This window comes from Oreochromis aureus, linkage group 1 (genome assembly GCF_013358895.1).
Source record: "Oreochromis aureus strain Israel breed Guangdong linkage group 1, ZZ_aureus, whole genome shotgun sequence".
Lineage (NCBI taxonomy): Eukaryota > Metazoa > Chordata > Actinopteri > Cichliformes > Cichlidae > Oreochromis > Oreochromis aureus.
In genome coordinates this window covers 34,632,285-34,920,642 of record NC_052942.1, presented here as the reverse complement: position 1 = coordinate 34,920,642, position 288,358 = coordinate 34,632,285, and the positions used below count along the sequence as shown (strand labels likewise).

The window sequence follows — 288,358 nt, the reverse complement described above, 5'->3', positions numbered from 1 at the left end:
ATGGCATTGTTATTGGTGCCAGTCAGGCTGGTCTGAGTATTTCAGAAACTGCTGATTTCATACATTTTCCCATAAAACTATTTCTAGGGTTTAGAGAGAATGGTCTGGGAAAGAGAACATATCCAGTAAGCAGCAGTTTTCTGGTTGAAAAAAGAGATCATATTAGAATGGGTTGATTGCTTGGAGTTGATAGGAGGACAACAGTAACTGAAATTTACTTGGGTCTTGATTTCTGCTGTGACATTGAGATGGTAGAGTCAGAATTTCGCTTATACTGCATGAACATATGGATCAGTGGTTCAGGCGGATGGTGGTGTAATAGTTTCGTGGACATTTTTGGCACACTTTAGGCCCCTTAATACTAATTGAGCATCATTTAAATGCCTACTTGACTGTTTGCGCTGACCGTGTCCATCCCTTTATCACCTCAGTGTACCCATTTTCTGAAGGCTGCTTTCATCAGGATGACATGCCATGTCATGCTCAAAGTGTCTCAAACTGGTCTCAAACTACTGAATGTGACAGTGAGTTCACTGTACACAGATGGCTACCAGACTGAACAGATCTCAATCAAATAAAAGACCATTGGGATGTGTTAAAATGGGAGATCATGGATGTGCAGCCAAGACATGTGAAGCAACTGCGTGATGCTGTCATATCAATATGGACCAAAATCACAAAGCAATATTTCCAGCACCTTGTTGAATCTGTGCCACAAAGGATTAAGGCAGTTCTGAAGGCAAAGGGGTGTCCATACAGGTACAAGCAAGGTGTACCTAACATAGTGGCTGATGAATGTAGATTGATAATTTAGAGAATCCACTAAAAAAATTTACCACATTAAGCTAATTATTAAAAGAATTCAAATAGTCTTTTTGTGAGCCAGCCAAAGTTATACAGGGGGTTTGTAAAGCCCTGGTCTGCTGTTCCAGTAGGAAAGAAATGTTCTGGTTGAACACTGTGTATGTTAAACTATACAGCAAGTGTTTGGAAGGACACTGAGGAGTAATAATATTTTACCTTTTACTCTTTAACCAATTAAGAACAAATGAAAGCATTTTAATTTTTTTTATTTATCAGAAGTCCCTAACTGACTTTTAATGTCCCTCCCACTCTGGCAGTGCAATTGTTTGTCATTTGGATTCACTTTTGTGCTGTTGGAGAAAGCAATAACACGTTTTCCATCTATTAAAAGAAGAGCAAATTCACCTTACCAGCACCTCTAAAGCTCATTAAATTATGTTTTATCTTGTTTGTTTAATCTGCAGAAAAAAAACCCAAAATGTAAAACTGGAAATTAAATCCACATTGATAACCTCGTCTAGTTGTATAAGCCAATAAAAATATTGAGTTATTGACTACTCCTTTAATTAGTAAACAGAGTTATAATGAAACCAAGCAGTTTGAATAAATCCGCAAAATGAAAAAGTACGAATAAGATGCTTTATCAGTCGAGAAAAAGATAAGGGGAAGTGGCATCCATTGACCACCAGCACGCTTTCCTATTCAGATTGGCATCATCAGGATTGTAGGTTTGCCTCAGGAAATAATTGTACTTTTCCAACCTGGACACCACTCTGAAGGTAAAACTATATCGCTTCTTGTTCTCTTTCCACATTCTTTGCGCAACTTTTCAATCAGCAGGTCACATCTGAGCACAATACCATGAATATCTGAAAGGGAAAATTACCAAAAGCATGCGCCATTATCCATATTTGTATGATTTACGGCCGTGTTCCCATCTCTGACAGCAGCCTTTCCACTCCACCTTCTAGTCAGACCATTAACAGACTTGTCGCCAAGGGCTCTAAGCACGCCTCTACCTGCCAAAATTAATTTTAAAGCACAAAAAATGGAGACTGATTAACAATTAGTGTGTCCACAGAGGATGCTGCAGCAAGCTGGTTTGCTTGAAGCATATTGAACCGTTTATTGAGCCAAATGGACAGAAACTCAATGGTGAATGCAGTGCATTTACAAAAAAGGGAGAACACAATGAGCTGCACTGATTAATTTTCATTAATATGTGATTAATGGCACTCCTGACATTGTGTGTCAGGTAGAGACATTTAAACACACTATGCACCATGTCTGAACAGTCGATGCAGTGATGAACTAAAGCAATAACAATAATACCACAAGTTGTTTCAAAAATTACATTAGTTGCTTCTGAGATATTGAAAGGGCCTGACAAATGAATAAAACATGCATTGTGAGAGAACCTCCTATTAAAGTCCACTTTGTCTTCTCCTATCAATGTTACTAGAGGAGAAAACGGATCGCAGCTGTATTTTGACAGACAACAAACTAATGTTTCAGTCATGCAGCAAAAAAGATTAACGTGAGCCTCCCATCGAGTTTCATATCATGCAAAACATGATACTAATGTTCCTTTTTCTGCAGATGATGCCGTGTTTCTGCCTCACGGAGTTCATCTTGCTGGTTTCATACGTGTCTTTACCACATCATTAACGAGTCAACGAGGCGAAAAACTGCACTGGCCTCAGACAGACTGAGACTTGCAGCCCAGGGCTGAAAATAAAAGTAAGAGAAATATACTACTTTTCCCCCCATGGCCCTTATTTCTCCTAGAATAGGGGTCTGGCTTTCTCCTTGGATTCTATTTTCAAGGCTTTGTTACTGTGACCCATTGAACACCTTTGTTAACGCTTTGTAAGCATCAAGGGGTTGTGTTTGTGTTCACTCAATTTTTTTTCTATCACCTTTTGCTGCTGTCACAATTGGTCTGTGTACTGCTGAAGATTTCCTTCTAGTGTCTGTGCCTAACAGTTTCACTTGGACAAATAGTCAATAGACTTAAGTTGTTCTTATTATGGGATTACTTTGTTCTGTTCCAAATTCCCTTTAGCACATTAAGAAAATAAAAGTTCAGAATTCGTCTCCTTTGCATTTTAAACATCTTCATTTAAATCTCCATCCACGTTCAACTTACATGATGATGAATTGGCTAATTGCATTGGGAAATTAGCTAGCATCCCAACTAGACATTCTGTTTAATTGCTTGTGTGTAATGTCAAATTAGGTGGCAATTGTTCTGTATGTATAATGTCCAGGTCAAAATTTTCGTTCTAACCAGAAAATTAAAGAAAAGTAGGTGCAGCAAACAACTTTGTAACTGCGTTGTTTAGAGTTCCTTATCAAAAATAATGAAATCAGAAATGTATCATGTGTAAAAATATGGAAAGGTCTTTTCCGCAGCTGATCATTTTATCAAATACACCTTGCTAGTACTGTGTTGGATCTACTTTTGCCTTCAGAGCACCCTTCTTGGTGACATAGATTCCAAAAGGTCCTTTAATGAGATTTTAATCCATATTAACAGAATGGGCCACAATAACACTTAGGTAGGATGTGGTGTTTAAACAATGTCTATTTTGTACTAAGGGACCAAAGTGTGCCAAGAAAATACCACCCACACTATTACATCACAACCATCCGCCTGAACCATTGATGCAATGTAGGATGGAACCATGCTTTCATGCTGGTCAAGCCAAATTCTGTTCCTACCATCTGAATGTTTTTGTAGAAATTGAGACTTACCAGACCAGTCTTCCTTTTTCCAGTCTTCTGTTTTCCACTTTTGGTGAGTGGATGCAAATTGTAGCCTCCGTTTTCTGCTCTTGGCTGATCGGAGTGGCAGCCAGTGTGATCTTGGGCTGCTGTAACCCATCTGCTTCAAGGAGTTGTGCATTCAGAGATGCTCTTCTGCATAGCTTTGTTGGAACAGATGGTTATTTGAGATACTATTGCCATCCTATAAGCTTGAAGTAGTCGCTCTCCTCTGAACTCTGGTATCAAAAAGACATTTTGGCAAGAGAACCGCCACTCAGTGGATATGTTGTCTTTGTTTTAGACGACTGTCTGTGAAACCAAATCGATTCCACCAATGACCAACGACCATGCTATGTTCAAAGTCACTTAAATCACCTTTCTTTCCCATTTTGATTCCTGCTTTGAACGTCCGGCAGTCATGTTCACATGACTATATGCCTCAATGTACTGGCTTATTAGATACGTGCAAATAAAAGTTTGCAGTGTGTAATTACTAAATTCTTAGTTTTAAATATATACCGTCATTAGGATATTTTTATGTGAAAATGAAATAAAAAATAATTCTTGTTTTATCATCATAAAAATGTTTTAAGATATTTATATTACTACGAATTTCTAGTAAGCATTTCTTGTTTTTTTTTTCCTGTAAAATATAACTGATTTAGCAATCCTAAAGCAACATCTGCATTATGCCCGCTCTACAAAGATAATTTTGCTGTCATCAATAAATTAATGTGATACAGTTTGGTCAATGCACACAATGTTACTTTATTTAAGTGAAGTGTTGTTAACCTGACCCTAACCCTACATAATTTCCTTAGGGATTATTAAAGTATTCTGATTCCAATTAAAGATACCTTCATTTCTTTTTGAATGACTATGTACATATAGTTAGAATTGAAACAAGTAGAATTATACATGGATCTATAATCGCACATATAGTTACAATTATACATACCAGTTTGTGGTATTTGTGATTTGTTTTGTAGCCTGTAAAAAGGATTGATTAATTAAATGTGCCTGGTACTTGTAGCACTGTCTTAAATGCAATTTAAACATTTTGTTTGTTTGTTTGCTTGTTTTTAACTGGTCATCTTGGTGTAAAACCCTTGTTTTTTTGTCACACTGTGTACGTGTGCAGCCACAACTGTACACATAAGTGTCAACTCTGTCATAGTTATTATGAAACACCAATGTGAGGTGAACCAAATGCCCCCCAGCAACTTCTGTCCTTGCTGGTTAACATCAACGTACCTATATTAAGGAAGAGAGAAAACCTTTAGCATCGGTATATAAATGCCTTGAAGGTGAAAGAGAAGAGAGGAGGTGCTCAGTGTGTCATGTGAGGTCCACCAGAAGCTTGAGCCTATAGTAGAATAAAAAGCCCTAAAATAGACTTTATTAAAAAGGAATGTTTTAATCCTGTTCTTAAAAGTAGAGTGGATGTCTCCCACCTAAACCCAAACTGGGAGCTGGTTCCACAAGTGAGGAGCCTGATAGCTGAAGGCTCTGCCTCCCACTTGACTTTTGTAGACTCTAGGAACCACAGGTAAGCCTGCCTACATTCTGAAAGTGAAGTGCTCTATTGATACAATGCAATACCGTGACCTCTGCAAGATATGATGCAGCTTCGCTGTTGAGGGCTGGAAAGATAAGGGTTTAAATTCCCTTGCAGACTTTTGTAGAGTAAGTCACAAGACAACTTACGTGGGAATAATATGAACCCTCTTTGTCCTGTCATTGCAACGTTTTTGATCAGCTAGAGGCTTTTCGAGAAGCTTTTAGGACAACTTGAAAATAAGAAAGTAGAAATGCATGGGTTCGTTTTTCAGCATCATTCTGCAAAAGAATATTTTTACTTTCAACATTGTTACTCAGGTGGAAGAAGACAATCCCAGAGATGTGTTGTGTGTTTGAGCTGAAGGACATATTCTAGTTAAAAATAACTTCTCACAGTAGTACTGGAGGCCAAGGAACGATTAGATAGTATTGTAGTTTGGGAATTGACTTGATAAGAGGTTTTTTTAGTTTAGGTGAAAATTATTGACTACATTTCCAAAACATGCCAATGCTGCCGTTTTGGAAGCATGCAGTATTCAGCCTTTTTAGGCCTAATTGTGTCTAAAGCAGCTTCAAGCAGCACAGAGATAATTTTTGGATGTTTTCCATTTCCTCTGTGCAGCCGCAGTATAAACGGCTGCTTCCTTTGGCTTTTCAAGGACATCGGGGTGCACTGTGTGGTTAACCTCTGTTGTTGAATATAATAAAGTATGCAGCATTGTGCGGTATTTCGCCGGTGAGAGTATGATCCATGAAGGAGAGAGCATTATAAAACCATCATAAATGAAAAGAGGCTGCAGATAACAGTCCCTAAACACTGCCGCTGCTCTCCCGCTATCCATAATCACCAAAGAAACGGTGCATTACAGAGCTCCCAAACAAAATACAGCACAAACACTTGGTCATTTAACCTTGACTTAACATCTAATTCTCTCCAACAGAGGATAGATATTAGCTGTGTCATCCAGCGGAGAGGAAAGTACAATGAGGAATCTGTTCTTTTGTTTGAAATGAGTAATTTTGTCTTTTTTTTTCCTGAGCATCACACTGCACCACAGGCAGACAGTTTAATCTCAAATGTACATATTCTGCACTCATTTCCCGTTTTTAAATGTGTTATAATTTAGATTTTTACTTTGTAGTGTAATGGTGCAATCATTTCTCATACATTTATATTCTGAGTGTAATTGGCCAGATGGAAGGATTGGATGCTTTACTTTATAATTTAGGCTGATGATTTTAATGTTTAATAAAAAATCATTTAGAGTGCAGCCTTGAGTATTTCTGTTCAAACTGCTCCATTTCCATTTCTTATCATGCTCTAAAGTTTTTTCTTGTTTGACACAATTTCCCCTGGGAATAATTGGAAGATTAGTCTACTTCATATGTTTTGCAGTCCAATTCATTCATCTTAAACCATCAGTGATGAATAACTATTTGAATACAGGTTGCAGAAACAGACATTTAGGCGTGGGGTGGCTGTGCTTGAAGGAGCTCACAGATAACAGTGTTTGGTTGCTGATTGGCTGTAATTGTGCAGCAGAGCAGTGGGAGGCTGGCTTTAAAGGTGGCTGCCAGGCCAATACTCTGCGTGTGTGCTGGCGTGGCGGTGCCAGTCCAGGCTGCAGATGAATAACAGATGTCGGCTGACAGGCTGGGCCATTTGTCATTTAACTGTCTAAGCAAAATAGGCTGGAGGGTGTCACCATAAGTCAATGTCACCAGCTTGGACGGCAAGGAAGAGATCCAAACATTTCAATACTGTTTAACCCCTCTCAGCTTTGTAGCATTGTATAACAGTGTGACCTGTTGTGCCTTTCCACTGCAGATACCCACTCTTCTTATATGATCCTGATAAATTGCCGGATGTCACTCAGCTTAGAGGTCTCTTTAAACATGAATTCACGGCGTGCTGATGAAAACTCTTCACGTGTGACTTCAGAGTTGGTGTAGTGGTTTAGATATTCTAGTTTCCTGTCTGTGCTTCTATATTGGGAAAAAAAGAAATCCTGACAGCTAAATTGTGATATGAAAATGGATTTTTTTATGCCTGCTACACGAGTCCGCTGTTCTCACTCTCACTAGACTGTTTTGAAGAATATCACGCCAGTTATCTCGATTAATTTCTGATGAAGTCTGATGGTTTTTCAATTCTTCCGATTTCTGTTATTACTTTCTGTCACCACCCGTGGAGAATAAACTGTCCCAGTCTTCAGAGTGCACTGATTTTTTTTTTACCATGTTCTCAGGCCGTTGTTTTCATAACACTGAGATTTACCACAGCCGTTTAACTGAAATGGAACTATAACTGTAAATCCTGATATTTTACTAGCGTGAAATGCATATGCAGTTAAATTAAATAGCATTATGTTCCATTCCTTCCCAGCCACCATCTTTAATAAACAGCTGAATTGCCTGGAGGTAGTTTAGAGCCACAGCAAATGCCAAATTGACCATTAATAGTCAAATATATAATAAAAAGCTCTATTGTCCCATGATGTACTGTATTACGTTTTGCTTTAATAAATGTCAAAAAGCTAATAACATATCAAAGCTGTGAAAGGCATGCATCTCTGGGTGGTTCATTTCTTCATGTTGTCGAGGTACAGACTGTGTTCTGTGGCGAATGATGGCTGCTTTTATTACCAGACAACAGCACAACAACATCCCTCATGTTGACAGGTCTCCATATTCTCCTCAGCACTCTGGAGGCGCAGCTCAGCCATTTCTTCCAGAGCTAAACTCAAGGTCACCATCTCCGCTCGCACTAAAAATCTCTCCCGGTTGTTTTGTAGTGCGCGACGAGAGTGGGATGCGCTCAGCTACATTTGGATTCTGTCCTCTCTCTCACCCCTCCTCGTGGAAGGATCGCATGTTATTTTCTGTCGCCGTCATAATGCTGCCTGTGAATAACTGTGACACAATACCCACTGGAAAAAAAAAGCAACAAGACATCACGGAGAGGAGCCGCGATGCAAACAGTCGAAGCCCTGTGAGATGTTGGCCCTGCGGCAACACAAATCAACCCTCCAAAAATCCTCATGAAACTTAACCTACACTCCAACAATGAAAAATGAGCAATTATATCACAGCACAGACAGCTGCCAAAAAGGATATTAATAGAATTCAATTGCGGAAGAGATTGGACACTGATCTTCTTGTATGCATGTATTAATAAGAGGCAGCCTCTGTCCACGATGCCAACTCTAATGTGGGGTTATGAGGAGGAATGTATAGAAGCGGAAGAGAGAAAAGCATTCACAGTTCGAGCACTGATTTGAAACTATTATCCGGGGTGACATACAATGAATAAGAGATAGAAAGAATGAGTAAGAGAGAGAGGCAGCGAGGAGGCTGACAGAGCAAAGGAGGGTTAAAAAAACTTTAATGAGAGAGAGAAAATGAGAAGGATAGACAGACCTCAGCAGCACATCACAGCTGGGAATTGGTCGCTTCCTGAGGCTTTCGGTTTGAGGAAAATCTTTGAACCTGTTTTTCAAAACCTCCCAATTTCTTTTATTAAATTAGTCAAATTCCTACAAGGAAAAAAAGAATTCTGAACATTGGAATAATAGCAATGAAGTAGAGGGGACATTGTAATCACAGAACAAAGTTAGATAATACCCACTGGCCCTGCTTATCTTATGTATATTATGTATAGACGGCTTAACACGCATCAAAATCAAGGCTTTTTCTTAAGGGCGCACTGACTTAAACCAAAAGGTGAATCTACAGTGTACCTGCAAACTAATAAGCCTTCTATGTAGCAATCAATGCAGCAATGAGGAAAGTCTGAGCTGAAGCCAGACAATTTCAGCTGAGGTAGGAGACTGAGTAGTTTACGTCTTTAAGCGAGTGCAAAGAGAGGTACATGCACCCATTTGCCACGAGATGTCCTCTGTTTTTGTTTTTTTTAAACATCGATGTTTGAATCCATATACCAGCAAAAATATGGAGCTGTAGAGGGAGAACACAGGCTTCAGAAAGTTGCTGAACTGAAAAAAGGCATGTATCTGCAGCAAAATAAGTTTTCCCAAGCTCAGTCTCAAAGTGATGGAGCTCCAAAGTTTTGTTTTTATGTTCAGTCAGTTTCACGTCTGAAGGCTGTGCTGTATGTTACAGGTAAACTAAATTATCAAGATTTTTTTCTTTCTTTAATGAAACTTTCCACGCAGCCATTGAGTCGTCATGTTCAGGCTAGGCAGTATTTACAGAGATTATAGTTAAATTAAAGATTTATTACATTGCTTTTACATCAGGATGAATTTAGTTTTAAGAAATGGTCCATGTTACCAGTTCCTGTCAAATACTCGTTTGAGAAATAAGCTGCTGGATTGGCTTTAAAACTAATCTAACAGCATTATTTAACTTGGCTAAGTTATAAATACTAATAAATATCTTCCTGTTCTGATTGAGGCTCTATTGTGTTGACTCGAGTGATGTATGAGACATATAAAAATGCATAAAGAAATTACACACTCTTTCAATTTTGAGAATTCATTAATCAGTACATGTTAAAAAATATAAAACTGTTGGTCCTTAGCAGGTCATAAATCAGATAATTAAAACCCCAGATTAACAAAAAAACATAACTCTGTGTTGTCTAAAAATGAAGTCAAATTACAGACGCCATGTGTATAAACACTAAGTATTGAAACGATGATGTAAAGAAGAACAAGACAAAGTTCCTTTGCAACAATGTGAAAGACTGATAAAGTTATACAAGAAAAAAAATACTTTGTTACAAGTTATTGCTATTAAAGGTGGTTCTACAACCTGTAACCTTTAGTTTTTAGTAAACTGAAGAAGCACCTGGTATCCTGTTGGAGCTAATCTGCTTACAACACATTGTTTGTTCTTCTGCCTACCTGTTTTTAACAATGGAGTTACCAGTAACAGTATGGACCAGTATGGACCATTCTTTCGTAAACCCCAAAAATGGTCTCTTTTCCAGCAGATTAGCAGCTTCTGAAATACTCACACCAGCCCTTCTGACACCAACAACCACGCTACGTTCAGTTACTTATGTCACCACATTCTGATGTTCAGCAGGTCATTTTGACCATGCCTGTTTGCTTAAATATAGCTGTTGCCACGTGATTAGCTGATGAGATATTTGTGTTAACGGGCAGTTGAACAGATGAAGTGGCCAGTGAGTAGTTTTTAAGGGATCTTGCTCTAACCTTGATCTCTGATTGTGTATGACAGGTTACCTTGCCTGTTTTCCCAGATTGCTATTATTTCTGCCCACATTTTAAAAATTGTTTTACTTGATTAAGCAGCTGCAATATCTATGAATCCTCTGAGTCTAATTTGGCATGCGAAATTGCTCTCATTCAACAATTGTTAAATGTAGTGTTTCTTTTTGTGGCATTCGTGCTCTATTTAATTTAATCAGCACTCAGCTTGTGCGTTGGGTATCATGTGTTTTGGAACTGAATCACTTGCTTTTTACTCTGCTTATCCTTAATCAGTTAGTCCAGTTCACCCTGTCCGCTCTTAAAAGTTGAACTTTTCTCTCTGCCTTGACTGCAGAGAAGCCAGCCACAACAGCTTTTGCTGCAGCAGCCACTTTCTCCTCACCTTGCTTGTGCTCCCTGACTTTGATATTGGAAAAGTTGTGGCAGTCTGAGAGATGCAGAACCAGGTGAACAAGCTCACCCGGTGTGAGGAGACAAAGGTTGAGGGAAGCAAAGGTAAAACTAAAGCCATCATTATTTTCAGCGTTGGGAAAATGATGTGCAAAGGGGGTCACTCCTCTGTCTGCTGCCTTTTTTTGTGGACTGAGACAATCCTCAATAGGCAGGATTACAGCAGGTTATGATATTTTTAGGGATTGCAAAGCAGTATGCTAAAATCGCCAGTGACAAACAATACTGAAACAATATCAAATCTTGAATGAATATTAGAGTCTGCTATCTTAGAATAGCTCTTATATAGACAGAGGGAGAGGAGGAGTGAGCTGCGGCATCCATCATCATGACCATAAAGCAAGCACACACCTTCAGGTGAATCCCTGCGGCCCATCATATCCAGAAAATACTTTCGTCAGAAAACATATCCTCACCCAAGTCTGACAGTGAGCAGGGCGAGGGACTAAACTGAATTTGCATATAAATGAATTTGGGAATTACTATCAGTTTGTTCTTGAAGGGAAGCATTAGTTGTTTGAGTGTATAGAGTAACAGTATGTTGAGGGCATGTCAGCGTATGTACAAAGACATCTTCTGCAGACGTTCATGCCTTCCATCATTTATGCAGGCGATATCTGTATCCCAGCCAGTCAAAGAATCAGTCTGACTTTTATTTTAAGCAGAGCTCTTTTAACCACAATTATCAATAATAGCCATCAATTTCATGGCTTATAGGTAGATGCACCTATTTTCTCCTTAATTAGCTTCTCTTCATTGGCTTAAATCCTAATAATTTCACATTCTTCATTTTTCACAGTTTTCTTCAAACTTTCCTTTTTCATAAAGCTTATAGTTGGTGCTCCCATCTGGCACAATTAGTTGAGGCAGCTCTTCCATGCACCCAACATCATTTCTCATAGAGGTTTATCTGATTGTTGGGGTTCTCTCTCTCTGATTTTGTGTGGTCGTTACTGAACAGTACAAAGCACCTTGAGAAGACTGTTGTGAACCGGAGCTATATAAATGAAATGAAGTTGAAAGGTCTTTTACAGTGACAAATACACGGCATAAATGTGTCTCCTCCATTAGTTACTGTAAGATTTCACCACTAGCTTCAGACCCAACACAGAAAGAATGTGTAATCTGCCACAAAGCAAACTTCTCTCGAGTTGTGGAATGTATGAAAAACATTTACAGTCAGTGTTTACTTTATTGTTTGTGTTGTAACATCTCATAAGCGCTTGTATTATATCTAGTTTTTTATATGTTTTAATAGAACACCACTGATTTAAGAAACTGCAATTGGCATATTATATAGGAGAGGCGTGTATTAAAAAGGTAAAATTGGGGATCCAGAGTGTGAGCTGTTGATTTCTTGTGATTAGATTCAGAACTTAAAATCTTTAGTTCAGTTAAGTAAATATCTAGTTACTTTATTGACTCTAGACAGAAGCAAGTTTGTCTTTATTCATAGTTTGTTATGCAATTTAGGGAAATCTTCCAAATATAATTCTTCTTAAGTAGGCTATTTTGTGTGTGTGTTTAAATACGTTTGTAAATTGACAAAGAACAGATATATTCTGAAGACATTTACTTTTAACCATTTCTTTATATTTTATTTACAAATTTGTGAAAAAAAATTCTGTGATTTCATTCAAATCCAGTCAGTTTCCTTTAATTCAAAACAAATACTATTCTTACAATGTAGGCTTTTAGGCCTATCCTACTTCGGGGTGGTATAAGATGCCATGGGGACTTTCTTTGTCAGTAAGGAGTTGGTAAAACTGACGATTCAAATCTCTGGCTGAGATCAAGTTAACAGCTGTGCAACCACTTCCTGTTAAAATAGAGTGAAAAGTCCAACATGCATGCTGCCCTTCTGTGCAATTTGCACACTCTGCAAAGTTATCCAGAGAAAATTGATAGCTTATACAGTATGCTGATGTTTTTGTAAAAGGAAGCTACAACTTACACTAAACAGGCAAAAAACATCACACAGTCAAAAGACACATGTCCCATTATAGTTTTTAATTTGAAAAGCTAAAAATGTTAATTTTTACCTGATGAGAGAGCGTGAGATGAGAGCAGAAATATGTGCAAAAGGATAATTTAAAAAGTAATTTAATTGGGCAATGGAGAATTCAACATGGTTATTTAATCAGGAAAGTTGGATAATAAGAAGAGTAATATAGCAAGATAGTAAAAACATAAGAAAAGTAATTAAACCAAATAATGAAAAAATAGGACATATTCAGTAAATTATGAATTTTGTGAATTGATTAGATGTTAGCTCGAAGTAAATGAGTTTCTCCTCCTGCCTGGAAGTTTGGGGTCTAATGTCTTACAATATTATGATGTCTTAATCACCATGTCTTTTTTAATTACATTGAACAGAGTGTGGCTATTGACAGGCAGATTATAGGGGAAGATTATTACATAATGAAGGATTTGCTTTATGTCAAGACACACTGAGCAAATAGTATGTCATGCATTGAAGGATAGGCCATATGATGTTGCACAATTTAAATTTGAACACGTCAGCCACTTTTAAAACAAACACAGGAAGTTGAGGGGGTTCACCACATAATGTCCAGTTTAGTGTGTAAATGTAGTCTTTGTTTAAATTTCACTCTAAAGTAATGATAACAGGGATTTTTCAGGATTTAAGATTAAATCAACACTCATCTGTTTCAGCTGTGTGGTACATAAGCAGTGATGGATTTTTCTCTCCTGCTCGCAGGAAACTAATGAAATATGTGATGTCTTACAAATGCTTCCATTAAGTGCGACATCATCCTTTTTCTCTATTTCCCATGTGTCAGTAAGTGGTTTTCAGGCCTATGGGAGCCTTCCACAACTCTCATTAGAAACTCAGTTGTGACCCTGCCTTAAACATGTCATCTTGCGAGCGTCTCTGAGGAACCGTGCATTACTTAAAGGGCTCATTGATTACCAGCAGAATCACTCGGCTTCTGACTGTCAGCCAGGCTGATGAATCCAGAGGGCCGTGGACATCCGCCGACTCCGCCAGCCTCCCGCAGTTCAATTCCCTCCACATCAGCGCACCGGTCAATACCGCTTTCTATCGATAGGACACTGAGGAGAAAGGAATGGGTTTTCATCACCTGAACTGACCGCTGGTACTGACAGCTGTCAGCATCTTCAAAGATAAAATCAGAAGTACTAAATAATAATAGCGGGCTGCGCTGGAAGCGGCCAGCCCACGAAGACTTCAGACAACCATGTTTACCCTTAGCCGGGGGTATAATTACTCGCAGGTGATTGGGCGATTGAATCAGCCATTGATTCTCACTGATTGTGAGCAGACTGACAACAGAGGAGTGCATCTCTCACTCTCAAGATGAGCAACTGTTTACGTGCCTAAAATCAACTCAACTAATTAAGACTGTGTTGTCTCCCTCTGCAAACAATCAGATCAGTTCTCTTTGCGAAATTTAAGATTTTTGGTATGGAAGAGAGGCTGTGCAATTACAGTGTTGTGCCTCCCTTTAAATTCACTGAGTTCTGAGGTGCATCCATTAAATTATAAAGCCTGACTTGCTATGAGAGAGGAGGGGGTGCCGTGTCTTGGTCTACACACACAGTGCAACTGATTGAAGGAGAATGCCACTGATGGAAAATGTGCCAACTGCTGAAGGAAGAGAGCAGTAGATAAAACAGGAGAGATAAATATCCCATCACCCTCAGGCATGGGATTTAATTTTCCTCTATGAGCATTTCTACTTCAGCTTGGAAATTGATCATTTATATTCCCACACCAGGTGGAAAAGTGGAAGGGCTTGTGTGCACGGCGGTGTGAGTGTGAAATTCGATGTGTATGTGTCTGGAGGAGAGAGAATCTGAGAAGAGAGAATGCATGAGAGCATAACTAACCACACCGAGCCCAGAACAGCGATTCACGGCGGCGATACAGTTGTTACTCAGTTAAATGATTCAGCAGTAACAGGATAAACAGAAAAACAAAACAAATATCAAACTGACAGTCTGCTGGGGAAAAACCAACAGAAGCTGACAGGTAGATTAACGCACTCCCACAGCCTGTTTAGCTCCCAAGAATAACATGATCATATTAATCACGCCTATTGATTGATAGCCACTCTGCTAGTTGACATCTCTATCATGCATCACCAACTGCGTGGTATACACACGCGTGCAGTCCCTCCAGCTGCAGTCATGTTTCATCACGGTATATCCAGCGTCAGCCTGCTCTTCACCCATCCTGGCGTTCTATAAAACATTATGCTGCTTTTATGTACATTATTGGAGATATGCAACACATACAGCGTGTTCAGTCATGTCCTTGTCAGCTTTTTTCTCATAAATACACATCAGTGCTTGTGTGGGCTACGTGTACACCACTGTTGAAAACAATCTCTTCAGCCACGCACGGTGACATTAAGATCACTTGACAACAACACACAAATACTCCCACGAGGCAGAACATGGAAACGCATTTGCATTGACTTGACTGCTCAGCTGTAATACCTTTCAGAGCTTTAGGGCCCTGCTGGGAGGCAGAAGTGTGCAGTGTAGGTTTGAGATAATGACCTTGTTTATACTACGGCTTAAAACTGTTTTACTGCAGTGGTAGGAAATAATTCCCATTTTGAACGCCAAAAACAGCGTGTTAAAGTAGTATTTAACTGCAGTTGAAAACTGGTCAGTGCAACCAGATGTCGCTTTTTTACTTTTAGTTGCTACCTCCTTGTTATTTAAAAGTGGTCCAGGGACTCATAAAGTCCTTCTTCACTAGTGCCTAGTTGGCTCAGCTCAACTCGACTGTGGTAGTACCTGGTAGTAGGTAAGTTTTTTAGTTTGACTCAGCCGGGGTTTCAAGCGATCTGAAAATATGACGTCAGCAGACTGCATCCCACCTAATAGCTTGTCAGCGGTGACACTCGATGAGTCATGAGAGCAACTCCTTCAAGAAAATCAAAGCCACTGTTTTTGAAAGCCAGCAATGAGGGAATTGGCTGCACAAAAACCAACACTGTGGTTACAGAGTCTGACAAAAAGCCAGACACCGAGCAGCAGGTGTATCGTCACCTTGACATCCTCCGTTATTGTGTTGCGTTTGTGTCGTCTACATATGGCATCACAAGACTTTCGGCTGTGTTGTTATGACAACTTCATGCACATTAGATGGAACTGGATTGTAATGGAAAACGACTGAAAACGAACAGAGTCGAGCAGAGTAGGTACTAAGGGAAAAACGCTATTAGCGTTTTACTGGAACGGCATATCCACAGATGGAAAGCATCTACACGCGTTTCCAAGAAATAGACAATTTACTAGTGGACAGTCCCTTTGCTATCTTTTGGAAAATTCAGTTGCTGATTACCACCCACCCCTGCCCCATCCTGTTTTCACATTTCCCAGCAAAAAAGCTCACTCGATCACTGAATCTTGTCCTGCTGTTCAGGTAACACTATTATCTTGGGCTGCAGCTGTGAACAATGGTCCGTGTTCTGATCTGGTGCAAGCTAGGGCTATGCTAACCAGAAGCTGCTGCAGAAAGACCGATGATTTACATGCTGCTAGTATGACCTCCCCAAGGGTCTGCTCTTACAGAGCAAAACAAAGATCACTGTTATCAACTACAGTTCAAGATGGTGGAGTTATTAAATCCCATCACCAAATATCACATCACATCCTGCCAATTGGTGGACACAAAGTTTTACAGGATTTACATAACACCGCCCTTTTGACCTGGAAGGACCTCTTATCTACTAACCATTGTATTGAGCATGGAGAGGATCCTTTAAGAAAAGGAACTGTTTAATTTTCCATCCATTTTCTAAACTGCTTGTCCAGTTCAGATACGTGTCATAGGATAAAAGGAAGGGTACATCTGGACATGTCGCCTGTCTATTGTGAAGCTAACACATTTGTTTAATCTTTTTCTCATTTATTTGGTTACATTCTGAAGGTGTCAGGGTCCCTGTGCCTACCCGGCCGGCTCAGTATGGCTACATGTTTTTGTTTTCATTTTGCTCCTGCTCTCTCCCTTCCTCCCTTTCCCTCCTCCCTCTGCCTGGGCGGAGCTCACCTGTGGGCTCCCGCCCTTGGCCCACGCACCTGGTCGCAATGACACACCTGTGGCTCATCACGAGTGTTCCAGCTCCTTCATAAGATGGCAGCTTTGTGTTTCTCGTCGCTGGACCGTTGTCGACTCTCGTCAGTGTAACCCCAGCTCAGTTTACTCTCGTGTGTTTCTCAGCGATCTTCCGTCAGTAATCCCTTTGTGTCTCTGTGAGCAGATTCCCTGGACCAACCCCTGTGTTACCTGAGCGATCGTGTGTGCGAGGTGTGGAGTAAGCTATCGTGTTTTCTGTGGAGTGTGAAGAGGAGCGTGAGGCGTGGACGGAGTGTGTGTGGACTGTCAGCGTCTTTCCCCATTCGTGTGTGGACCCCCGGAGCCCGTCCTTCCCCTCACTTTGTAAATAGATCACCCGGTGTTGCTGTAATAAAGACTGTTGTGCTTTTGAATTCAGAGCCTGCGCGTGAGTCCGTTCAGTCCCGTTGTGACAGAAGGAATGTTTTAGGAATACTTAAATGTCAGTTAATTCCATTCCATAAGATTAGATTTTAAAGGAAATGGAAATGCCAAGATGATAGATGCCTTAAGGATTGTACATTACTGTGTAACAGTCTCGAGACACCTCACATTTCTTCATATTTTGCATTCAAGGAGTCATACAGTTTTGTATTTCTTTCAAAAGTGACCTTAAACAGTAATTTTCCAGGTTTTCTGAAGTTCTTTCAAAGTTTTCCTTTGGACACTGACTGCTTATTTTCAGTCCAGTTCTTGTACCTCACATTTTTTGGCACTTTTTTTTATTAATCCACTTAAGAGTGACATGTGAATCATCCAAGTCTGAAAAGAATTACAAAACCATTTATAAGGCTTTGGGACTTTAATGAATGGGGGCAAACGTTCCAATATAGCTGAATTAAAAGAATTCTGCCCAAAAATCGAGTGGGCCAAAATTCCTCCATAGCGATGTGAAAGACTCGTTGCAGAAGCTTGTACAAACAACAAATTGTCCAAACTCTATTTTCAATTTTATACTGTATCCGTGTATATTTACACAGTATTCAATAATTAGCTTAATTCTCTGCTCCTAGGACAATGTAAAGAAATAAGGGATGACTTAAGACTCTAGCAAAGTTCCTTCATCCCAATTTTTTTAAATTCAATCAGCAGTTTCTTAGTACTGACATTTTACTTTATATTGTAATTGTATTTATTTGTCTCTCATTTTTATTTCTCTTGTGTACAAAAAAGAAAGTCATCCATCTAATGACCCACCTATCTAACTAACCATTATTAATTATAAGAAACAAACCTTTGGAACAGCTTTCTGTATCCCGTGTATAAGTGTACATAGCACACTTATAAGAAATCCCACTTACTGTAGTGTTTTCAAGAGTTTTATTCTGTCCACATGGTCACAGACTCACTAGAGAGACTGCTAATTAGTGTCCAGTTATATATATGTATATGAAAGAAACTATTTCTGGTATTATTTATTAATTTATGCACACACATGGATGTTTTGCTCCTCCTGCTACGTCCACAAAGAAAATCCAACACTGATTTACGTCAACACAACAAGCATATCATACCCTTTAGTCCAGAACATTTTCTCTTTGGGAAAATTTGAAAAATGTGCATAACCAGAAACAGGAAAATACAGGATTTCTTGGAAACTTTCCTCCCAGTAGGGGGTCCCAGACCCTAAAAATTCAGAGAATTGCTTTTCTAGGTTGTTATTGAATGAAATGCAAATAAGATGCAGCCTTAAAACTGCAATAGAAGGGAGAAATATCAGTCTAAACACATGCTAAGAAAATAAAAAATAAAAAGCTGTATCACTGTATATGCTGGAGTTTTAAATTAAAAACATGCATGCCATTTGAACATGCACTGAATATTAATACATAATATGCAATTAAAGCAAATGATGTTGTGTGTAAAAATGTAGAATAGACTTTAGGCAGCATGAATGCTGGTAGATCTTCAAGTGTGCAGATGTGCAATCATGCATAGTAAAAATATATAATTATATTTTGTGAACTTACAGCAGCACTGCAAACAGCTTTAACTCTGAATATCACACCACAGTGATGGATATGATATTAATAGAGGCAGAAGGCACAAGTTTGATAAAAATGTGTTTCCCCTTTAACAGCAAAGGGCTAAAGAAATGATAGTCACCACTGATCTGAATTTGGAGAAAAAGATTAAAAAAACATCCTTAAAAAAGAAATGTAATTCATCTTCTGCATCTTCTGATTGCGATTCAAGTGATGCCCTTGGTGGTGGCTCCCATGGGAGAGGCTCTGGGGGAGCTGGGCTAATCAGATCGCTTCGTTCTAAATTAGACCTCCAGGGAATAAAATGCCCAAACAAACCGAAACATTAAGTGTGTTTCTCCGAACACAGAGCGACAAGAAAGATTTCCCCTACAGTGCTGCTGAGATTGGACTACCTCTTCTCCAGCTAGGTTCTCTCTTATCTCGTCCTGGAAATGTTTTGGTACATTTTTGTCCCCCCTGTAACCCGCTTCTTGTTTTCTTACTCCTTAAAACACAGTGTTGTCTTGTCAGGCACAAACAGAGCAGGTTCCCACAGCTCGGAGGTCCGACAACAACAGCAGACTATCCAATCAGCTGTCACTCCGTGTCTCATACCAACAGGGAAGTAGCTTTCCTCCCTGCCACTGAGCACGGAGGCAGCCAGCAGTGCTGCTATCTAGCATCCCCACTTAGGCAAAAAGGTGTAATTAGCTGCTACAAATTACAGGATCCTGTTTCTAATTATGTATGAATGTTTGCCTTTAAAAAAGACTTACATATTAAAGAAGAAACTTGCTGTTGTAATGAATATATTAATGTCCAAAAGTTAGTTGTTAGAATTTATGCAAAACTTGGCTGAATGTCTTTGCTATGTTAATCACAGGGGATTCTAGACAACATGCAGTTTGAATGAGATACTGATGAGAGTAAGGTGGGACACTGCAGTGCCAGTGACCTTCAAAGATAGAAGGCAACAAGGCAAAACAAGGCATGAGTTTGCCTAACAAGGCACACTCATGAGCTGCATTATCTAACATGCATAAATTAAACATAACCTTTGGAACTGAACTTAATCTGTTGATTTTTCTGTACTTTCGCAGCGCTACCGTCACTCTTTTAATGCATGCGGAAGCCACTAATTATGTGCTGGGTTGCTTAAGTGAGAACATCACTCAAATATTGTCGTGAGCAGCAGTATATAAGCTTGTAATGGCTTTCTGAGACATCCTGTTTCAAATACCTCTCATGGCCTTGACTCTTTTCTGAGTAGTGGGCAGAAGAAAGAAAGCAGACATCATTCACAGTCAAACACAGTCCTCATCTTGATGCAGACATTCCAGTCTATATTGTGCCTACGCTTAACACTGGTTTTTCCCTGCCTTCTTAAAATGTTTTGCTTATTGTTATTATATTCACCCATTGTCATCATTTCTAAACATTTTGTCCATTCTTATTCCCTTAGCATCAAATACTCAAACATTGCTGCTGTTGCTTAAGAGAGATATGCATAAACTGTCCTTTGGTATTGGTGCTGTGATACCCTGCGTCAGAGCAGTAGTGAGATGGGTGGTTGGGTGAGGTACTTGTGATACACTTTCCTTCGTGCCTTCTTTGTCACCCTTTAACTCTGTGAGATCAGTGTTGCAGCTAGTGGTGTTGAGACACTGCTACAAAAGGGCAAATGCCACTGTGACACCAAGAGCTTCTGATAAATCAGCAGTATTTGTCTCCTGCTGAGACCCTGTTGAGAATCTGCTGAGAACCTGTTGAAAACCTTGAATTTTGTACAATCACAATACACCAGGTTTTTTTCATGAGAGACAAAAGTGTTACCTGATGTATGATTTGTACTGTACTTTAAAAAATGTCATACAATTTCTATTTCATAGTTTCATGTGTGCTTTTATTGTAACAGTTAAATACTTGAGCTGGTTTAGTTAGGCACACTCACCATAAGGCAAGTGCTTCTAACATTTAGTCCAGAGCCTAAAACTGGCTGACCAAAGAATGCAGTCCAGCCCACTGGATGGCTTTGCTCTCCTGTTCCTGCTGTGGGTAAAACAGATATATTACACAAAAAGGTAAATAAATGACTGTTTAATTTACTTCTGAATCTTAAGTTGTTTGGCTCATAAAGAAGTAATTATTTTTATCTCCACTTGATATCTTAGCAGCTTTTGTAATTTTGTAGATCAGCTGTAGTGTACATTAATGGCAGTTGCTTGAATATGGGAAAATAGTAAAATTTTTGAAATAGTACTTATTATCTGAACGATCAATTTAAATGTCCCCTTAATAATCTGGCCCACTAGAGAAGATATTAGGTCATGTGTAGCCCATGAACTATAAAGTTGACATGAATGCTGTGTAGTATTGTAGGAAACTGACTTTGGATCACATTTTAATGATTCATACTCACATCTCTCACATTTGTCATAAACTCTGTACTCGCAGGATCCCATTGCAGTGAACGTGAGAACCTATAGATGTGTTCTGAGCTGTAGAGTTTAATGCACCTGCTGCTAAAAACGTTATATGTGCAGATACATGAGTTTGGCTTGCAGTGTGTGGCATTGCTAAAGGAGACACTTTCACACCTGTTTTGTTGGGTTTCTCTGCAGTACCCTTAATCCAATGAGGAAAAACATCATCATATAAGTGAAATATGAAATAATGTATTAAGTTAAGTCTGCATGTGTGGATCTCAATTATCAGGCACAGACTCACACTGGCTCCTTTTGGCTTCTTAAAGTGGTCAGAAGCAGTTCCCCTGACAGTTCCCATTTTTTCCACAATCTTTTTGAGCTCATCATCTGTGAAGGCAGTAATTCTTTGCTATTTGGCAGATTGATTTCCCGATTCATCTTTGCAGTGAAGACATCAAAAAATGCTATGAGTTTGTTAGCTGGTGAGTTGTTGTTTATTTCATCTGTGGCAGCAAAACATGTCATAGACGCCTTTAGAAACTTCTGCTAGCTAAATTGGGCTAACACTGTTAGTTATGACTAACTCCTAATGTTCCATTACACTGGCTGAATGTAGTCTCTAGCATTTCAACATTAAAGTTAAAAGAAGCTACTTTTGGCTGCTCACTTGTCACTCGGGGTTGTCACAGCGGGGAGCTCCGCATGTTTGATTTGGACGAGTTTTACACCAAATTGAAAGTTAACAATATTTGCCCTATTTTTAGGCATAGACAGTAAAAAATGTGGACCTAGCTATCGTGACGTCACCCACCGAGCTTCAGCTTCAGCTGTTTGGAGCTTCAGCATCTCTGTGTGCACTGCATGCAGAATATTTTATCACTTTGCAGCTCTTTTTTTCTTTTTTTCTAGCTCAGTGTTCTTCGGATATTAGAAAGCACCCTGGGAACATGTATTTGCATGATGAATTCATAGGTAGCTATCAAACTGTAGACCGTAATACCAGTAGTAGTAAATGGAGAACTGCTGATGCTAATGCACTTTGATGTTTCTAAATTTATATTGTTAGTGGAGGTGGCATGCTAAGGTCACCTGATATGTCCTGATAAAAAACTTTCGCACAACTCTTAAACTCTACATGCCACGTAAATTTAGAAAAAAATCTTTGGTTTTCTTGTAAGACTTTAAGACTAAGGATATGAATTAAGAACCATTTATCCTTTAAAAAAAGACATTTAATATCATCCAGTCCTTCTTATTTGGATCTCTCCAGGTGTATCAGCGCCTTATAGCAATGTTGGCATGTTTTCTGACAGTTGAACACCAGAAAACAGTGATGTGAAACTCTTACATGCTTGAGTCATATGCAAACATTTTTCTTTGTGTTCAGATAAAAAAAAGTAGTCCTGATGGTTTAAACTCTGTTGGCCAGCTTTGCTTCTCACACAGATAATCAGGAATGCAATCTCAAATTGAAATCATTAAAGAACTGGATCAGTTAGCAGGAGTGATGATTCTAAATGGTGAATCATATTAATTTCCACTCCTACTTAAGACAAGATCCTAACAGGATCAGCAGTCCCTGTGCTGCTTTTTAATCACTAAACCACACTGGTACAAACCTCCCAGTCCTGAAGCTCTACAAGCCATCAACCGCTGAGTTTCTGTGTAGAGTGGAGGTCAGGACTGTGCCTCGCAGGTTACAGGCTTAAACATTTGGGAAATTGGCCTTGCTGCTCCATGCATAATTTAAATCAGGACTGGTGCGAGGACAGATATAGTCAGGAAGATGAAAAGGTCTGGCAGCTCACACATAGCCTGAGTCAGAAAAAAAGTCCATAATCTCAATGCTAACAGTGGTTGTCAGCGATGGCTCGAGCACCTTGATCTTCATAATGCTTGTTTTTTTTCCCCACCAGAATCAGTTTCTGAAATGCTCTTTCCCTCAAGTATTGGAGGGAAACAGGTTTGATATGATAATTCTGCTGCTCAGCTCTCCACTCTGCCATATGCCTGACCTCTCTGTGGGGAGAGGAATGCAGCTGGCTCTTCTCACTATTAATCAGCCTGATGGGGGAGGTGGAGGATGGTGGTTGTGGTGATGGGGCTAGGATAGGGAGGTACTAGCTGCATCCGGATGCTGGCCAAAGTTTCATTACGCAAACGCACACACACACACACACACACACACACACACACATCCAACCACTACATGTGTGAAGACAGCTGGTTCAGCATTCTCCTGTTTGGCTTCTCCTCTGTACATCTTTTGCTTCTTGTCTCCTTCGACCCTTTCCTCACTCATCTGTTCTCGCCTCCTTTCTTCTTACATTTAAAAGTCTCTAACATCAATCACCCCTCAGACCAAATACACTAAGCACAGAGACTAGCAGTGAAGGCCCCAGCAGGGCAAATCTACCGAGTGGACAAAATATGAGGATATCAGGAGCAGGTACTGTCTCCATCTATCAGCCTGCTCAGGTGAATCCAGGTGAAAGCTCTGATCCCTGATTGATTTACCTGTTAAATCCACTTGAGTCATGAAGGAGAGATGGAGATGAAGGAGACTAGACAGTCTAAAGACAGCGGCATAAACCTCGAGGAACCTGAGGTATGAGAGATGAGTCAGACATAATATCAGGCAATAAAAACAGAATCTTGAAATGCAGAGAAGTTAAATGTATAGTCAGGAGAAAATTAAATAACATAAAGTGAACATAAAACAATGAATCAGAGAATGGCAAATATGTCATTTTCATTTATTCCACTGCTTATTTGCACAGTTATTTATGCAGGAATGCGCAGTTTTACTGATTAAAAGTAGCCCAATGGATTCATTTCTCCTGCAAGCTAATAAGGTTACACTCAACTTCACAGCTCTTATGCAGTAAAGGATGTTGAAGACTACCCTATGAGGCAGAATCATGTTGAAATACCACACAAGTCCCTAAAGGTCTCACCTCTTTGTTGCTAACAGTTGTACACACTACAGCACAGTAATCAGGCTAAGTAGACTATTCTCTGTAGTAATATCCACATATGATTTGTATTTATCCTGCAATTGCAGAGAACACAGAACAAGCTGTCCGAAAGGTTGTAGTTTGTAAAAACTGAAAAGTACTTCTGATAAAGAACAACCCCTCCCCCCTCTTTTTTGTCTAGTGAATAGACATGTTTTTGGTTGTTAGAGGACCAAGAAAGCACAAAAACATCTTACAGAAACTGCTTCATAATAAATTGAGTTTTTTCTGTTCCACAAAATGAAACATTTTGAAGTTGTTGATTTGGTAAATGCACATCTAGTTCACCCTAACACCTGCAGAGCAGCTTCCTTGAGCCTCTTTATGAAACTTTCAGGGATTAATGCAAGAATACTGTACAACTCCTTCAAAAATAATGCTATACTTTTACTACGAAGATGCACGATAATTAGGTACCACTACTGTACTTTCTGCTAGGCGTAATGCCCTTTGACATCCATGCCGGAAATCTCGCAGCTCATGCATAGTGCCATGTTCAACTCGTACTGTACAGACCATAATTGCAAACAGCTAGAGAAGAATGAATGCTTAGCCTCCTACTTGTAATTACAGGCTGTAGATGGAGGATACTCTGAAATCAACTCTGGCAACAGCAGCTACAGTATAAGATTGCTGCATTACTCACAGATACATCTAAAGGTTTTTACAACTGAGCTTTTGCTTCACTTCTAAATGAACTGCTACAGATATGTAACAAGATATAAATAGTAAATTTGGGTCAATTTATCTAGCACGCCTGTAAGACTAATAAACAGGATAATTAAATTTTTGATAACTTGGAGGCTGACATTAATAAACCTGAACTATCTATAAATTATCTCCCATTTGCTTATTATAATATGAATAAAGACTATCCACCTCCAGAAAAAGGTTGTTTGCGCAAGAAATTATTGTGACCTATATTATAGAGTACAGCCACCTCCAATGTTGTGTGAATAATTGGATGTAAAATGTGGGCTTGTGTCATGACCTTTAGGTGGGAGGGAATCCTAGAAGCCTCAGAGAATGGAGCTTTATTTCAAAGACACGTGTAACGCTGTAAAACTCGAACCTAAATTATGAACTTCTCCTGCTGTAGTCAAGTAGTTTTGAAGACTAAACCTAACCGGACCATGAGAGGAAAAAGAAAGCAAACATTTAATGACAGTGAAACTTCTGGGACAAGATGTGAACTCAGATCTCCAAGTCAAATGCAAGTACAGTGTGTGTTTCCTAATACTGACTTTTTGGTTTATTTAAGTCTAAATGCTACTCTACATCATTTCTAATGACTTGCACAAGTCTATTTTATGGGTTGCGCCAACTCGAGAACAAGCAATGTAGAACTTTTAAATTGATAACATAGGTGTATCTACTAAAATTCTTGGATGAGGTTCAATCTCAGCGACCTTGGCCCCAAAGTCAGAGGTCAAGCTTTCTGAAAATCTTGTGAATGCCATAACTCAAGAAGGAAGTCATCTAGTATTTTCTCATTCATACCATAGGTGGATCTATTAGGAGGCTGGTGGCTGCCACTAGTGTTTTTATTTGCAGCCACACAAGCCTCATGGCTTAGTATTGTGCTCTCTGTTTCAGTCCATTGCTGACAGTGTCAAAGTATCAAAATGGATTGAACCAACTCTATATCATCTTTCAGACAGACTGACTGAAATATAGGAGAGAAGGACAGTGCTTTTGGATGTGTTTCACAGGCTTAAAAAAACTCCCCTGTGTTTTACCATGAAAATATTTGCTTTGGGAAGGTGGCTTTTAACAGGAGGACACGGCATCAGCCTCAGGCTACAGTATGATAGAAAACAGATGGCCTATTCGATTTGTGCCTTGTGGTTGTTGGTGTGGAGTTACTGGAGCTGTAATGGAATGTGATGGGAGAAGATGATAGGTGTTCTAGATAGGTGTTGAGAACAGATGAATGGTTAGAGCTTCGCTGTTTTGTTTCTCAAAAATCTTTTTTTGTGGGGGTTTTTTTCTGTACATATTTCTTTTTACAATTATTCATTTAATCAGTGAGATTTTGATTAAATCTTCCAAAATGAATTTCTTCTACTTCTTACCGTGAATGATAAAATCTGAAATATAAGATCAGGGTTATATAAGAGTTTTTTCATTTTGCAGATTTCAGTATTTTGATGTTTTTCACTAATTATAAGTGGGTGGGACTCCACTGTAAACAAACTTATGTGCACCTAACAGACTTTGGCAGTTTTTAAATACTAATAAGGCTGCTTTAATGTCAACCCACAGGAACAGCCATGAAAGTATTTAAAAAATAATGCTGCCACTTACTTGAATAAAAGTTGTTTTTATGAAAACAAAAATATTTTTTATATCTACTTAATATGATCCAAATGCCGTTTGGAGCCATGGTCACTTTATTAGGTACACATTACCTGAACTGGGTTGAACTTTATCTTGCCTTCAGAACTGCTGTGACTCTTTGTGTCAGAGATTTAACAAGGTGCCGGAAACCTCCTCAGAGGTTTTAATGTCAGTGATACCACATCCCATTCTCTGTTAGATTGGGATCTTTGACTGTGGAGGTCATTTGAGTACAGTGAACTTATTGTCCTCTTTAAGAAACCAGTTTGAGATGATCTGAGCTTTGTGACGTGGCACTTTATCCTGAAGGAAGCAGCCTTTAGAAGATGGATATTCCTAGGGGTAGACAATCGTCAGCAACAAGCCACAGATATACTGTTTCTGTCATAAACTGGCTGTGTGCAGGCAGGAAAAGGACCCAAAAGCAGACTCACTGAGGTGGAACGTGAACTCAAAAAACCACAGCTTTATTGCCTGATGCAAAACAATACAACACTAAACTGGGAAATCTCTAATAATAATTTACACGAGGAAGCACACGGAGAAACACACAGCCATGAGGGAGACGCTGACATAAATACACAGAGGCATAACAAGGTAGTGAGAACACATGAGGAACACAGCTGACACAAATAACCATAACGAGACAGTGGAAGCGAAACTGAACACAACGAACATGGAAACACAAGACCTCCACAATAAAACAGGAAACAGAGGAACATGAAGCGGGAATGGAGGAGAGGCAGACGAGGGGGAGCGAGGGAACATGAGGGAGAGAGAGTGCAGACATGAAGGGATGGGAAAACAAAGACGAGTGAAACAAGGCACAGGAACTCATACAAGCACAAACACAGACACACAGAGGGCAAAGACACAGGGGGGAAACTACTAAATATCAAGGAACTAAACGGGGAATATAAACTCAAAACAGGATAACTAGACACTAAGACATGAAGGGAATTATCCTTGTTTTCATGTTGGTTATGCAAAATTGTGAGAGGATGCTAAAGGAATGGATAAGAAGTATACTGGTGCTGACAGCCACAGCAAGACAATGTTGAGGTACACAGTAGGGGTGACAGAAGGGTTCATGTGGGGGTGGGATTACACCAGGTGTAATTTCTGAGCACCTTCTTGTTTACATTGATGATGGACAGGTTGACAGATGATGAGGTCAGACAGGACTCCCCATGGTATATGATGTTTGCAGATGACATTGTGATTTGTATTGAGAGTAAGGAGGAGGTGAAAGACAGTCTGGGGAGGGGGAGGTATGCTCTGGAGAGAAGAGGAATGAAAGTCAGTAGAAGCAAGACTGAATACATGTTTGTAAATAAGAGGGAAACGGGTGTAACAGTAAAGCTCTAAGGAGTGGAGATGGTTTGGAGACTGTGGCATAGGCACAAAGACAGTAGGTGGAGCTGAAAGTGGCAAAGCTAAAGATGTTAAGGTTTTCGTTGGGAAAACTAGAATGGACAAGATTAGCAAAGAGTACATCATAGGGACAGTACAGGTTGAGTGGTTTGGAGACAAAGTTAGAGGTGCAAAGTTGAAATGGTTTAGGCATTTGCAAAGGAGGGATAGTGGGTATATTGGAGGAGTAAACGAGGAAGACCACAATACAGACATTTCTTAGATGTAGTGAAGGTTGGTGTGACAGAAGAGGATACTAGGCATAGGACAGGATGGAGGCAGATGATCTGCTGTGGTGACCCCTAAAAGCAGCAGCCATAAAAAGAACAACACATATACTGATTCTGCAGAGGCACTAAAGTGGTATTTATTGCTGGATTATTCTTGCAGTTCCTGAGGTCCATTAGCTACAAGCTAGCTAAAAACATAACCTTCAACCAAAGATTTCCTGTTTTCCTCTGTTTGTGAGAAAGCTCTGCCTCTGACTGATGTCAGAACTCACCGAGAACTCCTGCTTTTTTCCCCCAGTTGCCTTTTTTCCTCACATCGCTGTTCATTTCAAAGTAGATTCGTAAAGCCCAGAGAAATGCAATATTTTTACAGGAGTTGAAACATTTTCAGCTCAGCCTGATGCATCACCTGCTCAGATTGCAACACTCCGAGTGAATTTGAGTCTAATCATGCCCACTGGCGTCTTTTCATTGACTTTGCATGCAAACACCCATCCCATAAAATTTGTATTATGTCCTGTCTGAGAGCGCCTGAGCACATTTTCCATAGAAAGATTGTTTGACCAGCTGGATGGAACTGTACACTGTGTGTTGCCCTTGCAACAGATTTTCAGAGGCCACATAAACAGCTCCCAAGTATTTGATGCCAAATCACCTCTGTGAATGTCATCTCTTAAAGGTGGTACGTGGCTGTGAAGAAGTCCAAGAGAAGCACAATGCCAGGCATCCAGTTGTAGTTAGGATTCCTGTCAGGAAATGTGACATGAAATATTAACCTTGATTTTGTCCTAATTGGCTGATGCTTCTAAGGAGGTTAGAGGTGAAGTTTAAAAAGCACTTTGAACATGAACAGAAAGAAAATAGAAGGCGACAGCTTACGGTAGGATGCTGTGAATGTGAGAGGTCACATTTAATGAAATTTGTTTTCAAGCTGTTTCCTACTCTTTGGTTAATAAATTTCCTGCACATCCATCCGTATCACTTACCTGCTGTAACTCTGTGGTAGCTGTCTTCAGGAAATGTTCTGCAGGAACACAATAATAATATAAAGTCACTTTTCAGGACTGTGACAAATCCTGCATGGCAGCCAGCAGCTTGTACCATTGTGTTTCACATTAAAACAAATCTATTGATATTCAGTGGGTATCAGTGTTTTGAGTTCCTTTGGACTTTCTGGCTTAAATATTTATTCAATAAGTTTGGGAACACAACCGTACCTGTCACTTTTCAATCTTTCCTTTCTTTTTGTGAACATTCACTCCACCCACACGCACTTCATTCATTTAATTCCTCTTGCCTGTTCTGTATCTCGATGTAGTTGTGTTCCTCCTCTCTATTGTGTTATTTCAGTTTCTTCTACCTGTTTCTGTTTGTTTTCTTTAGTTTCTATCTCGATTTGGTGAACTTTATATTTATATGCTTTTTATTATGTTTTTTCCTCTAAAGTTTTTTTTATAGCATATTTTCAGCTTTTAATATATTTTTTGTCATTTGGGACTAGATAAAACTAATCTATGGCAAAAACTTATCTCCCTTTTTTGTTAATGTGAAGCAGGAATTTGTTTTCTAACACAAACACTGCTAACTTTAAGAGAAAACAATGTAATGACGTAAGTGCAAGAACTTTAGGTAAATGTGGGCTCAGTGCCTTACCTTTAATTGAATCCTTCCTTCTTCTCCAGACAAAAACTTGTGCCACAGCAGCACCCTTTATTTATTGTCCTTCATCCTGAATTATTACGGGGGGGAAGAAAGGGAGCCATTAATTAGACAGGGATATAAGATGTCTCAATGCCAACAATTTGTCTTGCAAGTGATTACTTAGAGAAAAGCTTTTTCTTTGATACGTGGCTGAAAGCCACAGAGTTCCCGGGAAGCTGTACAGGAATGAAGATAAAGAGCACGGTATCCTTCAAAAATACGCAAATCCAGATCGGTGTAATGACAATGGTCACCTATTTATGGCCAAGAAAAATTCTGATACAATGACCACTTTAAATGAACAACCACAAATCATGTGCATTGGGATAGCTGAAGTATAAACACGGTTGGATCACATTTCATGTCTCAGCAAGATCACGCTAAAGATGGACTAAAGTAGCAAAGTCTATCCAGAAGAAAGTCTCAATACTCAGCAGATATTTTGTTAGCACTTCTGAGCAGCTTTTATTTTAGTAGTGTCGTATGACCAGTCAATCTGATAAAAACTGGTTTAAATCTTGCATGACTTTGCACCAAAATTAAATTTAATGTTTAAATTTTCTTCTTGCAACTTATGATACTACTAGCAGAAACATTAGAGAAATATGTGGTCCTCAAATCAATGGGATAATTTCTAAGACCAAAGTGCCCATCAGTAGTTAAACCAGTTAACGTATGAGCCAATCATGTCGTTGCACTGAAGCACTGGTAATGCAAAGATGTAGATAAGTGTACTTTTGTTTATCTTGACTTACTGTGTTCATTATGTGCATTACCATAGCAGTTTTTCAGTGCCTTGATGGGATGAACCAGATATGTTGATGAAGCAAGTCTCACCACTCTGCAGCCGCATTTTTAACATCTAGGTGCAGTTTTTTGGCAGCTTTGAAGCCCCTGTATTAAATAAAATAGGAGAGAGCAATATATTTAATTTCAAAGGTCAATTGGACACAAAATGCATGCATCTGATAATCTGACAACACATGCTTAAAATATTGTTGACTTACATTCTGTTGTATTAGTACTACATGACAGCTTAATTTACAGCTCAGAGACAGCTGATACGATCAACGCTTTTCCCATCGGAGCACTAACTCAAGGTACAGATACGGATAGTGAAAAGAAATCATAAGTAGACTTGCCTATATCTTTACTGTGCTTAAATTGTTAAAGCTATGCAATATGTGTGAGTGCAAGACTGATTGGCTCAATATGTTCCTCAGTTCAATTGTTAAGTGGCTCTTTGGGGCAGGTCAGCCACCATCTTTAATTTACGAAATTCTCCTATAGCTTTCTATTCAGGATTCTTCGAGTGTATCACTCCCTTATAATGTCTCTGGCAGTAAGCTTTCTCATACTCCTTAATTAGAGCAGCCTAACCATGCTGAGAACAGACTGAGATCAGCTGCTTTCACACTTACGCTGTTAAAATATGTGAGTAGAACATGTGAGGTAGCTTGATGCACATCCAATCATTAATGTAAAAATGCAAGTCCCATGGAAAAACTTGCTTTTTACTAAAGTTTTTGCAGATAAAAATACGAACAAGGATAAACAGACACAGTCAGTTTTACACACACTCATATATATAAAGTGTGTAAAATATATTGCATTTTTTTCTGTGGAAAAAGTATGTCTCAGAAGCTAATATTGCTTCTTTGCAGACCTTTTTGACCACTCGTCCATGAAAAATTCCTTAACTTGGAAGATGTTTGGGGGGTTTTCCTGTATGCATTGCCCATTTTTAAATCCCCCACAATGTTTCAATGGGATTCAGCTCTGGGCTTTGACTATGCCATTCTAAACCCCTTTCTGAGTTATTCCTTGGTGGATTTGCTGGTGTGCTTTGGATCATTATCCTGTTAAAAGGTCCAATTCAACTTTAGCTCCCAGATAGATGGGCTCACATTATCTTCAGGCACTCTTTGATATGATACAGAATTCATAGTTGAATCAATGACTGCGAGTCTCCGAGGCAGCAAAGAAACCTTAAACCATCACATCACCGATCCCATGGTTAGTATGGGATTCTTCTCTTGAAGACTATTTCGTACAAGTGACCAGCTTGTTTAATTCATTCATTTTCATGCAGTATACTTTTTCATATGAATGTATATTTTAGTGCAACATATTATATGCAACCACTGAAAAATTCTATGCAATTAGTATTTTAACTTTAAAATTCATATTTAATGTTGCCAACTGGGAAGTGGTTTCAGTAGTTGCAACACACAAGATCATAACATCACTGATTGATTAATGAAGATATTGGGTTTTTTATCACTTTATTATTATTGCAAGTATTATTTCTTAAATTAACGTATTATTACCCCTAATTAATGAAATTAGGGATTATATGGAAATGTTTTAAAAAATATTTTCTCATACCTGTCCCCTCTCCTCTTTATCACTGGGACTCCTGAGAACAACCTGTCAACAAGTGTGAATAGAACATGAGGCTATTTTTAAGAGAAGCACTATCTATAAATTATGCCACCTGAATTAAATGTTGAAATAAGCTGCAGACTTAATGCAACAGGCCTTTGGATTGACTTTACACATGCATGTTATGTATTTATCTGACAGCTAATCCCAGGTTGATGAGGCAGGCATTTAATTAGAGACACAAAAGCCAAGCATAGACGAATGGATGATAATAAATAATAAGATTAATGAAATGTTATAATTTCACATTCAGTTTTTATAGTAATATCACATGGCAACACTAAAGTACAAAGTTAGAAATATGTTTAAATATTTCTACTAAAGTTGTAATAATATTATGATATATGTTTTTCAGGGATCTAAAAAGGTATCATTGTATCCTCTAACAAGCCCGTAGGCTTGTTAGAGCTGTTTCCTATTTATTTAGTCAAAAAAATGAAATATCAGGGACGTGCTCACTGCTCTATTAGGCTGTGTGGTAAAACCTGCTTCCATATAAATCAAACTTTCTTTAGGTCCTCTGCCTGATTATAGCTATTTGTAAAAGGGCTGATAGCTGACAGACATCCATCTCCTTCCTAAATGCCTCCTCAGTGAGATATCCAGTGAGAGCAAAGGCAGGATTTCTTTGAAATCTCTGTTTTGAACATTGCAGCAGGACAATGACTGGGCTACAGTTTCTGTTTGCACTTTAATCTGGATATGACATTAAACAAAACCACGGGTGTTTGCTGCCATTTATACCATACATCTGAGTGTGTGACTTCATTTCTGTGATCATGTCTAAAACCCTCTCTGTGCTTGAAATCGGCTTTTCAGTAATGATTAGAACACGGGCATGGCGGCAGAGCGGGGAGGTTATGAGCATGCTAATCCATTCATAAACATTGCTTTCTCACACAGGCAGTGCAGTAGACAATACTGAGGAGTAATGCAGAGTCGGTCGTGTGCTTGTGCTTATACTTGATGCTTGCCAAGATTTTCCTTAAGCAGACGAAAGGTGTTTGATTTTTTTTTTCTCCAAATCCTAAGCGGTGATATTAAGAAGTTTTGCAACAAGATGAGATTATTATTAGTGCTCTTCATGTCCCTCTGTCATTGTGAGATGTCTGACAGTTCATTCTTCTCTATCCCTGTCTCTCACTCGCTCTTATTTTCCTTCTGCTTGCTGTGTTGCTATCAGCAGCAAGTCAGAAATGTTCCTGTTATTGATGCACACCAATGCACAGCCTCTGACAGGAGCAGACAGCATGAAAAGAGAAGCTTCTGAAATAAATACATATGTAATGAGGGAAAAAGGGGCCGCCAAATGGCTTGCCAATTTGTGTTTGTCAAAGGCTGAAATGGGGTTACACTGACATATAGATCTATAATAGAACCACTTCTTAAGTGATTTGGAGGGGTCTACTCAAGGCGTCACACCTTCCCCAACAGCACAATCTTTTTGGAGAGGTACTAGATTAGCGAACTGTCCAATTTTTGTCATTACAGAAAATTGTTTTGTCCAAAGGAGACTTGAAGTCACTTTGGCGGTCTTCATGGGGAAAATCACACACCATTTCTCCAAAGGCAAAAATTGCAACCTGGAGCTGCCAAGCTCTGTATTTCAACAGCAATTTCTGTAATGTAGAAAAGTATAGCAGCTGCACTCACACTAAGTTAGTAAATTCACAAGATTTTCAGGTGGATTTCAGTGCTGTACAGCCACACAAGTCTGTACATGTGGGTATCTTTTTGTCTCAGTAGGTCTTGGTCACAGTTTGGCTAAAGCCACGAGGAAAACAAAATGTGTGGTCTCGTTTTTTACAAACCTGCTTCCACTAAGGTTGGGGATAAAAGTTAATTAAAAAACAAACAAAATGATTTCCATTTAAGCCCTATATTATACTGAAAACGGTAAAAAAAAAAAAAAAAAAAGAGCAAATCTAACATTGAAGCTTTTAAATATTCATTTTTGTACTGAAGGCTGATTTGACAGGAATCCAGGAGGAAAATCCAGGAAAACCTGCTACATAATATAAGATGCAAGCATTACCAAAGTCAGCTACTAAGGCACTCTGTCTTCTGATATTCTTGTATATCAGGTGTTATAATGATTCAATCAAAGTCAGTCCAGTACTGTGGTGGGACCTTAAGAGTGTGGTGCATAAATAATACCAACAAGGCACAATTAACTAAAGCAAGGCTGTAAAGAAGAGTGGGTTAAAATTCCTCCGCAATGCTTTAAGAGATCACACAGGATGAAGTCATACAGAAAATGATTATTTCAAGTTATTGCTGGTAAAGGTGCTTCTATAAGCTACTGAACCATGGGATGTACTTAGTTCTTCAGACACTGCTTCCGCATTTTGGCTTAGTTTTTGCTAAACTAATAATGGCACACTATAATGTATCACATGCTGTTGTCAATTTGAGGTTTTAATTAAATAATTTTAGAACCTGATGAGGATCAGATGATGTCCTGATATGTAAAACTTTAGGATTTTCACATTTATTAAGACTGTAAACCTCTTAGACAAACATTGAAAGTAAATAAGTAGCAAGCAGAAAAATGGTTTAATTACATTATTTTTAGGGTTTTCATTCAATGTTGCTTTTTATTATCCTTCAGGATTTGCTCCTTTTGCAGAATATGTACTGTTGAGTACTCCTCAGGTGTTGCCTTTGTATTTATAGCATTTTCTATGCATTATGCACAATGCCCAGGACTGTTATTTAACTCAGACTGAGTCGGTGTTTGTCAGATGAAGACTAAGTCAGTCGTGCTTGTCTTTTTATTCTGACAACTTGTTTAAACAATAAACTTCAGTATCAATGCTATTTTGAGGTTTTTTGCTACTCTTTGGTGAAACTTAGTTCAGTGCCAGAAAAACATTTAAGAAAAATTGGGAAATGGAAAACAAAACAAGACTAGTTCTGAGGCATAAATCACTGTTAATAACTGTGTCATTAATACAGTTTACAGGTTATATCCACAAATAGAAAGAAACCTCTTTACCATGTAAAGAAAAAAACATGTATACATTAGGAAACCTTATCTGGTCCAAAACTCATCAAAATGTTAATTTTTAGCTTGTCCATAAAAGCACCAATGAGTTTATGTCATTGCTATCTGTTCTTCCACATTTCAAAAGGATCTCTACTCCTTCAGCAGTATTAGTCAAAATGTAATCAGATTTGCATGCAATGGTCACCCAATGGGCTTTCACCCAGTGACCACCTGCTTGTTATCATCACACGGTTTAAAAGCCAGCAGACCTAACTCTGGGGAGGGTGCATTAGTGTAGCGCCGTTCCATCTCGGCAAGCAAGGCAACCAGTGCTTACCTAGTAAAATATAAAAATAGAAAGCAATGAAAACATACTGAAGTAAAGCAATCTCACCTTTCATCTAGGTCACGGTCACTGGGAGAAAGCTTCTCTCATGCATGTTTGTATCCATCCTTTACATTGTTACCAACTTGTAGCCACAGCTGGCTATTGTCTCTGTAAGCAGAATGATCTCTGTTTGATTACGGATCCTGAAATCTGCATGGCCCTGTCTGTGTTCTGTTAACAATGGCTTGAGCATGTCGAGCTGACGGGCTGGCAGCTTTTTTCTTGTTGTTTCAGCAGGAGTATTTAGAAAAGTGTGTGATTTTTCACAGAACACTGATGGAATATTAGTGCACTAAGCATGGAAGAAATTCATTATGTGGACAGGTACTTATTGTACAGCTGCCATCAGGAGTACCTGTAATGATTGATTGATTGGTTGATAAACTGTAATCCACACAGCCAATTTGTGGGAGCCAGAATTCAGGCTGAGTCGTAAGGGATCAAATACTTATTTCACTCAATGATATGCACATTAACTTTTATGGAATGTGTTTCTTTTCTAGATCTTTGGTTGCATTGTGAACTTAAAAACATGACAAAATGATTACGAGTTTTTCAAAAAAGTAAACCCTAACTTATTAGGAAGCGGGTGACATACTTATTTTTAACAAAATAAGCATGTCCACGTCTGTGAAAGAGCCGCTCACGGCAGCTTTCCTGAGCTTTATGGGAACCATCCAAGGCTGTCTCCCACACAGGGAGCGAGGTCATCACAAGCATACTAAACTCTTCAACAGCTGAGATAGAAGTCATGCTCTGATGTCAAATATCTGCAGTGTACACCAAGAAATCTAAAGTACAGACAGAAGTTTCAGCAAACACAGCTGTTTTTTCACCATAGCACTGCTCACACTCGGGATAGAGGATAAAATAAATAAGTTTCTAAAAGGAGCTGTCAGAGTTGTTGTATTTTTAAAATGTTTTTCTTTTTTCTAAAATTATGTTATGTAAGCTATCAGAAAAGAAAAAAGGAAAAATCTAGCCATAGAGCTCTTTCAGTGACAAAGAAAAATAAATGAGTAAATGTGATGATTCATATTTGCGCTCACTGGCTGCGGTGGCGATTTGAGAGCTCCCACTGACGCACATGATTGTTTCTGTGGACTCGGTCAGATAAATCAACAACATGAAACTTGAAAGTTTTGTTTCACTGTGGTAAACATCTATTTTCTCTCTGGTAGGGAAGTATGTACACACCGCTGAGCACTGGTCAAAAAAACAGTCCAATGAGTCCAATAACAGAACAGTTTCTTTCTTAACTACATTTTTCTGTTAACACAGTTGATCAGTTCAGATTAGTCTTGCTTTGTGTCTAGACTGAGTGTTTTCCACTCATCACAACACTCCTGTTGCACATTTCTCAAAAAAATGAGTTAAACTCATTGTGATTTTAGTTCACAGCTTTCCAAATTTAAAAAAAGGCAACAGAATGTGAATAAACAACAGCTATGTTGTTATGCCCAGCTCTGTTCAGTTTTAGACATTAGATCAGAAAAATCTAATTAATTAGTTTTGAGTAATACCAGTTTGTACCACTAAAAAACATGTAGTGAGTCAGTGTAGCCTCGTGTCTTCCCTGAGCCTAACAGGGAAAAATACTCTGGACAGCTTCCAGGTTGGATAAATGAAGACCTGTGTGAAGACCACCTCATGGTGATAGCTGTGGTTGTGACACAGAATACATGAACACGTGTAGGTAGCTGCTTTCTACACCTGTGCAAACACAGTGAATGAATGAGAGAGGGGAGTTTGTTCCTCACTTCCAGCATGAGGAGACAGTTTTTACCAGCCAAAGCAGAGTCTATGATTAACTGTGTTTATATACAGAAATAGATGATTAATTCTACTGTAATTAATCAGTCAACTGATAGGTAAATTGTGTAAAATGGCTTTCCTTAATATTATGTGTATTCTTTTTTCATATTTCTTAGAGGGGAGGGTAGCAGTAGGCTTATAAGGTATTATAAGCCTACTGTATCTATATTAAAAGTCGTGGCTGTTGCCTGTTAAATACAGAACCCCTGTTGCTTAGGCTCAGCTGAGGAAGCTCAGCTGGGGTCAGCGTACAATAATAATAATACAATAACTGTAATTAATCAGTGTTTCATAGCCATGTATCCAACTGTTACCTGGAGGATCTCGCATAATCTATAAATCAATTTTCTTAATCACGTTGGGCTGGAGCATAGAGAGAAGAGTTGCTCTAATGTTCACATTCACGGCCAGTTAATGTAACAAACCCAACTTTTTAAACCGTGGAATAAGAGAAAGACTCCAGATGAGCAAAAAACCTTTTTTGTTGTAAGGAATCGGTGCTGACCACTACACCACCCTAATTTCATCCGAAATACAGCATTTCTTTGTTTATTACTGCAGGGACAGCTACACCAAGACTTTCTCATAAAACATTGCCCCTAGTGGTGAAATTTAAATTTATTTATTTATTTTTTTCAAATTCTGATTGCTCCTTTAAAGTGGTGATGAGATATATTTTAACCCAAACAAGCACCTCTTCATAGGCCTGAATGTCTTTGGTGCATAAAATCTAGATAGAATGAAAGTAACAGCAAATAACAAAAAAGGGAAAAACTCCTACAAAGGATTTAACCTGCTGCTTCCTGATTAACGATGTTGTGATTTATTAGGATACCTTCTGTGCGTGTCAAACACACCGGAAACTTTGATAAAATATTTGATGCCCTGGAATTGAGAATGGGTTTGTCAGATTACAAACCTCAAATAGCCTTTAGCTTGTCAACTATGCTAACCTGATATGACATGCCAGTACATTAATTTCAGTCGATTAGCAATGAACAAAAGAATGTTATTGCTTTTCTAATACTTTCCAGCTCATTTGTATCAATATGACCACTGTCTCATTTCGTTTTTTTTTACTCAGTTGCCTTTGACAGAAAGATCATGAAGATTGGAGAGCTGGAAAGCAATAAATAAAGGCCACCCATCAAGAATACAAAAACAGAAATATAAATATCTGTTCTGCCTTTAAGGACACTGGACTCTGAATTGCCTGAATGTCAATCACGTCCTTGAGTGTACCTGCATCTTGGTTGCCCGCATTTGCATTTTTTTGTGTTTCAAATTCAATTATTCTATTGGCATGAATGCAAATGGAAAGTGGTGAGAAAAACACAATTTAATTGTCCAAGGCTTTGACAGTATTTTGCAGAATGCTTGCTGCGCAGCATTTCCCCCGAGGAGTGTGCAAAAAAATAAGCTTCCCTCTCTGTTTAGCTACATTTAGCCTGGAAACAAATGGCTCACAGATAAAGTACAGAAGTTTTGTTTTAGGGGAGCAGAAGGCGCCCAGGACGTATACAGTGTACGGGTATGTTTTGTGTTCTGTGAGCTGACAGAAATAGCCGGTGCTCTGAAAGTATTTTTGAACTTATAGTTGTTTGTAGCACATCACATCTCTGACATCTGAGTGAAAACCCTTTAACTGCATTTGTATGAGAACTGCAGTCATGTGTCACTGGGGGAAATTGTTGAGTGATTGTTCCACTCATTTTGTCACATTATTGATCGCTTGTTGCAATATAGTAATTATAGCAAGAAATGGAAACACTCACAATGAGCCCTGAAACTGAAGATTTTACATCAGCTTTCAATTTTTCATTCTGCAGCGGGGCCTCGAGACAGGGAGTAAAATTACCAGCACTACCAGAGGAAACAGGAAACAAACTCTGCCTAATTTACCTCGAAAACTAAATAACTACTGCATTATTGAAACTGAAAAATATTATTGCTTTTATAATTCAAGATTAAGAATCGTTTAATTTTCATTACACAACAAAAACTGCACAATGAAAACACAGATTTAGTATCCCCAGTTTAAAAAGAGCTCAACATTAAAATTTTGCCTTTTTAGGTTTTTCTATGAAGCTGACTCCCAGGAACCAAAATCTGTGTTCATCCGGTGCACATTATTCAAAGCATCATTGTGACCACTTCTTCCTTTCACATCTCTTCTTAGCACTTCTTTCTTACAGTATATACAGTTATAAATAAGGCACTTGTAATATCTGTAATATCTAACATCTGGAAACATTTGCAATGCTCATGTAAGAATAGTTTTTATATACATGTTCGGACAGCAGTGCTTTTTTAAATTGTGTTTTTCATTTTTTTTTAAAGCGAGGAGTAAACTGAACTAATTACACAGTCTGCTGATCCACTCTTAATATAACTCAGCATGTGGAAAACATGGTAAATAAAAGTTAATTTTGATGGGTTAGACAGCTAGAAACTTTAGAAACTAACCAGTTTCATGTAAATTCTTATCTAAGATTAATCTAATTACATTATGGATATGGTTCAACCCTCACTGCTCAGTCACATAAGTGAAAACAGAATGGCAAACTCATTGTGATGGGGAAGATTTGGTGCTTTCAGTGACAAAGAAAAATGAATGACTAAATGTGATGATTCATGTTATATTACAATCATCTAATATAATATGATTATATTAATTATATTAGATTTTTTCACTTTTGGCGGCCAATTTCAAGTGGTGGCAACCAACTGCAATTTTTGCTTATTTATCCAGTAAATCAATATATTATAGAATAGAATAGAATAGAATAGAATAGAATAGAATAGAATTCAACTTTATTGTCATTGCACATGTCACAGGTACAGGGCAACGAAATGCAGTTTGCATCCATCCAGAAAGTGCTTTAGTCGTGATATAGATATATTACAATATATATTAGCAATAATATAGATGTGTAAGTATATTACAGAAATGGGTCTATTATGGTATGTTATAATGTACACAGTGTGAAGTATGTTATGAATATTCTATAACTATAAGTATGTACAGGCTGTAGTGAGTACAAGCTATGTACAGGCTATGAACAGGATATAAATATGAAAAACTATACAGAAATCTGAGATATACAGTTATACAGAAATGTGAACTATGTAAGTTATAAACAGTTGTGGGATTAAAAATTATCGTATGTACAGAATGATTATTTACACAGAACTATACAGTAGTGGTAAAGTGCTAGTGGTTGTGGGTGTGTGTATGTTCAGTCCATGAGTTTAACGTGGGTCAGATGTCAGGAGGCAGAGTTCAGGAGTCTGACAGCTGTGGGGAAGAAGCTGTTCCGGTGCCTGGTGGTCTTAGTCCGGAGGCTCCTGTAGCGCCTCCCAGAGGGCAGGAGGGTGAAGAGTCTATGTGATGGGTGACTGGGGTCTCTGATGATTTTCCCAGCCCTTTTCAGACACCGCTTCCTGTAGATGTCTTTTATGGCAGGAAGTGGTGCTCGGCGATGCGCTGGGCAGTTTTCACGACCCTCTGCAACGCCTTCCGGTCCGAGGCAGAGCAGTTCCCGTACCAGACTGTTATACAGTTGGTCAGGATGCTCTCGATGGTGCAGCGATAGAAGTTCACCAGGATGTCTGAGGACAGGTGGTTCTTCCTCAGAGTCCTCAAGAAGAAGAGGCGCTGGTGAGCCTTCTTGACCAGCTTGGAGCAGTTGGTCGTCCAGGTGAGATCCTCGGAGATGTGGACTCCCAGGAACTTGAAGCTGCTCACACGCTCCACAGCCATCCCCTTAATGTGGATGGGTGGATGTGGGTCAGCATTCCTCCTGTAGTCCACGATGAGCTCCTTAGTCTTCTCGGTGTTAAGCAGCAGGTTGTTTGTGTCGCACCACTCAGCCAGACGATCCACCTCCTCCCTGTAGGCGGCCTCATCGTTGTCACTGATGAGGCCAATCACCGTGGTGTCATCTGCAAACTTAATGATGGTGTTGGAACCATCAGCAGGTCTGCAGTCGTGGGTGAAGAGGGAGTAGAGGAAAGGGCTCATCACACAGCCCTGTGGTACACCGGTGTTCATTGTGATTGTTGATGAGCAGCGGTTATCCAGTCGGACATGTTGGGGGCGGTTGGTCAGGAAGTCCAGTAACCATTTGCAGATGAGGGAACTGATGCCCAGGTCTGTCAGTTTCCTGATGAGTTGTGAGGGTGGATTGTGTTGAATGCTGAACTGAAGTCTATAAACAGCATTCTGGCGTAGGTGTTGTTGTTGTCCAGGTGTGAGAGGACAGAGTGCAGTGCGATGGAGACTGCATCCTCTGTGCTCCTGTTCTGGCGGTATGCAAATTGGTGGAGGTCCAGGGTGGGGGAGACAGGATTTGAAGTGTGCTAGGACCAGCTGCTCTAAGCACTTAGTGATGATGGGGTGAGTGCTACTGGGCGGTAGTCATTGAGGCTAGATGGGTTGGAGTTTTTGGGTATCGGGACGATGGAGGTGGATTTGAAGCAGGCCGGTACCACAGCGTGGAGCCAAGGACAGGTTGAATATGTCTGTGAGCACTCCTGCAAGCTCCCCAGAACACGCTCTGAGAGCACGCCCGGGGATACCATCAGGACCTGCAGCCTTGTGGACATTGATCCTGCTCAGCACCGCTCCTACATCGGTGGGGGAGAGAGTCAGAGGTTGGTGGTCTGGCGTCATGTCTGTTATGGTTGTGGTTGTGGGGTTCCCTCGCTCAAAACGAGCATAAAAGTTGTTGAGCTCGTTGAGGAAGGAGGCATCAGAGGATGTGGGGGAGGGTTTGGTGGTCCTGTAGTCTGTAATGGTCTGGAGTCCTTGCCACATGCGTCGGGGGTTGGAGTTGGAGAAGTGTTCTTCTACCTTCACATTTTATATGACTGCAAACACAAACCGATACTGACTGGCTGTCTTATTTTCATTTTATTGCCATGTTCATGTACCAAAGTCACTGTGATGATGGAAGCTGACCGCAAGTAGCCACAGACCACGTTAGCAACCAGTTAGTAACAAGATTGCTAGTTCATTGTACATATTCATGGAAATTTTGGTTGTTCCACTGTCTAAACCACCATTTTCACTAGTTTGACTGCAACATTATAGAAAAGCATGTAAAGCAATATTTATATACTGGAAACGGCTATCACAAAGTTTTGTAGTATATCAGTTGTTTCTGTGTTTCAATGTAAAACATACCAAATGTGAAAGTCCATCTTGGGAATGAGACAGAGGATCTTTTAATCATGTTATCAGTTATACTTTAAAAATGAAAGAAAAGAAAACTTTTATTACAACTAGAGTCAAAACGTTGGTGCCAAAAACATGGCAGCTGTTACCTTTTCTGTATTAGAGTATGTATGTGTACTGTAGAAGATACTGGATATTTAACAACAACATTTTGAATGTGGGTGTGTTGCATATTATGTGTGTTTAACAGAGAGTATAAAACATGGATAAAGCATCGAGGGCTTAAAAAGTGAAGCTAGATGTCTTGTATGCTTTTAATAGCTAGCAGAGGGTGACTCCTATAGTATGTACTTATGGTTATATGGAGGTCTGTGGGAGAGCAGCTCTCCCTTTCACTATGACATCAGTTAATAGTAGGCTGATGACTTGACGCTGAAATACTATCATTTGTTTGGTTTGTTATTTTTGGTATCATTACTCATGAACTTTTTATGGAACTGACACTACCATCGTTAATAACTTTGTAGCTCACTTTATTAGCAAACCTATAATGTCACCATTTATTGTAATGTTAAAATTCAAATATGCAACCAATAAATACATAAATATTTTTGGTTAGCCTTGCAGGCCAACTGTATTGTTTGGACTAAATAAAATGTGTAATACTATATCCATCACTTTACTGCAATATAACAACAGTGCTGATTCTTCCTTTGCATGTCTTCTGTGAGGATGCTTTAGCTTCATTCTTATGATGTCGTATATGGAGCCATTAAGTGCATATTTAGGACATGGCTGCCAACACTCGCTCTCTGGCTCCATCCACACAGCCTGAACAAACCAAACACTAGAAAACACAAATATTCAATTTTACAGTTTGCAGACTGGTAAACATGAGAGAATCCACTTCCAGTTAATGAATGTGAAATTGAGGGTGGCTATCAAGCAGTATGAATGCAAGCAGCAAAGACTTAGTTCCCCCATGGAACCAATTTTTTCTTTTACTTTTTGTGTTTCCGCATTTGTGGTGTAAAATGCATAACTTGTGAATGCATTGTGTGTTAGGCATGAATGTATGAAATGATGTTTTACTGAAAACAAATTCCTTAAAACAACCCATTAAAAAAATAATGGCAGAAATGAATGTGAGTTACCAGTAATTTGTTTGGACAGTGGAGTTTAAAATTAAGCACTATGAACATGGGCTTGTAATTTGAACAAGTACTTGACTGTGAATAACACCACCAGTTGGTTTGTTATGGGTTAATAGTTTCATAGATGTTTAACCGTGTCATCTTGTGTACTCAGAAGATCCTTGTGTTAACTTGTGTTATGAAAGTTTGTGTTATAGGACATCAGAAATAATATTGTCTTTAATACCAGGTTGTTGAAAAGGTCAGATAACTATAGAGTATTACTATAGAACTTTTCTCTCGGGATGCATTGATATATCGTCTCAACATCAATATTTACCCTGGCTGACTGATATTGGCCTACTTGATGTTGACATTTGCAAATTGTGATGTTTGTCTACTGTGTAACATCAGTTTAACATTGACTAAAGGTTCAAGCTATTTTAAACTATTTTCATAAAGATAGTGTCACAAACAGGGAAATAGATTAAAAAAAATACAAAAAAAATGAACATATACAATTTATTGCATAACCCAGTTTTTATATTTTTGCTTCTGTACTCAATCATAGTGATTTTTAAATCAAACAATCAAGACATGATTGAGTGCAGACTTTTGAATTTTAATTAAAGGGGTTTTACAAAAAAATGGATTCTGCTGATCAGGAAGAACAAAAACTGATCATAATTAATTGGACAATTGAGTGATGGGCAGTTTCATGGCCAGGTGACCCCCGTTCCTTGTTATTTCATGACAAATGAAGCAGGCAAATTCATATCTGAAGTTGATTCACAGTATTGATTTTGTATTTTACTTTCATTTTAATTATGAAGCCAAAGGAGGCCATAATTAGGCTTAGGAATCAAAATCAACCAAACAGAGAGAGCACCAACTTCAACTACCTGGTAACTTTTTAAAAAGTTAATGCATTCACCAGCTCAGCAACACCGAAAGGCCTGAAAGACCATAGAAGAGACTGCAGAATAATTTCTTAGGTTTAAAAAAAAGGAAGATATGGAGAACGAGAGGAACAGCTTATAATCCAAAGCATACCACATCATCCGTCAAACATGCTATATCTTGGGCATGTATGCCTGCCAACTGTCCGGACTGTCAAGTACGCTGCTGAACTGGATCACTAGTATGTATTGATGACGTGACTGTTGATTGAAGTAGCAGGATAAACTGTGAAGTGTAAAGGGCTAGGCTCTTTGCTGAGATTCAGTCAAATGCTGAAAAACTGATCAAACAGCAGTTCGGTGCAAATCAATAATAACCTAAAGCATACTGCAAAAGCAGCCCAAGAGTATTCTAGATGTTAGCCAGACACTGATGCAAAGGATTTTCTCTGAAACTTTAAAAATTATCCTTATATTTCCAAATTATGCTAGTTTGCCATTTAATTTGGGTCTCTGAAGGGATTATGGATAAAAATGTAAATGACTTAAAGAGTTAATAATTTTAATTCCTTGAATCAAAGCTGAAAGTCACATATTCATCATTGATCACATATTGATTGTATGACTGAAAATCCACTGCGGTTGTATAAGGGTGCAATAAAATTGTGCCTTTATCCAACAAATTATGAACCTAACTGTATATACTGGTGTCAGCATTGGTCATTGAACATTGTTGTTTGGTTCATGTTCATTTAGTCTGAACGTTTACAAAGCGGATCCAAAATTAGTAGAAAACAGATAAAACATTTATGGTACCGGTGCTTGTTTCTGCTACTCTACAACAAGGACATTCTATTGATATAGTGTTGCTATCAAAGCCAAGACGTATTCCAATAATATTGATGCTCAAACTTGGTTTTAGAAAACCTGTGCTGAATAAAATCAAGGTTTTGGTGTAAGCTTGACACTTGAAGTGAGTGTAAAAGCGTCAAGTGTCTTCAAGTGAGATGGTTGCAGTTCTTAACAGAGTTTGTGTTTTTCAGCTGTGAAATTATAAATATACCACATCCATTATAAAATCTAAAAATATAAATATCATATAAATTTTTGCATTATTGTACAATGACGTCAGCTGATTCTGAGAGGGAACCTTTTTCAGATTTATACTTTTTTACATTTTTTTATACATTTATACATTTTTTTTAATCAAGATCTTCTCACATACCTCTGGCACTCCCTGCATCCAGATATGTTTGCACACATACTTGTCCTTATATATTTATATTCATATTTATAACTACTTCTCTATATTTTTCTATTTGTCTTAATATTTATCTATCAATATCTCTGTTTCTACACTCATTTTATATGAGTGCTTGATGTTTGTTTGTTGTATATTTGCTGCTATGACAACTCAATTTCCCTCTGGCATTAATAAAGTGTCTCTGATTCTGATCCTCAGTTTTAGAATGGTGGAGTTGTTTTTAAGGTGGAGATGAACAAGATAAGATGTACTTACTAATTCCTTTGTGAGAGCAGGTACAAATGAAGTTAAACACAAGGAATAACATATATATCTTAAGAAGGTAAAAACAAATCTGAAATTGAATACAATGATTTTACTTAAGATGATTTTGTTGACTTGTCTTTCCGAACAACTGTTCATTAACACAACAGAATTTTTGTTCATTTTGCAATAGGGACCTAAACATCTAAACATCTAAATCAGTGTGAACAGCATCTTAGAAACGCCTCTCTCAGATTTGGTGCAAATGCGGTGAGCGGTGGAGCTCCACGATCACTGATTCATGAGCCACAATTGCAACTGAGACATCAGGAAGTAGCTGCTGTTGTACCCACAAACAATCCGTGCTCCTTCACTTGTCTGCTTCCAGCTGCTGCACATCCCAAGCATTCAGATTGCGATTTTTTTTTTTTTTTTTTTTTGAGCAAATAATCTCTGAGTGTGAATACAGTGATCAGCAGCTCGTAGATAATCAGTCAATCAGAGATACATTATGCAGTTTTACACTGCGGCACTGTCGGTCTGTGTGTTGTTTACTAACAGCCTGCACTTTGCTTCAGTGGAGAGCAAATCAGATCCCCGTGGTCCGCGTGAAAGAAAAATCATGCACACGCCAAGTTCATATTATGGGCTGTGCAAAAACAGGCCTACCTTACATGATTTTTTTCTCTTCTACTGACTGGAAGGCAAGAAAAATAGAAAAGCCCCAGCAGCATTTCCTGCTGACGGTATTACTGCTCCTCCCGCTCCCTCCTCTCTCTCTCACGCTCTCTCACTCTTTCTCTGGCGGTCTGATTATCTCTCTCCTCCTCTGACATCAGAGTAGCTTCACCAGGAAGCCAGGCAGTAATGTTCACTGACTGGATCTCATCCCAGTACCCACATAAGTCGACATGCCCCCATCATGCACACACATGCAACCGCACACCCTCTCTGTGATGTGTACACATGCTTCTTCCCCATCGTTCTCCTCCTATTTGTTCGGAGCACGCAGGATGCAGTATAGGGGATATTACATGGGATCTGGGACCAGACAGTTTCCATCCGTTCCCTCAGTCGCTGATGTGGTTTGAATCCCTGTGTGTCTTTCTTCTCATTTGTCTCTCTCCTCCTTGTCTCTCTCTCTTTACAGCGAACACGTGCTTTGAGTGAGCGACCTTCTAACTCTGCTGCAACAATGGCAGCAGAGTCCTATATCTAGCTGGGGAACAGGGTCTAATCTACAGAGCTGCACCCCGCTATAGCACACACAGAGATATACATTAATCCTCACCATTGCACTCAGAGAGAAAAGGGAGACAGAATTCAGTTTTAAAGTAGCTCATAGAAAGACAACACGGGTTGATCTGTTTGTGCCTTTTGTTTCTCGCTCCTCCTGCCTTGTTGTGCTGCTCCCTGGATATCAAAATTAATAAGAAAACATGACTTGCATTATTGCGGTCAGTCACTGCAAAAACAAAATAAGTTTGTTGATGATGAGCAGAGGCGCAGCCCAGCATCAGTGTACAACAAACAGCAATATGTCACAAGTTCCATTTAAATTTAGACGTGCCAGGCTAAAATGATTGGCTCTTTAATTAATTGCATTATCATCAGCAAACACAGTGATTTTCTCCCAGCCATGAAAGCTCCTGAGAGAAGACAGATATAATGTGGCAGAGGCTACTATCCTCTCAGCCACTGCAGGTGGAAATCAACAGGCTCATCCCTGACACATAGTCACAGTGCCCCCTACTGGGTAACATAGCATCAACATCCTGAGAGAGAGCAGTACCCTTGGCACTTCATCCAGTAGCAAAAAGCCAAGGGGAGGGCATTTGTGCACAGAGCCATGGGACACTCAGAGAATGGCATCCCTTCAGAATATGAAAAGGATTTTCTGCCAAGTGTTTGGCAGTCCGTGCAGTGCTCATGCATACTCGATTTCAGGGTTGCATTTGATAGAAAACAGCTTTACATGATAGTGGGATGTGAATGTGTACCATTGAGATGGAAAATATTCAGCCTCCCATGTAAAGCATTTGTAGGCTGCCAGAAGGAGGTTTAGAAATAGAGTCAGAGTGTATCCACATCTGTGCCACAAAGGTTCAGAGGTTCGTGCACTGATATGGATACAGGCAATGTAGTGTGCAAGACTGAATCTACATATCTAAATGCATTTCTACAAGTCTTTCCACAATCGTCAAACATCTCTTGAGGAGTTCCAGATTATTCCACTGAAAAGACAGAATCCGCAGGATGTCAATGACTAAAAACGACTAAAATGTGTATTCTTAAGCCGAGCAGCAGAGAGAGACAGGTTATGTGGAGACAAGCTGAAGCTGATCCATACACACTGAATAATGGAACAACTGTTAGCACACTGCACTGCATGGCATGTTTGCAGCTGTGGTGAGAGTTTAATGGGATATCGTGAGATTTTGTGACCCACAGCTGGAAGCTACTGTGATATAAAACTCAGTCGGATTGAATAGCTCGAGCAAAAAAAAAAAAAATGGTGAGGTAACAAGTCTGGTAGGAAATTTAGCATCAATTACAGAACATAAGCTCAGCAGTTAAATGAATGTCATGCTCTGGAGACTTACTTTAGTGCATCATGACTTCACTGTCTAAAAGCGTAGCTGGATGTTAAGTCTGATTTAGGGGGATTTTCTCCTTTAACCTTTGCTTCTCCAGCTCTGTTTCTAATGCAGAAACTGTCTGCATTAATACTACTTGAAACAGACATGCCAAACACAGACTTGTTGTGCTAAAGTGATGCAGTTTGTTTGGAAACAGCAGCAGCAGAACGGGCATATGGTTGAACTGGGCAGAGCATATGTCCCCAGCATTCATGCTCAAGTCTATCTCTGCAAACATGACAGACCCAGGCCAACATCCCGGGGCAAAGAGTCTGCTCCTTCCTTCCTTCAAACAACTCCAGAGTGCTAAGAGTGTGCATTGCAGTTAATGTCCTTTGGAGTGAGAATACTTTACCATAGAAATAATTGAAACGTAGAGCATACTTTTTTTATATGTCCATCCTGTTTTTTTACTCATTTAAATGGTATGACTGCAGAGAAATTAAATTCTGTACAGCATCTCCTCTGATCTTGATATATGGAATCAGCAATCGGGAGAACTTTAATAATCCCCACAGGGAAATTGTTTTGCAATAGTTTCTCAATCTTAGAATGAAAAAGATTAAATAAAATATAAAGAAAATTGAGTTCAGGGGAAAGAAGATTTATATAACTACATGGCCACAGGAATGAACTACCTCTTTGACTTTCAGTTAAGCATTTAGTCATTTTTAGTCTCTGACTGAATGTTCGCTGGCTAACAAGAACACTGTGTGTAGCGTGGGAGATGGGGTCCATGGTGGAGAGGAGTTCTGACATCATCTCATCTCTACCAGTGCAATTAGATTGTCCAGCTTCACCCCCAGGACTGACGCAGCCTAAATAGGTTTGAGTTGTTTGGTGACATCCTTCTTTAGGGTTTTGCCCCAGCAGACAACAATGTACAGAATTGCACTGGTGACATCTGGAGCTAAAGGAGCCAGGTCACTCCGGCCCATCATTTAGAGCAGTGCAGAGTTTTTGGTCCTATTTCCTCTTCAGGTGTTTGCATTCATGTACCTGCCCAGTAACTTCTAAAGTCCACCATTAGTTTCACCACCCAAGCTCCAGATGATTCAACTTCCAACTGTCTACTGTACTCTTAGACACAGCTCAGGGAGCATCCATCACATGCCGAGTCACCGGAGAACCTCCTGATTGTGGCAGTTGTGCCATGAGAAAAGAGGGCAAAAACATCCACGCTAGTTTATTTAGTACCTCTAACCTTATTAACAGAAATGCTCAAGGGATTGTAGTTGATGTTGTTGCTGGGTGGTTGATGATCAATTTGGTGAATGTGAATCTGTTAAATAAATGGCTGAGCTCATTGGCTCTATACGTGTTCTCATCTCTTGTTTGACTCTTGGGCTTAGTCGGTGATAAATATATACTTTACTGTTGGCTTGAAGGATGTAGATTGAACTGCCTTGTACATTTACAAGGCACATAGATGTTTGAACACAGAGCTAAAAAGCAAATCCTGGAATGTGGAATCTGCTTATATCTTAGATCATCCTGCGTTCTCTGCAAATGGCCACAAGCCTAGAAAACTCCATGGAGATATATTAGGAGATGAAAGTTACCTGCATGTTTGCTAGAGAGAGGATTTGTGTTTGAAAGTTGGACAATAAACTTAAAGAAAAAGCTTTGACGGAAACATCCTATCACAGCAACAAATAATATACATTTACATTTTAAACAGCTCAAATGAAAAAAAATAGGATAGATGTGCTGTGATGGATGCTGATCTTAACGAGCCATCAGAGGAAGTGTAGCAGTAATCAACCATTTTCCACAGCAGACACTTTGACGTGTCAAAGCAGGATAATCTGTGTTTTAATTAATATCACTAAAGACGCTGTATTCCATTTAGGTGAGTCGGGGGTCTGTGGTTCAGTGTTGTAAACATTGGTTGACTGGAGAAATCTCCTGGGATATTTAATGGATCAGAGCCATTGTTAATGTAAGTAGTTCTGCCTGTGCAGTCAGAATACTGCTGTGAAAATGGGTTATAGTCCCAAATTATAGAAGAAGAAAAGTTATGTAAGCGTTATGATGTAAAATATTCCCGCAGTGAAATATGTGACAAAAATGTATCAGCATCCACCCATGCATTTTCTTTCAGATGACTTTATTGAGCAGTGTGGTACACCCTGGACAGGTCGCCAGTATGATTTACATTAAAAAATAAAGAACAGTACACACAAAAAATGACTGAGCTCACACTGCATGTAGTGTAATATTCATATTCACTGCTTCTAAAGATATTCTTACATACATGTAACATCTATCCAGCCATAGATATGATCCAGTTTTTGGCAGTATTAAGTGCTAATACTCCAAAATAGATTTTCTTTTTTAACCATATTCCACATTTGATCAAAATTAGAATTGATGAGATTAATCTTTGCACCCATCTTTGGTCCTGAGCACTGATACAGATCTGTTTTAATTATCGTCCATCTCGGTTCAGCATTTAACACAGTTGGCTGAATTTTTTTAATCGTCTATGTGTCAAACCACTCCTGTGGGGTCCCCCAAGCATCTTTTGGGGGTTCGAGTGCAGTATCTACATGTCTTTTACTTTTCATTGAACATATAATATTACCTTTTACTGCTATGAACATGATATGATAAATATATGGCATCGTAAATGATTTATTGATGATCTCCTACCTAAAAATTAAAAAAGCATCATGAATGTGCTCTTCTCTTGTCCTGGTGCTTTTTTTAACCAAACATGAACCAAGAATCGTATGGATGCAGTCTTTGATTCATAGCTGTACCTGGATAGTTAACCAAGGTTAGGTGATACCATGTAGATGTGTAGAACTAGAGAAGGCCATCTGTGCTTTAGTATACTCTGGACTTGAGTACTGCAATGCTTGTTATTCTGGTCTATCTAGGAAAAAACAAGCAAAGACTATAGCTGCCTGCTTCGGAGCCTCAGGGCCAGTTTCCCAGACATGAATTAAGCCTCCTATGAGATTAAAACGATTTTCACTGGAGATCTTCGTTGAATTTTTCTTTTAGTTTGGGCCTGCTTCATATAATCCTTGTCTGGCTGTCACTGTGTACATTTTAAAAAATATATATTTTCTTCAAACAAACTTTTATCCAGTGGCTTTTTCTTAACAGTTGTCTGAACTGATTTCATCTGGTCATGTGCGAAATGATTATGGATGTTAAATCGCTATTACTGTTTTTTAAGTCACTAGGTTAGGGAGCCAGTTTTAGCTGGAAACAAAACTGAATGCCATCAACATACAACAATTGAAATCAGCTGTTTCATGCTATTAAAGCAGAATCTGAAAAATAGCAGTGGCTCAAGCATTGAACGCTGAGGCGCTTTAAATAGGAAGTGATTTCATTTTGTTAAAAAACACCCACACAGGCTCCCAGATGACATGTAATTCAAGTTTAATGGGTCTTGGTGGCAATAACAACATGCAATTAATATTAATATTTTAAATTTGTTGAATTAATTGAATTTGACTAAAAACAGAAAATGGGGTTCCTCTTAAAAATAATAAGAATAAATGGAACCAGTGGAATTTTTTTACAGAACATTTTTCAGAAACAAAGAGAGCACTCTATAGTATTTTCAATACAGTTTTTCTTTAAAAAACATCTTTAAAAGAAAGGAAATGGGTATCTATTTCTCTTTTGTAAATTTGGATTTCTAGATGTTTAGTGTAAAAGCCAAGCAAGCCTTTCAATATGTAGGGAATATGTCAAATTATAACATTATACTGGAGTATTTATCAGTAGCAGTTATCATTTTAAATGCTCACTGCATCCTTTCATTAACCCTCTACCAACAATCAAGTGCTCAACCCAGCTGGAATTGGGCCCAAAGAAAAAGGCAGACGGGATTTATTTTCTGCACAATGAAATGCACAGTGACCCTCTTCACTGGAGTAGTTGTTTCCTGAGTAACAGTACTTGTTCTTCTGAAAGCAACAAAGCTGCTTGGATCTAATAGATGACTCCCCTATTCTCCCTCACCTCCTCCTCCGCAGCTGAAAGAGGAGCGCCGCTTCTCCTCTGTATGTTCGTTCCAGTCAGCAGGTTCACGTGGACTGCATCCAACTTCCCTGCAGTCTGCAGGGTGAACAGAAGGTCTCTGCAGTACTTGCCATTTCCTTTACAACCCAGCAATTAACTTCACCCGGTGAAAAAACAAAGATTTTTCTCAATGCAATCTAAATAGGAAGTGATTTCATTTTGTTAAAAAACACCCACACAGGCTCCCAGGGGATCCAAATGACATGTAATTCAAGTTTAATGGGTCTTGGTGGCAATAACAAGAAGCAATGAATATTAATATTTTAAAATGACAATAGTGCTCTGTATGGATTTAAAATCCTGCGAGTCGCTGCAGCGTAACATATCAAAGGCTGTAAAACGGCATCTGTTTAGTAGTAGCATGACCTGCTGAGCCAGAGCAGAAGCACACAAGTTTATTCAGACTCAGTGTCACAGTTCGGCCGGGCTCAATGCAAAAACAGATGGTGCACTTAGGAGTAGAGGCAACACAGAGAGACACAGATAGGCCTCTGCAGCAGCCTTGCTCCCAGATTACTTTTTAGAGCGTACTGTAATTATTCTGGGAGAGTCAGCTGAGCTCCACGCTGTTTGTCAGCATCGCCCAGCTTCACGCTCATACACTTCCTCACATTCATGCTGGTAGACAACCAGGGGCTGCTGCTGTCAGCTGCAGAGCTGTCTTATTGGACAAACAGGAGGCCACCCTCCACCATCCTCAGAAGCATGGATTGTTGCTGAGGGGAGAAGTGTTTGCTTTCCAAGCTTGTAGACTTTTGCCAAACCATCTAGGATTCACACCACTTGCACACTAACACGTTTGCTTCACTGCTCTCCAGGTTAGTGATTCCCAAACAGCGAAACTGGTGCTGGTGCCAACTGACACTTGGAAGCACGTGGAATAACACAAAATAGGTGTTTTTATTTATTTGACTGATTTCATGTTTTAAAATGTATTTGCCATTTATAGTCTCTAAAGTAGTTGTTTACTGTAATGCAGCAGCTTAAAATAAGAGATAAAAAAGTTCAAACAGGTATGTAAATGTCATGCATTTGTTATCTAATGGTATGCATAGAAAGCTGTGAAGCTGAAACACTGTGAAAGTGAACCTGCATGGTTGAAAAATTAAACCAAGTACCAAAAATTGGATTAAAGGTAATCTAATATCCACTTGTGCCTCCAAAAAAACGATTAAATTCACATAAACACACATGTTAAAATGACCAATTTACTCAAGCTTAAGTGATCATAACCTTATGTTAGTGCCTTTTGTGGCATTTGTATTTATTTATGTATTTATTTTTTTATTATTGGAGTTACTTGACAAATAATATGGACTGCTGTGAAGTGCAGCCCAATCAAGTTTGATGTGGTGCTTCAGTTTTGGTGATTGAAATTGTAGCATTTCCTTTGTTTGTAACGTGGTGATGATTAGGAGGCATCTGTGTGTTGCACGCGTGCAGGGCGTCGGCCAAGCTTGCCGGCAGTAGCGTAAACCTCAACACTCCACCCTGTTGTTGAAACTGGTCACTTCTGAGTGATGAAAACAGCAAAAGTGAAAACTCCATAAAAAAAAACAATGGGTATTGGATTTCCATCTTTTCTATGCAGGCCACGGGAAATTAAGAAAAGCTACTAGATAAATGGTAAAAATAGCTAAATGTAACTGATAAATGGTGGGAATATACAGCTGAAATAGAAGCTCCTGTTGCTGTGGTAGTAGTACTAATCCAAATTTCTTCATCCGCGGGGCTTCTTTGGGTCGTCAGCTCACAAAAGACTGTTCCTGATTGCTCTGTACTGTGTGTTAACTCAGAACCAGGATCACTTGAATATTTAACTGCGGCAGACAGGATACCAAGAAGCCTTTTTAAAAACGTATTTTCTTCTGCTGCCCCCACACTTCTGGAAGACTGCACCACCTTCCATGCAGTGAACTCAATTAAACTCTGCTACTGACCCATTTCCCTAGCAATGAGCTCAGGGATGTATCTGACAAATGCTAGTTCATGCCTGCATGTGCCCGGAGGATTGTGGCTTCAAGGAACAAAGTTTTGAGATCAAAACTTTGAGGTAAGCATAATTGCATGCAAATCTTTGACACGCAACAAGCTCAAAGAGACTAGATGAAGCAGACTTTGAGTATTAATAGTCTGTTGTTTTTCTACAAAATATTGCTATGACTCATGTTAAAACTGCAGTTTAATCTCCCAAATCAAATGGTTAATTCCAACAGTCTGCATCTGATTGTGTGATAAAATAATAAATTGCACCAGTGGAATGATTCCTTGTAGAATAAGTCACAGGCTTCAAAGAGATTCTATTAGCAGATGAAGTAGTAACGATTTTAGGACACCAGTCCATTAAAAGCCATTTCCTTTAAAGAGTTGAGGGGAAGGCTCTATAGTCTTTGGAGTCCAGTTCCACTCCTATCAGCTCCAGTGTGAGGAAAAGAAGGAAAAAAGCAGGAGCGCTGGGCCACTGGGACCTTCCTGCAAGCATTATCAGCACTCCTTAACTATTCTAAACTGACATGAATTGCTGTGCCGGCACGATCCCAGCGGACCTTGTTAGCTCCATTTAATGGCAAAATGAGCCAACTTCTAAGTCCTGTGCTGGCACTGGGAGCTATGAATCCTGCCTGCACTGTTGTATTAGATGGTGAATGTAAGAAGATATCACACTAATTACTGAAGGGACACAGGTTTGGGAAGGCTAAATATTTGTACATTTGTTAACACATGGAGACAATTTGTCAGAGCAATCACAGAAAGACATTTCCATATAGACACTACAACTATGGCATTATGCACACACTGTAATGTTTGTATGATTGTTTCTATGGTGTTTTTACAAGGATTGTCTCAATGATATGACCTCTGACCCTTGACTGCTGAACTGTAATCTATATTCATGTTTGTTATAGAATTCTGGACAGCTATACTTTTGCCATTTTCCTCACATCCATCAGCATCCATGATTTCAGACAGGTGTTGATGCTATCTCAGAGTTTCTCATTTATCTATTTTTAGACTATGCAAATTACAGAGTACTCACATATAAAACTGAATTTGGCAAAGATGTTCTAGGTGAAGTAAATTTAAAAAGAAGTCATGTTTTGAAACCTCAAGCTGAGCACTTTGGCCATTGCCATTTTAGCTTTTTGAAATCTGGAACAGTAACATTGATTTCTCATTGACTTCTTCACAATCAAACCTTTAACGGGAACCAGAAGTGTTGTCCCCTGATGGCTGTTGGAAGACTACAGGTTTAAATTTCCATTGGCTTCGCTTTTTAGACAGATTCAAAATCTGTCATAAAATCTATGGTCATGATGTTTTCACTTTTTTTCAAATGCCATTCGCCTTGTTTTACATTTCCATGTTGTTCAGCCGAGCAAAATATCAAAGCAGCTTTTTTTGCTGCTATGAGGTGTTTTTCAGTGCATATATCTCCAACTTGTCCACATTCCTATACCCTAGATTGTAGTAGGCACAGAATTAAGTCCTCTGTTTTGAGTTTGAGTCTAAGGGTTTATGAACAGACAGAGAAACCATGAGTTGGCAGGAAGGCAGTAGCAAAATCCCTAAGAGCATTAAAATTCTAAGGTGTTCTTCTTGAAGAAACTTTTTACTTCTAAGGCAAAAAAAAAAAACAAACCAGAGGTTTTTCCCCAAAATGTTGAGAGGTACAGTAAAGAAAAATAGTGAGGAGACCACAGCGCCACCTGGGGAATTGAAACCCAGAAAATATTACCTTAACAAATTTTAATTATATTGCAAATTGACAAAAAAAAGTGCACAGATGAGGCAGAGATGCGATATAGAATTAGTCCTAACAGTTTATTTAAGTTAATTCAATGAATCAAATGGGCAGAGGCTGAAGAATATTAAAAACAAAAATTAAATTGCAGATACCAGTGAGAAATTAAAGTACTACTTTATTCAAATTATGCTCCAAAATGGCCTTAATAAAACATCTAAAATCACAGACACTAAAAAAAATCTAAAACCATTAACCCAACATAAGTTTAGAGAAATTGAGAGAACTAAGCAGAGGCCAAGGAGAGAGTGAATATAGGGCTACGGGTGTCCTGTATAATCAAGTCCTTGATTACACAGTCAGAGCTGAGGCTGCGTTCATCAGCACTAGGGAAGCATTTCCTGCCACAGAAAGTTGGGCAGTTTTGTTCCCAAGAAATTTAAAACCAGCAAACCTAATGTGACAGAGAAAAACATGAACGTATAAAGAAGTGTTTTTTAAAGCAGTTAATTGATGAATCAAAGCTAAACTGTGATCTTAAATACAGATAAATGGATGATCTGACAGATGTGACGTCATTCTTCATTTCAGGTTTCAATTGTTCATTTAGAGCCCAGCAGCAAACAAACACTGAAGCTTTGTTTGCCTTTCCAGTACCATCCATACATACATACATTGTTCAATTTAGGGTTGCAGGGGTCTGGACCGTATCCCATAAAGCATTGCTTCAACTTTTAAATAAAGACAAACACCTTAATACCAGCAATGTGTGATGTGTTACATAGTGGCTAGCTGCAGAGCTTATATAAACACTTTAGCAAAGGAAACTGTAGGATGAGGGTAAGTTATTCTCAATAAAAGTCCAGGCCCAATCGGCAGAGATGAATGGCGTCATATGACAGGAAGCCAAAAGGACATCTGAGATGATCCATACACAGCACAGAGTCATTAGTCATTAATGTGTTGCTGTTTGGTGTGGATGAAACTTGTGATCAAAGGCTTAATATCCATACTAAAACCATATTTTCCCTGAAAATCACTTTTTTAAAGTGTTAAAAATTTGATTAGTGGACACCTTGAGTTTTTTAAATTGTAGCCTAATGAAGTGCTGCACATGAATAGGGCTAATAAAAAGCTGGAGAGGTCCAGAATGGCAAGTTAATATTTTTGAAGGGCTGTGTCCATTCAGAGAACAAGAGAAAAGGCACTGCAGCATGTTAACATGATCCCAAGCACGGCAGGAACAAGATTAATTATGTCAGTGCTTAACAGGCGAATTGTTTAAAAGCAAAGTTTTTAATTTAACTGTTTGCATCTGCTTGACTTGACATGAGAACCACACTGGTTTAGAGGCTTTACAGTAGCTGCTTGACCTGCTGAACAATCAAAATTTTGCTTTAGACTCATGTCAAAGGGCTCATTTCCAGCTCCATAATTTTATCCTTTTTCATTCTGAACTCTGCTGGAGTTGCTTTGCTTAATTCAGATTTAAATGAATCTTTATGTATTAAACTGTGCCCTGTTGCAGCTTATCAGTGCAGCCACTGTCTGAAACCAGCTGTTTTAGCTGTATGCCTGAGATAACCATATTAGCATATCCGCTCTCTTCGACATCATCCAGATTCAAGATTAGAAAAACTGTGTGAAACAGGGTGTTTAGATCACTCTGAAGCCTGAGCTTTTGGCTAACGGGTGCATGCACTGACCTCATTATTTCACACGTTAACATGAGCAGCCAACACTGTAACAGCATGCAATAACAGTTCTCCTTAAAAGAAGAACTATCATTGTGATATCGGCAATTTTAGTCCCTTCCTTTGAGCTAAAACCAGACAGTGAAGTCTATTTTAAATAACTAGTGAGCGAGCCCAGCCACACTGACGTGAGGACATAGATGTGGTCGTGTTAGGTGAGCACTAAAAGCCAAGTGGAGACGAGATCAGATCAGGGAACACAGCTCTGCCACAGACAGCCACAGTTTGGAAGTGTTAACCGAGTTTATTGAACAGAGTCAGACTGTTGTATTGCTGCAGAGAAAAGTCTTGTGTGTGTGTGTGTCTGTGTGGACACTAAACAGTGTAACCATAGTAACTGCCTGGACAAAACAGAGGTGGTGACAGCTGCAATCTCAAACTGCTAGAATGAAATATCTGTGGTTCTTGTATTTTAAACAAAACTAAGGCTGTATCATGACTAAAGACTTCAGAGGCTGTGTGATATTTTTCTGTATCAGACATGTTTTCAAAACCCTACACAGAAGTTAAAAGGCAGAAAAAGTTGGAAGGGGTTTTGGAACATAATGAAGATCTAAGGAAGAGAACTCACTTCTGCCCTTTGAAAGGCTGGCTGACATTTCCTCCACCTTGCCAATCAGATCAGCACAAATGTCCTGGGGAAGAGGCCTCTGCACTTTGTCATCTTTAGTTTGAAGGATGCGACCCCCAGCAGAAAGCTTTATTAAAAAGTTTGATCAGGAAGTTTGTCTTCACTTCCTGAAGGTGAAGTTAATGGGGGTGCTGGAGCCGTTTATTATATTGCTGTAAATACTACAGGAGAAACTGTGGTAAGGTGTATGAAAGGTTGTTTTGTTTTTAGGTGCACTTACTCAAAATATGAATACAGCACAGGGTGTTTAACTGAGCCCACACAAATATACTACTCTTATCTTAATCATTAGTTATTACTTGTTTTATAATTGAAAGTTTTAATATACAATAGTAGTATAAATAGAATAATAAATTATGCTATATTAATATTGATTAAGCTAACCACAGACAAATACAAAGTAATGAAAACATAGCTGATGCTAAAACATGACATTTTGCACTTAAAGCATGTTTGTTTGTATATTGGAATAATCATTAGCAACTAGGGCTGCCACGATTAGTCGACTAGTCAAGATTACATCAACTGTCAAAATCGTCGAAGACTAATTTAATGGCTGACGTGTTGTTTGAAGCTTTGTAAGATCCTGAAAGACGCAAGATTAAGTAGTAGGATTTAAGCCTGTAATAACAGACTGAAACAGAAGATGGCAGCAATGCATCTACAAGGATGCCAGCTGCCGTTAAATGCAGAAGAAGAAGAAGAAGCAGTCTCCGGTATCGTAGCTGTGTCCAAATTCAGGTTCCGCATCCTTTGGAGGGCACATTTGTAGGCCGATTACGTTACAGCGACGTGACGAAGGCTGTCCCAATTTGATGACTCGTCCAAATGCGGCCGATAAATGCGTCCTCCTTTTCCCCAGATTTTGAAGGATGGGTCAGGTGTATCTTTTGTGGCCCAACGTAGCCCAGAATTCATAGCGCGGCCCAGCCAATTCCAGTTTCTAGTAATGGCGGCTGCTACTTAGTTTTAAAATTACTCTTTCTGGGTCACAAAATAAACATAAGAAATAAGATATTTTCAGGCGAGAATGTAGCTGTGTAAACTTCAAATATCTGCTCGATTTATCAAGACATCACATATTTGCAAAAGTTCTCTGACACTTTCGGAGACGTCTGTTACCCACCAGCTCGATAGCTGACTGGGAGGTCAAAGCTCACTAGAGCCAGCGAGAACAGCGAATTCCCGGCACATCCTTTTCAAACCCCCTGCGGTCTCTCGCTACTCAGGTTAAACATGATATATAAGTCACTTAGATAACTAACTTGTTTGGCTTTTTTCAGTGTTTTATTTGTTCCTCAGTAAATTGGTTTGGCTGAGATTATAGTTTTCACACAGCTTAATAAACGTCAAACAGAAAACCTGATTAAACAGAAGTGTGAGATGGTAAAGAATTTACTCCAGTGTCCTGTTATATTTCAGGGAGCAAAGAGTAGACGGCTGAGTTTATTAAACTCCACCAACACAATCTGCAAATTTCATTAAAAGTTTAATAAACTATCATCTTTATTTTTAGTTAGCAAATACCTTAAACACTTCAAACTGCAAGCTAATGATAGTTATATAAGATCACATGCATGCTGGTGCAATAAGTGTACATTTTTTCTGTCCAATGGATGCATGATCTGATTAGTTGCAAAAATAATCGGTGACTAATCGACTATCAAAATAATCGTTTGTGGCAGCCCTAGTAGCAACACAGAGTAGCACACACAGTAACAGAGCACTTTTTTATATAACTTTTACTTAAGTAAAGGATTCAGATACTTGTTACTGTAAACCATTGTGCAAAACTGACAGGATGCAAAAATATTTTTAGACTGTTGTGCAGTGCAACTTGCCGGGTATTAGGGCTGAACGAGGAAAGGATACAGGCTAAAAACTGTGTCCAGTGTTACCTAAGCCAATTTTCGACAAAGTATTTATATCTAATCAGATCTCCCAACCACAACAAACAGCCGTTTTACTTTTATTAATGACATCCGGGCCACTCAAGATAACTCTAAATATATGGAAGCTGATGGTGCAAAGACAAACAGCTTCATCAAAATGCTGTTTTAGTTTTGCAAACATACACATTCACCAGCTACTTTATTAAGCGTACCCATCTAATATCAGGTCAAACCCCCTTTCCCCTTTAGAACTGCCTCCTTTCTTCATCGCATAGCTTTAACAAGCTGCTAGACACATTCCTCGGAGACTTTGGACCGTATTGACATGATAGCATCACACCTCGGATTGCATTGCACGTTTGTCAGCTGCACTTCCATGATGTGAATCTTCTGTTCCACCACATCCCAAAGGGACTCTATTGGATTGAGATCTGGTGACTGTGGAGGTCATTTGAGTATCGGGAAATCATTGTCATCGAAGAAATCAGTTTGAAATGATCTAAGTTTGTGATCGGGTCAGTATTTTACGTGTCGGGAGTGAGAACGGGTTGGATGGGTACACTGTGGTCCTAAAGGGATGAAAACAATCACCACTAACACTCCACTAACACTCCAGTAGACTGTGGCATTTAAATTATTGTTAATTAGTGCTAAGGGACCCAAAATGTGCCAGGAAAATATCCCCCACACCGTTGATAGAAAGAAGGGTGGATCTTTGCTTTCTTGTTACTCCAAACTGTGACCCTGCCATCCAAATGTTTCAGCAGATATTGGGACTCATCAGACCAGACAACATTTGTCCAATCACCTATTGTCCAAAGAAAGTTTGTGCAAATTGTAGGCTCAGTTTCCTGTTTTTAGCAGATAGAAGCATCAACAGGGTATGGTCTTTGCTGCTGTAGCCCATCTGCTTTAAGGTTCAATATGTTGTGCATTCAGAGATCCTCCCCTACTCCCTCTCGGCTTGAAGCAGTCGGACATCAACAAGGTATTTTCACTCAGAGAACTCACTGGATATTTTCTATTTTTTGGATCATTCACTGTGTACTCTAGAAATGTGTAGGAAAATCACAGCAGATCAGCAATTTCTGAAATTCTCAGAGCAATGCATGGTTGTTGGTGTCCGTCTGGCACCAACAACCATGCTTGTACCATGCAGGCTATTGTGCTAGTAAATGGTGATTGGTCTGTTAAGGATTTAGAACAGGTGATCCTACTTCAGTGGCTCATCCATCCATCCATCCATCCATCCATCCATCCATCCACTCATCCTGTTCAGGTTTGTGGAGGGACTGGAGCTTAGATGTTATATTTTTGGACTATACTTTATTTAGTCATTCTGATTAATCTCATGAGCATCCCTGTATGAAGTAGAAAGTTCCTAGATAAACTTATTGGTTAATCATTCTGTATCACTCAGAATTTATGTTTCAAAATATTTCTGCACCTTACGTTCACCACCCAATATTCAGATACAATTTCACCACTGCTGTATATCAATACTGCCTTGACAAAGGACATACAGCAGAACAGAATGTATGCATTAACGTCTGGGTAAAGATTGCTTGTGAAAAAAAAAAAAAAAAAGACCAGCAAAAGGTTTATTTTCTGCCTCCATCCAGACTTTCTTTGGTTGTTGCAGCCTGCGGGGAGTCGAGGTGACACAGGCAAACATGTTGATCACAGCTCAATAAGCAGCACCGAGGTCATCAAGAGCTTCTTTAAATGAGATGGGCTAACTGTTACCTCGGCAACAGGCTACACCAATGCACAAACAGAGCATCCCCAGACAATATGAACGTGCACATGTCCGTATGCCGGCACATTTTCATGTGTCCATGTGTGGCTTTGAGACTTGTGTATGGTTTAGCGAAAGAGTGTTTGTTCAATGTCTAGAGGTGTGTGTGTGTGTGTGTGTGTGTGTGTGTGCATGTATGGGGGTGTGTGTTTTATTTTACCATTTTAGACCTCAGACTGCAGAATCATGGGTAGTTGTTTTGTCCTTTCTATTTTAAAAAAAGGGAGAAAATTGCTCTGCATTGCAGTCCATATAGTCCCAAGATCATTACTGATAATGGCAGCCTGTTCATAACACACTGCATTTGAGTGAACATGTGATTTACTGAAGCAGAATGCTATGTGAAATCTTAAAAGTCATTAAAAAGATTTACAGGAGCTGACAGAGACACTGAAGTCCTGTTTGGCTTACTATGACTAGTAAAAACTATAAGAGGCTCAGCCACCATTCATTGACAGTCTGAACCATTATATTCACCACATTTGTGGTGTCAGTTAATTCATTTCATTTTGATTCATAGAGCGATAATTCTCAACAACAGTTGCCCCAAGACATGTTATATTGCAAGAAAAATACACTAAAATTTAAGAGAGAAAATCTCAACAAGGTGGTAGCAAAGATGGGAAAGAAGAATTCTCTTATAAGAGAAAGACAGGAAGACATCTCTGGCAGAGCCAGGCGCAGGGAGGGGCAGCCATCTGCCACAACCAGTTCGAAAGAGAAGAGGAAAAAGGAGAGCGTAGAGAAAGTCAGAGATGGCATCTTTGGAAAAGGTCAACAGTACCAAATGCAAGTTTAAAATGGAGCAGGTATCCAAATCGACATATGGAAATATATAATTGAAGCCCTGCTCTGTTGAAGGTGTCCAATGATATGCAATATTTCAGTCTTGGGTTCCTCCTCCATTTTAGTCCTGCTTGATCTCAGTGCTGTTTTTGATACTGTCAGCCTTGTTTTTGACATGTCTGCAGGGTGAAGGCGGCTAGTGGCAGAACTACTTTTAAATTGATTTTCCTCTTCTTTGAGTGATTGAAACTTCTCTGTCAGAAAGGGAAATGGTTGTTCGGGCGTCCCAAGGATCTATTTTAAGTCCTCTCCTTTTTTAACAGTACATGTTAGCCTTTGGCTCTGTCTTTCCGAACCACAATATTCAGAATTGCTGAATGGCGATGGTGGCGCTGACAAAAAGACAGGAGGTTGAGCTGGAGGTGGCAGAGTTGAAGATGTTAAGATTATCAGTGGAAGTGACAGTAGCTATATTGAGCAAATATGGAGCTGCCAGGCAGGAGGAAAATAGGAAGACCACAGAGAAGTTTCATGGACGTAGTAAGGGAGGACATGTGGAAGCTGCTGTGACAGAAGAGGATGCTCAACGTAGGGGGAGATGGAGTAATGCTGCAGGTTGAACATATAGACATAAAAAAGATAACAGATATAGCACCTGGGTCTGAAAAGCAAAGCCAAATTGGAAGTGCTGTAAAACTTGTACTTTTTAATGGCCAAACTGGGAGCCAACCCTCAGCTGTCGTGCTTTGTGACCTAAGTAAACACTTATCTGATGAAAGTGTTTACTGAGGTCATGTTAAAGTGAATAGAACATGAAGTTAATTTTGTAAATTACGGTCATTATTTGAGTCAGAAAGAAGGATTATCCAGGGTCTGCTCAGCTTAAGTAAATGACAGTCAGTTGCACATCTTTGTCACTTGCTCCCTGCATCCAGCTTTAAAACACCACGAGTGTAATGGCAAAAATACCCTCTTATTAGGTTTCATAATGGGACTTTACTGACCAAGAGGTGACATCACAGTGGCTCCCTCCATCTTTCATACTGTCTAGGGTTGTCAGCAAATGAGCCAGCTAACAAAATGCATCCACACAAAGAAAAACACTCCTCCTTCTAAGGGGTTTCTGGATGTGCTAATATTGCAGTGCCACCCTTGAAAGGGGTTGAACTGCAGCAAAACCCCATCTGCATGACTGATGGTGAATGGCAGTAATAGCTAAAGGTTTATTTTCATCAGCCATATAAAAACCTTTGTCTTAGTCCTGTTTTCTCATGAATGAGAGCAAAAAACATGTAAACATAGTAATTGGGGACTTGGAAGGTCACAGCTCTGCACAAAGGATATTTGTATATATGTGGCCAACTCTGCTCTTTACAGAACTGCTGTGAGACTGGCTAAAAATGCCAGAATATCACCTACTAAATCATTGCAGTGAATTAGATGAAGTTATTAACATAATGATTTCTAGTGTGAACAGCTTGTGAGCTTTACATTGTGCTATAGTGATGGTGCTTCTTGAAGTACACTGCCAGCTGGTTTTTGACTACAGTGTGGTCCTTAAGTGTGGTGGCAGCTTCCTGCACACTGTGTGAGCCTTCTAGCTATTGGAAAGTGTGTGTAATCAGTGTGTGTGTGTGCGTGCGCGCATTAAGGCAGGGTCATTGAGGAGTAATAGGATTGCTCGGCCCCGCTCCTTCTCTGGACACCCTGGCAAAGACAGGCCTCCTAAATCATCCTCACATCTCTGAGCAAGATGGAGGACCTGGCATAGGCTCTCCCCGCCCTGTATCCCCGCTGCAGCCGTAACTACTCACCCTGCTGTGGTGCTGTGATTTTCCTGCAACCTGCAGGAAGACTGGAATAATATCTACTCAGCATTCTGTAAATATCCGCTGGGAGAAAGTACTCCTGTTCATCGCAGCTGTGCCACATTTAGTGTTTAGGGGCTCGGCTGCTCATCCTAAACTTCTGCTGTTTGTTATTGAACTTTTCATCCTATGACTCCTAAGAAGGATGCGACACGTTAGGTGAAGGAGCCTACTCAGCTGCTGTAATTTATTATTCATGTTCTGTACGCGCTTTCCCCTGTTCAGGGTCGTAAAGAGGCTGAAGCCATTTAAACCTGATGTCTGCATATGACAGCTTTTGCTGGTAAAAAGAAAAAAAAAGCTTTGAGACAATGAGGACTTGTTTCAAGGTACTTTTTTTAAATTCAGGACATTAAGGTAGTTCAGTCAAGTGGCACAGAAAGTCAAAGTTGCCCTTTTTTCTTCTTTCTTATGTGTTTAGTCCCAAATGGGAAGCAGCCTTGGCCCAGAACATAAAAGCAGTGGTTGGGTCTTTGTGTATTTTTGATGAAAACAAATGCAGAGGTCCCCAGACACCAAAGTGTCACCAAAGATTTCTTTAAAAAAAAGGGCAGATTACAGATTATTGTAGTCCATCCTTACTAGACCAGATAAGACATACAGCATAGTGTGAGCATGACGAGTAAAAACCAATCAAGCCAAGTGTGATATCGTGTGAATGGCACAGATGGACAGCATGAAAATATAATGCCTCTGGCCACGGCTGTCGCCAGCAGGGACAGTGTGCCACTCAGCCTCGCCCACAGTTTTCCCAGCAGTTACTTGCTTATTGCAACAAGAAAAAAAAATCCACAGCAGCCCCAGAAGGATTATCCACGTAGATCTCCATTTCAAAAGAGATGTTTGTAAAACTGATGTGACAGGAAGCTTCCAGCTGGAAAGAAGGCCATTTTGACACACTGCCTGTTATTAGTTTAAACCCATGAAAGTTCCTCCTCGACAGTGTGGATGTTATGGACGGGCTCTGGGGGCCCAGGACCATCCTAAAGGTCACTATGCCCCATCAGCTGAATTCTAATGATGTATTTTTGGAACTGTAAGTAAAACTCTGTTGTATTTTTTTGGTAATGGAGAGGTTAACCATCCACATTCCTGATAAGATTTTGCAGTAACAAACAAAGTTTATTACTGGTTAATGTAACTTGGTGCATCTGCAGCAAGACGGTAGCATGACCGAGCAGGACTTTGGAGCACATGGGCCGATGCAAGTCAGACTTTGCAAAGTACCCCTCATGTCTCTTTGGAACTAAAAGGAGGTGATTCATCAGCTTGTGAGGCTAGTTTTAAAACTAGCCTCACAAGCTGATCTCACTCGATTTCACTACAAAATTGCAAAACAAATGGAAATGCGCTGAGGGTGTTCAGAATTTAAAGTCAGTGACCCAAATGTCCCAGTGTGTGGTGAGTTCATTAATCTACTTCTGCAGCCAGAGAAAATGTCTCTCCTGCTTTTTTACACTATACTTTACACTTTCTTAACATTTGTAACTGTGGCGAGATTTTTATTTAAGTGTACTAAATGTGTGCAGGTTCATGATGTGGCTTAAGGTAGGTTTTTATTCTTAAATTTGTCGTGTAGCCCGTAAAAGTTTTCCCTCTGATTTGTGGACACGGCTTGTGTGATTGCACGTAGGCGACAGTATGAATGCAGTTGTTAAATGGGATGCTAACTCATCCTAGGAATAAAACTGTCAACTGTTCCTCTATTACAACAAAATGCTAAACAGTACCCACCTTTAAATCACCTAGAAAGTGGCCACCTAGAAAGTGCTCTTAGCAATGAATAACTTGAAGCCTTAATAGAATTTAATTCAATTCCATTCAATTTTATTTATACAGCATTCAAAACAACAGTCGCCTCAAGGCGCTTTACATTGTAAGGTAGACCCTACAATAATACATACAGAGAAAAGCCCAACAATCATATGACCCCCTATTAGCAAGCACTTTGGTGACAGTGGGAAGAAAAAACTCCCTTTTAACAGGAAGAAACCTCCAGCAGAACCAGGCTCAGGGAGGGGCGGGGCCATCTGCTACGACCGGTTGGGGTGAAAGAGGGAAGACAGGATGAAATACATGCTGTGGAAGAGAGCCAGAGATTAATAACAAGTAATGATTCAATGTAAACAGGATTCACACAAAAATATATTTTCAGTGATCGATGGTAGGTGATTAGGTTTGGGGGCTTTTTTGTGTGTGTTTTTTCCACATCCAACAGGTTGATTATACAGTGCACAGATCAGCGTCTCCTAAATTTTGATGCTGAACCTCTCTGAATATTTTCTTAATGTGACTTGATTTGCTGATGCCTGTGCTGGTGCTCGAAAGGTAACTTTTTAGTGCAAATGACCAGAAAAAAAGTCTTGCAGTGGATCCACAATTCAGTCTGGTAACATGTGAAATCACTGCGTTTAAAGTGAGTATGAGGAGCACTGATGGCTAATCCTGTCTAAGAAGAACTTCTGGAGCTTCTGGATTGGGTTAATTTGAAAATGTCAGAGATTACAGCTTATTTATTGCCCCGAATGGCTAAAACTGGTTCCTGCAGGTTTGTGGTTTTATGTTGTGGTATTTCTCCTTTGACTCATGAAAGAAATATGAGTACTTCTTCCACTCCTGAAGATCTGAGCTGGTGATGGTCTTAATAGTGTTTCTGAGTTCTATTTTCTACTGACCAAAGGCCGAGTGAGTGGAACGAGCTGCAGAGAGATTATTTCTCAGTGAAATTGAAGCCTTTTGCTGTAACACATCAGTCTATTGGAAAGTGGTGATGCTTTGATAAAGTTGGCTGTTCTAGTTCAGCTCAATTCAAAGCTGCTTTCAAACTATCAATTAGACAGATTTAGACAGTTATCATGTGACGGTAATTAGCTCAACAATGCCAAATTTATCTTATCAGCTGCAGATAATTAATAAATCTGAGAATGTACCATGAAGTTTATCGTTAGTCACTCAAGCCTCACAGAGTTATCAGCATGAGCAGCACGGCTTTTCTCCTCTTCTTCTTAGCTATGATGGAATTTTTAATTTGGAATATTTACATATTCATGCTTTTATTTCCCCTCTTTCCCTCTCTGCCTCCCAGCTTCCACTTTTCACTCGAGGCTGTGTGGTTTTCTGTCACTGCACGTCACAGGCAGACTTGCTGTTTGCTGCTCTAAACAGAGATAGGTGAACTTTTACAGGGGTTTGGACCAAGAAACAGAATTTGCACTGCACCTTATCAGGCTACCAACACGGCTGAGTCTTATCAGCTGGTATTTTGTCTCTGGAGTTTATATGTGGAATGAGCAAAATGGGGAATTATTTAGAAAGATCCCATGGTGATGAACTGGGCATAGCATACAAGATCCTACAGTTAAGGAAAAAAAGCCTCCACAGTCGAGGTTTCCAGAGGCAAAACACCGCCGAGCATGGAGAGATGAAAGCAGCTGGCTCTTTATTTATCAGGAGAAACGAGTGCTGCCGTGTGCCACCACTGCTGTCAATCCATCAAGATCTCTGTCAGCTTTTTCCTCTGGTGGTGTTCAAACTGCAGCACGACAACGGGAAACAGGAAATCAAAGCATTAGCACAATTTAGTGATAGCAATTTAATTGCCTCTGGAACAAAAATTGGATTAATGAGAATGATTTTTTTTTTTTCATTATTGTGATAAAGCTTCAAAAACAAAACAGACACAGTTGCTGCAGTCAGGACTAGAATACAGATCAGGATAAAAGGGAGAGAAAGAATCCCAGTTAAAAAACTACCATGTCAATGCACATGGTGGTATAAGTCACCATGTACATGTGTTAGTTCTAAAGCCTAATAGAGCTTTCTTATTGGTAGGCACAGTGTCCAGATGTGAAACACTCACACTTATTTATTACGAGATGACACAGCCTGAAAGTTGGAATTGTGCTAACAGCCACCTTCCTAATGGCAGCGGATCCAGTGAGAGTGCTCGGCCGTGTAGGTAGGCCAGAGGTCTTTAGCATGAAGCAGGACTGGGGGCTTAGCATAGTCACCTCAGGTTTGAACCCATGTATTCAGTGTTATGAAGGTGGCTTACTTTTTTAGCGGGTTACTTCACCATGATACAAAACCTCCAGTTACTGACCAACCAGTTCTCTGGAAAACCTAAGCACTATCCTTGCAGACCTTCTACTGTATAAACTCTGTACATGGGCTAAGGCTGTATTGCACTTTTTTAACACCACAGTAGCTGCAGATGAAGCAACAACGTTCTTATGCACATCTAAAAACTAATGAATTTAAACTGTAATTATGTCAGGTCCTCTTGTGTCTTAAAGATGAAGCTGTGATACCAATAAGTACCACATCATACCATAAACATGCACATTTGCAAGCTTTCCAAAGTGATTTTCTGTATCCCTTATGTTGATATAACATTGATGCTTTTTGCTTTTACAACATCGTTTAATGTAGTTTGATTTAGAACAGGGGTGTCAAACTCCAGTACTTGAGGGCCGGTCTCCTGAAACTTTTCCATGTGTCCCTGTTGCAACATACCCGAATAAAATTAGTAGCAAGAGTATAGAACTTGACTGCATGCTGAAGTGGAAACCCCTAACCCTACTCAAGTAAAATGTAAGTGTTTGGAAAAATGTAGTTCTAAAAGTACTTTTATTGCACCATGTTCATTTACTCATGAGCTGCTGTAACATGAATCAAATGAATTGTCAACTCAAGTTCTACAGAGTCTTGCTAATGACCTACTAATTTTATTCAGGTGTGTTGCAACAGGAGTTGGAGTTTGAGACCTATCCCTGTTTGCAGCAGTCTGCTGAGAAACCTGAGCACTGTACTTTGAAACAACTTAATTTTTCAAACCCTTCTTCATCACACTGACATCTCCCCCCGACCTGTCGTCCTGGCTCCCCGTTGCCGTAGCATGTGTCATCAGTCTCTAGCTGTGAGATCAGTCCCTTCTTCCGAATGGAACGCTGAGCTACTAGTTGTTGTTTGTTGATGTTGGGTATCGAAAATTCCATTCCCTTACTGGATACGAACTTGCGACTCCCACTCCAGAGGTGTGTAGTCTTACTACTACAGTATCCTGCTATATGTCTATATTGTGTTTTAATATTTAATATTATGTTATTGTAGTAAGAGGAAATATGACGTTTGACGATGTATCAGTGCGCATGTCCCTTTAGCTATACTCACCAAATTTAAAAGTGCACCATTCCAATCGCAAACATTATAAAATTATAATTAACAATATAATGTTCTGTTAAAACAAATTAAGCTTTGATGTGGAATTAATTTACTTTTGGAAATCCTGCTAAATAATAAAAGTTGTGCATTTGAAATTCTGTATCGTTCGTTGGTAAAATAACAATTAGAATAAATGTTGAGGACAAATAAGTCAGCAAATCTAACAAGTTATTAGGTTTGAAACTAATTAGAATATTTTCCCCCTGAAGGCACAAAAACATAATGTTCTCTCAAGAACTGCTGTGATGTAATTTTTTTCTTTTAAAAACTTTCAGAAAGTTGTAGGATACTTTTTTCCCCTCTTTTCCTGTCATATATATGCTGTCACACTGGTGGATGACCAGAGTTTCACATAATCCCTGTGAGGCAAAAGCTCTAAACATTGACTGTCAGACCTTTTTTTTTAACTCCTCATTCTATATGAAGTCAAAAGGGAGGAGCTTAATATGGTCGTCTCAGAAGCCCCACCATTCTGCTGTTCAAGCCATTTGTTTACATGGGGCACGCACTGTAACATCTGCAGTCACTAAGTTCACTGCAAGTCACACTATGTGACACGCATAAACTTTTTTGTTTCCTTTTTCTTGCGGCGTCTTGTAGAATCTGCAGAATGAAGGCAAAGATGCACCACTGTTACGTCTCCACTGCATTCCCAGTGGTTCGATCACAACAACAGCTGGAGGACAAATATACAAACAAGTATCTGCTGCCAAAACTGAGCTAGATTTTTCTTCTTTGCTCCATCTAGTTTGATTTTTTTTCTTTTATAAGTACAGGCGTCACAGTATACTAGATGGACGTAGCCTCTGGGTCTGAAAAGTCAAGCCAGCAGACTCCTGGTTTCAAAAACACTTGTAATAGTAAAACAGAAAACCAGACCTCCTCACTCCTGTGACCTCTGTAACCAAGTTTCTGATGAGTTTATGGCCTCAGTCACTAGTTTCAGGTCATAGCGAATAAAAGATGAGATCATCTGTATATGATGTCCATCGTTAGAGTCAGAAAAGAGTCGTTATTCAGGGTGTGTTCATCAGCTAATAATAGACAGTCAGAGCCACCTCTCGCTAGTAACATGTGGTTTCCAAACACAAAGGTGGTCACAGTGTAACTGCTCCATTTTGGACCAATAGGTCATGGCGACTGTGTCCATCTGTCTGCTGTACATTGGTTGATTAGCAGACATTCTATTTTGTCACAATTCTTTCATGTTGGTTACAATGTATACAAAATGAAGCTTGACCAACAGAGAATAAAAAAGAATAGCTGTAAAAAAATAACCTACAAACACTCAGGATGTCAATTGTGGTATTTTTTTTATTATGAGAGAAATACACCTTTACATTGTTTATCACCTTGTTGGTGAGAATAAAACATAAATAAAACATTCTTACAAAATGCTTCAATAAATCACAAGTCAATTATTTTTTACAAGTAATTTGTATTATACATAAATCATATTTACACATTTGCCCTTCTTTTTTTGTTTTTTTTACATTGCTGAGAACGAAACAACTGTGTACCAGTTGAATAGTACAAACATTTCCTTCCTTTCAAAGCAGAGGTATAAAAGCTCTCCTCTCTCCTGAGAAGACGCTGGGTTCTACTCTAGTGCATTTTATCATTAAGATTTAAGGCTACGCAGGGTTCACCTAATGGACACACTCGTCTCTCGGACAGGCTTATCATCATCACTGGGTGAGGGAGTTCATTTTCCTGACTTGTGTCTGCTGATTGTCCCTTACAGAGGTCTGTGGTTCTGCCCAGTCGCTTCCTCCAACCTTTTTATTCCCCCCACATTAAAGCTGCTGCTGACTGGTTTCACCGAATAACCAATTACAATCTCTGACAACTTATTTGTTTCTGCAGTCAATTACAAATGCCGTGGGGAAAAATGTCACAGAGTGTGAGAGCCCACGCTCATCACATTATCTCTGACCTGCTGAGAAAAAAATACATCAATTTCTCACAGCAGGAGTCACAGGAAAAAAAAAGACTAAACAGTTTCATACTTTCTGGTTGTTGCTGTTGTGTGAGGGAGGGAGGGAAATTATTTAGTTATAGGTGCAGTGCTCCCTAGTGGTCAAAACACACCTTAAAGCAACACCAAAAATAACCGTCTACCCCTCTCCGTTTCTTTGACAGGATTACACCAAAGCCATAAACAAAAGACATGAAGCAACTAATTGGCAGGCCGCATAAGCCTCTTACAAGACACACTATAATAAACCAGCCTGGACGTGAAGTCAAATCCTCAACACGAGACAGCGAGTTAACAAACAAGCACTTAAACGTGAGAAAAAGAGGCAGCAAGGAAGCAGTTCGGCAATGCTGCTCTGCCATTCATGGGAAGAGGATCCTTTTTAAACGTCTCTTTGTCCTTCCTACCTGTCGCGCAGGTAGTCCTGCCCACAGTGTGAGCTTCGCAGGTCTTAAATATTAAGACGGGTCATCTTTGAAAAACTCCATAAAAGCTCACAGCCCCTTATTTAATCTACTTAAACACCTTAACCGTCTTTGGATCATTTTGCCCTTGATTAAAAAAAAGAAATCATATTTACTCGTATCTCACACTGATTAAAAATAAACGTGTTAACATTTTTAGGACAAAGTGCTCAACAACACTTATGAGTGTTGACTAATCTGAAATGATCAGAGACTCACGAGCTACCTGCTGAGTCGGTTTAGTCACGAAACAACAACAGAACATGTTTTTAGCTAATGTCCACTCTCATTCCCTCTAAGCGGTTGCTTTGTCCCTAAATTAACAGCCTCCGTTTCCTACGACCAGCAGCTGTGCGCATCTGCAGAATCTATTATGGGAACTGAAAGAAGGCGGAAGAGAGAGTTGATCTCTTTAACACACAGAAACCATTAGTATGCTACCTGCAGAGTTACATGCAATTAAAAAACGAAGGAAAGCCCTGCTTGTCGGCGCTCAGATGAAAGATGAGGGCTGCATAAAAGCCCATTGACAGGCAGATAAAACGATGATCGAGCCAATATCCATCCAAGGCTCTAAAACACACTAAAGGATATGAATTGAGCCATTAGACAGAGAGAGATATGTCTCAATCCTTTCATTACTGAGCGTCTAAGAAAATACACATCTGAAGAGCTTCACTCCAAATTGGAGATAGCCATAATTCAAATAAATTAAAACCTCATTAAGGAACATGATTGATGGCATGAAGTCATCATTAAGGATTACACAAGTTAGCCAATTCCCTTTTGCTTGCAAACTGGGGACAGACTCGGCGGCTCTAATCACATCTGCTTTTCGAACACGCTACGCGAACGTCAGGCTATGATTCACTGCGTCTCTGACTGAAGCACTGAAACGGCTTTGGACTCTCTCTGATTAAGAAATGTTGCTAGGACCCGTAAGTTCCCCCCCGTGGGTTCAGTCATCAATTAGCTGTCAATGAATATGATTAGGTGTGAGGAGTTTCCAGTGCCACAGGGAGCTCGCTGACATTCACAGTGGCATTTGGATTTGTCTGTGTCCTTGAACGTGTGGTTGAAGTCACATGGAAAAGGCCCTGCTTCTGTAAATTAACATCACAGCCTGCTGGTGTGGGGCTCTAGGAAAAAAGGCAGCCGTAACACACAAGCCCCTGACAGACTTGGTAGAGCCTGAAAGGCAATTCGCTGTGAAATGCTTTCAGCGTGATACTGAGCTGTCACAGATGTCTGATTTTTCAAAATGAAGAAATTCTAACCATTTCTTTGGAAAAGGAAAAGATGAATTTTGGATAGGGAATAACGAAAAAGTGCACAGCCAGTCCATCCTTCCCATTTTTAGCTACTGAACTGATCCATAAACGCACACCACAGCAAAGCCTAAAATATCCGAATTCCCAACAAACTAAAAGCTGTGGTATTTGTTTTTAAAATGTATCTACTTCCATGTAATGTTAAACAGCTCTATGTTATGACATGGAAAATTAACTAAAAGCCTTTTCAAGGTGATTCAAACAGCCTGTGTGTGCAGGTGAATGTGTTACTACTTGGCAGCACATTCCACCGTCAGAGTGGTTTGATGGGTTCATGGTAATGATGAGGAGGAGGAGGAGGAGGAGAGCCACTTGTCTCAGCAGAAGAAAATCTCTCCATCCAGAGGCGGCTCTGGAAGGGGCTGGGAGTCTGTGAAGAGGAGAACAGGAGTCAGCATCACCCCGAAAACACAGGATTTTGATTTCTGATCAGTTGCTGGTGACGTTTCACCTTATACATCAGGATTTTGCAACCCACAAATATCCTCTAAATGCCAAAACAAGAACTAAATCCTTCCAAAATACAACTCATGGCTGAAATTTTGTAACAGCAACATATTTGCAGAAACTCCCAGCTTGTTTTTCTTCAAGGTTTCTCATTCCTTTTTTATGTCTCTCTATAAAAACAACAAGTACACAGCTCCATCTACCCACCAGCAGCTACAATAGGCTTGTCCTCCATTTTCCATTGCTGGAGGCCAAAGGAGAAACCACAGTCTACGAGAGAATCTGAGTTATAAGGCTTTTGTAATATAGTGTCACCAAGTTTTGCACAGAAATTGAAATATGAGTTCCAAATAATGTGGAGTTGCCCATATCACTGCTGCAAGAACACTTGTCTGAATAGTGTCCACACTGCATGAACCAGGGAGGTCAGAGTTCCTGCAACATAGGATGTGCCTGTGTGCTTGTACTTCAGGGTAAGTACTCTCCAGCACCAGCAACCTTTAAATTTACAGCGATTGGCCCAGAAGCAGCAACTGGCAAATTTGTGTTGGAACTGAACACAGAGAAACAGACCAAGAATAAAGTCCAGGCTTTATTAAGCCTTTATGCCTCTAAGCTTTTATGGAAGTAACACAAGTGAAAATGTTCAAAATTCTATAGCATTTCCTCTAATCGTTCTGAGCCATCCAGGAAATTATAGTGGGGAAAATGCAAGAGAAAATGGTGATGCTGAAATGGAATTGGATAAAAGTAAAAGATTACAACCAAAGAACATCTGAAATGGTTTACTGGACACCATTTTTGTCACTGATGTTTATTTGCTGCTAATTTAAACGTAAACAATTCATTACTCAAGTGTGGAGGCTGTCATCAATGACACTGTAGCTTCTGTTTAAGTTCTTAGTAACACGTACTGAAGTTGTACGTTGTATAATATACCCAGAAGCTGGCCAGTATGGGTTAACTGCATAGTCTAAATTCAGCACTATAGTGCCTCTTTTTGAACTCTGCTGCCATCATGAGACCCACAACACACAGCAAACACACTGCTGCAGTCACAGCTGGGTGGGGTATTAGCATTCCCCTTGGGCACTTTAATGCAAACACAAGATAAACTCCTAAAGATATGTTGTTACCAACAGGGAGTCCCAACTGTGTGGCCTTATGCTGGCTCACTGCTCATTTTAGAACCATCAGTTCACATCTACATGTAGTTCATGTGTTTCATAACAAGTGGAGTTCTTCTGTGTCAGACATAAGCTCATTTCTAACAGTGTTCAAGATCCCCCTAAAAATGTAGGACAATTGAATAATTTACTTTTGTGACTAATTTAATATTGTAACAAATTTAAGCTCCATGTGAGACCTCATGACAGCCTGAGCAGATCTGAGCATGTGACCAAAATTACACGTCTCTCTTTCTCACAGTTTTTTCAAGTCAGCTTTATAACAAAATTGGCTTCAGATCATTCTGATCAATTTCATTATGACAGAAGATATCAGGCCAACAGCTGACACAGAAAGTGGTTTAATATGGTGTAATATAGTGTTTACATGCAGGGATGCACAATGCATTTCTCATCACTGATCAGCTCTCTAAAGGCGGATTTTCTTTTTAAGTGTTATTTATTCATTAAGCATTTGCATTTTAAAAAATTCAAAAAGGAGTTGTTCAGATCAGAAGCAGACATTTCTACTAAGGGCAGAAGCATACGTCACCACATATGTACATCAACATGGTGGACTTGTGCAGGAAAAATGCTCAAATTTTCTTTAATTGGATTAGGAATATTTAATAGGAATAAGGAATATTCCTCCACTCTGAATTCAATGCAAATTTAAATAATTTTGGACCTGTTTCTTTCTGGCTGAGATATTTATGTGGAGCCGTTTTATTCTGTTTGTACTTCTATTGCAGTTAGACTAGAAACACCATCATGCATGTAAACTGGGCAGTAGGAAAATAGGAAACTCCCTCTTCGTGTTCTTCCGATAAGGGAAAACAAAATATAAAATCTATGATAAAATCTAGTCTTCGTGTTTGTGCAAAAATGTATGTTCCAACGTTAGCCAGATGCATATATGGGGCTTTAGATGTCTGAGCTAGTCAACTCAAGCGGCTCTCTCCTAAAATATCTTCTTTTTAGTATACATTTCATTCTTTTTCCTGAGGCAGTGTCATCAAACTGAGCTGTCGTGGAGGGATAGTAACAAAAAGATTGAATTTTGCACCAAAAAAAGGTAAAACTTTGAAACATTCTCCTTTCATACGTCTAACTCCGACTTGACTTCAGATTTGATACTTTAGAGTATAAATTTAAATAGAACAAACAGTGTGGATTTTGTCTCCAATCACTTCCGTGGTGCTTTCTCTGAAGTGATGGAGTTTATCAAAAACTAAAAGAATATCTGAAAACATTCAAACTTTATAAGGTCAAAAAAAAAATTCTTTTTTCTAAGTTAGTCATAAAGAACACTAATTGTTTTGGCCGGTCGTGACAGAAATTTCCAAAACAGATGATGCACTGTGGCAGGAAACAAAAAACTACCTTGAAACTTTGCACTCAGCTGTAGACCTGACACATCCTTCCTTCTCCTTCCATTATCCGTCCATCCACACGTCTACCATAATGTCTCCTTTTCAATAATAACCAAACACAGTACATCCTTGACAAAAAGCACTCCACGCCAACCTGCTGACTCACTGTGAAACACTGAACAATTCGACTCAATCCAGACGGTTTATCATCCTATACCTGCTGACTGTGCGCTCCCCCCTTTGGCCTTCTTCTTCTTCTTCTCCTTCTCCTTCCCATCTTTGCCCTTGTTCTTGGCTAGCTGCAGGAGGCTCTTTGAGATCTGGTTGTTGCCTTCGCTGCCCTTGAGGTTCGTGGAGGATGAGGTAAAGGGATTGAGGCCTTTCCCTTTGGGCTTGGACCGCTGGGGCTGCAGCCTCGGCAGAGAGGAGGAGGGGGAGAACTCCAGCGGGTCCAGTTCCAGAGACTGGGAGCTGCCAGCGAACTCATCAGACGTTGTAGAGGGAGTCCTCTGGAAAGGAAGGAACAAGAGGCGCTTAGGAAGATGAACAGCTGCGGTCTACATCTGTACGTGAATATGCATGAAAGGCTTTTTGCTAAATGATGAGCACGACTGTTTCTAGAAGAGCTCAGTTGTGGAAAAGGCTCATATTTAGATTTTTTGGGGAGAAATATAACAGTAAACATAACGGTGCTGTTTGGCTTGTGTTGCAGTGATGCTTGCTAGTTAAAATGTGGCCAAGAGCTTTTTTAAATCCACTTTTAAGAGGACCCAAGTTCAAGCCTCTGCTGTAAGCATCCATAAACATCAACCAGGCTGGAGTGTCATTGAGCGCAACAAACGAATCCCTCCAGGCTCACCGAGTGTTCCCCTGCAGCTGAGGGGGCGACAGAAGAGGCGGTTTCCCTGCAGGGATCAGCAGATTGTGTTATCATTATTATGATTTTCAGAGTGTCCCTGCTCACCTCAGCCAGACGCAGCTCCTCCATCTTGTTGAGGTGCCGCTGCATAGCCTCCCTGTCCCTCTCCAGCTTCCTCTGGGCATCTCTCAGTCTCTCCAGGTCCTTTTGGTACTCCTCCTTCTTGTTCTGCAGTTCCTGCTTCTCCTCCTCCAGGTCCTTCTGCTGCTTCAGGATTTCCTCCTCCTGCAGCGGTTGATACAAGTGTTGATTGATTTATTGAACTGACAGACACGTGAAGCATCACATCGTATGTTTTCAGCTCCTCAGACTTTAGTGGAAACCTGCAATAACTGAGCCTGAATGAATAAAAGCTAATGACTGCCTGATTTAATATTGTGATCACATTCAGTGTCTCAACCTCTCCTTAATGCACGTTTCCCCATCAGGAAAAAATAAGCTGGGAAAAAACTGAAGTCTAGACTTTACCAATGCTGAATGAATAATTTATTGTCTCCTCATATATTAAATCAACTTCATAACTCCACAGGTGCTGCTGCTTGCTGTGCATTATGAAGCTGATCACAACTGTGTTTAACTTGTTGATTTTAGCCCACAATCAACTTATTATTGTTTAAGTATTCAAACTTTGGGGAGACACTGCAGGGAATAAAACGTGCTGGTGATGATGAGTGTGAAGTTCATTTAAACAAACAATGACCCACTCAACAGATGCAAGGATATACTGCTCATATCATCCAAGGTGCAGTCACTAACAGTAAATAAACCATAGACTGCTGCTCTTTTTGCTGTTTACACCTGCAGCATATGATCAGCGTACCACCCTAAACTTTAATCCCTAACCCCATCAAAATAAAATTTCCCCAAAGTCAAAGCAATCAGAAAATACTAACATTGTTATTGTAAGTATCACAATTCAGGAACTAGCTGTGTTTTTTCAAAATGTACGATTAGATGTAACCCTGTGGTGGGTTAGAACTCGAGGGTTAATCCAGAAGTTGTGGCTTTTTAAAAGAATGTTAATCATCTCCATGTCTGCTCGAATATTTCTGGTTTCTTTCACTGTTGTAATGCTCAAACTCTTAAACATTTGTTTCTTTGCAGATCTGGATGACTAAGTGATCACTATTTTGTAATCATTCTGCCATTTGGCAGTAATTTAATATGGAAAACAATAAGCATAAATTGCGGCTTTACTATACAGTGAATGGTAAAAGGACTGGTTCTTATATAGTGCTTTTTTACTTGAGCACTCACGTGTCTCATTCACCCATTCACGCACTGTTTTCTACATCTTAAGTTAACATTCAGACAGATGATGAATGCGTCAAGTATCCTTGCCCAAGGATACTTTGGCACACAGACTGGAGCAGCCAGGAATCAAACCACCAACCTTCTGATTACTAGATGGCTTGCTTTACCTCCTGAGCCACAGCCGCCCTAATTCACAGAGAATGAGAATGTTTTCTCCATATTGTTCAGCCTTTAGTTAGTGCAACGTTTCAGCCAGCCATGGAGGTGAATCTACTACCACGCCTTTGCAGCCTTGTCAGATGAAATTTGACCCTGCAACTTTTCTTTCAGCTTTTCAAGCTTGTCAGTGAAAGCTATATTTGAAGGCAGTGTACCATCTCTTTAAAGCACCACAGAAGATTTTAATGCCCTGCACAAGTGCGCATTGTAATTTATCAGATAAAACACTGCATGAGGTGAAACACTGCAGCATGAAACCATCCTGGGGGGTTACTGTCAGAATTATAGCTGCCCTGAAACTATTAATAATAAACAGGGCTAGTGGAAGATGATGCATAGTTACCTGTGCGTGCACCTGTGCCTCCCTCTCAGCGAGCTGCTTTTCCCTGAGCTCCCACTCCTTCTCTCTTCTCCTCTTCTCCTCAGCATGAGCTGCCTGTTGTCTCTGCAGGGATGCCAACTCCTGCCGCTGCTTCTCCAGGCTGCGCTGCTTCTCCTGTTCAATCAGCGAGCTGGGCCGGGAGGACGGTCGTGATAACGATGTGCAAGAGGAGGAGCGCTCACTCAGGGCCTGCCGCTGGTCCTCTATGAAACTGTCCTGCTGGACTACCACTGCCTGGGTTAGACAGAGCCACAGAGATTAGGTTAGACATACCCATCCTGTGGATTGTGGGGTATTCTGCACTGGCTCTATGTGGATGGAAGTCTTTTTTCTGTTCTTTTTATTGGAAAGCTTCACAGACTTGCATCATGTCAGTTCTGATCTGGAGCGCTGGATGTATTGTAATGCTTAGAAACCATCATACCTGCAGAGTGCTTAGCAGGAGATGCAGGTTGGAGACACTGTGGAGGACCTGCTGTTGAAAAAGAGAGAGCAGTGAGTATAACCTCAAACCTCCGGCTGTGTTCTTGTTATCCAGGAGTAAAATCCACTTCAGCTGCAAGGACAAAGCTGTTTGATGTTGCATTACTCACTGCTCCACTTGACATGTTAAAACTCACCATTATTGGTAGTGGTGTTTTATACAATATCAATTTATAACAATATGCTGATTTAACTTTACAGAGATCTGACCTTTTCTGCGCTCAGATATTATCACAGTAACCTTGTATTTGTCATCCGTGTTTACAAGGACACAAAACTGATCCAAACCACGTTACTGCGAACTAAACAAAACAGCTTTCATAAAGTGACACGTCTGGAGGAAATGTTGTGGTGTCACACAGAATATTTTAATGTAATAATAAAAAAGTGATTTTACTACAGCAGACTTAAAGTTGTTTATAGCTCCACAACCCAAGTATTGCTTTAAAATCACACTTTGCAGCCACGATAATAAAAGCACTGACAGATGAAGTTACAAATGTTGATCTTCTTTGAATCGTTAAGTCTTGGCTTTATTGTCAATGCTACTTTAATTCACCGACCTACACATCATGACTGACTAAGCACAGACATATTATCAAAAGCACACAAACCAGCAGGAAAATGTCCCCTGCTTCACTGCAAAAAAATGTTCAGGAATAGCTCAAGGAATATGACAAGGAGCCAAAGGCATCAATACACCAGAATAGGACCCATATCTGCAGACAGAGGCATGTACAAAGGGAGGCCATGGATAGCCTCCTTAACTGGTTTCCCCCTTGGACCCCTTCTAGGGGTAACCCTTGTTTTTCTTTGCTAAAGACTGGTTATTCTGCCTAATGAGTAATTTTACTTTTTAAATAAAATACTTTTAGGAAGCAGCCAGAAACAGAAGAAAAAATTGAAGAAATAAAATAATTAGAGCTACTTTGGGCATATTTTTATGGTTAATGTTTTTTTTATACTTAAATAGGTTTATGACTTATTCAAATAAAAGGTTCTCCCATTTTGCCATTTTGCAAAACAGCTCAGGGCTGGATATCAGCTTAAAAATTATTCACAGTGATTTTTGCACAGATTTCCGACAATGTATTTCTTCCTGATCAAATGTTCTGATTTCCTGTTGTTCCTGCTGTTGAAAATGCTCCTGAAGCTGCAACAGTCATGTCAGCCTCAGCTGTGCACCATTTATGGTTTTATTTCGCGTGCAGCGTTAGCAACATGAAACGCAAACAACTTCACCGACCCACTAACATGGTTTTAGACTTTTAGTCTTGTATTAACTGCTTACTGTTCTTTGGTGCTGCAAAAATATAATCATTTATTAGTTAAGCCTTATTTTTTCCTGTTATTTTATAGCGCTACGCTGCATGAGCTGCTTCTGATTATTGTGCATATTGTGCATTTTAATAATAATTTTCACTTAAAACTCTTCCTACTTTTATTAAATGACAGCTTACTTTGCTTGCCACACGCTCACTTTCACTTTGAGCTATTTTGTTATTTATTACTTAGCAGAGCTTTTTACAGAAACAGCAGTAAATCCCTAAATGTGGGCAGCAGGGTCGTTTAGATTAAGTAAAAACAATTTCAAATTTGAATTTATAAAAGAATTAATATTTTGTTGTTGATGGAGTATAAAGGTGTTTGATAGGTGGCAAAAGGAAAGCGGTTAACAGCAAATCAGCCTCAACAAGTGAATAATAATACTGAATAATAATTAAACATCGATCAAAACCAAAAGGAGGAAACAGTCCATCACAGTCATGATCAGAGCTGTGGTTAAAGGTTTGTGGAAGACTTTCAGATTTCAAACTGGGCCGACGCATTCTGGCTGAACTTGAGCATTACTGCTGTTTGAGACAACACGCTGATTAATGCCGGTAACAATGCTGTAGACACGGGGTTTTGGCAGTTTCTATGTAAACAGCGACTTGAACTGAATTAGACACAGGAAGTCAGTGTTACCTCACTGTTCCTCTTCAGCAGCTGCAGCAGGTTGGCGTTTCCTCCCTGCACACAAACATTAAGACACACTGAGTAAGCTAAAACACAATAATGTACTCGCATGCAAACATCTGCTCTTGTGTACAGTATGCGTATGTGGGCCTGTATACTGTATATATCACTGAGCGAATGTGATTAAAGCTGCACATGTGGGTGTGCTGTGAAGTCTAATTGTATCTGGCTATGATTATGTATGACGAATTTAGTGTCGTGCCGCTTTATTTTAAATGGGGACGAGACGAACGGTTCTAAAAAGGAATTTTCAGTTTACAAAAGAACGGCACAGACCAACGTGAATACAATAGAAGATGGAAGGCTGGAATCAACCCTGCATTGTATTTTTTAATGATGACTCGGACTTCTGAACACCCTCCTTCTTTTACTGCTGAACTCTCTTTGAACTTTGGCACCATGCCTAGGGTGAAATGTTAAGAAAAATTAAATGCTTCCCTTCTGTTTTCAGAAAGCAGCATTTACAAGGAATGGCCTGGTGAATAGCTGGCTCCTTTTTCTTTATTAAACAGCACATTACGTTTACTGTAGCCTGTCTCTGCTAAAAGATTCAAGACACAATAATGTGCAGTCCAGCTGCTGGTATATGCAGTATAAATGACTACAAAGGCTGGCATCCAGTGCAGAGCTACAATAGCAGCACCTAAAGGCACTCCATTCATTTCCATCATCTATTGAATCCTACACAACTGATGGTCGCCATTAGCAACGGGACCTGGCAGGAAGAGTCAAGAGGCTAATTCATTGGAGGGAGAGAAGCAGTTAAATTCATCTTAATGGTATTGTTAGTGTTGGAGGACAAATGCACCCCCACACATGCCCTCAGGTTCTCTGTGACGTGTAGGGGCACATTGGCTTCAGAGTCAAGGAGAATAACTGGCTGCTGGGATGCAGACCTTCTTTAAAACGCTGTCGGACTCCGTCCTGCGCAGGTCTCCCGCCATGTCCTCACTCTCATCTCTGTCTCCACCTGATATAAAGGGAAACCACAGGAAAAAAAGATGAGATCAAGAAGAGTGCTGCAAGACAAAAGGAGAACTCTAAGAGCTAGAATATGAAATAAGACAAATGTGATTATAATCAGTGATTTTCACTGAGGGAAAACCATTAAAATCACCACAGTGTTAGCTTAACCACAGTTCTGGCAGATCAGCCCTCATCAGCTGACTGTTCAGCTAGCTACCCTATACATATCTTATATAGGGTGTGCCAGTGAATCTTTTTCAAGTCGGATTTAATGTCTTTGGCTATGCAAAAAAAAAAAAAATATAATAATATATAAAATTTAAAAAATGATTGCTGGAATTCAACCAAACAAAAGGCTATGTCCTCAAAAAAAACAAAAACAAACCCAACAACAGTAAGCTGCTCTGCTGAGTCAAAGTCAAATGCTGGGGAAAAAACAAACCAAAAACAGCTAGGGTGAACAGGAAAGGAAAGCACTGCAGAGCACAAGTTCACCACAAAGAAAGACACAGAAACACACAGAAAAAGATCTGAAACACTGCAGTGGTCAGATGTCATGTCATTGAACAGTTTAAGTTCTTTGAAGTATCAGTGAGAGCACAGACATATATGAAGGATTCCAGGTAATCCACATATTTTTGACATTGCCTCCTGGTGACAGCAGACAGCCACGACATGAAGACATGGGTCTGCAAAGCTCTGTGTAGCAGCTACAGACTACCAGCACCAAATCATGCCAGGACCTTTAGCCTCTCCACAGCTGTGGCACATCTGCAGGCTGCTTTGCAACCCCCACCACCCCAGATCCTCTTTTGATGCTGCAACTTAATCATTGACAACGCCTGTCATTAATGGCTGTTCTGTTATGGCAGCTCATGTTGCCTTTACTTCCACATATGTGCACATGGAACAGTGGGAATGTCCCAGAACAGAGCCAAACCGCCAAATCTAAACTACTGCAGATGGAAATAACAGCCTCTTGATTACAATGGTCCTGACTGAATTATGGTTACTTATCAGAAAGTGGGTGATTAAATGCAAACTCTTTCTTCTTGGTGAAAAGTTTTGGTGGCGAATATGAACACAAATTTGAAACTGAAAAGCAAAATTTGTGTTTTATGAAGCAGGATGGAGACTTAGGCTACGTTCACACTGCAGGTCTTAATGCTCAATTCCGATTTTTGGATTTAAATCTGATTTTTTTGTCTGCTTGTTCACACTACAAATAAAATGTGACAGCAAATGCGCTCCTGTGTGGACCCTCAAAGTGGCCCGCATGCGCAAAAGAAGACGTCACACACAACGCGCTCTGTTCAGACCCAGACCAAACAGTATTGTTTGACTGATGGACCTTAATATAAAGACTTGTTTCGGACTTTACATTCCCCAATTTTGCTTTAAGTTATTTTGTTATTTACATATGGCCTAATAATTATCCTTATTGCTGTTTTAGAGGAGCGGTGCTTCAAAGGATAGTTTCAGATTTCTGTCAGAATCTGCAGATTATACAGTACAAATAAAATGTTCACGTTGTCTTCCCAACAGTTTCACTAACATCTACACGGGATGGACAGGAAGCGTTCATGATGTCTTCTCAGGCGCTTCTCCAGCGCTGATAATTGGCGTCTGTTTTTGGATTTGTGCTGTTCACACTGTCATACCATGATCGGATATGGGTCAAAAAAGTCGGATTTGATGCGCTTTCACGTGCAGTGTGAACAGTGAAGTAACTACAGGTTGCAAAAATCAACCTCTTCAGATCCATTTTTACTAATTTTGTAGTTTTGTTTTGTTTTTTTCCCCCACATTTGCCATTTAACACCACCAGGGCTGCAGCTGAAAAACAATGGCATCTAAATGACACATGGATTTAATTAAATAAATACACTGCAATTATAGTCAAATCTCCACATCTTAATGACAGAGCTGTGATGCTGAAAGTCTATTAACTTATGCAGTCTGCATTTTGGCCAATTTTCCTTCCGGCTTCTAATCAGGCCCCAGAAGAGGAACAAAATTAGCTAAATGAACACCGAAGCTTTAGCCTTTATCAAAAGAAAAAAGCAGTTTGTAGATTTGTAACTTAAACAAAGAGTTGGTAGACGTGGTGTACATAAGAATTTATTTGGTGTTCATACTGAAATAATGTGAGGTGATATAATGATTAATATTAATATCAACTGAGACCTCAAGCTGATCAACCCCTACCTGCAAGGAGGAGAGAAAAAACCCTTTTTCTCTCCACTCTGTCGTTTCTGACAAGGTTAATAAAAGTCCTTCGTTTACCATTAGAGAGAGATTCTGTGCAATTTTGTGTGATAGTGAAATTCTATGATTTTAAAAAACAGAAATGACACTTAAAATTGGGGGAATCGTAGATATAATTCATGCTTTTGACACAGAGTCGTCTTCCTTGGCGGCCATCCTTTCTTTAGATGTATGGAAAATGAGAAATTCTCACTACATTTCAGAGTTGACAGATCAGCACAGCAGAGCAGGCCATACAGATATGCAAGCTCTCAAACAGTCTGCAGGAAAACAGTTGAGAGCTTTTGTAAACCCCCCTCCCCCACCACCAAAAAAAATCCAAAGTATTACAGTTTTTATGTTGTCAACAAGTGACTCCTGTGAAGGTTACAGCCGGGTTTGCTATGTCAATAAAATAAGTGGTTCTCACACAGTCTCTGCGGAAAGATTATCTGCTGACCTACATTTATGTTGTGTTTATGTTAATGTTGAATCTGACATCTCATCTGAAAATTATGCTTTGCCTTTTTTTTTTCTTTTTTTAGTTTCACTGCTATTCTTTGATTTACATTTTCTTCCTTCTCCACCTACAGAGAACTCTGTAAAGTCTACATTTACTTTAAAATATAATTAACTGTCCACACATTTATCTATCTGTTATAGAGACTAATGTAAGGGAACATATTTCATTATGTTTGCTTGTTTAAATAAATCAAGGCTGAACTAGTGTTTAAGAGACATCCCCCTTAGACAAAAATATCATTGTTTTGCTGTAGTTTTCCAGGTAAGGCTGGCGATGTAGAGATCTGGACCTCTTACAGCTCTTGTGGTTCAATGGATTCGACACTATCAGCTTGCAAGCCACCAGTTCAGAGATATCGCCCCAGGCCACCTTTCCCTCAGGAAGCTCCAGCTCTGCTGTCCAAGCCTCCGTCTGAAATGTTTTATCTAACTGCTCTGAACAGGGGAATTGTGGGGAGAGGTGGGTATGACCACCAAAACCCCGTTTCAAGATGAAAAATGAAATATTCCACTTTTAAAACTGTGCTTTGGCTTTCAGCAGTGTTGTCACACATTTGCAGTCCAGTCACTAAGTCGGTGCAGTTATCTTGACAAGCAGGTGGGGGTTCAGCATGTTTCACTGCACTGGATTGCACAATGTTTAAAAAAATGAAGAAGAAGAAAATAAAACATAAAGGAAAAAGACACCAACAAATGTCCAGAGCAGCACACTTACTCTTACTGCTGTGCATCTGGTGACTGTCGAAGCCTCCGAAAGTCTCAGCCCTGCGGGGCAAACACACCGGCCCCGCACCACCTCCTCCTCCCTCCTGGACGCTGGCCATGGCCCCGCCCAGGCTGCCATTCACCAGTGTCTGTAACGTCTCCACTGTCACGGACACACACAGAGGGAAACATCAACGTGCAGGTCAGTAAGTGAATTATCCAGCTAACTGTGTTACAGTTCAGCTCTGCAGCCATATATCCTGGCAGGCTGCTACTGGCTCCTGTTGCTAAGCAACTATTGACAACCTATTAGTGCCACAGAGCCTCTTCACTAAAAGTTTAAACATCTTCGCAATTTGAAATTTATAGAAACTCTGAAAAGATGTGTGCATTGCTATCAGCATACAGTGTACAGATGCCACACTGTGACCTTTCCTGTCTGGCAGATTCTCAGTAAAACACAATAACCTGAGGAGGAGAAATCACATTACTGCTGCCAATTCACATATCAAATAAGGACAATTACTGCTCCAGGCTTTACAAGGACGAGGTGAAAAAGACATTGTGCTGTAGAGTAGGTAAACTTTTACTGCTAGTTTGAAAAGTTATAATCATTACAGGAGTTTTCCTTCATTCATCCAACCTCCATTAGAGCTGCAGCCTGTTTTTCTTTGAACTGTCACAAACTTACCAAACCTGTAAACTTTAAAACAAATCCTTTGTATTTTTAACCAGCTCCAGATTTTTGTGGAACACTCTTTGCCTGCAGCGGGACTAAATAATAATAAGGAGCTGTTTCCTTACGCAAGTCACACTCTGACCACCGAAGCTACTCGGCTCCTTCACAGACAAGAACACACATCAAGAACAGATTCAGCTCTTCTCTTCATTTTGTCATATTCAAGTCATATTCAACTACATTTTAAGAACGGTAAGGAATCATAATCAAAATTGATGTTTCTCTTCATTATTACTCAAAGCTTGATGTCATTGTGCTACAAGAGGACATCAATGGGCCCGTAAAAAGTCCAAAATTGTCTTAAATCCACATTTACTGGTAAAAATCCTTAAAATAGATCAAACTCTCTTAAATTATTTTTGTTTCCAATTCTTAGCACACAATGGCACTATTCATGTAACCTCTGTACAGTTAAGACAATGCAGTTGCACTGCTGTTAAGGCCACGGTGGCTTAATTTAGGCCCCACAGCCTGCTGAGTTTGCAGTTCACTGTTAGGAATGCTGAAGATGATGAAGGAGAGGGCCTTCCAACCAGCACGCTCGTTAGTCTACGGAAATGGAAAGATAGGAAGTGATAATTCCTAGAGATTTTATTTGTGTTGCGGTCTTACCCGATATCAATTAATAGATATCAGACATCAGATGGATATGTCCATGAGAATTTTGGTCATTAATTATATCTAAAATGTTATTTCAAAGTTCTTTAAATATACACTGTTATTGATGGTTGGTTGGTTATGCAATCATTTGCTTCCATTCTTGACTGTAGGACGGAGCTAAAACTCCCCTGGCTGCTTGATCTTTTTTGCATTTACAGTTTTCAGCTTTCAAGCTAATGCTTATTAGAATAACAAACTCCAACCCACTGATCTGTCAAAGGGTACACATGGAAAAAAGATTGGCACATCACACTGCAGCATCATGCTCAGAAGGCTCAGGCAGACATGTCTTCATTTATCCACAAGACAAACGTTATTAAACTTTCTCCAATTTATTCTTTTCAATTATCTAAAAAGCAAACTATCTAATATTCAAACAGCAATTCCCCATTAAAGTAATGCAAATACAGTTTCAAGCACTTAATCCAAAATCCAAGCACTTTTCAAACCTTGAAAACATCATCTTAAAATTCACAAAATCCCTGCATGTTGTTGTTAGACTGTATCATGTAAAATCCAAAGTAAACCCATACACTAGAAATACAGCAGTGCAAATGATAAGTAAAGTGAATACTATAGAGGAATACCAAAAACCTAAAATGATTATAAAAAGCCAAACTCACTTGGAAACAAGTGAAAGTAGGTTTATCTCAAATCATGTTTTAAAATCTACAAATACTCCTTAAATAAATATTTAGCATGTTTATTTTTCACTCACCCAGCTTTTTAAATTTAAAGTCAATCCTATCGCAGTCTTTCTCCACATTTCAATACCTTTACCACAGGATACAGTAATTGCTCTCAGCTCACCTCTCAGCTTTCTTCTAATAAACATTTGATGAACAACACTGCCAAAGTAACAACAAGCGCTGGAGTAAAATCTCAAACCGCATGCCGATTCCTTTAATGTTTGCTATACACTTGAATCTCTCTCTCTCGGGCTATGCAGGGATCCAACTACTGAGCTCATTACATACTCAATTACATCATTTCCTTAGGGATTAATAACATAGTAGGCTCTCATCAGAAGAATTAAAATGAATAAACAAGTTTTCTTTACATACAAATTGTATATAAACTCCTTACATACAAAAAGAATTGAAAGTCACAGTTGTTTTTGTACAGTGAATTTTTCCATGTGGTTGCCAAAGTGCATCCTTTTCACCTGTAGCCTCAAAAATGTGTGGTGGAAAAAAAATTATCAGAACTTTATTATGAAAAGTGAGGGCAGAACTGCCCATTTGTGCATAATCGATGAAAAACAATAAGGTGCTTTTTTAGCAGATGGCTTTATGCCTCATGTCATGACACAAGTTTTGGTTAATAATTGAAATTAGCTATACATATGAATGAGTCAGTGCTTTCTCTTCAATGAGAAGTTATAATACCCTGTTTTATTACCAATGCGGTGTTAGGACCGCTTTGGTGCTAAGAACTCAAACCTCACTAAAAGGAGAATAGACCAAAAAACTAAAAGGCAAAAAATGGTCCGCCTACCTCCCTATCCTCACCTATAGTCATGGTCTTTGGATAGTGACCGAAAGAATGAGACTGTGGATACAAACAGCGATAATGAGCTTTCTTCGAAGGCAGAGTGGCTTGTCCCTTAGAAACAGGTTGATGAGATCAGTCATTTGCAAGGGGCTCAATAAAAGCTGCTACGTTTCCACATCGAAAGGAGCCAGTTGAGGTGATCTGGGGATCTGACAAGCACGTCTGCCCGGTGTCTAGTACAGACGCCCACCAGAGTGGATGCTAATAGCTCAGTCACACCAGAGTAAAAAGAGGAAGGAAGGAACCCTCCTTCCAACTAGAAAAAAATATCAGTGGTTGCCCAGTGATTCAATTGAATGTTTTTGCTGTCAGAGATTCATTGCAAGTAGTTGCAGTGTACAACATCCTCAGTCACCTTGCGATCAGTTTTGATCACAGGTTGCCTGGTGGGAAGCAACTTGTCTCCACACAATTACAATTTGACTCAGACCGACTGCAACCACTCTGACAGGTTTGAAGGTTTGCAATTGCAATCTGATTTATATCTGATGTTTATTTTCTAACTTGTGATATCATTTAAAGTAAAACAGACAACGAAGGGCCGGGCATGATTAGGCCATAGTTATCCTGATTGAGGAGCCGAAAACGCTTAGTTTAAGGCTTTAAAAACACAACTTCAGGATATCGCAGTTACCAACTCAATCTTTTATATACTTTTCTTATATACTTTTAAGTTTGCCTAGATGATAAAATTTAAAAATGCAAACAGGATAACATGTGTAAGATGTACTTTATGTTCATAAAGCAGCAATGACACATGCCACATACTAACAATCTGTAACAATGTTAGCATACAAGCCTCTCACTGTAGTTTTTTCGTTCATTCAAATTTATTTCTCAGAATACTCAATGAATGACGCATCCACAGCACACATCTTAGAAACCCCTCTTTCTTACCTTCCTGCAGGGCATCTTTCATGATGGACGCCCCCCCAGGCGGCTCCAGGCTGCAGGGTGACCTGAAGAAAGGCTGGACCTGCCGACAGGCCTCCTCGCCTGGGCTCACGCCCTCCCACATCCCTCTGAAAAGCCGCACCTTCTCCTCCAGCAGAGACATGATTTCTGTATCCTTTTGCCTCAACAGTTCTGACCAGCAGAGACAGACAGACAGGAAGACACAAAGACAAACAGTGAGAAATCTCAGGCAAATGTGTGTGTGTGCTTGCTATCATACAAACAAATTTAATAGATTTCTCTCACCTCTCATTTCCTTTGCTTTAGTCTCTAGCTGTCTCTTGTCATCTTCCGTCTCACTGGGAATCCCTTCATCCTCATCCTTGTCCCTGTCCAATAAAGAAAATAAAGATGATGTACAACATCCCATAAATTAGACAGGATTAAAGACCAACAAACAACCAGAAATCTACATCACTTACAGTGTACAAGTGTTTAATCAATTAACTGGAGTTAAATTATTCCCTAGAGTTTTGGTAATTAAAAACTTAAAAACAGTATTCTGAAACATTTTCATTAATTTGCAACATTTTACAGATTTCTAGACTTCTTAAAAAGATGAGTCATGAAAATAACCATTAGCTTCACACTGATCTACGACCAATCAGTCTGTGCATCTGTCCCACAGGACAACAGACAACTCTCCCAAAAGTATGAAGCACATGAGCACATGGTGTTTTTAGTTCAAGAGAAAAAAAAGAAGCCATAGCCTTTAAAAAAAAAAAAAAAAAAAAAATCAGTTCTGCCAATAGCATGATCTCCATTTGTGTTTTGACAGAAGTCAGACTGCGAGGGAGACAGAGTGCCTAATCTCTCTCCTTCCCACTGGCTGCATTCAAATAATCCTCTGCTTATAGCGAGCTGTCCTTGAAGCCAAACCAGCATTAGACTGTCCCTGAGTACATCCTATCCCCAGGTAGGGTAGTGCTAATCCTCCTGACAGCACAGTGCTCTGTCCACAGAACTGGGCTTGGTCTAACTCGTGGTTTACATCACAGATGGACTGGTGATGAACTCTAAGAGACAGAGCCCTTAACGTAAAGCACAGTGGAGGCAGAGTTTCTTCTGCAGAAGAGGTTACAGGTTATAGTAAACCAGAAAAGATCGGGGTCTAAGCTTGCTCTTACATGTAGATTACAAGATGCAAAAATAATTGTGTGTCAAGTACATTAATATATTTAGTCTTCATATGTCTTAAAATAAAAACACTGACATGAATTCTACTCACATAGACTGCATGGCTTCCTGGATGAGCTGCATCCAGGTGTTGCGTTCCTCTTTCGAGCTGGCCAGGACCTCCATCATCTCCGGCTTCTCTATGCCTGCCGTGATGAGGAAGAGGCCGCGCTCTTCGTTAGCGACCTCCCTGACAATCAGCTTCTGGAGGGAGATCACGGTGGAGCGCTGATCCTGCAGGGAGAGAGGCGACATGGGAGGAGAATGAAAAAAGAGAAGGAAAAAAAAAGAGAGAGGAGAGATGATAAGGGGAGGGCCAGGAGGGAGGAAAGGGGGTGGAGGGGAAACAAATGGTGAGGATCAGGGAAGAGGATGGAAAAGGCAGGAAGAAGGGTGGGCTAAAGCAGAGGAGGAAAAAGGATAATTACAGGAGAAAAGCGAAAGAGAAACAAAGACAAAGGGATGGATAGGGAAAGAAGATTACAGACACAAAGGGGAAAATGAAAAAATATAGAATAAAGAGAAAAGAAGAAGCCAAAGTGACATTCTGGCTAATTTTACGATTATCATGGCTGTCGGCTGATGCACAGAGCCTCTGCTAACCTTGCATTCTTAAGAGTGCCAACACTGTAAAGCACATTTTAGTACACCACAAACCACTGCATCATTTCTTCTCAAACCAGTAAAACTCCAAAGCTGTAACCACATCCCTACATTTTTTCTCCAACCACTTGTCTGAGGTTTAAAGAATAGGTTGAGTTTTTTTCCGTTGTGTTTGTCTTCCTGGTGTGACTACATTGTAAACAATAGGAAGAAAATCCACAGCACACGTTCTACAGTTTAAACCAAATCAAGTGAGTATTTTAGAGGGAAAACAATGTTGTCAATGCAGCTCAACAAATGGAACAGAAAGATTGAGTTTGCACTAAAAACACTCCACATTCAACATGAAGAGGGGGAAATTGTGTATTCTTACATCAGTCACCTAAAAATAAGTGCAAATTGTCACCTTTAATTGATACTTTCACCAAAAATACTGCAATAACTGCTAACGAATTACAACTGTTTTTATTAACAGTCGTCAATTTGCAGGAACTCATGTGGGCTATTTCTCAGACACTTCTTTGTCAGTTAAACTGATAAAAGGTCTGGAGATTAATTCAGGTGCGGCATTTGCATTCAGAAATCCCACAACATGCAACGCAGAAGATCACAGAGAGAAAGAAGGGGAACATTAAAAGAGACCAGATCAAGAGCTTTGGTACGTGTGGATGGGAAAAAACGGGAAATGGGAACACACACTCAGCTACATGAAAAGGCCTTGATGTCCACAGAAGAGAGCAGTAGTGGATGATCACAGGATCCTTTCCATAGCAAAGAAAAGCAACCAAACAAAAAGACTCCAAAAAAACAAAAACAAAAACCCAACTGAAGACGAGAAGAGTAAAACCAGCAAAAATATTTCAGAGGAAGTCTTTTCTTTGTGATGATCATTGGTTCCAAGCTTTAGGAAGTCACTGACTGAAAGTGTTTAACATGCTGCTAATTTGTCCAATTACATTTGAGTTTGAACTACAATGGCTACCATTCCTGTGCAGTTTATGTAACTTTTTTCCCATCAACCCATGAGAAAAAAGCAAGAAGTCACTTTAGCTTTGTTCATTTTTGGGCTCCCAGCTTCGAGCTGTAGTGATGATGCACACATCACACTAGACAGAATAGAGCATGGCCACCACATCTGTACACCACCAAGCTAAGAGCACTGAATGCAACAAAATAGAAAGCTGAGGTGTAACCATTTCCTAAGAGACAATTTCTGCTTTCAAAGAAGATCATTGCTGTCATTTTGATGTTTGAATCGTCATTTCAGCAAAGATATGGAGCCACAGACAGCTCTTTAGAAAAGAGCATCTTTGAGGTCAGCCTCAGAGTAATGAAGTAAAAGCAGGTTTAAATTTTGGAGCCATTGTCGCGGCGGAAAGCTGTGCTGTACATTTAAAGCAAATATGACAAAAGATCTTTTGCTTTTCCTTCTTGTTTTATGTTTTTGTCAAACCTCTCAGCTTTGAGTTGTTCAGGCCTTTGAAAGAGGCAAGGCAATACTCCCCTGTCTTAAGCACATGCCCATATAAGTAACAGCAGCTTGAATATACGTAACACAAAAATATGGAGCCAAATCTATAATATGCAGGTTTGGTAATAAAGCTCCAAATGTTTCAGCTGAAAACATTTAGATTCTCCTCATCTTTTTGTTTATTTCCTATCATCCATTCTCTTTTAGCTCTACAGGTTTGTGTTCCTGTAAAGGTGGTGATGATCTATGACCTGCTACAGTAGCTGCATGTACTCTTGTTGATCCACAGAACTGATGCCTATACTCTCAAAAACAAACCCTCTCCACATGGCTACCATCCATTTCAAACCACATGTTATTCCCCTTTCTAATGTCAACAGCTCCAACTCAAACATGCCAGGCTTTTTTTGCTTTTTTTTTTACTGATGGATGTGATTATTAAGCCACCGGCCTGCCTCTGTTTCCATTCCTGCGAGTGTGAGACGCGGAAAGGGGGGAGAGTGTGGCATGCCATGAAGCTGTGAGTCCTGTAAACATGGAAAAAACAACTCAAACCTATATGATTTATCACAGCTGGGTTAAGGAGCCCAGGGCCAGATAAGCTTTATTAGGTGCAGCTAGCGTGCTAGCAAGAGGCAGGCATTATTTCACAATGGGATAGCTAAGAAGGGCAGCTACTGCTAACAGCAACAACAGTGGGAGAGGAAAATATGACAGCATCATCTCTGGCAGCAGTCATGAGTTCCTCATAACTGTAGGGCAAAGGAGAGGGAAAGATATGACCTACCAGCATGACAAAGACATATTTCTGGTCTTTCTCTTGGAGGAAGACGAAGACGTCTGATAGGAGCAGAGCATGAACCTCTGGAAGACGACCAGAAGAAAATCAGTTGTTGTTGGATTACTTTAAAAACATTAAAATTTTAGACCCTAAAAAGAAAAGAAACTCCTCACCCTTTAGTCTTCCCTGGGTGTTTTTCAGCTGTAGCGCGCCATCGTGGATCAGCCGCCTCCTAAGCAGATCCTCCCTGGCGAAAATTTGCCCGTTCTTCATCATCATGATCGACTTGTTGTCCATACGGCCGTGAAATTCCTTCAGGCGCCGTCTTTTCTCGTGTTCGTTCACCTTGCTATCAACCGCCGCTATCACCTCCTTCACGAGTCGAATAGCCTCCGTCAGGTCAAAGTAGTCTTCGTCGCTCTCTGTGTTAGACGTGTGACAAGATTTTAGAAAATTTATTCTACAAGAGATTACCATAGGAATGTGATTTCAAACCAGCTGAAGCAAAAATGGAGCACCGTTACATTTGGTAGTTTAATGACTCCAATCTAGCACACTTAACCCTGAACGACTCAGACAGGTGGTGTTTAAGTGCGGCAGACGATGAAGTGACATTTTACTTCTCATTTCAGTATTTTAACTGTGGCTGCATTTCCACTCACTGGAAGAGTACTGAGAGCTTTTTTATGGTATTAGCTGGTCACAGTGAGTCACACATATTATTATAGAGACAGTTAAGCTTATTTCTTATAATTTGTTTTTAAATCTTGTACATGTCTAATGAAAAACCTTTATTTACAGTATGTATATAGCAAATTAAAATGATCATTAAGTGTCTTGTATGATGTTCGAGCAATACTTTGAGCCAGAATACCTTCAGTGTAGCTTTAACATCATTCCCTATTCTGCCATTTGATGTTTTGATAATTTTGGAGAACGTTGCAGAACAATTTAGAGATCGCACCTGAAAAGCACAAAATGTATAGATTTTTGTGACTAAGAAACAACAGTGTTTTACTCGATGATTAAAATAGATATGTCGTTCTGTATGGATTTGGCATGTTCTCCCCATGTGGGTTGTTCCACATACTCGGCTTCCTTCCGAAGTCCAAACACATACAAGGAGTTACGGTAACTGGTGAGTCTGAATTGGCCATAGGTGTGAATGTGAATGCGAATGGTTGTCCGTCACCCCTGATGTGGAAGGAAATGGTTGGATGGAAGGACGGACAGACAGAATAACTTGTTTAGACTTAGAAAAACTTTTTAGCTGTCTAGACTTTTTCATTTCCCTGTACTTATGCCTTCATGTGCACACCACAAATCACAATCCGTAGTAATTGATGACTTCGTAAAGCCAACCTGTGGGCTGAATTAGACTCTCTACTCTAAGGGGACAAGTAGACTCAAGCCATAAGAGCACCCACTGCTTATCAGAGCCAGCAGATCACTGCTCACTGGGCCAAGGGTTAGATTTTTCCTTTAATGTATCATCTGCCTGTATGTGTATATTACATTTTCTCTATTATTAATATTAGCTACTGTCTGCAAGACAAAATGCTCCTATGCTCCTTACTCTATAAATCCAAATATCTAACTTATTTTCTTTGGAGCAAATTGGACAAGAAGACTGATACCGCTTCCTTTGCATTATCTGCTAACTAGCTGCTGGCGACAGACTCATGCAGTGGACACACACCCAATACATATCAGTTTCAGCTTATGCTCAGCAGGAAAGAGAACGAGGATGGAATTATTTCTAATGAAATACATTTTTAATCAGCGTAGCTGCAAAAGCCATCTGGTTATCTAAATAAAGTGCACACATAAAAGCCTTGATTAACTTGACAGCGGCTGAGTCACTGTCAAGTGACTCAAGCTTAACATTTATTTATAGAAAAGTACTGGGATTTTCTTTAAAAGTATAACAACAAAGGAGTAAAATATCAGGGTCTGCTGTGAGTCAGAAAACATGGAGTCTCCGCTGGGGTACTCTAAGGATTACAGTAAAGTCACAAGTGCCCTTTAAGTCTGCAAAGTGAGGAAAACCCTAGTCAAACTGTCCTGAATGCACACTTGTTGTACTCTATACAACACTCTTGAGTTTTGGGCTCAGCATGCAACATCCTTCCCTAAAGTGGAATATTTTCCTCCCGCGTTGTATGTCGGTGCTCCAAAGCACCAAAATATAATCTCAAACTGTGACTCTACTGTGTTATTTCCTCTCAGTACATATCAGAGTTGGCAGGAGAGACTCTTCTTAAAGCACCTTGGGGATTAAGGCAGAGCTCCCCCATCCCACATAGAACTATAAACAGGCTTTGGGGAGGGATTAGAGAGAATGTACACAGTGGGAGGCCAGCTGACGAGAGCTGCTTTAAATCAGATATAAATATGGTGTGAAATATTCCAGGTCCTCAAAGTGTGCTTGATCTATGATCCTATAAACATCCATCCAGCACATGTCTCATTTTTCTCAAAATATATGAAACTGCGTGCGAGAAATTGTACTTTTCAGGATGTTTCCGAAAACAAACGGCACACTGCTGTGGGCGGCTTTTCAGTGTATGAGCGCAGCTGAATGCTGGCAGGAAAAATATTAATAATGAGGTACTCCAGGAGTTTATTTTCAATTCTCAGGATAAAGGTGATGTGATAAATATTAACATAGATAAATGCTCTAAATAAATATATAAATTGTAGAGAATGATGTAAAGAAAATATTGTATTTGGTTTGTGAAAACATCTCAAATTAAAGTCAAAACTGAAAAAAATGACTTAATTATATTGCTTAAATCTCCAACTTTAAATTCACATATTTCTTCTGCACTAATTGAAATTCAGTGAAGTTTTGAATTAAAATTTAAGGGGCATCCACAAACCATAGAAATACAGAAACGACTATACAAGCGACAGCGGAAATAACCAGGTCAACCAACTGAAGCATCTACCATCGACATATTTAAGGGTAGTAAATACATTAGGGCCTTATTTGGGCAACTGCAGCCTGTAATGTTCACTAGCAACACACTTGCAAAGTGACACTCGATGAGGAAACTGCTTCTTGCATGTCTTCTTGTCTTTTGGTTGTTTGGTTAGTTTCTTGAAGTTGCTTTGGTTGTTAGTTTATTTAAAATATGTAATAAATATATCGTTGAATAAGAAATTCAGTATATTTAGCCTTCGGCAGCAATCTGTGGTAATCCAGTATCCGCAAAATTAGAACCAAGTTCATGTTTCTGTTTCTACCAGTTTTATAGACAAAGTAAAAACAAAAAAAGGCCAACATGAAAATAACCTTTAGTGTGCTGCAGCAGTCTCTGAATCAGCACGGGGTACTTCGTTATCCTCTGGGTCACAAGAAGGATGCATTCTGGGATGCCAAGCCTCCGCACAATGCTGCTACTCATCTTTTTCTGAAAGAATAAACAAGAGGTGCTTTTAGTAAAACATGCCCACACACAACAGGTGGCAGGGTCTCACATAACCAGCGAGAAGCTGCAAAACTCATTTGGCGTAGAACAATACAGCAGTAGTACTTGAGAGGGTGTTTATTGTTATTGTTTATGACGGCGAGCACTGGCGTTTCTATAATAAAAATAAACTGCCTCGAGGGTAATATAGCTTTTATTCAAAAGTCTTCAGCACATGCCCTGATTGAAATGAACTGCAGATGCAAAATAATAAAACTAAAAGGAAAGCAACACAGAATAAGAATAAGCTCTTTGTTCAATGCTACTTCAAGCACTTCCATACAAGAGAAAACAATGTCAGAACTCTATTCAACAAACACAATCATGTCTGGAAAGCCAGACATCCTGAAGAAAAATGTGTTTTCATCAAAAAGCATGAAAAGAGACTTCTCCGGAAAGTTCGTCTGCTGTGTGACAGACACTTGATAAATCCGTGAGAGAAGCCTGACGCTTACTTTGATGAACGCTTTGAAGCGTTTGTCTTTGGTTAGGAGGTCCTTGTGGAAGTTAACAGCTTCGTTGTGGCGACTGCAGAATCTTCCGTAAACCCTCTTCATGCTTTCACCATTTGATCCCGAAAACTAGAGAAGGATTTGACAGATGTAAGCACACAAAAACTAATGTTAGTAGAGCAGAAATAAATAAAGGTTAAAAAGCTAACATTAGTTTCAAAGTTTCAGAACTTCAAACGTGAGTTGAGACAAATGTTTGGGGTTTGTGGGAGCAATATTTGACTCAGAGATTGTGTAAATTTACTTTAGAGGTGTAAACTTAGACGAGAACAAAAAAACCAACATTAGGGATTCAAACAGTTGACATTATATTACTTGGGATTAAGAACAGCTGCCTTTCACAACAGCCATGAACACACATGCATTCTCTGTTGATAACCTTTCAGAAAAATCTCTCGTTTCTGTAAAATAAAGAGTCATGTTACCTTTTAGGTTTTCTGTAAAACCAGCTTGTGTAAAATCAGCTGTAAAGAATAGAAATGAATTTTGAACCAGCCCCTCCCCCTCTCACCTGGCTAACCAGGATGTCCCCTATCCTGCTGATGATGAAGCCTCCTTCAAAGACTCTTCCCTCTAACTGACTCTCCTTTTTCCTCTCCAGCAGGCGCAGTAGGTGCTGTGTGTGGAGCTCAAGTAGATCATCTAGAACGGGGAAGAGCTTCTCCAACATCTGCTGCTCCAGCTGAACCTCCTTCTGCAGGCCTTTGCTGTACACTTCTGACATGATGCGCAGCGTCCGAACGTGGTGCATCTCTGTCTGCATCAGTTCTGCAGGACATGAAGGGAAATGACACTCAAGCCTCCGTTATAGTCACTGACATATAACATCAGCATCGCACCATCGCCATTTCCACTTGTGTGTGATTCCCTGCATGATTCTCCTAAATAACAGGTTTCACAGCTCAGAAAGAGAACAGCTTCACTGGTGGAACAGGAAAAGAAGTAGTCGCTAACAAAGTGGTTATGGAGGTTTTTCCAAAGTTTTCTGCAGACTTTCTCATATTTTCAAACTGCTGCAGCAATCTGCCTCTGTGCCATCTGGGAATCCCTGCACTCATGTATCATAAGATGCCTGCAGAGACTCATGCCTCCAGCAGGTACCCTAAAAAAAAATTGGAGGTGCACAATAAGCTGAAATGACAGCCACCAGCATACACCACCTGCTATTCAAATACATCTATACCCTCCCCATATCAGAGGTGCACAGAGTTTTATAGAGTTCATAACTCTGCAACTGATCTGCAACTACGGTGGTGGGGGTCACTGCATAGCTCGTGTAAAAGGAATGCGAAGAAAATTTGACTACAAATAGATTCAAATCAGCTCAGGCGCATTAAGAGTATCTCAGTGCACATTTAAATCAGGTAAAAAAGCCGTACTAGATCACAGAGCCTGGTAGATACAACTGAAGAAAATTCAGGAGAAAGTCCTTAAGTGGGGGCCAATTAAAATACTGTAGGTTCACCCTTAAACAAAGTCCATCAGGCATGAAAATAACAATGACACAGATGAAACAGCAGTGACATTTTTATTTTGTCTAACACTGTTAATCCTGGGCTTAAAGGCATTACCTCCTTTCTCGAGTTTTTGTCTGCTTTAAATAACATTGGTCCACTCTGACCAGATGCTTCCTTACTAGCTGACACATAAAAATATAGGAAACCAGGCCAAGAATGAGCTTGATTAAAAATGTTGCTACCCCATTTAGGAAACTATTACCTTTCCTTGCTTTGCCAATTACTATCTTCAGATTAAATGTGATTTAATCAAAGTTAGTGCAGTGAGTGTTATATGTGCTGATTACCGTAGATGACATCTTGTCTCTTCACCAGCTCTTTGCCCAGCTGCTGCAGGTGTTGCTGATCCACACCTAAACTCCACGAGTCTGCTTCCAGCTCTTTGGCCTCGGCCTCAAACTCCCCCATCAGCTGCCCATCCATCATTTCTGTTCCTGAGTCAACAACACAGCCTGAATTAATAAAACTAACTTCCATTTATACGATAGCTTACAGGTGAGAGGTTTGGATAAACCACATTAAGTTTCTGTTCGGTACAGTATATCCATTAATCATTTATTTAGTTTTTTTAAAAGTAATTATTTTTTCACATTAAACTAACTGAAATTGAAAAATGTGGAAAAATGAATTCATGTGTGTGTGTGCCTTTATTAACCTTCATCAGTAAGTGATTCCATGGATTCTGTGACCTGGTTGGTTCTGTTGAGCGAGTCGGTGGACTGAGAGAGATACCGCAGACCTTTGATGGGCATCTCATCAAACACCGGACTGAATGGAGACATGATAATAAAATTCACGTTATTAATGTTGTCTTCGTAACAGGCCATACACAGTTACCCATACATCTGTTTAAACACATTGTACAGGGGTCAAATAATGCATTAAAAACTAAGCTATTAAAAATGAAATTAGATGAAGTACAGAAACATTTCACTCCAACATACACACACAGAGCAGCTCACCCAGCAATGTTGCTTATTGAGAGACTCTTGGAGAGGTTGTTTCCCGTGAAAGTCATGATGCTGGTGTGTCTCCGTGATGGGATCATTAAGGTGGAATGGTCCTCAGGGGGCAAGATGGCCGACCAGGGGCGTTCCTTTGTCCCACCAGCTGGACCAGAGCAAACTTAGATTACAACAATAATCTGAATACTTTTCAAAACAAGCAGGAGATCCTAACTTATCCTGACTTTTTGGGGCCTCTGCTATAGCTAGAAATCTCTGTTTCATGACAAGTCATTGCTTTCAAATGCTAAATTTAAAAAGCTAAATCACTGACAGGTAAAAGTGATGGTTTTAAGACTGTATTCTGGCAAATACAGTCCATCTTTTTCTCTCCTCACAGACTGTCTACCTTCTTAAACATAATTTATTAGGAGAATTCAGAGCAAGCAGACAGCATAAAGCTTCTCTATTCAAAGGAAAAAAGTTTTGTCCTTTGACTAAAGATTATTAGTAATAATTTAACAGTTTAAATCTGTTTAAATCATATTTATGTGTATGTGTGTGTGTGTGGCTGAATTTTCTAGTGAGCAACACTTTGAGCTCTGGTCCTAAGAACAACCCCAAAGAAGCACTTTGTCACGGTGTGTAGATAAAACCTACACTTTTTGCCAACTTTAGTGTTAGTAATTATCAGAACAAAATAAATGTGCACAAAAACCCTTCAATCTCCTCTCATTAGGGGATCAGAGAGGTTTGGCGATAAATCTGCAAATAATTACTGGCTGTGACAACTGTGTAGGCAATGTTGAGCTGGTTTTACACTCACGTTTGTTCCTCATCGTTACTGTAGGAAACAAGCTCGAATCTGGTACCGCAAACTGCTGGTTGGGCAACTAAACAGAGAAACGGTGAGAAAAAGCATAAATGAAAAGAAAATCGATATTGGCTTCGGGACAGAGTACTACAGAATCAGTGGAGGAGTAACTGCGAGGAGGCCTGTACCTTCATCTTCACCTTGGCACAAACAAGCAGGCTGTCTCTGCAGCCCTTGTGGACGGAAGCATTGCAGTCTGGAAAGAAAAGAAGGAGTGAATACTGTTAGCCTGATGGTGGTGGTGGTGGGGCATGTGAGGGTGTGCGGAAAAGTGGGGGCTAGAAAATCTGACTGGTTTTCATAGCCAGCCAGGAAACTCCACCAGCCTGCTAATGAAAGCCAGACTGGAGCAAAGCATGTGATGCAATCGAGGGGTAATACTGCTCGTGGACGATGGGGGGAAAAAAACAGATATGACACACACGCACGTCACCACCAAATTGCATGGGAAAATTTAAATCATGTAAACATTCTCGAATCACCATTTAAGAACAAAGTCATCGTTTCAGATTGCTGACATTTGACCTCTTCTACAGGCTGATCTGTCCACTAAGCACTCAAATTCTCAGTTTTTCCTAATATACGCTCTTTATTTTTAATGCTCACATCAAGGAGAAAAAAAAAAAGGTGGCTGATCAGGGTTAATCATACGGGCATATTTCCAGGAGACAGAAGTCCACTCAACACACATGTGAAACCCACAAACGCACTATCAGACCTAGTCATCCAAGCTAGAATGCATACAGTGCAACATTTCCGTTCCTGGGATTACATCAGCAGCCGCTTTTAGTCTGGGTGAGAAAATAGCGCTGCACGAGTCAGAAAGGCAGCAACACTGTCAGGGCTGGGAGCTATCGCCTGAAAATGTGTCACTGTAAAAATATTTGCATTAAAGTAGAAGATTGCATGATTTTCAAAGCACCTTGATTTCCTGCAGTGATATCTTTTTACATGCCTCTGGATTTTATTGGGTATTTTACTGCTTTTTGGTGACATCTAAATAAGACCAGCTAATCTGAGACAAAGGATCACTGTATTCCTCTGCTGAATGGACACTAGCCAGAGTACAAACCTCCCTCACACTGTCTGTGGCTCTAACAATCTGAACCAGACTGACTGAATACAACAGGGGCTGTTTTTGCCAGTCTGAAGCATCTGAGGCAGATTGTGGCCATAAAGAGGTCTGCTGTGATCCATCGCAGAGCTTGTTTCTCCTTTTTAGGCTTTTTCTGGGCTTGCGCCAAAGGCTTGTGCAATAAACTAGAACCTCTTTAGGGCTGCCTCTGCCGCTCCAGTAAAAAACAATGCAAAAAACAGTTCTGTTGTCTGTAATCAAAGTCTGACTGGGTTGCATTAGAAGTAGCTCTTTGGGGAGTTTCGCTGCAGCTGCACAACTAACTGCTAATATAAAGTTCAGTTGGTGTTTCATGTTTTCTTGCACTGGCCTTTATAATCAAATAAAGGAATTCTAATTGACTTTTTCTTTAAATTAAACCTTTTAATTTAGTGCCTAAATGTAAACACAGAGCCTTTACAGTAAACAGTAAGAACAGACCTACTATAGGGTCTTACTCTTCTGCTACTCATGCAGTTCCTGTTCATGAGCTACAATTTAGAGATATTGCCTAAATGCATCACATGCAGGAAATCAGTTGTTGTGAAAGCTAACAGATATAAACATAGCATTACTGCTCTGAAAACACTGACTGCACACGCGTCTGTGTCACTGCTAAAAGTCTCATTTAATTTGCACAGAAACACTACTTTCTTGCTATGGTATACAAATGTGTGTCATGTCCCATCACACATAAGGCAGGCTGTAGTCCACCAAGGATAGCCTCCATACATTTATTTGTTTGTTTTGAAACTTTCAACCAGGATCATGCTTTAAAACTACCTGCAAAAGGTGCCGAATAACCTCTTAACCACCCACTCAGTGTCATCCTCAGTCATGCTGGTTACCATGATTGCTATAAAAACACTAAACTACTGTGAACCAGATAATTAAATTGAGCTTGCATTGCAATAACTCAGCAGTGATATGGGTGTTTACCTTTTTAATTAGCAAATTGCTTGAATTAATGTAACTTATAGCTGAAGTATATCAGTAGAATTCAGCTGAGGGGGCACAAAGACTTTATTGGGTGGGCTTGGACCTGCGCCTTGTCCATAATGCCAATGCTGAAACGCTGGTAACACAAAACAACTTTTAGCCCAGCAGCAACCCCAGATGCTACCGCCAAATGAGAGTCACTCCACACAGACTCTTATTTTAAAATGTCCAACTTCAGCTATAAAGTGAACATCTAATTTTTGTTTTCAAATTAAAAAATTTAAATTGGCAAGTTGGTATATTAAGTTGGTTTAATTGATAGGTACGCTGGCATGTACAGTTGTCTGCTAGGCCAGTTCTTAACAAAATTATCTGACAAATAACACAGCCTGCTTTGTGGTACAGCCGTCCAGAAAGTCTGTGCTCCATTTTTGGCAGGAGAAATTCTACACTGTATAATTCTGCTCCTCAGCACCAACTTAGCAGCCATTTGTGCCTGTTTGTTTGGGAATGCAGCTTGCTAACCGAGACAGCTAGCGTTAGCTGACAACTTGACTCTTTTAATCCTAATATGGTCACCTCAGGCTTTTCAAAACAAGCATGTTGCCACCAAAGTACCAACTATGAAGCCTCAAAATGCAGAATCCAGAGACTATTGGGTAATGTCATAGACGGTTGTACATCATTTACATACAGTCTGTGCTTTTAGCCAAACTATGAGAACTGATCATCAAAACAACTTTAAAGTCAGCACCGCACTTACTTAGGTTCTCAGTAACACACATAACAAGTGTGAAGTGGATCAGATGAATGGTTGTTGAGAGACAAAGACGAGAAGAAATATAAACTAACATATTCAAACATGCATATAGAGATTCCTGGATTTATTGGTGAAATCTTTTCATTTCCTCTCTTTATGTTCAGCATCGTCGTTCAGAAACGACTCACAGCTTAGTGTGCATTCAGATAAGAAATTAAATTCTTCTAATAAAATAATTAAAGGTTATTAGGACTTAATATGATTTAAAGCTACAGCAACTCTGCAGAAAACAAACAAGACAAAAAAGAAATAAAGTTACTTACATGTGCAATGGAAAGCATCCTTGCCATTGAAACCTTTATTGCACTGGGAGCACTGGGTGGTGTGGTTTGAGCTGACTGGTGTAAAAACATGACCGTTCACAGTCTTCTTGTCCTTCTCCTTGCCCTCCTTGTCCTTCTCCCGTTTGTCTCGCTCTTTTTCCTGCACAAATGGAAATTAATTAGTTAAGAAGACAACCCAACCTTGAACTTGGCTAATTGCTTCAACTTTGCCATCCAATTAGAAGTTTCGAAGTGAAGCATGGTGACGTGTAGCATAGACTAACATACCAGACACTGACACTGGGCCAGTCGCTTCTGTTAAATTCCAATCTGAACCCTGCAGAGCAACATTATTACACGGATGTAGGACGCAGCGGGAGGGTTTGCATATTAAGTGATGCATTATTTATCCTGACAACAAACTGTCTCATTAAGGAACTCTTTTAAATAAATTTCAGACACTTTCAATCCTTTTTTCTGAGGTGAGACAGAAGACTCAGACGGGGAGATCTTCAATGACCATTTATCCCAAAAGGGCAGCATGTTTTCATATTACGTATTCTTTTGGTTTCTCAAGACACTCGAATGCTACTATTCAAAACCTCTTATGAAGAATGAGACACTTCTGCAGGATGCACGACTGGTGACGGAGACGCACTGTCTGGGAATCACTTCTATGACCTTTCCATAACAGGGTGGGCTTTCTGCTGCCTCTGCATTAATAGATGAGATCGTCCTCAGCAGCTGGTCATCTCTGTACACTGAGCCGAATCACAATCCCATAAAGTGATGCAGAGAAGAACAGAGCTCTCATTCTCTTGGATTTACATCACAGAGCCTCCACCCAAACCCAGAGGAAATGGGAAAATGCAGTTTTCCAGCTCATTTTAATGACCAGCCCTGGGCCTCTTGGTTTGAAGGGACCACAAAGCTCTGACATACTAGAGCTCATTTGGTTCAGCCATTTCAAGATACCAAAAGCCTGACTGGCCCACGCTATGTTTCAGAGCCAGTACAACACACAGCTTTCATTCTCACTTCCTGCAACAACTGTCTAACCAGCACTAAACCACAGTGAACGGCCCAAAAAAGTATTCTTCATGGCAGCAAGTATGCTTGTTTGATATCACGCCTATTGATGCCCGGCAAAAAAAACAAAAACAAAAAAACCCCAGCAGTTCAACGTATCTGAAAAAGATGATCCTCTGTACTCTTTGTTTTGGCTGCAAGCATACACAACAGGATAAGTAATCACTTGTGACATCTAAACCAGAGATTTAAACAAAAAGACATTCCAGTAAAACACACTGTTAACGGGCAATGACTTCACTGGAAAAAGACATCAGCCCAGAGGAAAACACCAGCCCCTTTTAACATGATATTGTGACAGTCTCTTTCACTACAATTCAACTGGGAAACCAGAGCACTGTGTTAGCCTACCTCCAGCCAACCTTTCCATTTCAGTGAGAAGCCACGGCTCCCTGGGAAACTCCTGTATAACATCCCTGGTTGTGGCTCAGTGGCTCAAGCTACTACCAGCAAGCCTCCATTAGGAAGGCTGTGAATGAGGAAGTCACTGGCTCGCTACAGGAGGTGCTATTTCTGCAATGACCCTTCCTTCAGTCTGACAGAGACATGGTGACAAAACTGCACAAACTAGATCCCCTTCCAGAACAGTCAGACTTTTAATATTTAACCTAAAGAGGAAGACACAAATTCTTCTCCTTAAAACTGGTTCTGGTTTATTAATGACAGCAAGACATTAGATTGCCAATTCTTCAACACATTTGACAGTTGCAGATGCAATCTCAATGCTCCAAGCAGAGCCCATAGACACTAGGCAAACCCATTTTGAACATCAAAGCTTTAACGGTGGCCAATAACTTTGACCTCTGACAGGGAGCAATGAGCTGCAGGCTGAAGGAAGCTTGTTCAGAATCCTGCCGCTTTAAAAGCAAAGTGACGGCTGAGGTTAGATTATTAAACCACCAACTCTATCTTCCTGTTTTACTTCCTGTTCACCCTTCAGTGTATCTTTGCAAGGGCTGCATATTTACAGGAAGCACACAGACTTTTCACTTCCCAAACAGAAATAAAAACTCTGTGCTAAATTCAGGGCATTTCAGACCCTTTAATCACCACATGGAACAAATTTAAATGCACGCTTCGTGATCAAAGCAGTTATGACTGGCAGCAGCAACATGGATATCTATCATTACAGCCCGGTTTTCTTTCTAATACTTTCAGGTAGCATCTAACACCAATTTTGATCATGAAGTAAACTACATATCAGAATAGCTATCAAAAGGTAATATGTTAATTTGTGGTTTTATTGAAAACAGAATTTGCCTATTTGTACTTCCTGGTGCTGTGTGAGTGTCCTTTGGTTCAATATACTGTCACAACAATCACACACAGTTTATAGCTATGTAAGGTCTACCACACAGCCCACAACTGGATATAAAAATGCTGAATAATTACATTACTGCTTATAATCTGTGAATTAAATGTAAGACTATTTAATACCTTCCAAGGCCTCTTTTTTTGGGAAGTGATTGAATGCAATTATTTTTACTTTTAAGGACTCACAGCTACCCTGTTGAGTTTAAAAGTCTTGATAGAGACAGCCGTATTCCTAAATCATATTAATGGCTACTGCAATACAGTAAATGCCACTTCTGCAATTTAAAGTGAGCAGTGCTGAGCATTGTGATTTTTAAATGCAGTACTGTACAATAATTTCCATGTCATAATAGTGCTGAAGCCATTGTTTTACTAAAGTAACTTTATCTGATCGATATTTCAACAAACTAACAGCATTTTATTGTCACCCTGTATTATGCTCTCACAGGAATGGATACACTGCAGGTAGATCCCCTAACGGAGTACGAAGGGTATGAGAAAGAAAGTCTGCTTTGACCACATCTTACACAGAGGTTTATCTCTCTGAGAAGACATTACTGTGAGGCGCTTGGGAAATCTGAGAGTGGGAAGTTGCATCTAACAACGACTTGGGCAAAAGCAGGACATATAAGGTGCTTTTGAACCAGAGGGGCCTTTTCATAGGTCTTAGAACTTTTAAGAGGAAGTCTTTTGTGTGGCGTTGCATGAGGGACCATCAAAATTCTCAGAAGCTCATTTGTCTGTCATTTTTTAGCTCCTACTTTATGGTTGATCCTCCAGCAGAAGGGGAAGCTCTGACTGACATAAGTGTGTGGTCTGAATGCAAGCATGCATTGCAACATGATGAACGTCATATTTGTAAAAACCAACGAACACGTAAACTTAACATGGAAATTACAGAAAAACCATGAGTTAGCTCTAAATCTTAAAACACGAACAGTTGAGCTGGCAGTGAAGACCAGGCTTTATTAAGCCCGTGTGCTAAAGAGGAAATAAAAACTCCTGTCACCCCCTTAAAGGAAAGCAAGTACATCCTCTTAATGTAGGGAGAAAATGATGACGCTAGAATAGAAACTAAATGACACATTCATCAAAGTGAAGCTTAATTGGTTTGGCTTACTGCATGTTATCCCTCGAAAGAGCCATGCATTTGTTTGTAGAGTGGATGGAAAGGATTTGTTAAGCCTAATTTATGGTCATCTCATTGGTTGTTTTGCATGCCAACTGCAAAGCTATAAAAGTCCAATCGCGATTTGAATTCTCATGCCGGAATTCTCCTGAACGATAGGTATTCAAGAAAGTAGTGAGGACCCGAGATTCAGGAGCGCTGTTATAGGCGTAGAAGCAAAGAAATTGGAGGTTTTTTCCACAGTTTTCTCTGGAGGGTGTCATCTTTTAAAACTCCTGCAGCATCTCCATGTGTATAATCTGAGAATCTCAGAGCTCCTGTACTGATGTTTGATTGAAATGGTGGTAAAGACCAACATGAGCTTACATTCATGCCTTTGACCTGCTGGCACTCGGTTCCCAAAACAAGGGGTGCACAACAATCTGAAACAATGAAGCATGACTCAGTTCTGATGCCAACATTGGCTTACGCTGCCACACATAAACAGACTTTAATAAGGATTCTGGATGCCATCATCAGCCACAGTGGGAGCTCTGCCTGAGGTTAGTCTGTGAGATACACCTGACATAAAAAGACAATTAGCCACTTGTAATGTTATGTTATTTTAACTTAAATCAGAATGCAAGGAATCTGCTATCAGGAAACTCAGAACAGCAAACGCACAGTATGCTCCAACTTATTGTTGTGGTTGTAGTTTAGTTGTTGCTATGCTAATTGCTGCCTGGTTAATACGTCACACACCTATTGGGAGTTGTAGTGCAAACAAAGAAAATAAAACGAGGACAAACATATGTAGTTCTTGAGGTGCCACACCTGGAACTGTTCAGCCCAGAACTGCCTATAACAGCCCTGCTGTGAGACTGAAGCTAGTCAGGGGCCAACAGAAAAAGAAGCTTAATGTTCATATATGTGTGAATACTTGAAAACTGTGGTTGGGCATTAATTGCTCATTGCTCAAAGGGGATACATTTGTAAGAAAACACTGAAGGTGGCTGCCTATTGAATGAATTGTAAGAAGCAGACTACAGATAAGTGTAGTCAAAAAAGAATCCTGTCACAATTTTAACATTGAGTATTACAAACTCCATATTCCCTCACCCTGGTCTTTTTGTACATCTTGTTCTTGAGGTAGCTGAAGGTCCGGCTAACTTTTGTCACACTCTTTCCCTCAGTGTCACTCCGCAGAGGCCCAGGCTCCTCTTCTGATATACTGGAACACACAAACAGGTTTAATTTAATCTCCAGCAGCTTCATTCACACAGCATACCTGTTCACAGATTGTGAAATGGTTCTTTGAAGCACCATAAAGGTCCTATGGAATCATTTGACCACTTCTCCACACTGCTCTTTATAGGACTATAAAAGGTCCTCCAAGCAATGAAAGTCTTAAGAACAATTTTCTGGTAAAATGTAAGCGCAGGATTGGACTGACCTGTATGCTAGTGACCCAGAGGTGCTGGAAAACCTCATACCTGGAAAAAAAAAGGAGAGGAAGTTAGTGGCAGGATAGTAAAAACAAAAAATATATATGTCTTTAGGGGCTGACCTGATTATAACTGAGAGTAAGCTACAGATTTGGCTCCCTAAAGGTAAATATGCAACACTTTAGGTACCCTTGTACAGCTGTGTGACAACTGACAACCCACTGACATGACTAAAGGAGGCCAACAGCTATAGCGAGGACTTCCTTTTCTACCATCTCCTTTAAAGGTGACCTATTATGATTTTTTTTCCCCATTATGGTCAACTAAAGCACGAAGCTGAAACTATAAACATAACAACCCCACACAACTGCAAGGGGCAGCCAATCAGCAGAAAGTTGGCTTAAAAGCAGAGGCTATTTTTTGCCATCCCCCACTTCAGAGGCCAATTTCAAGTAATAATTAACAATAAAAATGATTGAAGTATAATTTTAGTAAAATAAAAGCACAATCACAAATGTATTTGTTATTTTTCCCTGGTTGGCCAGTCCTCACCTGCTGTAGCTCTGTGCTCTACAGAAGTGAGCTAAACTCCTCTGTTTTGAGACGGGGGAAAAATGAGGGGCTGTAATACAGTCAAAGACTAAAATGATAGAGTTTTAAATTATCGTGCATTGAAGGCTGGAGAATGAATGATGACTCGGGCAAAATTACATTTCATATATTTTTGGTCTGCTCATCCTATTACACAAAGCTATGCTGGGTGTAGCTCCTCCCAGACTCTTCTATTGTTGAAAATCTGGATTTTCTGGCTGCAGTAACAGCCAGAACATGTGTGTTTTTCAATTAATCTCTGTGCCAAACGTTAAGCACAGAGTTGAACATAAGGCATGCATCTTTTCTAGGGAACAATCTGCTTCTCTCTAAACAATCATTTCTACCAATATCCAGACGCACACGAAAATATGCAAAGCACTGCTCGCATGCGCTGCAGAAGAAAGTCAAACCCAAAACAGGATAATGAGGACAAAATCTTGGCCTCCCTGTGTTCTTAGCAATGGAGACAAGGAGAAAGAGAACAGTGTTAATGGAAATATCGCACAGATAAGAAAAAGGAAGGAATGCCTCAGTGTCTTTGACTAAAGGTGACAGGCTCGTATTTATCTGCAGAGAAGAAAGGGCTTCCTCAGTTCACCTGCAGTGTTTATGATTATTTTCCTCTTTCTCTGGTAATTGTGTTTCAGTTTTTTCAAAAAGACTAAAGTAAGGCTAGTTTATGTAAAGGTCATCCGATTCCTGTGCTGCGTAGGAGACACGAGAAGCCAAGGTCTTATTTATTGCTGTCAACATGGATTATAATTTAAACACAATGCTGCCTAGGCGAAAGGTGATTTTCTACACCAGCAATTTGGCTACAAGCGTTGTCTAATTGCATTCTCACACTGCAAGTAGATTAATATCAGCAGCAATTAGAAGCTTCTTCATGACAAGATTGTTGAGGCTGAATGTTTGGACTTAATCTTTGATGAAGTTTAAAGAGTAAAAATTTAAATTTTCCTTCAGAAAACTTTGCTTCTTCTGCTAGGCTCAGTCTAGGAAGCACTTCACGCACACACCTCATGTTGAGTCACAAGTAAACACTTCAGTGTGGGTATCAGGCTAGCTCCTAGCTGATCTGGGTGCATCGCTGTCACTCTCTGCAGCTCAGATCCAGGTTGCTAACCGGAGCAGCTCTGACATCACAGCTATTTTCTACTGCAGCTAAGTTTACATGTCAGTACTTACTGAAGTCATCCTCATCATCGCTAGATGAGGAGTCCCCATAAATGAACTGAGACTTAGATTTGGTGAGGATGGGGGAAAGGTTGAAAGAGAAGGAAATTCGCCTCTTACGTCTCAGGCGTCCCACCGCTGGGGAGCAGGAAGGAAAGAACCACAACAGGCACTGATCACTTATTGAAATATATAATAACCTAATAATAGTGAGGATGGGGGCAGGAAGTGGAGATGTACGGGAAACGCGTAATAAGAGCAATTCAGTTTAAATAGCTGCATGTTAAACTACCACTTTCTCTCTTTATGTAGCTTTTTGACCTTTTTTCTTCTATTCTCTTTGTGATGGGGCTTACAGTGAAAAACATAATGAACTCTAAATTTCCAATTACAAGCTGAAATGATTGTGTCCCTCTGCTGAGTCTGGTGATGTTAAAATGAGGAAATGAAGAATGAGGACTTTACATTGTACTTGTAATTTAGTAAGTTAAAGCTTAAAGAGGATAACAAAGAAAACCAAAGGATAAAAAGGTGAAGAAAAGGGCTGAATGTTACAAGTAGGGACTTGATAGCTGCCTCATAACGTGTCACTCACCATCGATGTCTCTCTGGCTGATGGCCAGCATAGATACAGACTTGGTGAGGGGCAGACTCATGGGAGGACAGCTGTTTCGCAGGGGCCGATATCGTCTTGATTTCTGCAGCAAGAGACAGGAGACTGAATGAAACCAAGTGCATGAAAATGTAAAAAAAATGGAGTGAGCCAGGCAGAGATAATGTGGAACAAAGCATTGCCAGCCAGTCAACTGGAAACAGGAACATGAACTAAAAGAGGAAACTCGACATTTTGAATCGTGGCGTTATGTTTACAATTTGTTTTAAATTCAATGGGAGAAGTATAAATCTGCCCAAGGAAAGTCATGTTTATTAATCCTCACTAATCCCCAAACTGACAAGGCTCAGATTTCCCTTGACTGTACATAAATAAGTCTTGTTTATGTACAAGCTTTACAACGACTCTTTTCTCTCGTGAATTAGGCTGTGTGGGTTTTTCAGGATCTCTTGGTGGCCGACTGTGTGACAGTGTAAAGAAGTGGCATCACGTCAACAAACTTCATGCGTGCGTGTGCTTATTAGCTCACCGGGTCATGCACTCTGCTATACTCCCCCCGGTCCTCCTGTTCCTCTGTCAGAGAAACCAAAGAGCCTCTGTCATCGCTGTCTTGCCGGGGAATCCTTATAGGTTCCAGGATACGGGGCCCCTGGCTGGTGGGGCCCCTGAGCTCTTCAGGGCCTCCACTGAGCCCCTCCAAGCTGTAACTGTGTACAAACAGGAAGCAAAGATGACCTCAATAAAAGAACACACATTGTATTGAACACAATCACATCAATCACAATCACAGCTTTCTGAACGTACACAACTGTCGCTGCAGCAAACACAAACACACAAAGATGTACCTGTTGACACACACACACACACACACACACACACACAGCTGGTCCTACACTGTGTTTAGCCAGCTGAGTTATCACTAGCCTCTGGAGCAGATTTACAGCTGAAGCAGCTGCAAATGACTCCCAACATCAGCATCAGCATGGAGAGCTCTGCAGCTGTGATTTACAAACCCAATTACATCGATCTATGACTGGAAATAAGAGGCCTTGAAAAATCCAATCCAATGATTATGGAGAGGAAAACTACTGCTACATTTCAGGATGAGCTATGCCACGAGGCTGCAGCTCTATTCGCTTCAGGACAGACTCTATGATAGTTAAAGCTCCAGCAGTAAATCTCTCATCTCCGGCCCATGGGTTTGTATGGTACTCCATTATCCAGCAAATCATCAGTCCAACTCATCCAAGCTTCACTAACTAAAACCCGAGTAAAAGAATCATGATTTGGTGATTATAAGTGTCCAGAGTGGAGCAGCACTCACCTATCCTCAGGGCTGTGAATGTAGATGGCTATATCTGTCATACTAAGGCCTCCTTCCTGGCAGTATTATTACATACAATTCTACAGAGCCACAGGGCCCTCCATGCTCAAACACTACCAGCTATTCCAGCTCCCTCTCTCTCCTTGGTGTAGAAGGTTGCTGACTGAAAGGGTTGGGCATTCATATACACACGAAAACACCCACAACAACGGCTAATGCAAATCAAGCAGCATGTAAATATGCCATGTTCAAATAAGGACACATGCCCTTGGCAAACAAGAAAACATCACAAACACAGTAATGCAGTAAACCTGAGGAAACAACTTCCACACTGTAGCCAATGGCAAGGGGGCGGGGGCACATGCTTATACTAAGAGAAAGTGAGGTGAAAGAGGTTAGGAGAGTGATGGGAAGATTGATAAGAGAGTATGGCAGAGTGGCAACGACGCACACAGATGAGGACATAAACAGGATACAGTTGCAGGCGTATCTGAGAACACTGACGTTATTCTGAAATAACTGGGCAGAGTGGATGTATTTTGCATTGTGAAGCATAAACATTGCAAACGGGTTAAAGCTGATTTCCTGCTGCAGCGTTGTTGTAATATAAGTAGCAGACAGGAAATCAACTTGAACCCAGGGTGTTTCCCAGAAATGAAAAATTGGCAGAATAGCCAAGGCACCATTAACACTGCTGGAGCCGCTGCTAGGGTGGCCGCTGGCTTCTTGAACGTGACAGATGTGACCAGATGGTTACAGCAGTGGACTGTGACAATAAGAGACTTGTCTTCATTACAACTTGACAGAGATGGAGGAGGGCTGATATTATTGGCCATTATTAGCTAGTAAGCATTGATATATCTGTATTAAAATACATGTCAGCCAGCAAGTGATGAGAATCTGGAGCTCAGAAACACTACAGGTGTGTGTTTAAGGGAATTTAGAAAGAGTCTGTGGACCAAGGAGTAATTAATATATATTGATAACATCTCCTACTCGGCCGATATGTCAAAAAAGTCAGAAATATAAGCAATGTTTCCCCCTGAGGTCTGCCCATGGTTGTGATTCTGTGATTATGCATCTAATTAAAACTAGCACAAGTGTGGAAGACACTAGCTAGCGGTGGGTATAGATGTTGGTTTTTGTTTATGTTAAATATATTGTATTAACTTCATTTCATGTTTTATTTTCTGTATTTATTTTTCTGTTGTTTTCTATTGTTCATTAACTAACTTGTGGAGCACTTTGGTCAAACTCAGTCAAACTAGCCCAACAAAAGGTCCAGCCCAGTCCACTGGATAGCTGTGAATACTTCAGTGATGAAGGGCTTAATATTTGTACTTTTCAGTGTAAGAATGGATCAGCTAATGAGAGTGAATCATTGTCAGTTTTAAAGGCTTGTTACTGATAAATACAGCAAAGCGGTGGTTTGCCTAAGGAGCCGTCCAGATGTGTTTGTTTTTAAGGAGAGCAGACTGTGCAAAAAATGAGATATGTAATTTAAATTGCACCTTCTTTTTAAATAGGACACTTTCATCTTGGTAAATAGTTGTTAACATTTTCAGAATATGTTTGTACCTCTTTATATTAAAAGAAAGAGGAAAACTTTTCTATTTTTCTATAGGTTAATATGAAATGGCCTTTACCGGTCCCTGCCATTTGAGATCAAATTGGACTGTATGGACTAAAATGAGTTTGACACCCCTGATCTACACCATTAACTTGTCTTTTATCACCAAGAAGCTCTCTACACCATTCCTGAACAAACTAATTTTGAGTTAGCTATTTTTTATCAGTAAGTTTTTATTGAAAATGTCACATTTTAGTTCGAGTCTTACTTTAACTCATTTTGATGACCTTATAATAATAATAGGGGATAATAATCCGGAGAAAGAGTTGACATGTTTACATCAGTTATTAAAATATAAACACCGAATTCTAATTAGCGTTTAGTCATTAGTGCAAAATATCGCTTCATATATATTTCTATTTTCAGCCTAGTTTTATTTTTATTTTATTTAATTGAAGAAGTTTTTCCACTCCTAGCTTAGTTTTCAGTTTAATTAACTACAATAACCACGACACACTTCAAATGTGTCTTACTAAAGAAGCCTTTTACCTTTTTCAGACACTGTTGTCAAACATTTTCATATCCAACAGACTTTCTGAGTAGGAGGGTGAGCATTCGGCTCACCCAGCAGAGCTGAAATAGATCTATTCTGCATACAATCAAGATCAAGTAGAAGATGCTGACTCTCTTTTTTCCACTGCTTCCTCCCTCCTCCTTCTGAGTCAAAGAGCAACATTTCATACAGTCAACAAAGCTATTTTGCAGTGAGAACAACGTTTTTACTGCTGCAACCCACTGTCTTCTGTCTTCTGATGCTTTAGAGTTTTGAATAATTCCCTACAGGAAGTTATTAAACCCAAAAAAGAAATAAATAAAACAAAAAACAATCGTCTGTTCTAAAACTCTAGCCAATGCGGTTCAGCCTCCAGAGCTAAACTTCTCTTTTTCTGTGTGGCTGCTTGTTATTACCAATGCAATACAAAACAGCAGTTCCACCACCACCCATTTGCCACAGTATTTCATACAAACTCCAACAGGGGTGAAAAGAGAGCAGCATTTTTCAGAGCAGTTGCCTGCAGAGATGGAGAGAATGCAACAGCAGTTCAGCAAGCATACATTAAAAGCAGGGAGGTCCACAAAGGCCACAACTGCATAAATTTGCCATAGCACGCCACTAAAAAGCAGGGCAAGCTTAACAAAACATGAACTGATGAATGTGATGTATTAATACCTTCTCCTGTGAAAGGCCGGCTTCCTCTCACCAGAGCTACGAGTGGAACTGGAGGTGATGGAGACGGAGACAGAGACAGAGTGGTGGATGAAGGTGGAAATGAAGTGGGATTTGAACGGAAGCCATGACAGCAAGAAAATAATTAATCAATGAACTGTTCTTATTGCTGATGGGACCATTGGATTTTTATGGCTACTACTGTATAGGTAATGATCTAAGAGAAGACAAGAGTGATAACACTGCTGTGCTCAGAGTAAATGATGAAAGATGATGAGCATGAAATAATTGTGGTGATATCTTTGCTCAGAGTTTCAAAATGATGTTCATCCTTTTTAGGATTCCCACCTCACAGTGAGATTGCTGGTACAAACTACAGTCATGTGAAAAAGAAAGTTTCCACAGGCAAAAGCTTGCATCTCATCATTCAGCTTGTAGAACCACCTTTAGCAGCTCTAAGTTGAAGTAATCATTTTATGTATGAGTCATCACACATCAGTCTCTCACTTTATAGTGGAGGAAGTCTGGCCAACTTTTCTCTATAACACTGCTTCAGTTCACTGAGACTTGGGCATTAGTGATTGCAAATGAAGGTGCCCAAGTCCTGTGGTTGCCAAAGAAAAACAAAACAAAACAGGAAAGCACCAAATCATCACCCCTGCACCACAGTGCCATACAGCAGGTATGAGGTGTTTGTGCTGATATGCTGCGTTTGGTTTTCCCCAAATATAGAGCTGTGAATTATTATCAAACATTTCCACTTTGAGCTCATCCATCTAAAGGACATCGTTTCAGACGTCTTGTGGTTTATTCAGATGCAATTTTACAAAGCCAAGTTGTGCTTCCATATTCTTTTTAGGCTTTGTCCTGGCAATCCTTCCAAAGAAGCCACACTTGTTCAGTCTTTTTCTGTCTGTACTGTCATGAACTTTAACATTTAAAAGGCCAACTGAGGCCTGCAGTCTGATGTCGTTCTTCTGTTTGTGGCATTGCAGGGTCTGACTTTGGTGTGAATTTACTGGAAGGTCGGAAGATTCTTAAAACTTGTGCTTTTATAGAGGTTTTCACACTTGCTGATGACTAGTGAAGCCAGTGTATTCGAATATCAGCACATAGCTGCTACATTCCCTCTTAATTTGTATGAAAGCAATAAAGGTGTACTTTACTTTTCACAGGACTGCACAGAATCCTGTGAAAATGTTATTTTTCGTGGAACTGTACATCTTCTAATCAACTAATAATAACACAGCATGAACTGAAACACTCGATAGACAGAAATGTGTCAAACAAAATGTTTGGAATTCAAAGTTAGAACTCTAGTTGAGTATTGTGAGCAGAAACCCCATTTGTATCATAACCATACCAAGGACAATGTCACAACTGTGACACCCTAGAGTCTCTGCTAGTCGGCGGATAACCTCTGAAGTCAACTTTAAAGGATGTTACTGGATTCAGACAAGAATTATCTTTGTACATTCATCCCTGTGACACCATTTAGCAAGATAACCTATCCTCTAATTAGAGTTGCAGGTACTGTAGGTGTTGAGAGTAGTGTGGGCACACTGGTACCCTTGGACATTACCAGGTTGTATTTCCAGTCTGTGCCAAACCATGATAACAGCCTCCTGGTTTTTAATGGTAACACTATTTTGAAGGCCACTTCACATTACAAAGAGTTTTCTGCTGTCGGTTACTTGTCCATCTCAGAAATTAGACAGATTTTAATTCTTTCAAATCTTTCAGAAGAAGGACTCTGTATCATGCACAGAGACTCTGAGGAATGCATCTGTGGTGCCCCATGTTTTTGTTTGTTTGCTTCACACTTCAAGTCAGTTTTTTCAGACACACTTTGTGGTGGATAATCTCCACAGACAGCTGTTTAAACCAAACAAATTTACTGAACTTGATGAACATAACGCACCATAATAACACACTGTATCTAAAAGTATCGATGATTCCTTCCTGCTGTGACCACATGAAAGCTGCCTTTATCCAGTAAACTTCTGTTTAGACCAGCTGCTCCTTTCAGCTCCTCTGTGCTGACAGACATCTGTTTGGCATCTCTGTCTGAGGATGGAGTTTGTGTGGACTGAACAGATCAAATGCTTCAGTAGGGCTTATGCAACACTCATGTCACTTTTAATGTGGATTCCCAATAGTTTTTGGCAAGAAACCAAATAAGCATAATTACCAAATGCTAGGCTGTTACTTTAAAATGTCACCAAACACTACAACGAGACATTCTGAAGACTTGTTTTTCTCATAATTTAAAATCTTATTACATTTATTTTGTCTTTTAAAAAAAAAAGAAGTGTCCTAGACCCCACTCACACAGACAGACAAACCCCCTGGTAACCTTTGTTTATAGGGAAAAATGTGTATTCCCTGACAGGCTGGCGAGTGGTTGCTGGAGTGGTTACTGTTGCAAGGTGCAATGAGGTATATGGTGCTGCACTAAAGAAAAACCTCCTTGCAATTGTTTTGTTTGCTAGCAGATTGCCACGGTTTCCTGTAGTTTGCATAGAAGAATCAACTTGCACCTTGTGAAATGGTAAGCCACAACTTTTACTTTCAAGGCAAACATTCTCCATTTTGGGTTTGTGTTGACTAGAGGAGATCGCAGTACCCTCTTTGTGATTTTACATAGTGAGTCAGTGGGCTTCTATGTGACTGGGCCTTATTTAGGTTGATCTATAATGATATGATATGATATGATATGATATGATATGATATGATATGATATGATATGATATGATATGATATGACATGACATGAGATGACATGAGATGATATGATATTTGGATAGCAAAAGATGACGGCATATTAACCCTGCATGCTTTCTTCACTGCCATCCGGTATAGACCAGACTTTAGGAATGTGTCTATCCTGCAGTGTTTGGAAGCTAGAATCAGAATGTGACATGTCTCAGTTTGTGGGATAGAAATGCTCTAAAGTTCCACTTAAAGCGGGAAAGCTGCCACCCATACATTGCAGAGTTGTATCACAGCTGAGCAGATGGTGATGCAGTCAAGAAGCATTTTTACATTAAGTTGCTGACTAACTTTTGAAATAAATAATGATATCTAAAAAGTAAATAATGATATCAAAGGTTGCTGTAAAACACTGCCTGCATATATACATCTAGGCTCTGTGGCTCATGAGGCAGCACAGGTTACTTAATAACTGAAAGGCCGGTGGTTCAATCCCCAGCTACTCTAATCTGCATCTTGAAATATCCTTGGGCAACATAATGAACCGGAGTTGCCCCAGTGCATCCATCGGAGCGTGAGCATGTGCACAAGCGTAAGACGTAAGGTATAAGAAAAAAGTACTTGTGTAAATGAGGATTGCAGTAAAAAACGTTTTGAGTACTCAGAGTAGAAGAGTGCTATACAAGTACCTGGCCGTTTACCATATACTAAAAACAATGGCAAATATATCATTAACGGATTTCTTTTATACTCCCTATGAATTAGTAATGGTCTCCAGTATCGTCAGGCTTTAACACACAGATACACATATGAAATATACACTACTGTCAAAAGGAAAAACTTAATAAGACAGGGGATATTAAAAAGAATAGTTAAACTTGCATGTAAATTCCTCTACAGACCATCTCTAAGAGCCTATCGTTTGAGCAGTGATGACAAAACAGCGTTAAGGGTCCCGTTCTAAAAGTCACTTTTAGCCTTTCTATCGAACCGATGTTTGTGAAATAATCTTGTTGTCAACTCGGGACAACTGTACAGTGTGGCTTTGAATGTGAAAGCGTGAGAACATGTGTTCATGTTGAAGTGTGTATCTGTGCGTTTGTTTATAAGCATCTGTGTGTACAATTTTGGAAGCTCCCTGCCAACGCAAGACAAATGGCAACACAGCTGCTCACAGCGTGAAGAGGAAACACTCAACATGGCACAGAAGGACTGACATCAACAAGCTCTAATAATGCTGAAAGCTGCACACATCAAGTCTGCTGACATCTACTGACTAACACCAGATTAACACCAGCAGCCAGTATCTAGGACAGAGGAGAAACATTTCTATCTCTACATCCACTTCATCAACAATGCAATTAGACATTATTCATCCTGAAGAACCCAGTATTCATCATTCTCACCTCCTCTGGTTCATCTCTCCGTCTCCTCCGTTGTTCTTTCCAGGACCCCAGCTGTGGCGGCGAAGAGGTGACAGGGAACGGTTGCTGTTCCGAAAGAGACAGGAACGCCGCGGCACCTCAGTTACTCTATCTTTGGCCTCTTCTTCAGCCTCTCCTGCCCCTCCTCCTCCTCCACTGTCCAGTCCTTCAGTGGTAGGTGCCACGGTCTGGATGCCCTCTTCAGGACTCCAGCTGCAGCCCAGGCCCTGGCTGCCCTCCGGGCTAGAGCTGGTCGGGCCGACGCTGGCAGTATCGTCTGTGGAAGAGCAGGAGATGGAAACCTCGCTGGCACTGTCTCCTCCAGTCACAGGTTCATCATTCTGCAAGACATCCCAAAAAGAGAAAAGGTATAACTTTACACTACTTTAAAGCATTACTGTACCACCAAAAAGTTATGGTTTATCATGAGCCAGTATGCTAAATCAGCACAATATGAAGTCAATGCCACACTAATAAAATGTTGATTTATTATTTTAGGGGGCGGGGACACATGTAAATGCAACTGTTTCCACTTAAAGTATTAATTTCCAGGTTTAATCAAGTAATGCACTTGTGAACAGTGAACAGTAACTGAAAGTGTGAAGAGTCTGGCTCTGCTCTGAAAACCACAGGAAGTGGAGCGTGAGAACATGTGTGTGCTTACTAGGCTATTGTAAGGCAAGGTTGTGGATGACAACTTGAGGAATCAGTGATAAGCTGTGGCTACAACTGTAGCTTGCCTCCACCAGTGTGTGAATGTGAGAGTGAATGACTAGTGGCATTGTAAAGCACTTTGGGTGCCTTGAAAAGCGCTATATAAATCCAATCCATTATAAAGCGAAAAAAATCCCACAAAAAAGCCTGCAGACACTGTGTCTCAACAGCTGCTCAGCTGATATCTGTCCATTTATGGTCCCTGATTGCATAAGGCCAAATCATTTATTCTAAGTGAACAAAGCTATCCTGCCCTCTCACTGGTTGGTTCTATTTTTGTTTGGGTCACATGGTACACATTACATAGAGTCCATAGCACTACCTTACATTAACCCTGACCTTGGTGACGGTTATGATATCAGGTACTGGCAATCCTACAAGGGGACAATAGGACTATATGAAGGACCCAAAAGGTTATTTCTGTTCATCTGGAAGTAGCGGAGCGTTTTCTACATGGAGGACCACACAACCCTAATAACAGGAGACTGTTTAAGATCCATAATGTGATTTTGCCATTTTATTACACCCGCAGTTTATGGGCAGAATGTAACAGAACAGGAAAAAAAGGGCACTCCAACACAGCATAATAAATATGAATAAAACATAACACAGCAAAACAGATGTCCTTCAAATCATTGTTAATTACTCAGGCTATCACATTGTATATCCATCAGCATTTCTTCACTGAGGCATGAGAGGAATTAAGAGTAGGCTAGAAGAGCCATTTAACCCACAGGAATGGAATATAATGAGGACCAAATGGCAGGGCTTAGGGATAATGAGCCAGCGCCACTTTGTAGCAACACTGGCATTATAACAAACACCAATAAATGATAGCAACCTTGTTAAAACAAACCTTTCCCAGGAAAAAGCTTCTTAGTGATATATAGTCTTTTTAAAGTCCATTTGTCATTGTCACAGGACCATTTTAGTGATCCAAATCCACAGACAGTTGGCAGTTAGCAGTTGGCAAATATAAAGTGTACGTACACCGCATATGTGTAAACTAATATGTATTCTTGCAAGTTAATTAGCCATATGCTTGTGTATAGTTTGCTGATTTCTTGACAAGTCTTCACCTGACAGCTCTATAATATAAGAAACGCACGGAAAACAAATAGTTTTGGTAAAACCACTCTTTGGGAATGGTGGGAAAAAACTACTGCCCACACACACACAGGTTTGGGATAGTCCATTTAGAGTTAATTTGTAGGTGTGAGCTTTAACTGGGCCTATTGTACTGCCAGCTGCAGTGTGAGGGCCGAGCATAGAGCTGCTTCTGTCGGAGAGCTGCGAATGAAAGATCTGCTTTATGCTGCAAACACAACTTCCTCTGGGAGCCGGACAACGCATGAGTATACATCAAGGGCAGAGAGCGCATGTGAACGTCAGCTTCAGCGCTATAGGAGAAGGGCCCAGCTGAGTTTTAAACTTTGTTTTATTTCAGGATTATAAATGTTATCTGATGGCACAACATACATGTTAAACTCAGATAAAAGTCACGACTGTTGAAACCGTCTATGTCCTCTTTATTCTACATTTACAGTATTACATTTCACAAAAGAAGCGTTTCCCTTCAGAGAGCAGCAAAGACGTTAATCCTCTCTTTCAGAATTTAGCTCCTGTAGTCTTTGTGCGAATTCATTTTGCCCATCACGGCCTATCTACAGTGTCCCAACCCCCAGCACCACACTGTATACTCCCAGGCAGCTGATATTCTCTTCTCTGGCTTTGTTTGCACCAAACATGACATACGGTTCACATTACAATGAGCATGTTTCAAGTGCTCAACACAGCAGATACTGAGAGATACAAGTGTTTCAACTTTAACCAAAGGGTGCCTGGCTTCAAACAGACTTTCAACAGCAGCAGAGTGACAGCAGGGACCACAGCTTGCACTTTCCCAGCAGCGGAGGAGAGCTGCCGGCTTAAAAAGATGCTTAGTAGATGTTTGGCATCTCTGCCTCAGGGTACTAATAAATAAAAAAACAGACACAGACTGAGAAAATAGATACTTCATATATAGTATATAATCCCTATAGGAGTAGTTGCAGAGGCAAAAAATATTCTTGGTGTTCATCGCGACTGAACCGGATGTTTGGACCACTGCCAGCCAAGGATTTAGTAAACAAGGAATTTGCTGCTACATTTTTTCTCATTTATACATTTAATGATTGATGTGTTTGCAGTTTGGATGTGTAAGAAGTTAATTCTATAGCATATATAGGGACATTGTTTTCGTTTACATTTTTAAACATATATATTTTCTATTTTTTCACAGATTTGTCCTCATTTGCTTTTCTCACTTTGGACGGATATTTAAACCAGTTTAAAAGAATTATTTTTGAGCACTTAAACATTGATTTGAAGTTGATGGGGGTCAGACCTTTCTGAAGATGCTGTCATATCCGGGTTCTGCATTCAGGAAACTCTCTATGTCACTGCCAGAGTCTCTGTGGGCTGAAGAAGGGCAGCTGGTGGCACTGCTGGTCCTACTGGGCAAACTGGAAAATGTTGAAGACTCTGAGGATCCTGAAAGACACGACATTTAACACATCGCAGGGTTAAAATCAAACAGAGGAGAAACGAAGCATTCTTGTGAAATCAGATTTAAAATATATTCACTGATAAGTTTCTCAACAGAGGCTGTTAAACTGAAAACCCTCCCACCATGTTTCCAAAACAATAAGTCTTCATTCTTTGTTCTAAAACACAAGCAGGTCTGTAAAACATCAGTGAAAAGACTTGTGGGAATCTGGGAAGGTGTGAAAAGCCTGGTGGATCAATGGCTGACTGTCCTCACCAAAGCGGTCTGTGCTCGACTGCAAACAACCACTGTTTGTGGCTTTCATAAAGGTACCAGGACAGAACTGAAGTTAAAATCTGACTCGGAGAAAGACAACTTAAACGGTTATTGATGTACTGCAAAACTGCTTTCATGAAAGAGCTGCATTAGTCACCCTAAGGCCAAATGGACATTGATGCTTACAAAGAATGTCTGCACCTTATTTTAAGCTTTAAAGCAAGAAGTAATTTTTTACTTCTGTTGCTTGATCGATAGAAATTACAGACATCAAGCAGACAGTTACTCGAGTTCATATCAGCCACAATGATATGAACTATAAGAAGTCAGAATCGCGTGTATCACACTGACTACTTTTAACTTAAAACCACTGGTCGCTCTCAGGCCTCGGCTTATATGATGCCATGTTAGTTTTTCTCAGTAAGTCTCTGTGCTCTTTACCCATAGCAGCTCACCACAAGCCATTTTTACTTTACACCCACTATTCTATCTCACTGAATTACAAATAGCCAAATCTAAAGTCAGCACAGAATACAACAACTCTTATGCAACAAGGTTCTGGGGCTACAGCTTTTTGGACATGTAAGGACATGCACAGATAATATTCCAGGCCAAACTAAAAGAGGAAGCCTGTACTCAGGCACAGACATCTACCACAGGGCTGACTTTAGCTAGCAGCCAAGAAAAACTGGATGAGATCATTTGCTCAGTTTTGTTATGATTTTTTTTTTTTAAATATCTATTTCTGCTCAAAAACCGGAAGTTATTCTTAATCCCCTGGGAAGACTTGCATCCCCTACACTCATGTGAGCAAGAGGAAGCTAGATTTTGTATACGTATGTGTGTACTCATGCTTCAAGAGCCTGAATTCTGTCGCTGAGTGGGTACAAGTAGATGCCTTATACATGAGATATAATTCAAATGGAGAAATACAAATCTATAAATAAATGTAAACTGAACTAAACATGCCACAGAAAAGGGCATATTTAAAATAAAGCACGCCCTGTATTTAGCACAACCCAAAAGCAGAAGCAGATTATCTTGTTTTTGGTAATTATTCACAGCCAAAATCAAGACTAAAAATAAAAGTAGATTAATTAACCAACACTAGCAAAGGATGGCTCGAGGAATCCTGAAGCTGGCAGAAACATAACCCTATAAAATTCAGCTCCCGTCAGCTGCTCTTAGGGGTGCGGAGTCTCTTTACATCAGGGGTGTCAAACTCAAATACACAGTGGGCCAAAATTCAAAACTGGAACAAAGTCGCGGGCTATCATTAATATTTATTGAAAAAAAAAATCTTCCTCCAGATATAAGAATGAATCTTTTCTTATGGACTCAAACAAGTTTTGCTGAAAAACTGAATATGGAACAAGCAAAGCTTGATACTAAACGATATATGTATTAGTTGTATAATACCAGTAGGCCAGCTCTAATAGTAATTTGGCATGGCTTCGCGGGCCAAATGTAATTAGGCTGCGGGCCAAATTTGGCCCGCGGGCCAGAGTTTGACACCTATGCTTTACATCATAGTGTTGTAAACTAGACTTGAGGGGGTGGAGGTATACAATTTTTCTGTAGAATAACCATGAGCCCCTTTAAGACACATCGGTGAGAGAGCAGGTCGACACAGTCAGCCCTTAATAAAAGGAGGGCAGTCAGTTCACAGCACCGACAAACATTATGCTTTCATGTTTCAATCAGCCCAATTACAACCCCAATGAGATATCACCACTGTGGGCTGAGTGATACCACCGAATCATGTGTCATAATGGACAAAAGTAGGTGCTATCCTGACATAAAGATTGCGAGACTTTCTTAATTGTATAATTTTACACAATGGTTCTGTCACTTCTGTGACCAGGCAAAAATCTAATATAGTCTGAGCCTAACACAAACAATCCAAAAACATGAAAATATCAGATAAATAAGCTGCTTCAAGTATTTATTGAGCAGCAAAAGTCCATATGTTTTTTCAGACACTGACAAGTTGTTTTCGCTAATTAGCACATTCCTGCGCTGAGAGGCTGAACTAAAGATGGATTTCAACTGCATAATACGGCACAGATTTGAGTATCACTAATATAGAAAATCATCATTCCTCATTAGAGCCCTTGTAAGAGTTCATGAAGTCTCAATCGAAACTTTGTAATCAAAGGAGTCAGCAGTTTAAATCATATTTGGGAAATTAAAGTTTCCATATTTCCATCAACACTGCTTTATGAGTCCTGCAGCAGACACCACAACATGACAGGCGCAGGATTTCTGCTTCCAGAAGAAACAAGGTCACAAGTTCAGTTATTACCAATGTGTTCTTACATGCCAAATGACAACTGGGCAAACCACATCCTGCTCGCTCATACTAAAAGATGCAGACAACATGTAGACAACATGTAGACAACATTAAAGGGGAAGGCTGCCATATCATGACATCACCAGATCTTTTCAGTTAAGATACCAAATCCACACTGACCTTTGACCTCAAATGCTGCAACAGAGCTTAGTCTTGACCACAATGCATTGGTGACTCGATGCAAAAACATTTTGCCCCTTTTTACGTCATATTTCCGCTATTAGCAGACAATCCAAAAATGAACGTGCGTGAGAATGTTGGAGTTGCAAGTGCTGGTGACACAAGTGGACTCGAGTTTTTCTCAGACTCCACCCCCTCACAGCTGTCTGTCACAACTAGCAGGGGACTGTGAGTTTTGACAGCTGTCCTCCTCCCTCTGTGTCAAACAGACCCCAACACCACTACCACAGCACACATAGTGAAGGCTCAGAGAACAGGTGTAAAAGTTGCTCATGAGTCGACGGGTGGTTGAGGCTGCTGGCCAAGTGTGAAAAAGGTCAGATACATATACTTTATATATATTATATCATATCCACTTTTTTGCACCTTTCATGCAATCTCTATAAATTGATCTGCATATACATATAAAAAAAAAAAAAACACAAAAGGGGACAAGATTTTTGGTTTCTATTTAAAGTCAACTTGTAGTAAAGCAAGACTTCGTTTCCTGAAGGTAAACAGTCTGCCTAGCGAGCAACAGAGGGGATACATCTGATACAGATTCAGCATTTTATAAGCATTTTAAAAAAATGAATCTAAATTCATAAACCAGCAGACACAAACAGAAAACTTGGCCTTGACTGCAGAGATACACGTCACTTTTTAACCACAGGAGCTTTCCCCTGAGAGTAGAAACTCTTGAAGGAATTTCTACTGCATTTCCACTGCAGAGACCTGGGTCTAAATTAAACTCTGGGGAAATTATTTTACCCCCCCAAGTCCCTACTTGGTAGTCAGTACTTTGTCAAAGCATGGAAACTTTGGGGATGGGGCTTGAAGCGATGAATACTTCTGATTGGTCAAGGACTTTTCTGTATTGTCGCCACCTACTGGTCTACAGTAGGTGGCGACAGTTTTTTGTATAGCTGCATGCAGAAAAGAACTGTCAAACTGTCCTAGCTTTCCTTCTGTCTTGCAGAGGGTATAAAGAGCCCCTTTAGTCCTTTCAAACAATCCTTACATTTAAAGAAATGCAGCTTTGTACTGCAGTGTATACTACTTTTTGATTACTGCAATTCAAATAATTTTAGTTTAACTGCAGGTAAAAACACCTCGAAGTGATTAGATTAGAAGAAACTTTATTAATTCCTCGGGTGGGTTCCTCCGGGAAATTCAGAGGGTTAAAAATAAGTGTAATGTGCAGCTGAAAAAATGATAAAAGTAGATACAATCTAATCTAATTTCAAGTCTGAAATAATCGACATAGTAACAAAAAAAAAATGTATAAAAAATAATATGTTGGTTTAGAAACATTCTTCTCTCCGAGTTTTCCCTGTTAGGAAAAACACTTATCTCAGCTAAGTGTAGATTTTATCAGAACTTTCATATAAAATCTTATTTATATTTTCTTCAACCTATACTTCCTTGTCCTGTGTTTTTTCATGTTAAATGTGTACAAGATTCTCTGTCTAACTGAGCTGATTTATTACACATAGGAGGTGTTGAAGATTCCAGTTAACCTTTCTGAAAAGTTGATCAAAGTGCATCAGACTACCTTCGAAATACACCATCATCTTGCGGTTTCTTTTTCTTTTAGTGACCTTTGTCTGTAGACTGGTTCAGTTCATAATCAGGTATCACTTCACCATCTGCATTTCAACACGTACACAAAATTAAACGTCCGTTTTCTAAATTCAGCAAGTGAAAAGGACAAAGTCCTCATACTTCTGACTAGAGGATGTTAACATATAGCCTGCTATTTTTCACAGAGATAAAAATCTGTCTGCACACAGTTTACAGAGTATATTAAACAAAACGGAAATTCAAACCTTCCAAACGGCACATGCAGAAACATCCAGCATGATTCCTGTAAATATGGGAAATGAGTTCCGCTAAACAGAACAAGGCTTTACCTAAAAGTATTGCATGACCTGCAATGCTCTAAAGCAGAACAATGACTTAACATATGTTAGCAAACCACAGCAGACATACACCACAACATGTACCAGATGCATGATGGGATATTTCACCCTAGACCACAACAATGCACATGTTCTACAGCCACGAGAAGAAGCCTCAGCTGTTCATTTTTTTCTTTTAATGTGTGATCAAGTCAAATTAAATGTCTGCAGTCACTGAGGTTTTGCATAAACTTGTAATTATTAAAATTATGTAGCTTGTTTGCCTTTAAGTCTCCTTTTTTCTGTGTTTTCTACAGAGAGAAAGCTTTGTATATTGCAACTTTCGTGCAATACTTTACATACAGAATATGGCAAAATTCTGCCTGATCACCTACAGCAAAACAGTATCACAAGGGCCTTTTCAACCAACAGAAAATTTGCATTATTTTACAAAACACAATGTCTAGCACCAAGATTACTCCTTAACAAGCTTAGCATGCCTTTTTGTTTTTTTCCCCCAAGTCTTTAAAAGTAAAGATGACAACAGTGTCTCCAGACAACACAGAGATCAGATCTGACAACGTCTGGTTCTCACCAAGAACCAGTGTTTCAGTTTCCAAACAAATATAGAGTACAGGTCAAAGGCTGGAACACACCGCAGAGCATTGGCGTTTCTCATTATCTGAGACACATTAAAAAGTAAGTAAGTAAGTAAATAAATACATAAATAAATAAAATAACATGCACAAAAGCACAGAGTGAAAAATACCCAATTTCCTGGTTTAACAAAAGCTCAGCTGGGTCACTGAAGAAGTCAGGTGATGTTATTTGATTACTATGATTACTTACAATATGGAATACAATGAAAATAATGAACTAGTACAAGTGTATCCAAACTTTGGATTGACTCTCATTTTTGCAGTCCAGCTGCGTAAGACTGTGCATATCGGCTTTGAAGAAGGTGTGAGTATCGACTTTCACCTGGAAAGTTTTTGCAGTCAGTAAAATCACATTGACCTTTGACACCAAAAAACCAAAGATCATGGAGAACTTTTCCTCTATAGCCAAACAAATACTGTGAGCTACTTTGATTTTGACCTCTATCTGAAAGGAGCCTCCAGTCACCATTAATGTTCCTACACAATAAGAATAATAACCTACAGCGAGTCGTTCTGTTGGCTCTACAAGGCCATGTTGATGCCAACATCTACCATCTCACAATGATAGTGCTATGTATTACACTTAGCAGTATGATCATGTGAGAATAGCATGCTACAATGCTAAACTCATCCTCCAGTTTTAAAGATTTCACTACGTTTAAACCAAAGTACTGAATGCAATGAGACTTGACCGGACGATGGCACTGAGTCAGAGAGCTGCATATATAAACCACTTTTCATGGAAAACAGCAGGCTGACGCAGTCCACTACAACACAACCGTTGACCTGAATGATAAAGCATACTATTCAAACAACATATTACCTATGACTGGATATCACAGGCATCATGAGAGTAGACTGTAATTAATAAAGTGGTCATTAAATGTATATTACAAAAGCATTCAATTAAATTGGTAAGTAAACTTAAGTAAATCAGGGACTAATTTCAAGCAACAACTTAAAAAACTACTTTTGCAGTGGTTGAAACATGGATTACATCCCTCTGTTGCCAAGTTAACTAAATAAATAACTACCAGAGAGAAAGAAAGGGAGGGCAGAAAGCATCTGGCTTAATGAGGAAGAAAAGGAAGTGATGTCAACTGATCCCAGCTGCAACAGAGGAAATCCCACCCTCACCCACCCTTCCATTTTCACTTCCACTTGACACCCATGGTTCTTCTCCCTTCTATTTCCATGTTTGCCTTTTCTTTCGTTTCCTCAGTATGTCTACATCTCATCCATTTCAGCCTCTTTTCCTCTCTCCCCTGTCACACACACTGATGTTTCATCTGTTTTCCACTGCAGATAAAAGGCAGTTTGTTCTCAGCCTGATCCAGCTCATCGATCTGTTGGTCTTTTTTTATTGAGACCAGTCTCCCTACAGACAGACTCATCTTATGAAGGTCAAAGAATCCCTTTTTCTTATCTTGCTGTGGCTGTTGCCCAAACTCAGACATATCTGTGTCAACATCTAAAATGTTTCACATTAATATTTCTCCTACAGTCATTGCCCATACTGAGTGAACTATATCCCCATGGCAACAATCAACCACTTGCTGCACTGACAAGTGAGCTGATATTTTTCCCAGCTACACTTCCCTAGTGGCTCGAGGAATCTGCTACTGTGGTCCAGGCATAAACGACGTGATAAAAAGTGGGCATAAATACATTTTTAAACTATGCAATGTCAAGACATTTTTAACCACAAGTGAAAATACTAAATGATCTTACTGCTGATGCTGTTGGATCATATAACTTTGTACATTTGAAATAAAAGTACAACATGGAGGGACAATAAGGTTGTTAAACCTTCTGTAGAAAATAAACTTTGTAAGCATTTCTAACATATCTGAGGTGGGACGCCATACGAGCAATTCTGTAAAAATGTACTTAATAAAGATGATGACTGAAATTAAAGCTTTGGCTCTCATTGTCTGTTAACTGCCAAAATAACTGCCCTGACGTGTTACCAAGTTGGTGGCGAGACTTCCTTCTAGAAGGAAAATGGCTAAGCCTTTAAAACTAGTGTTCCTACGCTAACATTAAATGATTTATGGGGTCAATTCCAGAAATTTCATACACGATCAAATGGGATATCACCAAATATTGTTGTGGACCTTACTGAAATATGAAGCACAGCATCACTTTATTTGTAACCACAATGCTATTTAACATTCAAATATAATACACAGTGAGTCTAGCCTATATTGGTCAACAGTCCCACAGACAACCCGAACTATATAAAGACACTTCTTTTTCATTTGGGTTTTCAGTGTTTCTTTCCTAACAGAAGTCTTCTAAATCAGTATGAGCCCTTGTTGATACAGAGATGAAAATCTTATTAGAGTGTGCATGTTCTGGCCCTTTTCATAGCAATCAGGGTCACTGGTCCCCATCTGTTCAGTATCTAACTTTTCATCATCTGTGTGTGCACATGCTGGCAAACCACACCAAGTCAACAGCCCATGTTTTTACTTACTCAAAGTCTCATTTGCACGATGTTACTTAAAAAACTTTTAAAGTAGCCTCATAACATCTCCAAGTGTCAGCAGACTTAGGCACTTAAAAGTGTGGTTTCAAGAATATTAGAGCGCAAAGGCAGCCTGGGCACGTGTCATGGGTGACAGGTTAACCACTCAACCATTTGGCTTGTAAGTGGAAACTTTTTTTAATGTCAGACTAGAAACAATAGAATGAGATCGGGCTCTAACAATACCGATATCATGCAATAAAATCTTATCTTTGTCAAAGTTGGGGTTTTAGGTCATCTGAGTAGATCAAACTAGGAGAACGAAAAAGCTGCTTTCACAAGTTCACAAACAAACTGCTGCTCCAATGCTAAGTCTCAAACAATGTAACGATCTTACTTGATGTCAGTGGTACTTTAACCAGGCCAAAGAGCAACATAGTATCACTTCAAACAGGATACAGGCTTTATCAGCGCTAACACTAATGCACACACGAACCAAGAGCAAAACAAAGTACCCATGTCAGGCAGATTGCTGTAAAATGAACCAAAGAAAAAGTCATAACAGAAATAACCGCTAAGAAATTAAAAACATCCATTCTATCAATTTTGATATGAAAACTTAGAGCAGCAGGAGCTGCCGGTAACTCTTACCTGAGTGCTGAGTATTGCAAGGCTGATGGAACGACGTCTCTCTGTCTCGGTGGATCTACAGAGAAACAGGAAGACACTGAATCACTCTCAGCAACATGTGATCATCACCCACAAAGAAATAATGATGCAGACCAGCATGTCTGTTAGGAAGTGTTCCTTCGAACACAGGATGGGAGGCACCGATAAGACACCCTTTATAACAGCGGTCTTAAGAGTATTCACAGGATTTAGTGACTACACTCAGGCTCTATCTCCATCCCCCCTGAGGAACAGTCTGAAAAGATCCAACTTTTTCAGCCTTCAGCGCTCACAGTCACACTGACACCAACTCACACACACACACACAGTGCCTGTCAGAGCTCTGTGGCTGGCTGTGAACATGCAGCGCTGTGGCTCCGCTTCCTCTGTGGTCTCTACAACAGCTGTGTATATGTGTGTGTGCATTTGTGTGTGTGTGTGTATATGAGCTGGTTTTAGCTACAAAAGCTTCAGACTCCCTCCCTCCCATCTTTGCAGGCAACACAAAAGATTCGACAGTTTGGACGAAGCTGTGCAGATTTGACTGACAGCACAGAATGTGAAACTAAGAGTCAGAGAGAAGCTCATTGTGTTTTAATGAACTCCATCAATTATATCTAGCTAAAGATGATGAACTTTGACTTTCAATGTGTGCTTGATGCAAAGTCACAAGGCAACTAAAATCTGATTACTAATTTATTAACAAAGCCAGATTACCAAACCCAGACGCTTCAGATAATTACAAACCCCATGCTGATTGAAAATGCAGTTTTTTTAAAGGGTCAACTGCTTTCTGAAGTGAAGTGTCATTTACAGATATCACCTTCTATAAGATGCTTGTATGACCTCCTTCAATAATTTGTTTCCTCTTTTCTTTAACTTAACTTCCTCCTCACTTTAACATTTAACTCAAGCAAGCTTGGATCAACACGCTTTAGCATGACCCTTTAAACTTTAAGATTCATGCAAAGAAACCTGAAGGCACAGTATAAACAGGTCGCTAGTCTAAAGACATCAAATGTTCATCTGATAAAGAAATTGTTGGAATCAAAGAAAGCTGTCCCCCACAAGTTTAATTCACTGTGGCTGTATGGATGCTGTAGTTTTTATCATACTAGTAAAAGTGGTTCTGTAATGGCAAAAACTGAATACTTTCAAATGAAGAGGCCAGTGATCAGAGTAGAAAAAACAAAAAAGGGGAACAACTTACTTTTTTTTGTTCAATAAGATCAGGTCTGTGTTTAGCTAGCAGCTAGTTAACTTCACATGAAATAAAGACAAAGGCAGCAGACAAAAACAGCTTGTCTCACTTTTTTTAAAGGTAAGAAGTAGAAGTAGTATCTGCTTGCAATTACAAGCAGAGGCTGAAAAATGCCCATTACAGTATCCCAGAGCTTCCAGACCAGCATCCAAGGAAGCAGAAGATTTTTCAACTGAGGTTCAGGCTGCGAGGGCCTCTGCCCTTGACAGCCACCCAATCCAAGTGTTACTGAACCCTGATGGCCCCTCCTGTTGGTGGTGGTCCAAGTAGTTACTTCAGACACTTAAGGATGTGCTAAGGCCTGGCCCCAGGCACTCACCTCGATCACGCCTCCTCCCAATTCCTCGTCCCATAACTGTCAAGTACACACACGCTGGGGTTCAGTATGCTGCCCAAAGGCACTTCAACATGCGCTGGAGAAGCCAGGCATTTCGTTTTATCACAAATGTTAGAGTCATAAGCAACAAAGTAACAAAACAGACTATTAAAAACAAAAAGAGGAAAAGAAGTCATAGCTAAACAAGACTTAATATAATGCTCACAGGAAAAAAAGAGAAGAGAGACTGAAACAAAAACAAAAAAACCCATATAACACAGAATGATAAGTGAGTCCAAGCCAACTAACAAGGTCAACCCACCCCCAGAATGCTTTGAGGGTGAGGGAGCTGATCTCAGCTTTTATAAAACTAACCCTGTGCTATCTATTGAGGAGCCCACTGAGAAGCAGAGAAACACTGCACTCTATTTTCCAGGCCTGGGAGTGGCACGTATGATCTTCCCATTTGCATTCCTACAAAGACACTGACAACTAATTGCATACCAACTGGCACCATGTACAGGCACCTACATCATGCATGCATGCACCCACATGACAAACACTTACTTATGCTTCCTTTCCCCACCCCTCATCAAGTCTCACATGCACACAACAAAATCCCCCACATTCACAGATGCATGCGTAGAACACACAGGCTTCTTCTTCGTCTCTCACAGCTGTGTTCAGATATCAAACAGAGCCCGCTGAGAGAGAACAAACACGCTGACAAGGAAAGACTAGCTGGTCACAGAGGGCGCCACCACACACACACAAACATAGACAAACGTGGACACATAAATGCATACACAGGTTCTGGTCAGAGGTAAAATGAATGCCAGAGATTGCAAAAAATTAAAAAGGAAAAGAAAAACGGACAACAACACTCGACCCTTAGCAGAGGACAGGAACAGCAGGACAACTTCAGAACAAAGAATTCAACGAGGCGAGAGAAGCAGCTCTGTGTGTTTTAATACTCTACTCCACAGTGTGTTTTGGCACTAATTATAAAATGAACTGAACCCTTAGGTATGATGAAGTACGAAGTGGATACTTTACCTAAGAAGTAGTGACACAGTGTGTGCAAACTCCTCCTTTTAATACACGAATGTTACTCAAATATTACTGCTGTATTTCCTTTATTTTGGCAGTGTGTTGCAGGCTAAGGTATGAAAGGTGACTGCACACAGCTCAGTCTGGACAAAACAAAAGCCTTTTCAATTTCAGTCACAGCATCAACTTCTTTCTCTTCTCAGCTCATATGTTCTAATTCAGTTCAATCATGCCTACTACAGAGCAGCTATAATGCTTGCACAAAAGTCATTGATTTGCTTAAGGACAAGTCATTTTTATGATTGTTTCACTGAGAAAAACATCGACTCAAAGGCAACAATATACTACCAGGAAGCAATTTAAGGGCCATAAAAATGATGAGAAATAAAAAAGGGGGGAAAAAGTCAGAGGCATGCGCACATTAAAAATGTGTTTATTTTTCCTCACAGACGCACCACGGATAAATGTGGCAGGCGATGTGGTTAGTATGCTCGATATAAACCAAGAGGCACAATGATTCAGCCAGTAAAGCAGCCAGTTGAAGAAATCACACATTTATCAAATCAGCCAGTTAGCAGGTCTGCTAAACAGCTAGCCATTCAGGAACTGGTCCCCCATCTGAAAGCTGGCAGCCTCGATTCTGAACAACACAGAGCATATTTGTATTGCCGGGGGAATCTAAACTGTACCCAGTAAAAACACATCTGGTTTAAAAATAAAAAGGCGGGATGGTTTGTCTATACGCCGGGGCACGCAGGACTTGGACGGCTGCCTTGTTTCTAAACAGGCAGGCGGCCAGTGAGGCTCTGCAGCACTGAAGGATGCCATGGTGGAATGAATGACTGTATCCAGTCCAGCATGTATACATGGTCTCATCCCTGAGGCCTGGTAACAGCAAACCCATGGATGAATCTCCTCTGTGGTGCACCTTGGAAGGACTTTTATGAATTGTTCCATTCATAGAATGATTTCGTGATTAACACTATCAAAAGATTGCAATAAAAAGGGTCAAGAAGGTGCCACAAATAGAACAGCTATTTTTCATATCTTTAAATCACATCACAAATGCTCTAAAAGAGCCCAAATAAAGAAATATCTGGGTTTGCCGAACCAAGAGTGTAGTACAACAGAATATATACCTATTAGCCTAAACATTAAACTCCAGCCTGTTATTCTGGAGGTTCTCCTTGTCCCACAAGGCAGCTCTTACCCATCTCTGGACCCACATGGTTTAGGAGTATGTGGCATCTGGTGCCCGGATGTTTGGGTCCTGCAGATGCTCGCTCGAGATCTGGATATTTATGGCGCATTGGGGGCCATACTGGGGTGTGCTTGTTCTGCAGTAATGTTTAGGTAGAAGTATAACCTGGCACCTGAAGGCCAGTACTCAAGAATTCCCAGCAGAACATCACAATAAGATTCACTTTACCCGTCAGTGGTTTTATCGTTTATGGCTGATAGGTATATTTACTGTAGTACTATGTTAGTATAAAGGGTTATTCACAGTTACTGTAGATGGTAAGTGGAGTGATGATGTGTTTTGTGATTCCAGGCCAGCAAAGATGCTGGGATGTGAAACACTGGTTGGAATGAAGTCATTTGGCCGAATGCCTGTTTCCATCTGAGGCCAGAGGAAACCGTTAGCCCAGAGCAGCCTTTTTCCCACACCATCATATCTCTCTCTCCCATCATATCTCTCTCTCCCTCTCTCTCGCTCTCTCTCTAACTCACTTGCACACACCCTTGCTATTTCATACCTCCGGGGTAAAGAGGAGCTGACATTTGGAACAAGTTTAGAAAGTGACAACAGACTAAAGAGAGGTGTTACATATACCAGAGCAAGTCTCTTCACAGATTTTCCTCTGCTCTGCCCTGAGTCTGGATGTCACGACCAGCAGACACTGTGACAGTAAACACCCCATATCAAACGCCCACTGCTGCGTAGTTACTAGTTTATTTTATGCACGATAATTAATAGTCCAGCCATCAGTAAGTGATTATTAGTTTAGATTATAGTTTATAGTCATCAACCAATAGGAAACAGTCCAGCTGAGTCATTGGCTAAGTGCGACTTAAATAAAACGAGGCTCATCACAGTCCGTTGACACCTATTTTGGTTCAAATTTACAATTACAAAGAATTTTAAATGACTTTACAGTATTTGCCTTTATCACATACTAATTAAGACTAAAACTGTCTGAAATAGAAACCTATTTAAAATAAAGAACTAGACGAAGTGAGGGTATTACAGTTTAAAGGGAAAGAAACAGCAAAACCAGATACATCGTAATTTCACTTATTTTTGCCAATGTTTGACAGTTGAGTAACCAACTGACGACAGACTTTACCGTGCTCTTTGAGTAAATATATTACCATCTACTCTAAATAGCTGCATAGATTAGTTTTTACAGCCTGTGAAATTCTTTCCCAAGCCTGTATCTAGAAAATATCACTAGATTGATAAGTTAGTGAACATCATTTTCTCATTACTACTTGAGATTTTACAGGAAAAGCCTGATTTTGTTCTATCTGGCAAAATCTCTGGTCACATTTAAAATGTGTAAAATATTTAAATCACCTTAGTTTTTTTAGTCACCCTGCTTACAAATCAAACCAGTCACTTAATGTCCCTTGATGAGTTTCCTCCAGCTGTGACCGCTAACCACTGACATCTAGGGCTGTGTAATATGACAAAACATAATGGATGCTGACTGCAACACAACAAATATCTCCCGCCACCTAGAATCACATGAAAGAGTGTGGTGAGAGCGAACAAATAATAGGAAAAAAAAGAGCCATTAGGTGCTCAAAATAAACCAGAATGTCAAACGCTAAAATAAGCCTTGATGTGAGGCACGCTAAATACTTACAAAGATGGAAGGAGATAACAGTGGCAACTTCTAAAGATATGGTCTGAATTTACACTGTTGGTCAAAAAGCCCGACTCCAAGCACACAATGCTCAGCAGAAAATGCTTTACACAAGTCAAGTTGCGTTGTTTATATTCCGGCCAGAGTAGAGGAGGAAATCCAAAACGCAGCATACGACGTTACAACAGATATGTGGACGAGCCAAACGACTCATCCCTGTATGATGTTAATGGTGCACTTCATCTGAGCACTTCACTCTGCAATAGATGTCTATTGTCCTGATAACCATACAGCAGAATTGAAAGCCAGGGGCCTCAGGAAAGCTCTTGAGTAGCGGTGACTGCGTGAGATTCATCTATGTGCGTCACTAAGGATAACGCCACAATTTTTAGAGCGTTTACTGAACACTTATTGAAAACTGTTCTATATTTTATACATTAAAATGTTATGGTTACATTCTTAGTCAAACATTTTCCCAGATGTTCTAAATAAAAAATCAAAAGTAATCACATATGAAACAATATGAAATAAGTTATATTGGGATATGAGGTTTTGGTAATATCTCGCTCTGTCTGAGCGAAAACTTAGAAGAAGCAAGTTTTTCTTTGTCTTTACTAAACGGGGATCTATTATGATTAAGATTTTAGTTACGTAAGTTCCTATTGCTTTGACCAGCAGTGCACAGGTCTCTGAGCTGCAGCAAGGAGAATCTCCACAGTGGAAAAATGTTGTAAAAGGTTCTATATATGCAGAGAAGGGAAAGTGCCTTTTGGGCTTTAAATAGCACAAGTTTTGGGAGCCATAAACATCTCATTTAGAAAGATTCCATCGAACCCCCGCTACATTTGGTTTAACACAGAACCTTTACAACACAGTAAGGGCACCTCTGAGCAAGAGGGAAATTAGGGTATAGCGAGACATTTTCAGCAAACTTTATCTTCTGCTTTAGTTTGCCAGACAAGTACCCACTGAGCTGACCAAAAAACCCCCAGAAAAACCTTAAACTGTCTGAGCCTCATTAAGTTTCATACACAGTTTATTCCACAGAGACGGATAGAGTGCAGGCATCTGTCTCTGTGTCACATACAGCATACACATGCAGCGAACATCCAGAAACCACACTCCACCCAAAATAATCAGCACTCTGTGTCTGGAGGGCCACTATCAACAACCATGCAATCATCTCCCAGGGAGCAACACAACGAAAGCCGTCACAACATCCCTGGCAGAGGACTACAGGTTTGCCGACACACGTTGAAGCACTTTGTGATGCTTATGATTACATTTTTCTAAATAAATATCTTTTCTGAATAGCTTTAAGGGGGAACTCTGATGAGGCCTCCAAACTGTCTGAGGACTTACGCTCCTAAATCACTCCAAAAGTATCCAGTTCACAGGCTTAGTTTTAGGTAATAATGTCATTTATTATCTTTAGCCTCTGTTTTATGGTTTACTTTTATGAATTAAATTCTGCTTTAGACGCCTTACCTTGCTTTTATTGCTTTAGCCATTACATTTTATCTGTCTGGAGCACTTAACTATGCTTTCAAAGCTTCAGCTCAAATGAGCATTAATACTGTGGAAGTAGTGGGATCACCACACCAAACAACTTTGTTTGAAAGCGCCGATAGGTAGCCTACCTTAATCAAAACCACGTCTACAGCTCTCTCCCCTTTGGCACAAAGACTATACCTCCGCTTGTGTCGTTCGTACATTTTCCCTTAAATATCCAGGGCTGCTTTATTGAACAGAAGGTTAAAAAAATCCAAGAGAAACACTGTTGAGGAGAACTGAAGCAGTCTGCTAAGCTTTTCACATCTGGCCACAGAAGCAGCTTTCCACCAGACTCCAGCTCTACTCCTCCCTCCTTCCCTTCTCCCCACCTCCCTCCCATACTTTTCTTTTCCTCTGCCGTCTCAACTTCTCTCTTGACTGTGTTTGACTCATGCCTTTGCTCTCTCTCTCTCTCTCTCTCTCTCTCTCTGTGAGGCTGTGAATGCCTCTCTCTTTTTGTATGAATCAGCCATCCAGAGCATTACATTGTTACTGTATGACAGATGACAGTGGAGCATTATTCCTTCAGTTAACGTTATTCAACAATATCAATTAACGCTGCTGAGTTTTAACACCCCCTACTGGTGAGCACCTTCTAGGTGTAACTACACCTTTTACAAGCCTTTTTTGCCAATACCATCTCTGACATACAGTTTGTAAAATGTTAAAACTGTTAAATATCAAGATTAATTCAATATGGATATGTTATATGATAGATGCCAGCATGGCACATGTATGCACAATCACAAACAAAAATCCATGTATAGGAACAGAACACCATGGAGGGGTAAGGTGGGGTAGCTGTAGCTCAGGAGATAACGCAGGTCACCCACAAATCGGAAGGTTGATGGTTCTGCTCCAGTCTCCGTGCCAAATATTAACCCCAAGTTGCATCAGAGTATGAATGTGTTTGAATGTTAGATAGAAAGCACTTACACTGGGAAAGCATAGAAGAAAGTGCTTGTGTGAATGGCTGAATGAGGCAGGTTGTATAAAACGCTTTGAGCGCTCAGAGCAGAAAAGCCATTTTGTGGACATAAAGACACTAAACGCCCAAACCCTTATTTATTATTTCTTGCAGCACATTAAGCTCCTGCTCAAGCTGTTCTCTCTTTTAACTCCCCAAACGAGCTCAAAGGCAATATGTTTGAGTTCCTTGATAAGATCAAAAATGAGTACACACAAAGAATAATTTAGAATGCCAATAAATCAAGCTCACTAGCAATTCTGGCAGATCAGCTGATCTCAGTGCCAGTAAAAAAAAATCAGCTGAGATTCTTCTAAATATCCAACTGGCAAACTGCAGACAGGATGTGATATTAAAGCTGATGAACACTGCCTATAGTTGCTTTGCATACACAAGTCGCTTTGTAACCCAGCTCTGGCACAGCTCCTCTTTCATCCTGTTTCTGATTTACTCAGTGTCACGTCAAGATTTCAATGACGCCTGCTCTGTTCTATAACACTGTGCGTGGGAGGGCATGGAGGTCCTAGAACAAGGCCAAACCACCAAATATAAAAGTGCAAATCGAAAAAAACAATAACTATAGAGGTCTGAACTAGTTTGTGTGTGTGCATGTGTGTGTGTGTGCGTGTACAGATGGGCATATTTCATATGTGGCACGCCAAACAGACCTAAAAAGCGTAAAATGAAAAGGAAAAACTGTATATTGTAATTATAAAAGCAGCTGGACAAAAGCCTACAAAAACTCATCTAAACATTCTCCTGATCCTGCTTCTGATCTTTTGTATTTGCACATTTCATCACAAATTGCTATTAAGAAAAATTAAATTAAGCATAACAGATAGGATAAATCACAAATCAAAGTAACAAAGTTTAATCCCCCGCTGCCTCTATAATCAAATCTATGCTGCTGGGAAGGACGCCTGAGGTTGAGAACCTTCTGAACGATATTTGGATGGTATGCAAATGTGTTGAAGTCCCTGCTGTCTGTGGGTTGTTGCTTACATGAGAATCCAGCTTTGACCTACTTGGCTATAGTTGTCCAGTAGCACAAAGGCGTGAATCTCAGTAGCCACAAACAAATGAAGCTCGGCCCTAATTGAAACTTTCACAGAGCACCAGGTGCTTCATAGCTCGAGGAAGCTGCTGAATGGCATTTAATTTTTTTTACACAGAAAGCATGATGTTTGATTCTAAAGTGCTGTTTGGTGAGTTCATATATTATTCCGCTGCAACTGATAGCTCAATTCAATTTATATAACACCAAATTACAACAACAGTTGCCTCAAGGCGCTTTGTATTGTGAGGTAAAGACTCTAAAATGATACAAAGAAAACAGCAACAATCATATGACCCCCTATGAGCAAGCGCTCTGGCGACAGTGGGAAGGAAAAACTTCCTTTTAACAGGAAGAAACCTCCAGCAGAACCAGCTCAGGGAGGGACAGATATCTGCCGCAACCGGTTGGGGGTGAGTGGATGAAGACAGGACAAAGACAGTAGAGCCAGAGATTAATAACAAATAATAATTCAATGCAGGGTGGTGTATAAACACAGTGATTCCTTGAACAGCTTCTCAGCCTTGACTGACCATTTTTCCTCATTGTAAAGATAGAAAACTGTGTACATCCATGTAAGAGTTCCCTTTAAAACATAATAAAGGAACAAAGCTATTCAGTCACATGACCTCAACCACTGACTACAGGATACCCTTAGAAAGAGATTCTAAGGGTATCATTGTGAGAATGTCTCTACAGACCATTGCTGTCTCATTCACCAGAGGGTTTGTCATGTGCAGTAATTAATCAAAGACGTATTTCGCCTTGAAACTGCACTTTACCAGGAAAGGTTTCCAGTACACAAAAAATTATGCAACAACTCCTCAATATTCTCCCTATAATCTATTTTGAATCGGATGAGTGGAGGAATTAAACAGAGCACACACTGAAAGCAAGGACACAAACAGAAGTTAATGGGTCCATCATATTGATCTAGCCTCACTGTGATGTCACATTAAATAATACTTATGGGTTTTGTCTAAATAACAAAGCTGTTGGATTAAAAATCCTCAACAAGAGGAGATTTTAGCTTTCACTCTCTCTTACACATCTCTCTGCATGCATTTGCACATGAATCCCACTTGGAAAAAGACAAAAAAACCAACCTAAATCTAATCTAAATTTATCTCGTGTTCTTATCTTGAATATTTTACACTTCTTTACACTTCAAACAGACTCACAGCTGTTGATGAAAACAGTTTTCGTCTGCTTTGACGTGCAGTTCGGAGGAAAGAAAAGCATAAACTTTATGGGTCAGAGTGTCGCCGTGCAGATTGGCTAAGTCTAAAATATGAAACAGAAAAGCTGTCACACAAACCGAATCATCCAGGACTAAATTATCTGCAGTCTAAACAGCTTGAATCTCGTCAAAACACTGTCACACTCTTTTTGATTTTAATTACTTCGTTAACCTTACGCATCTCATTTCATGCAGCTAGTTGTTGTTGCTGTCACTTAGATTCTGTTAAGCAGTCAGGTGTTTTCCCTTCCTGCTGCCTTGAGTTTTAGAACACACTGAAAATATATTTCATGTACACTTTAAACCACTTGAGTTATTTTTAATTATTTTTCTAATTATTTACACTTTTACAGAATAAGTTGAATAAATAAGTGTGGCTTGTTATTGTGATTGTTCTTATCGATTGCCATAAATGCTTTTGAATTCAAAAACTGTAACTTAGCATTCTTAAAAGAATATCTGAGGCTCTGTCTTCAGGCCATTCTTCACCTCAGCTTCTACTGCAGTTTGTTCAACACCAGCATGACTCCAGATTTCCTCCTCATCATAGCAATTAGGGGATATTTCAAAAGGATCAAATAACAGGTCATTAAATTGGAGAAGAAGAAGCTCCAGTGACGCCATTGAGGTTACATCTCCCTCTGCTGGCGACCCCACAGTCCTGCACACTGTGTGTATACCCTCCTGCAGTCAAACATCTGGCATTTAGAACAAGCCGATGACTTAGACCGCAACCCAGGAATAAGCAGAGCCACTCCAGTCTATGGCTGCAGAGGAATCTGTCAGTCAGCAACATTTCAGAGTAAAGCCTCGTCTACCAAAGGCTGCATCCATGCCTTCAGTAGCTGAGCTGATAATAAATGAACTGCATGGCAAGTCTCCCACAAGATGAAGCAGGGAAAAGTTGTGAGAATTTATAGTAAATCAAATGCATCGCTGTTACATAAAGAAACTTCACAGAGTAATATATTCCTTTTGAAAAATACGAAAAAAAAAAAAATCCAGTCCAAGCTACAAGTCTTACAATGTTCCAGACAGCTTTCCTCCTGAACTCTTGCCAAATATCTAGCTGGCACATCAAGCTGCTTGTAAGAGAATCTGGCTGTTCTTTCTCCTCTAATATTTGTGGTGTACTTTTTCTTTACTTGAAATTTTTTGCAATCCCTGGCTATTGTTGCATCTTAAGAATGTAAAACATAGTTACTGTTTCCAGAAAACCTGAAATTTGTCTTGTGCATACGCTTAAGGATACTTTCAGCAAAACACAGCAAGTTTGGTTAAAACTAGCAGTAAAAGCCTTTTCATCCTTACGTCACATTAGATTCTGTGCAGAACAAAAAAAACCAAGTATTAACTTTGCTTTAAATCTAGACAGATTTTAACAAACTGTGCCTGTGTTGAAATGCCATGCTACAACGATACACAATTTATAAACTGAATTCAGAACAGAAAACAGTAGACTCTGCATTAGCAAGAAACAGCAGCTACATCTGTAACACTCTTCCATAAACTGTACAAAAACTGCATATAAAAGTCCAGCTGTCCATGTAAGAACACAATTGTTCTTATTTCCCATTAAAACAACAAAGACTCACCTTAGCTGCATGGTCGCTGACTGTTTGGACAGAGCATTTTTACTCCAAAAGCTACTTTGGTTGTTTCAAAGCTGCAGCAAACAGTGACTCATCTTGTGTTAATCAAACCCACATCAACAGCAAAGCAGAGCTTGATAGCTGACAACAACAGAAGAGACTTCAAGCGTACCGTGGAGAAGTCTGCTCCCTCCGCTGGGCCATTTTGTTCCTCCCCTGCATCACTTAAAGTGTCTTCAGACTTGATGACATCCACCTCTAGAGAAAGGCACACAACACAATGCAATCAGTGCAATGGCAAATCTTCCAAATATAGGAATCAATAACAAGTGTTTAGAGTGAATGGTTCTGAGACTTATCTTTCCTGAGCACAGATACAATGATGAGTCACAGACTTTGTACAATAGCAAAGTAGCAGAGTGTTTCTGGATGGTTTTATTCACTATTACCCTTCCCTGAAAAGGACCATTACCACTGAATCTGAGTTTATCAGAAGCCTAAAGGTCCAGTTGGGTTTTTTTTTCCTTTTATTCTATATAGTTGTGAGAGAGAATTTGGGGGGTTTATATCTTGGTATTATTAGTCAACATGAGCTGATGACTGTCATTGGAAGCTTAAAAAGTCTCATAAATGATTCTATAGAAGAGAAAAATAAATAAAAACTACATCTTCTTTTGAAGCACTCACTAGTAGCAGATTGGATTTTCACCCTTCATACCCAAACTGGGAAACAACAGAAATTTTGTTTCTGACAAGCTCACCAAGATATCACCTGATGCTGTGACACTGTCATGCTGTAAATATATCCTCTAATTCATAATGACAACACATTCCCTGTGTGACGCACATCACAACCTTGCCCTTGACCTCTCTTTATTGGACTCGGTTCCGGCACAATTATTTCAGATGAGCAAAAACTGCCAACAGAGGACTGCTGAAGGTTCACTCTGTGAGTCTCCCTTCCTGCAACACACTCACATCAGCTGGCTTGTGTATGTTTGTTTTACAGATTCCAGACTTCTAGCTGTGTATCTGAGACCGAGTCACGTGCACTTGTAATGTGACTGTGCATGCTGACTTAGACTGTAGCCAGACCATGCTTTTGTGCTTGTAAGAGAGACTAACAAAGAACATATGAATATAAAGGGTGTTGTTGTCAGACTAATCGTGGCCTAAGGTATTGGTGGTGCAAACCAGCTCTGTACTTCCATTGAATAACATGTCAAAGTGTCTCATTGTGAGCTACTATGGCATAAAAATGAGTCTGTGGATGCCAAACTTTGATCAAAGTGTTTTAAAATACCATCTTTTTTAAAAATCAGATAATCGAGACCTACTAATAACTCTTCATTAGAATTACAATTTTCTCAAAATAGCATAAAGGCTCAGGACAACATATAGTCACAACAGCAATCTATCACAATGGGATGTCACAAAAAAGCTAAAACCCCTGTAAGCTCAATAACGGTGAGCTATGTGGCATTTAACTTTGCGGAGCTTTTGCCATTAATCACCAGAAGAGGACTGAATCTAATTTAGCATATTTGCTTAGGAATAAGACTTTGACAAACATATTGGCGTGTGATGCATGAGTGTGTGGACCTGGAATAAACCTGAACAAGGACTGAAATAAATCAGCATTTACCCACCTTGAGCTTTAGTGCCACAGCTCTCCAAGGATCCATCCACAAAATCAGAGGGATTTTCAGTCATCAGATTCTCAGTATGAAGTTCTATGGATCCTTCACTCTTAAGTGAAAGTGCCGTTATTTCCGAGGAACTTCGATCAGCACTATTTGAAAGAACAATGTCACCCTGTGGGATAGACAAAGTGATCTGATTCTCAGGTAGCCTTTCCTCTGCTGTTATCTCGGAATTATCCTGTTTAGGTTGAACATTTCCACTCTCATCTGCTGCCACTACCACAGGCATATCACTTGTCTCACTGGTCTGTTGAACATCCTCTTCAACTATGTTGATGACTTTGCTCTCTTCTGTTACAGGTGGCTCAGTTTCGGTAAGTACCCCGCTGCCCAATCCTGATGCTGAAAGCTCTATCCCTACATTCAGGTCAGAGCTGTTGGTCTCCTCAGTTTCACTTTCCTCCACCTGTACTGTTGGAGTATCCTCACTCCTAGCTGAGTCAAAGGACAGATCCTCTTTGGAAAGATCTGGGGCTAGATTCTCAGTCGCTTCAGAATTTAAATCATCCAAGCTCAAGAGTTTGGGTTCTGATTCAAGCTGGGTGTCAGGCTCCGATGAGAGTCCTGTATCCACAGTTGTGAAATGTTCACAGGTTTCTTTAGGTTTAAAGTCACTGGGTGCCTCAATCTTAAATCCAGCTGAGGACTGCTGTACTATCGTTGACTGAAGTAAGTCCTGATCCTCCATAGCGACGCTGCCATTAGCAGGCTGGAATATTTCTGTTGTAGAGCTTCCAGCTGATCTGAAACTGCCATCGTCATCACTGGAGAGTCCATGGGCCGTACCTGAGTCATGGGCAGCTTGACGTTCAGTTGGCATCTTGTCAGGCAACGGCTCACAGTTAAAAGTATCAGTCTGTGTATCTACTACGACGTCACTGAAAGCCAAAAAAACAGCTGAACTGTCAGCTTCTTCCACAGGCAAAATGCTGCTTTCAATACTGTATCCAGAGGGTTCGACTACGTCTTCACTGTGTAGCTCTTTTCCACCGACTGCGTCAGTACAACTCCCAGAATGACAACCACTTTCTGATGCCAAACCCCACTCCTGCTCTGTAGCGTAATCCCTACCAGCTGTTTCCTGGTTTTGTTCCAGGCTGTTTATGTCTGGTAGAGGTTCCCCTTCATGGAGACCTTCTATCAACAGACATGGAACAGGTTGAGGCTCCTTGATTACATCACCACACTCTATCAGCGTTGGGTCTGGGAGGTCCATCGGGGTTGATAAAGTGTCTGTTAATCCTTCACTCTCTTCCTCGTTTTCATCTAGAGATGGTACATTACTGACATCCCGGCTGTGTTTCGCGTCTTCTTTCCCAACGTTCTCTTCTTCTTGGGAGCACTCCTTCACTTCAGAATCAGAATTGTCTGAAACCTCAGAGTATGATGATGATGCTGACTGGCCCATGATTGACTCGTTTGTGTCTCCGCTGGCCTTTAGTAGATCTGTTAATTCAGAGCTGATCTCCTCCTCCCTCCTCTTGGCTGAGCTGTCCTCTGCTTCCTGCTCAGATCTATCCTCTCCCTTCTTGGCCTCCTGTCCTTCCTGGATCACAGCCTCTCCTCTATCAGTTTCCTCTGCCTGTTTACCACAGCCTGCCTGTGGTAGAATTCCCACAGTGAGACTTTTCCCTTCAGCCTCACTCTGTACTCCTTCACTCCTGTCAGACAAACTCAAACTCTGCATGGAAACAACAGGCCGCTCCTGTTCCTCCTCCTCCTCCTCTGCTTTGGAGTAATCTCTCTCCGTGTTTGAACACACCCAGTCCCCTGGGGGAACGAGGCCATGCTCCTGGGGGTGTACTTCTGATGTTGGAGTACTCACAGTCAAACTACAGTCTTTCTCTGCATTTCCAGGCTCACCTTGTCTACAATCAACAGTGCTGTTGCTCTCCACTGGGCAATTTTCTAACCAACTCCCTTGTGTTGTTGTATCCGGGCACTCCGACGCCGTATCAGACTGCTGGAGTCGATCCAGACATGTTAAGTGTGCTTCGACACCGTCAGAACATTCAGCAGCAGTGTGCAGAGAATCAAATTGCAGCTTCAGTACAGAAACTCCCTGCAGAATACGGAACAAGACAAAGAAAATGTTAGCTCTTCTTTAAAAAAACAAAAAACAAAAAGAAACAACAGACCTGCACTTCAGTTCTTATCAAGCGCTGACTCTATGATTGCATAAGGTGTTCCACTGGTTATACAAATGAAGTTTGAAGGTTAAAAAAGTGAGGGCAGTGAAAAGACAAACAATCCAACAATGTTCAGTAGCAGCAGAGCTCCTGGTTTTAGCCAATGTGAGCACAGATAGCGTGCTAAAAGAGGAAGGTGGCATGACTCACCTTGGCATGAAGATGACAAATCAAGTGCAGCAGCTGCTCCACACTCTTCTGAAAGGACGGTGGGTCACGCCCAGGGTGTATGCTCAGTGTCAAAGTGTGTGTGTTCAGTTTGGGAAGGTGGCAAAACACCTGAACGTCTTCAGAGACCTGCTGGACAGTGTCAGACTCTTCGTCCTTCTCCGGCTCGGTCTCAGCCCTGCCGTGAAATAAACACTTAGATCATCCGGAAGGGTCTGCAGTGTGATTGGCTAACACGGAAAGAAGGTTTTAACAGTGATGTCAGCCAATTCACAGAGTGCAGTTTTTCTTCCATAATTCACATCCTTAAACTTCAAACTGGCTAAGGTCGGTTGTGAAAGTCGATTCTAGTAGTCAGCAAATAATCAAGCAAAGTACAGAGATTACATGTTAGTAAAACTTTAAAAGTTCCAGATGCCATATCCTGTCCACTAAAAATTATACTTTTCTTTCCAGTATTAAAATACACGTACTTAAAGGCCACTCCTAACTGATAAGCTTTCTAAAAAAACCTTCTCTCCCCTGCTGCATTTCATTCAAGAGTTGACAGTAAAGTATGTGCAGTTTTTCATTTTTTTCGTTTTTTTATTTTTCATATGTTGGTGCTGCACAGGGGAGACGCCTCCTAGTAAGGCAGATCTGTTTGCGTAATCCTGGGTGGACTTCTTTAACACCGAGGCCCGGCAGCTGAGGTCACCAGCCAAGGCTACAAGTGACTTCACTTTTCATGAGGCAAATGTAATTACCAGCACATAAAGAGCGAGATGGAGGTCATAAACTGTCTTCAGCGCAAGCTTAGCAACAAGGAAGCTCGCTAAGTGGCAGTTTTCCTTCAGCGTGTGGCATCTTCACTTTGAGTTTAGTGAAACGTTCTCTGCAAAGACATAAAAGGAGTCTCTTTCCACTTTAAGCTCTGTCTAAGTCGATGTACTCAAACGCTCCTTTTTCCCTCCTCTGAGTTTTAATTTTGAATGAAAGAATTTGACCTCATTAGTCTCTGGAAGATATTATTAGAGGATAATACTTGACAACTTTAAACAAAACACATACACCATGCCATTAAACTGCAGAGACAGCACTGCAGTGTGTTTGGATTAAAGTGGAGCTGCGTATAGTGAGACTGAAAAGGTACTACAAGAGGTCAGTGGAAACAGGACTGAGGCTTTTGTGTTGCAGAATAGTTTCCCATCACTTTGGATTGCCTTGGAACAATACTGGCAGCCCACAACTTTTCAATTTGCCCTCAACTATCTGACTGCAGCTGAAAGTGCTAAGCTAGGCTGCTGCGTGGCTTGGTGGTGATGTTCTTTGAATACTTCTATTGTTCTGTGAGGACAACAGACAAACAACATTGCTATAAAAGAAGGAGGAACCACGCCATCTGCCCTCTGATATATTGACATGGAACTGTTTGTACAGAGAGGAGGGCAATGTTCACTGAACCTCAGGGCTAATGTCACTGTCACACAGCGTGAGGACAGTTTAGACAAATAAATCTTTTTCAAGCATAGCCATATGACACGAAACCTGAACTGAATGTTTTGAGAAAAATACAAGCACTTACTTTGTGAGGAGCTCATGGAGGCATTTGTGCCCTCGTAATTCCGCAACAGCGGACGGGGTGTAGCCTTGCCTGTTGGCCAAACGAAGGGCTCCCCTTGCCCCAGCCTGCTGCAGCAAGAAGTGTGTAACCTGAAAGAGACCTCGACGTGCTGAGAAATGCAGCAGAGTCTCCTGAGGATTCAGATCTGAGGAAGAGAGAGAAGATGACAAATAAAGACCAAAAGAATCAAAAAGAGAGAGCGTGACAGAGTGCAGCGGTCCGGGGAGCTAAATCGTGGCAAAGCAGCCAACATACCATCAATTGTGGCAGCCTGGCAACACTGCAGAGCAGTCTAATTAAACCAGTTCAGGATCCACGATGACCCAGCATACAACAGACATTTGCACACTCACAGACTGATAAAACCACAACTTGTCTCCTTCCTGCTATGTCCATCAGATGATCAGTACAGGTATCCGCAGGACATAACTGTCATTTTGTGATTAAATCCAGCATGCCAGCTGACTGTAATTGTAATCATGCCTTTTGTGTGCCTGAAAAATACAGACCATATCAAGATTTTGACATGTTCAGTGAATGCGGAAAAGCCTTTGAAGCATCATCGGACAAATCAAAGCAACAACAGTAATGGCTCTATGAATAAATCAAAAGACACCATTTCATTTCAGCAGATGTTAACCACATACCAGCACACCACAGTCCCATTTTTAATTTAAGTCCATTATTAGCCCAGTATATCAGTCAGACTGCTAATAACACCATCAAACACCAAGATCGTCCCTTTCACACATTCAAAGAGACACTAACAGAGACTCATGGACACACACACACACACACACACACACACACACACACACACACACACGCTTCATCGTTCTGCTAAAGCAACAGGTTGCCAGCAAGGCTCTCTTCAGTACTAAAGGCTGGCTGAGGGCTGTTGGCTATCCCAGAAATTTCCTCGTTTCAAGTTGTGTAATTAATTCTCTCTCTGTCTTCATTGGAAAAGATTATGAAAACACTTCTGGGTCTAAAGGAGTTGCCCAAACTTTTGTGTTATTACTAATCTCTTTTACTGCCCAACCACTGGCAAATTTATTGTCAATTTAAGAGGGCATGCTGACATAAGGATGCCCGAGTTTTAAGTTAGTGGGAAATCGAGTCCTGAAGTGCAATAAATGATAAATTGTCAATGGAAAGCAGAACAAGCAGCTCATTGGAGAGAAATAAAAAAGTAATAATATGTCAGAACTGGTAATTTAAAACACCACACAACATTGCAAGCTTGCGAGTTTAAATGTGGTGTTCAACTTCAGTACCCAGATGTCTGTAATGCAGTCAGTAAACTGCATATACAGTGCTTTTGTTTATCACCCAGCTGGTCTGTGGTTATTTATAGCAGCAAAAAGTATTGTTGCTGGTTCCAGATTTCTCTGGACGGTCTTTCTGCACTGTTTATTAGGAAGATTGTTTTTGTTCTTTCGCTTTCATTTGTCACTGCCTATGAGCAGAGGATTTTCTTCCAGTACGCAGTACAGGAAACCAGATTTATTTGCACAAACAGATAAAATATAAGGCTTTTGGGTTAGACACAAACAGGATGTTCTATATACCAACTCCTCTGTGATTTCTTCTGGGACTATTTTACTCTGCCTAGTGTAGGTTTTAACAGCAAGATATGATCAGCTGGAAAAGAATGAAAAAATAAACTGCAGAACAAATGCTTGAGAACAGGGAAAGGGGCAGAAAACACATTTTCCTTGGTGTTATCAGCATCACAATAATCGTTAGGCAACATTCACAATGCTGGTTGTGTCTGCTGATGAGAGGTTTCAGTCCATTTACTGTGGGCCTTTATGAACAAGCCTGCCCTGATCAACCTCAAGCTAATTGGTCAAATTTAATGCTCCACTTGGCCGAGCTGGGCCGGTGTGGAATGTGAGGTGCCAACAGCAGCAGGAAATGCTTTACTGCTGGGTTTGTTTGCGGTTCCTCAAAACTGGCTGCCATAACAGCCATGTCATTTTCATATTATGAGTGCCAGCTAGAATATACATGCAATTTTAGCTTTCTGCTCTGGGACAGAAATCACCAACACAATGTGGCTTCAATGAATGATTGGTCACAACAAAGCAGCTTCACCGCTTCCTGGCAGAGATCCTGGCTTCTTGCTGCTTCCCCAATTATTCGGCATAGTTATTCATCAGGAAAATGAGCCCAAAAATTTAAAAAAAAAAAAATCCTTTACCCAAAAGTGACATTTTACTTTTGTAGATACTTTTGGAGAGAAAACAGAGGAAAGAAGCTAATCCTCAAATTTCAAAAGCAATTTTTAGCCTTGATAGTGGCTCTCAAAAACTACAAGGCAGAAAATCTGGTACAATCATAGAATGAATACACACTTTGGTCATATGAAATGCTTTGACAACTGTCAGAATACTTGCCAGGATATTATCACCTGATTTTCATCTAGCGCCATCTTCAGATCAGAATTTTATTTGTCCAATACCATCAGTTAAAAAACAAAACAAAAACACAAACAAACATACCCATTAACATTAGAAGGACTTTGTGGTAATGAGCAAATTTCTGCATTGAACCTTAACATTGCTAGTGGTTAAATGTGATGAAAAGGTGAAAGAGGTTAAAACGGGTCAGTTATTTTTCTATAGTGAGGATTTCCTTGCTTCACTGGCGCAAAGGGAGGAAAAACAAAAAGAAATGAACAAATTGGCATCAGCTGATATCTGTATCAGGCCCTAGTTTGCGTGCAAAAACATTAAACTAAACTGAATAAAATTTTAATTATACAACCTATGTAAGCGTTATTATCTCACCTTTGACATCAGGAATAATGGTGGGCCTAACTGAATTGTTAGCAGGGCTGCAGGCTCTTTGTCTTATTGATGAATGAAGTAAACAACTAATACATTATGCAACAGTTCTGTTAGTTGACTTTAGTGAATTTAAAGGCCACAGATCATTGAGTCATCTACTTTAATGGCACTGATTGACAACCCACGGGCTTTAGATAATTTGACACTGAATGCACCTGTTCAAAACCGAGGAATCAGTTGGGAACTGTCAACCATCTTTAATGACATGCGCAGTTTTTCCAGGTGACGTTCCCAGACGACAATAAATGGGTGGCTACAGTGAGAGCAGCGAGTGCTGCGTGCCCACAGCGTGAAGGATGACTGAGATGAAGCACCGTCACCTCCACCTATAGTCTAATGCTATCCATCATCTGACAGATCTGATAAATGGAGAGCGGAGTCGCGCTCCTCTTCCCTCCCCACGGCTCCGCACCGGTGAGCGTCTTGTATTGAAGGTGTGACATATTGTGAAGCAGAGCCTATTAGAGCACACATCACTCACCACAGCATGAAGCCGCCTTCCGCATCAACAACATGACAACTGACTTCAATGCAAAGGAGCCTGTATGTGTGTGTCCATCTTTAAAGCGCTCTGACACACTTCACAGTAACAAGTGGATCGGATCTAATCGGGATGAAGGTCAATACTGATAAGCTAATTTTTGATATGATGAGTTTTCTTCCTAGAACAATAACAAATTCAAAATTTTAAGAAGTGTGTGAGCTTTTCTGATCTCCACTCCACATCACTCTTCCCAGCTCTTTTTCTTTTTTTCCAGTCAGTTTTGTCCAAAATCTTGCCGGCTCTTCTGGTTTGGCCTAATATCCAAATCCAAGTTTAACCATTAGCTATTATCTGAGAAATAGCCAGAGGCTGAGGCAGCGGTCTAACTACTCCCAAAAGTCTTGTTTATGCCGTTTCACAGAGAGCAATTACCTCGCAGAGTTTATCATCTGCATTGGCTCGTTTGGCTTCCTTTAACTGATTAAAGTTGTCAGAGTCAATGACTGGAGAAAATTGGCACTTGATTTTAATAAAAATGTATGTTTGTTTCCACTGATGTAGCAGTTTCTCACAACCTCAAGTGCTCAGGCTTCAGCAAAGGGATACTCAGCTCTATTTATTCATACTAATACCAGAGTTAGAGATAAATCCGTGTAGTGGCGTGTTCTGTAAATACACCAGTCTTCAAATACACTGGACGTATTTGAACACACGTACTCTATTTTAACTCTGGAGTTTTCTGCTCTGGAGATCAAACCTGCTGTTTACTTCTTCATTTTGACCATTTACAACAGCTGATTAGCCACTATTTTCACTATTTTTACATTTTGCACATGTTCGCCTCATATTATAATACAGCACCTGTCTTCATCACGAAACAAAGGTCTTTAGAGAGAAGACTAAACATGGCCCATTATATTTGAAAGACAAGGACAAGATATTGGGCCTAGGTGGGATGTTGTCACATGGAGAAATGTGACTTGCATCAGTTAGCCCAAATATTATAAAATGTCGACATTTTGATCATCGCCACATGTCTGTCTATGGATGTCTCCATGACAAACCTTTTTTAAAAATTTTTACAATGCAGGGAACAAACAGAGGAGATGGAAAAAAAATAATGTAACTTTACAGTCCTGCTGCTAGGAAGGTCAAATCCAAGGTCAAAACAGAGGCCAAAAGTCAAACAGAGCTAATAAACAATTTGAAATCTGCCACATTTCATACCTGACACCTATAAGTCATAGAAACTTAATCCAAATTGGAAGATTAAATAAGTGGCCTTCTGAAATTATTTGCCAAAATTCACCAGTAAAGATGTGCTTCAATCATTTTTGTTCCAACAAATAACTTTTAGTCTTAGACATAACCTTGTGGCATATCATGAAGCCTAGAGCCAAACCAACCAGTTTTAAGTGTCACTTTCACTTTCAGTGAGTCAAATTAGTATAGTGTGATTACATTTATTCCAGAAGCATTTGGGCTGTAGACCAGTGTGTCTTCCATGTGAATAATCCAAGTATACAGAAATATTTCTTATAGATAAAATGAACACACATAGGCGATGATGTAACGGTGTCAGCTGTTGCTTTCAACTGCACAAGCTCACTGTGAGAGAACTGAAGTTGCTCTTTGATTGTGTCAGAATGGCACTTCACATCCATTTGACACCCCGAAGAAAGAGTGTGATGACAAACTGAAGCAACTCGAGGGCTTCTGGTATCAATCAAGCCATAAATGGTATGTTGCAAATGTTTATTTTGGGATACTTTGAAAGCACCTGTCGTATATTATTAAGCTCTTAAAAATAAATTTCCAAATATAAATAAATAATTATTTTTATATACAGTCTTCTTGGGATGTTAAGCTGTTTAGCACATCTATGACTCTCATTTCCAGCCCCAGCATTTTTACTGCTGGACTCTCTCAGAGTAGCTTTGCAAAATAATACATTTTTATATTGGGCCTTCATCTGCTGTCTAAAACACACCACTTTAGCTCTTTCTGCACTCTTTAAACCAGGCCCTTTCTGATTGGCTGTACCTCTCAAACTAAAGAGTGAAAAGCAGGTGGATGTGGTTGCTGTTAAGCCAGAAATATACTCCTGATCACTGTTTAAACTGAGAGACCACAATATATATGGAGAAAATTTAAATTGCCATTATTCATATGCATGCTTATATTTGTACAAAAAAATGTTCAGCATAAAACCCTTTATTAGTGAATAAACCTGGTTTTAACTATCTAATACTTGATTATTTTTAGGTTAAATATGACCATGTCAAGAGAATAAAGGCATTTGAGTGCCTTTAAGTACATTTTTTTAAATGCCTTGGAGGTCTTGGATTTTTAATTCCCAAATCCTCCTCAAAAAGCACCTAAAAATTATTTGAATCCAGGAAATGCTCCTCCTCAAACACTCTTCAAGTGGATGAATAGGACTTCATCTGCTGTGAGCACACTGACATTAGCACACAGAACATACACAACCTTATTAAAGACACTACCTGGCAGAGTCAAGTCAATGGAAGATTTAAGACAAATGATCATGAATTCATCTCTTGAGTAAAAATTGTTTACAACCATATATTAGCTCGTTTGTTGATCAAATTTCTCTGCTACCTGAAAAATGTTTTGACAGCAAGTCTGGTCAAAGCTAGATTTGCACTTCTGTGTTGGATTTTTAACTGATGATATCATCACTTACTGCATATAATCAAGATGCCATTACTTCAGTATGCGCAGCTGAAGAGGATGGTGTCAGGTGGTACCAAACCTTCACTGGGTGTTTCAACCCCTAAATGCACAACCCTCTAGTTGGCAAGTAAGCAATGGTGTTGAAATCTCTGCCCATCAATTCCAGACCTCGGGCTCACCTCCTGCCATTTCCAACAGCAGGTTCTTTCTGCTGCCTCAAGTCAAATTCTGCCCACAGCTGTTTCAAATCCTCCCCTGATATTATCTGTGAGCGCCGTCCATGTAGATCGCACTAGCAAACATCTAAACCAAACTTCCACAATAAACAGCCACTATCTCTTTTTGTACTCCAGGAAAAATAACTGGAACATACAGTACTGCCTCCTTCACATCTCTGACCAAAAGTCCATCCTCATCTCCACCCACAGAGAGGTTCACAATTGTCCTTTTTATTCTGTTGTAGCCGTGTTATCAGCTGATGGATTAGTTGGTATCGTTTTCACTTTGTAGGTCTGTGAGTGTTTATGCATATGTCCTCGGGGCAAAATAAGAGACGTAATACAGCACAAACTACAACAAAGGGGGTTCTGGGCAATTTGCTAGGTGTTTATACAACTGTCTTGGGACAGATGATACCACTGTTTCAGCGCAGCAAGAGCAAATCAAAAAACTTTACAGCTATGTAGTTCAGATGAAAATGGAATGCCAGATTCAACAACAGCTGGTATAATACTGTGGTTGCATTTATGCGGAAACATGTCTGATATGGTCTTAGGTCGCATACATAAGCTCCACAACTGCAAGTTAACAATAACAGATATTTGGAAGAACGGTGGAAGGCAAATGTCACAAGCAAAGTCACATTTAAAGCAAAGTGCCAAGAAAAGACTAACCATAAACTGCTGAAGAGGGAGTGATCGTTCTACAGAGATAAGCTGCAACCACAGATACCTCTAAGTTAATAGTACATTTAAACTTTCATAGTGTCACGCATTTCCAATTTTTATAAAATGATGGATTTCTTGTGTTTAAAATGAACGAACAGTTTAGTGATTTAAATTTTAAGCTAGGAGCTGAAATGATTCCTGCTGGGTTTAGGTAGCCAATTTAAATTTACAGACTGTGAAGGTCAGACAGAAGCGGTACCTTAATGTTATTTCTTTCCCAAAAGCTGTGTCATAACCAATTTCAGACTAGCGTTGTGAGACTGGATAACTTCTACAGTTGCACAGGCTAAGTTCATCTGTCAGAAGGGGCGACAGCCGACTGTGATTAACCCAAACATCAGTGCTCCCGCTGTCGTAATGTAAAATGTGTTCAGTTCCACTCTGCCATTGCAGTAATGGAGGTGGTGTTCCAGAGTGAGAGTGCAATATATAAATCAACCACCAGATTTGTCTATAAAAATAGAAGTTAAATGGAAGTCACTTTTAGTAACGCATGCTGCAAAGCACACACATACCCACACAATGTGGAGACAGTAAACAGCTTGTTACATCCATGCACTCATCTGCACTAATCAGCAACAAAGTCTTGTTGTTTTGACCAGTAATTACAGTGTCTCTCTTTGAAAATGCCAAAAAAGAATCCTCAGTCTTGCTAGTCTGCTGATATCTGCTCAACAACATAAAAGGAGGCAGATAAACAAACACACAAACAGCAGGGTCATGTGTGTCAGTATGTGTTATACAACCATAATTTGTCAGTATGTTTCTGCATCAGTGCAGAGACATTCTGCCTGTTTCAAAGAGTCCACTGCCCTCCAGACTCACCAGTGCTGTTGGATCGTTTGTTCCCCAGTAAATTCCATCCTGTAGGCAGTTTGAGGTGGTGTAGGGCCAGTGCCAAACTCTCATCCAGACGCTCACACTCCTGCAGAGGAATCTGACACTCATCCAGCAGCAGCGCCCCATCGAGGCCATCAGCCCGGCCCACCGTGCTCACCTGTGTGGAGGGTGATTACAGAGATGAGTCGAGTTTCATAGAGGTTGAAGTGAGCTGTAGACTAATGGGAGCACTCATTTTAAAGCGCTCAGCATAAAAGCATTAACCAAATGCCTTTTGAATAATGAAAGATGTAAATGTAGAAAGAAACATCCACATGAGTGTATCAGCGCTAAGCTCGATTTAGGGATGCACTGTTTTGACAAAAACAAATCATGTTCGGATTTATAAATTGGAACATGTTCCATTAAGTTTGAGTGCCCAAGAAAATTATTTTATCTTGTCCTACTCCTCAGAAAAGCAAACTCATAAAATTTCTATGGGATGATAAACTGTGCTGAAAAGAATTCATTAATTGAACGCCAAGAACTGTCAGACATTAGGCCTTGTCAGGAAAGAAACAATAACATGGCAATCTTTTGTTTAACTGTCACTTTGTACACAGAGCTGTATTACTTGTAACCAGTGGTAACCAATTTTGTTTTCCAGCCCTGTGACAAGCTTCAGTATTTCTATTATTCAACTGATGACATACAGTAGGAAAAGAAATGACTAGTCTTTCTGCTCACCAGGAACTGGGCCATGTCAAACGCCAAATCCTGAACAAAGCTGAATCGATGCTCGGCCAATGGCGCCACGTGAACCAGATGGGATTGTGGCTCCTCGGGGACACCTCGGGTGACTGAGCACAAGGTGACCAGCACCACTTCGCAGCAGTCATGAGCTACAAGAGACACAAAAAGAAAGGGTGAGGAGAGAGAAAGAGGGGATTACAGAGAACTGACCTGTGGAGGACAGTACCATAGTGTACAGCATTTTTCACAATGACAAATAGATTATATTGTGTGTTTTCAGTGTATGAGATTAAAAGTTTCTTTGTTAGGATTAACCCATTTCGGCTATAGATGACTGGCCTTGCTATAAACTCAAGTCATATGAGCTTAAATAATAACAATACAACAATATGTCAACTAAACAATAAAAAAATATTGCCCTAGCTAGAACACTAGTTGTTTGAACTAATTATTTATACTTTATTGTTGTACAATGCCAGCTCACTGTAGGGTCTAACATGTCCTGAGATGCCCATCTTGTGGAAATTAACTTTAGTTACTTCAGTTACAGAGTATATATATTTCTGTTGATGCAACCCACACAACTATCACAAATCATCGCAACAATATTGGCTACTTGCACAGTTCATGTCGCAGGTTTAAAATAGATTCACTGCATGAGGTATAAAATGCATAACCGATATTTCTACGCAAAATTTTTAAACTCATCTGCTGAATTGCGTTCAGTTTTAAGTGTTTTCTTGTCGTGAGACCCTCCCAGCTTATGCACACTGAATCAATTGAAATATTGGTCACTGAAAGTATCTCTAATAGTAACATAAACATTGTCAATGCTGTAGTGCCAGAAAACTGCACTTTCTGGAGTGGCCACTAGTGGCTGGCCAGAACAATTTTGGTCTCTATGCATACTTTTCAACTACATAACAACAATACAGTGGGTATAGAATCTCACTTATAGGCGTGCTGTCACAGGCAGCTGCAGTTATTTGCCACAGTAGGCCTTACCTCACTATTTTGATTCAATGTAATATTAACAGAAAATGGTTTGGGCTTATAAGAAGATTGTATTTCAACTTTTGATGAATTAAAGTTGTTTTTTTGTATGTTACTAAGTATTAATTGTCTTTGCAACTGACTCGTGGAATTTATGGTTGCAGCTAGCTGATACCTTAGATTGGCACAGTTGACGTCCAAAAAATTAAAGCCCAGATTATACTGGTGCAGACAGGGACAGCTGTCATCCCTGTTATACTTCTGTGATGCCTACTTGAAGTCTCCTGCCTGGGGTGTAGTTGGTACATTATAATGTAAATTCTCTGTGAACGAGTCCACGTAGTCACAAAAAGAAAAAACAGTCAAGCATAACGACATCCACTGTACGTCACTCAGACCCAAGTTGTCACCCAATGTTGTGCACATTGGGTGACACTGGTCAGGTGCATCCATCTTTTACATATACTCTATAGTTAAATGGGTCAAATATGATGGAGTGTTAAACAAGGCGCAGAAAGCGATCCCAACATAATATGTGCTGTAAGCTCAATTTCACATTACCAACAGTCCATGCTGGCTCAGAACAATTGAATAAAAATTATTAACAAGTCAGGTGTTAATGTTATTAGTAACACCTGTACTGTTCTTAGATAAATCAAAATATTGCCTTAATTCAATCTGCTCTAATAAGAGGAAATCAAGCTTAAATTTAACTTTTTTTAAAAAAAAGTATCTTTATTCAATTTAATCACTCCGTTAATTGAATTTTTTCTCATTTTAGAAGCACTACTTGGATGAAATGGTGAACTCATTTTGTCACAGTAATGAGCTGCAAACGAGTGCAGAGCTGCAATGCTGATTTAAATCCTAATTAATACAAATAAAATCATAAGATTATTTCACTTAATGAAACATGTGTTAAATTCTTCTGACTAACAGCCATTTACTCACAAGTCAAATTTGACCTAGAAACAAATTAACATCATAACGTGTCACCAGTTAAATGAGAGTTTATGCAAATGACTGTCACATCACAAAGACTGAACAAAGCACACTAATGTCGACAGTGGTTTCATAACTATTGCTTAGGGAGGGGGGCAGTGCCTGTCCCCAGCATGGGAACTCAACCTCACACTCTGAACCCACTTAAATCCCCAAGAAACCATAGAGAAATATATTACGTAGAAATCAATTTATCCATTAATGCATTTGTTAATTTTCTTAACCACTTATTCAAATCTGGGTCACAGGGAACTGGAGCCTACCTCAGCTGGCGAGAAGAGCGTCAGGCCCCGTCAAATCAATTTAAAAATATAACCTTTTTAATCTCCTACGTTTTGGTATCATTTACAGTCCGACTAGTTTCTCTTCCTTCCTCTGCTCTTGATATCACTGTGTGTAAAGTGTACACGGTGTGTAAAGCCCCTCCTTTTGCCCCACAGTGTATAGTCAAGCAGAGTAGAAAGCCAAAGTTAAAACAAAGTTACTTGAGTTGAGGACAACTTGATATATTATTGCGGTGGCTCTTTTTTGGCAAGCCCCACTTCAGAAGCAGGAAAAAGTACACACAACTCACACCTCACTTTTCATCGGTTATTTACAATGAAAAAAGATTCACTGTTAATTTCTCTTAAACGTGGGTACATGTTATCAGTGCAACTGCACAGACATACTTTTTGGGGAAAAAAATGTTAACATATTTTCCCTAAAAAACAAGAAAACAATCATATTAATTCAAGTTCATTTCACTTTATATTTTTCACCTTGCTGTGCCACCCCAGTTTTGACATCCTCTGTTACTGTAGCAATTGCAGATGTAGCAATTGCTTTTTAAAATGTGTTAATTTGTCACAATAGCATTGAAAAATTGCTCTATTTTTCAGTTTTGTCTGAAAGAAGAAAACAAAAAGAAAGTCAGTGAACACTGCCATGGTCTGTCTGTCCACTCCCAACAAGATGTCAACACACACGGCCAGTTTCAAAACTGATTTCCCACTTGTAGTTATTAAGCATTGCATGAATTCACATATAATTTCTGGAATCTCTGCTCCATGTCACTGTGTGCTCTACAAAGAGATAAGCCACATTTGCTCGTCTGCACTACCCTTCGTTCTGGGAGAAAACTTTCTGTCATGACAGATCCATTTATTTTATAATTTGTCAGCGGTGTATGTCTCTACCAACGCAGTCAGACAGCTACTAGGCAGCTTGATAAATATTATTTGAATCAGAGATATCTTAATCCAAAGCAGTGATTCAGTGAGTTTGCAGTCATTTTCCCAGGTCCCCTGGGAACTCTATCCCGCGACCTGGTTGATCCCTTTAGAGCCCAGAAGGGCCTGATGGAGAAAGCATTGAAGCAAAGCTAATCTGCTGGTAAAGTGACACCAACTCCCTCCCAACTTCAAGCTTTAATTTAGTGGAACTGGTAGCAAGACAAACACAGTTTATAATACTGCCACTTTTATTTTCCTCTGTGGAACGTAGACCCTTGAAGGAAGCAATGATGTCAGTGACATTTCTTATATCATAAGACCCGATTTTATTACATGAACATTTTGGTAGCATAAATGCTTGTTACCACATCCAGAACATGTGACCTCCAGTAAGCTCTGATGTTCCCTAAGAGCTCGAGGGCAGATTTTTATAATGTAATATTTATTCTTCGAAAGCCCAGACGGTCTGGAATAACTTAATGTCATAGCTGATTCTTCTTATGCTCTGATCAGTCAGTGACTGAAAATATTCAATTAACATGAACTCTGGTCACAGGGTCACAGTTGCATTGCAGTTTTGACTACCTACTTTGTGCATGCAGAGATCTCTGGCCTTTGCTATCAAGGCTTCCTGTTGAGTTTTGTTTTTTTTCCGAGAAAAAGCTCAGAAAAACAATTCAGACCAAATATGTTCCATTTTGCAAGTAGAAAAAGTGGGAAATGCTCCAAGAGGAGTGATAAATGGGATAGACTCTAGAAAGTGAAGTGATTCCTCTTTCTCCAAAACAAAACATTAGTTTAAAACGAGGACAGTGGTAGCGGATGATTAATCTTTTTTTTTCTCCTTCCTGGTTTAACACCTCTTTTAATATTAATTTGGGATGCAGCACATGATGAATACAGAAGAATTTAAAACCACCTTTTAAGATAATGTTCAAACTTTTCCTCAGTTCTTCTGGAGCACTGCTACTATGTTTTGACTCAAATACACAAATACAATCCAATACAAGTGATCTGCCATAAAGTCGACTTTTATGATGGCTATAAAGGTTTAGAAATAAGGTCAAATTACTGAGGTGCTCTTTCACATATGTAAATGCTGATAGTGTACTGAATTACAATAAAGTGGACAGGTGCTAAAGTAAAGTGACCAGTAAGGGCATAAAATACATTTACTTTGTTAGATAGACCTGTTCAATTGCTCCTTAATGCAAATATTTATTTAGTCAATCATAAGGCAATGCAACTCAATGCATTTATGCATGTAGACATGGTCAAGACAACCTGCTGAAGTTCAAACTGAAGGTCAGAAAGGTGATTTAGATGATTTTGAACATAGTTGTTAGTGTCAAATGGGCTGGTCTGATTATTTGAGAAACTGCTGATCTACTAGGATTTTCCCACAAAACCATCTCTAGGGTTTATATAGAATGGTAAGTAAAATATATAGAGAGCAGCAGTTCTCTGGGCAAAAGAGCATCGCTGCATGTGAAACACATCAAACCTTGAAGCAGATGGGCCATAGCAGCAGAGAGCCAAACTGGGTGCCAGCCCTGTCAGTTAAGAAACTGGTTAGAATTGGTGTAAACATAACAAAAGCAAACATCCTCGCTTTTATCAATGATTCGTGCTCTTCTTGGCAGACTCAGGGCTCTTTAGTAACAGCTGAGCATCAAACACCACAGCCTACCCATGTTTTGTTGCTGTCCATGCCTTTATGACCACAACATGCACCTTTTTCTGAAGGCTCTTTTCAGCAGGATAAGATGTTCTGCCAGAAAGCTCAAATCAACTCAGCTCCAATTGGTTTCTTGAACACGACAATGAGTTCACCATACTTAAATAGTTTCCACAGGCACAAGATCTCAATCTAACAGAGCACTTGTGGTGTGGATGTGATGAAATGTATCACGGATGTAACTATGTGATGCTGTCATGCCAGTGTGAGCCAAAATCTCCATTTGCTGACACAGACGTAACATCTTGATGAATTTACGTCAGCAGTTCTTAAGGCATGAGGTGGCCCAACCAGATACTACCAAAACATTCCTAAATAAAATAGCTGGTGAGTGCACTTTCATAGAGCATCAGTTTTAGTTGTTATTAATCCAGGCTTATCTTATTTAAAAGTGTCTGCAAACACCGCCTCTAACAAATATTAAATGCTGTAGGTGGAGCTGCCATGGTGCTAGTAAGCTGCAAGGCATTGTGGGTACGATGGCTTACCGGGACACAAAGCCTGCAAGGTGTCATGACTGCTCCTCAGGGTGCTGGTCAGGTGCCTCTGCGTACTGCCAGCGAACAGCAGGAAGTAGTCCATGCCCTCCTCACTACCAGCCAGCTCGTCATCACTGAGCTGTACTGTGATAACACAATGACCCTGCAGAGGCATGCAGACAGAACGGAGGAGGGAAAAGAAAAAACAGAAAGAGACAAAAAGAAAAGACATGTTTATAACATGAAATGGGCACATATCATTTAATCACGCTGACATGGAGTAAATAACTGTCATAAATCTAACTTTTGTGATTCATCACTTCCTTCTTAAAAAATAAAAAAAAAATAAAAAAGAAGCTATATATTTAATACTTTTGGTACTATTAGATGTGATCTGTAAGCTGATGAAATGTTGAACACATGCAGCTAAATTCACATATCAGGAATCAGCTTGAGGAAAAACTCTGGCGAGTGCAGCAAAACAAGCAAATTTTCCATCAGTGCTTAATTAAGAGGAACACTGACTGTTTTCATGCTACAACTTTAACTCTTCTAAATACATCCAAATGCAAACAAAGATGCATTTGGATGAAACTTATAACCACACATCCACCTGCGGACGCCTGCAGTCTAACCCAGTCCTCTTCTCAGTGGCCTACATGTCTTGGTTCATCTGCTTAGCCATAGATACCAATCTAATGCCATCAAGTCAGTGTAATTCAATCACTGTTTGTCACTTTAGATGCATTTATTGGCTGCAGTACCAGGTGTGAACTAGACTCTGGACAAGTGGATACCAGATCTTAACAGTGAATAATAGTGTGTGCGGAGACTCCTGATCTTCTTAGCACCACAGTTGTTTACAGCAATTACATTAACGCTTCAAATTAAATATGGTAATGTTTAATTGCTGCTGAAATGTTACACACCGCATCATTAACAAAGAAACAAGCAGGCAACATGGAGGAGCAGCTGGACTTCTGCAAAACAGTGTGAGCACAGTCACCATCAGAGAACAGCACAACAGGACAAAGAAGCACATTCAGCTTAGAAACCTAATACAATAATAATGATCACAACAACAACTAAAACAAAAGTCTTAATAAAAATGAAATTTGAATAAACAGTCTTCTCATGTAAGATGGATTTCCTATCCGCCCTTTTTTGCTAGAACATTACAACTAAAGCAATAATGAAATAAAACACCACAGCGTAAGCTAAGCAGCTAAAAAGGTTCAGGATGGTACTAAAAATACAGCCTGATCATTCCATGTAACGCAAAGACCAGCCAGTACAAAAACTATACTGTTTGTCCTTTTTCATGTATTCTGCATCATCAGCTGGTGCAGATGCTAAGTTTGTGCCTTAGGGTTCAGCATTGCCATAGCTCTTTTAGTACGCAGGATTTTGTTTTTCCACCATTAAATGCTTCAACCCAGAAATTACAGGTGAAAATTAACTTATAACTGGTATGTATTGTGCACTGCCACTGGCCAACAAACAAAATAAAATAAAATAAACCAAACCATCATTTTCTTAATACATTTAAAAGTACAGTTTTAGTGACAATTGGCTGATTTGTGACAGAGCATCGTGGTGTCATCTGAGGACACTGCGGAGGAGAAGTAGTAACAAAAAATAGGGATATTGTTCGGAATTAGCTGCTTTCCACTGTAGGACTGCAGCTTCTTGACATGGAGGAGGGATAATGGGACATTTCAACCCACTTAATCTGGCCACTGCTGCAGTCTTTTTATTGGCCTCGTCCAACGTGAGCAGTCTGTCGTGACGGGCTGAGCTTAACAGGGTTAAAGGTGTCTCCTCCTTCTTTTATAAAATGGGAGCCTCGGGGCCATGTTCCTCGCAGGGGGATATCAGCAGGTGGACAGCAGCGAGGCAAACCAGCAACCCCAACATTGGAAGGTCTCTGTTTGGCAAGCCACTACTGATGCTTAACAATGTGAGGGGGCAAAATGTGCTCAAAGACAACCACATAGCCCAGAGGCCATACACACAAAAAACCTTCAGACAACCAGGACTGCGCACAATGTAAAGGGTGTAGGCTTTTCTATGCACGGCCAGTATCAGTTTTAAAAAGCAGAGCCACTGAAGTAAATGAGTAGGAGATGGGAGGAAGCCAGCAGGCATGACATTTTCTCCATTAAAAACTCATCTCTTATCCTGAGCCCAGATTGGAAATTAGGGCTCGGTGCTATTGAAAGGATTGGTACCTCAGAGGATTTGTGAGTTTGTACTCCATGTGAAAATGAAAACGTATTAGTGTGAAATAAGTTCCACATTTTCACAACGAACAAAAGAGAAGCAAATGGAGAAATGGTTTTCTCTCCACCGCTGGAGGCGGGTGGGAAATTACCTCAGTCTGAATACCACTCTGCTGCTTTTTGACACAATAGGTGCTCAGATTTCTTAAAGCAGCCCACCAAAATCTCCTTATTCCGCCGAAGTTAATACCCACCGTCGTAAATAATATTATAAGCGATTGATAATTTCCTAACAAAGAAAAACACTTTAAAGGGGACAAAATAAATAACACAAATCTTAGAATATTTAATCTTGGTGTTTGAAATTCAATTATTTAAACAGAAGAGGATTACAGCATAGATCTGAATGATCAGATCAACCAGATCGGATCACTTTCAGCACTTCTGGGGACAATATGTCAGCAGAAGGTGGGAGTGAAGGTGAAAAGCAAGAGATGTGAAACATCTGCTGGAGAAGGGAGGAAACGCAGCTACACACACACTTTTTGAAAACAGGCAAACAAGCACACAGAAGCCCCACAATAAAACTAACCCTGCTGACAGTAAGTTTTCAAAACAACAGTAATTAAAATGGGAAAAAGGAAATATTGCAGTGACTCTCCAGCTTAATATAGAAAAACAAACCTGCGGTTTTAAAGCGGTGCTCAAATGGATGTCTTTCAGCCACACTGTATGACTGTGCTCTCTGCTGGTTATAAGTACTTAACTAAGTGACCTGCTGGGGTATTGACCTGCTAATCATGGAGCTTCAATAGGGAACAGGCAGCTTTTAAGCAGCAGCAAAAGCACAGCTGGAGACTATAAACCCAACCCCCTCTTTTTAAATATGCATATGTGTGTAGCCTTTTCCACACATCCTGCTGCTGCGCTGGTTTCATCTGTCCAGGTAAGGTAAGGCTTGGTTTTAAGCATTTGCATATACTGTTACGAATTCACACTGATAATTATTTTTAAACTTATATTGAAGTTTTAGTGATTGTTCACCTAACTCAGGCTTTGTTTCTTACTACAGGCAGCTCTATCCTTCACTTCACCACCCAAACTAATTGTCACTTGTTACTTAAATCTGTATGTATGTTTTGGGCACTGTGTCACATGAAATCTGCGATAACAGCACATTTAAAAAAAACAAAAAACAAAAAACAAAAAAACAACAACCATCCTATAATGATGTTCATTAAAAAGTTAGCCTCAAAGTTTATGGGTGTAATTGCTTGGCATTGTGATTCACCCTTCGTGGCATTAAGCCATTTCTATTTTTACAAGCAACTAAAGCCAACTCGACATGAGACCCTTCTTTTGGAAGCCATATATTGCAACCTTTTGCATGGTTTACCCCTTGCTGCTTTTGTTCCCAACATACAATTTCAAAGCCAATTTACGGCGCAAAACCGGCCCCTGTTTACACACTAACATGAAACATTGGCAGAGCAAATTAAGCAACCCACATCTTACAAGTCTGCTGACATACAGAGTATCCCTTGTCCCTTCAGGAGGTAAACATGCACCAAGCAGCATTCTTCATGCAATGAAATGTTTGTATTGCCAATATGTGAACTGACTGCAGCATAATCTAAAAAATTAGAGCTTCACAAACTGTAACTAGCAGATCATCAGAGTTAGCGAGTAAGCTAATGTTAGCTAGGATAATGTATAATAAACCCAGTTGTATCAAATAAAACCCTTCTGGCTAAATATTAATGTCAGTAAAACTGGGGCAAAACTACTTTTAGCCAGCAATTCGTGGAGCAAAATACCAGCATGACTAAGGCGTAAGGAAGTCCTCCAAACTCCTGTGACTGAGTGACTTACTGTTTACTTTATTACAAATGTTACAAACAATGTATTAATTTATACAAAAAAAAAATCAAATAGTTTATGCAACTATTTTAGTTCTAATCTAAAAGACCCCCCCCCCCCCTATTTTTACTTTGGTCTGGTTTAATGTGCTATTAAAACATGAAAAAAATAAACCTATAAGCTGTTTGACAAAAAAATAAAGAAATTGTTCAAATCTACCATCCATCAGACCAAGAAAAACTGTTTTGTGTGGGACTCCTTTAAATAAGAGCAAAGATGTGATATATCACGCAGTCTACTCCAGGTGAAGCTGACATGTCACACTGATTCACACAATCTTTGGACAGTAATCCTAATAAAAGTTATACTGCCAAATGTCCAACCCTGAGGTTGCTTTATTGCCTGTTTTAGATAGTGGCAATGTAACAAATAGGTCACAAAAGCTAAACCAGATAACTTCACCAGTTAATATCATTCATGATACTAACTTGTGTACTGTGTCAAATGGTATTGAATTTAGCAGCGTGCACATAACAGTGCAAAGTAAATGTGTATATATGTATGTATGACATTAACAGTAGCAGCCAAGAGCAATACAACACTGGCTGTTAGCTATCAATCTGTAATCTCCCAGCATGTGAAGCTTCATCATTTCAAAGTCAATTTTGTCTTTATTATGCTAATAATCAAGATATCACTATGGCGGTCTCTTTATTGCTTTACACGGGATTGCATAGACTCCTTTGAAAACTAAGTACTCACAGGACAGCTTATAGAACTCCCTTTATAACTTGAAGTTATCAGTTCCTGTATCATTTTATCAGGCTCGTATCTTTGTGGGGAAATGTTGACCGACTCTTCTTTACAGCATAGCTTTATGCTGTAAAGATCATTTTCAGCCAAGCTATAGCTGTCTGACAGATGGCCTCACATTTGACTAGAATACTTTGGTACATAGAAGAATTCACAGCTCACTCCATAACTGCAAAGGACCAGTCTAAGGACCTGAGTGCCCAGGTCCTTAGACTGCAAAAAAGCCCAAGTTATCAACCATCAACCACTGCACTTAACAACTGGTATGAAGCGCTGATATGCTGTGTTTGGTTTGGTTGGCACTGTGTATTATGGACAAACATCTCCAAATTGGCAAACATCTTGCAAGTTTGCACACCTAAGCCATGCTGCCATATTTGTTTTAGAAAGAAGAGGCGTTCTTCAGGTAACCCTTTCATACAATTGCTCATTCTTTTTGTAACTACAATGTCACAAACTGGCTTAGGTGCAGTTTTTCTGAACATTACACAGTCTAAACTTGTGGTGAATTTCCTGAGATGTCCAGTCTGGAAAGATTGTGGCGCTGTGTTAAAACATGTCTGAATGTTCAGAGATTGGCAAACTGCTAAAGCTTCTGTTTTTATAGAGATGGTAATTCTTGCAGATGGTTAGTTAATCACGTGCAATTGATTAGCAGCACCTGGCTACTACTTACCCTCTTAATTCCTACTTCACAGAGTGAAAACGTTCTTTTTCTCATGACTACATATGAAAGCCAGTACATAAAACAGTCCGACAATTCATGACAGTGTGTGTGTGTACGTCTCGTAACCATTTTGGCTGTATTGATACATGCCATGTCCAAATGCCAGCTATAGAATGTTGGCTGCAATTCATTTAAAGGCTCCGGATGCCATTAAAAAAAAATAGTTTAAGTGTAGTTATCCAGAGAAGCTTTAAACTGGAGACAATAACCAAGCAGTCAGTTCACAGGTTCAGCCCATGTAACTGGTACCATGCCCACAGTCACGCATGCTGTGTTAACCACTGAACCCCTACCTGCTTATTTAATTGTAAGCCGCTCTGGAAACATTGTCTGCTAAATGCCAAGAATGTAAATAGCATGTTTACTCACAGCTAGAACAACAGAGTCTCGCTGTTTTGGAAAGAAAACTCATTTTGTTAAGAACACCCACAACTAATCCCCTGCCTAACAAATCATGTAACCCCTCTCCCAGCGCTCGCTAAAATAAAATCAGCCCTTACTCAATTTCTTTACCCATAACATGCTCATTAAGAATCCTTCTCAGGCCAAAGTAATATTGCAAGAATACCAAGGCCTTGACCTTTGTTCTTCTCAGGATATGTAGCTTCTAGATTTAGTTCTACACTTATAGACTGGGGCTGCCATTTCATCTAGAAGGTAGGGTCCATGAACTATATCTTTTTTTTTTTAAGATACAATTACAGACTGACTACTTAACCCCTATGAGCTATCTCACTGTGAACTGCTGTGATAAGTTTCTAAAATCTGATGTCTAATGAGGCCTGACTGCCTGCCTGGTTCCACTGAGGAGTTTGAGTGTAAATCACAGATAAGGTTGTCTGGGTGGTTAATGTGTGAGCCAGTATAGCCTTTAGAGAGACACACATACACAAACACACACATCCCTCACTTATCTCATTTCCTATGTGCCTTCTACACCTGCCAGTGATAGGAGACCAGTGTAACCACTAAGATAGTCAACTCAGAAACTCCCCTCAAAACACAAAACTCATTAAATATGTATCAAATACTGCAGAAACCCTGGTAGCACTCAAAGACATTTTAACTCTACCTGGAAGTTCATTTTGGACGTAATTCAAAAGTCAGTAATTAAGAGTTATAAATGAGCTATAAATGGAAATTTTAATATGAAGGGATTGCATATATCACTCACATGTACCAATCAGTTTTAAGTGGTGCATGTAACCTTATCTATATTAGGTTTTGTAGTTTAATTACAGATGTTGAGTTATCTGTAAAACCAAGGTTGTATAAAGTGGGTTTAAATTTACTTTGAAATACTAAATTAAGCAAATGTGGCTTATCCTCATTAAGTAATGCACACTCAAAATAAAGATTATAAATTCCCCTCCTTAAATGAAGACTACTCCTTTTTTAAGCAAGTTTGCAGAATTGCTATTCATTTATTTTATTTAGTTTTTTAAGTAAAGCCAAGTTATCTGTTTTTGCACCATTATGCAAACTCACCATCTCCAAAACAACAAGAGCAGCTAAAAGGATCATGAAATTGATTGAACTTAAAAGGAGGAATGAGTGGAAAAAGCCATATGGTCTGATCAGAGATATGAGCAACAATGCAAAGCATTACATTTACAAGTTGAACACCAGCTGTGTTGCCAAGCTTTAGGCAGTGATAATGAAAGTAGCTAGAAAACTGCTGACATAACCCGCATGATATGCCACACAGTTCGGCAATCTGAGACGACCTCAGCAACAAGCTACATCTAATGTACTTGAACTACCTCACGTGACTTCACTGAAGCAAAAAACCCAGGTGCCTCGCTCCAAAGAACAGGACAAAGGACTGAGAATGAAAAGAGACTCAAGCAAGCAGCAAGCTCCAGGGTTAAAAAGTTAAGCCATTGCGTAGTGGCCACTTGAGACCATCTTCAAAAGAGTCACTCCCAACAGACTCCAATGTCCAACTCGTTCATTTGTACCCAAATATGGTTTTAATACATCCAAACGTGCTCCAAAAATCAACATGGCAATGACCAAAATGCTCACACTGAGCGTCACAATGGCTATGTCCATTTAGAAACAGTGTCTCGCCACATCCTTTCGCCAGCTATTTTATTCCAGCAGAAAACTGCACAGAATTTTGTCATGATTAGCATACAGCACCTTGAGCTATCGTTTTATGTAGTCACAAATGGAAATAGTCACTACGCAAAGGATATCAGGGGCAACATTCTCAACCTGCGGCCTTGACATCCCAAACATTCGTCAATGCGGTTAAAATATGAATGAATTGATGAATATATAAAAACCTACTTTCAGCTGCTCACAAGGGCTCGCCACAGCGGGGAGCTCTGCATGTTTGATTTGGGTGAATTTTTTATGCCGGATGCTCTTCCTGATGCAACCCCAAAGGCATTTGTATCTCCTCGTCAATCAAAAACACAGTATGACTATGAATGGTTATGATCAACTTATCATGAACAAAGGGATGTTTGGAGAGTTGGTTGTCTCTGAGAATGTTCATCTATTTATTGCTGTAACGTTGACATAATAACGGGTAGTTAAGATACCTGTGTACTTCAAAGCTACACAACACTAGGTTAGTGTATTCCTGATGTGTATCTCTTCAAAAATGAATGGATCAAAGAAGACACTTCCAGGGGTGAAAGGTTTTATTCTGACTGAAGCCACAGTGCTTAAATGTTATTTTAAAAAATTGATTTAAAAAAAAAAAAAGATGTGTTTGGAAGAATACTTTTTGCTGTCTTAAAATATTTCTTGTCATTCACTTCCTACTCAGTTATGTGGGTCTATTTTCTTAACATCATCAGTGTGTCAACATGCAAAACGATGACCTCATACACAAAAGCGGACAGTAAAAACAGTATAGACCATTTTCCAGTCAGCAAACATTAAACATTTAGTTCATTTGCATGCAGTCCAGTATGCTCTCCACTATCTGGTCCTGCACACCCACACAGCTGTTTTCAGTTGTTCCTGTTAATTAGGCCTGTTATCAGGTGGAAAGGTGGAAGTCAAGAACAGACATTCCAGGAATTATATGAGGTCATCAAACCATGTAAACAAATATTGATAAAAAAAATTAGGGTTTCCCAGCCTAACAGGTTCAACAGATCAAGCGCCTTCACCACCACACCTACACAGCCCTGAGACACGTGAATGCAGAAGCGTTAAAAGAAAAATAATTATGTGAACTGGAAAAACAGCTTTGCTGCTAGTGTTGTGTGATTATGTGATACTTACATACAATGGAGCTTGCTGTGGATTGAGTTTCATGTCCCTGGACACTGTAAAAACAAGAACAAATTGGGGGTTACAACTCGAATTAGGCATCTATATTGTAATATAAAACAAAATCATGTATTAAAGAATACAAATATTGCTGAAGTTCTTTAACTCAGACGCTCAGAGTACTTGCCCCTCAGTTTAGATGAACATTGAAAAATATATTTAGGGTTAGCCAGGGCTTACTGAGATACAGACATAGTCTGAACCAGAGCTTTTAACTAAACAGAGTCCCTAAAGTCTCCAGGAGAATATCCAAAAGTCCAACCAGTGTGATAGCTTATCACTTAAATTATTTATTTCAGTATTTCCATGCTTCAGCCAGCACTGCTGTGGCAGCTAAAGCAAACGAGGGTCAGGAAAAGATATCTATAGCTAACATGAGGAGGAGGACAGCAGCCAGCATGCCGCTGTGGGAGAGCCAGAAAGGGCAGAAGCAGCAGATGAGATAGGCACGCACTGAAAACGCCTCCTTGCTGCAACTGGTAATTATCCTCTGAGGGTTCATCAGTACAAGCGACATCTTTCACTTTATAGAGTAATTTAGTCCAAATGAGAAACTGCTCTGAGGAAGAACTATACGCTGCCTGCCCAGACAAAGGTAGGTGTAAGCTTGTGTACACATATAATGGAGGCCTTTAGCTTTTAAAAAGCCTGATATTTCCCTAGGGTATTGACAGATACCAAACAAATGATTCATCAGGTGGCCAGAAACTCAACTTCACATGAATGCCTTTACTCCTCCATGTTCACTGGTTGTATAAATAAGCAAATATTTTCTAACATGTCAGCCATAACAACTTCATGAATTGATAATATATCAGTCACAGCTCCAGAGCTTGTCGCACAGTTCAAAAAGGACAGAAAATAATTAAATAATGGAGATTATGACATGTAAGCTTAGTGGGGTTTTGTTTATTACCCTTTTAGAAAATCCTTTAAGTCTGTGTCAGACAAATGCATATCCAGAAAATCATACTGAAAATTAATTATTGACCAATTTGTTACACTGACATTGCTTATTTTTTAAGAATATTTTTGAAAAAGCCAACGAAATGCAATATGGAATAAACACTTTATTTTCCAAAACATAGTATTATTAGAATATTATATATCTGAAAAAAACAGAAAATTCTTATATTAATGTGTAAGACGCTTCCCTTCCTTGGGCCTTCCTTTTGCAGAGTACAGACATTCATTATTAATAGAGAACACGGGCTACAGGGAATACATGCGCAATATATATGCCTGATTAAATAAAATCCAAATTTTGAAAACAGGCTAAAAAATAACTTAATTCCAGTGCTGGTTATTTATTTATTTATTTATTTATTTGGTTAAAATCTCTTTGGGGTGTCAAAAATTACTTTATGCAGAAAAGACCCTCGTAGCTAGAACATTAAACCCTATACATATTTTTCAGTACTTTGGAAAATGTTAGCAAACTGCCACTGGGACTACTCTATCCTGCTGCTGCTTGCTAACTGAAATAGTCTGGATACTGGAATAATAATACACCGTAAAAACTATGAACAGGAAGCATGTACAGCAGCTCTTCAGAACATTGCTGTGGACAAGGTGGCAGTTAAGCTTGACTCTGGCGGTTGTCCCAATACTCGGCAGGAGGTTAAGAGTGCATGAGTACAGAACAGACGCACACTGGATCACACGTGGGTTCCTGCCTCCTCTTATCACTGATTAGTCCCTCACAAAAAAAAAAAAAAATAAAGCAAGAAAAGTAAACCACCAATATATTTTGACTTTTAGTTTTTTACAAGGATTTGTATGATCAGTTAGCAGGATTTATCAGCTTATGTTCACATTTGATTCCTCACTCCCACTCGAGGACGCGGGCCTCAAAGCCTTTCTCTGGGCACAAGGTCAGAGGCAGTGGGTGTGTAATTACATCCAAACAAATGCATAACAGCTTTAGACTTGAGGATGAATGGATTGGAAACCTTTGTGTTGAACTTTCTTTTGGAGATATTGGGCTGCTTGTGTTCATCAACGAGTCAAGGGACTGGTTGCTTTTGAGACCAGTCTCCTTGGTTATTTGCAGAGAAAATTTTCTCTTTTGTTTGCTGTTCTTTGGTACTAAAACAAGTCCTTACTGCTGGCCTGCAGTGGTCAGCAGTGCATTAATCACATGAACCCCACAGTGGGGGAGGCAGTGTCAAAAAAGGCCAAGACCTAATGAGTTCAGCAGAGAACTCCAAAGGAGTCTATGCTGGACTCAACAGAGCACTCAAGTGCAGCGAGACCAATTCACTTTCTGTAGCCCAAACCAAACATTTTTCCACTTTTTCTGCTAAATAAATAGGCTTGAACTAGAATTAGGCAGATCAGGTAAGGGGATAATCAGTAGCTCTAATAATACTCTGGAGCCTAATCCTCTTGCCTTAAGTGCACTGGGCCAGAGACCAGCTTCCTCACTCACCACATGCACAACTTTGACTGATAAGACTCTCACGTAACGTCCTCAACAGTCCCACTGATTCTTTTATATTTTGATATTTGGAACATTTGTCATCTTCTAGTGCTCTTTTTATAACTACTCCAGGCAAGACATGGGTAGGAGTCTTTACTCAAGGACGTTTCAACAGGGCAGACTGACAGCTTTATTGACTTGTGCAGCCACTGGGTCCTTGTTATTTTGCTAATGTGATATCTAAGTGACCACTAACTTAACTCAGTGCACAACACAACAATATTTGGTTGGAAGTAGAGGCTGTGCTACATTCACATTTTTCACTACTGAGGACAGACATGAAAACACTTACTCATCCACAAGCAGGTTTGTGTGCCCTTTATCAGCTGTGCCGTGCTTTACATTTGCGACTCCTTCACACCTGGCAGCTGCACACAGCAGCTTATTTTGCTCACTTCTTCAAATTCATTAAGGGGGCCAAAAGTCCTTGTGACACCCCGAATTTGCCAGCCAGTTATGGTAAATGTTCTTTTCCAAGAAAAAGCTCTTGTTAGGCTCTTGTTTTGTTTTAAATGAATCTTTAACATCTACAGATCTCAACAACAAACAGAATAAGTGGCTGTTTGTCTGTTTAGAGCGAGAGTGCATTAAGCAGCAGTAAAATAGTAAAACAGTTCAAGCTTACAAATATTTAGTTAAGAGAGAAAATAAAATAAGTGAGTAAGCGGAGTACAAAAGTTAAGCACACTTGAAACACACTATCTAAATGGACTTTGGCCATTTCCCTTTAAAAAAAAAAAAAAGCCAAGCTAAACGCTGGGTAGTGATGTGGCCATCCACCTCATTCCATACTCTGGTCACTTCTGTTTTTGAGTTCTTTATTCCTGATATAATGTAGAGCTGTGCATACCAAATAAAAGGAAATTGACAAAGATCTGCTGCATCATCTCAGGATGTAATTGCTCCACCGTCTGCCTGGGGTTCATGGAGGGGCCTTTAATATTACACCAGACCTCCAGAACTTCCTCTTGGGTGATTTTTCATTTTGTCACGGCAACTAACTTCAACTTCATGACTAACAGGCAGCACACACAGAGAAACACAAATCCACTAGTTAATGCAACTAACCAATACTTGTTGGTTAGCATGTTTGTAAATAATTTCCAAAAATCAAGTTACCTGTCACCAGACCAAAGGTGGGAGATATGCTGTCATACTCTGCCATAACAGATTTACAATACTGTCATTACTTTGAGAAACACACACACTCAGGCACGCACACACTTAGGTTTTAAATAAACTGTTAAATGACTGTCCCTCCCACTGATTACCTTTATTAACAAAAGCGTTCACCTTTAAGGACTTTTGGATAACATGATCTGCCCTGAAGGACAGTAAAGGCTGGGCCTTAAAACTAATGGTTTATAAACACTGGGTCAGTTTGCCTGTATTTATATCTCAAGACAAAACACCAAGAGGAAAGATTAAACAAATTCTGAACAGGTTGATGGAAGCATAGCCTGCCAGGGGCTTACAGAATAAACAGATGGTAACAAACCTGCGTTTAGCAGACAGGCTACACTCCACTGGTTAGTTACTATGTTCAAAGTCGTAGCTAAACTCAGTACTTTAAGTATAAAAAGTACCCATTTCTTTCTAAAGGTAGAGTAACAACACCACACTGAAGAAATACTAGATCAGAGTTAAAATCCATTGCATGGCTTATGTATTTCTGGTATGTCAGATGACATTCAGATGACCATCCACTGAAACAAGCTGTTTTAGCTCCTTTCGCCTTAAGACAGCTTCTTCCTGATGGGCTGCCCCTCACAAACACAGGGACTACTATCCTCACTGACAGACCTGAAGCCTTATTGCATTTTCACACCTATAGTTTGCTTACTCTGATGAACATCAGTTGATGAGTTTGAAAAACCTGTAGCTTTTCCTCATGATTTGGTTTCTTTTCACAAAGAAAACACAAAAGAGTTCAAAATTAATTTTAAAATGTGTTCAGAGTGAGGTATCCATTTAATGTTTAAATACCATAACAGAATACAGTATTGATGCAAAGGAAAAACTGTGATACAAATTTCAGATCACATCATCTGCACAGGCAATATCCTTTATCCACCTTATCACAACTGTTTGGTATCTTGACAAACTCCTGAGAAAATATTTGCACCTTTATCTAGCACCAGTTTACTTTGGCTCTTATTTGACATTTTGTGCTACAGATCCAGGAACAACCAGGTTTCTCTGAGCTTTGTCCACTCTCTCCTTTTTTTCCAGGGGTCTTAATAGAGGTGGGATTCAGACAATAACAGTAAATCAAAGCAAAACAATGAACTAACAATTCTCTATGTATTTATGACCCCAGGAGGCCCTTTCACAGGGAGGATAGGGAGTCACTTGATTAAATGTAATAAAGTATAAAAATATTACTGAATGCATGTCTGGTATCAGTTCATCAGATTGCCATTGATCTGCTTTCTTCTGCTGACCTCGTGGTCATACAATATAGTGGGTGTGACAGTTCATCTGGTCTAACAGTTCCTCTTGGCCAGCAACAGTCATTCAGAGAGAGAACACAGGGGACTTCTTAAATAGCTACATCTGTGGGTCATTTCTGGTGCAGGAAATTACAAAAAAGGTTCACACTGAATGCATTGATTTCTGCATCGCATAAGGCTGCTGAGAGGTAAACAAGTTCCAGGCAATTTACTGCAGCAAGACAGTATGCTGCTGCGAATAATACCTGGAGTTCTGGGTCAAGTTACAGAGTGCACATACAGATTTCATCCTTAATAATGCTAAAACCTGACAAAACAAACACTGCTTGACATTGTTTTAATTAGATTAAAAAAAACAACAAGAACAACTGTGTCATTTCCAAGTGTGAAACTAAGCGAGAGTAAATATTAAGTTAGAGCTTTGCTTCATTTAGACAGAAATTAGCCTAAACAAAACTTTATTTTGCCTGTGCAATCAGATATTCAGAAAAAATAGTTGACTCAAAACTGCACCAAATCATACTACAAAAGAAAAAGAAAATATCCAGTGAAAGAAAACTCCGGGAAAAAATAGTTTATAAAGCAAACCCTTTCTCTGGTAACAGAAGAACCTTGAGAAATGACATCCCCTAAGCTTGCCCTATGGCCACCCGACACCTGCTTATAGAGATGACACAACCCATTAACTCCACCTAAAGCACTGGGTGCAGCCAGCCTTTGGCCAAGCTGCTTAAGAGTCTCTTTTACAGCAGAAACTGCCTTTGAATTGCTACTAAAACAGATTTTTTTTCCCCTCTGTAGCTGAAAGGCCGCACAGAGGCAGGGCATGAGCCACGTTCAAGTGCACAGCCGTCACAAATGGACCAATGAATCAAGAGACAAAAGCCCCTGAACGCTGTTATCGGGGCAGCGATGTGACGAGTCAGGGGTGCTGAATGGACCTGTTATGGCTTCCGCTGATCCCATGGCTATCAAAATAAGCCATAATAGCCATGTGACTGCAGAGTGAATGGGAGGATGAATAGGATTAGCTTCCCAACTCATTAATCGGACAGTCTCCTACACCCTTCCTGATAATCAGCTGAGGATTCCCCAACACAGCCATGTGCACAAGACACATAATGACTGTTTATTAGCTGATTAAAGAGCCTCATTCTTACGGGGCTGCCATTACAAGTGATTCTCCCTGAGGAAAAAATGTAGCCAAAGAAGGTAAATGTCACAAAATGACTAGTTTAGTTTTAATGTCATCTTTGGACATCCCCCACCCGGCCTGCATCATCACATCCACTACATCTGGCTCAAACAATCATGACTCAGTTTCCCAGAAGAGCTTCCGACAGAGAAGGAAGTTGTTATAGTGTCTAGTTATTGAGATGCATTCTGACACATGTTAAAAAACCTAGAATAACAAAGCGTAGAACTACACAAACCAAACCGAAATTTAAATTGTGAAATAATCAAGAGGTATTCTTTTTTATTTCTCTTGGTTTTACTGTGTACTCTAACCTGGAGTGGCATTATGTTGATAGTCAACAGGTGCTATGCAAAGCTTTGTAGACACATCTACATAATGCAGTGGTCAGCTGGGGTAGTGTTAAGAATATGTGGAAGAAATTATAACATGCTACTTTTTATTGTGCTTTAGTTGGTCCTGGATCAAAGTAGAAACAAGCATGCATGTGTGTGCAACCTTTAGATTTTTAATCTTTACATTTCTTCATTTTAGTGATGAACTCTGCTGTGGTTCAAGATTTTTAAAGGATTTTTTTGTTTCAAAATGCCTGAGATTACTATTGATTGGATGAACATGTAAAAACATGTAAAGGCCCAGTGACACAGGCCTAGGGAATGTTGGTGACCCCACTAGGCAAAAATATGTATTCCTCACTGACTGAATGATTACTGACAGTGCTACACCAACAATCTCATTGTAATTACTTTTATCACTAGCAGATCACTATGGTTACCTGTAGTTTGCATGTAAGGGTAAGTTGTCTACAAAAACTGACCAAATACTTGCCAACAGGAAATAAAAGTGTTAAAAGTGAGGCATAAAACCAAAAACAGAGAGAGTTTATCTTTGAAATAAAAGTTGCACCTTATCAAATACGAGGGTCTAAAGTAGAGCTAAATGCAATCATAAATACAATCTTTTCCATCTCTCTCTGAGAATTCCTGTAGGACTGCAAGAATATATCGCCCAAAGGCTGTATCAACACTGGCAGAGCATTTCAAAAACAAAACGCTTCAGGAAATAAAGACATTATGGTTTCATGGATTATCCTAAGGCGTGACCTAGCCCCACCCCACAAGTATGATCTACGTGCCCATTCTCAGAGAAGCACTGCTCATCATTTACAGAGTTATTATCCCGCCTCAGTTTAGTGACCTATAATCTTATTCATAAAACTGAATTAGACAAAGTTCAGAACATGTTTACAGTGCTGCTGTATGCACCGGACAAAAAAGTCTGTATGAGATTTTATTAATATGTTTTTAATTGTAGTGAGTTTTAAAGAATTATGGTCAACATTTAAAGCATCATCAAAGCCAGCAGGCTTGAAGAGAAGCAGTTTGCCTCTTAAAACCACCAATTTCTAAATATTTAGCAAATGCTGCCTCGTTTAACAAATGTCATTAAGCAGATCAAATTTGGTTGTATTGGCCTCTTCCTGAGTCTGTATCTTTACCTGTGATGTTACAAAATGCAAAAGACACAACAAACCTTTCCTGGATACTAATCCCAAAACACCAACATGCACACTCTGGTGCAGAAAACAGGTCAGACCACTGGACATGACAGACATGTATAGCTTTGCATTAGCATTTAATAGCCTTAAAGCTTCATACTGCAGCCTTTCTAGGCCAAAAACCTCCCATTGGCCATTAATTAACTTGAAGAATGTCAATGAGGATCCTTGTTATAGGGGCAATAGTTACCTGCGGCTGCTTCTTCACGCAGCTTTTTGAATATGGCTGTGCAGAGGGAGCTGCCATCAAGGACATGGAGGTACTCGTAAAGAGGGACAGAAGCCCAATATAGAGCTGAGGTGTCACCCAACACCCAGGTTCCATGATGACAACATAGAAAAGTCTCAGGGAGGGGCAAAAATGAGTTTGTGCCTCACCTATAATACAAAGGAGATGAGGACAACCTGGCCTGGATACTTTATCCTTTCTGCCCTTTTGGTGTTTTTTGCTTTAAACACACAAACACACACACACACACACACACACACACACACACACACACACACACACACACACACACACATACATAGATATATATATATATATAGATAGATAGATAGATAGATAGATAGATAGATAGATAGATAGATAGATAGATAGATAGATAGATAGATAGATAGATAGATAGATAGATAGATAGATAGATAGTTTTAAAACACAGAAACCATCCCTTAAAAGCATGTACTTGGGATTTTTGTCTTGATGCATGCTAAATCATCCAGGTAAGTAAATCCCAAAAGGCTGATTCTGTTCATCTGGACGTAGCGTTCTCAGTGGGGAGAAACGTTTCGTCACTCATCCAAGTGACTTCTTCGTTCTCAGCTGAATGCAGGTTTCCCCAACCTTATAAACAGTACATTTGCATAATGAATGAAACTAGCACCACCAAGTCATCAGTTCAGGTATGTGATACTTGGGATTTTTGCGAGGCAAACTAAGATCACTGACACCAGGAGAAAGTTTACAGGTTCACAGCTCAGGTCACGCTTGCTTCAGCATAAGGCCTCAAGGTACAGTAAGAGGCTTTGAAAGAAAACCTCCACCAAATGGCATACAAGAGTGCCAGGGAGACAGCTTTCAGGCTGGTTTTAAAGTCTCACGAAACACAGGCATTAAATGTTCTTGATCCCCACGTCAAACGCTTTGTTAAGACTTAGAAATGAACGTGCTCTGAATGAATATTGAATCAGAGTTTACATGTTAAAGTTGCTGTTTAAATACTAGGCCTTTTAAGGCTGAAGGAGTTCAAGCAGTTTGTCCAAATAAATGTTTCATTCCAAACATGAACAATATCTGACTCACAGGGCCTCTAAAACTCTAGACGATGATATCAGTCAAATTCATGAAGAATTCACTGGAACATTTGGGCCCGTTGAGAGTTTGCTGCATGAGTAGAGCTGTGCCACATTGGAGGAGGATTAAAGCGCCGTATGGCTCAGCTGGGTTTGATGTTTAACCCAGAGGTTTGTTTAACCTCTCACATTCTCTCTCCCTGGTTAACCGCTAGTTACTGACCTACTACTACAGCATGACCATTGCTGAGAGAGAGCACCTGCTTTACGCTGCGCCCTTGTCTGGTTCTTTTTACGGTTCACTATCAGCCCTGCTCCTCTGAAGCACAGCTAAATTAGTCAGGGCTACGTCACCTCCTCAACAACCCCACCACAGTTACTTCGACACACCATGTTGACTACCACTTAGGTAGTCACGGCTGTTTGATTTAATCAAACCGGGCTATTGTCTCTATGAACAGATATGAGACCGCGGTGGTGACGCGACCTCACCCTGCCTCACAAAAGCTGCCTCTGTGCAGAGACAGCACACAAATGCTGGCTGACAACAGAAGGCCAGGGGATGAAAGGTCTCCTCAGTGCGTGGTGACAGTTATTACCCTCTCCACTGAAACCAAATACCTGTGAGCCCAGATAGCATTATCTTATTGTGAGGCACACTGGGGGCCAGCCTGTAATCAGGACCCAGGCCTTCACCAACTCTCCTCCTTAGGTTTAAACCCATCCTTTCCCTTCTGTTTCCACACGATGGAAAACCCTAGCTATTCGATTCTTCCCTGACACCTAGATGATTTATATTTATTAGGAAGTTTTAATTCTGTGAGGACTACATGAAAAAAATCTATTGAAAATGAACAAGAAAGCTTATGCAATAAATTCTGCTGCACAATCCATTCACTGCCAGAGCGATGGGTGAGCATTGCACAAAATCTCTCAAAATGATCATCTGACATTTCATGGGACCACAGTGTCACCACAGTGTTAGTTACAAAACAAACTACTACGAAATACAAAACATAGGGCAAAAAGCACACAGAAATATGGGGAGACAGCAAAGTTTTAGAAGGAAAGTGCTGGTTAGTCTCATTTGGGAGGTAAGAGGTTTAGCCAAGAGAATCCTGAGCAACGCTAACCCCAGCTTCCCAGCAGGCATGATCAGATTAATATTACGTCTACTGCGAGACTGATGCACATTGTTAGGTAACTGCTACATAAAGTACCAAAGTTACATGTGAAATTAATGTATGTAAATACTTAATTCTTTGATAGGACAGCAGCTTTTTGGTTAGTGTTAGCATTAGACAGTATTGGCTTGAACCTAAGGTTTGGTACTCTCTCAGTCAAGTTAAGACATGCAAGTTCTGTCAATCAGACCCTCTAAATTGCTCCCAATTATGCATGTGTTTGTGTGTGTTTACACTCCTGACCTCTCTTGGATCATTTCAGTGAGTTCCACAATTCAGATAACAAGTAGCTGTCAACCTTTTCACCACTTCTTTAGAAATGGTTTTAAAATAGGAATCTACAGCTACTGCAGTTTGTTTGGGGAACTGAATTCCCAGTGGGGCATGCAAGTTTCTACACAAGACACTTTTAAGTTGCATTATGAGAAATAAATGACATCCACCCCAAAACGGATCATGCCTGCCATGTGATCAAACTAGGAGACAACTAAAACAGAAACTGAAGAGTAAACCATTTAGAACAATAATGTGAATGAGAAAGCCGTCAGAACCCCGTTTTCACCATTTACAGGAAGATTTTGGAAAATAAAGAAGTGAAGCTTCCATATTCTATCTCAAAGCACATCTTTCACAGTATTCCTACCAGTTTAATGATGCCCTATAGAATGTATTAATTTGCAGCTTTAAAAATGGCTTTCAAGGAAACGAGTGCTGAGATAAATATGTAAATTCCCATGAGGAGAGCCCAATTACAACTTTAACAACGGTCATATTAGTTGTTATTGAATGCATTATCAGTGAGGCAGACATTGCTAGGTGCATCACAGTCAGACTTTGCCCCAGGGAATTGCATCAAAACAAACACGAGAAAGACTACCTGCAAATTCAGTGTGCAGCTTCACACATGGCAATGCTTTTATTTAGTCGTCATCACCGCCTACAACATAAAAGCTGCTTGTTGAATTGCTCTTATAATTCTGTCACATCACACTGAGAATCAACTTTCAAAGCTTTTGTCTCAGCCGACTAAGACGCACATGAAGGCATCAATGGAAACCTTACCCACAGTTTATTTGACGACACCGGCTGTGAGCAGACTCCTTCAGGTGATCATTAAATTAATTTTAAGTCCATCAGAGAGAGCAGGTGTGTTTATACTAGGCAGCTATTCTCAGTAGGCATGCAAGCTCTCACCACACTGATTACACTGAGCTAAATATGGCTTTGTGCTAACACAGACAGTAGGCTGATCAAAGCCCTGATGTCACAGGGCACAGGCGGAGCCAACAGACTACAGGTCAGGTGTATGCCGTAACTGCAGTGGCATAACTGCAAGCGTACTCTTTTTTTTTTAGCAATGCTGCAGTTTTGAGCATGTTCAGATACACAGGTTCTACTTATGGCAACATGTTTGGGTATTCAGATCACTTAAATGTTGTGATGATTTTTATAAATTAATGTATATCCTGGTATTGAACCAGAAAAAGGATAGATAGTAAGTAAACTGTAAATAGATTTCATCTGGTGGAAAAGTAATCAGAAGTAATCAATGGCAAAAATGGCTTGGTACATTAAAAGTCCTGCAGTCACATTTATAAATGAAGTGTGCAAGTGTTTATGACTTGATTTATCTGCTAAGTTTGGTTCAAAACAAGTCAAAAAATTTGATTTAGTTTGATTTGGTTCCAGGTTCTCACATATAAGAATATTTAGTTCTTCAATCATTTAAAAAAAAATACAGAAAATGTGGGGAAGCTTTCACTGTTGAACATTTGAACAACCAATTCAAAAACAAAAATAATCATTAGCTGCAGCCCAATTCAGCTACAGTGTATTTTATTTTCTAGGTACAGACACCATCTATTAGGGCTGGGCTACATCATACCGTTCACGGTAATACCGGTGTAATTTTGGGCAACGATAGGAAAATGAAATATTGCGATAGAATGTGGGTAAAACGGGCATGCGCAGTGCCTATGTTTACATACGCACATGGCGGCGACGCAGAATGAGAGGAGCGAAAGGGGATCGTTAAATGAAACGGATGAACCAGAATTGGTTTGTTAAAATGCTGCAACTTCAGTGATGTGGAACTGGTTTAGCTTTCGTCTGTCAGATACACAACAAAGCACTATTTTTGGTAGAGCATGCTAGCGGGCCGTCGTTATTACCGTGTTGTTTGGAAAATACGGCACACTTAAAATCAATCCTTTGATTTTTCTGAAAATTGACAGTGCCCCTTATAATCCCGTGTGCCTTATGTATGAATTCTGGTTGTGTTTACTGACCTTGAAACGATTTTATGTGGTACACGGCGCTCGAAAATCTGTCAAATGTTTTAGTACGACTTTGCTAAGGTACGAACCCACACCGCTTGATGGATTATCGGAGCATTACGGCTATCGTAGGCGGGCGCCTCGCGGAGTGATACGTACTGTGCTTCAACATAATATTACCGTATTGTGTGTGTATAACCTCTTTTTAAGTTTTGTGGATATTATACATGGTTATGCTGAGGATATGTCGGCCAATTTCCACTGGAAATGCCTTTTGGTTAAACTGTCCGCAAGGAATTTGCACTGTTACATTTTTATATAACTTTAATGCACATAAAAAACAGCTGCTTGTTTAAGTGAAAATACATTGATGGGGTTTTTTGCACTAATAAAGTTGTGGAGTTGTAAAGTATTTTGTCTAGTGTCAATTATATCGTCAGTTATATCGTTATCGCAAATTTTCAAATGTATATCGTGATAAATATTTTTGGTCATATCACCCTGCTCTACCATCTATCCCAGGGGTGGGCAATCTCAGTCCACGAGGGCCGGTGTCCCTGCAGGTTTTAGATGTGTCCTCGAACCAACACAGCTGATTTAAATGGCTAAATTAGCTCCTCAACATGTCCTGAAGTTCTCCAGAGGCCTGGTAACGAACTAATCATGTGATTCAGGTGTGTTGACCCAAGGTGAGAGCTAAAACCTGCAGGGACACCGGCCCTCGTGGACTGAGATTGCCCACCCCTGATCTATCCCCACACTGTTCCATCTCTTGTATGCTGGTCAGGTCTTTGTGTGGAATACCTCAGTATCATCCAGATTCCTCTACAACTAGTTTGTCATCTCATCGACAGAAACTATGGACTGTATAAAAGTTGGAGGCAGCCACTGTGACCTCTTCTATTTTTTCTGAGCACCTGAATCTTAACTAACAAAACAAAGATTTCCACAAATATCTTAGACTATCTGCACCTCGCAGAAAGTCATTATTTTTTTTTACAAACAGCAAACACTGCTGAAATACCCAGTTTAGTGACTACACTTGGTGGAGGTGAGGTAGCTAGCAGACATGATGGCCACCTCTGTCATGACGCCTCTCCAACAAGAGTCGACACTCCTAACTGAAGCTTCCAGATGAATGGCATTATAAAGACAGTTCACTCCAAGCACAACTGGTATAAAGTAGGGAATAAGAGAGGCTAAAGTTATTTGTTTTGTTTTTTTCGCTGGCTTCACTTTTCAGCCTGGATGGCTGCCGCTTAAAGGACACATGAACCAGCTCTGATTGGACTGGCCCTAAAACTCAAGTCCACTTACAGAAGGATGACAGGACTGTGCAACAACACTGAATAGACTATGTGCACGTTAGCATATGCTACTTCCGGTGCGGAAACTCCTGTGGGGAGCTTTGTTTCCGGTGTCCTATTCGCGCCTTGTTTACGGTCCAAAACAAGTTAAGCAAATGAATGAATCAAGCGGCGATTTACATTTCTATAGATGTCTTGGGCATTTACCCAATATATCTGTAAATGATGTTCATCGACTTGTCAATATTTTTTCCCCCGTGCCTCAGAGCAAAAGAGAAAAGGGATTCAAATTTTATATTTCTCAGTATCTGTAAACAGCGGTCCCTCGTTTATCGCGGGTGTTATGTTATAAAAATAACCAGCGATAGGTGAAATCAAGTAGCCAATTTTATTTTTTGACGGTGCAAAACGTCTCGTCGACATCGTCGACATACAGTTAGAGCTGGGCGATAAAACGATAACGATATGTATTGCGAAATAACTTTTTCTCGATAGAAAAATTAAACTATTGCGATAGGCCTCATCTCTCTTGTCCTCTTAAAAAAAAAGAAAAAAACAACAGGCAATCCAAATTAAGTAGCGCAGAGCCGAACCAATCACAGCCGTAGCGTCACGTCACGTGACCTGACTTGTTACGTACAACACAAGCGCCAAGGCGCACATGTGTATTTGTTTTTGCAGCCGTGCAGCCCAGGTAATGAAGGAAATGAGTTTGCCGACTAGAGAAAAATCAACCGAGAGCGTGAGCGAAGGTTACCGAAGAAAAAACAGATGATGGTTCCAATGCCGGAGAGCTTGTCGAACGGAAGGGCCACAGAAGTTCCGTAGTGTGAAGGTATTTCAAGTCTGACAAAAAACAGAGTAGCGCGCACTGTAAATTGTGCCGAAAGCAAGTCTGGAAATACAATAAAGCGGTGCATGCTCAATCTCTGACTGAAAGTGCTAATTAAGTCATTCGGCTTTTGTCAGACTAAAGTAACTGTTAAAACTGTTTGAAAAGCTAAGCTATACAACAAGGAGAGATTGAGAATTTCCTTTTAGTTCTCAGTTTATTTGATATTGACAAAAGTTAGTCAATTTTGTCTGTTCTTCTGTAAAACGACCTAAGATTTATTTTTAGAATTAATATTTTGTTTCTAAGTGGAATTGACAATTTAGTAGTCTGTTTTGTTTGTTCTATTTTGAAACTTAAACGCTTTAGCAGCTGCGTTTTGTGTAGTTTGCAATATTTGCCTTTATTTATCTGAAACTGAAGTCTCATGTTCCTTAAGTACATCTACCCTGTTGAACTTATTATGGGAAATAAATATTTTAATTAAAACAAGCTGCTAATTATTTCACATTTTACTTGTGAGCAAGGGCACATTTAAATCTTACAAATATAGTTATTTGGCTTATATCGTGATATATATCGTTATCGCCTGAAATGAAAAAAACATATCGTGATATGAAAAAATCTTATATCGCCCAGCTCTACATACAGTACTGGACTTCAGAGTCACACTGTTAGCAATCGATGCAGCGATTCTGTACTGTACAGGAGAGACGGCACGGAGGAGATCGTCTGCAGCGATCAGGACGCAGGACACAATGTGATGTAAAAAAAAAAAAAGCATGCAAGCTTGCACTAAAAAAATCTGCAAAACAGCGAGGTGAAAGGTGAACCGCGTTATAGCGAGGGACCACTGTAATTTTGAAGGTAAGTCACAACATACCTTTCGTAAATACTAATGTATAGAAACCCTTACCAGCAATCATTCATTTTTTGTGTGGCTTTTTTTCACGGTTTGTTAACATGCTGTGTAGGTGTGTACTTGACCAGCTGATATCGACATAACGGGGGAAACATCTGGTTTGACTATTCTTCACCTGTAGTTTGAATGCTGAACATTTGCCTGTTTAAATCATAAGACCAGTCACTATACAGAGATGTGCTTCTGAATGTGGACGATGTGTCTTCTGATTCTGTAATGCAGTTCTGCTTGTGTTGAGTGATGTAAACAACTGATCGATCTAAACTCTTTAAACGTCAAAATTGATCATTAGATTTTTTATGACACAACAGTGATGAGTGTTCCCACCTTCTGCTCTTTGTAACTTAACGCGATCTTTCCGTTTTCAAGTTTTGAAACATCCGGTCTCAAACCAGGAAGTTAGCATTTTCTCGTGCACAGGGTCTATTAGCTAATCTGCCAATTAGCTAGTCAATCATACGATGGCAACCTGCTTGAGACGAGAATGACTGCATTCTGGTTACGTTCCTATATAAAAGCACGTTTGCCAAGCGAATTTATGTTTTCAAACCTATGTAAGTCTATGTAGTACATGTGAATTTCCATGTCAGACTTCTAATTTTCACATATTCATCATTTATCACCATATTACAGTCAACAGATTGCATGTAATTGCCAATTTGATCCCATTCAACTGCAAATCAATAGCTGACTAAGACTTCATCTTATTGCCACTTTATCTCCATCTTGATGCACCAAAGTCACTTTGAAGACGGCGACTGAGCGTGAGTGGTCGCAGACCTGTTCCCTGTTTTCGAATCAAGTACTTCAAAGGAAACAAGATCACAAGTTTATTGAACACAGTCAATAATTTTGGTTGTGCCTCAGTCTTCAATTACCGTTTTCTCCAGTGCGACAGTAGCACCAAGGAGACACGGCACAGGTCTGGTTTAGCAGCGACAGAACTTTCAGAATAAAACACATGTAACACCTTACAAATAAAGGAAACTGTTGCAATGTATTCTTCTACATGTTAACTGTGAGGTAGAAAAAAAGCAGTGGACCAACATTCAGAAAGAAGTGTTGTAGTGATATATCTCATGACTTCTGGTCAGAAGTCAACTAACAGTGATGTTAGTTGGTTTGTATCCTGGCAGGCTTTATAATCAGTTAGCTAGTTTAAGTAAATCAAGTAAATTAGCAGATCATCATAACCTTTTGAGTATCTCGCACACCTTTGTTTCACAAGTACGGCTCCCAAACATCACCTGCATACTGAAATCAGATTTCACTATGTAAACACAAGACCTCCTCCAGATGCCTTTAAATCCGCTAGTAAATATTCAAGCTGGTTTGTTCCTCATCCATCCAGGCAATCCAGTTTTTGTATGTTGTCTTCTGTTTGTTCTTTTTGTCTTCCCGTTGTGTTGGCACACAAAGGCTTATTTCTGTTCAATAAAGAAATTCCCAGAGTTATATTTATTATTAGGTTTTTAATAAAAGGCTATTCTAACCAATTCTCGAGGTGATTTAAATTATCTGACATCTGTGTCATTAAAAAGAGCTAATCTGATCAAACACAAGTAAATAACAGAGGGTTTAGCAGAATGCATGCAAATGGAGAAACTGCTACGGTTATACTTGTTTACAGGATTATAAAATCCTGCTGCACATGTTGGTAACAGAAAGAGGGTTGTAAATAATTCATCATAAGCAAACTTTAAGAAATCAAAGTTAGCATTTTGTCACAAAGCTGGTACTTTTCATGATGTCAAATTTTGATATCAACATAGGCACATTAACAACTAACATCAAAGCGTGCTCAATAATTTCCAGGAGAAAATAAACTCTCCTCCAGGGCACAAAGTTTGGACAAGCTGTGGAAATAGCTGCTGTTTTGGAACAATGAGTGCGGCTGCTGTTTGGCGTGCTGAGAGGATTCCAGCGATTCCAGCCTTAACAAAAACTAAGTCAAGGCTTTATTGTGAATATCAGTGGGGAATTCAGCAGTCGCCCTCCCAGGCATACCAAAACTTATCCCTGAGACAGCACTACATGATGAACTAGTACCTGTAAGACTTCCTCTTATGCTTCCATTCTATAGCAAATACAGTGTAATTACAAGGCCCACACTGTGCGTATCCTCCATCATCATTAAATTAGGGGGTTTGTTAAGTTGAGAAATTGATGGGGTTCTGCTTGGAGCCAGCAGGATCCTCATGGAAATTTACAGTACTCAAAATGGGAGGCCAACTCCTCTTTCATTTGTCTCTCATAACGGAGCAAAACATATATCGCTAACTAGGACGTCCTAAGAAATTAGCCTGAATTTTACAGGGAAAGACGCAGAGAGCAGACTAATAAGCTTTTGTTTAGTGGAAAAGTTGCACAGTCCTCTCCCGATAGCTTGTGTCTTATGGAAAAAAAATGTGGAATGATGTTTACTGGTTTTTAAAATGTGTTGGCAGTGAAAGAGCTCAGCTGCAGCTCGGTTTACTGTTGCACTTACTTTCTGTCATGCTTGTTAATACCATCATCTGAAGATGGATATAATACATGGTTTGAGACCATTTTTAAAAGACAACATATCCAGTAAGTGCCACTCTAACAAAATGACGATATTAACATTTCATTCTGGTTTGCAAATCTCAAGTTAGTGTTTTGAATTTCACACTCATCTTCACATCTAAATCTTCAAAGGAAAGTGAATAAACATGTTTGTAAAATATTAAATTAGACTTATTATGCTTTCTCTTAAATTTATAGATGCCCATTAAAATTATGGCCAAAGTTTCAAATAATGAAGAAACTGTCAAAGTAATGCTCAGGCTTCATACTCCACTCAACGCCCAGTTTCAGATAGTTCTTTTCCTACTCTTAGAGTTGTATGACAGCAGATATGTATAAGAGCAAATATCCTTACCAGTCATTTCAGTCAAAAAGCTCTGGATGTGTGCATAAAGCTAAACCGACCTGCTGTTCAAAGCTAGTTTAAAGGGAGGGTGCCCTTAAAAGGAGAGAGGCCGCAAGGGCTTACTTCATACAGTGGAAGAACTAAGGCCACACCAAGGCCCAATATTAGTGAAATAAGGATTATTTTAAATGGCAAAACATACAAAGCTTATCTAGCAGTGTCCTCAAAAAGACCAATATGGAAGGTGAAAATGAACAGGTTCCCATTAAATTCACAAACAGTCGTGAAAATTTGGATGATTTTGAATTACTGCAACTGAAAACTTCTTTGACCAACACCTGACAGGATAAGCAACTGCTCAAACACTGAGAAAACAGTTTAACATTATTCAAACACAATGATACAATACACAAGTACAAAGCACATTTGAAGTATAGAAGTGTAAAGTTAATGAACTAGGTGAGTTTGAAGGGCTGATTCTAAGTCTTTATAAAGCTATTCTGTACTCGCTGTCAAAGTACTAATAATTAAGGCACTGCAATCTCACATCTCTACAATATATTTGCTCCATATTTATCAACTTGGAAATTTCCTTTTGCAACATAAAAGTTCATATCAACTAGGTGAAGCAATACTGCAAATGTGACACACCCACTTTGTAAGAGGTTTCAAGAAGGAAGTCGTAACAGGTCCTAGGGCTGTGCGATATGACCAAAATCTCATATCCCGATATTAAGACATCTATCGTCCGATAACGATATAAATCACAAAAATGTAACATTTTCTGTAAATTCTGTGAATGTCGGGCAGCTCGACTTGCGTGAAGTGTTTCCAGCTGGGCGTCGCGTACCTGGAGTCGAGTGTTTTAACTGATGCATGAAACGATACATTTTTAGACATAGGTTGTAACACCCTCCGTTTTCTTTGTGAGTATTTATTACATGGCGTGCTGCGGGGAAAAGGCTGTTCTAACGTTTGAGTCTAAGGTTTATTTTTTTTTAGCACCTGACGGCTCTTTTTGCTTCTCATCCGTAAATACTCTGCATCTTTCACGTGATTCAGTTTATTTTGAAAAGTCTCAACAGGATCTTGAGCTTTATTGTGAAAGGTTTATGTGGAAAATAAACAAGCGGACACGAGGTGGTTTTACCGTCGTTGTTGCTAACGACAACGCATAAAAACAAGCGCTTGTCCGTCTGTAGTGTGGTTATATTAAATATAAGAGAAAGAGAGAACTTTAGGAAATTAATATAGCCACTACAGTGACCATCAAAATAATGAAAAATATTGCCGTAAACAGTTTATTTTATGACCACGAAACAAACGATAGCGTAAAATGAAACGATAGACGTTTTTCTATCGTCATCCGATATATATCGTTATATCGAACAGCCCTAACAGGTCCATTTCCTTCTTTCACTCTGGGTCAAAGAATATAATATGGGGGTGATGAATACTTGGCCTACATTCATTGGCGCCGACTCATTTTTACAGGACACTTGCACAGTCAAAGGCATGCATGGAGCGATAGAAAAATAGATAAGTGGGCTGCTTGATAGATAACAGAGCCAGTTCTACCAAGTCAACAATGACAGCAGGAAATCTCTGTAAACAAGTCAGATTACCAGGGTCACTCCACTATGAAGGAGTGACAACAAACGTGAGCGCTGTCACCTGTTCTCACTTTTACTCTTGCCATTAAACTAGGGCTTATTTAAAGACGAAACACTAGTGTGGAATCCAAGGATCCAACATTATTATAGACTGGGTGTTAGCGTGAGTATTAAGAAAGCGTAGAATCACTTGTCAGATTAGTGTTGATGTTGAGGCCAGAGATAATCCTCAAAGACACTGGAAAAATGTAAAACATTTAGCACCCGACTCTTTTTAAGAGAATAAGAAGATTCTCTTTAAACAAGCCACTGATCGGCTTCACTGCTTTTACCCAGGCAAGTGGGATAAAGTCAAATTAACCAGGAAGCAAAGAAGATGAGGCTCGTGTTGTGACTTCAGAGCAAAGCTATGGGTGTGTTACAACATGGGAACCCAGAAAGCAGCCATGTCTTGGTGCCTCTGGTCCTTTGAACATGTTCAAATGGGTGAGGTCAAGCGGGTGTAAGTGAATTAGTAGGCCACTGCTTTTGCTTACATGTGTGCAGACCTTCCCAACAAACCAGGAAGTAAAATCAGCTCTTGCAAGTAGGCTTCCTTAATGAGGAAAAGAATAGCCCTGAAAAGATTTTAAGTATCTGCCCAACCCAACAATGACTTTAATTTGTTATTGTGCTCTGTGGGGGGTTTATTAGGTGTAGAGTCAGTATAATTATTGACAGTTACCAGGGTTTCAGCTTCATACAAAAAACAAAAGAAAAATGGTGCCAAAGAGGTTTTGGCCTTCCAACAATTTTTTTTATGAAACCGGTTGATTTATGTTTGGTTAAAGATAATTTTGTTAATTTAATAATTAACATAATTTAATTTACATTTTGATTTAATTTTAAATTAAATTCATTTAATTTAATAAACAGACAAAACAGGTGTAATCACCCCAAAAGCCCAACTTTGAGTGAATAAAAAACCCTGATAACAACTGGGTAATCTGAGTGTTCCTCGTTAAATCCATAAGAGTGGTAAAGGTCAATCATGTGAAAATAAGTAATCAGACAAATCAATTTTATTTCTCTCAGAATGACATAGTAAATATAGCTGATTATTAAATTAAATTTCAGGCCTTTTCTTGAGAACCAACTATGACATCACTGTTGAGGATGTATCCATTTCGGATTCTTTTTACATTTGCACATAGATAGACCTTACCAGAGCTACCTTCATTTTTCATGGCACACATTCATCCAGGTGCTTACGATTGGCCTCCTATCAGCTCGAAGCAATCAGGTCGTTCTCCTCTATGGTACTTTGAACCAGAGACAGGCTACTCACGCTCACCTTCCTTTTTTACGACAGTGCTGAGACTATTGTAAACAATGGAGAATATGCTATGCTAAACAAACTATGTAATGACATCATTTCGCATCATTCCCGCACACACACACACAAACACACACACATATATACACATACATATATATATATTCGTTTTCTTATTACCACATATCAAATAACCATTTAACAACTACTGATAAATCTGTGTAAGACAATAATAACTGATATTGCTGGTTTAGTTCTTAATTTCCTTATCTCATTTTAACTGGATCTATGATACTTTTCCTAGTTCACCTTATTATCTTATTCCACTTATCCAGTTCAGGGTTGCAGTGGGACATGCTACTTAGCCAAGCTGCAAACGGGCAAGAGCCAGGTTACACCCTGAACAGGTTGCCATTCTGTCACTGTACTAAAATAGAGATACAGACAACCATTTTTATTCACATTCACACCTTTTGGCAGTGTAGAATCACCAATTGAACTAACCTCACTAGCAGGTTTTTGGACTGTCGGAGGAAGCCAGAGTACCCAAAGAGAACCCATGAGGAGAAGATGGTCACTAGATGATGGATACAAACTCAGAATCTTCTTCTATGAGGCAACAGTGCTTACCACCATGCTGTGTGGTATTAGTGTGGCACATTGGTGGATGCTTATTTTAAACACGGCACGTATATTCAAGTAATCTCTATGTGCCAAAAAAAGCTCTAAATGCCTGGTTTCTGACAGTTTTTTCTACCCTTAAAACTGTATCATATCAACAAGAAGGGATCTCTTTAAAATATTCATCTCAGATGCAAGAGATGAGAGATATATCTTAATTTTTTTTAAATAACTCAAGCCGGTAGCAGACCCACCCACCTGCTTTCAGACTTTGTTTGCAACAGACAGCCAATCACAAAAAACTTGGAGAAGAAGCTAAAACAGCTTCTTTTCTGGAAACGCACGAACTAAAGAGCTACACTGAGGCCCAGTATGAGATAAATAATGATTACTTTGAACTCTGAATCATGCAAAGTTACTCTTTGACTATTTTATGACTTGATCTATTTAAACTACATACACCTGAGGACTTTTCTAACCAAGCCCAAACACCAGGAAAATTTGGTTTAAAATTCCCTTGGTGGGGGTTATACAGACTGAAATCATGGTAAAAGAAGGTCAGCGAGCTGGGTGGTGGAAATGAGGGGCCTAGTATAAGATAAGGGTTAGTTGAAATCATGCAAAGCTACTTTAGTAGAGTTAACGTATAAAGAATAATAGGGATCCTTAAATAATAAAATCCTAAATACTATTATCTAATGAGCACAACATTTAATGCTAGTATGAGAGCTTTCGGTGTGGTGATATAAGCATACTTGCATAAGTCACATGCATTTCTTCTTTACCTCCTAAACTTTAGCTTCTTTTGTACAGTATCATTTTACACCTCTATGTTGGTCTTCGCCGTTTTAAAGCTAGCAGAAATGTGAGAAGCTCCAGCTTTTGGCCCCACAGGCTCTAAGATGTCATGGCCACCAAGCAACACGTTAACAAACCCACCCAGCAGCCATTTAACAACTTCTCTCAATGTAAAACAACCCTGATACGTACAAAGCCACGCCGGGCTCCATTCATAGTACAGCTGATAACGGGTTTACATTGTAAAGGAGTCCTCTTACCTTCAGCAGTTGAAGCTCAGCGTGAAGAAGATGAAAAATAATGTTCTGAACACATAATAATCCTCCTGTTGGTGAACTCGCAGTATTTGGATGTTTAAAAAAAGAGTGAAAAGTTGCGCAGCGATCAGGTTTTCAGACCAAAAGTGTCCTCTTCAAGGAACAAGACTGACTTTCTCAGAGTTGTTAGTGTTTCCCAGGACAACTCAATGGGGAGGAGTCTGCACGAGGACTATTAAAAGCTCAGTGGTTTGTTTTTCATGGAGTAGACTTTCAGACAAGAGGAAGTCAGTGTAAACTCGTGAGGGGGGCTTGAGTAACTTTAGTGATTTCCCAAAAATTACTTCGAGAGGGAACTAATATTGTGAAACGGTCACTATCCGGGTTTTTCAAAAAGTATCGTGGTCGCTCCCCAGAGTCGAAATGAAAAAACGGAGGAAGCTGGAAAGATCAGATTAACATCCCGTCTGTGCTTTTCATAATAAAAGAACACGACCCCTGCAGGCTACTAGGACCAAGGTGTCATGGACCGCATACCACCGAACTAATGACTAAATCACTGAATAAAAACACATTCAAAGTTACTTGGAAAAACTTGAAAATGAAAACTACGTGAAAGTCTGTGTCATAAATAAGAAAGGAATATATGAGAAGGACTTTTCATTTTTATTTTGAGAATAAAGTTGAAATTGTGATAGCTATGAAAATAAAACATATGGGTGGAGCTGAAACATTGCATTGAGAATAAAGTCAGAATGTCGGAATATAAGTGAAAAGTTACATCCAGATGAAACAGTAATTTTTTTCAGAATTAAAGATGAAATTACAAGACTAAAACTCAAGTATTAAGAGAATCAAGGAACTATTCCAAGAATACAGTTGAAATGTTACCGTTATTAAGTCAAATTAGGGGCAGCTAGTGCACAGCTGCCCCTGAAAAATGTCTTGTGCTTAAAAATTATTTAATCACACTACAGAGTGACAACTTTGGGAGCTGATCTTATTCTTTAAACTTACTTTATTCTTTACATATATTTTCAATTTCACTTTCAAAATTTTGACTTTATGCTCACAATGCAAATAAAAAATACTTCTAACATTTTTTCTTAATTGCAGCCTTACCAAAACTTTGAATAGATCCACAAAAAAAAAGCACTTTAAACTTTCAAGACATTTACATTACTGTGCAGTAACAGAACAACAGGAATAGTAATGCGTTTAGTAACAGTAATGCATGCAAATGATTTGAAGGATGACTGCATCCAGTGGTTTCCAGTGTGTCTGACACCGCCTGCTCTGGGAGACATCGTCTTAAATACAAACACACAAACAAACGATAATGGTTTGGCATCACTCTGCCATGTGTCTAAATGAATTTTTAAACTTAGAAGCTAAAATTTGTTTGTATGGCCCAATGCAATAGTCTGTATTGCATTTTTCTAATGGAATGGTTGGAAGTACTACAACATTTATTGGTCCTATGATGGGTCAGATTATTTGGGAATTATGTCACTTACATGGCAATTATTGTAACTAGCAACATAATTGTATATTTATTTTTATTTTTCAGTACAACTGTCACGCATTTCCCAACACTCAGTACTGACAGCAGATCATATCCAGATTTTTAAAAATAATTTAAAAATATAGTGCTTGAAACTACACTTCCACAACATACACACACAAAGCACTTTGCTCTGTGTAATGACAGGGAAACACGTATTCAAAGTTTCCATTTTCGATTTTCATTAAGTAAAAAGAAATAAAATAACTTCATAGTTCACAAATTGTCATTAGTAGAAACTAGAAGAAAGAGTGGTAACTTTGATTTTATTTTATACAGTAAAATTCATCAGCATATTGAAAATCTAACTACCCAAAAACATAGTCACACAAATCCAGATAATGTAACTATAAATGAAATTTTGTAGTTACTAATTTATTTGTAGTCAAATACGCTGAAACCATAGCAAACCCCATCTTCCACCAGATAAACCTTTATTTTGAAGGGAGAGGTTCAAGCCACTAACTTTAACCACTAACTGCTGCTCAGCTGACAGACAGTGATCCTACACTGCTTTCTGTAATAAGGCTAAAGAAGAAATTAAGTGAAGGTTCCTGCACATTTTGCTTAATTTAAGTTGTAGCTTCTCTGAACTACAGTGACCTTTATATGCTGGACGGACTCTACTTTTCTATTATTACTTTGCTGAAGTCACAGAACTGCTCTGCACAGGGCTGCTATAAATCACGTCTTGTAGCAACATTAGTCGTTAGTAACACTACACAGAGATTAAAATGCATTACACAAAGACACTGAATTCATTTTATCCATATTGGTTGCATGCCATACAGTACAGTAAAGGTCACTGATTCCAAACACATTAAGCTTCCTTTCTTGCTTTCCCCTTTTTCAGTTTGGTAACGTATCAAAAAGCGATCTATGATTTAGACTATCTATGATCTATGATTTGGACCCAGTGATGAGAGGTGAAAACTACAATCTCCTGACATTGCATTGTGAATCACAGGCGCTTTCATTTTTCAGCAGTGCAAACATTAAGTAGATGCTTATAATGTAGAACAGCGAGTTTCAGTGCTGTCTCATCATGACTGCAAATCCCTTCCAGGCAGAGGGGCGAAGAAAAACTCCTGTGGTTTCAGCTGCCCTCTGCAGGCACAGGAGGTTTTCTGCAAGGATCTCTGTTCCCAACGCATTACATCAATATACTGGTAAAGGGATGCTGTTTGAAATTTTTATAACACCCCCTCCAAAATGCTGGAAACACAAACATAAGTAGAGTTTCCAACCCATGAAATACATTAGTCTCTTTCTGTGTCAAATATCAACAGGAAGAAAGAAAGAAAAGAGCACAAAAACAAGACCTTGTGTGCTCGGTTTACTCAGTCTTGTAAAGAATGCAATGTTTAGAATAACCTTACCTTTCATCATTCTTGCACATACTGATACAAAGCAGGGCACCACTGAAAAGGAGCTTTCATTCCCTCTGGCTTTAGCCGGCCAGATTTATAAATAAATAAATGTATGTTGTTTGTGGCTTCTATTATTTGCCTTCGGGCATCAACAAAATGAATTAGAGCTTGCAAATACCATCACATATCCTCATTCAAAAAAAAGATAATGCATGCTTATGTGTTTAAAATCAAGCCAGAGTTATTTCTGGATCTTTAGAATGACATGAACCGAGCTCAGATTTTATTTATCTGCTAATGAAAAAAAAAAGTCAGGGTTTTTCAGCTGAGCCTTGCTGGCATGTGAGGCCACACTTCCAGATGTAATCACTTTTAATAATATCACAGTGTCCCTGGGGCAGGAAAAAAAAATCTTGATAAGTAAAAATCTAAAAAAAAAAAAAAATCTACTGTGTAACTTCATGAACCAACTAAGAGTCTAGATAGATGACTGGTTGCCTGTATGGACAGACTGACCCGTCAGAATGAGAAAAATATTTCTGAATATCAGTTCCCAGCTCAGAATTTGAGTTTGAGGCAGTTTCACTCCATCCTCAGCACAGATTATCTGCTGTTATGGATCACAGCTGTGACAAAAGCATTACTGATAAATCAGACCACTCTGCTGCCTTGTGCAAGTAAATGTCTCTTGCCAGAAAGAGAAAATCACAATAAATACCCCATAATCTCCAATGGTGTGTCTTTGGCTGCAGCAGAACATACAGACTTACATTAGGCCTGATGGATAGATGGGTGTAAAATAAATAAAACATTTTTAGACTAAATTTCTGCACAATTCTGGGAATCACGGGTTATTGTGCTTCCATTTTTGTTGTTTCACAAAAATGAAAATACTGATCATGCTGAAAAAGATGAAAGCTTTGATGTCATAAACATACATATAAAAACACTAGAAACTAGAAAATGTTTAAATATTTAATGCTGAACCTGAAATAAAAGCTATCAAGATTTTACCTGAAACTCATACAAAGACATAAAACTGTCCTACCATCTTTAAAGCTCACCTTTCTGCAAAGACGCTGGTATCTGGCACCTCATCAAACACATGCGTACGGTGTCATCAACACAACAGGCGTACTCTTTCCATCACTGTACGTGAAATTGAACCACATAAAAGTTGTTTTGGAGGCCCAGCAGGGATCCAGGCCTCCCAGCCATCACGAGCATCTGGGCTCAGAGCTACGCCTCTCTCCTGCACCTGTAACCAGCCGAGGGTTAGATAAATGGCAGGTGGTATTGAAAAGGGTCCCCATTCACAGCCATACCGAGCTGCACTTAGACACATTATTGCAGCCTGGAGGAGGAGTGGAGGGATGTGGGGAGAATGATGAAGCAGGGGCGGTCTACAGAGTGCCAGAACACGAGTGAGACGGGGTAACAAGCATGACACAAAGAAGTACATAGCTGCCTTTGTGTGGTGATAAAAGAAGGTTTTGTAAGTTGGAGGATTTGGATGGAAGAGATAGAGCTGGAAAAAAAAAAAGCCCCATCCTGAGTAAACACTTGGACAGAGAGACAAAACGCAGTAGTTGCAAGAGGAGGGAGGAGGTGGCAGAGAGAGGAGCGAGAGGCATATCATTTGACTGAAGTGCCTTCAGAATAAACTGCCTCACAGCTCAGTGGAAGGCCCCTCTCACTCAGCACCAGTGTCCAGAAGTCTTTTAACTCTGACCCTTGTTGTTTATATACAGTTAAAGCTACACTGGGAAATGTTTGCAGTCCAAACAGCCACAGTGGGGAGATGTTTGAAAGTGTTTTTAATACTCAAGGTCAATTTAGCAGCTCTTTTGTTTGTGGTTTTTAAATTTATAAACACATAACGCTCCAGGGATCTTGCTTGAGGTTCAGTTTTTAGGTTTTAACCTTGTTTAACAAAGCAGTCATAGCTGCCCATTTACAAAAACTGACTCCATAGGACGCTTGTGCATACAGCTCATCTAAGCCACTTGAGGCTGGCTCAAAAAGTCAGTCAGTCCTCACAGACCCCGATGTTAGAAAGCTCACCTTCAAGACCCAGCTGCACAGACCTAGATTTCGGATGATGACCCCCCTGGAAACCCCAAATCTGTATAACCTCCAGCATCTGCTAAATAACTATTAGGTGGTTGGCAAAATGAATACATAATGAATAATGCATTTCCCCTATAGACCACTGGTTACCAGGGGTCTCCAACCAGTCTCTAGGCCTTTGTGTCTGGGACTTTACAGTAGAAATAAAACATGCTTATAGTACAAAAACAGTATTCTCCATAGCTAGACAATAGGGTATTTATTCGCTGACGCATCTATTTAGTTAGTAAAAGGTTTAAAGTAAGGAATGTAGCCACTCCAAGTGACTAGACTGCTAAGTCTTTTTTAAAAAATGACCTGAGCTTATTGGAGGCACTGAATTGAACTGCCTGCGTTTGCAGTGTTGGTGGCGATTTCAAACATTTTAAATGCAATTACCTGACAAATAGCATGGCAAGTTGTGTGGTTAATTATAATTAACTGCCTCGACAGCTAGCCAAAGAGGTCTGTGTTCCAGGTTGGATAAATGAAATTGTAATATTTTACTGTTATGTTACTTACAGTTAATTAGAAGGTGTCTATGTCTGTGCAATCCACCCATATTGACTGAAGGTGCAGCGTGCTAAGAAAACTTGCAAGCCACACCTAAAACTGCATCTCAGCCAGATATGGTCACCTTTAGGGAAAAAACTAAACAGAACAGGAAATCACAAGCCAACATAGGCCATTTTTACACACCCGTAGTGTCATTATCACATCTTCTAGTGGCTTTGATAATTATTAGAAAGGTGGAAGTGAAAGTTAGTAAACCCATAGTATTATTCTTCTTATTGTTATTACTACTACTACTAATAACAATAATAATAATAATAACAATAATAATAATAATAATAATAATAATAATAATAATAATACAAATAATAATAGTCACTTGTGGTAAAAGATTGATTATAAGGGTTATTTTTACATAATAAAATAAGGCTCTGTTATATTTTGCAGCATCATATAGATTTTTTTTGTGTCAAAATTTGCTCAAAATCTGATTTAGATAACATGCCAGCTTGATTTAAAGCAGCACTGCTGGATTCCTGTCCACCTGTGAACAACACAATAAATACCCCATAACACATGAACAACACATGTGGTTCCCAAAATTTGGGAACCACATGCGATAACACTACCATACTAGAATTAAATGAACCCACAAGAATTACCCATTATTTTTTAAATGTTAGTAAGAGAGGCTGCATGACTAGGTGTTTGATTTTATATACCAGCAAGTGAAAACACCTGAATTCAAAGATGAAGAGGTTATTATTTTGTTTGTTAGTTTTGATTGTGGCTGATCCCTCAGAAATAGCATATAGTCATTTAACCTTTAATATAAGCATACTGATAAATGCAGTTTTAGATTAAATGTAAGGAAAGGATGAATAAAATCTCTATGTAAATAAACAGCTTGTATGTTAAAAAATATCGTGCCACAAGATGCCCCCACTATTGTTCTTTGAAGTTTCATATCATTGTTACTTTGGGAAAGTTGACACATGTTCAGCATAAAAAGTTCTGACACCATAAAGATAAAAGCTTCCTCTGGGCTGTAGCTGTCTGTTTTCTCGGCAGCACTGTTCACTCAGCTGCCACCCACCATTTGTTACAGCAGAGCTTTTCACATGCTTACCTTACAGGTACAACAATTCTCAGGATACTTCATACCAATTCTCTGTAACTGTCAACTTTAAATTGACTTTGGGTGTGAAATTCTTACCATCAGTTCCTTATTTTCTTCATCTCGGTGTGCAAAAAAAGCTTCAAACTTCAAAGTGCACCTTATTATCATGATACTGTGTGGTATAATTGCACAGATAACAGTGCACCAGTCATGCTGCTGTCATTCAGCTGAATGGACTGGCTGACATCCAGACTGCCACCCCACAGTCATTGTGTGTGATGAATATGTGGATGCTTGTATTTTAGTATCAACAAATGCCAGGAAAATACCAAAATTAACATTTACGAGTATTTCCTATGAGCCTGACATGAGGCCTCGTGTAGCTTATTTCCACAGTGTTCAGTGAAAGGTCACAATAAAGATCTCGATGACATAAATCAATAATGTTTTTGTAATTAAAAGCATTTATCAATAATCTCAGTCCCAGATGTGCCCACAAGATGTCAGTATCTGTGGTGCTGCAGGTCAGTAAGTCCATTTGATCCTCATCACCTGGGATTTACATTCTCTGTGCAGTCTAAACACACCACAGTACAAATCACTGTCACATAAACTCAGTGTGTGTTCCACCAATCAGAGCATGCACACTAAGTTTCTGGAGCATTTCTTGACCAGTTCAAATGACTCCAGCGATGCAAAACCATGACTGCATTTTGTTCACACCCAGAATTGAAGTTAACCAACTGCTTTGTTTCTTCACACTTCTATGTGTCTTTGCATGCAGTCCTGGATCCATGCCAGAGAGCAGGTCAGGTGACTTAAGCTAAGTTGTCGTGTCCAACCAGATGATTGGGATTTGGGGTGGTCAGACCCAGGCCGTCTCCCACCCGCCACCACATCCCACCTCCATTCACTAAAGCTCAGCAGATTAACTCCCTCAGATCTTTCCTCTTTAATTAGGAGCAAACAGGAGGCATGAAGGCACAGCGACTCCATACTAATAATTCATGATAAGCACAGCTGGGGAAATAAACAAAGAGGCCTCACTTAGATTTCACCAGAAAATTTGTATGTAAAACCATTAGTTTTCTGCTTCTGAATATACTCCACAAAACAATGTTTACTCAGCTGGGAGAAAAAACTCATAAATTTCATCTATTACCATTTCTACAAGATTGACAGAAAGTCGGTTGGATCATATTTTTCATATATAGTTTTTTATCTTTCAACTATAGGCAAATATGAAGAACAGGGCAAATGAGCTACATATAAGACTCGGCTTTAACTTGGAGATCCACAATCATGTGGAGCGTCCTCTCTAAGCTATGTAACACTGACTCCATTAAGGCCCAGTCAGCAGATGAGAAAAAACACCAAGCTATGTCTCAGTAATTGTACCAGCAGGGTTTTGTTTGCTGTATTCTTCTCCGCCTTGTTATCTTAAAGTTATTTTGCGCCCACATATATAGAAGATGAGGCACTCAACAAAAGGAAACTGCAGTGCTGAAAAGAACTGACACTTGAACAGAAGATGCAGAAACCCTGAGGGTCTTATAAACAGTATTTTAAGCAAATCAGACTGTAAACAAACAGCTGCAACAATTGAGTTCGCATTAGACATGAAAAGGAGAGAAAGCAAATAATTTCCTTAACCCAAGTCAATACCTAAGTCAATGCAAAACATATAGTAGCGTGTAGTTGTTTGTATGACACTGACTCAAAAATAAACTTTAATTCCATAATAATGCAAGGTTGCAAGGATGTCAAAGGTCATGGAAACAAAATTTATTTGGTCTTGCAGTCTATATAGATTTCATAGGAGGTAAAAGCAGTAAATAGTGAGTTCATGTTAGACTAAAAGGGATGCAAGAGTGGGTTTATCACGCCTTCCCAGAATCCTCCCCTGGAAGCCATTCATTTCCTGGATGTTTGCATGAGACGTCTCCTCAATTCATTGCAGGGATTGCCCCTCCTCCTGAGGCAGGCCTATGGCGGGCACCATCAGCTGCAATCTCACTGTGCTGCCAGAGGACACAGCTCTGCAAATGAAGGACAGAGACATTACAAAGTGTAAAACCCAAGCACAAATTTTCATTCTTAGGGTCTACATCAAGTGTGCACAGCTTTGACACAGTATCATTAACGCTGACAGGAGGCAGGGCCAGAATAACAGGCCGAGAGGGTGGATTATGTGGATGCGCAAGTCTGTAGATGTCATGATGGCGTAATAAAGAACTGCAATGTGTGATTGGTGGATAGTGTCCCTACATGGATGAGTAAAGGCAGTCACAGGTGGGGCTTGGAGGAGGGGTTAAATGGAGACTGGTGAAGACAGAGAGTAAGGGGGCTAAATTTAGCCAATGGCTCTGCTGGGGTGGAGCTAATCCTCTTTGCACTCGAATTATCTGGCCTTCGGATTAGAGGGCTTTGCCTCTATGTAAGACATCTACTCTTTATAATGATGTCCCATAGCAGGCCGTACCAAGTCTTCTGATGGGGGTGTGAGAGTTGACAGACTGACCACAGGAATGAATTTTGTGTGCATGTGTTTTGTGCATGTGTGTGTGTTTTGTCGTGGTATTTCACACAAATGTGCTTATTTAGTAACACCAAGTTAGTAACAGCTATCATATATTGCTGCATATGGTGCATTTACTATTGGATCAAGATTTAAATTTAAATCTTAACGCAATATGTACACTAGTGAGCAAGGCACAAATGATCTCTGATATATACAATGCACAACTCATACACCATATATTCCTTAATATATAATTCCATCTTGTTAATGTTTAATAATGAAACTCTTAGATGCATCTGTGGAAAGAGATTTAGAGCTGTAAATGCTGCATAATGATCTAAACAAGCAGGTAGGTATGGTTTACATATCAGCTGTAGAGACTCCAGTTAAGGCATAGAAAAACGAATCTGATCCGTCACAACAAGACGACTAACGGAATAGAAAAGCAGTAAATAAATATTTGTATTACACTGCTGGATTTTTATTTTGCCAGACTTTTCCGCAAATCTTATTTTCCTGTGAATAATGGGGCAATTTTACCCCTGAAAGCTTCTTGTAAACAAACTGCATTTATATACCACTTTTATCCAAACTACCTTAAATTGTGTCTTCAATTCACCCACTCAACACACACATTTTTGAAAGAGAGCCACCACCACTTTCTTGATTTATCAGACCAGTCATTGCAGCTGAGGCATAGAGCTGACTGAGAACCTTCAGAATTTTTACATTCAATACTTTATCAACATTTTATTCTAAACGGGACCCTAATTTACTAAATGAACACAATGTATTAATTAAAAATGACATTAGCAACTGAATTCTTAAACTCACTCAAAAAGTTTTTACTGAGGTCATGGATCAGTAGATTCATAGATAGTCCAATATATCCGCTGTCCCTTCTCTGCACATGTCCAAATGAGCCTCGTCTCTCATCTCTCTAACTGCTCAACCTGAGATTTTGTCCATCCTGGTCAGTCTCAATGAAAGCCTCAACATCTTGAACTCTGGCACTAACCTTTATTAGTTCCGTCCTTCTACTCTCCAGGTTTATGTTAAACAGTCTGGTCAAAAGATCCACTGCTCTGTCTCCTAGACATCTCCATATTTTCACAGGTATGTTTTCTGGACCAACCCAGCAACATGATCAAGGAATCCTGCAAACTTCACTGAAGTAATGTGACTTGTTTCGCTAACTTGCGTGCCTTCAGAGCATAACTGCCATGGTCCTGGGTCTTGGACCTAGCTTTTGAGTTTATGACCTTGTGATTCATTCCAGTACCTGAATCCAGTTAATGTGTCTCATTCTAGATCTCAGTGTGTTGTTGTTTGCGGTTTTATTTTGATAGTGTCCTGCCTCATGTGTATGATGTATGAGTTTTTGCCTCGTCAGTCAGATTCAGTTTAGCTGTGTTCCCCAGGTGTGTCCTCTCTGTCTTATCTTCTCCCTGTGTATATGTTATTTGCATCTCCCTCACAGCATGTGAGTTTCTGTCTGTCCAGCCAATAGCTTGGTTAGTTAGTTGATTTTTTCTGTTGTTTTTCCAGCATTAAATAAAGCTGTGATTCTTAGTTTACTTCTGTCTTTCAAGTCCTGCACTACATCCTGCTATCCACCCGCATCACACGACAATAATGAAGTGCACTGAATCATATCCATCTGGGTAAATAGACCTATACAGCAGAGTTTTAATGTCTTGCTCAAGCAGATTTGGACACTTTCAAGCCTTTCACTTTTATATTACAGGACACTGTAAATACCCTCAGTAAAAACAAACTATATAAAGATGTTTTGGCCCAGAGAGACTGCAGACAGACGGTGGAGAAGGCCTCTTGAGGCCAATGTAATACATCTATATATTAAAGGCCTTTTATATTATATAATCTACTATCATTTGGGAAATGCCGGGCATCCATATACCGCACCGTCAAACCATAACTGCTGTTTTTTTTCTGTAGCATCAGACCTCTCTTCTATCATAGTCAGTATATTCTGTGTATGTAAACCACAGGAATGATATGTGGAGCAGCAGAGCTATGATTATCCATCTTCCGCTCTAGGTGCCACTCAGACACATCCATAATAACCTCTACACTCATCCACACCCAGAGAAATAAAACTGCCAGCCCTTCCTTCCTGCTTCAACGGAAAAGGAATATTTCATCCAGTTTTGCTGATATGCTTATCCAGAGTTTCTCAGGATGGATGAGCAGCCAGCAAAGCGAGCCAATGTCTCATTCAAGGATACTTTGGCATACAGCTGTTCCTCAAAGGAAGCAGCTCTTCTGCTTCTGGGACAAAAGGGAGCATCCCTGACTGGGTTTACTATAGATAGTCATTATCCTAACATGGCATAGACAGTGAAAACCACTTGGTGTGGTGATTAGATGTAAACTAAAAATGTGCACCTCTTGGAACTTTCTTCATGTATATTACTGAAACCACATTCAGGTACCCATGACAACAAGCATCTGCCCTGCTGATGTGTCCTTGAGCCAAAAAGAGAAAAGGAAAACAGAAAATCTGAAGGCTGCTGTTCTGACAGCTGACTATAAACTCTGACCTCTTTTAATACAGATCAGCAATATCCCAAAAATCCTGCAGAGCAACTACACAGTTTGCAGTCAGTTTCAGTTCAGCCTGTTGCTATTTAAACCTTTAGGACTGTACCATTAGCTCTCAGAGGGGTGGTGGGGTTAATTCTGGGGAGTTTCCTGTGGGGATGAGCCCTGGTGAGGGAGGGGTAGTGTGTGTGGTGTGTATGTGTATGCATGGGGTGGGGGAGTTGTGAGCTTGGACCCTAATCCCTTAGGTTTGGCTACAGCACGGCCTTAGGATAAACTGACATGTAGGCGATCGACATTTGAAAATGCTACTTGGACTTTAGCACATTTTTAAGTTCAGAAGTCATTTTTTATATTACAGGAATGCTTTCTCTGGTAAGATAACATTTGTTATTTTTCAATGCTTGCTACTTTGTGAGATGAACTAGTGAGGAAATAGATAATAGTGATGGAAAAGATAGCTGCAGTATGAGTTTGATCTGGTGCAGCAACACAGGCCTGATGAAATGCACCAAATGCTCCTTTATGGTCAGCACTAATTCTGATGTTTATAAAACAGAGAAATTTCAGTCTGAAATTATTTGTGTCAACTGGTTTCTCTTTTACAAAACGATATAAAGCTGAATGCTTGATGAGATTTTATGCGTTGAGTGGAAAATCTCCAATCTCTTGTCTATCAGACATAGAAACGGGTCAGTTAGCAGACAGTTGTCCCAAGAAATCAAACGGGATTCTCCTTTGACCTCTGGAGATCAGTGCAGAATTGAGATTAAAAGTAGCTTGTTTCTGTTATGGTCCAGTTATTCTATCAACAGATGCAAGACATTTAGCAGATGTAGTGCAACTGATTTTGTGTTATATCTCAATAGACACGAGTTACTTAGTGGGATCCTGGTTTTGCAGGCTGATAAGAATTTCAGCCATTTCAATCTGGACTAACAATCTTTAGCGAGCATGATTATTAAAGTAAAAATGTTTAGATCCTCTCAGAATTGCTTAGCTGTAGGTAAGGCTTTGATCAAACAGCTGTGTTGCAGAAATAGAGGTGGGTGGGGGTGGGGGATGATCCAGGGGCCAAATTAAAAAATACTATTGTAAAACTGAAGGATAAAATTTAATTAGAGGACAGGGACATGTTGCAGACAATTAATAAGAGCAACACTGTGGGTTCTAGGGTTGATTTGTGATTTTGTCAATTTCTACATTTCCTCAAACGTAATTAAAACATAGATTAAAAAAGAGGAGGTTGGACCAGCTGAGTATGAAAAAGTGAATGAATAAAGCCAGGCTCCTACAGCTAAACTGGAGCTGCCTGCAGTGGTACTGGTAACTCTGGTAACTTAAAAATTAAATATAAGAATTGCAGCTGGAAAAAAAAAAATTAAAAATGTGGACCACTGGGCAGCTCTGATGCTCTATCCACTACATGTGTATGTGTGTGTGTGTGTCTGTATGTGTGTGTGTCTGTAGAGCTATTCTTCCAAAGTCCATTATCGCAGCATTAATATGTAACTCCACACGAGTCTGTGGTTCCATTGCTCTCCGTAGAATGAGCTACAAAGTTTGGCTCAGTCAAAATAATAAATGATCTGAATGGTAAAAGGTCATTTGTGAAATTGAAATAGCTTTCTGTAAATTAGGTGGCGACCTCTCTGCTTCCTGTTAAACCTCAGACTCACATTGATTTTCATGATTTCAAAGGGGCTCTCTGACTTTTCAACAACGGGACACACTCAGAGAAAGGCAGATTATGACCTATTCAAAAACTGCAGAGGCACAAATGCTGATTTGACATCTGTGTAAGTATGCAGTGTGAGTTACGGCTGTGAACGCAAACCTGGATCAATAGGTTAGAAAACAAGGGAGGGAGACAGAGGGGAAAGACTGGGCGTAGGCAGCCCAACTGTTATGTAAGCGCCAGCTGTGTGAGAAAAGGAACTGCAGCAGGATGATGAAAGCAACTTCTCTTCCCTCAACATGACTGCGCATCCATCCTAACACATTCCCTCTCATGAACTGTTCATGTATTATTCACACCGCTTGAAGAAATAATAAATAGATGATGGTGATCCTATCACAGTACTCGACTTCTTCTCATTACTCCCGACAGTAAAACTGATTCAAGCCTAGATTTTAACACAGACTTTCAGATTTCAAAGACCTCGCATCCGAAAGAACCAAACAGCCTACATTTCAGTGCATCAGTCCAGACTGTGTAATCCACCGCTGCTACCAACCACCTCTGTGACTTTCATGATGAAACAATGATGTGAGGCAACAAGGGCAGAAAAAATCTGCTGTCGTAATCTGGATTAATTTACAGTATTCGTCATCCTGCTTCCAAACCAGCACAGACCAACCCAAATCAAACCAAGCACTGTCACATGATAGGACTACAAGTATTTCTGCTTGGGCATATAGGGCTAATAACCACCGGATGAAAGTTAGGCCATTAACACTTACGTGGACACAAATGGTCCATTAGGAAAACTGCAGTAAATCGAGATTAAAACGGTTCAAATCAGAATAAAAGTTATGTGAAAGGATTCAGGTGGAAATACACCACTGTTTTTATACAGCTAGCAAACCGTCTTTCTAATATGTATCACTTAGTTATTTCAAGCAAGCTTATCATTCATCTTATTCATTGAAACTATTAAGGATTCTATTAAAATGCATATGTGGAATGTATGGCTGATGAAATTTAAGGACCAACATGCTAAAACCTTTAGGTATAGTTTACTCTGGGGAAACAATTGGCTTGCCATCAAAAAGCAACAGAAGTCAGAGAAACAGAGATTGTGTGGAGATCTAGGTTATTTAGGTCAGCGGTCCCCAACCTTTTTTGCCTCACGGACCGGTTTATGCCCGACAATATTTTCACGGACCGGCCTTTAAGGTGTCGCGGATAAATACAACAAAATAAAACTAGTACCGGTACTGGAAAAAAAGAAGATTTATTCATAACACACTTGAAAAGACCCAGGAAAACCGAGTTAATGATAAAAACGATATTAAAATAACGCTGAAAACCGATAAAAACCCTGAAAACCATACATTTCACACCTGAGCCTCAACTCTCGCGGACCGGTACCGGTCCGAGGCCCGGGGGTTGGGGACCGCTGATTTAGGTGATCTACGTATTTATTAATGAATCATGTTAAAGACTGTCATTTGCATTAATCAGTGTCAGGCTAAAAAAATCAATGAATATATTCTGCTCTTTAAGGTAAACTTTGCGGGTTATCTTTTGAAATGTGTTTTTTAATACTTTATTTTATATATAATTAAACAAAATCCTAATAATTATAATACAGTTGCAAGTACGGCATTACTTGGTCTGGCGTGACCAATAACTTATGCTCCTAATGCTAGTTTATGCTAATGTTAACTAATGCAAAGAAGATTCAGTTTTCTAGATTTACTTCTTTACCAGTTTTATGTAATTTCTGCAGTAAAGTTTTAATAGGTTGCTTTACATTACTGCTATTATACTCCATAAGTAGTACAGATGTGGTAAAACATGTAAGTGTGAATGTGAAGCTGTAGCTGGAGGAGGAATAAAAAGCTAAAATTCGCCTGTGATTATACAGTTAAAGGTTAAATAAAGGTTTGTCTTGTTTAAATGTTTAACCGTGTGACTGAATTGTGTGCTGTGTTTCGTATTCAGCTAAGCCATTTAGTTATCTGACACAAAGCATTAAAAAAAAACATTACATCATATTTTATCTATAAACTACAGAGAATAACAGCCTCAGGTTAGCAATTGCTTGATTTTACAAGCATGTGTGTGCCTGGCTTCACTGTGATACTCATTTAATCATGTCAGGAACGGATGCGGCAACAAAAATCCTAAAATTTAATGGAATTTGTGTTTCTCTGTTCGTCGGCATTAGATGCTCTGGCCTCTGGTCACCAGAAAAATCAAGACAGATCTGAATGTGTCATTGCAGCAGTGCTGTGTGATGGATCAAAATGGCGCCAGAGCATTTGAGCGGGGAGACGATGAGATTATCTGCTTGTGTGGAAGGACAAGCAGCCTACAGAGAGGGAGAAAAGCATTACCAAACTTGTCTTTCCTTCCACAAGACACTTTGAAAAATTTTATTTTTGGAAGAAGGATGGAATTTTAGTTCACAAGCAAGTTATTTAAAAGTTGAAATAATAAAAAGGAAATCAACTCAAAATTTGTTTTAATAGATGCAATAAAAACGATACAAACATAAAAACGGGTTTAAAATTTTTTCAAAAATTAACACGTTTAATCAAAGTTTAGCCCTTAAATCTTATTCTAGTACTTTCCCCGATACTTTTATAGAATTTTGATGTAGGTTTTATAAAATAATTGTTTGGAAGTCCTTTGAGACATTACTTGTTACCTGTCTGGTCACACGTTGCACCCAAAGGGCACCGTTGCATAGCAATGGCTTTTCCTCTACATGTGATGTGAGGCCAACAGACAATATGTAATGTGTGGTGTTCATTGTTTTTCAGGTTCAGCATGCAGCACTTTACGTATCAAGGAAGGTAACAGTCTTTCAGCATACTTGTTGAGGCCTTAAACCTGAGACCTAACTACAGAAGACCTGCAGTTTTCTTCTGACACCAGGAGACTGCAGCTACACGAGAGCAGCTCACAGCTTCTTGGGAGGATTATGCCATTATAGCTGACAACTTGAGCTTCCTCAGCACACGACGGCTCCGAGACAAAGTCACTCCTGCTCTCCTTACATGCAGCAGGAACCATGGATGACCCCTATCACAACAATGTAAACCAGCAGATGACCGAAGGTGGAGATTATACCTACACCCAAGATGGTGGAGGTCAAGACGGTTACCCTTATCAGACGGACTACCCTCCACAGGACGAGGATGCTGCTAGTGATGCCACTGAAGGGGCAGATGAGGATGATCAGATGTATGAGGGGGAGTACCAAGGCATCCCGCACCCCGACGAGATCAAGGAGGCACGACGGGCAGCTCGAGTGGAGGCCAGGAGGAAAGCCCGGATGGCTGCCCAGCAGGAAGAGGAAGAGGAAAGCCTGCCAGAGCAATACGAGACCATCATGGAGGACTGCGGCCATGGACGCTTCCAGTGGATGCTCTTCTTTGTGCTGGGCTTGGCGCTAATGGCTGATGGCGTGGATGGTTTCGTGGTGGGCTTTGTCCTGCCCAGTGCTGAAAAGGACATGTGCATATCTAACGCTGACAAAGGATTACTGGGTGAGTTTAACTGAATTTCAACTAAATTTTATTTTGATCAAGCGTTGTTTAGAGCCAAATCAAATCAACAGTTGGGTCAAGGTAATATAAGTGATGTTGACGTTGTTAAAGGAGAAAAAACAAGGTCACAAATGTGAATATTAAGCGTGTCCGCTCACTTTCTGAGCCACTGATGATTAAGAATTGTTTTTAAAAACTGCAGTAGTTTGCTGACTCACCTTTTGGGACAGTGTTTCAGGTACAAAATATCTAGATAGTGGATAACACTGATCTTGTCCAAATGTTCATCAGTGTGGAAGTCAACAACTGCAGCTAAATGTTATCAATGACAACAAATGCAAAGACCTGTTTATCTTTTTTGTACACAGCCGTTTTATCTGCATGGCAGCCAGAGTATGTTTAAAAATGCTTGATTCAGAAAACTTTCAGCATAAAAAAATCTTGTTCCTTCTTTACATTTTATCTATATTGTATAATATGATAATGATAATATGATAAATATGCTCATATCTGTTATTAGAGATTACAGTCATGTTCACAGATTTTCAGATGGTCAGAAAATGTAACTTTTAACCATATGAAAGGCCCGGAGAGGTCTATAATTCATCCAAAAGATAGCATTCTCATAGCATTCTGTCCAATAGTTGCCATAATTCTCAACTTCACGAGGCTACAAAAATATCAAGACATCCCCAAAGTCAGTAGAGCTAAATCTATCTAAAAAACCCATTCAACAGTTGCTGAAGTATGTCAGTTTGAACAGACTAGTACTGACAAACTACTCACTCTGCCATTACTTATCATATGGCTAGCATGACAAACATAAATTATATGTAGACACATAAAAACCTGCAAGACTACCTAATTACAGTCATCTGTCGAAGAGTTTCACTCTTTACCCAGGGAGGAGGATCTCATCAGTGAAATGATCTGTTGTTGTGCTTGGCTGGAACAAAATCCTGCATATGCTTGGCTGTTGACGGCACATGGCTGCAGACCACTGCTTCAGATAAAAATATCCCCCAGTCGCTGGAGCAAATTAGGGGAAAAAGGCTTGGATCTTTCTAGGCAAATGCAAAAATAAAGAACATAATGAACATTGTGTGTCCTAATGGAGTTTGGGTCCGCTGTGAGCAACTAGATTAGCTTCACTGAGCCTTGGCAGTGGTCCTCCATGTGTCTGGGAGTTGGCTTGAGGGTGCCAACAGATATTTTAATTATTTAGTTATGTTTAGAACTGAAAATTGTATGCAGCGTGGACTTATCGGGAAATTTACCTTGAAAACGTCTGTTCCTCACTTTCTGTGCAGACAACTGAACTGCAAATTAAAGCCTTTCACCTTATTTCCCAGACCTCGTGTGTAGCCAGGCGATGTGGCAGATTGCACATCGCTCATTTCATCTTAACAACAGGCTCCTGGGATGAAGCATTGCGAGAGATTGATGAGGAACCCGGTGGTGATTGCATTCGGTGTGTGTTCCCAGGCTAATGTGGAGCATGTTGCAGCAGTCAGAGATCCTGGCGGCCTGCGGAGCTGGTGCAGAGCTGTCAGATATGCTTCAGGCCTCTGACAGGCTGCGGTAGCAGGAGGAAGGCCTGGCGAAAATGAAATCGCAGCGTCTGTTTGTGCAGAATGGGGGGAGAGAGCTGATCATTGGCTGAGAATATGAAGTAGATCTGCAGAATGATCCTGTCTGATTCATGCTCATGCTCTGTTCACTAGACGCAGAGGAACAGAAATTACTTTAATCGTAACCTTAGTCTTGGAAAGCAGACAGACTCCCAAAGCTTTTGTTAAACACAGGAGGGTTAGCACACTTACCTTTAATGACAGTTATATTGTTTAATCTGCAGGGTGAAGTGTTCAATAGCGGAAGACACAGTGGTGGACACAAACAAAAGGAACCTACACCTGATTGATGATATCATTATTTCAGAAATTCTGCTCAGATTTAATCTCAACCCAAGCTGCTATACTTGATCCACAGCTACTGCGTACGCAGATAATTTTATGATACCTGCCAGATTGTCTTTGGTGCTTTATGTCTATTACTGAAATGTTTTTGGCAGACTGGGAGAAATCTCGCTAATCATTCAAAATGTCAAGGTCTGTGATGCTCAGAATTTGAATTTTCACATATTTCTAGAGATTTCTGAAAACAGCAGCTTCACTGCCCATTCAGAGCCTTCAGTTCTTATTTTCTTTTTATCTTGCAGATTTACTAGTTTCTTTTCCACTTAGTTTAGCAGGAAAACTTTGCAATGTACTCAACAATGTTGAATAACTACTGCCATAACGCATTATACATTTTTCTTAAAACATAAATTCAAAAATTTTCAGTATAGTTTAAAAAGTATTCAACCATGGAAACAGTCGACACAGGATATTTTAATTTACTTTGGTTATCTTAACAACAGTTACACCTTTAATTGAAGTAACAATGACATGTATGACATGTATATGAGAAGTCATTTGTGATAAATGTTTTTTAAAATGTGAGCCATTTAAACATAGTCAAACACCTAAAGTAGCTGAGCCAGAAGCTAACAATTACAATAACTTCCATCCTTCAGTTTGGTCCCTGCGTGAGATGGCAGCAATGATCAACATTTTTACTTAAAGGCTTTTCAGTGATTTGAAACCATTTTGTAAAACGTTGATAATGTTGGGTCTAATGTTGGATATTTATAAAAGATGATATTCTCTTAAACAAAGTGACTCCCAGGCAGGGATAGACCTACTTGTTTCACAAGTGCTGACCTTTGCTTCCCAGTTTTCAAGGGACTCGTGGATTAGTAAGTTAACAAATGATCAAATATCATAAAGAAAATGATGATCCACATTTTTGCTACCTACTTTCATGAATCACAAAGAAAAACTGCACTGATTCATGAAAGTAGGTAGCAAAAATGTGGATCATTCACCTGGTTAGAAAAATGCACCGATTTAACAGTTGAAATAGTCACAAATGTGCTATCTGAGGAAGTGTAGCAAATGTAGCTTTAGCTTTAGCAGTGGGCTTAATTCATTTTATTTGGAAATTAATTTATACAGCATCAATTCACATTCAAGAGCATGGAGTCGCTTTTACTATTTATTTTGTATATCTGGCATGTTTTGCAGCTGTATTTTCTTCTGTGCCTGCAGTTGTGATAAAAGCACTTCAGCACAGTGCTTTCACTTTTAATACAGGAAGGAAAAGATAAATTCTCCCTTTTCCTCCAGGGACTAAGTGTCTTCACTGTATTCAAGGACACTTTTGCAAGCTTGTTGCTGCCAGGACAGATCCTAGGCCTCCATGTGAAAGATGGGATTTCTAAATGCAAGGCCATCCTGTTAACTTATCCTTGCAGATATCTGAGGCATACACATTTCCTTAAGCAACTATTTGGCCAGCATATTAGATGGTATGATAGCTTTTACTCTTCTTTCCCCTGTGCAGTCTTGAGTTGAATGGGATATGCAACTTGGCGTGAGGAGCATTAGAGCATTTGGATAGTCTAGTAATCCACGGGGAAGGTGCACACTATGGCTCCACGTGCTGTTAAGCTGCTTAGTTCCTCTGTAGTTATGGCTGTGTAGTAAAAACACAGACTAGGTAGGGAGTATGCATTGTTCTAGTGGTTTAAACAACACGCTGAAGAAGATGGCTGAGGCTGTAGATTTGAGTCCCTAAACAGCTAAGACAGGAGAGCTTGTTTCTCTCCCCAGAGACATTAAAATGAAAAATGGAGCATGCTCTTGTGTGGAGCTGTGGAACTGCTTCAGTACAAGAAGAAATGGCAGGCTGGACCACCTGCCTGCTGCATGCTGACAGATTCCAGACCGGCCTGACTCAGAGTGGGAGTCTGCAGTGATAAAGCATGTAATCAAAGAAACAATAAAATGTCACAGAAAGCCCAAATAACAGAAAAGCTTGTGAACAAAGCTGAAAGCAGGTTTTAAAATATGGAAGGTGAGTGTTGTAGAAGTGAAACGCTCTTCCTGGGAAATTATTGTGACCTTTATTTCTTTGTCTCAAATGTAAGAATGTGTCACACTGAAACACTGTGTGACGATTTCTCTTCTTCCTACTTCATACAAGGGTAAAGGGAGCCCCCTTGTGTTTGACTTGAGTTTTAAAAGTGAAGCATTTGTGTGTGGACGTGTGAATCTGTAAAGGCCACATTTCAAGTTAACCAGGTTCCCAAGTGATTAAATATGTGCATGTGTATTTGCAGGTCTCCTGGTGTATGTGGCCATGATGGTGGGTGCACTGGTGTGGGGTGGTCTGTGCGATAAAATGGGGAGGAGGAAGTGTCTGATCTACGTCCTGACCATCGACCTGGTCTTCTCCTTCCTGTCCTGCTTCGCTCAGGGCTACGGCTTCTTCCTCTTCTTGAGGTTCTGCTCCGGCTTTGGGTGAGACACTGACTTAGCCAAATTTACATTTACATTACTCGAAACAAAGAAAAAAAATCCACAGGCTTTTGTCAGACTGACTGACCTTTTCTATAAATAAGTTAGTAGAAAGAAATTTCAAAATAATACCCCTGACATTTAAAGAAAAAAATGTACCTGGTAGAACTAACATTAAAAAGACTGTGGTCTGTGGTACATTTAGTCAGACTGCTCAGAAGAAAGTAACTGATATGCAAGTTAAAAACATTACATGTTCTATTGTATCTAGCCTATTATGCTTCTTAGTGCTTTAATAATGGAGTGTTTTAATTTGGTGGGCTATATTAGACATTTCAGACTGCTAAATTAGTTTAATTGGTATTCTAAAAGAAAAACTGACCCAGTGTTTGAGTCTAATTGGCGTTTACTGTGTTGGACAGTTTGACATCAGTTCTTTACTACTATGCAATGTCCTCCAACTACATGAGGAAGTGTAAAGCAAAAACTGTTGTTTAAGCCATTTAACAATTGCAGGAGAGAGCCAGGAAGATTACAGTAAAGTAGGGGTCTTACAGTACCTTCTACTCTGCATGCTATCATGTGCAGCCTGCTGGCACACGCCACGAGAACACACTGTTAACACCACCTCAAAGACTGCATGCTGCACACGAGGAGATTTCTGCTTATTTACTTCAACAGAGCATTTCTTTATTACACTAATTAAAACAAGTAAACAGTGCTCTTTGATTGTTCTTATTTTCAGCTTTATTGCTCAGTTCCTGCTGTTGCCAGCACCTTACGGTGAAGCTATTGGTGCGCACTGATTGATTTTGCAACTTTCAAAGACACATTTATTTTGATAATGGTTCCAGCCAGATCTGCAATATTGATGTTTGAGCTTGTTGTTCAGCAACAAAATACAAGGTCACCCAAATAAACTGTTCTGCTGTCGCTGATTCGAGGTGATAATGAGTCCCACGTTAGTCATTAACACTCACATTTGAAGAAAAACTATGTGCATTTTTCTGGCATGCTAACAGGAGGCTGACTGCACATCCCTGTATGAAAAGATTTGCTATAGTCATAAAAAAGGGAGGGATTTTCTAAAATGCCAATAATCCTTGAAGTCATTTTAAACCTACAGATATGATAATCTGATTTTTTTTCCCACAGTTCAAACAATGTTTTAATGTCCCACAAAGTATGTAAAAGATCTGAGAAATGAAAACAGCATTGACCAAAAGGATCAAATATCCCTACTGATGCCGTTATTCAACTGTGACCATCGCCCGCACTGAAACTTCCTTATGGCAAGGCTCCAGACTTAAATCAATAATCACCCTCATGATAGGAACCAAAATCTTGACTTAACTCGTGCCTGTTCAACAAAACCAGCTAAAAAAAATCAATCAAATATTCCATCAATACCGGTAATTCTGTCATTATATAACAAAATGTCTTTAATCACGAGTGTTTGAAGCTTGCATCATCATGAGTTTTAGATAAGAATTTTCCAGTTCCAGTTAGGGTATGGCCTTGCATAATTTTTCATTTAAAATGCAAATGTGTGACAAGTTGTCTATAAAGCAAATTTGACGAACATCCAAAGGAATGGGATTGAAACACTTTAATGTCCTAAAATCTGGACAAAATCACAGCAAAATCAAAAACATCTGTGTAAGATGAGACTAATTTTATGTTTTATGATCCCTCCTCCAGAATTGGTGGCTCCATTCCAATTGTGTACACCTACTTTACTGAGTTCCTGCAGATGGATAAACGTGGAGAACATCTGAGCTGGCTCTGCATGTTCTGGATGTTTGGAGGCCTGTACGCCTCCTTCACCGCCTGGGGAATCATCCCTCATTATGGTAACACACAAACTCTGATAAACAGACAAACACATGTAGAGTATTAAAACATATAAGATGAATAATTGAGACCCCCACAAATTGAATCTGTAATAACGGTGTCCTCTCACGGCTGTCAGTTCAAATGCCTCGTGCATTAATGTTTTCACAAATTTGCAAATTTAAACATTTGCCTTCTAAAAATATTACATTTAATATGTAGTATAGTGACAATACCCCAATTTTGATATGTGATAGCTGTGTTAGGAAATCAAATGCAGTGTTAGCAATTCATAATGTGTTCGTAGGGAGGACAGCATTACTATTTCAGTTTTAATCAGTGGCTGAGACCATTACGTGCTGAACAGAAGCTGATGTCTTAATCTTTTCTGCCGTATGGGAAGTCACTGCAGTCCAAAATGTCACTTACTCCCATTTGCCAAAAATTCTTGAAATGCTACTGAAGTTCATCTCTTTGCTTAATAATTGTGTTCATAAGATTACAATAAAATGTATTTGCGCTATTAAAATGTGTTCATGTGTGACAGTAAAGACAAATGACAATGACAAAAAAGTAGTTACTGAATGTAATTTCTGGAGGCAATTTATCTGAAGTTCAACAGCAATTTGACACCTCATACACTCGCCTTTTAACCTTTATGTCTATGAACACCATCCTGCCCCACATACACTTTATTCACAAAAGTACTGGGCCATTACACTTAGAGGAGCTGCCACAAAGCCCCCAGTACAAGGTTTCTGTGCTACTGTTTATGCCAGAGGAGGATTTGAACTCTGAAGATCATTGCTTACTATGCATCCTAGATTCTTTATCAGTAAATGTCATCTAATCATGTTTGAGAATGTAGCTCTTGCTTTTGAAAATTGTGTGTAGCCCGCTAACAGGTTTCTGCTCAAAAGAGAAGCCAAGGCCACCCCTTGGCACCCCTTGGCTCCTCTTTTGCTTTTTGTTGGAATTTTTCTCATAGTGGGAACATCTTGCTTCTTCTTTTTCTTTCTCAGTCTGCATAATGTGGTGAAATACATTGAATAGCTCATTTTGGTGCTCGCTAATACGGCTTATCTGGAACGTTATCTAATCAGTTATGTTCTGAATTAATTATTCACAATAAAACCAAACATACCGCCAGCATCCAGTTTGAAAAAGATTCCCAAACAGCCTCACAGTTGGCTGCTTGTAATTGACTTTTGATGACTCAAATGTAAACAACTCAAGAAAAAAAATTGCAACACATTAATTCTGTGATTTCATAATTAAAGCATTCCAGAAAACAAGGTTTGTGGAAATATTAACATGTTCTTCACTGGGTGCTTTTTGCAGGTTGGGGCTTTGCCATCGGTACACAGCTTCAGATGCACAGCTGGAGACTGTTTATCCTGGTGTGTCTCTTCCCTGCACTGGCCGCACTCATCGGACTCGTGTTCATGCCGGAGAGCCCGAGATTCCTCCTGGAGGTCAGATACTGGAACCAGTGTAGCCAGTTTGTAGTAATAATATTGATTGTCAGGATTAAGCATCCAGCTGTGATTGGTTAAGAATGTTGAGTCATCAGACACCACACCAACATCCCACTGCTGTGCAAAGGTAGCGATGAGCTGCTAAGACATCACCAGAACACCACCCACCCCTGTTTCTCATCCTGGACAATATCAGGGCTTTAACCACATGTGGTATTGTATTTGTATGCTACTGCTGCACCACAAGTTATCACACATTACCCCTTCTGATAAGAGGCAGACCTAATGGGAACATTCATCTGGCTGCAATGCTGGTGGGAAAGTTTAAGCACTCAAACCAAAACCCATGATTAAAAGAGTCACTCTTATATATAGTTCACTAAACTTTATAATTTCAACTACACATTGGAAAACCCTGAGAGGTTTCACAGGGTGCTCTTTGAACTTGTTTAAATAGATATTTATATGTTTGTACGTGTGGTTTTTCAGACTGCACGACATGATGAGGCGTGGATGATCCTGCGACAAGTTCATGACACCAACTGGAAAGCCAAGGGGGAGCCAGAGAGAGTTTTCACTGTAAGCCCTCATTTACACTCATGTTTGGCTCAGTCAGTTGACAGAAAGGTTATCTACTTATTAACAAAATAAAATAAATGTAGCTCCAATCTCCCTGCATTTGTACAGGTGACATCTCTTTGTAATTTATGTAAATACTTTAGAGTGAGTCTTACATCTCTTCATTTATCGATTCATTGTCTGCTGCCTATCTGGGTCCAAGGGCAGCAGTCTAAGCAGAGATTCCAGGACCTCCCTTTCCCTAGCAGCCTCCTCCAATTCTTCTGGTGGGACACCAAAGGGTTCCCAAGCAAGCTGAGGAACATAATCTCTCCAGCATGTTGTGAGCCTGCCCTGGGGCTTCCTGCTCAGCAGGAACATTTTTGTCCAGTTGGACATGCCAGCTGGACAAGCCCAAAACAACTCATCCAGGAAGTGCCTGTGTGGATAGGGTGGCAGTCAGAGGGAGAGGCCTTGGTGAACTGATCCTTGGTGGCTTAAACCAGTTCTTGGGCTCTTGATTGTGCAATAAAGTAGAAATCATCAAGGAGAAATCATTTGAAAGAATCAAAAAAATAACTTATTGAACCAAAGAATTGACCATTCAGGAACTCCAATGAACTAACATAACAGGACCTACAACTCTAGACACTGGTGGTGATGGACTTGAAGATTTGATTGAGGTTCTCTGTGCAACTAGGATGAGATGGAGAAGGGGGCGAGTCGGGTTGGACAAATGAGAGTCTGAAATTCAGAATAACTGAAAGGAACACATGCATGTAAGAAATTAACTAATTAGACTAGAGTAATGATGAAGATGCTTCATAACAAATCCAAAACAGCCAACATAAATCAAAGAGCCCCATCTGTTTAAATACTGATGAAATGTTATTCACAAGTCCTGATTATCATTTGTTTTTATTAATTAATCTGGTTAGCCAACTTAGATCAAAATTTCCAATGTTTGTTTGTCTCTGTGCAACAAAAATTACCATGAATATCACTGACAGGTTTTATTGGGTTTTTTTGTTTGTTTTATTGTTTCTTTGTCAAGGATCCAACACAAAAAAGCGTTTTTTTAAAACATATATTAATTTACATGTTTTCTGCTTAAATTAAAGTTTTGTTTTCTTTTAAGAATGATTTTTTTTTTTATGTCACACTTGTCTCATCTGTATTTTTACATGAAAAAAAAAAGAAAAAGTAAGAATTAGAAACCGTAAGAAATAATAGTAATTTAAAAAATGATGCCTTTGTCAAGGTAACCAACATCAAGACTCCACAAACTCAGGAGGATGAGTTCATAGAGATCCAGAGTGAGACTGGGACTGCCTTCCAGCGCTGGACTGTCAGAAAAATGACCATGCTGCAACAGGTCTGCAACACTTTACAGTAAAATAAAACAGAATTCAATAAAAATAGACGATTTTTTGCTTTGCTTCTTTTTAATGCAGACCTTGCATGTCAAGTTTGATTATCTGTCGGTCTCTTTCTCCTTCTTTCAGGTGATGGCCAATGTCATGTCGCTATCAGCGCCGGAGCTCCGACTACAAGGCCTCCTTCTGGTTATTGTCTGGTTCTGTTTGGCCTTCAGGTAGATCTACATTGAGAGCTGAGGTCAAAACACACCTGTGCTTTCATCTACAGAAAAAAATCTAAATTTTCTATCTCAGGCGGATCATTTTGGTTTTATCCCCTCATGCTTCCAATCCTTCTGTGTGTATCAGCTATCACGGGCTTGGAGTGTGGTTTCCTGATATGATCAAGTACATGCAGTATGAGGAGTACGAGTCCAAAGTCCGAATATTCCATCGAGAACGTGTGGAGCGTTTCCACTTTAACTTCTCTCTGGTCAACCAGATCCACCGTGAGGGGGAGTACATCCATGACAAGTACATTTCCGTAACACCTAATGTTATAAATTTTTCTCAGTTTCACAGTTTAGTTGGTTTGTGCTACTGCTTCATGTCATTATTTTCATTTAGGTTCGCCAACATTGAAATCAAGTCGGTCAAGTTTGAGAGTTCTCTGTTTGAAAACTGCTACTTTGAGGATATCAAATCCACCAACACCTTCTTTGAGAACTGCACTATTAAAAACACCGTCTTCTATAACACAGGTACCAGACCAGACTGCACTGAAACCCTACCATTAGCTAAAGCAATAGGTTTCTCTTGTAAGCACTTTTTACAATCTAACCCTCTGTGCTCTTCAGATCTCTGGCAGGAGAAGTTCAAGAACTGTCGAATGGAAAATGCCACCTTTCTCCACCCGAAGAAAGGCTGCCATCTGAACTTTCAGGAGGAGAATGACATCGTCATCTACATGGTCAGCTTCCTGGGCAGTTTGGCTGTCTTGCCTGGGAACATCATCTCAGCATTGTTCATGGACAAGATAGGAAGGATCCGCATAATAGGTGACCTCAGGAGAGCGCAGCACAGGAACGATGAGGTTACGTAGCCAAATATTCAGTCAAATATTTGTCAGTATGTCCTCATTTATTTGTCTTTCTAGGTGGTTCTATGCTGGCGTCATCGGCCTGCACTTTCCTTCTGCTGTTAAGCTTCAGTCAAGGAGCTGTAATATGTTGGCAGTGTCTCTTTTATGGTATCAGTGTGGCAGCCTGGAATGGACTAGAAGTAATTTCTGTGGAACTCTACCCGTCCTCTAAACGGTAATCTATCCCATTTTTACGTGTAATATGAGCTCTATCATAGTACCGATAAATTATTATGACTCTCCTAAAAGTGTAGGCCAAACCCACCATTCCGTAAAGGCTAGAACAACAAATATGCAGCTGCATTTTAACCAAAAATAGCCTGGAATGCACTTCATGCCTTCGTTGTTCAGTAGTGACTGGTTGGTTTTAAATATATAATCTCCCCCCTCGCTGGTACTGCAGCTTAGGCATGCATGTCCATTTTATGCTTGGGAGAGACAAAGTGTAACATCAGGTTTTTTGAGTAAACCCGAAGACTCGTTGTTTCAAATGGAGTGAGATATTTACAGCATATAAGAACTGTAACTAGTAAAGGCAGGACTTTAATGAGTAACTGAGTAATCGCATCTGCTGGGGGAGAAAATGAAAAAATATGCAACCAGGAGCTTCTATGTGAATTTAATGCCTGATATAAAGGGAGTTATTTTGCAGTTGATAACAAAATTATACATATTATATATAGAAAGGTAGCTGTTAGTACACCAATCTTAGCTGTGTTACTGTGGTTTGTTGAGGAATGAAAAACAGTATAACATTACTGCACAGAAACACACTGCAAATGTCAAAGTAGCTTAACTAAACTCAGGCTACTCAAAATGTGGCTCCTGCCCTTAGAAATTATTGAAATAAGGAAAGCATACACCAGTGTGTACCACCGAGATGAAACATGCCATCGCTCCAATGTGTAAAAATATATAAACCAATACAAAAATGACAATTACCAACCAAAAACAGCTATTTCCTGAACAGATACATTGCACAAACCTGTGCATTATTCTTTGTGGCCTGCGCTCATAGCTGGCCCCCTAAATCATTTTCCCAGAGATCAAAACTCTGACACCCCCTAGTTGCGCAAACCTGACTTGGATATTTCACAACATCGGTGACACAATGCTTGGTACACACAGGCATTTTCGCTGTTCTTTCTGCTGATGCCTCATGTCCTATTGCCTGCATTCTGTTTTGTCTTCTGTGAGGCTCAAGCTTTCAGTTTGGCAGCTTTGTTCTTGGTTCCTAACGTTGCAGGTAGTGCTTCCCACCTCACAGCACCTGTGAGGCATATTTGATGTTTTTTCCCGGCAGACAGAAGTGAACGTGTGGCACCTTTGTGCAAAACAATGTCAGCGGAGAACAAATGAACTCAAACGTTGACCTGCATCCATGGCCAATACTTCATCAGTTATGACTCTAACCCTTCTCTGTCTTTCTGACTCTGCAGAGGAACTGCGTTCGGCATCCTGAATGGCATCTGTAAGTTTGCGGCCATCATTGCCAGCTCTATCTTTGCCGCCTTCATCGGCATCACTAAGATCATCCCCATCTTTCTGGCCTTCGCCGCCCTCGTCTGTGGAGGCATGGTGGCTCTTAAACTGCCCGAAACCCGGGAGAAAATCCTCTCCTGATAAGCCAAACTCCTGCAGCCTCTGGGCCCCAAACGCAGTCTAGCTATGGGTGAAGCAGCATATTCTGGGGAAAGTATCAGCTTTTTAAACTGAAACAGAAAGATAATAAAGAAAGGCCACGTTGTGCTAGATGTGTGTGTCATGGTTATATGAGTAAAACTTTTGAAAACCTGTCTGGTTGCCTATATAAACCTGTGGTTGCTTTCTGTTCTGTCTCTAAGTACCTCAGGCTGCCCAGCGTTTCTGTCACATTGAATAAAAAAACTAGTCTTTGTCTTCCCTCCATCTTTCTCCCAACCTGCGTTTGCACACAGTGTAGCAACATTTGTGTTGTTTGAGGTTCGTGTAAAAGATTAATATGAGATGAAAATGTGTACTTGAAAGATGTTGTAGTTCTTGTTACCATGTCGTGCTTTGATTTCATTCCCTCTCAGAGAAAGAGAAAGGACTTGTAGTGATAACTTGAAATGAATTAGAATCCTCTTGTATTCACCGCCGAGACTCAGCAGCAATATCACTGCAGGTGTTGTTATTCAGAGAAAACACCCATTTCACCCACACAGTCTTTGTTTATTCTGCGGTGTCCTGTGGTGTCTGTAGTCTTCTTTAGTTGTTGCTTAGTTTGTTTTCTGTAGACATGAATCCAGATTCACCGTTTTCAATAATGTTGAAGATTTTTTCTTTTAAATTAAATTCTCTCCCGTCCATTTCTCCCAGCGTATCCAACCATAACACTTCTCCTTGTTTGTCATCGTGTCATCGACTCTGAGACGTCGTGTCTGTCCTCAGTTGTAGAGCTGTGTTTTGCTGGTGATAATGTAGAATCAGAGTCTTGTTTGTCACATCTTGCCATGACAAAGTGTAAGGAACTGTTTAATTTGTTTTTGTCTGTTTTTTTTTAAAAGAATGACTGTGAAAATAGATGTTTTGATATGATGCTCTCATTTTAACGTACTGATGAAGAACTGATTTACAGAACTTGTTGCATATCATGTTTCAAGACTTCTAAAGAACGTGTTACTTTTTTTGGCACAACTGAGGTGTGTATGTGCGCGTGGCTGTTATCCACACATCTGTGAATTCACTGAATCACAACAGTCTGAATACCAGTATTGTATTTGTGGTTGTACATATAGACCTGTGTATATTAGTTGTAACATAATAGCTGCATCATGACTTGAATAAAGCTGAGGGCTCATGATTTGTTTTCCTGGTTAATGAACATGTGAAAAATGTCATACATTTTAAACTTTATGGAATACTGTTAGTACCTGTTTTGTGTTGATTTAGAACTCACTGACAAATGCATATAAAAGCAATGAAGGTGCTCTTCTTTCTGGGGATTAACATCTTTTCTATGTGATCCAATGACCCTCTAAGTACAGGCGTGATTGGCTCAAAGACACACCCCATCTGTTTGTGGTCACCCACTGGTTTGTGGCCTTGCATTTTTAATCTTGCAGCCAACAGTGACCATATTTAAAAGACAGGTTTGATTCTAAACCAATAGACAGCTCATGGATAGATATAATTTAAAATGAACAATTAACATAGCCCATACGTGTCTTTGGACTCTGGGAGAAAGCCAGAAAACCTGGAGAGAACCCACACAAGCAGAGAGAACATGCAAACTACACACAGAAAGGCCCCGGTATGAATTCAAACCCATGACCTTACGGCTGTGAGGTGACAGTGCTAACCATGGCAAATTAATAAATAAAAACTTGGAGACTTGTGCAAGACTGGTTCCCGTAGTAGAGACATAATGTAGATTATGTGCTTGTTTGCATATAAAGGAGAGCTGAGATCCACATGAGCAGTCATTCCAGATGTCTATGAAGATGTGTGAACTCAAGTATTTTGAGCTCATGACCAACTCCACCCTGAAGTACATTTCCCATTTCTCTCTCTTTGTTTATCCTCATATAATAAGCAGCGAGAATGCATTTTGGTGTGACACAGATTACAACACCTTTATAATACAACACCTATAAGGAATAAGAAGTGTATTTAAGGAATAGGCTGGCCAGCCATGCCAACTGGAACAGTGATTATGAATCTTTCTGAAAACTGTAACAGAATTTCAAACTGCTTTGATTTGAGCTGCAGAAATTGTTTTCAGTTTCTCAACACTGGACTCCTGACTGCTCGTCTTTACACTCCCCTATCCATCTCTGACTTGTGTCCTGCACATCTCCTGTATACAAGCTTCAATGTTTTATAATGAAACAGGATATTTTCTTCCATAACCATTTATCATTTATTAATTCAGACACAATGTGCATTTATCATCATCACACTAAAGGGCTCACTTTTCACTGTTGTCCTGTTGCCAGAGGTTAATCTTTATACTCAGTAAATACCGAGCTTCATTTTGATTCAGCCTGCAGAAGTGTCCCAACTCTAATGTTACATCTCATTTGATTTAGTCACACAAAAACAAAGCAATAATCACAGGGGGGTTGTGTGTCAGCGCTATCACTCTTATCTTAGTCTTGGCAAGAAAGCAAATAAGCGCATTTCTCAAAATGTTGAGCTTGTCCATTTGATATAATCTGACAATGTACTAAATACCCATAAGAAAACATTTGACAACAGTCTTTTGCTTGACGGATGAAAGTGTGCTTTCAGTGAAAGGTGCACTCTGAATATAAACTGTGACACAGTGATGAATACTGGCAGAACATTTAAAAATCTGTTAAGAGATCAACAAGAAAGATACAATCAGCATAGCCACAGACTTTTTTTTTTTTTAATTTTCATTTGAATTTATTTATTTGGTCAAGTAAACATGATGAAAAAAATGAAATTATATCTTCCTTATTTTTTAATGTAAGCATTCGTGACCTCAGATTGTTTTCTAGCAGATTGTTTTCTCCTTCAGGCACGATGACAGTGAACGGGAGCTGAAAATAGCTGTTCCCATGTCAGGGCCAGCTGTGTGATTGTGGGGAACTAGTAAAAACATGGCAGCACACAAGTGTGAGCAAGTGCCAGTAGTAGGAGGATGTGTTTACTCTGGCTAAGGTGTGAAAGACACTCTGCTGATGTGTCTACCAGGCTTATCAGGATAGCTGTAGTGGCCAGTGAAATGTTGTCTCTGAAGCTAATATTTTAATTTAATCTTGACTTGACTTTTGTGCAATTTGACCTATTTCTGCAGCCTGACAGAGTCTTCCTGCTTGGAGAAGAAGTTACCTCAGTCGTGTTGGCCAGCTGGATTCTTTGATGTTCTGTGAACGTCACTCTCTAACAACTAGATGAAATTTACTGTGCACCTCTGGCTGACCCCTCCGGTTCCAGCACTGTTTCACACCTAGGGTGCAAAATGTGCTCCGCTCACATGCCACCTCACCCACTGACACACATGCAAACACACACACACACACACACACACACACACACACACACACATGCACACACACGCACACACGCACACACACACACACACACACACACACACACACACACACACACACACACACACAATCTAACAAAATAGCTGTTTTTGCCGCATGAATTTGGGACACATAGGACTAAAATGATACTGCTTTTCACAACTTTGTTTTTTGCAATGTTTAGCTGCCTCTGTCAACTCTATCAATGCCATTTGTATAATAATGAGACCTCTGAGTTAGCCTGTGAGCTCTCTAAACTTATTATAACTAAAGCAGCTGTGGCTCTTAAAGTCAAACCAGACTGACATTTTTTCAGCACATTAGAGTTCTTCATCCTCAGTCATCATCATCGTTTTCTAGTCTCTTTGCAGGACTCATTCACTCATTTGGTGTCCTTCCCTTGCAGCTACATGGGTGTCCACACAGAACCACGAGTGCACCCTATAATGACAAAATGTATGTCACTTAGACCCAAGCAAACCCCCACATGCCCACAGTAGCAAAAAGCATAAATCTAGGGTTATAATGCCTTGTGGATGTCCACATGGATAGTTGTGGACACCACAGATGAGTAGTTACTCCTATAATACTAATTTATAGCCCACTTGGGAGGACTGACTTGCAGTGTAGTGTAGACCATGATTGTGAAAGCTGCGGCCTGACACCCAGAACCATAATTTTGTTTCCTGTGAAATCTTATTTGATTGCTTTGTTTTTAAAATGAATATATTTAGTATGTTTCGCAGTTGATCTGCATTTTAGGTAATGCAGTGATTCTTGGAATTTTAAGAAAAAGGCTTTTAGCTTTGACCAAATTTAGCAAAATGTTTTTGTTCTGTCACCCAAGTGAACTGTGTGCACTGCCATTGTGATAGCTCATACTCATGTTTCTGCTTATAGAGCAACATCCATTGCCCATTCTTGTAGACCAGGGGTGCCCAATCCCAGTCCTCGAGAGCTACTGTCCTGCAGCTTTTAGATGCATCCCTACTCCAACACAGCTGAATCAAATAGTTGGATTACCAATTCGGCATGCCATCAAGTCTGGCAAAGGCCTGATAACGAGCCATTCATTTGATTCAGGTGTGCTGGAACAAGGACACATCTAAAAGCTGCAGGGCAGTAGCTCTCGAGGACTGGGATTGGGCACCCCTGTTGTAGACTGTTTCGAGGAAACCTATTTTAAACTGGAAACCGTAGCAGGCACTGGGATTTGTTTTTAGGTTTGAACATGTCCAACATCTCTACAAACAACAACAACAACAACAAAATCCCCCCAAAAACCAAACCTATCCTCTATCAGTCCAATAATATTGTGCAATTTAATCTTTCTTGAAGATATTTGGTGTTTCACAGTGAAGGAAAAATCACAGTAAGACTACCCTAACCCTAAAATTGTGTATCTCAATATCAAAAGAACCTGAATTACATAAAACCCTTGAGAGCCATAATAGTCGTGAACTACAGTGTTGTGCACAGTGATATATTTGCTATAAAGTTTTCTTTTACTGTTGCTCCTGAAATGAGTTTCACATCAATGACATAAAAGTCAAAATAATGTAGTTATGCAAACTATTTTGCTATGCATGCATGTATAATATGTTTAATTTCTACCGTGTTCTACAGTGATTCATCAAATTTCATATCTCTTATCTTTTTTTAAATTTTTTATTTATATATGTCACTACCAGAATATCCAAACAATGATGTTATAAATGATGTCAAACTAGATTTTAGTCCAAGCAGAGGGAACACCCTGGAGGTCGTGGTGGGGTTGATGGAGACACAGACAGGTGGCAGGCAGCCCAGCCTCTGAGCCTTCTGTGGGTGGGCATCCACCCAGAGGTGCCAAACTCTCAGCCAGGCTCCCACAGCCTCACCTTGCTCAGAGTGACTGGCAGGGTCGAGCAGCGGGTTCAAATCCAGTTCACTCTGCCCGCAGCCTGACATAGCACATACCTATCCATCACTTTCTGAGCTCAGGCCACAACAGTATCATATTATACACTTATGTCCTTACCGTTCATTTTATCTGTCATATTTAAGCCTTCTGGAGCTTCCAGCTCTTCTGTTTTCTGGTCAGAACAACTGAATGTGCTCCCAGCTGGAGGACACTGTCTACAAACATGTATTTATTTAATTACCTGCTTTACAGCATGCCAGTTCTCCATCAAGGAGAATACGCCATTGACACAAAGCCAACTGGAAAGAACAGAATTAACTGCTGTGTTGAACAGGATTTGGATTTATGACAGCTTGGATGTTTAATAGATGATTTAATAAAGAGCAGACAGTCCAACACAGACAGGAAAGACAAATTGCCTCCTAGCTCAGAAAAGGGGATGCATCCAACTGGAAAATGCTGTGAAAAAGCATACATGCACAGACTCAGCATTCACAGATAATCAGTAAACATGTCATGTTATTTTTTTAGTGAAGTTGTACACTCGAATAAAGCCTGAATGTTTTATTATTTGGAATAGGTTTCAGATTTAAGACGCCATATTTTTTTAAGACAAGAATGCAAAATTTAAAACTTTAGTTTTTCACTAAAATGGAAAATTTATCATCTCTATTATGTTCTAAATCTACCCCATAAAAAGCCGTCAGTAGGGCAATCGTTTGATTTAAGGGAAAAGAAGACACACCGGTCTCCCCTTTGGGAGATATGAACTGGGGAAATGTTTGCCTTCTCTTGAATATATTGGAACTAAACTGTGCTCACCTTGCATTGCTAAAAGTGTACAAACACGTAAAAATAAATTTCAAAAACTTGACAGATGTCTCTTTCCAAAAATCTTCCTTTAGTTAAAAATCCACAAACTTACTGTGAACCATTTAATGTAGGAATTATCTCTACCAGCCTTATCACTGAAGAAAGTCCATGTATCTATATGTGTGGAGAGTTTGAGAGTCTCACCCATCTCTTGGTTGGTGATGTGTAGTGAAAAAACAATAGTTTGTACTTGAAACTGTTCACAGTAAGATTTGTGTATTATTCTGAGTACATAAGCCAAAATTTCCGGAAAGATAAATTCTGTTAGTTTTTCAAATGTCTTAATTTGGTACTTTTACCACCATAATGCAAGTATAATTTCTCAAAAACTTGACAAATCACATCAAAATAATGGAAATTACAGACCAGATGAAAAAATGGAACACTTAAAGGGAATTTTGGGGTGAACTGTTCCTTTAATACTGCGCTTTTTCCAGGGAAAACACAGAAAGACTGGGGACACAGAGAGGTTACCAGCGACTATATTTTCCAGCATTCCTTGTTCTCACTGCTGAGGTGTGAAGTGACGCCTTCAGACTCATCAGTTCCCATGAGTGTGAAATAATCACACCTCAGCTTTAACTGGATAACAGAGGTTCATTAGGCTCCATTAAACCTCATTATATTTGCATTTTAGCCATTTAGGACATAACTTTTCTTCCTTGAAGCACATAAAACAAGAGCAGCGGTTTCAGTTCACCGATCGAGGTAAAGACAGAAGAGGATTGGCGCTCACGCCTGATTTGCTGTGACAATAAAATGATCACACAGGTGAGATATGGTGGGATGTAAAATGAAGGAGATGAAGTGAAGAATAGAGGACGCTGTCAGGTTCAAGGCTAGAGTGAGGTGAGGAGAGGCAAAGACCTGTTGAAGCAGCACATCCACTGTTCAAATACATGCCACACATGATTAAAACAACACACAATCCCAGACTCTTGGATTAGCGTTTTCAGTCTGCATGCCAGCTTTTAATATTTTACTTAATGTCATTCATTAGTGTTGTGTTTTAATAAAGTCATAAACAATATTCATACCCAATTCAAACCCTGCACAGGCCAACCTGCAACATCTGACGTCGACATGAATCAGATAATAGGAGCAGTCTAATATCTGGGCTTGCCTCAACTGGTTTAAATCCATAAAATGTGGATTTAGGCACAAGCTGCACTTCATAGAAGAATTTAAGAGCTGATCACACAGGGTGTCGGGGTTTACAGCCTCATGCAACATATTGCTTGGGTGCTGAAATACATGTTTATTAAGACTGGGAGTCAAGTGTTTGCATTATAAAAACCTGTTCTGAACGTAAATCTTGCATGTTACTACTAAACTGTAACTAAAGAAGAACCCAACTTTGGAAACCCTAACCGAGACTTGAAAATGGAAATGGAAAGCTAAGTAGAAACTATAATATCGGTATTATAATAACTCTAATGTAGAATCAGATTTAGAAAATGTTATTGTTTTAATACTATCTGTCGTGCAGCTGTTGAAATTTAGCATGTTGATACATATTTGCTGATAATGGATCAAAATCCTGATTAAGTTCCACATACTTCTAATTTATAGTAAACATTGTTGACTTTTCTTGGTACTTTTGCAGATTAGTGTGAAGTACATATGCACATAACATCCATCTTCAGGAGCCAATGTAAAAAACTGTGGTTAAGTCAGCATACAGGCAGGTTTTTCTGTATCGTATATCATTGCTTTATTTCAGCAGTGTATGTCTTCTTCACACTCTTCTGTCATATTGTTGAGCGCGCTGACCTTTTCGCATGTTTGTCTGTGTGTGTGTGTTTGTTAGCAAGTGAATGTAAGAAAGAGAAATGAGATTATTCCAAACAAATCCCTTAAACATGTGCAAAATGCATCTGGCCTGCTGCAGGGACAAAAAGCCAAAAAACCAAAATCTGTTTATTGTTTTCAGAAGGAGTCAAAATTCACACGTCCACTGCTGTAGCTGAGCTTTCCCAGATTCAGAGAAGAGGGAGAACCAGAGGGAGAGGTACAGAGACAGGGTCCCACTCATGGTGTGTGTGTGTTCAGGGGCAGTAGCCTCTGCTTAGACAGTGATTGTGAGAATCTGTGGAGGTGTCACTTCGCACCTCTGTGGCCTGGCCTGGGCTTATAAAGCAGTGGAGCAGAGCTGAGGAGCACTTAAAGCTTTCCAGTCTCTCTGGTCACACTGTTGAGCCCCTTTAACACAACATGGATACCTCCTCAGTTCCTCATCTTGACTACAGTCTGCAGTACCAGTGGTGCTCCGACTCGGACCTCTCCAGCATCTCCTCCCCAGAGACACTTTCTCCTGTCCACTCCATGGTCTCCAGCCTCTCTCCTGGCTACCAGCAGCTCCCACAGTGTACTCCCAAGGGAGCCAAGACCGGTTATTCCCAAAGCCTCAAGTCCTCACCGTGCTCCTTGTCCGGACGTGGGCGCAGGACTGGGAGGCCCACTCGGATCCGGAGCAAGCAGAGGGAGAGCGCCAGCGAAAAGGAGAAATTAAGGATGAGGGATCTGACTAAGGCTCTACATCACCTCAGATCCTACCTTCCACCTTCAGTGGCACCTGCCGGACAAACTCTGACAAAGATAGAAACCCTCCGACTCACCATCCGCTACATCTCCTACCTCTCATCCCAGCTGGGCCTCAGCGAAGAGGTGCTGTTTCAGAGGAGGGAACAAGCAGACACCTCAGTCAGTGACACCTCCTCCCCTGACATCCTCAGCTACTTCCAGAGTGCTTCCACAGGAGGACAAGTGACCCAGAGCCAGAATCTGATCCAGAGCAGCCTGTACCCAACACAATGTTATAGCCAGAATACTGTGCATTCTGGGAATTGTAGTATTGGAGTGGATCAGCACCACAGACCGTACAATGAAGCTCCCCAGAGAGATATGAGCATGGACGGTATCCTACAGTCGCCTCCAGTGCCACAGCCTTCCTGTCAGGTTTGTGAATATTAAATCAGTCACATAATTCAGAATTCACTGTTTGTACAACAATTTTTTTTTGCATGTTTCTAATACTAATATATCTTCCACTTTCTTCAAAACAGATGTGTGGCAAAGACTTCTGCACCCCGCTGGTTCCAAGGGAGTACTGGGGTTGAACACTCCAATCTCTGTGTGATCGTCAGCAGAAAAAGACAAAAACTTTACTGTGTTTACTGCCTCACTGTGAATCAAGTTATTTATTTGAAATAATCCTTCTAATTCTATCTTTTATTTATTTCCTCCTCTGAAAAATTCCATGTAAATATTGATATGACTAACAGTTATTTTTCTATTTCTCTATACCACTATTTATAATAAACCATTTAAATATAAAATATCTTGTCCAGATTCGAAGCTTCTCTCGCACGATACACCAGTCAGTTTCTTTCATTCACATTTCATATGCATGGATTAGGTGTGCACATGTGAAAAAGGAAAGACTGCGATAACACACAGCTAAATAAAATATAACTGAGCACACTTTTGAATGCACTTTTGAAAAAAAATATATGTATGTTTGTGGTTATATTTTGTGTCCATTCTTGTATAATGTAGTATTGAGAAACTATATTATACATACAAAGCAGCATGGCGCTCTGGGGATTTACCCGAGGGCGCCCTCTGCTGGTAACAAATACAGAGGAGAAGAACCCATCTCCCACACTCATTTGTAGCTGTAATACTCTGAAAGGAACACCTCCACAAATGTGACTTCAGAATAAAACAACAATCTACTGGGAATAATAGAGGGAAATATCCACAAACTACTCAACCAGTTTATCTTAATTAAATGTGAGGCTGCAACAGTTTGAGTTATCTCCTACAATTCAAAATAAATCAGAATCATTGGATTATCAATAAATATGATTAGCATAAAAAAATACTATAATGGTAAATATGATCTATAATATTTCACAGAGCTTAAAAAATAATTTTAGATGTGATTTTCACATTATATTATATTATATTATATTATATTATATTATATTATATTATATCATATTATATTATATTATATTATATTATATTATATTATATTATAGAACTATGCCTGGGAACTATAAAAAATGTGTTCATTTGGTTCAGGATTTGTTTGTTTCATTTCAGTTTTGTTTTGTTTTTTAATATTTAGCAAGTTTTTATTATGGTTATGGTTAAGTTTTTATTCTTTAAAATGTTAGCTGTAGGCTTTTTAGGTATTAATACATAGTAGATATTTGCCACTAGCAAATATAACTCATATATAGCAATATAAAGAAATATAGAAAGTCATGTCCATGGCAGGTACTCCAGCGTCCCCCACAGTCTAAAAACATGCATGTTAGGTTGATGTGTCATGGCTGTCTGTCTGCGTTGCCCCTGTGACAGACTGGCAACCTGCCCAGGTTTACCCTAAGCCACCTGGGAAGGCTCCAGCTGGCTGCAAAAATTAACTTAACTTATATTTTTATAGGGATAAATATGTTACGTGAATTGTGCCACAAAGAATGGCATTTATAGCATTAACTAGTTTGCAAACGCATACAGAAAAATATCAATAACATAAAAAGAAAATGATTTCCATAACAGCACCTCACATCTTCCAGAAGATGACAATCCATCAATAGTCATTACTTTTCATATGGATTCATTTCTGTTTTATTTTTTTAACCGTCATCTTCAAATCAAATCATGTTATCTTCATATCTTATTTACTTTTGTTCTTTTATCTCTCTGTCATCATTTTTTAGGTTATAAACACCAGACTGTAGTGTTGTAAGTTTGAATTGTGCTATTTTTGATTTTATTTTTTTAACTTGTGTTTTGCTTTAATTTTTCTGCACAACGTCTGTGTGTACAAAAGTTCTTTCTATATGAAACTGCCTGGCCTTATATATGAATAACAGTCCTGTCATTTTTGTTTATTTCACATAAATAAGAAAAATAAAAATTTCATTTGAATATTACAAGTTCAGTCATCTTTCTTTAGTACAAACACACACATATACCCCAGAAACTAGCCTTTCCAGAAGCCTCTTAATGTCTCTGTTGGGGGGCTAAAGTACTTGAAAAATCTCCACAACATGTCAGAGATCAGTCTCTGTGACTGGTTATCTAGTTTTCTTTTAGTGTATCTTTGTTAATGGGGCACTGCAAACACAGAGAGGTTCCTGGCACCACTGAGTCTAGACTAGGATCCCTCCCTGCTCTTTCCCTTTTCTTTCACCTCATGCCCTAATTACCTGCTAAGCCCACTGAGAGTACTTTAATATTCATAGAGAATAGTGGATCTGCATATCAGGCTGGAGAATTAGGCCCCAGTGTTTCATTTGCCACCTACATGTGCTTCATTTGATATGCGAGCAGTAAGCCTAACACAAAGCCTAATATTCTCACTGAGGTCTTTCATCGTGGTAGAGTTAATAAACTCTCTTGGCTAAAAGGGTTTGGGATGAAAGGGTTAGTACCGCTGTGCTGATTATTCACTCATTACATGTGAGTAAACAACATCAGAGCTAATGTGGATTAAGAGAAGGAAGATCCTCTTTATCACTGGCCTGGGAGGGAAGAAGACAGTTGACAGCCGGGGAAAATCTGCAGAAGTTCAAAATGAAAAAGAAATTAATGAAAAAAATGTGAATACAGAGTTGAACCGCGTTCTGTCAAAACACATATATATATATATATATATATATATATCTTTATATATAGCACCTTTGTGTGCTTGTGCTAAAAAAGTAATTTGTATGTAACAAGAGCACTGGAACAGCTGGTAGTTCATTCAATATGTAACAGAAACACATGAATGAATAATAAAACATATATAAATGCAAACATATATAAATGCAATGTTGTTTTTTACGGTGACTTATGGCACAGGGTCAAAGGTCACTGTAGGCTTTAGTTGCTTACATTATATCCATTGTCTTTTCCTCATTAACAAAGGAAAATTTATGAGGAAAAAAGGTCAGCCTCAATCAACAGAAAATTACTGCTTTATGTAACGTGATGTAATGAAATTACAGTGTTCTGAGGGTGAACTGCAAAAGGTACATCTTAAATTTAAGGTTGCAACTGTGCCAACGTTATCTTCACATGTGCATTTGCTGGTAACGATGTGTTTTTACAGACTCTGTATGCAGTTTTACTTGTGCCGCCCTGTAGTGCTTCCCCACTTTTGAATGTTGTCGTTACGAACGAAGTGTTTTTGTCTTGTCTTTGTCATTTGATTCCTGAGTCACTGATTTCATCAACACCATGGCCGCCATGTGGATGTGAAATCTTCTACATGAAATCCCAAGTATTGTGCTATATTCCACAACAATAAGGACAGTATGGGATTCATAACACAAAACTACAAACTGTAAATGTAAAGATCATTGTTTTATCATGTTAATAACTGAACTGAACAGTCTGTCAGCATAGTTTTGCTACAACTAAAGTACAGTTGTACAGTTGTTCTACAAAGAAAAGAAAACAGAGGGCATGTAAACATAATTTTGGCACTAATTTATTATGCACCTGTCTGTATTATTGTGTGGGTGAAGGAGGAAAAAAATTAGCTAGAGAAATCAGAAATATATAACAGTGGTCACGAAATAGAATGAACCAGTTGTCACAGTGTCACAGAATTTTCACCTCTCTCGGACTTATTCCTTCTTCCAGCTGTGGACTTTAATGTCTCTTTGATCATTTCAATATAGCTCAGAAACTTTATTTCTAAGCAGATCTGATCACATTAATGTAGCATTCATAGTTTACCCAACTGCTGGGAGTTCAAAATATATCCACACTTCAGCGAATGATAAAATAAGTTGGAAAACACAACAGTAATTTATATGAAACACTACATCTCTTGCCAGTGATGTTGTGATGGTGTCTTGCTTTGGATTGTGGGATGGCATTATTCGCTTTCTTCTTCTTTCTTCTGTTCATCTAAGATCAGATGTCCAACTCATATTGTGGCTGCCACTTTGATACTTTATTGTTCCCTCATTAGGAACCTTCTTAAGCACAAAAGACTGCAACGTTTAAGTGAGCTGACTAGTTTAATGTCACCTAAAACCCCTTTCAAGCTTGAAAAAAAAATTAATTAAAAAAAAATCTAATCAAGTTTCAAAATAACCAAAGTTGACCAAGCTCTCAAACACATTATTCGATAGGCAACATCAGAAATATGTACAAAACCAAAAACATTCAAATGTAAATGTAAAAAAATAAAATGTTTTCTTTGAATTAAGGTGGCTGTTTTTCTTGGGGAAGTGTGTTGGTGGATGCGGGTTCACACTTCCTAGACACAGGTTTCACCTCTGCTGCAGAAAAGGAGACAAATGTGACGCGCTGGTTTGTGGGAACACTGCTCAGGACTCAGATCCATGGTTCATGAGTGAAAACAAAACCCACTGATGGGCAATTAGTGAAGGGATGTGATTGTGTGAATATTATATGTTTGTAATTATAGGTGTTATTGAGCATAATTTAAGATGAAGTTCAGATATATACTGCACAGCAGCATGAAAAAATATCAACAAAAATATCCACAATTATTTTTATTGTCTTGGGAGTAGTTCTTGATGATCCACAGTTTTACCTTCCAGAAGCAGTGAGGACTACTGCTGTCCAAACAGCTCAAGGTGCAAAATCCTCACACCTCACAGCTGCCCAGACACACTTCTTCCAGCCTGAACTCTGTTACCACATGCCAGAACTAAAAAACAGTCAGTAATACACACAACAGCTACATCATCAGCATTTTTTTTAAGTAGGATCATATTTTGAATGGTCATTCAGTGAGCGTCCATGAAGCAGAAATGCTGTGAGTGAACATTTATCCTTTTGCGGAGAAACTGAGAAGCGTTTTTGGCAACATACACATTTGTTTCAGTTTCAGTTTTTATTTGTCATACGCAAGTTAGCACAGGGTCAACATTGCAATGAAATGTATTTGACGAGCAGCAGACAGTCACTCAGCAGTATAGTAAGTAAAAAATAGTAAGAGCAAAATGTTTATAGAAGAACTTGTGGCCCAGGTACAACCCCAGTCGTGCCAGGGTCATGTTCCCAGGCTGTGGGAGCATATAGTGTGAACCTGTATAGTTTATAATGACCACGCAAGCTGCCAGGTTACACCTTGTGCTGAAGCATGCCAGATTCCCATGGGACCCCCTAGCCTAGGTGTCATCTGTGGTCCCAGAGTTTCTCAGGACCAGAGGTGGCTGTCAGAAGTGCAACCTCACACCTCCCACCACATATATGGAGCAGCCTCCATGTACCTCCTCAGTATCCTCTGCCTGCCTTACCAGCAACATACTAACAGCTGACTTCTCAAAGAAGACCCTACAGCAGCCACAATGGAGGTATCCTACTTTTCTCCTCTCCCACTCCAGGAGAACTCTTTCCTCTTTGACTGCGAATCTCTGTTAGAAAAATCTCTGGCTTCTGATCCTGCCTCAGACGCTGGTTACAGCAGCACTGGCAACAGCCTGTCTCCTACTTCCTCTGTGGACTCCTTCTGCTTCTCCCCTACTTCCCTCCTAACATTTGGAAGTGAACAAGATCCCTTGGACTGCTTAATCTTTAATACCCCTGCAGCACCTCATCTCACTCACCAGACTCCACTCAGCTCCAAATCCTCTTCTGCAACGAAGAAGTCCAGATCCAGGTATCCCGGTAAGAAGCGCCAGACTGCCAGCGAGAGGGAGAAGCTGAGGATGAGGGATTTGACCAAGGCTCTGCATCACCTCAGATCATACCTCCCACATTCAGTGGCACCAGCCGGCCAGACTCTGACCAAGATTGAGACTCTGCGCCTCACCATTCGCTACATCTCTTTCCTGTCAGCCCAACTGGGCCTCAGCGAGGAAGTGCTGGAGCAGAAGAAATCCTCAAACTCAATGGAGCATACCCAAACCTTCAACAATTTCCTGGGTCAGCCAGCAGCCAGCTATAGTGCCGAAGAGCCAAGCTGTAACACCATGAGCAAAGCCCAGCAGCCCTTTCTGCAGAATTCATATCAGGTATGTTATTACAATAAACATAACATATATTAATTGAAAAAACATTTTCTATAAAGATTTGCAGCACAATTTTTGATTACATTCCAAAATGTTCTCCAACATTTTAAAGCTAAATGAGTTTCTAATAAAAAACTGTCTTCTGTTGTCAGGTTCCAGGTGGAATTTGCTTGAATAGCGAGCAGTACTGGATGCTACAGCAGCAAAACCAAAATGTCGCCTTCTCTTTGGACTGTGCTGAGAGATGTGATGATCAGTCCACTGAACCCTTTTCATTGCAACAATGACAAGATTTATGCATAAAACTTCTGTTTTTTGTTATTTTTAACAAAATATGTATTCTAACTTTTTATTTTTGTATATAGATCTTTGTATTTATTGAACTTTCATATTGTGGTCAGAATAAACATTATTTATCAAATTAATCCTTGCTTCTTGGCTTATTGGTGAATTTACTTTTGGCATCATGAATGATGCAGACTTGTAGCTTGTCCGCCACTTCCTTCCTAAACAAACACTGCAGCTGCAGGACAATGAGGTGCTAAACAAGGAGCACATCACCTCTAAAGTCTTTAAGGAAAGACCCCCACTGAGAGAAGTGACAGCTGAACTAGAACCAGTCAATCAGCACCTTTTAACATCCTGTGTAAACATGACTTGATGGCTGAGATCCTTTAAATAAAAAAAATAAACAAATAAATTAATGTTTGGGTCTGATATAATTTCAGACTTGATTGTTAAATAGACTGAGCGTGTCTCACTGGGATGCTTTATTTATACATGACCCAAATTTTGCCCCGTCCCACATGTGAATTGATGCTTCACAGTGCGATCTATGATGCTGTCCAGATGTCTGGAGTGAAGAACAACCAAAACTTTTCAAACATTTATTTCCAGTGTGGCATTTTGCAGACAAACTGAGTCTTTTATCTACCCTCAGAGTTACAAAAAGTAACAAATTAGGACTTCAAAACGTTTTTTCTATGTACTTACATCCGCCTAACATTCAAAAATGGGGACGACAAGCTAACCTTATAACATATTAAAAGTTAACGTGCCAACACATACAAAAACCAAGAGAATGAATCAAATCCTTTTTATTCTTAAAAAGCCTTTTTTTTTATCAAAAATTTACAATTAAAAAAAATCTCCATTATATTTAAAATATACATATTTCAAAAATACATTTGCTTTCAGCAAAGTTAAAGATTTGAACAATTTCTACATTTAAAAAGTGAAAACTGTGTTTCAGTTATCAAACTGTCCCTGAGATTTCACTGGTGAACCAGTCAAACACTAGTTTCTTATTCAGAGCCACCCAGTCCATGTTGGCCTTGGTTCTCTCAAGCGCCTGCTCAAAAGATGAGGCAGCTGAGCCAAGTTGGCTTATGTTGTCTTCTTTAAACTGCAGCAGCTATAGAGGAAAAATGTGAAAATAACTGACATTTAAAACTGATACTAATTTGCTGTAATTGTAGCAATGTTAGCAACTATTTAATTTCATCTCAAAATATGGAGGTGAAAAGAAAATGTACCTGCTTATACTCAAACTCAGAGGAGAAACGTTTGGTCACTCCATTAATAAGTCTTCCAAATGACATTGATCCGCCACCATAGCTGAAGAAAAGGAAAACATTTTATCAGTATGCAAACAACTATGTATGACAACAGCTCTTTCGCTCTGCACTTTCATCCAAACATGCCTCCAGAATCAAGGAAATATCCATTTTTAATTTGTGTTGCCTAATATTGTCCGTATCACATGAAATGTCATATGCATTTGCACTACTAGAAACTAGTGCAACTACAATTAAAGCATTTTCACATGGTCCTTTGTCAGGCAAGTCCTGGAAAAGTTTAGGGATGCAATGCACGTAGGAAACTGGCTATGCTATGTAAAGCAGGGATAGCTCAGTAGGCAAAGTGGTCGCCCCATTAATGGAAGGTCGGGGGGTCAAATCTACTGAAAGGCTACCCTGAGGTACCCCTGAGCAAGGTACCGTCCCTACACACTGCTCTCCGGGCGCTGGATTGGTGGCTGCCCACTGCTTCACTGAGTGAATGGGTTAAACGCAGAGAGTAATTTCCCTACAGGGAATTAATAAAGTATACATTATTATTATTAAATAAAGCGAAAACTCACTCATTGAAAATGTGAGCCCAGTTGGCTCTAATAAAGTCCCAAGCCAGGGGCTGTCCAATTGGATTACCAGCAATGTAATTGATGGTAAAGGTGGCATCCTGCTTACGGATCATCGTTGGGTCCAGACAGTATTCCAGATACCTAAAAGATAATTTACATAATAATAGGGATTAATAAGATATTCTGACTCTGATTCTGATAAAACACAATTACAGTGAGGCTGAAAGACAAAATGCATCATCAAAGGTGTTGTAAAAGTCACTCGGAGCAGTCTGTAAAATGTAAAATTACCTAAGAAGTACCAAATGAAAGGGCAGAGCGTTACCCAGCTACTATTGCAACTGACCTGTTCAGCAGCCAGGGCTGTTTGGTGCAGGACAGAGCATACAAAAGTTTTTCAGCCTCCGAGGCTATGGTAGCACTCTTATACATTTTCCAGGCAAAGTCCCACTCCACCGCTCCTCCCTGTGCAATTGCACTGCAGTACACCGTGGTCCTCAAGTTGGGGCTAATCCTGGATGGTTTGAACAAGACAGGAAAAAAGGTGATGACAATCACTGCCCAAAACAGAATGTCAGATCAGAGCAAAAATGTTTGGGAAAAGTATATCTAATAAAAGTTAAATTATGGTGGTAAATACCTATAGTGAAGTTTTGGCAAACATATGAAGTAAGAATATAAGGTTATACAAGAAGCAAAGGGAATGAATATAAGTAATAATTGTTGTTTAACGTACTTGTTATTATCAGGGTTGTCCATCCACTCTTTAAACCACGCAGTTGTCAGTTCCTTACAACCATCCACTCCTGTGCTGCAGCCCCAGGAGAGTGCATTCACCTGATTGTACCTGGATGTAAGCGAGTCAGGAGAATGCAAACATTAATGACACTATCCATTAAGACGAGGCATAGCCAAAGACACATGGCTCAAATTGCATTTCACATTTATGAATGCTAGAAGTGTGTAGCATGCAAAGTGTTTAAGTCTGGCTGCATTCAGGGCTCTGCGAGTACCCAAAAGTACTAGTGTACTCATAATGGAGTGTGTAGTGCTGCAGATTTCACACTTTGAGTGTGAGCATAGCAAGGATGTTAGCCTTGCTATGCGGCAAAAGAGAATTCAGGGACCACCAACCAGTGTTCAGATACCAGGAGGAGTAGGAGTTGTCAAGATCATGCTAATCAGCTAGCTTTCAGCAGCAGAGACAATGTGAGTTTGTAGCCACACTAGCAGACATACTCTGCAGATAAGCAGACAAGCTCTTACTTCAGTCTCCTTTTCCACTCACTATAAGTTTATACACCTCTGTGCATTTAATCATTAGTTATTATTGATCTCTTGCTCTCTTCCACAGCATGTCTTTTGTCCTGTCTTCCTCCCCTCACCCGAACTGGTAGCGGCAGATGGCCTGAGCCTAGTTCTACTGCAGGTTTCTTCCTGTTAAAAGGGAGTTTTTCCTTCCCACTGTTGCCAAAGCATTTGATCATGGGTGGGGGCGAGGGGTCAAACGACTGCTGGGCTTTTTTCTGTTGTATTATTGTTGGGTCTACCTTACAATATAAAGTGCCTTTAGGGGACCGTTATTGTTGTGTTTTGGCGCTATAATTGATTTGAATTTAATTGAATTTAAGCTAAATGCTATCTGGCAGTGCCAATATGCAGAATGTGTTTAACACATTCACATCACATTGTTTATTATATTGTCATGCTAATATGTGCTAATTAACGATATAAGTTCAGTATAGCTGATTTGATTTCCTATTGGGTAACCAAGTAAAATTCTGAGCTGATAGCACTAAAAAGATCATTGCAGCACTAATATAAGCTGATGGCAATCATCACACACACACACACACACACACACACACACACACACACACACACACACACACACAAAGCCAGCTTGATGATAAGATAATAAGATTAGGTTAGCTCATAGAAATGCAGTGGTGGGAGAGAAAGGGAAGAATTATGTGCAGACTTGATCAAAAATTGTTCTGAACACTTTCAAGAGATATGTGAAGTACTGATTGGGAGGATTCTGTGTCTTACATGACATTAATGGCACATTATTTGGAAACTGTAGGTTTTTGCAACTGGGATAAGTTTTTCTAGCCTACAATGTAATTGTCATTCATGGCATTTATAACATGTTCAAAAGAGTGAAAAAGACAGGGAGCAGGTTAACATCCTTACTGGTCGGTGTGCTTTTCAGGGATCTTTGTCCAGTTGGCAGTGAGTTCTTCGAAGTGTTTAAATAGAGGGGTGACCTTTTTATTTATGTAACCCTGAGGAATGAAGATGAAACAGTTTGTTTACTGTTCAGAAAAAATGATCTACATTTGATTTCCACTGAGTCTTCTACTTCTATGATTAACTTAAACGGTTAATCTCAAATCATCATTGTTCCAAAAACTTGTTTGGATTAATTTATTGATGATGTACTGATGATAAGATAAGATAAGATAAGATAAGATAAGATAAGATAAGATAAGATAACCTTTATTAGTCCCACATGTGGGAAATTTGTTTTGTCACAGCAGGAAGTGGACAGTGCAAAAGTTATGAAGCAAAAATTAGAATAAAATAAAATAAGAATAAATACAGTACACAACTGTACAGAATAGAATAAAATAAAATACTATATACAGTAGAATAAAATAGAATAGAATATACAATAAGATAAAAATAGAATACAAATGCTATATACAACTGAGTAAAAAATACAACGATGCCAGGAAGATTATTATTGATGAGCCTTAAAGGTTTCCTACAAACCTGCATGGGTCCGTACACTTCACTTCGGTCAAACATGAGGACAAAGTAGTCCAAGTTGCGAGTGGCAGTCTGCCAGGGCATGTACTCCAATTCCGTGTTGAGGAACCTCGTAGTGCTCAGAGCCAGAGTTGTGCTGACTATCTTCGCCCTAAAAATAACCAATACAGCTGTTCAGCTGTTTACTTCAGTATTTAGCAGTACTGCTAAAAATAAAATAAAAAAGCATGGCCTCACCTTGCCAGGTTAAATGCATCGTCAATAATCTGAGCACGGTTGATCACTGGAATATCCTAAAAGGCGCATTAAAAAATTAGTCTGGAGGCAATCGTAGCTATTAAGAGATAACGCAGAGGTATTCTAGGTGTTATACCTGATGTTGGGTGCTCAGCTTGGTGAGGATACGGTCCCAGTTTTCAGAATCATAATTTACTCTATAAAAGCCCTTCATGTCTATGTTGGCTATCAACCAATCACCATCACCAGTCATCATGTCTGCGTTTGTTGCTGTTTGGGTGAAGATTAAAAATGAGTTAATCATTTTAATTTATCTTTGCCAAACTACAGTGACCCGAAACACAGTAAATCTTACCTTCTTTAGTAAGAAGCCAGTACTGATCTTTAGCTGCACCAGTCTTAATCCAGGTAATAGGGACAAACCACTCATAACTGGAGCCGCATCACCCAGACACACATGTAAGTAAATGAGGTGAGAGAAGAGAGCGGGTGATTTTAACATGACATGATCAGAGCATGTTCAAAAATATGCTCATGAAACATGAAAAAAAGAATCATACTTGAACTCTGAAGGTACATCCACCACAGAATCTGGGTTCAACAGGAAGTGCTTCTGAGAGATTTTTCCAGTCTTGGTGTCGATGGTGACCACTGGGAATCCCATCTGTAGGATCCACCGGTTCATGATCACTTCCACAGAGTGGGGCAGCTGTATGCCAGCATTATCCACTGCCTGATAACAAGAACAACTGAATTAATATAATAGTATAACAATCTGTGTGTCAACTCCTTTTCACATTTCAGTATGATCAATAACGAAGAATATTTTTGATGTTTTTTTCAAGTCACTAGTTCAGCATTTTTTAAGTACCTTTAAACTGGGTGGAAAGCTATAATATAGTAGAAACATTAATGTTATTTATACAGAAATACATAACTACTGTTTGTGTATGGAGGCCAATTGTACAACATTTGTATTTGTGTATTCTCCTAGAGAAGCTTTGCATGTTTCACAGTTGAAAATAATCATAATTTATCTTATAGCGGGGCTTGGTGAAACGCATTCATGTTCTGAAACACGATCTGACACAAGTTGTTTTCGCTCCTCTCTCTCTTTTGGACCCATTATACTCACAATGCACAAGCCCCATTTTGGAGTTGTTTTGGCTGTGCACCTCTCAATTTTTGGAATCTGACTGTTTCTCCTGCTCTACCATTGCTGATGTGGAGGTTTAAAACCTCCACATCAGCTCCACATGAAACCTGTTATTCAGGCGAATACTGCAGCACTACAGCCAGTTTGTCCGATTTTTGCCTTTCCCTCAAAACACTCCAAAAAGATTTGTGTCTCGTCCTCTTTTCAAAGAAGGGACCTTTTCATTAGGCAGACGTATAAACCACTACAGAGATGTGGCACCCTCACTGTTTATGCACAACACGACTGATATGGTGGCTTGACCCTGCCTTTGAACTCACTCTGTTCTGATTGGTTACCCCGCACAAACAAAAGGTTTGAATAACACATTGGTGGGGTGTCTGTACTCAGAGAGTGTGCCTGAAATAACCTCATTAACATTCAGAAGCAAGAGAAGAAAAAACTGACTGAAGTGGAGCGTTTAAAGCAACCTGAAGCCAGATCTTTCAGCTTAGTTGGATTACTTGTTCATACATGGACCTCTTTTTTTAAAACTTGGCCATCTTTAAAATCAACATCCTCCTGTTTTAACAGCAATGTAAAAGAAAAAGAAGTATGCATGTTTGATGCTGGAATAAAAAACCCTGCAAGAACCCACAAACTCTAGACAGAAGGTTTCTGGCTGGGTTAGAACCGAGGACCCACTTGTGATGAGGCAGTGCTAACACTGAGCCATGCTGCCTATAGTCCCACTCATTATAATGCCCATAGTTCTTGGCTCCATCACACAATTTGCTTCAGAGGATAATTGATCCAGTCATATCAGGACATATGAGGAAACATCTTACTGTTGTTATTCTTTTAATTGTCTTAACATTAATTAATAATAAAATAAATATAATAAGACATTTTCCTTTTTAAATGATATTTTCATATTTAAATAATAATAAGTGAATAAATAAATAAAATAAACCAACAAATGAATGAATACATTTTAAAAAATACACATTTTTTCAGTGTTACAAACTTACCGTTTGCAGGTTCTTCCACAGGTCTTGGTAGACTGTGTTTTTATATTTGAACTCTTCTAAATATGTCTGTAGACAAATTATGAATGACTTAGATTGATGCATGTCAATAAAATGCTGATATGAGCATATTAACATTTATTCTGATTTGTGGACAGAACCTTATAAGTTGAATTAACAGTACTCACATTGAGTCCATTTGAAAAGACCTCCTCAGTGATGAAGCTGGAGAGCATCCTGAGAACTGCAGCTCCCTGTGAAGAAACATATCAGCTGTTAAAAGAACTACCAAAAAGTCCACTTATGCTCATTTTTAAACTCTTGGGAAAAAATCTGCCATTATACCCTTGACTGGAGTACTTTTTTGTACATTAAGGATTCAAGTTGTGATCCTCTAGTGATAGCTTTGTAGCTATTGATTATACGTCGATGCACATGGAAGTAGATTTGTATATGTAACTAACAGTCTAATCAAATCTCCCATTTGTACCTCATTCTGTGCTAAAAAGATTAAAATTTAGGAGTAAAATTCATATTTCACTGAACTCTGTTCAAATCTTTTATCTGTTCTGTAAAAATCTAGAAGAAATGGTGAAATATGTCTTCGTTTGTTTATCTAGTTTTTAGGTTTTTGCGTTCTCTCATTTCTGTTATCATGCCTCCTCTGTGTTCTGTGTAGCCTGTCTCATGCCCGTGTTTTTTTCCCTTTCTGTCTGTGTGGATTCTGTATTTCCTATCTGATTTTGCCAGTGCTTTGGTTTATCGACCTTGTGTTTAGTTAAGTTTCTCTCACGCTTTGTGTCACTTCCTCCTGTGTCATTCCCTTGTATTTAATCTTTCCATTTAGTTATTTCCCTTCCTGTTACGTTTGACTAATTCCTGTGCTTCGTTCTTTTGTGCCTGTCAAGTTTGTGTGTCTCTACCTCAGTGGTTATGCTTCCTGTTTTATTTTGGCGGCCGGTCGCTCCCGTGTGTTATGTTTGCTTTTCCTTCCTCTGTCAGGTTATTCCTGAGTTGGCCCTGCTGTGTTCTCAACTGTTTCCACTTCCCTTATCACCCTGCTGTGTATGTATTGTCTCAGTCTCCCTTTGTCCCTCATCAGAATATCAACTTACTTCTTCTTGCGACTCGTTTAGAGTTCTGTAATTTGATGTTTCCAGTTTCTTCTATATTTCATGTTTTGCCTTTGATATCCCCAATACTGGCCAAATAAACAGTTCACTTTTTATTAAAGTATCCTACTTCTGAGTTTCTGCATTTGGTGCTCTCAGTCTATAGTTTCCTGTAGTTTTTGAGTTTTATCTTCCTGCCGTTGTGTTCCCCATCTGTTTCCTCTTCCTTCATTACCCTTAAAATAAATTGTCTCAGTCTCCTATAGTCCTTTGTCAAGTTGACCCCATGTAGCTATGTGCTCCTAGTCATGTTATCTCTTGTTTTTGTAATTAATTTCTTGGATTGTGGACTTTGTTCTTGTCTTTGGGTCAGCAAATTATTCAACCACTCACACAGGCTTAAATATGACTATAATAGTCATCTTCAGGTCCAGTAATTGAACCCATATTTCTGAAAGTGAAGTTCCTAATGAGGCTGTCCTAACAACACACTGGGTCAGTAACTTGATTAGTGGAGTTTGAAGAATACAACACACTGGGTTACTGTAATTTAGTTTTGTTGTACATGAAACTGCACCTTGCTGTATGTGATGGAGTCAAACAGTGCATTTATGTCCTCTGGTCTCATGACGTCTGCCTCTTTGGATGAGAGGGGATGGGAAGAGGCCAAAGCATCCACAGCCATCACACCAATGATCTCATTCAAAACTATTAAATCGCTCTGGAAAAGACATGGAGAAATATTTGCACTGTGTTCCAACCAGACCCATTATTAAATATTAAATTGACCTCTGCGTAAAACAACAACAACAACAAAAAACGCACCATATTCCAATCTGGCTCGGCGTAGTTGGCTCCAAGATAAGAGACGTAGGTGGCAAATCCCTCATTAAGCCACAAGTCATTCCACCACTTCGTGGTCACTAAGTTTCCAAACCACTGTGAGGACAAAGCTTCATGTCACTGTATTGGTTTGTAAACATATTTGAGTCTTAACATATTTACAGTTAAAGTTTGTTAGGTACCATATGAGCCAGCTCATGGGAGATGACTGTTGCCACCCACTCTTTATCTCCATTAGATGACACTGCAGGATTGTATAAGAGCGCAGTCTCTCTGTAGGTGATCAGACCCCAGTTCTCCATGGCTCCAGCACTGAAGTCAGGCAGAGCGATCTGGTCTAAAATTTATCAAAGAGGTCATTTTTGGATTATATATGGTCCTTTTTCTTTTATTTATTTTTAGGTATTTGTTTGTTCTCACCTGACTTCTTGAGAGGGTAGGGAATTTTGTAGTATTTCTCAAAGAAAGACAGTATGGGTCCAGTCTTCTCCAGGGCATATGCACCCTGGCCCTCCTCTATGGCCTTCTTGCGAGCCCAGATCCTGATCTGAAAAAGGGAAAACAGTTTTATTAACCAGAGAGAAGGAAATGGATGTGGACCTGAGAGCTGAAATGAGCACTGAGTCCAGCAGAGGGCAGCAAAGAATCACTGTGACCAACAGAGAGGGAGAACAGCCGCTCTCGTGATTGAAAAAAAATCCATTACATTAAAGGCCAGGTTTAGATGAAAATAACTGAGTATGCTGAGATTATTTTCAGTTTAATACATTTCTTCCACAAACTAATGTGGCAATTATTCTCTCTGAAAATAGCACCTATTATCTCTGATAGTTTACTTCAACATCCAAGATTTATCCATGTCAGCCTATGCACCAGAATCCAGAGCAGAACTGAGCACTGCATATATTTTAAAATCTTTTATATGAGGCCTCTACTGCTCTAATTTTAATTCAAACTGTCATGAGCACAGAGATAGTAGTTTATTTATTTATTCATTTTAATCTATTTAAAAGGAGCCAAAAATATTAAATAATATGTTGCCATTTGTTTCTGTGATTCTAACTGAAAGCTTTAGTAAATACTCACCAAAACATTAGCACCAAGATCTGACTGAAGGAATCCAAAGTCACACACAACAAAAGCCAGGAGGTAGGTTGACATAATCTCTGTGGGTCCAAAACTTGTCTGGATTAAATTCAAACCATCTGGGGTGGTGATGTTTATAGGTTCTGTTTTGGGGTCAAAGACAGCTCCATATTAATGATAAATGAGGAAAACAGAGGAAAATAGACATTTCTGGTTGAAGCTGTAATGATAAGAGTGTGGTATTGATAGATTTGACACTAAACAATTAAACATACAGTAGTGAAATAGTTTAAATAAAGTGAAATTAAGAGTGTAGTTTTAAAAATGTCACTTAAGTGAGTTTGCCTTAAAAATTAGATATCCTGTAGTTGGTATCTACCAAAATGTAACTGAGATTAATTTAAAGTTGTCACACTGGGACAGTTCATACATACAATGTTGTTCTGAACACTAAACAAGAAAAGAACTTGCCATAGTTCATGGAGTTAGACAGAGCTACAGTCCCGTGGGGGTGAATGAGAGTCATGTGGAAAACAGCTTTCATAGCTGGTTCATCGAAGCAGGGGAAGGCTTTCCTCGCGTCCGTCGGCTGCATTTGAGTCGTGGCCAAAATTCTGATAATAGAAGAAGAGAAAACTTAATAATTACATCCACATAACCGAGTCAGGTGGTCCACAAAGTGGTTGAATTCTTTTTGACAAATTTGATTTCCTTTAAATGGAACATTTAAAACAAACTTGACCGTGACTTTTATTAAATCCTTATCAAGATGAGTGTTTTGTATTTTAAATCCTACACATATCAGCTTTAATTACAGAGGTCCAAAAGTAAAACTTGGTTTTGTATTGAATTCTTATTTGACTTCATTTCATAATATTAGTGGTTTTGTTAAAAATACATTAGTTGATGTCCATGTATCAGAATAGCCTGGCTGTGAAGGTGCTTGCATTTAGGCTGCAAGTGATCATATACAATACATACGTTTTTGTTTTTTCACTTTCATAAATATGTTTAAAATGACCATGAAGTGATCGTGATTAGACAATAAAATCTTTACATTTTTAAAATTAATAAAAAATGAAAACATACAGTGGTTTGATTTAAAGTAAAGTTATTCTGAATGTATGATTCATCTATTTACTTTTAAACTAGTGCACGTCTTATATTTCATTAATGATGGGAAAACAGTTAAAATTAAGGAGTGGCTATTAGGTAATACTCAGATGCAACATTCTTAAATTTGGGAATGAGGCAACTTGTTAGACTTTACAAATGAATTTGTGAGCTTTTAGCTGTTTCCCATGTTTACAGTCTTACTTTAACATTCTGTCATTTAAATATTAGAAAGAGCAGAGGACTTGGAACACTTTGCTCATTTGAATCATGTCATGAACTTAAGCTGAATAAAAAAGAACTTCATACTTTCGCACGCCGTCTTCATCATATTCACTCCTGTAGAATCCTCCCAGGTCATCAGCCAGCTCTCCGACAAACTCGGTGAAGAGCTCGTAAGTGCTGCCAGCCTGCAGAGGGCTGCTGAGCTGGATCACCAGATACTGAGTAGGAACCTCCAGCCAACTCTTTTTCAGCTGGGGTGCAGAGGCTCCATCCACAGCTTTCAGCTGTGCATGGTATCCATCAAACATTGTGAAGTTCAGCTTGTTGGAGTGGATGAGAATGAGGTCAGTCTCCTTCACGCATGTGAACAGCACCGTGGAGTATCCGCTGAAGATGTAGAGGCCATCAGTGTTGGGAGTCAGCCGGGGCCACAGGGTCACATTGTATGAGATAGGAGATAATGAATCTGGAAGTCTGTAGCGCTGCCAGGGCTCTTTTGGGGTGGAGGGTGTGGTGGTCTGGGTGCCAGGTCCAGCAGTCGTTGCAGTCGTCGGAGTCTCTTGATTCTTTGATTTCTCCTGAGCATAAACAACTGAGAGGGCTATGATGGTGGCCACAGCACTGATGGCTACAACCACGCAGACCACTGCCACCACTTTGCTGATGAAGAAGCCTTTACCCATGTCTTCACCAGAGAAGAAGAAGAAAAAGACAGAAATTAGGGAGTGATCGTAATTTATATCCTACCTTGCTGGATTCAAAGTTAATGATTCATTTCCTGGGCGGAGAAAATGTCCTAAAGTCCAAAATATTGAGTTGTAAAAGGTTCCAGCGATAAGAGTAAACTCTACTAATCTTTACACTTTTTATCTGCATAAAAGCTCTGAACAAAGGCCCTCTTTAGAAACTGGCCTGTTTCGTCTCTGTGTGTTGTAAACTATGTGGTGGGAGATCTGCGGCAGAGCCTCCTATGTGTCTGTCTGCATATGTGTCTCTGCATAATTTTCAAACGTCAAGTCAAAAAGCCAAAATTACATAATGAAATAGGCTAAGTATGGGTTTACACAAGGCCATAAACTTTTATTTTTTCCCAACATGCTGTGAAAAATCTAAATTTACTCCAGCTAAGTGACTGGAGATGTAAAAAAAAGAGAGAAATTGTAGGGTTAGAAATGAAAACACATGCCTTTTAGATTAGGTCAACAGTATTTTGTTGAATTTCTGGATTTAGGTCAACAAGGAGAAGGAGAAAAGCAAAAATGAGTGTCACTTAAACAGAAAGCAGAGGTATACTGTTGGCAACTTCATTTCAGCGTAAGTGAGTCATGTATCTTTAAACGTTTGCTGTAATAATGAGATGTGGTTTATGAGTCAGTCAGTGCTGAGAAGCAGCTCATCACCAGTGTAGTTACTACATCACCCACGCCACACCCAGGATGCATTCATTCAGGTTGTTTTGCCACAAGCACAGGGTGGTGCATTGCAAAGCAAAATAGTACTGTGATCACATTACATTTCTCTGTAATACATTAGCTATTATGATATCATATTACATCTACAATAATCTTAGTAGTCACATCTGAGCTACTTCAGATCCATGTGACATAATGTGGCATAATGTGACATAATGTGTCACATGGATCTGTTTGTACGGGCCTAAAAATGCAGGAGTCAGAATAAAGGCTTACAGAATCGGTGTTGGGGTAACTGGTCCCCATCTGAAAATATTCACCATTTATTGAGACACAACTTTATTTTTATTCCATGTTATTTGGCAGCTGTAGATCGTGCATATGCCACACAGTTCTTTTCATAACTGCTGCATACAATTATACAGCATTTGTGTTTATTTCACAACGGTTTTGTAATGTTTTCCCGTATGTCCTCACAAAGGCAAAACTCTGGATTCAAGGCTTGAATAGCGCTGCATGAGAAGTCCAGCTGCATGTTTATTTAACTTGAGTGATTTTCAATTTTTTCTTATTCATAATCACCAAATCCCATAAGTTTCACAACCAGAAAGTTGTTTCTGGAAAGTGAGAGTGTAATCATTTTTCTTCTTTGTCACTGTTCCCATATGTTCAACATATTATCCATTGTAACTGTGAATCAAGGGAGCTTAACATATTTATTGCAATTCATTGTTGGTTTTGGCCTTTTAGTGATATTTGTCAGCTGGAAAATGTTGTGGTTTTATCTGCAAAGGATGGCAACGTGCTGTCACCATCCACTGAGGCAGATCAAATTCACACAGGGTAGGGTAGATTCATAATCATATTGTGGACATAATATACATTTATATTATACAGCCCCCTCTGCACTGAGCAACCCAAGCAAAATAATCCTTTTTTCTTTAAAAAAAAAAAAAATCAGATTCACTATTTTTAATCTAAAACACATAACAGGACCAAAACCTTACAAGTATACAGGATTATATTTAGCAGCTACCCATACATTTAAAACAATTCATGAGTTTTTACATGTTTTTTCAGGCTATTTTCCCTAAATTAGTGTTTTTCTCACACTAGTAGTCAAAGATCTCCAGTTTACATGCATGAACCTAAAGTTCCATCTTGTCTAAAATATGAAAGCTGTACATATCATTTAGAGCTGGATTTATATGAAATATGTTTCACTCACAAAAATATTTTCTGATTTATGTAGGAATAAAAAAATGCTTTGACTCCAATATAACAGTAAACTGAAATGAGTTTTGTGCTTGTCTCTATCCTTTGCTTAAATTATTTTTCTGGAAAAGTATGCAAATCATTGCAGTTAATGAGATAACTGTCCAATGTTTCTATGATGCAAAATAAATTGTTTAAATGCATATTTTATCTTTTATATTTCTCCCCACCAAGTAGCAGACATACTTGGACATTGTTTTCTAGCCTCAGGCAGTGATAGCCTTTAAAAAGAGGCCCTTTAACATCTAAAGTTTATTAAAAGTTGTCTTTTGGGATTTTACAAAGACTTCAATTCAGTCCAGTTCAACTGATTATCAGTCCTCCTTGCCTTGTTTACTCAGAGGGCAATTTTTTGTTGACTAGATGTGTGAAAAAAAAAAGTCCAGATAGTACAAACCCATCAAGACTAAAATGGGGTTAAATTTGGTTCAAAAACGTTCTGCTGGTCATCTAATGTGAAGTGTCCTTAAACCTTTAAACCTTTAGACATGTTCTTCGAAGGTTTTTCATCTTTCACGTTTAGATATTTGGCAACATTCTCTTGATCATCTTATGAATGAGTTTTGCTGTGTGGGTGGTCTTAAGTGTGAGATCTAAAGTGATAACCCAAACACTACTCTCCACCCTCTCTTCTGAAGAAAAGCGAAAAAGATCTTCTTTCTCTATCCTTTTTGTTCTATTTTAAAGTAGTTTTCGCAAAAAAACAAAAACATTTTTTGATGCATATCACTTCGGATAGTCTTCCTTTTTTCATACTTCACAGTTGAAATGGTTAAACAAAGCGCGCGCACACACACACATAAAAATGATTAAAAATACATTGCAACTCTAAACCTTCAGCTAGAAACACAAACAGTAGAACATTTTTCTTACCTTGAATTTACTTAGCATCAAGTCCCTGGTTTCAGTTTCCTTTTCACCTGTGGATCCAACTATCTTGTTGTCTGCCAAACTTTGAGCAAACCGGCTGCCTAACCAGAATAAATATGTCCTGCTACTTTGATGATAAAGGGAAATGCTTACTGAATCAGCTGGGACTTTCTCAGATTTGAGCTGACAATGACTGCGTACAAATAACATGGGAAGCTATTACACAAGCATTGATGTCATAAAGCTAGAACTGCAGATACTTCTGGACTTGTTGTGTCTTGTCTTGATGATAAGGATAATGTTAGTTTTACTGGCATTTCTCCAGCACACCTGTGTTCCAGGTATTCCATGATAGAGGAATACCTATATAAATCGTATTAATATAACTATAATGTTATACTAATACGATTTTTCATCTGTATTTCCATCTTTATTGTGTAGATTTCAATGTGCACTACATTACAGATGCAGGAATACACCGCGTTGGGGGTGGCCGAGATGATCATATGACGACCATGACTTTGAGAAGAAGATGATAATGATTATTATCATTATAATTATTGTCATTGTTGTTGTCATTATTTGCATGCATTGTTTGATCCGCTCTTGTCCTAATTTGTCCTGTTCTTTTGTTTGTTTAGTAATTAAAAGTAAGCTAAGATAAGTAAGAAATTAAATTAATTAAATTAAATTGAATATCAGCAGCTTCGCCGTCATTGCAAACAATCAATAGAGTGTAAAAGGAAGGTGAATAATATTTTTATTAACCTTAGTGTTAATGTTAAACATATTTTTAAAAACTTTCATCAGCTCATCTTTTCACCTTGAAGTGTAACATCTGTTTCAAACGAGTAGAAACAAGAATGACTTATTAGATTTATTTATCCCGTATATGTTTTTACAGATGATGAGGCTTCCAGTAAGACTGTAATTACACAGAAAAAGGAACAAAAGCATTTCAGGCAGCCGGCAGATGATTCCTTTTAAAAATATATCGGAAAAGACTCTGATCACAGACTCTGTTTTCCATCTGATTACATTCCTGCAGCTAAAACTACAAGCTTGTATAGTCAGGATTAGACCTGCAGTGAGATGGTCCTGACAGGGAAAGTTCATCCAAGTGAAATCAACCCTTCTTATGATCTATTATGTTGCTAATGTGATATTTTATGGGAAAGTTTTTAACCTGTCACTGCTCATTGGGGAAAAATGACTCATTCATCTATGTTAACTCTTTAGGGTTTGCAGATCTTTTATTTTGATTTGGCAGGTGATTAAAAATTTAATAATTAAGTTTAAAAAAGCCAAATTGTGTAAAACAACATGTACTATTATTCTAAATGTAAACCCATCCACTATAACTAAAAACTTAAAAGCTGCAGAAAATGTCAGTAAACAATGATGGGAAGAAAAGATGAATCTATAGTTACTGCCTGTTTGCAATAAACACACCAACAATAGGTACAAATCCAACTTTATTCATACGAATCAGTTTGAAATGTGACATGAAGTTTGGATTAAAGGCAAGCTGTTTTCACACATGAACTTTGGAAAATATGTATATATGTAAGCTCAGTGTGCTTAACACAGAAGATAAAAACATGCTTAGTTACTGAGTGTAAGCCTGTGTGAACAAAGAGATTTGGAGTTTGTTTTTGAATGTCTGCGCAGATATAACTGATCTCAGGTCAGCAGCCGGCTTGTTCCAAAGAACAGGAGCACAGTAACTGAGGGCGCCCTCATCACACACCTTCATGAATCAGATCCAGGTAAGAGATCTTTGCCTGATTGTTAGACAGGTCTGACTGGGTTATGAATCAGGATAAGTGATTCTTATTGATAAACACGAGTGTGGGGAAACATCTGAAGAATCAGAATGATTTTAAACTGATGGGTTTGTGTTTGTTATCTGCATGTTGTCACCTCTCTTTGTAAGGAAGAAAATTGTTTATCTCAATGGGAATCATGGAGGAGGCATGAAGCTGTTGTAAGGAAAGCAAAGAAGCTGATGAATTTGGCAACTAAGGAAAATAAAACAACAGTATCTGAGGAGGAAATTAGAAAACCCACACCTTTCCAAAATGTCTTCTTGAGAATGATGATGGTTTAAAAAAATTAAACTTGATTAATAAAATGATTATCCCTGAAACAGTTTGTAGGTGCTGACATTTACTTTTGTGGTCCTATCTGCCAGCCTATAGATATTAATAAAATACTGGGACTTTTTCCCCTCACTCTTTGTTTCTGAGGCAAACGTGACCACTTCTTTGGACCTTCCTTCACGTCCATTCCGATAGTTTTAGCAATCTCCCTGCAACAATTTGCTGAAGTTTGTGAGCCCTTACATTGGTGCTATGATCATTATTTCTTGTATTGACACGTTATTCTTTCGCTGATAAATTCAAAAACTGTAGTGGAAAAGTAGCCAGAAATGCATGGGAGGAATCGTGCTGAACTGGACAATCTCAATAGCTGTGAGCTGCATCAGCCTGATGTGTAGTTACATTTCTGGGAAGATGCACATCCAGTTATGACACAGGTTAGGCTATAGAATTTCAGATGGGTCTGCGGTTACAGTGTAGCTGCTGAAGCATAAACCCCCAGGCCCCTCCTCCAGCTCTTCAGGAGGGCCACCAAGGTGTTCGCAAGTCTCCTCTCAGGGAGCCATGCCTGAAACCCTTCACCTAAAAGGTGTCCACAGGTACTATTCTTTCTATGACCATTTATTTTTGGTTGGTGTTGTAAAGTTAGAGAAGGAAGGCTGAGATGGTTTGGGCATGTACAGAGGAGGGATAATGGATATATTGGACAAAGGATGTCGAATATAGAGCTGCTAAGCAGCAGGAGAAGAAGAAAAGCATAGAGGAGGTTTATGGATGCAGTGAATGAGGAGGACAGTGTTGGTGTGACACATGATGTCACATGATGGAAGCAAATGATCAAATGATGATGAGCAATATAAAATTAAAATTTTGTGAATGAGGTCATTTTTCTAAAGCTGTCCTTTCTCACAGGTGACAGGAAGTACACAACTTTAGATGTGCTCTTACTTCTGGAAATACTTTATTGTGTTTAGTGGTCAGCACTTGCTGTAATTCAGTGAACTATTATAAATATAATTCTAGCATGGCTTCAACCGCACATCATATGCACTTTGTCTAGGAAGTTGGCAGGATAGAGACTGTTTAATGTCTGATCCCACCACATCAGACATTTCTCCCATGCACCTCTGTGTGTCTAGGAAAGTTCAAGCACATGCATGAAAACAGCTGTCGTCAACAGATTTTAACCACTTGTAGAATTGCTGCCATTAATCTCTGCCACTACTGCTCTACATCAAATTTACTGCCTTAGGTAATAGTATAAATCATGATAAGCATCAACTTAAAAAATGTAAAATATGTAGAAAACGAACACGCTGTCTTGGTCTCTTCCCTTCCCTTGCACTAAAGCTGATGTTAAGTGGGCTATTGTGTGACAACAGTTAAACAGTCCTTGTGCATTTGTCAAGAGAAAAGGCTTTTGTTGTTTCCGATGATTATAGTGATTTCCATTAATTACATATCACTGTCAGTACTGAAAAAAGGACTGTGGTGGCTTTGGTGTTCTCACGTGGACTCCTGAGCAAACCACTGCTGCACTTCAGCTTTGTTTTCTGTCACCCACTTGATGTTAGCCGTTGTTTTCTCTATGGCCTGCTCTAGGGCCATGGTGGCAGAACCAAAGCCAACACTGAGATTTTCTTCTTTGAATCTTTTAAGCTGGAGAGGGAAGCAAATACAAACAGACAAAATCAGAATTTTAGCAATCGTTGTATTTATTTTCTCCCATATGCCCAAAGGGAAATTCTGTGTTTTTCTGTGTGGTTGTGGTTTTGTTGGCTCCATACCTCCTGTAACTCATACTCTGTAGAGAATCTCTGTGTGATTCCACTGACAAGATTAGAGAAGGAAAATGATCCTTTTCCATATCTAAAAAAAGAAAAGGAAAAAAAGCTGTAGTTCAGCAGAAGGAATTATGAATAGGTAGGTAGTCATGCTTGAAAACTCAAACTGAGCAAGTAAGTGAAAAAAACCCAGCAGGATTTGCACCTAAAGAAATGTGATTACTACTTAATTCTGACTGTGGATTCAGCTTTTAAAATTCTTTTCTGTCTTTAATGATAACCTTTAGAGTACTGACTATTTAGAAACAAAAGGAGAGAGCTCTCACTGTTGGAAGATGTAACTCCATCTAGCTTTGACGAAGTTCCATGCTAGCGGCATCCCCACAACATTTCGGGCGATATTCTGGATGGTAGAGGTGGCGTCTTGCTTACGGATCTTAGCTGGGTCTAGTGTGTACTCCAGATACCTGGGTCAACAAAATACCCACATACAACGATTATTTCCGAGGGAAAATGGAAAATTTCTGAGATCATTCAAAGTTGTGACTGCACGATTTATAATGCCTGCTATAGATATTGCTCAGTTTAATTCAGTTTTATTTATGCAGCACTAAACTAGAAGGGAGGGAATCAACAACCAGAGACCAGGAGATAAAGTAGCATTAATGGTACATGGGAACTATTTTTTAGAATTGTGACCACCTTAATATTTAACAACATTATAGCACATTTATAGGCAATAACACACAGCTTAATATCTTGGGGGCGTGGGGGGGCTGCTACAGGCTTTCTTTAATTTGCCTGGCCACCATCATTATTTGGAAAGGGGTCCTTAGGGAGTGTAACCCCCTCACTTGCTTACTGCTTGAACTGACAAACTGATTAAAAATGAATTACCGTGCATTTGTTGATGAGTTTATGGGACTGCATAAAAACAAACTCATCCCAGACAAGATAAAAACACGTTTGGTGGCCAGCGTCCACAAGCAGGATTTATTTGTTTGCGAGGATATAATTAAAATAGTACTGTTTAGATAGCACCATGATGGGTGGTAAATAGAGTACAAACCAATGTGGACAGCACTTGTTTTTCTGCTGTGATGTGAATCTCTTCAGAACCAGTTCACAGTGTTAGATTTACTGTTTTTAATGGTTCTGTCATTAAGAGGTAATTGCTATAATTGCTCTTTCTCTGCGTTCAAATACTCAATATATTATTGAGTTTCATTCTGAATAAACAACCAGTTTAGCTTCTTTGAAAAGCATTTACACTGCTAATACATTACTATACTTCCACAACACACCTGTTTAAAAGCCAAGGTATTTTGCTGCAGGCCAGTGCGGACCTGAGCCTGGAAGCTTCAGATGCCAGAGTAGCATTCTTGAACATGCTCCACGCAAAGTCCCACTCCGCCACACCACCAAATGCTATGGCGTAGCAATAAACTGTGCTTTTCAAGTTAGGATGGATCCTGGTGAACATAAAGAAGATTATGCAATGAATCCTAGAACACTAGCTCACTCCTCTCCCTCTCCTCTCTGTTTCTCTGAATGCACACACACAGACATACTTGGCATATAGGTCGCTAGCTAGTTAACAGTTTTGTAAACAGTTCAGCAGTCAAATTTAAGAGGTCTGAATTATGACAGATGATAAAAATATTTGTTCTCACACCCCTCTAAATTCCTTACTGCTCTTGCAGTGGGCAGTGCAAGAGTCTTTGGACTTACTTGCAAATTGTCAGTGTGGCATGCCTGAGGTTGGCATGGGAGTGACATATCTTCTTGCATGTCATGATCTGCTGGATTTGTAGCTAAGAAGATGCATTAATTTGAATTACAGCTCTTGTTTCTAAAGTCTGTGGTGTCAATCTCCACTTCATGTTGCTGGTTATGAGCTGCATCATAACCGCCTAACCCTGAAAACACCTGTCACTGCCTAGATTTCTAACAATTTCCAAAAACTCACATATTCTGACCATAGACTGTGTACTAAAAGACGGATATAAAAGCCTTAAACCTGTATGAGAACTTTCATAGGCTCAAAAGAACAGATTGAAACTATTTTGTACTCACGGGTTGCGACTTGGATTTTTCATCCACTCTCTGTACCAGCTTTTTATAAGCTCCCTGCAGCCTTCCACTCCCGCACTGCATGCTATCCCAATAGCATTAATCTGATTATACCTGAGAAAAAAGAGTTTACAGAGACAAACAATATATACAAAATCTTAACTTTTTGATTTTATATCAAAAATCTGTGTTTAAAAGAGCCCTTACTGGTCAGTGTGTCCTGTAGGTACTCTGGTCCAGTTAGATGTAATTGTCTTGAAATGCTCAAATAGAGGTTGTATTTGTTTCTTAAGGTATGCCTAAAATAAGAGTTAGAGTTAGTTTTTTTCCTGTCACTTGACTATTTTACTTTAAACACTCACAATAGGCAAGAATAATAATTAGCATGTAAACTAAAGTAGGGCTAACCTGCAAAACTCCGTAGACTTCATTGCGGTCAAACATGAGAATATAGTAGTTGAGGTTTGTCAAAGCTGACTCCCAGGGGATGTAGTCTCGCTCTTTGGACAGGTATTTGGTAGTTCTCAGAGCCAGTGTCGTGCTGATTATTTTGGCTCTGGGGAAAGAGAAATGAATGCTTTTTAACATATATCCGTTTAATACTTTAACTTAAGATTTATTTTTCTTTACCTTGCTAAATTGAATGCATCATCGATAATCTGTGCCCTGTTGATGATTGATACAGCCTGAAAGAAAAAAAAAGTCACATACAAAGGCAACAAAGAGTATAAGACAAAACAATTTAATTTAACATTTAAAATTATGAAATGTAATACACTGAAAATGCAATATGAAAAATGCCATTGAACAAAGCCAACATATTTCTGTCAGTTAAAGCTCTGAAACCTTTGGCTTTATCAGATCAGCTGGAAGGACTCTCTGTTCTCATGCGTTTGTTTGTTTTGCACTCCAGCAACTGAAAAGGCATTCACAAAGGTTGCCTGGTAGCTAAAAGTGAGATTGTTGACTTGACTGCTTGGTTTTTCAAATTGCTTTGCCACTGAAGGGTAGTCTGGATGACTTAGATTGTGACTAATTGTGATTTTACACCCTAGACGCTTGGGTACCAACCTAAAAAGTACTATGAACTCATTGTCATGTTAAAGAAATCAATTTGAGATGATCTCAGCTTTGTAAATTGGTGTCTTATACTGCAGAAAGGATCCATGAGGAAATGGATAGACATTGTCAGCAGCAATACTCAGGTAAGCTGTGGCATTTCAATAACGCTTGGTTGCTTCTGCTGGGCCCAAAATGTGCCAAGAAAAAATCCCTCACACCACCACAAGCTCATACCACCAGCACCAGTCTGAACAGTTGATCCAAGGCAGCATGATCCATGCTTTCATGTTGTTCATCACAAATTCTGTCCCTACCATCTGAATACTGTAGCAGAAATTAAGACTCAGATCAAAAAAACATTTTTGTCCAATTTTGGTGCAAATAGTAGCCTCGGTTTCCTGTTCCTAATTGATGGTAGCGGTACCAAGTTTGGTCTTCTGCTTCTTTAGCCCATCTGTTTCAAGGTTCAATGTGTTTTGTGTGTATTCAGAGATGCTCTTCTGTTATTTTTCGATCTCAAAGCAGCCTGGACATCACCCTCTAGTATCAGCAAGGCATTTTCACCCAGAGAACTACTGCTCACTGAATATTTTCTCTTTCTGACCATTCTCTGTAAATCATAGAGATGGTTGTGTGGGAAAATCCCAGTAGATCACCAGTTTCTGAAACACTCAGACCAGCCCAACTGAAACCAACAAGCATGCCTTTGGCAGGGGCGTGGTCTTTGGCCTGCTGCAGAGGAGGGGAGACGCAGTGACCTCACAGGGCGGCGTGGAGGCGGGAAGGAATAGGTGCCTGGAACTGACTTGATGAGGAGAGACTTTTCTTATGTCTTGCAGTGAGAAGGAGCGAGAGGGACAACGGGAGTGATGGAGTGGCTGCATCCGGGGCAGGAGCCAGAAACCGCAGGGGAAATCAGAATTGTAAATAAAGCACTGTTGAACTGTCAAACGCAGAAGTGTCCATCTCTGGGTCGTGTGTCACAATGCCATTCTCAAAATCACTTAAATCGCCTTTTTTCCCCATTTAGGTGCTCGGTTCTATTTCCACCATGCCTAAATGCAAAGAGTTAATCCCATGTGGCTGTGGATCTGAGAGTTGCATTATCGTGCAGAACGGGTGTACTCAACAAAGTGGCCAGTGAGTGTAGTCTCAGAGCTCAAATAACTGACAGAAAAAGCAGCAAATATGAACATTTGACAGCTGATACATTTCTGAAATGTAACAAACTCAGCTCTTGTCTTGTCTTCCACAGCAAACTTTGATCGGTGCACTCAAAGTAAAAATTTAGTCAAAAACATGAGTTACACATACTGAAAGCAGTTCAAATTGTCTACAGCTCAGTGTGTAAATTTGGCAAAAATTTATAGATTGTACCAGGTTTTTTTTTTCTGCTAAGACTTTTACTTTTAACTTGGAGTTTTTGTGCAGTTATTGTGTTTTTAAGATTCTTTGCCTAGTCTGGTGCCGTCTGCCTTAAGCCATTTAAACACACGAACCTCAGTCAAATTCATAAGACATAGATCCAGATATCTTCCAAATTATCCTTTCTCACATGAAGGATAGCAGGAAAAAATAACCTTGAAGTACATTCATACTACTGATAATACTGTGTTTGCTTCAGGCAAAGGAGTCTGGAGAGCCTTAACAGGAGGCAGCACACGTGATTCTCACTTGATACTGTTAAATACACAATTGTGCTATTTTCATATCAGTGCAATAAGATGACACACAGAATTTGACCCAGGGGCAGATTGAAGACCGGCTAATACTGGTTCAAGAGTGCCCAGACCTTTATCAGTTGGTATCTGTAAAAGTTCAGGGCTGCAGTGCTATTGTCGGGAAAGTGTAAGATATAGCTAAGAGTATAATAACCAGTCACAGCAGAGAGTCTTTGTCACTGACCCAATCCAGCACAAACCGACCTTGAACATAGGTAACAGAAACTAGGGGAAGTTCATAGATATAGTTGGAGTAAATATGTTTCTTTAAAAAAAAACAACTTTTTTTTAAATTATTTTAGTTTAGTTTGGTTTTATTTTTATTTAAAAGGTTCTCTGACACAAATATATGCACCTATCCCATCCAGTTTTGGTTGTTTGAATAGCCGTTGTACAGTCTTTAGCTGTCATACCATCTAAATGTGGACATAAAGCACAAACAGGAAATGGCTTGTGACTCACCTGGTGGTTGGTGTTGAGCAGGGAAAGGAGACGGTCCCAGTTATCAGGATCGTAGTTCACCCTGAAGTATCCGGATACGTTTGTGTTTGCGAGTACCCAGTCCTCTCCTGACACGCTCATCGGAATGTGAGTGTCTAGTTAAAAAAAGGAAAAGAATAACACGCAGCAGATTTAATTAATTTAATGAGCTGTGGTTGAACCAACTAATCTAGCAGGAAATGTCTTGGGTTTTTTTAGTCTGTATGCAGAACTAATACAGCACCATGAATGTTAATATGAGTGGACCTGTTTTTTGAAGGAGCCAGTATTGTGGCTGCTCCACACCTGTCTTCATCCATTTGATAGGGACATACCAGGTGTAACTAGACAGAAAAAACATAACGGGAAAAGAATAAAGATAATTTATTGTTTGTCATTTCCATATTACGATTTCACTGCTAGTGGCTACACTGGATTAATACATCAGATTCTTATTGGCTGCTGTCTGAAAAAGATCAACTTCAGCAGAAGCAACACAAACAAATCAGAGTCACATCTCATGTCAGCAACACACGACATCAGCCCCTTCAAAGTGAATGAGAAACAGGAGCCTAAAGCACACATGTGTAAGTGCAGCCTAAATCCCTTCATTTCTCATCTGTGTGGAACTTGCACCACAAGGTTAAACAGTTTCCTACTTGAACTGAGAGGGTCTGTCCACTGTAGAGTCTGGATCCAACAGGAAGTGTTTCTGTGTGATACTTCCTGTCCGGGTATCAATAGTGACCACTGGGTAGCCCATCTGGAGAGTCCAGCGGTTCATGATTTCTTCGACAGAGTGTGGAATATGTATTCCTGGTGTGTTTTCAACTGCCTGACGACACACACACACACACACACACACACACACACACACACACACACACACACACACACACACACACACACACACACACACACACACACACACACAGGTGTAGCAGGAAATTAAGATAATTACACACACACACACCCAAAAAACACAATACCAGTGAAGTCATGCAGGTTAACTAACCTGTTGGAGGTGATCCCACAGGTCTGTATATACAGTGTTACCAAAAGCGAATGTGTTCAGGTAAGACTGAAGACACAAAAAGGAGAAGAGGATCATATGATGCGATCACGAGGAAAGGAAAATAGTGTGAATTTACAAGGAAACTTTTTTTGGCTTAAATAACCACAGACATAGCATCATTAATTCCAAGTCTGCTGACAGTTGCATACACACTATGGCAGCAGAGATGAAGTGACGATATACTCACACTGAGTCCTCTAGCAAACACAGGCTCGGTGAGAAACTCTGACAGCATCCTTAGCACTGCTGCACCCTTGGAAAAACAAACCGCCAGAATTTGGTGAGCTTGAATTTCTCATAACGGAAAGGGATTTTCCACAAATCCCAAAGCAAACATTAAAACGAGGTGCTGTCCTGATGGTGTGATGTGAATCACACAGACGCAGGAAGCCTGAGTAAACTGGGAAAACTGAGCCTTTTACTGCAAATTAGCTGAATACAAAGTAATATAATTAAATAAACATGACAGTTTAAAATCATATGGGCTTCAAATCTGGCTATATTGTCTGCAAATGTGGGTGAAATTGTAGAATATATACTTTATTTCTGTGAATCAACTTGCATAAAATATTGTGTAAAATTATCAGAGGAGCAGACCTTGCTGTAAGAGATAGTGTTGAACATTTCACTGATCTGAGCGGGCTCAGTGACTTCCTCTTCTCCACGTGACAGTGGGTGAGAGAAGGCCAAGGCATCCACAGCAAACACCTTCTGAACATCATAAAGGATGATGTGATCTTTCTGCAGCCAAGCAGAGAAAGAGAACCAGGGTAGGTTTTATAAGCCAACAACATCTGTGAAAGGTTACTGTTCTGTGACACAAAAGTGTACATCTGTTAAGAACTGCATTGAACTTTGCTGTCTGTGGAGATGCAAGCATGTCTCTTACAATGTTCCAGGTGGGCTCGGCGTAGTCGACTCCGAGGTACTCCACATATGATGCAAACCCCTCGTTTAACCACAAGTCATTCCACCATCGCAGAGTTACCAGATTTCCAAACCACTAAATAAACACATGAGGAGTAAACAGATGAGCATTTCTGCCATGACCAGGGAATTAACGTTTCCATGAACTTAGACTTTGGCCAACATTAGCACTATCAGTCACATCCAAGCAACACAATAACCGAATCAGCAGGGAATTAAACAATTTCAAACCACAGGATTTCACATCTGTTATTATGTGTCGAGAGCAGGGTGAAATTACTCCACTGTCATGATTTGTCATCTGCTTTTGCAAAAGGGAGTAACACAAGTACATTTATTTTTACAGTACTTGATGAGTGAAGGAGGGAGACTAGATTATGAAATCAAGTTCATTTCATAATCTAATGTTGCTTTAATAATAATGGATTGCGTTTATATAGCGCTTTTCGAGACCCTCAAAGCGCTTAAGAATTCCACTATTCATTCACACACTGGTGGAGGCAAACTACAGCTGCCCTGGGGCAGACTGACAGAAGCGAGGCTGCCATATCGCACCATCGGCCCCTCTGGCCAACACCAGTAGGCGGTAGGTGAAGTGTCTTGCCCAAGGACACAACGACCGAGACTGTCCAAGCCAGGGCTCAAACCGGCAACCTTCCAATTACAAGACGAACTGCCAACTCTTGAGCCACGATCGCCACGATTAGTTTGTGTTATCTAAAGCTTTGAGAAAAGTGACCGTCTGGGTTAAAAAAACAATGCTATACCATGTGTGCGAGTTCGTGGGAAATCACAGTTGAGACCCTCTCTTTGTTTCCAGTGGAGGAAAGGATGGGGTCATAGAGCAGGGCCGTTTCCCTGTATGTGACCAGACCCCAGTTCTCCATTGCTCCAGCATTGAAGTCGGGCAAAGCGATCTGATCTGTGGAGACGAAGGGTTATAAAATGCTGTGCTCAGGGAGATCATTGAAATGAAATAATTTATAATAATGTTAATTAATCATATATCTGTTATATGTCACAGCAAAATGGTCTACCTGACTTGGAGAGAGGGTATGATGTGTTGTAGTAATGCTCATAAAACCTCAGGATGGGTCCTGTAACATTGAGAGCATAGTTCCCCTGCCCATCATCTATTGCTTTTCTCCGAGCCCAGATTCGAATCTGCAAAAAGTTATTTAAATCTTTGAGTCCAAAATAAATGGTGCTCCTTACCATTTCATGCGCATTTTAATTTTCCAAGATCATATTTGGGAAAACATGAGCTGGGAAATTTTTTTGGATCCTGGCCTCACTGGTGATTTAAGTGAATATGTAATCCAGGTTTCTTACCAATAAATCATTTTGGTTTGACTCAATGGGAACAAAGTCGCTGACGATAAATGCCAGTAGATATGTTGACATTTTCCGCGTGGGCTCAAATGTTGTAATTTTGACATCCACACCGTCAATGACAGCCTCTGACGTTTCTGTGCAGGCAGAGAAAAATATTAAACACTCTGTTAGCATTAACAGTGTTTAGTTGCTTATTTACTTTAATAACTTGGACAAGGTGTTTGATTAGTTACAACCAATGACTGTAGAAAACAGTCATTGGCTTTTCTACAGTCACCGGTTTATGAAGCAGTTACAATACCTACTATTTACAACATGATATCTATTCTCATTTTGAGCTTGTTTTTCCATTTTACAGTTTCCATTTGGACTGAAAAAAATAAAAAAAACTGAAATGATTTTGTTTATCCAACGAACCCTTTTCCTTGCCATTGGACAGAGCCACAGTGTCTCGTGAGTGAATGATCGTGACAGTAAAGACTGCTTTCATGGCTGGTTCGTCAAAGCAAGGAAAGCTTTTCCTGGCGTACGTTGCCTGCATTTGTGAGGTAGCAACAACTCTGCAAAACATTGGAAATAAACATTAATGCAAAACATTCACCAACAAACCAAAAGCCTTCAAAAACTGACCAAGAGAAACATTAAGCAAATAATACTGCGGCTTTATCACAGACACTGGCATCTTAAAATTATACACAGTCTCCTTTGGTGTTTGCATGTCATTCACTAAATATTAGACACAAATCATCACATATTAAATAAATCAGAATATCAATAATGCAGTCATTCATCCAGCTAACAATCATAATTCACAAGTTACTGTATTGTGTGAAGTACAAAAAGAAAAAAGTGATATGTATTCTTTTGATTGACTGGCTGTATTGCACAAAGTGATGAAAACTGCAATCTACTGAGAATGACAAATATGACTTCCACATACTCATTCTGCAACTTTCACTCAAATCTGACCCGTCCACTGGAAGGAGTAGAAATTCTTGCGATAATAGAAAAGTGCATGTTAAATAACAAATATGACCTTAATCTTGACCTTGAAACATAGCTAGTGAGTAAAACCATGAGCAGAGAACATGTTCAAAACATAAAGCTAACAGTGGTTACCTGTCTGACAGCTCTGTGATTGCAACCTCCTAACGCTGACATTTTTGCTCTCCAAAAAGAACCCAATATCTCACCACCAGCATCTGATAGAACAGCAGTATTTGACACCCTGGAATAAGAATGTGTTGACAAGTCTTACTTCTTTACGCCATCCTCAATATATTCACTCCTGTAAAAGCCCTCCAGGTCATCCGCCAGCTCCCCGAGAAATTCTGTGTAAAGTGAATAGGATGCTCCCGCGGATAATCTGCTGCCTAGCTGAATAACCAGAAACTCAGTTTTCTTCACAAGCCAAGAATTCAGTATAGTGGGCACTGGGGTGTGAGCCTGGCTGCTCAGTTTAGCATGATGCCCAAAGAAGGTAGTAAAGTTGAGTTTTTTGGAGTGGATGATGATGAGGTCTGTTTCTTTCACACAGTTAAAAATTACTGTTGAATGTCCAGTGAAGATGTACAAGCCCTCTGCATTGGGCTTCAGTCGTGGCCACAGGGTCACATTGTAAGAGACGGGGATGAGGGAATCTGGAAGTCTGTAGTGGTCCCAGGGTTCCTTTGGGGTGTCAGGGGTGGTGCTGGGTGTAGTTGTACTGGTGCTATCTGATGCTCCATCTCCTACGTTACCTTGATTCTTGGACTTTTCCTTGTCGTAGGCAACAGAAAGAGCTATAATTGTAGCCAGTCCACAGATCGCAAGTACAAACATCCCGAGGCCCACATTTTTACTTATGTAGTAGACTTTCCCCATGTCTGATCAGAAGGTTAATGCAGGAATCAGAGGGATCTCAGTCTGTTTATGTCAGCACAGCAGAACTCCTCCTTCTCAGTTAATGGGTGAGCTATTTACATGGCACCTGCCGAAAAAAAAGAGGAAAAACAAGAAAACCTCAGCCATTTAATCTATAACTTGGCATCTCTATTTTTTGTAATAAGTTGTCAGGGATGCTTAACAAGCCATGTAGCTTCATAGTTACTGTTTTGAAAGAATTATGTAACATTAATAAATCATTCCATTTCTGTGATTCATTATAAAACCAGACTTCCAAACTGCTCTCCAAACAGCACTTCACTTTGTGTGAACAAAAAAAAATCTGTAAAAAAAAAACATTTTACTTTTAAATTCATAATTACATTCCATAAAGGTGGCTCATAACAACATGGGGCTCATAAAACAGTTCTCAGTAGTACTACTTGAAAAACATGTTTCATTATTTCTCATCCTGCAGGCAGCGGATTAAACACTGAAAAAGACACCTAAGGGTTGAAGGTGTTGTTACTCAGACTTCTTGGCTTTGGTGTTAGGCGCTGGTCTCATGCAAAACAAAAACGTTTCAGCATCACAAGTCGATCAATCAATGAAAAACAACTTTATGTATCACAACGTAAATGGTCAGTGGTACTATAACGTTAAAAAAAAATCATCTGAGAAATATTGGGGGTAAATATTGTCACAAAGGCAGGATGCTGAATAATGAAGCATTAAGCTGGAGCTCATCTTTTGAGTGCCTTTAGCTTTTCTGTGGGTGAATTCAAACTATTCCTGTTCTATTTTCTGAGTCTCTTCCGCTTTCCCACACTTTCAAAACATCAGTGCTATTCGATCACCGAGCTGGAGAAAACAGGACGGGAGGAAAAGGGAGGAACGGTCTGCTGTAATTGATGGTTGGGGTAGTTTGGGTCAAAGTCAATCTCTGTCAACCTCTGAAGATAAAAAATGAAGCCAGTGTGCAAGTGGGGAAAAACTGCAGTTCTTGCGGGTATCACTTGAAGCTGATTAATTAAACTGGACCTTTTCACTCTGTTGTTAATGGATTACCTGACTGATATCATCATTTGCTGCAAGTTAAAGACCGCCTAAGAAATTTTTGCTTCAGTTTGAATAAAATTCTAGTGTTTAATGAGCCCGTAGTACTTCTTAGACCAATATCTGTCTGTGCCTTGCACCCATACAGTTTATAAATGCAGCTTGCTAAATTTATATGACAAATAACACCACTCTTTCATCCATACAAGGTAAGTTATGGCTACAAAATGTGGCAGTGGCCAAAAAGATAACAATACATGTTCAAAAAGCAAAAATTAGACCAGTGGGTAATATCACCGTGGCTACGTCCAGCTTTTAACCTGTCTACTGTCTATGGTCAGAAAATGGAAAGGTGATCCAGTCAAGTACCAACCCTAGAAAAAAGCCCACAAATCCAACTTCTACCTGAATCCAGGTAGTACCCAATTGGGGTTCTTCTGTCATTCCAAATTTCAGACATTACCCAAAATTGACCTTTTTGTTTTTGTAACCAAAATTGCAGTCATGTATGCCTAAAACTCTAGCAGTGATATTTTAAATGAGTCAGAGATAATGAGAAGAAGTTCTTGTTATTTTTAAAACGTCACCTACACACAACGAGACGTGTAGCTCCTGTATTCCTTCTAGTTAACTCCTGTTTGGTTAGGAAGTAGCAGCATGTGTCCAGCTTCGACTCTGAATTCTTTCTAATTTTACCAAAAGCCGTTGCTGAGATCAAAAGTGTCATCGCAGTTCTTGTTATTCCTTTTGACGTGACAAAGAACACTTCATAGCTGCCAATCCAGTTCAGCTTGTTCTGTTACATTACCTTCCAGCTATGTCTCTTCCTTGCCTCATCAGTATCATAAAGCACTCTGCATGCAGACCAGTGCATCCTATCTCCCTACATTATTTGCATCAAATGGTTCAACTCTTCACTCTGAATTCTCTGTATTTTTATCAGGCAACCAACAGGTTTTCCTGCACTACCTGCAAAAGTCACAGTCATTTAGCCTCTTTGTAAACAAGAATGCCTTTCCAATGAGTTGTTTTCACCATATGTCATTTATTCATATCATCCTGTCTTTCAGGCCTATAATCACACAAACCTACTCCTTCCCAACACCACCTTAACTTTAGCTCAGGAAGTTGCAGCTCACTGTCCACATTCTTGCTTTTCTTCACCACAAATCCACAGAATCCTGTCTTATCGCCATGACCTTTTGTGACGTCTTTGCTGAAAAAGGATTTTTTTTTTCTGTCACAACCTCTATGAATATTATCATACACTTCCAAAGACTGTAATCTTGCCTTATAATGATCTAAACTCAAAAGCATTTTGGTAAATATGCCCTGTTCACTTTCTTTTCAAGAGGTAAAGAAACTGACACAATGCTCATGTGTGTACAGTAAACATGAAATTGGGCCAGTGGCCAGTTAGCAAACAAAGAAACAATTTTTTTTCACAGACAAGAGTCACAAGATGCTTTACAGAAAACAGTCTAAAACAATACAAAGAGGACAGGAGAGAAAACAAAGACAAAGAACACAAAATGTATACAGTGCAAAAAGTGACATTTACCCTTATATGAAGCAAGAACTGCACAATAATTAAAACAGGGTTAAAAGAAGACTCAAAAGCATGTTACACAAAACACAAAATGTGTTGCTAAAATGCTAAAGTAAGTAGATATATTGTCAGCTCTCGACAGGATTGTGCTAAGTCCTCTACAGGCCGGGCCAAGTGGCTTCAAAATCTCCGTTACCCCATGTCCTTATGTGCGTGCAGGGAACAAACCTATAGGTAGGCCAAGCTTAGCACAAAGACTGGAAACACAGGAGGAAAAAAAAGAAACAGTATTAACTGGTACTTGCAGTATATTAAAGGATGCCTCAGGTATTTATTTGAGCTCCTTTTTAATATTGGACTGTCCATTTTGGCTTTAAGCATTCCATATATATATTTCCATGTAGTAACCATTCCCACTTCACTTTGTCATTAATTCATTTCCATTTGTGTCATTAATATTTAACAGTAGGAGACTGGACTGTCTTCACCTCTACACCGGTAGATATGCCATGACATCATAAAAACACTCCAATGAACCTGTTATCAATAATTTCTCAATATTTACAGCTGATTCTTTCCATGGAACACTTTGTATCCCCAGTTTTATGGAGTCTTGGAACAACAGCTCATAAAGTGTAACAGGGTAACAGTTATAAATCAAAGTGAATATAAGATCTTTATATTAGTTCTGTCTGCTTCACCAGGTTTTGACTTGTGGGGAAATGAAAGAGAGTAATGTAACAATATCACCTCCGTACTATTTAGACATCACAACTGGCAATAGAAGTAATAATACCTTGTTTACCAATTAAACAGTAAAGAGATAGAAAAGAGACCATTTTCTTTCAGAATCTTCTCACATTATCGGTATCTTCGGTGAAATTGAGTTTAGTTATATCTGCTAGCGAACAAACAAACAGAATACAACCTGAAGTCAAAGCACTCTGTGTCACTTATGACGTACCCAACCAAAACCTTGACCATGTAGTTATTTATTTCATAATGAACGGTCTCAATTTTCCTTCCTGTCTGACAGCATGTGCATGTGACTGCTTATCACAGGGTCCTAAAACACAGGATCATCATGAAGTTGTCACAGTCCTGGGTTGTGTAACCTAGCGCTTTGAGTTTTCTTGGGTTTTTTTATATTCATTGTTTATTTTTAGTCCTTTTGGTATTAGCTTCTAGGTTCCTCAGTTGTACTTCTTTGTTCATTTAGATTCCCTTGGGTCTTCACCCCTGTGTTAAAGTTCCCCTTGTTGCTGAGTGTGTCTTACATGTCTTGTTTTATGTCTGCATGGTCAATGTTGTCAAGTTCGTGTCATGTCTGCGTCTCGTCATGTTACCTGTTTATTTCGAAAGTCTGGTTTCCATGTGCATTGTTTTTAGGTTTACATTTTTCTGTGCGTCATTATGTTCATTCTAGTCAGCTGTTTCCTCATGTGTCTCCACTTCCCCATATCACCTAATGTGTGCGTATTTAAGTCCTTTGTCTCTTACTGTGTGTTGTCAGGACGTCTGCCTGTTTCCCTTCATGTTATCTAGTCATAGTCACAGTTTTAGTCACAGTCAAAGTCATAGTTTAAGTCATAGTTTTAGTTTATGTCATACGAACTTGTCTGTTTATCTTCGTGTAGACTTGGTCTCGTTTTTGGTTTAGTTCATGTGTTTGGCCAGAATAAAGGCTCGCCTTTTGTGTCTGTTTTTGGGTCCGTGCAACAAAACACACCGACGTACCCCGCCGTGACAGATGTGTTAAATGTCTCATGACTTTGTCTGTGTTAAGAAGGCTTTTCATTCTCTATTTATACCATAGTATTTTATATCCATATATGAGGTTGTCATATAGTGTTTTACATTTATTTATAATGATTTTTAATCGCATCTTTTTTTAATAAAGGCAGTTGGATAGGAGTGTGGTGATTAGCGTTGTCACCTGGGTTTGAATCCACCAGCCAGCTTGGGCCTTTTGTGTGGCGTTTTCATGCTTATACATGTAAACTCTGGTTCCCTCCTGCAGTTCTCTATGTGTTAGCCCTGTGACAGCCTGGCAGTCAGTCCAGTTTGTAGCCCAGCTTTTGGCCTGTGAGAGCTAAGATAGGCTGTAGCACACTGCAATGCTAAATTGGATAAGTTTAAAGAGAAATGGATGGCTGAATGGAGTTTTGCATACAGAAAGTACCATTTCTTGGAATCTATCATACCATTATAACACTATGATAACAGGAAATTCTTCAGAGGAGGTTTATATTTTAAGTTGAAGGTTAATATTTTTGTTTTTGTATTCGAAGAAATACATCAGTGCTGTGTGTGAAAGTTTCATTTATTACTTGGACTTTGACTTAAATTTGATACCCATTACAGGATGACATCCGAGCCAATTTTATCTGCTTACATTTTAGAAGAGCTGACTTAGGCCATAATGACTAACTTTCCAATCAGTCATAAAAGCTAGTAAGTGATTGAAAACGAGTCATGGTGTTAAGTGTGTATTAAACCATCATTATTTAAGATGCTATTGTTCCTTTTGAGCTACTAAATTTTAGTCTGAACTTGCCACTCTTTCTGCTTGTGTTATTTAACTTAGTTTAGTTTGGATGTGAAGTGTTAACAAAGATCAAGTGTATCCTCCTCCAGTTAAACATACACAGAGCTGTGTCTTCGGTTTGCTCACACACATCTAATTAAGAATGACATAGGAATAGAATAGAATAGAATAGAATAGAAAAATCCTTTAATTGTCCCACAAGGGGAAATTTGGTTGTAACAGCAGCCAAAAAGACACATATACAAACAAATAGTACACAGAACAGAAACATACACAATTTTTCTATTCAATTTCTATAACTGATGGTTAATAATAATCCATGGCCCATTGTAATGATAGCTTGTAACACTCATTATAAGGTGAGTTCAAAGCTATGATAACATCCACATCATGATGATTCAGCTTCTTTAGGAGTGAAATGCTAAAACAATAAAATGTGGCAGCTTTTATGTTTATAGACCAAGAGAGGGGAAACCATGATAAACGCTTACCCGCTTACTTCATTCATAAATTCACTTGTAGAATAAATTGATTTAAAAGATCAGTGTGTTCCTTGAGTATGCAAAGACCCACTGCAGCCAGTGGTGTGTGAACTCAACAACCTACAGGTAGAGAACATGAGGAACAAACACTGGAATGCAATACTGCGGGCCAGCACAGAGAGTTATTCTTTGAGCTGGCGTAGAAAGCGTGCTCTCAAATGTCTGAGCTTTTCCCATGCAACAAAAATGAACTAAAAGCCAACTGTTTTTGAAAGACTGACTTATAGTTGTAGACTATTAAAAAAAAAGGAACAGAAGCTCAGGCTGGAAGACACAGCAGCATGTAGAAAGATTATAATTTGTAAGATGATTTTTTTTTACAGAACAGTAATTGCCACATAACAATAATGCACTCAAATTATTATTGTCTATATCTCTTTCAAAGCTTATTTCTTGTGTTATTAACGGAATACCTTTTTAGCGGCAGAGAAATGGAGCAGTGCCTCTTAGGCGCCAAAGAAAAGGTGCTGATGGAGAAACAGCAAGCCGCAAGAGCTGAATGTATCGATGGAAATAAAAAGAAGAATTCAAAAAATATTATTGGATCCCCATGCAATTTACAACTGTGGCTTCGGAAGACATTAGCGTTGTGTTGAATAAATATTCAATCGAGGGTTTGGTAGGTCACAGAAATTGAATGTTTTCCAGCGTGTGGAATTTACAAAGCTTGTTTGGGAGCATGAGTTTGATTATTTCACTGAGAGGTGTTTGTGTGACTATTCATATTTATATTGAGGGTGACATGTGGGCTGTTGTGGAGCTGTGAGTACATCAGCACCTTGCTGTTATAAAACTAGATATGCCAAAGGTGAATTATTCAAGAAAAAGAAACTACGCTCATACGGTAGCAACTTCTCAATCCCGATATAAACTGAATCTTTTTGACTGCAGTTGGGACCTTAATTTGTGATGTTTAATAAGACTTAAAAACATATACTGGAGTCATAAAAACAATATATCCTCATAGACTTCTAGGTTACCTGATTTACTTTAGCAAACAAAGGAGTAGCCCCCTGCAGGATATAAGAAAGAATACAGATTTAATGAAATACAGCTTTTATACAGTGTTTGTTTCTTCCTTAATTTGCCTTACCTGTCACATTCATATGGGATCTTTTTACACAATAAAACATGTACTGTGTTTTTTTTAATTGGTACTGCTGTCATTACAGCGTAAAGCTTCAAAATCACACAATGTGTTACATTTTAATGACGGAAAAGCTTTATAACATACAAGGCTGGGCTTGTTTGTTGGTACTAACTTATAAACAATGTTGAATAGAAATCTAATTTTCATACAACAGGTTATAAAGGCTATTCTTTCCCATTTCAGCAGTGGAAGGTAATTCAGATGTCTGTGAAATCAATCAGGGAATGCATTTTAATCATCAGTCTTTCAAATAAATCCTCTTACAGTCACTTTAGACCAAGTCAATAAGAAATATAATCCGAAAAAATCACGTGCACGTTCCTCTTTGCCAACCAAGAGCCGGAGTGGGAATGTTTATCGTGGGGAGGGCAAAGTTACATATTTTCATGGAGTAATAAAATGACAACGAAAAAGCAATGTGACAAGGCGTATTTCGTGGTGTGATTTTAAAAGGCCTCCTACTTCAATCCTCTACAAGTGTTGTGTATTCTTATTGAAGAGCCACAGAAGAACGTCTTTTTTCTATCATGTGATTAACTTTTTTTGTGTGCTTCATCCATGTCCTATCACACTTTAACCTTCAGCTGTTTTAACAAGATTTATCATTGTCCATCAATAAATTTCGACTTATCTCAGACATATAAAGGTAAAAATACCTTTTAGCACTCATGCAATCATTCCACCTGTTCATGAACCTGTGACCCACACTATCAACTCTGTGTTTACTCACTTCCACGCTGAACAGATAAGCTACAGTCAGTTTATGGGGGCTGCAGAGTTTACATCGAGAACAGCCCATGCTGGATGTTAACAGATGACTAATAAAACCACTAAAGCCAAACACTGATTTATCTCACAGCTGCTTTACTAAAGTATTTACTTTGCACTCACTGCAAACTGAGTTGCTGTTGCATACTTTGGCTTTTGAAATTAAGCAAGAGCAGCGTAACTCAAAGTGTCATGGATTTTCTTAAACGGCATCACAAGACTGTACTTCACAGCGGAAAGTCTGCCTTTGATCCATTCAGGGAACATTTGTGAACAATTACACCAACTTCTTGCTGCACAGAAACTCTAAGGGAAAAAGCAGTGCAACAATTTACCATATGGCTGTAAAACTTGCACAAAGACAACTAGTGTTACTTTTCTTAGGTTGAAGACAAAGCTTGGATCAACAAGACTGGTGTCCTTGGTCAGATTTATACCAAAAATATAGAAAACAGTACCTACCAAACCTTATGTAGCTGCATGTCCACCGCTCACCCGGAATTAAGTCCACACAAGACGTTCAAGTTGAGCTGGAATGATCCCAGGCTTAAAGACTTCAGTCGGCATCTGGGAGACGGAGGTAGGAGGTGGCGAGAGCTATGACAGGTTTTCCTAGAGATGTAGGGAGGGAACAACCTCCTCCATGCCCCAAAATCCCTAAATTAGTGGGAAGGGGGGAATGAAAGAATGCGGCTGTATCAACAACACTGCATTGTGGTCGAGCAGAAAGAGCTCCGATCCTCAGAGGTACAGAGTGTCCTGATCATTCTGATGAAGGTTTCATATGACGCAGATAAACCACAGCCCCAGTGCCTCAGCTTACCTGCTCATATGCAAGAAAATCTCAAGGTCTGTTATGTGCAAACCGAATAAAGCACAGCCACAGGGATTTCGATTTTCATTCATTTAATTTACCTTGGCAAGAAATGTCTTTGACAGCAGGACACATTTCCTTCCCTAAAAGGATTTCATGATAAAAGTCTTAATTTGATCATACCTGACGACTAAATACAGCCAAAGAGACACAAATATACAAACATTTCAATGATCCAAAAATGGTTATAGTCATTGCACTCTGCTGTCTCTCCTAACAGATGTTGGCAAGATCTTGCAGTAGCACATTAAAAATTTGGGCATAACCAAACATCATTTGCATGTTCTGCACCCTGGAGAACAACACCATTAGTCACAAGTCGCAAAGACATCAGGGGAAAAATATATAAAGGAGATGGAAAATGAAAACTGTGGCAAGAACCAAATAAGTGTTCGCCAGAAACAGAAGCCTAAGATCATATTTCAGTGAACTGAATGTAGTCCAAAAACTCAATCCAGAAAGGAGGGAATGCTTTGAAAACAGAGATTTGGGAGAGCTGTGTAGAAAAATACACACTCGGCTAAGACATCATTCATTTATCCTTTAGAAAAGGAAGGAAATCAGGTGGCCTCAAACCCCCCACAAACAATTGTACATATATAATAATAGCACGCTTAATGCTTTCTAGAATCAAACTTTACATCGTTGTGCAAATCCTTCAAATAATCTGTAACATTGATACAACAGACATCAAATATCACTTACAGTTTACCTCCCATACATACGGGAATGAAGGTGAAAGTAAACTGATGTGATTTTATGGTACATTTATTAAAAAAATAAACAAAACAGTGTTCTCAGTTTTGACCAGAGAGCTGGGTGGAGAAGGGTATATCAGTAGTGCACCAGCCCTGCAGAGCTCAGCGGGAAAGCTGTTCAGAATGGGGAGAGGCTCGGCACTTTGATATTGATGTCTCCAATGTTGATGTTGCGGGGAATCTCGGGCAGGTTCATGTTCTTCACGGCAGAGACAGCACGAGCTGGAGCCGCTGACAGACCTCCCTGCCCAGAGAAAGACGGCACAGACAACACCTTTAAAGCCTTCATGTGTGGAATCATCACGTTTCATCTTTAATACTGCTGTAATGGCACAAGTCGAAGCATGTGCGGGGGGAAATCCTGTAGTAAAACTGCAACAGTGTTAAGTTACACATGTTGTGTATATACACTTTACTATGAAAGGATCATGTGACTGAATGAGAACCTCATTAACCTCATTCACTCAGACTGACACTGTGTTCATGCTTTGATTCCCATAATTTTATGTACATGTACAATGACAATAAAGGGCTATTCTATTCTTTCTTTTACTATTCTAATTCAGTGGTAAATATCACAGATTCTGTAATGAAACTGAACTGCTACGGTCTTGTTTTGGCTCGGTGAGACGATATGTTCAACACCCAAGTAAATACAAATTGCTGCAAGTGTGCAATGTAAAACCTCCTTTCGTTTACAGTAGTTTTATTTGTGGTGCACTTTTACATGAAGCATTTTTAAAGTAAGGTCATCTTAATCTGAAAAGCTAATCTTAAAGCAGATGTAATCTCACCTTGTAAAGGAGTTATATTTCTGTCTACTTGTACATACCCGTGCCATCTGGTGTAGGATTTTAGCCAGCTGGTAGTGGGCTGTTAGCAATGCGATGATGTCATAATACATCAGGCAACATTCAGCTTTTTTTTAATATAAATTTGATTATTGTTATTGTTGTGAAAGTAAAATTATTTATAAGGTGTTACAGGTGCAAAAACACTACAAATGGATCATTTTAACCCAAAAGTGGATGCAACAAAATAAGATCAAAATATCTAATATAGATACTTCAGGGGCTTAAGATATACCCATGTGCTAATTTTGGTTGTGCAACTCCTGATCATGTAGGACGAGTTTGCAGGAAAAGAGGTTTCGAATATTACAGTAAGACTAACTTCTTAGTATTATGAGTGGACACTCAGTCATCATATGTGCAAATAGTCTTTATACGTCAAGTGAGTGCTCACAGTGCTCTTATTCTAAAAATGAGTTAAATAAAAACACACATTTAGACGCCCTTGTTGCATCATTTTCCAACGTATTGTGACAAGAGATATTGTAACTAAAGCACAATTTCTGAATGGTGACCAAAACAGTACGCCAACTCTCACAACAACGCAACACCGCTACTTGCCTACTTACAAATTCCAGTATTATAAACATCAGTTTTGGTTCTAAAACAACCATTTAAATCATGTTTACATTAAACATCTACAAAGTTTCATAATCAGCAAGTGTAACTTTACAAGAACCATCAATTAATGTTTATAGAAGGTTTGCAAATCAATTACTTGTATTTCATTGCATGCTAACAGTAAATCATTATTACTTAAAGTTCAATTACCAAGGTTATTATGAAGGATTAATTTTAGGGGTTCACGAGTTTCAGTTTGCAAACTAAAACATACAATAACCCTCAAGTGTGGTCCTTTAACAGAAAGGGTCTGACCTCTGACTTCTCCATGCGGTTCTGCACCTCCACCTGAGCTACAATCTCATTCATGTTAGTCTCCAGTACCATCCCTCCCATCACCACCTCCTGCAAAATGTAATGGACCTGCAGAAAGAGCAAAGCACAGCAATTAAAATTGAGCAATGCCGAAACGTATACAGTTTAGTTGGAAAGCAAAGCAGCTTTCCATCACAACATTCAGATGTTTGAATTCCTGTGGGCACAAAATGCTTCAAGCAGCATAAAACTGTCTTCTACTGCAAATCTGTCGGCCTCTTTTAAACCCCTGACTGTAAGTATCAATGACATTTTTACAATGCCATGAAGGTTAGTTGCGTCCATCCTCCAGAGCTGTACGAGAGCATGTTTTTTGTTCAAGAAGAAATACTTCCAGGTTCCGCTTTGGGAAAATTCCTCAGGCCAAACCTCACAACACCACATGACATCCATTTCCTGCTGGGAAAATTCAATCAAGATGGCCGGGGATGTGTCTGATTAGTTTCCAGCAACACGTCTAGCTAGGCTCAGGGGAAGAGAAAAACAGATCTACACGTAGCCTGAAGCATATACATCTTCAATTCTAAAGAAGCCCTGCACACAGTTTAAAAAATCTTTATTATGTACTGTGATATATATTATATGAAAGACAATCATTCATTTCTGAGGTGAAAAGGTTAAGTAAAGAAGCCGTTCCAAAAAAGCATCTGGCTGCACAGCTACGACTAATAGACTGCACATTACCTGAGGGTCCGGTCTACAGCGCAGTCATAAATACAAAGTTCCCTTTTATCTCAACCTTTTCATTGAATGGGTAAAAAGAAAAAAGCTGTCCATGAATACACCTCCTACACAATTATTCTGCTGCAGTTTTAACGTCAACATCAAGACACCAGTGTATGTTGCTCCAATGGAAGCCTAGTCTGTGCTGTTAATTCAAGACAGACCCACTAAGCTGTGCCTGACCAATGCTTTTTAACCTTTTATATCATTGTCTTTAAAATTCTTGAAAATTGAGACGGCTCTTTTTGCCAAAAACCGCCAGAAACCACATTCGCAGATTTGGAAAGCTGAAAACATTTACTGACACGTTTAGTTTTGAGCAATTATTCCACTAATACTTGCAGCTCTACAGAAATGCATCCCTATTCCCCACTTACCTTATCCATGTGGAATATGAGGTCTAGTTCGCAGACATTTTCGAAGCATTTATCCAACGTTTCCACAAACACCTGCAGTGAAGAGAACAATGGGGTCAAAAGGGGAAATATTTTCAATAACACATTTGTATTACTGTCTGAGTGCTGATTAAGTACATATAGTTAAGATGGACACAAGCCAAAGGTAGAACAACTTCCAAATTTCCCCAAAGGGACAATAAAGATGTAAAGCCAGATATCAGCCCTGATAAAAGTAAGTGCATCAGCACTTTGCATAGTAATGTTGTTGAGAGGTCTGTACAGCCTGTATCTGAGATAACAGGCTTTCTCTTTAACAAGTTACTTCTTTAACACAACCACCAAATGAAATTTAAGACATAAACAAGTGAAAAAGTACTTGTTTCCAAGGAGACACACTAATGTCAGTTTAAAATACAGTAAAAGGAAATTTAAAAAAAAAATGGCTCAGTTTATGAACATTGTCCAAATTTGTTCATTAATCTTGGAAGTACACAAAGTAACTCAATTATATTACGCCATTTACTGTTAAAGCAGCATCATCTTAGAATACTGGGAACACCGAGAACAATGAGTGTTGTACAATGTGTTTTCACAGACACATTCCCAAACTTCAACACTTTTTGGCTGGACAGGGACAGTAATCTGAGTGATAAGATGAAATGTGAATACACTAGTTCTGATTTAAAAGTGGCATAATCCTAGACACCTCACTGCAAAAACATGTTTCTCTGGCCTGGATATTCAGCTGTTAGCTGCTGGAATGCATCCATGCTTGCAATAGATGCTGAAAGAATTTCCTTGAATCATTTCTGTTTGAATTCAGTTTGGATCAACACAGTGTTTGGATTCGTCCATTAGCTGGGGTCATCCAAATAACTGTGCCTCTCACCTCTCACATCTGTTTCAGCTCTACTGACAGAAGTATAATAACAGAAAATACAGGGATTTATTTGTAAGATTTTACTCGTTAGGCTCCTTGTTGTTACATACACCATGTTGCCAAACGTATTCACTTCTGCCTTCACATTCTTAATCCATAGGGTTTAATATGATGTCAACCAATTCTTTGCAGCTACAACAGCTTCAACTCTTCTGGGAGGCTTTCCACAAGGTTAAGAGTGTGTTTATGGGAATTTTTGACTATTTTTCCACTTGTGCATTTGTGAGGACACTGATGTTGGACAAGAAGGTCTGGCTCACAGTCTCCACTCTAATCTCGGACATGTTCTATTAAGTTAAGGACAGGACTCTGCGAAGACCAGTCAAGTTCTTCCACACCAGTCTCGCTCATCCATGTCTTTATAGACCCTTCTTTGTGCAGTGGTCTGCGGTCATGTTGGAACAGGAAGTGGCAATCCCCAAACGGTTCCCACAAAGTTAGGAGCATGGAATTGTCCAAAACATCTTGGTATGCCAAAGCATTAACAGTTTGTTTCACTGGAACTCAGAGGCCAAGCCCAACTCCTGATAAACAACCCAGCACAATAAACATCCCCCTTCCCCACCCGTGTGTCTACCTTTACACTTGGCACAGTGCAGTCAGACAAGGACCATTCTCCTGGAAACCGCCAAACCCAGACTCATCTATCAGATTGCCAGACAGAGAAGCATGATTTGTCACAAAAGACAACACGCCTCTACTGCTCTAGTCCAGTGGTGGCATCCTTTACACCACTCCATCCAATGCTTTGCATTGCACTTGGTGATGTAAGGCATAGATGCAGCTGCTCAGACACAGAAACCCATTCCGTGAAGCTCTCTGTGCACTGTTCTTTGTTTAATCTGAAGGCCACATGAAGTCTGGAGGTCTGCAGCGACAGACTCTGCAGAAAGTTGGCAACTTCTGCGCTCTCTGTGCCTCAACATCCACTGACCCTGATACATGATTTTGTGTGGTCTAACATGTCATGGCTTCATGGAGTTTATTATTCCCAAGCACTTCTACTTTGTTATAACACAGCTAACAGTTGACTGTGGAATATTTAGCAACAAGAAAATTTCATGGCTGGAGTTGTCGCACAGTTGCCATCCTGTCACGGTAACATCATTTTTTCACAAATGTTTGTAGAAGCAGACTGTATACCAAGGTGCTTAATTTGACAGACCAGTGACAATGGACGCAATAGGAACACATTCAGATTTTAAATCAGTGTGCTCTTGGCTTTTCTTTTTTGTTTGTTTGTTTAATTTTCTATTAAAGTGAGATCTGTTATTTGTGTAATTTTTACCTTTCCAAGCTGTTTTGTTACACTGCGTTTATTTTATTGACCTAAGTTGTTATTTATGTTAGTCATGCTACTGTACCACAGTAATTTCACAACTTTGTGAGAGTTAATGCTCCTAAGGCCTTTAATGGATATTTGTGCATTTAAGGACCATTAGACACCCTGCAATTGTACTTTTTGCTCCAGGGTGAAGTGTCTGCTTTACAAGCTTGGTGTAGTGGTTGTGTGACTCCATGTCAAATATTTCCAAAGAGCCATTCAACAAAAGAGCAGCTGACCTGGATCAGGTCCAGTATGCCGAGCTCGCTCTCCGATGAGTCGACACAAAAAACAAAGTAGAGAGTGGCGTAGTGTCGGTAAATCAGCTTGTAGTCGGAGCCACCAATGAGACTGAAAGCAGATTAAAAAAAGAACAACTTCAAAAGGCAATTACAGAGTAGCTTCATGCTGAAATAGACCAAACTTGTTTGCTGTTAATTCACTTGAAAGATGTGGTGGAGACTTTTGAATATCTGTCTCCATCTAGTGGTTAAAGCTAGACTACTGCATCCACAGCTGCTGTAAAGTAATGTCAGAATGCTCAAACATGGCTCAGGATTTACAACAGTATTTGTCGAATTAAAATGTGAGAGCACATAACTAGTCAAACAACAAGTGTGCCTCTCTGCCTCTGACAGACATCCCAGGTGAGCATGTATCAAGACACTCTGACAGACATCTATTAAACCAGCTTTTGTGACAGCTGTGCCTAGCTAAGCAGTAACAACCTTATCATTTATAGCTGTACTTAGAGTACACACATGCAAATATAGAGTATATAGAGGATTTTTTTCATTGTAACCTGTGATACAAACAGAATTGCATAAGAGAACACCTGACTTACCTTCCACCCTCCAAGAAGTTGCAGACGTTGTCATCTCTTTTAGATACCAAATGAAAAGTCTCCCGAATAATCTGCTGCTGCATGTCCTCCGCCTGCAAGCAAATACGTTACAAACTCCATTAACTCCAAAATTTTCAAAATAAATAAATAGAAATTAATTTTAAAAAGTCTAAATATATTTGTCAATAATGCATTACTTTGAGTTTTACTTATTTTTAACAACGTTAAGAAGTAAAACCTCTACAGTAGGACCTGAACAACATATCGGTTAGCCAATATTGCTCCATCACAGATATGATATATTTGCTGTCCTATACAATAAGTTTTATCAACATAAAATAATGGAGAGAAAAAAAATGCACATGGTTATTTAGAGATGCCATTAGTTGGTTTAAAGAGTGGAGCAGAGGCCTACACTTCATGGAAGGATTAGGGATTTAGCCAGGTAACTTCAGGTTTTAACCCTGTGGTTTCACTGATGGGAAGGTGGCTCACTTTGTACATCTCCGCAACTTATGCTGCACACGTAACCTGCTCCAGAGTAGGCAGTTCAAAATAACTCATAAACACACACAAAACTACCTCACACTGACTAATCAATTTTCTCTGAAATAATGTCATCACTCCAGGAAAAGCCTGTGAACCTCAGTAACCCGATAGCTCACTGAGGTTCATTCTCATCAGTCTTAGGTACATCAGTAAGTAAACAGATCACGAGGAGTAACTTTATTCCTCGTGTTCCCTGCAGCTGTCAGCAATTTTTATGTCATTTAATTGTTAAAAGCGATCACCCTCTTCCCAGTGTTGCCAAGCAGTTACTAATAGGAATTGTCTTAATGTTGGGGTCTTTACCTTACAGTATGAAGTCTCTTGAGATGCCTGATGCTGTAAATTGTCATTATATAGATACATTTTAATTGAATTATGAACCTTAAAATAGGAATATGAACCTAAGACAAATCACCTAAGCCTTGTACTTGCTGACTCTCTATAAAATTTGAATGCAAGCCTACTTAGAGTTAATTGGTTACTTTCTTTGCAACTACTTTGCATCCAAGAAAAACTTGAATGGAATACAAACTGTAGATACGGACAGATCCCTCTAAGCGTATAGCTTACATCCTATACACTGCTCACACACACACACACATATACACCTGTTGCCTTTAGTCTACATCGTGTGTTTAAAATATTATTATTTTTTTGTGATGATAGCACACTCAGAGCTAAAATTATGTTAGGGTAAGTGAAGCCAGATAAATAAGCAATGGCCTGTATACACTGGGCATAATAAAATCTTAATTCCTTTCCCATGACTAAAGTACACTCCACACTGTCATACTTTTTATATTTATAAATAAAAATATATAAGATGATATAAACCCATGTCAAATGTTTTAGAGGCAAGTCTACTTGATCTCTATTATACAGTAAACAAAGGAAATAAACCAATAAACCTACTTACAGACAAATCTGCAGTCACTGAAGCACAGCCGCCATTTTTAAATGAGAGTTTTGATAACTATGATAAAAGACGTCTCTTGGTAAAATCTTATTTTTTTATGTTTAATATCAAATTTTAACATTATATAAGACTTTGAATATACTCAAAAAGACTATAAACAACTGTGGTCACTAAAGTCTGTCATTTCCATTCTTTCTTGATTATCACCCAAATATAACTGAATGTAATTAAACAGACAACGATGATGCAAAGTCAGTGATTTCAGGACAGCTAGTCCGGCTAATACATACATATGTATAATTTAGGAGGATTTATCTTCACAGATAGCTACTCCTTAAATATATAACGCCTAGATACTTTTGTATATAGAGAGAGGTCTATTTTAATAGAAAGGAAGTAAAACTGAAGAGTGACTGAGCTCCAAGTTTGTTCCCTTTCTTGCTCACGTGATCCGCTAATAGTTTTACTTGGCTACAGGAAAATATCTCATAATATGTCAGGATTTCTGAAATATCTGTGGTGCTGTTCATTACACGAAAGGTCACAAACGCTAATCAAATACAGATTGTAAGGTAAACAAAAATTTTTCAGCAGCATTTGCTGCAATACTCACAAAATACTGATAGAATCTGATCAGCCGCGGCTTCCCGTGGTTGTTAAAAATTAATATGGCTTTAATCATCTCTGTTCTTTGACGTTATCAAAGCACAGCGTGGAAAATTCTCAAAATGTTACGATTTTGACTCTCTACTCGACGTTAGCTTCCGAGCTCCTTGCAACCGGATGTCTCGTTCAGCTACATCCGGTTGCGCCGCAGCGGTCAGCTAGACCCGCTCATGAGAAAAGGTTCCGCATAGATTTTTGTTCTGGGTCTGTCTGCCATACAGGCTGTCCAAGAAATAATTAACGTCAATAAACCCGAAACCTGAGCAAGTGCGTTTGTTGTAGTGTTGCTGATTTATGGCTGAAAGCTAAACAAATATAAAACAAAACCAGGTCTGAATGCACATCACATTAAACCTT

The 288,358-nt window shown here is 39.5% G+C and overlaps 7 protein-coding genes and 1 long non-coding RNA gene across 12 annotated transcripts; 3 read left to right on the top strand and 5 right to left on the bottom strand.

Annotated features, from left to right (window-relative positions):
* Positions 1–27,855: 27,855 nt before the first annotated feature.
* On the bottom strand, positions 27,856–30,085 carry LOC120441245. Its single transcript, XR_005613922.1, has 4 exons — positions 29,949–30,085; positions 29,282–29,319; positions 28,951–29,041; positions 27,856–27,930 (listed from the first exon to the last, which is right to left on the bottom strand). It is a non-coding gene; the product is annotated as an uncharacterized LOC120441245 (long non-coding RNA).
* A 41,942-nt stretch (positions 30,086–72,027) lies between these two features.
* On the bottom strand, positions 72,028–196,791 carry LOC116325647 (A-kinase anchor protein 13). Of its 5 annotated transcripts, none has more exons than XM_039613087.1 (39): positions 196,391–196,791; positions 173,341–173,384; positions 164,482–164,635; positions 159,041–159,195; positions 158,300–158,471; positions 150,453–150,636; positions 148,871–149,066; positions 146,478–148,593; positions 145,001–145,086; positions 132,907–132,961; positions 124,297–124,442; positions 121,179–121,537; positions 117,065–117,112; positions 113,469–113,646; positions 112,922–113,024; positions 110,565–110,604; positions 110,231–110,342; positions 105,601–105,760; positions 102,593–102,660; positions 102,417–102,483; positions 101,609–101,756; positions 101,302–101,414; positions 100,934–101,080; positions 99,641–99,897; positions 99,073–99,198; positions 98,443–98,560; positions 95,318–95,566; positions 95,151–95,227; positions 92,342–92,523; positions 91,360–91,442; positions 91,057–91,245; positions 87,217–87,369; positions 83,663–83,736; positions 82,716–82,760; positions 80,689–80,739; positions 80,226–80,498; positions 78,455–78,637; positions 77,708–77,999; positions 72,028–74,874 (listed from the first exon to the last, which is right to left on the bottom strand). In XM_039613087.1, exons 2-39 carry the CDS (start codon positions 173,371–173,373, stop codon positions 74,822–74,824), a joined length of 7,245 nt encoding a protein of 2,414 aa, XP_039469021.1. In that variant the 5' UTR covers positions 173,374–173,384; positions 196,391–196,791; the 3' UTR covers positions 72,028–74,821. The 5 variants fall into 5 exon arrangements, with proteins under 5 accessions (XP_039469021.1, XP_039469027.1, XP_039469034.1 ...); XM_039613093.1 differs by having other exon boundaries at positions 78,455–78,634; XM_039613100.1 differs by having other exon boundaries at positions 80,689–80,736.
* A 15,913-nt stretch (positions 196,792–212,704) lies between these two features.
* Positions 212,705–226,949, top strand: sv2ba (synaptic vesicle glycoprotein 2Ba). Its single transcript, XM_031746480.2, has 12 exons — positions 212,705–213,372; positions 217,595–217,775; positions 219,474–219,625; positions 220,947–221,080; positions 221,573–221,662; positions 222,903–223,016; positions 223,147–223,235; positions 223,369–223,533; positions 223,627–223,760; positions 223,857–224,057; positions 224,156–224,315; positions 225,580–226,949. The coding sequence occupies exons 1-12, from the start codon at positions 212,895–212,897 to the stop codon at positions 225,761–225,763; spliced, it is 2,082 nt and encodes a 693-aa protein (XP_031602340.1). The 5' UTR covers positions 212,705–212,894; the 3' UTR covers positions 225,764–226,949.
* A 7,202-nt stretch (positions 226,950–234,151) lies between these two features.
* Positions 234,152–235,056, top strand: LOC116325550. Its single transcript, XM_031746481.1, has 2 exons — positions 234,152–234,895; positions 235,003–235,056. Exons 1-2 carry the CDS (start codon positions 234,152–234,154, stop codon positions 235,054–235,056), a joined length of 798 nt encoding a protein of 265 aa, XP_031602341.1.
* Positions 235,057–240,270: 5,214 nt separating this feature from the next.
* On the top strand, positions 240,271–241,220 carry mespaa (mesoderm posterior aa). The gene is made up of 2 exons (XM_031746482.1): positions 240,271–240,936; positions 241,086–241,220. The coding sequence occupies exons 1-2, from the start codon at positions 240,271–240,273 to the stop codon at positions 241,218–241,220; spliced, it is 801 nt and encodes a 266-aa protein (XP_031602342.1).
* A 794-nt stretch (positions 241,221–242,014) lies between these two features.
* LOC116325626 (aminopeptidase Ey-like) lies at positions 242,015–256,349 on the bottom strand. The gene is made up of 21 exons (XM_031746582.2): positions 256,191–256,349; positions 252,715–253,315; positions 251,764–251,906; positions 251,293–251,435; positions 250,627–250,753; positions 250,389–250,543; positions 250,189–250,302; positions 249,941–250,084; positions 248,440–248,505; positions 248,255–248,320; positions 246,649–246,821; positions 246,444–246,520; positions 246,225–246,358; positions 246,089–246,144; positions 245,855–246,002; positions 245,273–245,364; positions 243,813–243,923; positions 243,423–243,590; positions 243,077–243,217; positions 242,469–242,550; positions 242,015–242,347 (listed from the first exon to the last, which is right to left on the bottom strand). The coding sequence occupies exons 2-21, from the start codon at positions 253,311–253,313 to the stop codon at positions 242,189–242,191; spliced, it is 2,898 nt and encodes a 965-aa protein (XP_031602442.1). The 5' UTR covers positions 253,314–253,315; positions 256,191–256,349; the 3' UTR covers positions 242,015–242,188.
* Positions 256,350–257,644: 1,295 nt separating this feature from the next.
* Positions 257,645–278,964, bottom strand: LOC116325624 (aminopeptidase Ey-like). Its single transcript, XM_031746580.2, has 21 exons — positions 278,685–278,964; positions 270,005–270,715; positions 269,164–269,306; positions 268,744–268,880; positions 268,449–268,575; positions 268,179–268,333; positions 267,374–267,487; positions 267,082–267,225; positions 266,672–266,737; positions 266,425–266,490; positions 266,069–266,244; positions 265,677–265,753; positions 265,392–265,525; positions 262,777–262,832; positions 262,555–262,702; positions 262,354–262,445; positions 262,150–262,260; positions 261,378–261,545; positions 260,400–260,540; positions 260,077–260,158; positions 257,645–259,948 (listed from the first exon to the last, which is right to left on the bottom strand). The coding sequence occupies exons 2-21, from the start codon at positions 270,607–270,609 to the stop codon at positions 259,796–259,798; spliced, it is 2,895 nt and encodes a 964-aa protein (XP_031602440.1). The 5' UTR covers positions 270,610–270,715; positions 278,685–278,964; the 3' UTR covers positions 257,645–259,795.
* Positions 278,965–279,111: 147 nt separating this feature from the next.
* On the bottom strand, positions 279,112–288,155 carry ap3s2 (adaptor related protein complex 3 subunit sigma 2). Its single transcript, XM_031746584.2, has 6 exons — positions 287,949–288,155; positions 285,871–285,962; positions 285,266–285,377; positions 282,742–282,813; positions 281,582–281,689; positions 279,112–280,098 (listed from the first exon to the last, which is right to left on the bottom strand). Exons 1-6 carry the CDS (start codon positions 288,015–288,017, stop codon positions 279,973–279,975), a joined length of 579 nt encoding a protein of 192 aa, XP_031602444.1. The 5' UTR covers positions 288,018–288,155; the 3' UTR covers positions 279,112–279,972.
* Between the last annotated feature and the right edge of the window lie 203 nt (positions 288,156–288,358).

What these genes read in the sequence shown, in the direction of transcription:
- LOC116325550 (XM_031746481.1), top strand. Translation starts at nt 234,152, where the DNA reads ATGGATACCTCCTCAGTTCCTCATCTTGACTACAGTCTGCAGTACCAG. An exon ending in TGCCACAGCCTTCCTGTCAG is followed by an intron (nt 234,896 to 235,002) that starts GTTTGTGAATAT and finishes TCTTCAAAACAG; the next exon opens with ATGTGTGGCAAAGACTTCTG.
- LOC116325647 (XM_039613087.1), bottom strand. Translation starts at nt 173,373, where the DNA reads ATGAAACTCAATCCACAGCAAGCTCCATTGTAT. An exon ending in CTTGCAGGCTTTGTGTCCCG is followed by an intron (nt 159,196 to 164,481) that starts GTAAGCCATCGT and finishes TGTCTCTTGTAG; the next exon opens with CTCATGACTGCTGCGAAGTG. An exon ending in CCGGCCTTTCACAGGAGAAG is followed by an intron (nt 113,647 to 117,064) that starts GTATTAATACAT and finishes GTTTGTACACAG; the next exon opens with TTACAGCTTGGAGGGGCTCA.
- LOC116325624 (XM_031746580.2), bottom strand. Translation starts at nt 270,609, where the DNA reads ATGGGGAAAGTCTACTACATAAGTAAAAATGTGGGCCTCGGGATGTTT. An exon ending in CCCACGAACTCGCACACATG is followed by an intron (nt 267,488 to 268,178) that starts GTATAGCATTGT and finishes GTGTTTATTTAG; the next exon opens with TGGTTTGGAAATCTGGTAAC. An exon ending in AAAAATCCAAGTCGCAACCC is followed by an intron (nt 261,546 to 262,149) that starts GTGAGTACAAAA and finishes TATGTTCACCAG; the next exon opens with GATCCATCCTAACTTGAAAA.
- ap3s2 (XM_031746584.2), bottom strand. Translation starts at nt 288,017, where the DNA reads ATGATTAAAGCCATATTAATTTTTAACAACCACGGGAAGCCGCGGCTG. An exon ending in GCATACTGGACCTGATCCAG is followed by an intron (nt 282,814 to 285,265) that starts GTCAGCTGCTCT and finishes TCTTCACTGCAG; the next exon opens with GTGTTTGTGGAAACGTTGGA. An exon ending in TCATATTCCACATGGATAAG is followed by an intron (nt 281,690 to 282,741) that starts GTAAGTGGGGAA and finishes CTCTTTCTGCAG; the next exon opens with GTCCATTACATTTTGCAGGA.
- sv2ba (XM_031746480.2), top strand. Translation starts at nt 212,895, where the DNA reads ATGGATGACCCCTATCACAACAATGTAAACCAGCAGATGACCGAAGGT. An exon ending in GCCCGAGATTCCTCCTGGAG is followed by an intron (nt 221,081 to 221,572) that starts GTCAGATACTGG and finishes GTGGTTTTTCAG; the next exon opens with ACTGCACGACATGATGAGGC. An exon ending in CTCTACCCGTCCTCTAAACG is followed by an intron (nt 224,316 to 225,579) that starts GTAATCTATCCC and finishes CTGACTCTGCAG; the next exon opens with AGGAACTGCGTTCGGCATCC.
- mespaa (XM_031746482.1), top strand. Translation starts at nt 240,271, where the DNA reads ATGGAGGTATCCTACTTTTCTCCTCTCCCACTCCAGGAGAACTCTTTC. An exon ending in TTCTGCAGAATTCATATCAG is followed by an intron (nt 240,937 to 241,085) that starts GTATGTTATTAC and finishes TTCTGTTGTCAG; the next exon opens with GTTCCAGGTGGAATTTGCTT.
- LOC116325626 (XM_031746582.2), bottom strand. Translation starts at nt 253,313, where the DNA reads ATGGGTAAAGGCTTCTTCATCAGCAAAGTGGTGGCAGTGGTCTGCGTG. An exon ending in CCTGAAAAGCACACCGACCA is followed by an intron (nt 243,924 to 245,272) that starts GTAAGGATGTTA and finishes GCTTACATCCAG; the next exon opens with GTACAATCAGGTGAATGCAC. An exon ending in GACAACCCTGATAATAACAA is followed by an intron (nt 243,591 to 243,812) that starts GTACGTTAAACA and finishes CAAACCATCCAG; the next exon opens with GATTAGCCCCAACTTGAGGA.